Source organism: Lagenorhynchus albirostris, chromosome 6, assembly GCF_949774975.1.
Source record: "Lagenorhynchus albirostris chromosome 6, mLagAlb1.1, whole genome shotgun sequence".
NCBI lineage: Eukaryota > Metazoa > Chordata > Mammalia > Artiodactyla > Delphinidae > Lagenorhynchus > Lagenorhynchus albirostris.
The window spans coordinates 62,949,225-63,194,774 of record NC_083100.1 but is presented as its reverse complement, the minus strand read 5'-3'; the positions used below and the strand labels follow the sequence as shown (position 1 = coordinate 63,194,774).

The 245,550-nt window shown below is 40.0% G+C and overlaps 4 protein-coding genes and 1 pseudogene across 19 annotated transcripts; 3 read left to right on the top strand and 2 right to left on the bottom strand.

Moving 5' to 3' along the window:
* The first annotated feature begins 22,335 nt into the window (after window positions 1-22,335).
* On the top strand, window positions 22,336-92,656 carry NOSTRIN (nitric oxide synthase trafficking). Of its 8 annotated transcripts, XM_060152701.1 has the most exons (18): window positions 22,422-22,493; window positions 29,698-29,859; window positions 31,433-31,518; window positions 49,599-49,682; window positions 52,383-52,445; window positions 52,647-52,728; window positions 54,943-55,005; window positions 57,572-57,670; window positions 63,675-63,800; window positions 68,530-68,628; window positions 68,726-68,851; window positions 76,431-76,539; window positions 77,628-77,716; window positions 80,540-80,665; window positions 81,594-81,708; window positions 82,917-83,006; window positions 85,892-86,024; window positions 92,476-92,656. In XM_060152701.1, exons 2-18 carry the CDS (start codon window positions 29,746-29,748, stop codon window positions 92,477-92,479), a joined length of 1,608 nt encoding a protein of 535 aa, XP_060008684.1. In that variant the 5' UTR covers window positions 22,422-22,493; window positions 29,698-29,745; the 3' UTR covers window positions 92,480-92,656. The 8 variants fall into 8 exon arrangements, 6 of the variants coding, with proteins under 6 accessions (XP_060008687.1, XP_060008686.1, XP_060008684.1 ...); XM_060152702.1 differs by lacking the exon at window positions 92,476-92,656 and having other exon boundaries at window positions 81,597-81,708; window positions 85,892-86,106; XM_060152700.1 differs by lacking the exon at window positions 92,476-92,656 and having other exon boundaries at window positions 22,424-22,493; window positions 85,892-86,106.
* Window positions 92,657-93,238: 582 nt separating this feature from the next.
* SPC25 (SPC25 component of NDC80 kinetochore complex) lies at window positions 93,239-106,487 on the bottom strand. 6 transcript variants are annotated; one of them, XM_060152708.1, is made up of 7 exons: window positions 106,357-106,487; window positions 105,161-105,313; window positions 105,002-105,067; window positions 100,132-100,278; window positions 98,761-98,865; window positions 95,433-95,531; window positions 93,239-93,684 (listed from the first exon to the last, which is right to left on the bottom strand). In XM_060152708.1, exons 2-7 carry the CDS (start codon window positions 105,297-105,299, stop codon window positions 93,560-93,562), a joined length of 681 nt encoding a protein of 226 aa, XP_060008691.1. In that variant the 5' UTR covers window positions 105,300-105,313; window positions 106,357-106,487; the 3' UTR covers window positions 93,239-93,559. The 6 variants fall into 6 exon arrangements, with proteins under 6 accessions (XP_060008691.1, XP_060008690.1, XP_060008692.1 ...); XM_060152707.1 differs by having other exon boundaries at window positions 106,409-106,469; XM_060152709.1 differs by having other exon boundaries at window positions 106,360-106,459.
* A 12,932-nt stretch (window positions 106,488-119,419) lies between these two features.
* Window positions 119,420-126,438, top strand: G6PC2 (glucose-6-phosphatase catalytic subunit 2). 2 transcript variants are annotated; one of them, XM_060151457.1, is made up of 5 exons: window positions 119,420-119,637; window positions 120,213-120,322; window positions 122,727-122,838; window positions 124,886-125,001; window positions 125,792-126,438. In XM_060151457.1, exons 1-5 carry the CDS (start codon window positions 119,420-119,422, stop codon window positions 126,301-126,303), a joined length of 1,068 nt encoding a protein of 355 aa, XP_060007440.1. In that variant the 3' UTR covers window positions 126,304-126,438. The 2 variants fall into 2 exon arrangements, with proteins under 2 accessions (XP_060007440.1, XP_060007441.1); XM_060151458.1 differs by lacking the exon at window positions 124,886-125,001 and having other exon boundaries at window positions 125,792-125,816.
* Window positions 126,439-136,966: 10,528 nt separating this feature from the next.
* ABCB11 (ATP binding cassette subfamily B member 11) lies at window positions 136,967-219,284 on the bottom strand. Of its 3 annotated transcripts, none has more exons than XM_060151454.1 (27): window positions 219,209-219,284; window positions 217,674-217,695; window positions 214,641-214,695; window positions 213,628-213,866; window positions 205,298-205,385; window positions 204,039-204,172; window positions 195,135-195,306; window positions 192,144-192,268; window positions 190,518-190,692; window positions 184,145-184,258; window positions 182,082-182,192; window positions 179,748-179,873; window positions 178,150-178,353; window positions 176,390-176,560; window positions 175,678-175,879; window positions 174,685-174,760; window positions 170,492-170,594; window positions 158,172-158,336; window positions 152,851-152,955; window positions 152,602-152,763; window positions 150,175-150,378; window positions 148,441-148,682; window positions 145,554-145,710; window positions 144,210-144,407; window positions 139,702-139,908; window positions 138,236-138,382; window positions 136,967-137,167 (listed from the first exon to the last, which is right to left on the bottom strand). In XM_060151454.1, the coding sequence occupies exons 1-27, from the start codon at window positions 219,282-219,284 to the stop codon at window positions 136,967-136,969; spliced, it is 3,981 nt and encodes a 1,326-aa protein (XP_060007437.1). The 3 variants fall into 3 exon arrangements, with proteins under 3 accessions (XP_060007437.1, XP_060007439.1, XP_060007438.1); XM_060151456.1 differs by having other exon boundaries at window positions 138,236-138,381; window positions 139,698-139,908; window positions 174,685-174,754; XM_060151455.1 differs by having other exon boundaries at window positions 174,685-174,754.
* An 18,166-nt stretch (window positions 219,285-237,450) lies between these two features.
* On the top strand, window positions 237,451-237,752 carry LOC132521539 (ATP synthase subunit g, mitochondrial-like; annotated as a pseudogene).
* Window positions 237,753-245,550: the final 7,798 nt, after the last annotated feature.

The following is a 245,550-nucleotide window of genomic DNA, read 5'->3' as shown; positions in this document are numbered from 1 at the left end:
TTTGTAGTAAAGTGCTTTGGATTAGATGTCATTTCTTATTCACACAGCCAAGATCTCTTCAGTGAGAATGGCAGCTAGCTGGGGATTAACGTTGGAGGTTACAGAGATTTTTTTATTCTCTGTTACAGGGTCAGTGCTCCGGCTCTGAAGGAAGACTTAAGGTCATGGTTACAAACAAAGAAGTCACTCTTCCTACTGGGAATTTGTCCCATGATCTGAGAATAATACAAAGAGAGCAGCAGATTTCAACCAGGTTTTACCACTACCCCTGTAATTAGCGCCGTCTTTTGCCATGTCATGAAAAAAAGAAGCTAAGTATATTTTGGAACAGATAAAGGAGACTTCCAAGAGTTGGCAAAAGTCACCTCTAATGCAAAGCACTTTACCGCAACCAGCTCTAAAGAAAACACCCTCTCTAGTATTTGATCTTGATGTTTTTATTTTTCTGAGCAAAATAAAGCCAATGGGAGAAAGGCAATTTTACCGTTCGTCTTTTCTCCTTAAACATAACCCATAACATAACAGAATTTCCTGTTACTAGAAACTGAGCAGTGTTATGCTCTAAGTCCTTTTGTTTGCTTCTTTGAAGAACTTGCTCAGTTTCCAGGAATTTTTGTTCAAAGGGAGCTATTTCCAGAAAAAAGACAATAAAAATTCTACTCAGCAATGAGAAAGATTACTGAAAAAATAAGTTTCCATAGTCTCCTACAGGGCAGTGTTATTTATGTATAGATAAGAAAACCACACACATAAACCAAAGATTTTGTCTCTTTTCTTGAAACCAACTTTTAGTAAGAGGGAATAAAAAGGTATTATAAATACTTATTTCATAAATCAGAAACACCATCTTCTAAAAAAAGAGCCCCAAACCACAATGCAGTGATATCAATGTGCAAGTCAGGGCTAGTGAAGGGAACAGCAAAATACTAGCAAGTGCATGTCCTGCCCAAAACCATTCGTATTCAATTCAATTTTTTTAAAAATTGAAATAAAGCTTTGTGCCCACAGTGTGCAACATGAGTTAATACTTCCAAACAAAAACCTCACGCTGTAATGTTAACTCTTTTCCCACCTATTTATAAAATAGTGTGTTTTTGGTATGGTCCATAGTAATGATTGAAGAGCCTTGGAAATATGTCTGCTTGTTTATTGAAGAAACAGTATAACTAACTCTTCTTGTAAAGCCTTATTATTTTATTTCACAGAACAGGGATATGTCTAGGAGTGTAATTTGTGGATGGTCGTATTTGTAAGACCTATCATTAAATACCAAATATACTTGTTAAGTCATCTGAACATCTGCTAAAATGCAGATATATAAAAAGTAAACAGCATGCATGTTATAGCTGAAAATTTTTGAGAAGGTGAAAGTTTCTTATCAGCTAAAATATGGAACAGAAGAATGACTCGTGCCTTGCTTTAGTGTCTAGAGCAAGTCCCCTGATGGGTGAAATAAACCAGAGAACCACAGTGTGTTCAACTTTGGATCACTTTTAGCACAGAAAAATAATTTCAGAATATCAGCTTGTAAATTAAAGGTTTAGAAGATTTGCATGAAATGAAGAAAATTAAGTCTGTCCTTAGCAAAGACATCTGAACAATCTTCTGTTTTTCCCAAAAGTCACTTAGAAGGATTGAGAATTCTCAGAGCCTCTCTGACCAACGGCAGTAACTTAACGCAGTCCTCTGTGTATCTGTGGATTTTTATTTCATTTTACATTTTAAGGCAAAGAGTTCTTTTTGACTAATCAGAATGGTGTTTGTAGGGCTTTTGAGATGAAGAATAATATATCTTGTCTACTGCTCTCCCATGGTGGCCTGATAAGGCTGAGAGAGGAAAATATGTGAGATAGCCTATTTTCTACCTGTGCCAAGCCATAGCTTTGGAAGTGGATTTTGTAAAGTAAACTGTCGGTTTAGTAAGAGTGTTGTTTCCCATTGATTAACTTAGCCTGTCCTGGTCATATTCAAACCTTCCCAAGGTACAAAGAGATATGTAGGAAGGAGTCTAGAAAAGATAATATCTTATTCTCCAATTCTATAGCTTTTGTAGATTGATTAGAAGGAGAAAAATGTAGAAAATCAAGTAGAATTTGGCCTTGGGTCAATAAATGATATAAAAATGTGTGATCTATGTATGTACCTGTATGTTTCTCAAAAAAAGGTGATAAAACCAGAATATCACTGACTGGTCCTTATCCATATTTTTTTCATGAAAACCATCTGCCATGTGCAATAGAAACTTCCCACCTCCTTCTCCACTTCCTGTTCATGGCCCCCCGACAGCTGAGAGTGGTAGACTCCTTCAGCCTCTTTGTCTCAGAGCTAAGATCATGGAGGCCCTAAAGTCAGCATCTAAGTAATTCGCATTTCCAAACTAAGTGATACGAATGTTGAGAATGGGGGAGCAACTACTTTGGATTATTAAACTAAGTGTTGGAAAAAATGCGCATGATTTCTGCTTCACCCCAGGATTTTATTAACATCCAACTCCTGCTAGGCTGCTAGACAGATGGTATCCTGAGGTACCATCAGATAATGAAACAGGCATCTAACAAAGATGAACTAGGAAAAAAGATAGGCTCTCCAAAGAAAACAAGCAATTGGATGAGAGAAATAACTCTTTAGTGGGATAAAATCAGGTCACCTTTAGCCAAAATGGTGGGTAAATCTCAAAATGTCCAGTTCTATTACCAAACTTTCCGTTCTGAGTATTGGATAGCGTTTGAATTTGAGCAAACTAAATGCTTGCACCTTGGGTAGAAAGGGCCTGAATCTTCCACTCTATATTTTTCAACCTCATTTATCTGGGCCAAAGTAAAAAATTACATTTCATTCCAGGTTACCTGAGTCTTTACAAAAGAGCTCTTCCAAGAGAATTTTATGGACACCCGTGATTGTTCCCAATCTATTCATGATTTTTGCATTGGTAGTTATTTTTGTCCCCTTCTTGGAGATGTTAATGCCAAAGTTGCCTGAATATTTGAGTATTTTTTTCTTAATTTGAAGTATGAAAAGTATACAGAATAATTCTGAAGGTATTAAATAATTCTCTTTATCAGTATGTGTGATGATATCATTATGTCCAAAGAGGTTTCAAGAAATCCTTTGGAAGTAAGAGGTTAAATGTTTACATTTCATGTGCTATTTGAGATCTTAAGGTTCTAATTAGCTCACTTTTTTTACTTTGTCTTTGGCTCATTCCTGCTTTGTAGATAAATATTAGTAGCCCTGAAATGTTACTAACGTTAAAATAAGAAAAGATCAAATGAGATCAAAGTCTGCACTTGTGTGCTGTCCACTGAAGGAGTACTGTCAGTCACAAACAGTTCACGCAAAATGCAGCAAGATATTTTTTTAAATGAAGTTATTGTTGTCCCCAGAGCAGGGATAAGTTTCTCTTGGTTAAATGAAATTGTACCATTATCAAATTACCAGATAGTAATTAGCACTGGTTCGCTGTGGCCACATTTTAATTCTTCATTAGTAATAGGCCAGAAAAAGGCCCTGTGGTTTGCATTTGTATGCATGGTCCCCTCCCGTCCCCTAGGGGGCGCTCAGTAGATGCCGAGGAGGCCTGTTCACTGGGCCACTCTATGCTGTTGGAACACCTCTAACGTGCGCTCAGAGGGAGCGTACCTGATAATGGTTTTTATGGAGAAAATTGTGTTCGAGAACGTAAAACATCATAAGTAACTGTTAATAAGATCTGTAGACACCCAAAGGAGAACTTTAGTCTTTCCAACGTGAGTTCAACCTGAAGCCTTTGAAAGGAGCACATTACCAAATGGCCACAAGCTGAGACCCCATCCGATCAAAGTCTCTGCAGGCAGACGGCCCTTCATATGGTGTCTCCACAAGACTAGACAGTCTCAAGATTGCCCAGGAAGCAATGGGAGGGGACCACTAGCCTAGGATCTGTCTTGTTTATCTTTCACTCACATTCCTTTAAGTCTCCTGGGACTCTTGATAAAAGGAAGCCAGAATATTGTCACTTATCTGCTATCAGTTTCCCAATAGCCTTTGGATCAGTCGTGTACCATGCTTCCTTCTATGTCTGATTCCATTTTTCCTAAAAAGTATTGTGCCCACGTGAGCCTGTTTTCCTTAACACAAGTCCGTGAAAGCTTGGCTTCCTATTTCGGTATATGTTGCATGGCCTGGAAACCAGGGAACAACAGCTGTTGGTATGATTTCTATGTTAAGTGAAAAATTAGATTTTATAAAGACATCTTTTTTTCTTTTGGATCTACAGTAATTTTTTAAAACTGTCATTGTAAAACTGCTCTTAAAAATGAGGGGTTTTTAAAGATTAGTTGCCAAAGAGAAATTAGCTCTGTAATAGGAATAGTTATGTGGTGATTCTGGAACTTAGAGCTTCATTAATTTAAACATGGAAAACACCCTCCAAGTCTGATTTCCCAAAGTTTCATAAAGCCTCTAAGCTCATGATTTTCATCACCTCTTTACCCACCTGATCAGTTACCTCCATAGCCATTTGGTGTCATGCAAGGGGAAGGTGGTTAGTTTGGGGATTTGATTTTTTTCAACTTGCCGTGAGAAATAGAATAGGTGACAAAACCTTTACTTGTTAAGACAATTCAGCGCTTGAGCATCTCTGTCAGAAATGGAATGATGTACTGTTAGCCAATTAGAATTATTTTATGTATTGTTATTATGTTTTGCTGATTTTTATATGAAAATATAATTATTCATTCTTGATCCCTGGAAGCAATCATTGTAATGAGGATCATTTTACTTTGAAAACACTTTCATAATAAAGATAAGTATTAAGAGTACAGTGTAAATGCCCTTTTCTGTAAGCACTACCGAGCTTGTGTTGGTAATATGTCACATCTTCCTGGACAAGATTTATCCTCACATCATCCTATGAGTTTCTTGTAAGCCTCCTCAAACCCCAGTAGTCGCTATGATTACAAAAAAGGATGTAATATTTATACGTTCCATATAATGTTCTATTTATATGTTATTTTGTCGAGAATTTAGCTAAGCTACTTGATGGTGGTGTTGCCTTAGCAACCATTTTGTTTGCCACGCAGCCTGCAGGGACCGTAACTTGACACTAGCCCCTCATACAGGTGCATGTCCTGAATAGCAGCCCAGAGTCACAAGCAAATGTAAGTCCCCGATATATGACTTCAGCCCTTGTGATCAACAGTCTCTCCTGCCTCCCAGTGCTTGTATGCCTCATGCATCCCTTAGATAAGACCCCCCCAGGGGGCTTACCAAAACCTCCCTCTTTTGGCTTGAATTGACTGATCTGGCCATAGCCCAGGGACCCCAGAGCACTCCACGTGTGGACCCTGATAAAAGCATGTACCCCAGGTCCTGTTTCTTTCTCTCTGTCTGTACCCTGCCTTGACCTCCCTGTGCGGCCCCTTCAGGTGTGCCATTTACTCCCCCCAGGACCTGTGAATAATAAACCTCTCTATTTCAAGTTCTCTTGTGGTCTGTTGAACTCTGTTGTCGGTTCACCATCCGACACCCTGTGCTCCACTTAACAAAGGTTAATCTAACAAACTCATATATATATATATGTATATATATATACACACACACACATATACATAACATATATCTATGTTATAGTATCTCTTTGCAAATTAAGATATAAAAGCTTCAGGTTAAGTTTTATGTAGTACTTCATTCTGGAAAAATGTAATTTATAAAGATATCAGATCAAATATATCAGACTGTATTTCCAAACTATAAAAGAGGCACTTGGGATGCACAACACACACAAAATGGTCCCTCAGAGTTTGTGCACTCTTAGGAGCTTGGCTGACATCATCTTCTCGGGGTCTGTGCCCCACTTTGTTAGACCTTCTCTCCCTCTTTGTCTTTCCTGTGTAACTCTGTCTTCCCCAGCTGCTCTTCTGCTTTAAGCTTATGTCATCTCATATCTCAAGAGCCATAAAAATAGCACTGACATTCAACCAGACATGCCCACCACCACCAGCATTATAAAAAATAAAGCAGACAGCCTATTAAAAATCTTACAAATATTATAACCACCCCCAGCAACATTCTGATTCCAAGCATGAGTTATTGTAATAAATTAAACCACCAGAATTTCTCTGAGGTACAGAAAGATAGACTATAAGCAAATGCACCATTTGGGGAGACCAAGAACTCTTCCAGTTCTGTTAACACAGCAGAGTCTGACTCTGCAAGCATCTCTACCAAATAGCCACGATGCAACTCAGCTTCTCTTGGGCCCCCTTCCTTATTGCTGGGCCACATCCATCCAAGGCACATGTGATTTCTGCCCCCTAATTCTGTTTCTACCAACCCTGTACTTGCTTCACCTGGAGCAGTGGCAGCAGTGTCCACAGTGGTGAAAGATGGCAGGACAACCCAACAGCGGGGTCGCGCACCAGGATCTACTAGGGTGCAGGGTGGTCCCTCAGAACTAATCACCTCAGCAACGAGCCTGAGGACCACATCCTGGATTATCCCCAAAGCCGCTGTAGCATGAGGAGAGAAAAGTTACATCATTCCTAAACACTGTAGTTTAAGAATTATGTAAAGTGTGTTTCAGAGTCCAGGCAGGAAACAAGTCACTAGTAGATGTTTGAGTGGAAGAAACTTCAACCGAAGGACTATTTTCAGAGGCCTGGGCAGGACTATAAGGTCAAACTGGATGGTAAGGCACCCAGAGGCCAGCAAGCATGGGAAGCTGTTAGCCCCCTGGGCTGTAACCAGAGGCCAGTGGGAGGGGGTGGATGGAGAAGCTGCCTTATGGGAGCTGGAAACTTGGATGGGGAGTCAACATCTCTGACATCTCTCTCTTCCTGCTTTCTCGTGCCACCACTGGCTAAACTCCGCCAGAAGGCTGCCAGTGGGCACCCAGGGAGATGTGGGTAGCAGAGGTCCACCTGCCACGTGTAGAGCAGAGATCTGGTGGGAGGGGGAGCTGGAGGGCAAACAGAGTAACTAGCATAAAGCTGGTGGTGTTCCTGGAGCCTCACCTAGGGCCTGGCAGGTAACAGGGCACAGAGAATGTTAGCAGAATGAAAGAACCCGCTTAGGAGACTGCTGGTGAGATCTGAGCTATCAACAATAACATTCCATCTCTTGGGAAACAAGGGGAGCATGAGATCACACTTTGTCTCCAAGTCTTTCTGAACTTGGCATTTCCCTGTCTGGGGGCCACCTCCCCTCACTGGTGCTGGGGACACGAAAGCTGAGGGGTTTTGTGGCAGGACTCAGGTAAGGGAAGCCACCTGTGGTACCAGCTTCCCAGACCCAGGCATGCAGGGCATCAGCGGAGAAAGATGCAGGCTAGAGAAGTGTCTAGAAACAAACAGAAGAACTGAGTAGAGAGGGTGTTGGAGAGCTGGAGAATTAATCAAATGGAATTGTGAAAAATATGGGGTGAGAAGGTCTAAGCACTGGGACTCATGACTTGAGTCTTGAAGCAATTCTTTAGGCAAGAGTTTTGTTTGTTTTTTAATTAATGAGTAATGGATCTATTGGCCTAGCCAGAGATAACTTGAACACCAAAGTCTCAGGTTCCTGGCTGCATCATTCAATCATTTTAAAATATTTACAGAGAGCCCATTAGGTGCCAGGAATTGTTGCAGGCACTAAGAATAGAATAACACAGATATGGTTCCTGCTTTCATGGAACTTCCAATCTAGTAAGAAAAGGAAAAAAGAAAACAAAGAAACGAGGAGCATTAGTTTGCTAGGGCTGCCATAACAAAATATCACAGACTGGGTGACTTAACAGAAATTTAACCCCCCTGCAACCCCTTTCTCTACAGAGGATAGAAGTCGGAGATCAAGGTGTCAGTAGGGTTGATTGTTTATTTGGCTTGCCTTCTCACTGTATCTTCACATGGTCATTTCTCTGTGTATCTGTCTGTGTCCTAATCTCTTCTTTTAAGGACAGCAGTCATACTGGGTTAGGGCCCACCCTAAGGGCCTCGTTTTACCTTAATCACCTCTTTTTCTAACCATCGATGAAATTTTTATCAAGTTAATCTCCTTTTTCCAACAAAAGGGAAAAAAAGTTTCAAGGGTATCATAATTTGGCAAAAAGTTAACATCCTCCATCTTCTGCAATGAACACTGATTCATACGTGTAATCTATTTCTGGGGCTTTTAGGGATATGTACATAGAATGCATAAATGTGAAAGGTATCTTAAGCCCTCTTTAAAGACCTCACCTCAAAATACAGTCATCTCCTGAAGTATTAGGGGTTAGGATTTCAACATGAATTTGGGGGGACACAACTTAGCCCATAAAGCATGATAATTTCACATAGTGACACAGGACAAAAGTAAAGAAGAAACAAAGTGATTGCATGTCTGCCAGGGCTCTTCAGACTGGGTGGTCACAGACAACTTCCAGACAGGGGATTTGGGCTAAGATGTAACTGACAGGAGGGGCTGGAGGAAGAACTTGGACAGCTGCAGACCAGGCAGCAGGAGCCCGAAACACCAAGCCGCTGAGGGAACAGGCTTGGAAGTTCAAGGAGCACCGAGAAGGCCAATGTGATGAAACAAGATAGATGAGGAGAGAGCAGGTGACGACATTCGAAAGTTAGGGAGGGACGGGTCATACAGGGTCTGTGTTCCAGGGTAAGGAGGGCAAGTTTTAGAATAAGAGTAATGGGGAACCTTTCAAGGACTTAAGCAAGAAGTAGCATAATCTGACATGTTGTCTTTTTTTTTTTTTTTGCTATACGCGGGCCTCTCACTGCTGTGGCCTCTCCCGTCGCGGAGCACAGGCTCTGGACGCGCAGGCCCAGCAGCCATGGCTCACGGGCCCAGCCGCTCCACGGCATGTGGGATCCTCCTGGACTGGGGCACGAACCCATGTCCCCTGCATCAGCAGGCGGTCTCTCAACCACTGCGCCACCAGGGAAGCCCCATGTTGTCATTTTTCATGAGAAAAAGAACATGGGCTAAGCAATGCCCATCCTAACCATTACTGGAAAAACTGCTCCAACTTCGAGCGAGTCAGCAGTGTGTGCAGGGGTGTAGTGGGCATCACATGACAAGGCAGGGTGCTGGGCACATGGCCATTGGAAGAAATAAAGGACTAAGCATTGCTGAGGATTCAACCCATAGGCGACAAAGTAAGTCTGGACAGAGAATGAGAGGTGGAAGATTTTACTGTAAGATTTTACTGTAAGATTTTACTGATGCTGAGCTGTGGGACAGGAAAAGCCTCCAGTTTCCTTTAAGGAAAGCAGCTTGAAAAAATATGACATTGGCAATCATCAGCCAGGGAGAACCCTGGCGGGGAGGGCAAACTTCCTGACTGAATGTAGTTCTTTTGTGTTGTCAAGTTAACACATTTCTTTGTGTAGTTCAAAGGCATCTCATGGACTGCAAATTGACAGATGATCACAATTTCCAAAACACCTCCCTGAAGGAGCCGAGCATCCAACAATAACAATACTTGCTGTTTGTACATTTCATAACTGATGGTAGCGTCTGAGCTAGCCTGCCTGGTTTAGCACAGCACTCCCCAGACAGGGAAGGCGAGCTGCGGAAGAGAAGGGACCTCTTAGGGCTTTCCTACTGTGTGCAGGCATCATGCTAAGTGCAGAACTATCTCAATCAAACCATCTCTGAAAAGGTAGATACACTTGCTTCTTGTTACTCACTGGAGTGATGTTCTATAAACTCAGTGTGAATCATCGCTCCTATGAGAAGCACAGGGCTGGGTTCCTGCGAGCCTCTGTTCACAACAGTTTCATCAGCTGATCAATACATAACTTTGTTTTACACTTGCTTTTGTTTAAAGACACTTTTATTTAATACATATTGTAAATTCATCAACACTGAACTCACAGCTAAAAGCACCGAAACATATGCCTGAACCAAGCTTGTACGAGCTAATTGTGAAATATTCTGAAATTTTGCAAACTGGTTATTAAACAGCCATTATTAAAAATTATATAAACTTACAATTTAAAATTATATTTTAAAGTATAGGTTATTCTCAAAAACATCCCTTTCTAATTATTTGCCTACATTTTAATATGGCCTATGCTCTTGAATTAAGATGGGAATACTATATGATGATGTGCTATTATGCATTTCTTCCTGACCCTATGTTCAGTGACATTAAATAGGCAGCTTGAAATCAGCTGTGGTGAAAGTATTTACTCTATGGCAATGGGCAAAACCTGAAAATTGCGATGTTTGTTTTTATGATCCAGTTGTTAAATATTTACCAGAGCGCCACAATCACCCACAATTTACAGATGCAGAAACTAGGACTCAGAGAAGTTATGGATCTCTGTCACCCAGCTATCGAGCAGTAGAGGTGAGATTTGACCCTAGACCTGAGTGACTTCAAAACTTATACCTATGTCCTTCTAGTACATTCCACTTCTTCCAATATTTGCCTTTGTGTGGAGACTTGGGATGCCCAGCTTTCTACCACGTTCGAATTGTCCATTGGCTTTTTCTTATTACCACCTTTACTTTTTCTTACAGATTTCAAAATTTTACCCCTGTAGTTTTCATCCCTGTTTTCCCTCTTTTCAATGTTATATTGTTTAGTGCTCTCAGCTACATCAGGGGCCCTTCTTAGGGGAGATTCTCAATAAACCTAATACATCAGTGATTGAACTCAATTTTCCAAGTTCACTGCATCTTTCCAGTTCACAAGGCACATACATCTTTCCCCAGCCTAACCCTGGGAGCTTGTAAGGGCAAACATATAACACAGAACATATAACACAAACATATAACACAGAGCACAGGTTTACAAGGAACCAATTCAAACAGTTCAATAATTTAACACATTGCAGGTTAGAAGGATAGAAGATATCTAGGTAGTGGAACTAGTTATTCAGACATCTAGGTTTTAAGACTCGGCTGAAAATCTCATAGGGAAGTACTCCTAAGGGTGAGCAGAGATGGAGCTAGAGAGAGAGGAGGTTATAGGAAATAAAAGGGCGATTACCAGCCTTCCTTTTTTGAGTTGCAGCAATTAATTAGATTATCAGATTTAAACTCCTGTTTCCTATTAGTTTTATTGACCCAGGCTACTAGTAACTACCCAGTAAGCCAGCCAGCAAGCAAAGTGTAAGATGCCGGGCCATTTGGAGCCATACCATCGAAGATGAGTTCAAAAGGGTCCCTAAAGTTTTTAAAAGTAATGAGTGTTTTTTTCTCTCAGTTGAGGGCACTAGATGGTTCATAGAACAGAGCCCTGACATAGTATACTTCCAGTGCTGCCATTTCTTAGTTATACCACTTACAAGTCATTTCTGAGCATATATAAGACAATTTATGCCATGCTAGCTAAAAACACTGCAATGCTAATGAATTCAATAAAATTCACATCAATATTAAGACAATACATGTCTTGAGCACCAGTTCTCTATGAGGCTTTCTGGTAGGCATCGTGAGAGATATAAATAAGACAAAGGCAAAACTGCTGCATTGAAGGAGTTCTCAATCTACTTAGAGGGGCAGGGCACAAGCAGTGGTTATTTTAATGGGTCAGGTAGCTGTAAAAGAAATAACACTTGTTCTAGTATGCAGATCAAACTTTAGGATAAAGGTAAAATGTTTCTGAAAACTGTAATTACTCTACATATATAAGACATTATTATCGTCATCATATAAAATACAGCATAGTATAGTCATTGCCAGAAAAGTTCAGAGGAAAGGGAAGTTGCTTAAGGATCAGATAGGAAAAGGTTTCAAGGAGAAAGCCAACAAGAATGGATAGGATTTGGATGAGTCAAGTGGGAAGAGGAAGGGCATTTGAGACAAAGGGTATAGGAGAACCAGTGAGTAAGCCCTTAGCAGTGCCCCCTGAACCCTGTCACCTCTCACTCCAACCTCATCCCTCCCCATGGCCTCTCTCGACCTAGTTCTCAAGTCCATAGCCTCAGAATGTGCTCTGTTGTGTTATATCTCTGGCATTTTGGCCATACTACTCACTCTGCCCAGAAGGCAATTTCCCTCTTCTCCATCCAGCTAACTCTTGTATGGTCCTCCTGTTAGAAAGGTGGAACGTGGTACTCTTCCTAGAGGAGAAAAGGTGCAACCATTTCACTCCATCAGGCTGCTTATCACACTACCTTCCTCACTTGATTGTAAGCATCTTGGGGGCAAAGACTTTGCTTTTTACATCTGGATCCTTAGCCATCACGCTTGCTGCATAGTAAGCACTCAATAAATTCTTGTAGAATGAATGTATATATTTACAGAAATAGGAAATTCAGGAAGATGAAGATGCTTTGTAAGGGAAAAATGAGCTGATTTTTACCTTTTGAATTTGAGCTGATGTGAGCCCATTCATCTGGAAATGTGTGCCCAAAATTGGAAAGATGGGTCTATAACTAGGTACCATTATTATTTCCACTTCTTCAGATAGAGAGACAGATGCACAAAGAGGATAAGAACCTTGCCAAGGTCTCAGAGCCGGAAAGCAGTAATGCAGATAACTTAGTCCAAGCTCTGAGTTGTTCCCCTGTTGCCTACTGAAGCAGAACTTTGGGAAATGCCCAAGTAGACGGATACAAGGAAGAAGATAAGCCAGGAAAGAACTCACTGATAACCAAGATAGAAAGAAATACAATGATGTTAATGATAATGATGACCTTCCCTTCTGCCTCTTTCTCTCTTCCTTTCCTTCTCTTCCTGACCTGTTCAGTCCTAACATCTAAGATGGGACAGAGCAGGGTGATGTCTGTGCCAGGTGAGGGAGTCATGATGGCCCAGAGTTGGGTGCTGGAGGCCAAATGGGCTTATGGACATTTCTGCAGAGAGAGGACAGCACCGCATGGAGAACTGGAGGTGGATGGGTGAAGAGGGTGCCCATACAAGGTGGGGCCCAACATAAGTCATTGAGCCTGAGCAGCAGGATGAGGGCATCCCCGCAGAGACGCAGCCTGGCATAGAAAGTCGGAGTGGCTGCAGTGGGAGACTGGTTACATGCAGGGCAATTGATCAAATATATAATATATTAAGGATAATGGGAGCCACTGTCAGAAAAGGGAATTGCAAATATGGAGGGGGAGAAAACTGAATGAACTTAGTCGTATTGGATTAAAATTATAAATATAGGGCTTCCCTGGTGGCGCAGTGGTTGGGAGTCCGCCTGCCGATGCAGGGGACGCGGGTTCGTGCCCCGGTCCGGGAGGATCCCACGTGCCGTGGAGCTGCTGGGCCTGTGAGCCGTGGCCGCTGGGCCTGCGCGTCCGGAGCCTGTGCTCCACAACGGGAGGGGCCGCAGCAGTGAGAGGCTCGCGTACCGCAAAAAAAAAAAAAAAAAAAATTATAAATACATGAAGAAGTTGATTTGTGAACTAGGTGCCCACTTCTCCATTCTTTGACCATTGAATAAAGCTTGTGTTGTTCCAGCCTCAAAAAAAAAAAAGAAAAAGAAAAATTATAAGTACCCATGTAAACTCATGGTTTTCAATATATAGATAGATATCAAGATAAATATAAATATATAATGAATATATCAAATAGATATCAAAATAAATATAAATAGATTAAAAAATGCAAGTATATATCTGTGTATATGTGTGTGTATTTATATTCTACATTCCCTAGGTGTCCACCTCAGGGTCTGGAACCAGTGACTCCCCAGTGAACACAACTAGTGCCCCAGGTCTCTAAATCCATCCTAAATCCATTCTCCACTGACAGGAACCAGGGCTTCATGAAGAAGTGGCTAAATCCAGGGCTGGGCAGGAAAGCACAGACTGGAATGGAACATTGTGTCGAGCCAGAAAGCAAGGAAATGCTCAAAGAATGATGGGAAAATGGTATAAGGCACAGAACCAAATTGATGGGACTCTCACTGGCCAAAGTTAGGACATTTTGTGCATCAGAATTAATAATAGTAACTGATAATGATGCATTGAATAAAATGGGAAACTGTGAGTTCATATACATTAGTAAATGAATAAACTGAAAGTTTGATGAGGAATGAGGTGTTTGCATAGTTTCAAGGTACATCCCTGCAACATGTTTATTAACCTCAAAGGCAAAAGTTGTAATTTTACAGCAAAGAAGCCTGGCAGACACCATCTTAATTAAGTAAATGCCATCAGTAATGGTACAAATGGAATCTTGAGTCACTTGATTGGATGCAATAAGAAAGCAGCATCACTTCTGTTGATATTCCTGCCAAGAGGAATCATATATATGATTAGATGCATAACCTGAATCTCATCATGAGCAAATATCAGATAAATGCAAATGGAGAGGAGTTCTACAAAATAATTAACTGGTAATCTTCAGCTCAATGGCATGAAAGTCAAGCAAAGACTGAAGAACTCTTTCAGAGTGAAGGAGATGAAAGAGACTTGACAACTGGATGCAATGCATGATCCTGAACTGCATCCTGTTGCTATGGAGAACATAATGAGGACAATGGGTGGAACCGAGGAGTAGATGGTAGTAATGAACCGATGTTAATTTCCTGCTTTCCATGGTTATATTGTGGTTTTGTTGAAGAATGTCCTCGTTTGTAGGAAATACACACTAAGATATTAAAGCATGGAAAAAAGAAAAAATTCTGTGTACTGAACTTGCAATTTGTCTGTAAATTTGAGATAATTGTTAAAATCAATATATTTGTTTTCAAAACCCTAACAATGTCTCAAGTGAAATTTTCAGATATTTAGATGAAGCAAGATCACTTTTTAAAAATGAGAATGCCATCTTTGAGTTCCAAGAGCAATAAAGCAATACAAACTGTCTCAGCCACTTAAAGGGAAGTTTAGAGAAAGAAGAAAATACATTAGCTAAAACTTCTTGAGAATTCTAAATTGTTTAAGTAGAATAGTCATGTTAGATTTTTGCAATTTTTGAATTATAATAGTTGCAGTTTTCAATGTTTTATGTGTATAATACAATCATCTTTAATAATGCCTTACTTTATTTGGCAAAAATAAATTAGAATGATAAAGATAACAGTAATAGTAAACAGCTAGTGTTTATTGAACATCTATTATGTACACTTTGCTATGAGTTATGTGGTATATCACTTCCATTTTACCTATCAGGAAATTGAAGCTTAAAGGGGTTAAGAAATTTCCCCCCAAATTAGCATATTAATGTATAGTACAGCCAACTTTTAAAACCATATTTTTTACACTCCAAAGCCTATACTATTAATTCCTGCCCTCTAGTGCCTCCCATGGAGGCCATAGAGAAGGGAACCTTTGGGAAGATATCAGAAGCCTAGGCTTCATTCCAGATCCAACCATTCCTTCACTGTTTACTCCCAATCCAATTCATCACTGAGTCGTCCTGGTTCCATTTTAAAACTCTATCCTTTCCTCTCCATGTAAGTTAAGGACTCGCCATTTTTCTCCTGGTTCCTGGCAACAGACTCCCAGTCTTTCTGATCCTTATGTCTTCCTTTTCTAGAGTCTCCATACTGCTGTCAGAGTGACTGGTCTGAAATGCGCATCTGAATATCACAAATATGCTTAAAATCCTACGTGGGAGAAGACCCCTGTGTGGCTCCAATTACCTTTGGGTTAAAGTTAAAACTTGGCACCTAAGGCTTCCCATGTCTCGTGTCTGAGTATCTCTTCAGCCTCAATTGTAATATAAAGTCCCACGCAAACTGTGTACTCAAGGAACTCTTCTGAATACACCAACACACTCTCTTATGCACAGATAATTAGTCTGTGCCCTTGAAGCATCAGCAAGAGTGACCGTCTCTTGCCATCATTTTCTGGCATTCTCCCTTTCCCCAACCAAGCTGAGCAGGGTATGTCTTTAGAGTTCCCATCACATTTCTGTAAAGACCTCTTTCATATAACCAATCACAATGTAATATAACCTTCCTTCATCACACTGAGCTCCTTGAAAGAAGGGATTGGAGTTTCTTTGTCTTTGTGTCCCTCAGAGTGCCTGGATCAAAGAGGGGGCTACATCAGACCTCACTGAATGACTGAAAGAACGAATAGGCATCAATGAATTATCGATCGTACGAGATGCTTCCAAGAGGCAAAAATGAAAGAAACGGTGATTTTCAGGAGAACCATTTCAGAAGCATTGCGGGAGAAGCTGAAAAAGGGGTTAAATAATTTGAGTAAGAGGACAACGGGAAGATTTTAAACAAGTACACAGAGGGCTGGTTGACTGAACCTAAGTTGTGAGTAAACCTGTTTATATACTGCGTGCCCTCAGTCTCAGGGATGAGCAACGGCTTTAAATAATTAGTTTATACTTCTGACTAGGTAATGCAAGCACATCATATAAAACTCTAAATATGAAAAGGGAAATAGTAAAGCTCTTCCTCCTGTCCACACCCATCCCCCAGCTCCTAAGTTCCGGTTGCAGAAGGAATCAAGGTAAATAACCATGTGGAGTGCTTTTGTTTTCTAAGATTCTATCTCCATAACCTGGCAATGATTTATGGGAAATGACTATAAATCGATGATTTATAACGTAGAAGTATAACCATGCTGAAAAAGGCAAATAAATCCTGGGTGGCACTTTATTTACATAAGCAAAAATGCCAAACTCATACTGTGCCCTGGAGACAAGCAACCCTCTGCTTGACATTCCAGAGTGCATTTTAATTGGAATCTGTAAGTTTGGTCCTAGATGAGCTTAGGAAAATGTAAGTAATAGCACATGAATATTAACATAGGTGATCCAATGAAGATATAATGTAATTCAGACTAATATGCATTTGTAAAATATTTTTCTTAGGCTTTTTGGGGGGGAAGTCAAGCCATAGATCATGGCTGTAGGATGACTTGATAATTAAGTTTTCATTTCCTAGGGCTTATTGGGGAAGAGTAAATTTACACTAATTTGTTTTATGCAAATTCATCTATTTGATTTCTCCTTTATTCTCCATTAGCACCTGGAGATTTTAAATTAATGTATATGAAACTTGGACACGCACAACAATGAAAATTCAGCCCTAGCACACTGAATACAGGTTTGTATTTATAAAGTAAGTTAATTGTGACCATTTGGACTTTAATTTAAAAATTAGGTAATTTTTATGAAGTAGAAAGTGGTAAAAAAAAAACCTATTTTGTGCAATTTTAAAAACCACAAGACAATTAGTACAAACTGAGCGTAAACAGTTACTTCAGATGCTACAAATTAGGCTGGCTATTAACAATAACGATATCCGGGTGCCCGCCCCCCTATCCTTCCTCCACTCCTGCTATAGTTTAAAACACTCATTAGTGCTTCTAAATTAGACAGATTTTTTTTTTTTCTCATCCTCAGGCTTTGGGCATAGGTACGTTTTTTTTTTTTTTTTAATGTATGCATTAAGGCAAGGCTTTAGAAATGTTTCTTCCAGGTTTGGAGAGATATGGAAATTAAGGAAACTAATCACTGCAGCAACCAGAGACTAAAAATAAAACGTTGTTTAGTCAGAATGAGATTGCTTCTATAGTTCCCTCTGAGGGTGATTGGTGGAAGTGATGTCATGTCTTGTAAACACTGTCCGTGGCTCTCACGTGCTTAGAATGGCTGCAGAGATGGTACTGGTCCTCTGTCAGCTCAAACAGTCCAGGGAGCGGGGGCTTCGTCCAGGATTCAGGAAGCAGGATGCGTGAAGGCACAGTGAGGATGTGGCACGCTGGTGGCCAGCCTCTCTGCCTGACCCTCTAACCCCTGGAGCCCAGCAACCTGACCAAGCGCTCCTGCTTACTCTTTCATCAGAAACAGAGGCCAGCAGCCCCAAGCCCAGATGCTGTCCCTTTATATTCTTCTTGCTGTAGATATGGTAAAAATTATCTCAGATGTTCTTGGCACACTTTGCAGAACTTGGCTTATTTTAGACTCCAGCTTTCTTAAATTTATTCTTAGCATTAGGCCACCCTTTGATTTTATCCTTGGTCCCAAGACTTTTCTTATCTCCTATGTATATATTTTTAACCAACTATTCTCCAAGAAAGTTCTCTAAGTGGCCCCTTGGGATTCTTCTGATTCCTTCTCAGTTTCCTGCTTGTCAAGGCCATTTTTAATCAGAGCAGTGGAGTCTCCCAAGGGCATTGGGCCCATTTCCCATTTTAGAGTTCCTGCCCGGTCATACTTATCTTTGCTCTCAGTGTTTTGAACTCTGCTTCCCAAGAGCTGAGGATATAGGCCTACCCATAAGCAACATTCTCCATCTTGTGGATGGATAGGAACTAGCTACCGGGGCCACTTTCTCAGAGTTGAATTCAATTAACTGAAAACAATTATTTATTGGACATTTACTTTGCTCCACATACTTTATATAAAGAGTTCACTGAGTAGAGTGGGAGGCAGACTATGAAAAGAATAATCGCGACACAATGGAGTAAATGAATCAAAAGAAGGGCAAGCCATGGATAACAATAGTACAAAGGCAAGAGTGTACTGTGTCTGGGGAAAATGACACAAGCTGGACTTTGGAGATAAACGAAAGCCCACGAAGGCCACGTAAAGGTAGAAGGAATTCTAGGTAGAAGGAACCAGCATTACGCAAAGTCCTGAAGATATGAACTAACAAGGCCTGCTGTCATCATTTCACTTATTAGTTCTAACTTTTTAAAAGATTAAAGTTAGCATAATTGTCATCCTTTTAAAAAAGTGTTATTTGTCTTGTTTGTTTTCTAAAGCAATACATGTTTGTTTCAAACGTTAAAATTATATAGAAATGTATGACCTAGAAAGGAGGAGTCCTCCACAGTCCCATCCTTCAGAGATATACTATTGTCTGCCTGGTGTATATCTGCCTGGATATTTTTTCTTATATAGGTACCAAACTACACTCATACTCATTCTTTTGCAGCCTGTTTCTAAGTATATACAACTAAATATTTTATATTCTATCCTCATTGTTTGGATCTGTTTTTTCCCAACATCCAGGTTGAGTGGCAGTGCAGCATAGTTATGAAACACGGAAGCACTGGAATTAGATGAATCCCAGTTCTCTCACTCCTAACTATGTGACCTTAGGTAAGTCACCTAACCATCTTGTGCCTCAGTTTTCCTATGTGTATTATAAGGATCTATACGGATCTATCTCAAATGATTGCTATGATGATTTTAAAAGTTAATATTTGCAAAGCACTTAGAATATCTTTACAAATATTACATATTGGCACATGGTAAGTCCTCTAAACTTGAGCCCATATTACCATAAGTTATTTAAGCAGGTCCCTACTGATGGATGTTTGCGCCATTTCCAATTCTTTGCATGCTTTGGCTACTAAAGAAACTTCAAGGCAAGTTTTGAACTGCCCTTAACCTCTGTTACATTTGGGGTCCTTCTTACTAACTTACTGGCGCCAACATCCGCTTACAGACACTCAGCAGATGTGTCCTCTTTGGCGGAACGTCCTCTTTGGCGGAATCACACGAAGGGGTGGGTGAGTGGGATGCCGGAAAGTGTGTTGCAGATCAGTCCGCTGCAGGTTTTCTTTCTGCAGAGAGGCCATGCCAGCAGGCAAATGCTGAGCACACACAGGGAAAGAAAGCAGAAAGACGAGGATCCAAATGATCGGACGGTAGGTCAAGCTGGAGGCCTGGACTGGAAAGAAGCCAGAGAATGAGTGCAAGCCGGGAACATATGGCCAGAGACAAACCTGAAGTGAGAGAACTCAAAAGGATGCCTTGGGCACCAGCCTTTTGAAAGAAGTATAGTATACGTTCTTAGAGATGCTTCACTATATATAGTTCTCATCAACCTGTAGATACAAACGAGGTGATGTTAATATCAATTCCAGAACTATAAGCTCTACCCCCTTTTGCGCACACAGGAACTCACTTTCCTCCTCCCAGTCTCCCTGGGCCATTTCTGGGAGTCAGAGATTGGGGATTCTCATATGCTCAAGGACAAACCTCCTTGCCAAGGTGCCTCACCAGCCACAGCCTCAGGTGCTGCAGTCACCTTGGAGAACCTGCTCTGCTACTTCGTCCCCACCCCTACCCTCCACAGCGGGGGAGGTGTGCATGGCAGAGTATGTGTAAGGTGGGATGCGGGGTCAGAGCGGAAAATGACCCTATCTCCAAATCTGTGTCTAGAGTCTGTCGTGAACTTAACTCCCCTCATTTCTCTCCCTGACCTCAATCTGCTGAAGTTCCAGACAAGTCGCCTGAGGCTGAATTGAAGAAAGGGAAAGGCTGACATACTTCAGCCATCCCCCTCCGGTGTCCTATCTGCTTTATCTCTCGAGTCACTGAAGAACAAATATTAACTGACGACTGCAGTGGGTTGAACGTAAAAGAAATCCCAATTCTCTGCCCCTTTCTGTGTGTGTGCCCTTTGCAATGAGACACTCAGCTCCTCCCGTTAAGGACTGGAATCTCCCACAGCCCCTTGAATTTGGGCTGGCCTGCGACTGGCTTTGGTCAGCTGAATGAGGCCGAGGTGATGGTGTGTCGGTTCCACGCCTGCACCTCGAGAGGCCTGAGCACTTCCATTCACTCTCTTGGTTCCTCAACACGCCCTAGAACAGCCTGGCTTAGATTTCAGGCTGAGGAAGGCTCGCCTCAGCTCGCAGCCAGCCACCTGACCAGCAGACCCCAGAAGAGCTGCCCTGCCAAGATCAAGAGACGTTTGTAGATGACCTGCTTTCGCAAGAGTAGGGCCAGGGAGACCCAACGAATCACCCAACTAAACCACACACTTGCGAACTAAATAGAGTCATGTGAAGCCACTGGGTTTTCTGTTTATTACACAGCATTACTGTGACAAGAGGTGACTGATACAGCCCTCTTTCTAACCTCCAAAATCAAGGTTTTGTTGCAGATTCCAACACCCTACTGAGAAGCTCAACAAATAGCCAAACTCTGATTCTCAGTATGAATTCAGCCAGGACACCCTGCTGCCTGTACAACGGTCTGTGGGAGGAATACTGTAGTAAGATGGAGATGCTTTAATTTCTCCAGGAGGACAAAGGGAAAGCTAGTTAGCCTGCTGGGAGAGACACACATGAGGAGTATGGGCGTGAGCATGTCCTACCAGCCTCCCAGAGGGCCACAGAGACCACAGTAAGCTTGGTGTCATGGCATTTCTTGTGGGGTTGGCAAGGGAGGCCAGTCTCCCCATTCTGAACTGAGTTGGGCCTGATCTGAGACCAAGCGCAGCAGGAATTGGGGGAAGACACGGAGCTGCCCCAGGCCCTGGATCCAAGGCACCAGCCAAGTCTATCTACCATCTCTGAAGGCAAGGAAGCCCTCCAGTGGGACATATCTGGAGTGACATATTACTAACCTCACTTTACAATCTGTCCATAGCTACGGCTCCACGTGGTAACCTACAGTGATAACGTTCCTTTGCAGAAGCTCAGGGGAGAACCTTGCTAAGTGTGTGAATGGTGATCCCCGACTAAGGACCCCTCCCTCAGATTACAGGGCAAGTCCTCCTCCCTCATTGTCTCTCCCTCTTCCTGTGTTATTTCCAGGGACTGTGAATGGAACCTGCACATCAAGGGCAAATGGGTGGAGTCTGAGTCACCTGGGCAGCTCTGGAGTGTTCCCCTGGGCTGTGTGGATGAAGCTCCTTCTGGGCTGGGGAACTGTCTGCCGGCAGAGCAAAGCTGCCCACAGACCAGCTCTCACAAGGCAACCGGCCATTGGCTGGAAATCTCAGGATTGACCCCTGGGCCACAGGTGCAGAGAAAGCAATAAAAAATAAGTTGCTGATGGCTGATTTCCGGTTCTGTTTATCCTTTTGAGTGATTTTTAAACATGAGGTTGACATAGAAAAATCCTCCTTGACTTGATAGCTTAGCTTCTTGGTCCTCTTGGGACAGGAGTGAGGGTTCTGTTGTGTTAGGCCCCTCGAGGGAGTTAATGTATGCCTGCTCCCTGATAGCCTTTTCTGGACATTTTCCACTATAGTCGTGGTTATATAGGGGTGGTCTTAGTTGTTTGGTACCCTGGCCCTGGGGTGATTTGGGGCAGGGGGACTATTGGCTTGGTGTGTGAGAGGTAGATAAGGGAAGTGATTGGGGGTCTGAGCTCTGGAGGGTTGGATCGCATATCAAAGCCATGCTTATAAGCTAGTTGTCTACTATCTCTAGGAATTAGCTAACCCTGGAAGGAGCAGTCCCTCCTCCCCAACCCAAAAGACCGCAGTGTGTCACAACAACTGAAAATACAGAAAATAAAAATAAGATGCATATGGCAAGCTGAGAGAATCCCTCTACTCTCAGCCCTGAGTGACTGAGTTACCAGGAACGCTTTATAACCTCTGGGATTTCTTTCAAGGCCAGGCAGTTCAGGACACAGTATTCTGACCCCCTAAGTATTTACAGGAGTCATTCTCACCATCTCACTCCAGCTCTCTTGACCCGGAGCCATTCTTTGCTTTTTCAGAAAACAAACGGGATTAAAGTCCAGGACTGGGACTTCCTCCTTGGGGTGTTTGACAAGGACTGACGTACTCTAGGTCCTTTGAATCCCGGAAGTCCAGGACACACCCAACCTTTGGTGCAGCATCCTGTATGCCGGAGCATAGCTAAAAGGACTGAAGCAAACATCTCACCATGAGGGACCCACTGACAGATTGTTCGGTGAGTAGCTCAGTGTGGTTTGCCTGCGTGTGAGAGGGCGGCTGAGGAGTAGATTTATGTATTAATGGATTTGAACTTAAGAAATTTGGGACATTCAGAAGCCAAACATGTTTAGATATTGGCACTGGTACAAAAGTCTGTGGTTTTTCTTTGGTTCAATTTAAAACAGAGCTCTTTCTAGCAAATGACAGGGCAGGTAATTGTCATCTTTTATTCTCACATTCTTGAAAAAACTTTGAGTGTATGTAGCATTATATTTGCATGCAGATGGTGGCTGTTTGGGAAACATTCTTCAAATGTATGCCAGTGGTGCCAATATCGTGCATACTGTAGACACACAAATGCGCAGAATATCTGCAGCTAGTTTGGGGCTCTGGGAATGAAGTCAGGATGCAAGGGTTTTGTGTATTTTCCCATATCATTTAGAGCCCAGAACTGCAAGGGCCGAGGGAGGAAGTACAGGCTCCGCGCTCTGTCCGCCCTGCGGTGGTCCTCGGACACGTTTACCAGCGTGCTTGTTTCAATCCTGGGAGCGTACCAAAAATAGAAGGGTGGTCAAGTTGTGAGGTCGTTAGCCACAAGAGCAGAGATGTAATTTAGGAAATGAGGAGCAATTAAAATGGAGGGGGGAGGAAATAAAGTAATCAAAGATTGTCAGTGTGTTATCCCAAGAAATGGTGCCAAAAAACTAAAACTGGTGACATCAGAAGCAAGGGGTTGCATTCATCCTTCAAGTATTTTATTAAAAACAAACAAACAAACAAAAAAACGTGGAGAAGCAGATAAACAGGGGCTGCCATAAAACCATAAAGAAAAAGATCAACAGAGAATTATTGGTTTCGTTTGTGTTTATTCAGTGGATGTGGAAACACAGGCTTAGCAAAGATGAAACTGTATCCACCATCCCACAGAATGAGTTCAGGAATCAGACGAGCTAAATGAGATAAAGTCACGATGGCTAGTGATATTAATAATGACAGCGTAGTAGCAGCCTCTGCCTACTTTTACTTTTTAAAAACACAGTAGTCTCAGAGGCAAAAAATATACAAATCAATTTTCACTGCAAAGTAAAGGAGCTGTTACAGTGGGGGATTCCTGGACTGAATGTCAATATTATGACATAGTCTGAGTGTGTTTCGTGTTTGGTAATTGCAATCATCGTTGCTTTTGTTGTGGTCATCCACTTACAATGCTTGGTGTCAGTTTATTTATGTCTTGCCTTGTAAAAAAAAAAAAAAAAGTCTGCCTGCCGCAACTAAGACCTGGTGCAACCTAAATAAATAAATCTTTTTAAAAATCGTAAAAAAAAAAAAACACACACTAGTCACATGTGTCTAAGGTAAAAAGAAATTCCAACAATATGGTTGTAGACAGATTTTAAGGGCGAAACCTCCTCCATTTGATTTCCTCCACCCCAATCTTATCTCTATTGGTAAGCTAACAGATAACTTTTCAAAAAGTCTTTTCTCATTTATGTATTTGTTTATTTTTCACTCCTTGCATTTGCTCCCTTACCAAAATGTTGACTCCTCTCCTTTCTCCTGATAGGTTAGCGGTAATGTTTTTGTATAGGGTGGGTGAGTGGGACGGGGATGGGATAAGTGGAAGCAAAACCTTGGCACCAACGGTCACCAAAGAAGAAATCAAGACCAAGGGAAGAGTGAGATAGTGGAGAGGAAAACTGAAGCCAGGATAAGTTAAAACAAAAACAGAAACTAAAAACCAAAAGCCTAATATCCCTTTCTAAGGCTGACTTCAGACCTGGACCTAAGAGAAATACTTCCTTTGAGCAGCTCCCAAGACAACCCATCACCATATTTCTACGTCAGCTTAATGCTCCCTCCCTGACATGTGGAGCCCTTTTCCCTGTGCTTAACTATTGCCCCAAGGACTCCTGTCCTTGTCCCCAAACTTGAAAGTCATCTTTCTGGGCCCACTGCCACCAAACGTAGTCGAGAGCGGGAGGATATTCCTTCAGCCAGGGTTTCTGAATCCTCTGAAGTCACAGAATCTTTATTTATTTGCAATTGTTTCATCTTCAGCAAGTGTTCAAGTTGATTTCCTGGTGCAGTCCTAGTTTGCGTTTGGGCAACAAGGCTGTGTGAAGATGAGGCTGCAATTTGGCAACAGAATAAAACAAGGGAGTGGACTGCAAAAGAATGCTTCATGAAACAGGTAGTTTCATGAAGAAACCAAAAAGAACGCAAAGCTTTAACTTTCTGCAAAATATTCCATTTCATGAGTCCCTAGGGTTACACGGAACACAACTAATTCATCAAGCCTTAGCTTAGCTACAGTTCTTAACTTGGTCTACCCCAGCGGATCCACATATGGAAACAGTGGTTTGTGTGACCTTCAATGGGAAAAGCATGACCTATTTATTTGTGTTAGTTTCTAACTGCAATTTAGAATTTCCTCCAATTTTGGATATAAGCAGCAAGCCCTAGTACAACTGCAGCATTTGTGACTTTGTATATTTTTATATAACATTACATTTGTTTACAGATATCTAGAAATACTATTTACTCACACTCAGTGTGACTTAGAAATTTGGGTAAATCTTAAGACTCATTATTTAGTATGTTAATTAAAAAGCATATAAAATATGATTTAAAATTGTATTTTATAAAACACATATGAATGTAATCAGTTTCCTTTATAATCCTGTTATTTTGTTTTATGCATTTGAAAATATTTTTCTGAGTAAAATAGGTCTCACCAGACTCCAGAAAAAATTTAAAAACCTCTTCTTTTATGTCATGCTCCAATGAGTAAGATAAGCTGATAGCTGGGCCATTCTACCTCAAAGAGCTGGGTTAGTGTCGATGCACAAATTATCAGTCACCAGGGTAGCACACAAGATTGCTTGAATGCTGTGTAGGACTTTTAACTAATCTCGAGAAAGTCAGAACTTATTTGAAGGAGATTTTTTTAAGTTCTCTTTTTGAAAAAGAGAAGAATTGGCTCTGGGCCTTGATGCCTCAATGCCTGTGAGCTTAGCTTCTAATCCTCAAAATATGCCAAAGGAAATCATTTACAAATCCATATGCAAGGAAACAGGATCAGATCATCTCCAAATGAAATAATCTAATCATTAAAAAAAAAAATAGCACCTTCCTAAGAAACAACGCCATAGAAATCAAGGGCAAATAATTAACTATAAGCAAGGTTTTCCTTTTACTCACTCCTTCAGTATCCAGGTAGGGAGCTGTCAAAGCAGGCTTCCCTGGGTCCACATAGTCAGCCTCTTCTCTTAACGTCATCAGCTGTCGAAACAGTACTGTGGGGCTGCTCCTTCAGCCTGGTTCAGACGCCAACCCGAGCATCCCATTTCAGTGGCTCAGCCTGGGTCAGAAGATATTAACTGGCACTAATATAAAAGATGCTGGGGCAATGGTCCATGGCTCCTGAGGGGTTCTGGGACACTGCAGAGATAAGGAGGCAGCTTGGGTCTGGCTTGGATGTCGGCCCACAGCATCCCCAGTGTGCATCTGTGAGATGTGTGATGTGCCATTTCACATTTTGTGGGCCTCTGTTTCCTCATCTGTAAAGTAAGAGGGGGAGAGGATGAAGTAGACTATGTTCTTTAATGTATCTCACAATCTATGACAGCCTGCCATGGAGATTCTAAATATTACCTAGGTGCCTAATAAATACAATTTCTTAGTTTACAAAAGCAGTACTTAGAAATAGTACACCACATGAAATAAGTAGCACAGTGCCTGGCATGTGAAAGGCATCCAACAAAAGCTTATTTGATTAACATTAAGTAGAATAGCATGGTTTGTTTAACACTATGAGGGTCATCATTACTCCCTGCCCACCAAAAAAAAAAAAGCAAACTTTTCATACTTGCACCTAGAATGAAAATGGATTTTTCTAGAGTAATTGAATTTAACCTTCTTAATCATTCAGATCATGGAAAGTCAGAAAGAGCAGCTAGGCCAAGGTTGATAAAGTGAATTTTTTGTTGTTCACAAGACCTCTGTCTAATCATTTCATGTGCCAATTGCCTAGGTTACTAAGTTTTTTCGTAACGATAATATTTATCTGACAGAATTTGCTTATAAGTGCTGGGCAGAAGCATTTTCTTAATGGCAGAATGGGACATCTCTGTGTACATTAGTTATCTACCTGAAGGGATTTTTAGATTCTCAGAAAGATCCCACATATTTCTCCACCAGCCTGCAATCCCTTTATCAGGGAACAAAAAAAACATGTCGTTTTTTTCCTAGTACTTAATGACGTTATGGAAAAGCAGCATGTCAGTATAAATTCAAATGGAGATGTAAGATCAACAGTAGGTTCTTTCCTGGAATGAATATTTGGTAGGGGGTGGGGTATTCAAAAGCTCAATAAGTGGGGAAAAAAACAGGAAAAATTCATCTTCCACGACTCTGAGTAGAGCAAAGCCTTCTGTGCTGGTTGATGACATTGGCGAGCGATCTGCCCTGCTCATAATACTGAAAGGTAATACCACTCTGAGTACACTTAGTGTAATTATACTGATTAGCTATTTATAAATATATTTATTTCTAATAGATTCTCTAGTTGATTTGCTCACTTAACATTTCTAATCACAGTTCTGTCTCTAACTAATGAGGTTATCTTTTGCTGTTACGGCCTTAACTATAAGAGGATTGAACTTTAGTGGTTTCCAAACTGTGCTGCATGGAATCCCTTCAGAGCCCCTGTGCTGGGTGAGAGTGGGGTGGGGAAGAAAGATGGGAGAGGAGAAGGAGAGCCAAAGCCAAGGTCAAGAGACTTCATCCCCTCAAAGCAGATAAGTTCTAAGATTTTCTGATTACACACACACACACACACACACACACACACACACACACACTGGATGAGATGGTCTCTGGGGTCTGCTTTGATGTTTATGCAAGTCTGCTTTTGCAAGACAGCTTTTGTCTTCAAGTCTGAATAGATGGCACAAGATGAAAGGTACAGAATCATTGCATCAAAAAAGGGGTTATGCTGAAATAATGGAACCATTCTTAGTCACTCTTTTATTTATTGATATCACCTTTACCTCAGTCTGGATCAGGGTTTGTCATGGAGTGTCCAGTACATTATATGTAGAGTCAACGATAAAGATTCTCCCCATTGCTGTAATAAGCAGAACGTCCCACTCTTATCTGATCATTGAGTTAACAACAACATAATGTATCGAAGAACTTCCTGACTTGTGTGTACCTGGGCACACAAGGGCCCAGGGATCTGGGGGATGAGTTACAGGGGGGGGTGTAGCTGGGGGGCTGAGCTCATGGGCCAGTTGCCTCTACCTTGAACAAATTTGTCCATTTACCACATTGTTTCAGTACAAATATCATTTTCCATGTATATCATGATGTGAAAAAATTAGGAAGTTAGAAAGTACTAGTCTATTAAATGACAGGAAAATCCTTCCAAAATCCAAAACTGGGAGCCCCAGGGGCAACTGATGCCATAAGATGTGCTTCTTGCTTAAAAAAGATTCTTGCTTAAAAAAGTTGAATCTGAATACCTTAGGGAAAGACAGGTGGTCTCCATACTGCCACAGCTCACCCACTCTCCTCTAAAAGCAACCGAGTTTTGAATCATTGGTTTATAAACTTTCCAGGCTTTCTGGCTTCCTAGAACTAGTCCTGTGGAGATAGTATTTTAAGAATGTGTCTTGGAGAGTTTTGATGGCTTGATAAGTTCGGGAAATGCAGTAGCCCCTGCAGCCCCAGGACAGGGAAAAATTCTCAACTAGTTCTGCTCATTTCCACTTTGTTTAGGAGCAAGTTTTCCCCTACCTTCCTCATCCTCATACATGGTATCTGAGGCACCCTATTCTTTCCCCAGGACTATTGGATGCAAATCGCCTCTTCTGGTGATGGTGGGCTGATGGGGGTCCGCGTCCTAAGACAGCTCATCTCAGAGTCCCTTCCCTCCCCTCCTAGTTTTCCTGATGGGAGTTTCTTCTCTCTGCTGCTCGGAAGGCATCCTTCCATCCAACTCTCTGCTTTGTCTTCTCCCAGCCCCAGCCTTAAGTGTTTGAGAACAGAAAAATTCACTTTGCAAGCATGTATCCAAATCTTTCTCTCCTGCACGTGGCCCCCTGATGTTTTTGTTTGGTCTTTGTTTCTGTTTTGGTGTAAGCTGGAGAGAGAAACAGGTAAGACACTATTTTAAAAGATAGCTTAATAGTGTGTAATACTGTGAGATATTTCTAAGTAAATAAGAATGCTACAGGACCTATAAAGAAAACCATAAAATTTTATTGAACATGAAATAAGATTTGAACAAATGAAAAGACTTACTATGCCCGTGAGTGGGAAGTCTAAATACCATAAAAAAGTTAATTTCCTCAAATTGAGATATATAGATGTAATGCGATTCCACTTAGGATCTCAACAGGGATTTTTTAAATTGTAATTAGATAAATGTTGATACAGAAGAACAAATGTGCAAAAATAGTCAAAGAAATTATTAAAAGGAAAAATTGTTATTTAAAAAGAGCAGAAGCAAAGTGTCAATATCTCTGTAACTTTGGTAGTGAGAATATAATGTGTTTCATAATTATTGTTTGTATCATTCTTATTTATAAAACATAAAAATGTTCCATAATTTAAAATAAAAAGTTAAAACACTGTGTATGAGTTAGAACTATGTTTACCTGCATATTTAGAAAACCCAAAATAAAAGTGGCTTTTAAAAAAGCCTACTGTTATGTTTCTCTCATACATAAAATAAGTCCAAAAGTAGAGAGTTGGGGGCTTCTGTGGTGGCCCCCAGGGCATCAGGGACCCAGGCTCTTTCTCGCTTTCTGATCTAAGATCTTAGCATGTGACATCCATCCTCAAGATCACCTTACGGCATCAGCTGTCATTTTAAGTCCAGGTTTCAGGAGAAAGGAGGAAGGAATTTTCACTAAAACCCAACACAAAACTTTCACCCATACCTCTTTGGGAAGCATTTAGTCACATGGCTACTACAGCTACGGGTGAGAGGGGCTGAGAAATGACTTTATTCCAAGGGCATGTGCCTGCCCAACATGTCTCTATTTTCTTCTCATGATACCTACGTATGTTTTATTGGATGTTATTTGGTGTTATGGGAAGAAAATGAAAGCCTTAAGGGACAATTTAGTGAAAGTGTTTAGGTAACAAAGGAATAAACAAAAAAGCTAAACAATTTAAAAATGCTTACCAAACTCTTCCATTGTACTTGTAAGGGGAGGAAGGAGGCCTGAAAGTATCACATCATTCATAGATGACAACTTATGTTTGTGGAAATAGAAATGAGAAAGCTTGGTTGCCCAATAGTGATTTTACTCTCATGGCTTAGAGGAGAATCATTTCTTCATGACGGAGGCTGCACTTGGATTGCACTACAGGTATGTTTTGCTTGCTTGGCAAAGAGTTGAAAATTTTGTGAATTGTTTGCTGCAAAATTTTAAAAGTTATGTTTCAGATACCAATCCTCATTTCAGCTTTTTTGCACCAAAAAAGCTGGTCCATGATCCAGAGTTATTGTGGCAGCCGTCTCTCCAGTTCACTGTCCCCGCCCTGCGCCTCCCTCATCCAGGTGCCTATAGGCACCGAATTTTTGCAAACCTTGCTTTAGGAGTTAACAATGTCCTTCTAAAGAGCTTTGCCCTCTCACAGTTGTTTTTGTGTCCCAGCCAGTTTCAGTGAAGCTGTTTGCTCCTATTGTGTGTCTACCAAATCCTGTCATGGCTTTCTGTGTTAAATTCAGGGGAAAGTTAAACTACTGCATAAAGAGGAAAAGATTTGGTAGGATTATGTTTCTACGTCCTAGGTATTGGTTGGTTCCACCCCTGAAGGTAGGGACCTGGCTTAGGTCATTTCTTTAGGTCTTTCTACCTCTGTGCCCTATGTCCTCTTTGCTACTCTGCTAGCTGCTTACTCCAGGTGCTATAGCTGAAAGGTTGCCTCAGCTCTGAGGATTCATATAATGGGAACATGCCTGCCCTATAGTAGGTGCTCAGGAAGTGTGAGTTTCCCTCCCTTTCCCTTTCTCAACAAGTGACCAGCACCATGCCCGAGACATTTGAGGGCTGGAAGAGGCTGGCTCACTGTTTGAACAAAGAGCCACCACACGGCACTCAGTCTACACAGAAGTTCGTCCTCTTGTGTACAATCTTATTTTGAAAAATGTGATGGGCTATTGCATCTCCCAGATGGAAACGTTGAGACAGTGTGTTTGAGACTTGATCACCTCACTCATCCACTCTGTGTCAGGGGAGCAGCAGAATCAATTTTCACTTGCCCTCTCCACCTGGGCACTTAAAATCTATTGTCATCAATGTCTAGCCTTACCAATACAATTTTCAGAATAACATTGTGGAGTTCGAAGTCACATGACAAAATCTTTTGACTGATTTTTGTGTCTACAGGCTAAACTCATATATAGATACATTTATAAAGTTTGATTCAACCAAAATGTTCAACTCATTATTATAACATTCTTATTGCTAGAGTTAAATGAGACATAGAGGGGCCTAGGAGAAATTTTATTACCAAATTATTCACTTACATTTTCTATCTCAGCCAAGAAGTACTCACTTTAATGGTTCAGGGTTTGTCATGAGGTCCAGGGATAGTATTTTGAAATTTGTGGGGAATATGCAGTGTATTTCAGAATGTACTTTTAGCCTTCCTGGGAATAATAGGGGTGACAGGAATCCAAATGCACCCCACTGTTGAACTGTTTGCATTTGGCCTAGGAAGAGACAGGTAGACCAGCTTTATTTTTAAAAAGTTCTCCAGGATCTTTCACATCCACGCAGAAGAGACTTCATCTTTATTTTAAGAACTCACCCAAAAGGTGTGCATTCTGTAGCTGTGTGATCATTTACAACGACAGTCATCATTACAGCACCGTTCTGAATTTATAGGAGTTCCGTCTTTGGAAGTGCTCATAAACCTTCTGTGCATCTTTTTCAGTATAATAAAGTATACAAGAACCTAAAGGAGTTTTCTCAAAATGGAGAAGATTTCTGCAAGCAGATCACATCCATTCTTCAGCAAAGGTACAAAATGCATGTTTGCACGAAGCAGTTCTCCCTCTTTAGTTGCAGCAAGCGATATAAGTGAAGGAGTGATTACAGCTGTCCTACTTTCCAGAACACAGCATTATATTTTGGTACTTGAGAAATTGCTTTGAAGAGTGATTCTCTGTTATTGCACATTTATCATTGGGGCACCATAAGAATCAGGAAACAGGGCTTCCCTGGTGGCGCAGTGGTTGGGAGTCCGCCTGCCGATGCAGGGGACACGGGTTCGTGCCCCGGTCCGGGAAGATCCCACATGCTGCGGAGCGGCTGGGCCCGTGAGCCATGGCCGCTGAGCCTGCATGTCCGGAGCCTGTGCTCTGCAGCGGGAGAGGCCACAAGTGTGAGAGGCCCGCGTACCGCAAAAAAAAAAAAAAAAAAAGAATCAGGAAACAACAGGACGTACTTCTGCTTGGGAAGGCTCAGCCAGGTCCCTTCTGATCACTGCCCTCTCCTGGGGCCCACCATTGTACCGATGTGTACTCTTCCATTAGTGCGCTCCTCACACAGATGGCAATTATTCGTTTACATTTCTGTCTCCCTAGCGAGGGTAGTGGCTGTGTCTTACTCATCTTTGTACGCTGAGCTCTTAGAGTCTGGCCTTTTGACTTCTTCAGTGTCTGTTGAATGAATGCGTGGATGAATGAAAAGTCACCTTTTTCAGTATCATCTTCTCTCTCTTTTTTTGTTATTTGCTTTTTTTTTAACATCATTATTGGAGTATAATTGCTTTACAATGGTGTGTTAGTTTCTGCCTTATAACAAAGCGAATCAGCTATAGATATACATATATCCCCAACACTATCATCTTCTCCTAATACTAGATACGATCACGTGTAAAGCTGTTCACTGTGGTGAAATGAACACACTGAACTCAGGTAAGAAAATTACAAAAATTCCTGCTTAAAATTAGAGTCCACGAGGACTGAATGGGGCCATCAAGGGTGCTTAGGCCATTTCCCTATGTCCAGACAGCTCTGTAATAAACAACTCCAAAGAGACCTTCAAAAAAGATTGTTTATTCTTTCAAGGGAACCCATTTCAAATTTAAAATATTGCGTGTGTACCGTAAGAACAAAGATGCCTGAGTTGATTGTATCCTGTATTAGTAGGTCAAGAGCAAGGGAGAACATTAGCTTTATCAGGACTGATGAATGAGGCCAAGGAAAGATACAGGAGAGTTCAAATGTGCTTTTTTTAAAAAAAAATTATATTTATTTAACGAATGCTTGTAAAGAATTTGGATTACCTTTTGTTTTAATATTTATTTATTTATTTATTTATTTATCTGCGCCGGGGCTTAGTTTCAGGCATGCGGGATCTTCATTGCCCGGTGTGGGATCTTCGTTGTGTCGTGCAGGATCTTTAGTTGTGGCATGTGAGATCTAGTTCCCTGACCAGGGATCGAATCTGGGCCCCCTGCATTGGGAGCGTGGAGTCTTAACTGCTAGACCACCAGGGAAGTCCCCAAATGTGCTTTTTTATTCGTGGTACACGGGCCTTCCACTGCTGTGGCCAATTGTGGCCCGCGTACCGAAAAAAAAAATGCATTCAGTAAATCCTTGTAGATTGAATGAATAAATAAATGAAAGATAGTTAAGGGTTTATTTTCTTATTATTACATCTACATTATTAGAACAGAGTCTTTACTATTGTTGTATATTAACAATTCCAGACACCTTGCTTAAGAATCCATTGGAATGTGGTTCTTCTAACACTTCTGTATTAGCTTGTGGCTACAAGGGAGGCCAGATAATGGTTTATTTCCAATCTCAGCTGCCTTCTTGCATTTGTTCTAATTGGTGGTGATAGAAAAGTGTTGGTATTGAAACACCATTTTGCCTGGAAATTCTGCAATTCATGGTATTGCTTAGCTTCTTTTATCCAATTAGTTTCTCCAGTTTCTTTTTTTATAGTAGTAACTCAGATTTAGCCAGAAACATACAGCAGCTCCTAAGATGCCTAATGTCAAAGTCATCAGGTTCATTTCAACACAATCACAGATCAGATTCAAAAAGACAAAGGCACATTTCCAGAAACGATTTAAGTGTTTGGTTCCCTGCACCCTCACAGCTAAGGTTTAAACAGACTTTGATGGGGAAAGTCAATTTTTTCTCTCTAAGGAAACTTAAGGTCAGGTTTTCAAATGGCAAGTACCACAACTCTGGACATAAATTTTTTTTTAATTAAAAAATAGAAGAAAAGAAAAGAAAAAAACAAAGAAGGAAATGTAGTTGGTCATTATTCCATCTACAATTCATTGCAGATGCTGTCAATGAAAGATAAATGATTAAAATGAAATCTTTGTTAAATTCTTACCTTTTCTAGTCTACCCATAGCCTGAGTGATCTTAATTCCCATAACTTAAGCTCTTTTTTTGCATATTGATGACTCCCATATATACATTACTAGGCAGTATGTCTTATCCATACTTCAAACCATATATCCAACAGTCTATTGGACACTTCCAGCTGGACGTTCCATGAAACCACAAAGGCAGCCTATCCAAAACAGAGTTGATCGGCTTTTCCCAAAAGCTGGTACTCCTTCTGGATTTTTTTTTTTTTTTTTTTTTTTTTGCGTTATGCAGGCCTCTCACTGTTGTGGCCTCTCCCGCTGCGGAGCGCAGGCTCAGCGGCCATGGCTCATGGGCCCAGCCGCTCCGCAGCATGTGGGATCTTCCCGGACCGGGGCACGAACCCGTGTCCCCTGCATTGGCAGGCGGACTCTCAACCACTGCGCCACCAGGGAAGCCCTCCTTCTGGATTTTTAACCATGATTACTGGTACCTCTGCCCACCCAATCAAGCCCAGTACCTCAGAGCCATCCATGACCCCTTCTGTCTCAACTCATGACCAAGTCTGTATATTTCTCTCTTCCAAACACCTCTTATTCCTATAGCTCTCTTTTCATTTCATGGCCTCTGCCATTGTTCTGACAGAACTCTTAACCCGTCCTCCTGCCTGGGGTACTACCTTGCAGCTGTGCAGTTTGTACACTGCACAAAATCACCTGGCTGATGGGCAGAGTGAAGGCAGACATCTAATCCACTCTCAACCCTCGAGTCTGGTACATGGGCTCAGAGCTGTGTCCCTTCAGAGGATCTCCTTTTTCTAGTCCAAGCAAGTTGCCTCAACTAGGGAGCATCTAATACATCTTCTACTCTGTGGCCAGGACCCTGTTTAAGACCCTTCAAAGACTCCAATGACCTTTAGTATAAAATTCAGCCTTTGTAATATTTCATAAAAGGAACTTTGAGATCTGGGCCCTGCCTTCCTATCCAGCTTGTCTCTCTCCATCTCTGCATGACCCCACATGTCTCCATCTTACCTACAGTCACTGCTTACAGAACCACTTGCAATCACCCCCCCCCCATGGCTCCCTGCCATCCCTCCCACCTGCCTCCATGGGTCCCTGCCTTTGTACCTGCTGTATCCACTGCCCGGTAGACACTTCTTCACCTGCATTTCCAGCCTCCACTCAATGCATTCTTCAAGATTCAGTCATCCCACCCTGGTGGGCCTTCAAGTCAAGATTCCAGTCCCCAGTGTCAAAAGAATGCTCCTCAGAGATGTACAGAACCAGTGCTTACCTCTGCTATCGCTCTACTGCCTACACTGTTACTTTCTGTTGACTTGTCTGTCTCCTCCACTCCTTGAGGGTCTTTGTATCCCACGTGACTAGCACAGAGCAGGCATTCAATAGATGTTCACTGAGGGAATGAATGCATTCGTGTATGAGCGACTCTGTGCCTCAGGCACTCATAACTTTTAAGAAGTTTAAGTTAGGCTCTTGACAAGGAGCAATAAATGAGTGTGTCAAAGAAATTTACTTACATTGTGTATAGAATGTTATTTTGAACAAAAGCTAGAAAAGAATAATAAAATCACAGAAGAGACCATGTATCCAGCACCATCTAGAGATCAAGCACTGCGTTAGATGTGTCTGATCCTTGGTCTCTTTCACTTAAATTCTCAGAACCCAATGCAGTGTGCGAATACTCTCATCCACCCCTGATTTACAGATAGGGGTATGGAGAAGGTGATACATTTTGACTTCTACCCAGCTCTACCCAGGCTTGTTGTAAGGGCATCTTCCGAGTGGGCAGGCACTTTGGGGCACTGCTGTGGGAGTCCCAGCACACTCGGGGTCCTGGCCCATCTCCCTTCACAGAGGGTTTTCTATGGGAAGGGATACCAGCGGTCATCAAGCTCAGTGGCTTTCAAACCTGGTAGCACAGGGGTCTGTGGGGAGCTCTCAAGGGCCACTTCAGGGGGTAGGAGGAAATTAAATGGGCAGGGCTCAGAGCCCTTGTCCCACTTATTCAGAACATAATATCTATATGATATGGTGGGATGCTGTATAAAATTTTGTTTTCCAGCTAAAAAGTTTAAAAACCCGCTCTTCTTGTCCATTTTACCTGACTTCCCCCATGACAACACTCCTTCCCACCCCACATAAACTCACTCAGTTCAGGAATTAACAGACACAGAGGATCTGAAATGCTACACCTACCTTAGCTGTGCCTTCCCTGGGCCGGAAGTGAGCAGTGACTCAGTGGAACTCCCAGACTGGCCCAAGACAGGGCGACCTCCAGGTCTCATCTTCCCATTTCTCCTTTTTTACACTGCCGTCAGGAGCCAGAATTAAGGCAATGAGTAATGACGAAGTGGGCGTTGTGGGCTAGCCAGAGAACCTAACCACTCAAGAAACAGAGCTGCTGTGTAAAAATGTCTTTCAGATAGTTAATAACTAACTTTTAAACACAAGCCTATTTGTATGAGTTTGTGACTCTTTCAAAAGGCAAACTGATAAAGCTTGGGTGGAAAATGTCAGCATACCAGGCCCCAAGAAGCTGTTGCTGATAGAAAGTAGAAGGGCAGAGACAGGGGTGTGAAACTGCAAAGATTTTCAGATTACTAAAATTTCTTCTTAATTTGTAGTAAAGGGAGGGCTCAGTCACCTGCTGTTTTCAAGCTTAAGAGAGCCTTAGTTCAATTTTAATTAATTCCTCATAGACACAGGGGCCAGCTACAGTGTTCATTTTCTATCACTTTTTATCATTTTAATTTTCTTAGAGCACAGTACTCTAAAATTTATTACCTGGTCACTTATAGTCTTACAGCTTAATTTGTGGTCTGTCTAAAATATTGAATCTGATATTTTCTATCTCTCCTTTCTTTCAAAAATATAAATATAATTTATTTTCAAATCTAAGACAAATGTTAGTCTTTGACTTATTGGTCAGTCTTCATTATTACTAATGAAAATTTATTGACCTGCCTCCACATGCTGGGAGGAAATTAGAATATAAATGGATTAAAAGTCAGTGCATGCCATTTTCCTGGTTAAGGATCTTTAAGACTCACCGGAATATTCTGAGATTGAGTTACCCATCCAAAGAAATATATATCATCAATTTCACATGTGCCAAGACAATTGCTTGGAGAATCTCAACTCCTATTACATGTAGTAGCTGTAGGGCTAGAACATTAAGTTCAATGTTCTTATAAACTCTTTTCTGATTACTTTAATGAGGGGAAAAATTTCCATGTCTCAGTTTGAGATTAGCTCTGCCTTTCTTCACTTCTTTTGCATGTGGTGCTTTTTAGGCCAGAAACCATGATAAAACAGCTCCCTTAGAAGAAACCAGTGTGCTTGGAGGTGCAAATTGCCACCTCTGCCTTGGAAAAAGGTGTCCCTTTTGAACTCTGTCCTTTCACTTCTGTTTAGCAGGAATTCTGAAAGGCTATCTATTCTGCTTCATTAGACCCTAAGCACGGATGAGCCACATGGCAGTGTTTGTTCCAACTTACAAAAGTGACAGCTCTCTCCACACGCTTGCCAGTTGGAACATGGCTTCTTAGAGCGATTTCCTCTGGGGAGGAATTTACCCATTAACCTGTGCTAAGATAAAGGCCATTCAGGGTCAGAGGCCAGAGAGTTTTTCAGTTGTAGGCAAACTCACCAGAAAAGAAGCCTAGTGACGGGTTCCACTCCTCACGTATCCAAACTCATCCTCCCGACTTTATCATTTCATTTCTTTCTGATGTGTGGGGTAATCTGCTGAGGATTCTGAAATGGTTATTAGGGTTGAAAATGCAAGAGAAAATGATTGCAGCCTGTTTTGCTTGGTTGATTCTAAAGCTGGTTTTAAATATGAAATATATAATATTTGTATATTAGGGTCACCGATATAGTATTGAAGGCGGAGTTGAAGGGTACAATCATGCTGCTCAGAGAGGCCGTGTCTGGTCTCAGAGGGTTACCTTGGTGACGTTTGATATCAGAGCCCCCTCTTCCCCACTTTTCTAGACCCTCAACACGTCCAGGAACTGCAAAGATGCTCTTGGAAGAGGCCCGGGGAAGCTCGTTCTGTCTACACAGAGGCTGCTGTGGATCCCGTTTCTAGCTGCTAAGCCGCCAGAGTTGTGGTGATTCAGAACACCGCAATTAAAGGCAAAGGGAGAGGCGGTGTCAATTTTAAAAAGCACTTGCCTTTGACTCCCCCGCAATTCTCCTTCTCCAGCTGCTTCCCCACAGTTTCAGAGGCAGGAGAGTGGAGTGCTGGGCAGGCAGGTTCTTGAGCCAGACAAGGGTTTGAATCCCAGAGGTCACTTCTCCATGAATGACCTCGGGCAAGTTGCTGACTAAACTCTGTTCCTTGGTGTTCCCCTCCATGAAATGGGTAGAGTAAGTGTGCCTTCCTGTTAGGAGGTATTGCAGGTTAAATGACGAAATGCACTTAAAACACTCAGAATGGTGCCTGGCACATTGTATACAATAAATGCTAGATATCACTAGTTTGTGTGTAGACAGAACACACAAGGCCAAGCGTCAGCAACATGTCACAAAGGTGATGGGAGCACATTTGTTGGGCGAGAGAGCACAGTTTGGACACGAGCTTCATGGGCAGGACTACAAGAATTTTTAAGCTGTATACCAACCTGTAAAACTACACATCCTCTTACTGCTCTGAAGCAAGAAATGCTGTGTGGTAATTGCCTCTCTCTTTTTTTTTTCTTCTTTTTTTACATCTTTATTGGAGTATAATTGCTTTACAATAGTGTGTTAGTTTCTGCTTTATAACAAAGTGAATCAGATATACATATACGTATGTTCCCATATCTCTTCCCTCTTGTGTCTCCCTCCCTCCCACCCTCCCTATCCCACCCCTCTAGGTGGTCACAAAGCACCGAGCTGATCTCCCTGTGCTATGCGGCTGCTTCCCAATAGCTATCTACCTTACGTTTGGTAGTGTATATATGTCAATGCCTCTCTCTCGCTTTGTCCCAGCTCACCCTTCCCCCTCCCCATATCCTCAAGTCCGTTCTCTAGTAGGTCTGTGTCTTTATTCCTGTCTTACCCCTAGGTTCTTCATGACATTTTTTTTTCTTAAATTCCATATATATGTGTTAGCATACGGTATTTGTCTTTCTCTTTCTGACTTACTTCACTCTGTATGACAGACTCTAGGTCTATCCACCTCATTACAAATAGCTCAATTTCGTTTCGTTTTATGGCTGAGTATTCCATTGTATTCCATTGTGGCATGGAATGTACAATGGAATACAATATTCCATTGTATATATGTGCCACATCTTCTTTATCCATTCATCCGATGATGGGCACTTAGGTTGTTTCCATCTCCGGGCTATTGTAAATAGAGCTGCAATGAATATTTTGGTACATGACTCTTTTTGAATTATGGTTTTCTCAGGGTATATGCCCACTAGTGGGATTGCTGGGTCATATGGTAGTTCTATTTGTAGTTTTTTAAGGAACCTCCATACTGTTCTCCATAGTGGCTGTACCAATTCACATTCCCACCAGCAGTGCAAGAGTGTTCCTTTTTCTCCACACCCTCTCCAGCATTTATTGTTACTAGATTTTTTGATGATGGCCATTCTGACTGGTATGAGATGATATCTCATTGTAGTTTTGATTTGCATTTCTCTAATGATTAATGATGTTGAGCATTCTTTCATGTGTTTGTTGGCAGTCTGTATATCTTCTTTGGAGAAATGTCTATTTAGGTCTTCTGACCATTTTTGGATTGGGTTTTTGTTTTTTTGATATTGAGCTGCATGAGCTGCTTATAAATTTTGGAGATTAATCCTTTGTCAGTTGCTTCATTTGCAAATATTTTCTGCCATTCTGAGGGTTGTCTTTTTGTCTTGTTTATGGTTTCCTTTGCTGTGTAAAAGCTTTGAAGTTTCATTAGGTCCCATTTGTTTCTTTTTGTTTTTATTTCCATTTCTCTAGGAGGTGGGTCAAAAAGGATCTTGCTGTGATTTATGTCATAGAGTGTCCTGCCTATGTTTTCCTCTAAGAGTTTGGTAGTTTCTGGCCTTACATTTAGGTCTTTAATCTATTTTGAGCTTATTTTTGTGTATGGTGTTAGGGAGTGATCTAATTTCATACTTTTACATGTACCTGTCCAGTTTTCCCAGCACCACTTATTGAAGAGGCTGTCCTTTCTCCACTGTACATTTTTGCCTCCTTTATCAAAGATAAGGTGACCATATGTGCGTGGGTTTATCTCTGGGGTTTCTATCCTGTTCCATTGATCTATATTTCTGTTTTTGTGCCAGTATCATACTGTCTTGATTACTGTAGCTTTGTAGTATAGTCTGAAGTCAGGGAGCCTGATTCCTCCAGCTCTGTTTTTCTTTCTCAAGATTGCTTTGGCTATTCGGGGTCTTTTGTGTTTCCATACAAATTGTGAAATTTTTTGTTCTAGTTCTGTGAAAAATGCCAGTGGTAGTTTGATAGGGATTGCATTGAATCTGTAGATTGCTTTGGGTAGTAGAGTCATTTTCACAATGTTGATTCTTCCAATCCAAGAACATGGTATACCTTTCCATGTATTTGTATCATCTTTAATTTCTTTCATCAGTGTCTTATAATTTTCTGCATACATGTCTTTTTTCTCCTTAGGTAGGTTTATTCCTAGATATTTTATTTTTTTTTGTTGCAATTGTAAATGGAAGTGTTTTCTTGATTTCACTTTCAGATTTTTCATCATTGGTGTATAGGAATGCCAGAGATTTCTGTGCATTAATTTTGTATCCTGCTACTTTACCAAATTCATTGATTAGCTCTAGTAGTTTTCTGGTAGCATCTTTAGGATTCTCTATGTATAGTATCATGTCATCTGCAAACAGTGACAGTTTTACTTCTTTTCTGATTTGGATTCCTTTTATTTCCTTTTCTTCTCTGATTGCTGTGGTTAAAACTTCCAAAACTATGTTGAATAAGAGTGGTGAGAGTGGGCAACCTTGTCTTGTTCCTGATCTTAGTGGAAATGCTTTCAGTTTTTCACCATTGAGGACGATGTTGGCTGTGGGTTTGTCATATATGGCCTTTATTATATTGAGGAAAGTTCCCTCTATGCCTACTTTCTGCAGGGTTTTTATCAAAAATGGGTCTTGAATTTTGTCGAAAGCTTTCTCTGCATCTATTGAGATGATCATACGGTTTTTCTCCTTCAATTTGTTAATATGGCGTATCACGTTGATTGATTTGCGTATATTGAAGAATCCTTGCATTCCTGGAATAAACCCCACTTGATCATGGTGTATGATGTTTTTAATGTGCTGTTGGATTCTGTTTGCTAGTATTTTGTTGAGGATTTTTGCATCTATGTTCATCAGTGATATTGGCCTGTAGCTTTCTTTCTTTGTGACATCCTTGCCTGGTTTTGGTATCAAGGTGATGGTGGCCTCATAGGATGAGTTTGGGAGTGTTCCTCCCTCTGCTATATTTTGCAAGACTTTGAGAAGGATAGGTGTGAGCTCTTCTCTAAATGTTTGATAGAATTCGCCTGTGAAGCCATGTGGTCCTGGGCTTTTGTTTGTTGGAAGATTTTTTTTTTTTTTTTTTTTTTTTTTTTTTTGCGGTATGCAGGCCTCTCCCTGTTGTGGGTGCTCCCGTTGCGGAGCAACAGGCTCCAGATGGGCAGGCTCAGTGGCCATGGCTCACGGGCCCAGCTGCTCCGTGGCATGTGGGATCCTCCCGGAGCGGGGCACGAACCTGCGTCCCCTGCATCCGCAGGTGGACTCTCAACCACTGCGCCACCGGGGAAGCCCCGTTGGAAGATTTTTAATCACAGTTTCAATTTCAGTGCTTGTGATTGGTCTGTTCATATTTTCTATTTCTTCCTGATTCAGTCTTGGCAGGTTGTGCATTTCTAAGAATTTGTCCATTTCTTCCAGGTTGTCCATTTTATTGGCATAGAGTTGCTTGTAGTAATCTCTCATGATCTTTTGTATTTCTTCGGTGTCAGTTGTTACTTCTCCTTTTTCATTTCTAATTCTATTGATTTGAGTCTTCTCCTTTTCTTTCTTGATGAGTCTGGCTAATGGTTTATCAATTTTGTTTATCTTCTCAAAGAACTAGCTTTTGCTTTTATTGATCTTTGCTATCATTTCCTTCATTTCTTTTTCATTTATTTCTGATCTGATTTTTATGATTTCTTTCCTTCTGCTAACTTTGGGGTTTTTTTGTTCTTCTTTCTCTAATTGCTTTAGGTGAAAGGTTAGGTTGTTTATTCAAGATGTTTCCTGTTTCTTAAGGTAGGATTGTATTGCTATAAACTTCCCTCTTAGAACTGCTTTTGCTGAATCCCATAGGTTTTGGGTCGTCGTGTCTCCATTGTCATTTGTTTCTAGGTATTTTTTGATTTCTTCTTTGATTTCTTCAGTGATCACTTCGTTATTAAGTAGTGTATTGTTTAGCCTCCATGTGTTTGTATTTTTTACAGATCTTTTCCTGTAATTGATATCTAGTCTCATAGCATTGTGGTCGGAAAAGATACTTGATACAATTTCAATTTTCTTAAATTTACCAAGGCTTGACTTGTGACCCAAGATATGATCTATCCTGGAGAATGTTCCATGAGCACTTGAGAGAAATGTGTATTCTGTTGTTTTTGGATGGAATGTCCTATAAATATCAATTAAGTCCATCTTGTTTAATGTATCATTTAAAGCTTGTGTTTCCTTATTTATTTTCATTTTGGATGATCTGTCCATTGGTGAAAGTGGGGTGTTAAAGTTCCCTACTATGAATGTGTTACTGTTGATTTCCCCTTTTATGGCTGTTAGTATTTGCCTTATGTATTGAGGTGCTCCTATGTTGGGTGCATAAATATTTACAATTGTTATATCTTCTTCTTGGTTCGATCCCTTGATCATTATGTAGTGTCCTTCTTTGTCTCTTGTAATAGTCTTTATTTTAAAGTCTATTTTGTCTGATATGAGAATTGCTACTCCAGCTTTCTTTTTGTTTCCATTCGCATGGAATATCTTTTTCCATCCCCTTACTTTCAGTCTGTATGTGTCTCTAGGTCTGAAGTGGGTCTCTTGTAGACAGCATATATATGGGTCTTGTTTTTGTACCCATTCAGCCAATCTGTGTCTTTTGGTGGGAGCATTTAGTCCATTTACATGTAAGGTAATTATCAATATGTATGTTCCTATTCCCATTTTCTTAATTGTTTTGGGTTCTTTATTGTAGGTTTTTTCCTTCTCTTGTGTTTCTTGCCTAGAGAAGTTCCTTTAGTATTTGTTGTAAAGCTGGTTTGGTGGTGCTGAGTTCTCTTAGCTTTTGCTTGTCTGTAAAGGTTTTAATTTCTCCATCAAATCTGAATGAGATCCTTGCTGGGTAGAGTAATCTTGGTTTAGGTTTTTCTCCTTCATCACTTTAAATATGTCCTGCCAGTCCCTTCTGGCTTGCAGAGTTTCTGCTGAAAGATCAGCTGTTCACCTTATGGGGATTCCCTTGTGTGTCATTTGTTGTTTTTCCCTTGTTGCTTTTAATATGTTTTCTTTGTATTTAATTTTTGACAGTTTGATTAATATGTGTCTTGGCGTATTTCTCCTTGGATTTATCCTGTATGAGACTCTCTGTTCTTCCTGAACTTGATTAACTGTTTCCTTTCCCATATTAGGGAAGTTTTCAACTATAATCTCTTCAAATATTTTCTCAGTCCCTTTCTTTTTCTCTTCTTCTTCTGGAACCCCTATAATTTGAATGTTGGTGCATTTAATGTTGTCCCAGAGGTCTCTGAGACTGTCCTCAGTTCTTTTCATTCTTTTTTCTTTATTCTTCTCTGCAGTAGTTATTTCCACTATTTTATCTTCCAGGTCACTTATCTGTTCTTCTGCCTCAGTTATTCTGCTATTGATCCCATCTAGAGTATTTTTACTTTCATTTATTGTGTTGTTCATTGTTGTTTGTTTCATCTTTAGTTCTTCTAGGTCCTTGTTAAATGTTTCTTGCATTTTGTCCATTCTATTTCCAAGATTTTAGATCATCTGTACTATCATTATTCTGAATTCTTTTTCAGGTGGACTGCCTATTTCCTCTTCATTTGTTAGGTCTAGTGGGTTTTTATCTTGCTCCTTCATCTGCTGTGTGTTTTTCTGTCTTCTCAGTTTGCTTATCTTACTGTGTTTGGGTTCACCTTTTTGCAGGCTGCAGGTTTGTAGTTCCCGTTGTTTTTGGTGTCTGTCCCCAGTGGCTAAGGTTGGTTCAGTGGGTTGTGTAGGCTTCGTGGTGGAGCGGACTAGTGCCTGTGTTCTGGTGGATCAGGCTTGATCTTGTCTTTCTGGTGGGCAGGTTCACGTCTGGTGGTGTATTTTGGGGTGTCTGTGGACTTATTATGATTTTAGGCAGCCTCTCTGCTAATGGGTAGGGTTGTGTTCCTGTCTTGCTAGTTGTTTGGCATAGAGTGTCCAGCACTGTAGCTTGCTGGTCATTGAGTGAAGCTGGGTGCTGGTGTTGAGATGGAGATCTCTGGGAGATTTTCACCGTTTGATATTACGTGGAGCTGGGAGGTCTCTTGTGGACCAGTGTCCTGAAGTTGGCTCTCCCACCTCAGAGGCACAGCACTGACTCCTGGCTGTAGCACCAAGAGCCTTTCATCCACACAGCTCAGAATAAAAGGGAGAAAAAGTAGAAAGAAAGAATTAGTAGAAGTAGGAAGAAAGAAAGAAAGAAAGAAAGAAAGGAAGGAAGGAAGGAAGAAAGAAAGGAGGGAGGGAGGAAGGGAAGGAGGGAGGGAGGGAGGGAGGAAAAAAGAAAAATATAAAGTAAAATAAAATAAGATAAAATATAATAAAGTTATTAAAATAATTATTAAGAAAAAAAAGAAAAAAACCAAAAAAAGGACGGATAGAACCCTAGGAGAAATGGTGGAAGCAAAGCTATACAGACAAAATCTCACACGGAAGCATACACATACACTCTCTCAAAAAGAGGAAGAGGGGAAAAAATCATAAATCTTGCTTTCAAAGTCCACCTCCTCAATTTGGGATGATTCGTTGTCTAAAGGAGGGAAGGAAGGAAAGAAAGAAAGAAGATAAAGTAAAATAAAATAAAGTTATTGAAATAAAAAATAATTAAGAAAAAAATTTTTTAAAAAAAGAAAAAAAACGGACGTATAGAACCCTAGGACAAATGGTGGAAGCAAAGCTATACAGACAAAATCTCACACAGAAGCATACTCATACACACTCTCAAAAAGAGGAAAAGGGGAAAAAATCATAAATCTTGCTCTTAAAGTCCACCTCCTCAATTTGGGATGATTCCTTGTCTATTCAGGTATTCCACAGGTGCAGGGTACATCAAGTTGATTGTGGAGCTTTAATCCGCTGCTTCTGAGGCTGCTGGGAGAGATTTCCCTTTCTCTTCTTTGTTCTCACAGGGGCTCAGCTTTGGATTTGGCCCCGCTTCTGTGTGTAGGTCGCAGGAGGGCGTCTGTTCTTCGCTCAGACAGGATGGGGTTAAAGGAGCCGCTGATTCGCGGGCTCTGGCTCACTCAGGCCGGGGGGAGGGAGGGGCACGGAGTGCGGGGCGAGCCTGCGGCGGCAGAGGCCGGCAGGACGTTGCACCGGCGTGACGTTGCGCCGGCGTGACGTTGCGCCGGCGTGACGTTGCACCAGCCTGAGGCGCACCGTGCGTTTACCCGCGGAAGTTGTCCTTGGAGCCCTGGACCCTGGCAGTGGCGGGCTGCAGAGGCTCCCCGGAAGGAGGGTGTGGATGGTGACCTGTGCTCGCACACAGGCTTCTTGGTGGCGGCAGCAGCAGCCTTAGCGTCTCATGCCTGTCTCTGGGGTCCGCGCTGTTAGCCACGGCTCGCGCCCGTCTCTGGAGCTCCTTTAAGCAGCGCTCTTAATCCCCTCTCCTCGCGCACCTGGAAGCAAAGAGGGAAGAAAAAGTCTCTTGCCTCTTCGGTAGGCCCAGACTTTTCCCCGGACTCCCTCCCGGCTAGCCGTGGCGCACTAACCCCCTGCAGGCTGTGTTCACGCTGCCAACCCCAGTCCTCTCCCTGCAATCCGACCTCTGAAGCCCGAGCCTCAGTTCCCAGCCCCACCCGCCCCGGCAGGTAAGCAGACAAGCCTGTCGGGCTGGTGAGTGCCCGTCGGCGCCGATCCTGTGTGCGGGAATCTCTCCGCTTTGCCCTCCACACCCCTGTTGCTGCGCTCTCCTCCGCGGCTCCGAAGCTTCCCCCCTCTGCCACCCGCAGTCTCCACCCGCGAAGGGGCTTCTAGTGTGTGGAAACTTTTCCTCCTTCACGGCTCCCTCCCACTGGTGCAGGTCCCGTCCCTATCCTTTTGTCTCTGTTTTTTCTTTTTTCTTTTGCCCTACCCAGGTACTGGGGAGTTTCTTGCCTTTGGGGAGGTCTGAGGTCTGCCAGCGTTCAGTAGGTGTTCTGTAGGAGTTGTTCCACGTGTAGATGTATTTCTGGTGTATCTGTGGGGAGGAAGGTGATCTCCGCGTCTTACTCTTTCACCATCTCCCCCTCCTCTCGTAATTGCCTCCCTTTAGGCTGGTTTTCTACTGTACTTAAGAGAAAGCCAGCAGAAATACAGGGGTTCAAGAATAAAGCCAGGTTCAAAACAAGAGCCCATCAATTCAAAGAGAGCAGGACCCTCTCCCTTTCTAGACACCAAAGCCCAACTTTTTTCTAGAATCAGATTAAGTTAACGATGTAAGGGAATGCCACACTTCCCTCTCATCATTGTCCTTTTTATTTCTGCTTAGCCTCTGAGCCATTCTGTAGGACCTGCAAGAACAGGGTAAAAGTGAAACTGAATTCTGAGGAAGAGGCTGTGCCTGACAGCATTCCCTTTCCTGTGGGAAGCCATTCAGGATTGTTCTAGAGCTGATGGATGAGAAAAATGTGCATTCTTTCCCCCACTTCTCCCCATCTCTGTGTATTTCTGAATGTTTAGAGATCCTTCTGGATGCATACTCATAATAACATTAGAAAAATTAATATTAAGAAATTTTTGGTGCCCAGCACCAGCTGAGCACAAATGCATCATCATATTTAATGTTCTATGTGCTGCTTCCAAGTAAGAATGGAATGCTGGAAAGGAAAGTCCTAAGGAACCCTCTGGTTAAAGACGGATTAGGAGAGGGTTTAATGAGTCTAGCTATTGCAAGTGCTAGAAAGCCATGTACGCTGACATCAGAGCTGAGCACACCTCAAACCTGTGGGACTGAATTTAAATACTTAAGCAGTTTAAAGTTTTCAAAAGTGGTGAAATGAGAACAGACTTGTAGTGGAGACTGGTTAAAAATTCTAACCAAGACCTGATGGGAAGTCCATTCATTCATTCAAGAAATACATGCTGAGCACCAATAACATGGCAGGCACTGTTCTAGGCCTCGGGATATAGCAATGAGCAACACAAAATCTTTACCCTTATGGAGCTTACACTCTAGGGGTATTCACAGAAGCACAGTAAAAAATTATGTGATGTAAGATAGTGATAAATGCTAGGGCATAAATAAAGCTGTAGGGAGATAGTGACAAGAATGCTCTTTTCGATAGGGTAGCCTCTGAGGTGGTGATGTTTGAACAAGACTTGTTGGGGTTGACGTGAAGAAGAATGCCATGGGGTTATGTAGCAGAAGGAATACATGGCAGAGGCCACAGCAAGTGCAAAGGCCCTAAAGCAGGATGACATTTGGCCACTAAGCAAGAGTACCATGAACAAGGGGATGACTAGTAGGAGGGGAAATCAGAGAGGGAGCCAGGGCTCGGGTTGTGCAAATCAATAAAAATCATTTCAGTCTTTGAGCCCCTGTTGGGTTTGGGTGATTACCACATTTTTAAAATTAATTTTAATTTTTTAAAATTAAAAAAATTTAATTTTAAATTTAATGTAATTAAATTTAATTACAATTTTTTAAATTTAATTTTTAATTATCATAAACCCCCTTGAGGTAAGTCTGATTAATTCATCTTAATGTTGCCCAAAGCCACCCTACTGAGCCGTAGCGTTCTCTTGGGATTCTAGAGCATCCCAGTTCATTGAGGGTGGCAGTCTCTCCCAGCTTGCTGCTGACCAGGACTTTCTCTCTCCATCAATCACCACATATTCCTAGAGCAGAAAAATCTTTTTTAAAACACTATGAGATATTTCTTTACCATCTTCATTATTTAAAAATATTTGCCCTAACCTTTTCTTATATTTGGCCAAGGCCTGATGCCAAATGGGTATTTTCTGCACCTAGGCCTTAACATGCATCCTACAATGGTTTTCTTTCTTTTAAAAGGTGCTAAAAATAACTTGGAGCACAGCTGTACTAAAGAGGAAAAATGAAGAGAATCTTAGCGATAGGTCCATAGCCCATGATCTCTGGGTTCCATTCATAAAAGAGGTCTTTCCTTTTTTGGTCTATAACACTGAGCCTAATCTGTGTAAAAACATCCAAGGATTAAGTTAATTACTGGAGAGTCCTGGGATTGTTCCCCAAATGAAATGGAGTCACAAATAATTCTAATGATGTTTTATAATAAAAGTAGAATTAAAAGACTGAAAAATATGCAACAAAGACTCTCTGGTCCATATAAAGATGAAAAAAGTAGTGTAAATTGAACTTAATATCCTACATTTTTATTATTTTCATTGAAAAGTGAAATGAATAAAAATGTGTCTTCATTTTAGCTATAGATGGGCCTAAATTAGGACATGGAAAAATCAGCTTAAGCTAAGAGTGACTCAATCCATCCAAAGAACTAAGTTTTCTTTGGGAGGATATGCCCAGATTCCCTACTGAGTCTTGTCTTGCATGGAAGGTAATGGGAATTCATTTTCTAAATCTCGTGCTGGCCCATTAGAAAGTTACTCTTTGGTTAATTCCATCATAATGTATTATTGTATTGCCAGCTATTATAATCTAGAGCTAGTCTGATGGTGCTTGTGTCTCAGGATAAGTAGGAAAGTAGCTGGATTAGTTTGCTAGGACTGCCATAACAAGGTACTACAGACTGGGTTACTTAACTTACACAGTCTCTTACTGTAGCTTAAACTACAAAAACATATTTTCTCACATTCCTGGAGGCTGGAAGTCTGAGATCAATGTGTTTGGTCAGGTTGGTTCCTTCCGAGAGCTGTGAGGGAGAATCTATTCCGTGTCTCTCTGCTAGTTTCTGGTGGTCTGCTGACGATTACCTTCGGCATCCCTTAACTTATAATACATTATCCCAATCTCTGCTCCTTCATCTTCACACAGCATTCTCCGTGTGTGTGTGTGTGTGTGTGTGTGTGTGTGTGTGTGTGTGTGTGTGTGTGTGTGTGTGTGTGTGTGTGTGTGTGACTGTGCCCAAATTTCTCCCTTTCATAAGGACACATCCATACTGAGTTCTAGCCAATCCTAGTGACTGCATCTGAACTTGATTATTTGCAAAGACCCTATTTCCAAATAAGGCCACATTCACAGACAGCAGGGTTAGGACTTAAGCACCTTTGTGGGGGAATATAGTTCAACCCATAACACTAGTGTACAAGAAGGTTAAATAAAAACTTCTCTCCTTTTGTAGGATTCTCTTGGATATCCTTAAAGATTACACCGAGGACAGGAGAATCCTTATAGTAGACAAATCATCTCTTTATTCATGGCATTATCAGCCTGAGTCCTCCTTCATATATTTGTGTCTCTCTGTGTGTGTGTGTGTGTGTGTGTGTGTGTGTGTGTGTGTGGTTTTGCTTGATTTCCAGCCGTTGTATCCTATCTAACAACTATCCCTTTGCTAACAGGGCAAATTTGGAGATCAGTTATGCCAAAGGACTTCAGAAACTGGCAACCAAACTCAGCAAAACATTACAGAGCACAAAGAAAAAGTAAGTATATGGAAGAGATAAGGCAAAATCACTCCTAAAAGTACTAAAAAGCGACATATGTTCAATTCCAGCTTCCTCATATAAATGTGGTAAGTCCAGAGAGTCAAGCATGGCTTCCAGTTCTTGGGCTCTTACTGTGTGCCAGACACTGTGTTAAATGCTTTCATAGATACTCTACATTTAATCCTCACAACTATCTCTGAGAAGTCTTTTCATGATCCCTATTTACAAACAGGGACTTGAGGCTTGGAGAGCTTAAGAACCTTGCCTGGTCACACAGATAATGAATTTCAGAGCTGGGTTCATCCTGTGTCTTTGTGACTCCTAAGCTCATATTCATAAAAGGCCTTGGTGAGGATATTAACTTGGGAAGCGGTGTGGTTAAGTCGGAAGCTCTTGAAATCAGGAAGTGTGAATCCTGCTTTATCTCAAATGTATGACCTTCAGCAAGCAACCTGGCCTCCCTTGATTTCCTCCTCTGTTATGTGGAGTAACAAGATGTGCTCCATTGTGTGTGTGTGTGTGTGTGTGTGTGTGTGTGTGTGTGTGTGTATCGGGGGGTGCATATTAAACGAGGTAATATATGTAAAAATATTGGCACATCAGATGCTGAAAAAATGTTGGTTCATATTTTTTTCAATTCAGTTGAGAATGAAGTCAATTACTTCTCTTCAGGGAGAGAAAAAAGGTATTAGTATTCTAAAAATGGTCCATTAGTGATAATTCCTTACAAAGATTTTTGACTAATGCTTGCAGATGCCACCCAATGGCCGTGCCATTGCAAAGACCCCTTCTGATGGTAAAAGAAAGAGGGAAAGAAAAAAGGAAGGCTTCTGGAGCCCACATCCCTACTCCCTAGGCATTATCCATAACAGCAAATAATGGCTTTGAAATTGCTCTGACTTTGAGCTTGATTTTTAGGATGGTATTTTAGAAGCCTGCAAAGGAGCCAGTAGAGCACAGTGGTTGAGTATAAATAGACTTTATTTAGACTACCCATGTTTAAATTCTGGCTCTACCTCTTAGCAAGTAGGTAAATTAGGACAATTTATTTTACCTCTCATTGTGTATTTAAAATGGAAATAAAACACATCTCATATAACTCCTGTGAGTAGTAAATGAGATAACACAAGAAATGTGTTTAACACCTGGCTGGAGCCAAAGCTCCCTAAGTGTTCATTATGATTTTAGTTTTGATTACCTTCTAAAGGATGAGAGGTGTAGGTGTAGGGGTGTGTGTCTTATTGTGTGGCAACCCTAGAATCCAGCATGGTGCTCCCAAGGAGTTGGCATGAACAGAATGCTTGGTTAACCAGGGTTAGTGCAACAATATTTAATAATAAGCATTAACTGAACTTTTATCTATACCAAAATCTGTTAGGTACTTGTATAATAACTCAAATTGTTTCTCTTCTAAAAGACCAGTTAAGTGAGGATCAGTGAAATCAAGTGATTCTTCCAAGGTCATGCAGGAAACAAAGGGGAGCTTGTGGATTCAGACACAGAACCTCTGAGGCCAACGCCTTCTCCTTCCTGCTCTGCTGCCCAGCTCCTCCCAGGGGCAAATGTCAGATTCTCTTCCCGAAAGTGTGCTTGGGCTTCTTTTTTTTAAAAAAAAACAACTCTATTGAGATTTAGTTTACATGCAATAAGACGCACCCGTTTTGAGTATATGGTTTGATTGATTTTGACATATGTATACACCATGTATCCACCACCAAAATCAAAATATATGTATTTTCATCACCAAAAGACTCCTCATACCTGTCTACAATCCATCCCCCAACAGAGTCCCAAGGAAACACTGATCTGCTTTTTTTCAATCTAGATTGTTTTGTCTTTTCTGGACTTTCCTATAATTGGAAGCATACAGTGGGTACTCTCTTGTGCCTGGTTTTGTGCCGGGCTTTGGATACACAGAAAATCTGACATCCTTTGATGTAGTTCTCCCATTCTCTGGCTGCCAGGTGCAGCCTAAGTCATATGGAGGCAAACCTCTGCACCGTCTTGCTCTCAGTATGGGCACCGATCTGTCCCTTCCCTTCCATCAAAGTCTACACTGGCTCTGTCCCTGAGGTTTATTGATACAATGGGCTTCCTGTTTGAAGGCCAACTATATGTAGGAGGAAAATAGCGTCATATTTCCTAATTCTCCTTTTGTGCTGCTAGGGTCAGGACAGAGTTACCCTTTTGTTAAACTGAGATATACTCACAAGACAGTAGAACATCTGAGTGTTTGTCCTAAAGGCCAGCAGGGAACAGGACCTAGACCCCAACCCCAAGAGCAGCACGCAGGACATGACCAGGGCTCTGGAGTCTCCATAACTTAACTTTTCTGAGCCTCCGTTTATTCATCTGTGAAATGAAGAGCCTGAAAAGATTGTCTTTAAGGGTAGCATGCTCTCTCCTGCCTGTTCTAAGTGGCTTCTCACCCTTGGCTACTTTATTTCCCTGATTTTCTACAGACATGAAATGAAAAGTGGAAATCAGGATGAAAAATGATTGGGAAAAAAACGCAGTTTATGTAATGACAATAGTGCAAATAAATGTGTTGGCAGAATTTAATCCCATGGAGAAATTGAAATAGGATTAGGGATATGAGTGCAGTTGCCGAATGCAATGGCTCAGACATGATGCTTTATTTCTCAGACTCCTGGGAAAATGACACCCACACTTGTGCTCCCTTGTTTTTGCCTCCAGCTGTGTTGTCAGTGCCTGGGCCTGGGTCTCGGAGGGCATGAAGTCGGCAGCGGACCTGCATCAGTGAGTACCTACACGCTGGCCTTGCTCCAGCCCTAAGGGGAGTCATAAATATTTAAAGTGGATATGCTACAAATACTCCACTGCAAACTTGCACTGAGTAGATAATGCCTAACACACCATTTTATTTCCCCAGAAAATAATTCGGAAAGTAGATATAAATCCTAATACTAGGCTTGTGTGTCTTTCATGTTATATTTCCAGAAAACTTGGCAAAGCAATTGAGTTGGAAGCAGTAAAACCAACTCATCAAGTCCTGAGTGCACATGAAAAGAAGAGAAAATCAGTGAGTCAAAATCTTTCTTTTCTCCCTGTTAAAGCAAGATTTCTGTCTTTGGCTCAAGAAATAAAAGGTGATCTAAAGGTGCTCCTACGTTTCAGGAATTTATCATAAAAATAAACACAAACCCAAAGATTTATGTACGAGGATGTTTGTTAAAGCATTGTTTATAGTAGTGAATAAATGGAAACTTCTTCATCATCCAAAAATAAATTACAATGAATTCAAGCAACGGAATACTATGCAACCATTAAAAATCTTATTGCAGCAGAATTTAATGACATGGGGATGTAGTGCTAAATTAAAAAACAAGCTGAGAAAATCTAACAATATAACTGCAGTTTTGTAAAATAAATGTGTGAATATATGCATAGAAAAAAACCTGGAAGCACCTCCCCAGAATGTTGATAAGAATTATCTCTAGATAGTGGAATTAGAGGTTATTTTTATTTCATTTGTTTGTACTTTTTTGTATTTACATTGTTACACCGTTTGTAAATAGAATTATAAACGCAATTTTTAAAAGGAAATGCTTCTCTATACTTATAACCTTGGAATTAGGTAAAAGAAATACTAGGTATAATCATCAAATAGCCTTAAAATTGAAGAAAAATAACTAAACAATTCTTTCAGGGCACCTGGTCCTCTTGTATGGCGTATTCTCTGGTCTGTCTGTGTACTTTTCCTTCCAGAACAATTTCATTTGTGTTCCGTTTTCTTTTTATTTGCGTGTAATACAGTCAGTAAGCACTTTAAAATATATTTTCAGGCAACATGAAGAGGTATTTAATAAACACTGCTTAGCTCTGATAGGGATGGGGTCATGGTCATTATCTGTGTCAATGACAGGTACAGGTGAGAAGTTCAGAGCAGTAATAGGAGGTATTGGCTAAGTAATAGGGGCAGTAATAGGGGCAGTGGCTAAGGGGAGTTTCAAGTGATCACAGCCAGATAAAGCAGGTCTTAAGGGTGGTAAGTCCATAGGATGAGGGGATTTGTGAAAGCCCTGATGGAAGAGAAATGATACCAAAAAAAATTTATTCAAACGTATGAAACTGAGTCAGGAAATGGAATAGATGTTTAGTGGGCATCCATGTATTTTTACCAGAATGGATGTTCTCCTTAGGGCTAGGGTGATGGGGGAAGTTTACAGGAATTACTAGAAAGTAATATAATCTTCTGCCTTTGCAAACCAACTTAATAAAAGCCAAACACTAGTCTATACTTCATTAATAACAAAATATTTTCATACCACATAATAATATGATAATCACTAGAATTTCCTTAGTACTTACTAAATTAGGCACAGTGCTATGATCACAGTGCTTTAGATAATTAATGTCATGGTCACCTCAGAATGCTGGTCCAGCTTATAATCTTCTTTTTAGCATCTGCCCCTCTCTGTTGCACCCCTATCACCCTGCCACATTTTCTCACAAAAAAGTCGAATTTTTTAAAGTGAACTTGTTCCATATTTCGGCAACATAGAGTCAAAAGTGACATAGTGCATAAAATTATTTTAATTGTATTTGTTGTGCTAAACCACATATTCCAAATTTAATGAACTGAAAAAGAAAAAAGTACAGTGTTGCTAGATCTCAGAGTGGTTGAGTAATGGCTGATCTGTGGGTTTTGAAGAAAGGTCTATGGTTCAGGAGAAAAGGTTCTGCACTAACTTAAGTCTGATCTCCTCAGGAGGTTGCCTAGTTCCATTTTCATCATTTACTGCCCCATTGGCTATTTTAAAGTAGGAGAAAAAGTTAATTATGATTAATAATTCAATCTTTTTGAAATTACAGCAATATTCACTTTAGAGGCAATAAGACAGTAAAATTAGCACTGCTAGGACTTCTACTGAATCTCACGGTATTAAAATTTGGGTCACGTGGAATAATGCTGAAGAGGAAGTAATGGGACTGGAAGTGATACCAAACTATGCAAGATACTCCTCCACACAGATTGTACCCATTTATATTGTTTCTACAGAGTTATATATTAAAAATAATTATCTTACCAAATGCATTCAGGGTAAATCTTGTGAAGAGATTCTTGACCTGAGGAAAAGAGACTTGACTACTTTTCTCAGGAAATATGTCCTCTATAGGATTTTAAAATTCCACTTAATTGTGCTACTAATTGTACCAGAATTAATAAGCCAGCACTGTGACTCAACAAGAAGACAGCAAAAAAAATTTTTTTTTCTTTTTTTCCCTTCGATAGCTTGATAATGAAGTTGAAAAGACAGCAAATCTTGTCATTAGCAACTGGAATCATCAAATTAAGGCAAGTATACACAAATATCATTTGTGTAAACCCAATTTTCAGGATTGAAGCTTTTGGCTTTTGTACAAATGTGATCGTGTGTTTTAGTGTCAGTATTTCTAAGTGCTAACTGAAAAGCAAAATGTTTTCTCGTCTGAGTTATATAGATATATCTTTCAACTAAATCAATAGAGGAGCAGAACTCTAAATATGACTTTTATTTATAGCTAACATGTGGTGTTTATTGTATGTCAAGTGCTATATATTTATGTGTTGAATCATCACAAAAACCAACCAATGTGGTATATGACCTTGTGTTGTCCCATTTTATAGATGAGTGGGGAAGCAGAGACACAGAGGTTAATAATTGCTTAATGTTACAAAGCTGGTTAATGGTTGAACCAAGAATTATTCCAAGTCACTGGGCTCCAAGGTCACTGCCCTTAAGCATTACCTACACTGACTGCCTCTCTGTATAATTTGAAACTTAGGGCAAGATATGAATACTGAGTTTTGGTTTTATCTTTTATAAGAGCATTTGTGATCTCTGTCTCACCAGTGAGAGGAGCACAGTGATGGGTGGGTAAAGATGTGTAAAGGGGGATTCCTGTATTGGTTTCACAAGTATGTACGGCCCATTCCTTGTGCACCACACTGTACTAAGACATGGTTCTTGTTTCCATGTAATTTAAAATTTAGTTGGCTAGATAACATGTGTGCAGGAAAGAGTGAATGACTTCTAAGGAGAGGAATTATGATCTGGTGTGAAAATTTAGAGCATATCATTACAGGGTCTTAAGCAGAGATAATCACAGGTGGTGCCTATATATATATATGATTATTCTAGAACAATCCAGTTTAGGAGGAATTCATTTCGAGTAGGAAGGACTAGAAGCCAGCGGAGAGGGAATCTGCTCGGAAAACCCAATGATTCCCTTTGAGGGGACTTGTGCTACCAAAGTTGAAATTCTCTCTTTCATCTCCAAAGGGTTGGTGCCCAAAGAGAACTTTCTTTCCCAAGTAGATGGCCATGAGTGCAAAAAAAGCGGAGACACCCTCAGAAACAGGCGGCCGCATCTCAGCCCTCAGTGTTGCCTCTGAAGCTCCTGCTGGAACCAAGGACCCCATAAGACAAAGACATTAATCAGAAATGTTTGAGATAAATGAATTTCTATGCCCACAATAACAGTCCTGGTAAAGGGATGCTCACAAGAATCACTTTTATAGTGAATATTTAAAGGTCCCATAAACAAGGGTCCAGTCATTTGTTTTCAGTTTTGCTCTTGATTTTATGAGGTTTCTTAAACAGAATTTGTTTTTAAAAATACATTCTGTAAATATTCAACTTTCACAGGAAATGCAGTACAATGGACCAAAAGAGAAACTGCTCAGTAACTGCTGCTGCTTTCAGGAACAAAAAAAAATCTTTTTTTATTTCCCAGTTTCCGTCAAGTAATTTTTCTAAATAGAACGATTTTATTTTTTATGAAGATTGACAGAGAAATTAGAGAACATAAAATGCTTGCACTATAATAGCTTTCTCTCCAGTTACAATTCAAGGGATTCAGCATGTCAGTAATGCAGTGTAGTCTGTTTTGGAGACTCGAATGAAGAGCCTTAAAGAACCAAATGCTCCTGGCTCCTACTCTCATTTATCAGCAGGCCTGTGACTGACAGAAGGTGGAGGGGAGGGTCTCTGAGCTTCTTGTTCCTTGAAATCCATTTTGTAGAGGTTTCATATGTTTAGAGACCTTCAGAAGGCTTTGCCTCTGACTTCCTAGGGAAAGAAAGACCTGGACTTTTCCCTTCATTGTCTGGTTTTACAGTCATTGCAACTTGAGGTGAAAAACCATACCATCTTCCAATCAACCCAGTTCCTGAATAGGCTAAATCCAACTCAAACCAACTTCTGTTGGTTTTATCTCTGGAGCATCCTGTTCTGCCAAGCTGGGACTGTATAGGAAATGACGGATCACCCACATCATAACCCAGGCCAAGGCTGGAGGCATCAACAGAGTAAGGGACTTTGAATGCTGCTTCCTTCCTGACCCCTCCCTCCGCCTGCCCACCACAAGTGCAGGGTAGTTCACAAGATGCCAGGCAGATGCCCAGCTCTCAAGCCCAGGCATCAGGGAGCAAAATTGTTCTTTTGCTCTAAGTTTTAAGAGAGCATCTTAAAATGACCTCAATTGTGGCCAGGCAGATTTAAAAGAATGATGCCAGCAGTCTTCCATGTTTGTTGTGATTTTTTTGGCGGGGGTACGGGGGGTGGTAAAGCCATTGCCTTCCGTTATGCTAGCTAGAACAATGTTTTGGAAACTCGCAAGCCTTCGGTGATTTAACAAAATGTATAACCCTCTTGAATGAACTCAGTGTAATGAAAAAAATACACAGTGGTTCTCAGGGCAAAATGTTAGCCACTGTGATATTTTAGGCAGATTTTGAGGTGAGGGCAGAAATGAAGAACTAAACATACACAATCATTCAAGCTAGCACGTGAACATGACTTGTTCCAGAACAGAAGAGTTTTTCTCTTGATATCAGTTTCTGATCCTTTTTTGCTTTTTTTGTATGTTTTTGACTCTAGGCCAAGAAGAAATTGATGGTTAGTACCAAGAAGCATGAAGCGCTTTTCCATCTTGTAGAAAGCTCCAAGCAAATTACGACCGAGAAGGAGAAGCAGAAGGTAACCTCTCATGGCCGGCTGAGTGCATATGGCTTAGAGATGGATGGGCTTCCTGCCCTTAGCTATGAACACAGGAGAAGTGGCTGATTCCCCCTCTGTGCGGGGTCTCTGCAGGGCTGTAGTGTGGCAGAATATGAGAAGGATCCTAAGTTATTCCTGGTCTCCATATATATATATTTTTTAAAGATCTTTTCCAAAACAATATTTATTTATTTTGGCTGCTCTGGGTCTTAGTTGTGGCACGCAGGATCTTCCTGGTGGCATGCGGGCTCATAGTTGCGGCATGTGGGCTTCTTAGTTGCAACATGCAGACTCTTAGTTGCGGCATGTGAACTCTTAGTTGCTGCATGCATGCGGGATCTAGTTCCCTGACCAGGGATCGAACCCGGGCCCGCTGCATTGGGAGCTCAGAGTTTTACCCACTGGACCACCAGGGAAGTCCCAGTCCTCATATATTTTCAAAAGGTATTATTGACAGATGACAAATTAAACCAGTGGTGTCCAATATATATATATTTTTAAATTATCTACTGTGTGCTGGGCACTGTGCTAAGTTCTTTTTTTTTTTTCTTTTTTATTAATTAATTAATTTATTTTGGGCTGTGTTGGGTCTTCGTTTCTGTGCGAGGGCTTTCTCTAATTGTGGCAAGCGGGGGCCACTCTTCATCGTGATGCGCGGGCCTCGCTATTGCGGCCTCTCTTGTTGCAGAGCACAGGCTCCAGACGTGCAGGCTCAGTAGCTGTGGCTCACAGGCCTAGTTGCTCCGCGGCATGTGGGATCTTCCCAGACCAGGGCGTGAACCCGTGTCCCCTGCATTAGCAGGCAGATTCTCAACCACTGCGCCACCAGGGAAGCCCCTCCAATATTTTTGATAAGGAGCCCGATTAAACACCTCTCAGCTCACACCCCAAATAAGTAAAAAATATATACACATAGCATAATGAATTATATAATGTACTTTACCTATCTTGTATATTATATAGAATACTTTTTATATTAAACTAATGTTATGAACATTATACAACATAAAAAAGTAGAAATATTTGAAGGATGTGGTAAAAATGAAATAATATTTTCAGTGATTAGCTAATCATGATGTCTTCATATAGTGATTAAGGGACATATACAGACAAAATATACATGTGGGGCAAGGCTCACCCTTACCCATAGTAAATATAAATTTGTATTTCTAGTATGTCTTCTTGATAATGTCAGTTTCTTGGTCAAATTCTCATCAGCTCTCACTAGATCATGCCAGTTTTTGCCTTTTCATGTGGGTGATGATGCACCTGTAATCGGGAGTGGGAGAAAGCGTCAGCTCTGGCGTTTTCCTGTGGCTTTCTTGTGCTTGCATTGTTTGTATTAACATCAATCTACAGCTTCGTAGCAGACATCTTTTTAAGGCATGTGTTCATTTTGTGTGTGTTAACCTAATTAAAGTGGATAATAAATCTGTAAATCCGTATGATCCAGACTCCTGCCGATGGGCACATGTCCCAGGATGTTGAGAGTGAAAGCATTTGTGGGACCCACATCAGCTTCTCATGTTATAAAACTCCCATTCTCCCTCCAGAACACTTCAGAATCCTCAACTGTCCACACATGGGCACCAATATCAATTCATATATTGAATAAGAGTAAGCTTGAACAATCTTTTTAGGCAAAAATGAACACAACTAATATTGGAGTATTAGATTATCTTGGACACCCCTTATGGTATGTGCCCCAGATTGGAAACCTTTGAAATAGTCAATATCTTCCGCCAGAGATGGAGTCCCCCTAAGGAAGTGCAGGCAGCACCACTGCAACCCAAAACATTCTTAAAAGAAAAAGAGAATTGTCATTGCCAAGTAACTGTATTATTTCATCTGAGGAAACTATCAGTTGAATAACTTAGATTCATTGTTAGCAAGATATTACAAGGTTCTTGTGTCAATCTTCACAGTTTGAAATGACCATAACAGGTACTGAATAATGAGACAGCTTCCGAAGAGGAGGCAAAACCAAAGTAAGTTAAAAACCTAAGCTCCAGGACCTCGTTGTAGGCATTTGGAGCCCTCATTAGAAGCTATTCTTTATTGATGTCGAGGAATGACAAAGGCAAAAGCGTGGGCAGCTAAGTGGTAAATTTTTGCTTCCTTCCCTCATTAGCAGCCTCCCTGGGAGGCGGAAGTTCATGATCCTCCCCTGCCCTCCTCCACCTGGTCCTGTCAACCATAGCCCTTGGCTGTCATTACAACACAGACCCCTACCATCGTCATCACTTTATCTGGTAGCTTTCTCTTTTTTAGTCCTAAAGCTCAACGCCTAAGGCGGCATTCATTTTTGCATCTCACACAGACGTGCCCATGATCTCCCACTTGAGCCGGGCTGGTTCGGTGCTGCTCAGCAATCCTTCCTGTTTTCCTGCTCAGCAATCCTTGTTCTCACCAGGAGCTTATCTACATCTCCATTCTTCTCGCTCCTCCATCCTCACCACCCACTCTCAGCAGACCATCTTGCCTCCAGCGTCACAGAGTAAATAGAAGTCAGTACAGCCACCTCCCTACTGAAGTCCTATGTGCAATGCGACAGGCCAGTTCTTCATCCTGTGCTCTGATTCCCATCCCAGCCTCCTCTCAGAGGCCCTTCCCTGGATTATTCCCTTCTCTCCTGTATCTCTAAGGGTTGCTTCCCATCAGCCTTTTCAACTTCCCTCTATCTTGGGAGAGTAGGAAGAATCAGGGAGACACCCTTTGTCTCCCTGATATTCCTATTCCTGCTCCTCTCCAGATATCATCATCTCTTTCTTTTTACAATAAGATTTATTGGAAGGGTTATCTGTGCTCTGTCTCCACTTCATCTCCCATTCACTCCTCAAACCACTGACCAAGCTTTCCCCACCAATTCGCTAGAAATGTTCTTACCATTGAATACGTGGTCCTTGTTGCTAAAGCTAATGGGTGCTTTCCAGTTCTGACTTTATTTAATTTCTTAGAAGCATTAAGCATCATTGACTTTCCCCTTCTAGAAACATTCTCTTCTTTTAACTACAACGCCATCTTACTCTTTTGGTTTTCCTTTCTGTCAATTTTTTCTTAAGCTCCTTTATGGACTTCCCTCGTTCTGCCTGAACTTTCCATGTTGTTGTGCCTGATGATTTCTCTCCTGGGCCTCATTCTGTTTTATTCGGCATCATATCTCCAGTGTCCCACACAGTACTCTCAATATCAAGTGTTCAATACATAGCACGTACTCAACAAATATACTCTCAAGGCTTTGGCTACCATGTCTCTGCTGACAATACCCAAACTTATATCTCCAGCCCAAACCAGTCTCTGAACTGCTCTCTGGCATCTCAAACTCAGTATCCAAAATCAGAACCATCACTTCCCTCTACCAAAAATATTTTTTATTCCTCTGTTTTTTATATATTTGAATATCACCATCTACCATATCCTCCCAATTCTAAGTCCTAAACCAAATACTTCCTGAATTTATCTACTTATATCTATCCCCACTGCCACTACTCTCTCCCAGGCCACCATCACCACTGCTTGGGTTACTCCAACTGACAAATTGGTGTCTTGGCTTTCAGTGTTTCCTCTCCTTATCCCCCATACACAAGCCAAGCTGACTTTTCTGGAACTCGAATCTGAGCATATTATTCTCCTTTAAAAAGCCTTCAAAGGTTTCCAGGTGACCTCAGGATAAAGCACAAACTCTTTTATGTGGCCCTCAAGACCCTCCCTGACTTGGCCCTTGCTTAACTTTTCAGCATTTTCACTTGCTATTATTTCTCTCAAACTGTGTGCTCCAACCTCACCAAAATATTTTTGGGTATCATGTCATGCTATTTTGCCTCACCAATTCCTACTTTCATTTTAGGTTTATTCACACAGGGATCATTTCTGTGAGCACCCACTCTGTGACACCTGAATACTTCTATCATCTTGGGATCTATCAAACAGGATAACAATGGCCTGTGTGGGTTCTTGACTAGAGAGGGAGCCTATCTAGTTCCTTTATCTATTCCCAGTGTCTAGTACATGACACGGTGTGGCAGTCAAGAAATGTTTGATGAATGAATTAATGAATCGATGTTTGTTCCAAGAGAAAGAAAAGAGGAAAGAAAAAGTATTTATCTTTGACAAATTTTAGGAAATTTTCTGAGAAGTTCCTTAAATAAGAATATAAGAGTCTCCATTCTTCTTCTGTATATGTTTGGGGTTATTTGCTGCAAATTTGCTGAGCAGAAACTTCTAGTCAATAGCTATAGAGTGTAGGCTGATGAACGTGAGTGGTGAGAAGAAGCAAGTACAGATCAGGAACCTCCAACTCAAGACTGTAATCTACCAATGATTCCTGTACTCTTATTCTGTAAATCCTTCAGGCCTTGGCATTTCTTACCAGGACAGGTAGAGATTTGTACAATCAGTCTCCAGATTGACTCTGTTCTCATTGCTGGGCACACTCAGTAAGAATCAAAGAACAATGACTTAGCCAAGTATAGCCATGGTACACATTCAACCCTTTCTCTGTATCATTATCAGGCTAAAATTCACAAGCTCATATCTCTATAGATAAATGGCTCATTACACTTGATATACAAAACCATCCGTGTCCTGGGTAGGCCATACATCAGAGCTGAGGGACCGTTGAATGGCTAGCATATCAACTGGAATAATAAAGTGAGTGGTGTTAATATTCAGCATTTTGGACGAATGTTCTTCACTACTGAAACTTTAGTCAAAATGTCCTTAAACGTAAAGAGGAGCATTCTTAAAAACCTTTATCTCTGTCCTTGAAAATCCTAAACTGCTTAAATCACAGGGCTCCTTGGTACTCCTTGAACTGTGGCTTGAGGACCATTTGCATCAGAATCATCTGAGGAGGCAGTGAAAATTCAGATTTCCCGATCCCACTACTGAGCTACTGAATCAGTATTGCTATTGGTGGAACCCTGAAAATATGCAATTTTCCAAGAATCTCTGGTCATTCCTAGGCATATTAAAGTCTGAGAATCATTCATGTAAATACAACTTCTTCCTTTCTCAGAGATGTGAAATTACGTGTCTGAGCATTTTGAGAATTCAATTCAAACTGCCCTGGTCCAGAGAGTTTTGTATTACTTTGATTTTCACAATCAGGATGGCCAATTTTGGTGACTGGCTAGAAGGGGCTCTTTGTGAAGGAGCGTATCATTGGGGGTCAGGATGACAGGAAAGCATTCGTCAAGCTGTCCATAACTTGCAGTGAACAATGGCATGTATCTCAGGCTCTTTCTTCACTAGTAATAGTAACACTCACTAGTCTTTGAGTGCTATACTAACTGTCAAGCAGTGTGCCCTGTTCCTTACCTGTATCACCTGCTTGATTCCTCAGAGCAACACAGTGAAGTGGGAGCATCGCTGTCCCCATCACAGAGATGAGAAAACTGTGGCTTTTGAAGTTTAAGTAACTCACTTGTAGTCAGAACCAGGACTCTAATCCTGAAGTCTGATTCCAGAGTTATAGTGCAGAGTTTAAATAGTGAAAGTGAAGTGAGAGGATGGTCTCCAGGCCTAATGCTAGTTTTTATAAATTATCTGATTGTGCAAATCTCTACCTGTCCCGGTAAGAAATGCGGAGGCCTGAAGGATTTACGAAATAAGAGAACGGGAATCATTGGTAGATTACAGTCTTGAGTTGGAGGTTCCTGATCTGTACTTGCTTCTCTGCACCTGTCATTTGACCTCTTCCTTCATCTGATGAAAGTGGGCATATCACATGGTATTTAAGGACCTCCATTTCCTCATGTGAAAAATTGTAGGAATCCTATTGAAAGGCTCTTAGGTTTCCTTTCAGTTCTGACATCCCTGTTTTCTGAGAAAGGTCTTTGATTTTGTCATCTCTAGTCACTGTTTATGACTTTAGCTGGGAGATGAGAAACCATCATTGGGATGCATATAATTCTTTCTCCAGAATTACAAAGGGCTTTCATAAATGCGTTCATAAATATGTGACACTGATGTTTTACCTTAGCTCCTCAATAAACTGAAAAAATCAACTGAGAAGCTGTCAAAAGAAGATGAAAATTACTACCAAAAAAACATGGCCAGCTGTTCTACCAGACTGAAATGGGAGAACACACTGGAAAATTGCTTCCAGGTAAGTTATGCATTCAAGTTTTTTTTTTTTCTTTCTTTCTTTTTCCAAAGAGCTTTGTGTGGGAGAGAAATCACTGCTCGCATTCTATCTTCTAGGCACCCTTCAAGGGCTATGAGAAAAACACTTAACCTAGATGTCTCCATCCGTCTCATTTTTCTATCTATATCACAACAGCGGGAGATAATTATGATTCTTACTGGTATGGCTGCCAGGATTCCTGGTGTAGCGGACGTCTAACTTCAAGATGTGTTAGGTATTGCTGTTACTAAGGACCCTTATCAGAGGCCTTACTAGGTCTCTCCTTCCTTTTTCTCAGTGTCCTTTTCTCCTGTTAGGGTCCTCCTCCACCGTCTCCTTCCACCCCAGCCTGCTTTCAGCAGTCCCAACTTTTATGTTGAAACTATGGAAATTATCTTCTTTGCTTATAAAGTCTTCCGTGATGGTGACAAGATGTATATCATTTACCTTTCAAAAGAGCTTCTTTCAACTGAGCTTTAAAAATATTTAAGACTCTAGGTTTTTTAATTAGAATCCAAATCAGGTAGAGAATCTACTACAAGTCAGAATCTCCATAAAAAAAGAAAGGTTCCTTTCGTCCTCTTTGTTTCCTGGTTTATTGCTACCACCATGCTGGAGGCCACTGGTATTTCTCCCCCCTCTTCCTTTGAGTTCACACAGTTCCTCTTACTCCCATAAGAGTTCTAAGTTTAAGTTCTAAGCTTATCCTCTTGCTTAGAGCTAGCCTCTGCCCCCTGAGTGCCAAACCAAGCCCTACTAGACCCACTTGAGATACTCCTGTCGAGTCATCCTTGCCTAACTGTAACCAATAAGGATTCCCTTACTTAGTATTTCGTTGGCTTGTACATACTCAGTCTATACCAACAAGTCATTGACTCACATATTACACTATGTATTCCTCATTCTCTGTTGTTTGCAAACAACAGGAGTAAAATGTGATATTCATGAAGACACATAACAAAAGTGGGCTGAACTCATTTAAAATGGAATTTTATTAGAAGTGTGGAAAGCTCAGTGTGGCCAAATAATAATAACGATAATGATAATAATAGCCACTCTATCAAAAGTGACCACAAATCAAATGTTTGGTACTGTTAGTATTTACTAGAGGAATTATTTTAGAAAGCCTTTTGCAATAAATGCAAACAGCCTTAAAAATGTTCACATTATCAACTAGTGTTCCTCATCTGAACCACGGAACACAGAAAATAATGTGAGTGACTGTTTTCTCAGTTCCCCAAGGATGGTAGTGACTAATAGCCTCTAGATGCAGAGAAGCAATGGTAACTCATTGCAGATAACAGATGCCTTAGGACATTAGGGTTTAATTCTCTCCTAGAACCTCGGTTGAAAAACCTAATTTCCTTTCCATAAATCCATCTTGAGGAAGTAGATGAAAAACAAAATACAGATTTCTGTTAAAAATACATTAAAAGTAAAAGGGAAGAAGTAATACAAATGGCCAAAATTAAGGAGATGACTAAATAAATCAATACACTCTACACAAGGCACTATTAATTAAAATGGTGTTTTGGAGACTAGTGGCATTGGAAACTGCTTATGTATAATGTTAAGTGAAAAAACAGGATACCAATTTGAATAATTTGGTTGATAACTAGGAAGATAAAATCATACATACACATACCTCGACAGACTAAAATACATCAAAATGTTAACAGTGGTCATCTCTAGGTGGAAGAATTATAAATGATTTTAAAATTTATTTTCTTGTAGCCCTTTATGGCTGCAAGACAATGTCAAGGGTGCTTGTTAAAATTCAGATTCCTGAGTGCCTTCCTAGACGGGGTAAGTCAGAACTTCTGAATGATTTTAGGAAGGGGTCTAGGTGATCTCTAGACGTACTGAAGTTTGAGAGTTCGTGCTATAGAAAAAACAAGGTACTTCTTTGATCAGTTTTATGAAAACAATTTAGATGAAAATGAAGTCATTCCAATCTCCCCGGGTAGTACAAACCGGAAGGTCAGGACAGCAGGAAGTGAAAAGAATGAATGAAGAGTGTGCATCATCATGAAGCCTGGGCCCCAGACAGCCTCTCCATTTACTCTTCCTTGATAACTCTTTGATCCCACTTTCCTCTCATGTGCTATTATGAAAGCACGGGAGGATAATTTGAGGTCCTCCAGAGTATCTTGCTTCTCTATGACCTATTTTATACAAAAAGAACAAAATAATAGAAAGCAATAATTCATTAAATGAGATACGGATTTCCACTTCCCACAGTGGAATTTGTCTCAGCCTCTCTTCACGAGCAGACATAGAAGATCATCTTAATGATTTCCCTGAAATGAAATTAAAATCTTTTAAATATTGCCATCGCCACCAAGGGACACTGGTTATTCTAGTCTCAGATTGATGCTAGTGGCTCAGCACTTGTCACAGTAAAGAAACAGCTGCCCAGCAGGGATGCAGTGTGTTCCCCAAACCTGGCTTTTGTTTTCTGTCCTGTCCTTTGCTCACGGTGCTAAACTAGAACAGCTGCTTTCTAGATCTTTTCCCATAATATAAAGACTCTTTCTTTTTGATGACTGTCCCACTTGAGGTCTAAGACACTGAGCAGAATTTATTTTACATATTTGTTAGAGGAGGCATATGATTCATGCCCTTTGATGAAGCATTACATTTACTAGGCTACTCTTCTGTGTCTTTAAACCTGTACCTGGGGGACAGAGGGCATATTTAAATGGCTGGTACTTGAGATTTTGGAGAAGGACTCAGGAGACCAAGAGCAGAAACAAAGGTATTTCATTCCCATTGACTTACAAAAATTATGCAGCTTCTGACTAGACAAAAAAGGTAGCCATGGGGGAACAGAGCTCTAGGCTTCCCGATTCAAATGTCAGGACACTTGGTACAGGATTGAAATCTGCATGTGGTTGACACAGATGTTCACAGTTACTGCCAGCTTCTTACCACTTGCATTTAATAGCAGCATTAAAATGACTATATACTAGTAAACAAACTGTGGTAAGTACAGACAATGGAACATTATTCAGCCTTAAAAAAGAAGGAAATTCTGACACAGGCTACAATGTGCATGAATATTGAAGACTTTATGCTAAGTGAAATAAACCAGACACAAAAAGACAAATATTGTATGATTCCTCTTATAAGAGATACCTAGGGTAGTCAAATTCATGGAAGACAACAAGTAGAATGGTGGCTGCCAGGGGAGATGAGGGGAGAGACAATGGGGAATTATTGTCAATGGGTACAGAGCTTCAGTTTTGCAAGATGAAAAAAGTTCTGGATATGAGTAGTGGTGATGGTTTCACAATGATGTGAATGGACTTAATGCCACTGAACTGTACACTTAAAACTGGTTAACAGGTAAACTTTATGTAACTATTACACAAATAAATTTCTTGAAAATTTAATGATTATATACCATAGATTAAATAACAGCAGGATGTGAACGCAGTCTACACACAAGGGTATAAAGGAACACCAGGCTGGACAGGCTAGTGGCCCCTGCAGGTGTGCTGAAAGACAGGATGGGAGAAGCCAGTGGCCTTTGTGATGTCTCCCCACCTCCACCCTACCAAAGGCCTTGAGACACAGTCCGCCCTTCTTACTTCCACGATAATGCCACCCACCAATTTGCCCAAGAAGGCTTTCTTCTTCAGGAAAGACTATTGATGAGTACTCTTTACTGTGTGGGAAGAAGCAGGGTGGGATGGCGGGTATGAAAGGAACCAACCTAGCCTCTGGATAAAGGGGGAAAGCCCAGGCCTTGTCCTTACAGAAACGGGATGAGGCATGTTGTCTTGGACTCTTGCCACCTCTGTCGAAGCCCATGGGCTTCTGGGCACATACCCAGCAGCCTCCTATGGCCCTCACAAGGCTTAGGAATGCCCCCTGCATTTCCACTTGACCCAGCCTTCTTGGACAATGCCTAGTTGCTGAGCGTCCCTGTATTTCCTCAAAACAAACAGTCTGTAGCTCAGCTAGCAGTGAGGGGTGAGAGTCAAATAACTAACTTTTTCTAAAATGTTAATGGCTGACAAGGCAAATGTGACCTCCCTTACTTTATTTACTCTTCCTAGCTAAAAGCCATAAAACTCTAAAAGTGGAATTTTTGTCATCCCGCATAAAACAGGGAGGCTGTGTTGCCACCTTCCAAGAGTGGTCTCTGACCCCCAGGCCTAATTTTAGGTCAGGATGATGAATTGATCAGACTTTAAGCTTCTGCTCTCATCACATAATTTCCTTAAGCAGAGAATTTGCATCTCATCATCGTTGTCCCTGCCGGAACCGGCAGAATGCCTTGTATGTGCTGCAAACAATTCTAGAAATACTTAGTGTCTGACTGCATTTCCAAGATACAGACGTGGGTTTTACTGGGCTTCATTCTTTTTTTGGAACCCACAGATTCTTTTCAAATGATTCCTTTCTCCCCCTTCTTCGTGAACATCAGGTAACCTGTGGCATCCACCTATGTGCTTTTTGGCCCACAAAAGCCTGGAGAAAGTGTGTGAGTTAAATTGATCCTAATGGAGGATAAAATAAGACAGACATCAAATCACATTCCTGTCCTGGGAAACTACCCCCCTCCACAATGTGCATATAATGTAATCAAGAGGCACAGACAGGACGGCTCACTCAGACTTTCTTCGTTGTGTTTGTGCTTAGTGGGCGACTTCAGTTTTGTATAACAGTGGGCTGATCTAATCTCATTTTTCATCCTTCTCAGAGCATCCTGGAGCTGGAGAAGGAAAGAATTCAACTCTTATGCAATAACTTAAACCAGTACTCACAACATATTTCTGTTTTTGGCCAAACCCTGACCACAGTGAGTAGTAAAGAATTCGCCATCTCTGGTATGCATGGTAAGAACTGGCGGGAAACATGTCCTCTGCAACCTTGTTCTGCTTTCCTCGGCATTGCAGTGCCACACGCAGATCCACTGCGCCATCAGCAAGATAGATGTCGAAAATGATATCCAGGCTCTCGTGGAAGAAACCGCAGTTTCATCTACAGAAAATAAATCTGAGTTCCTATTAACTGATTACTTTGTAAGTATGGGATGGAAGGAAGTTTCATTCATGGGAAACCTTAGTCATATACTGAGGGATTCATTTTGAAAAGAATTGAGAGCAATTGTAAAGGAAACAAAAATACTGACTTTTTCACAGTCCGTATAAATTTAAAAACTGTGTGGTTTACAGACTGGGCAATGCAAACCTGTCTTTGGTATTCTCTGCAAGGGAAGAACTCCAAACAGGGTTTTAGCCTGAATCTTTTTTTTTTTTTGAAGGAAATATTTTATTTCATTTACTTTTTTAATTAAAAAATTTTTTTTTATTTTATATTGGAACATAGTTGATTAACAATGTTGTGTTAGTTTCAGGTGTACAGCGAAGTGATTCAGTTATACATATACATGTATCTATTCCTTTATAAATTCTTTTCCCATTTAGGTTATTAGAGAGTACTGAGCGGAGTTCCCTGTGTTATACAGTAGGTCCTTGTTGGTTATCTATTTTAAATATAGCAGTGTGTACATGTCAATCCCAAACTCCTGATCTGTCCCTCCCCCCAAGACTGAATCTTCACACTCTATAAATAATTACTGTGTATCACATTGGTTTGTCTATTGCTGCATAACAACTTACCCCCAAACTCAACAGCTTGAAGCAAACATTTATTATCTCAGAGTTTCTGTGGGTCAGAAATCCAGGTGTGGGTTAGCTGGGTGCCCGAGTCCCACACAGGGCTGTAATCAAGGTGTCACCTGGGACCGCAGACATCTCAGTGCTCTACTGGGAGATGATCCGCTTCTAAGCTCACTCACGTGGCTGATGGCAAGCCTCTGGTCCTCGGGAACGGTTTTAGCTGGAGATATCAGTTCCTTGCCGTGTGGGTCTCTCCATCTATGGAGAGCTCACAGCATATCAGCCTGCTTCCCCTGGAACTAGCAATGCAGGAGAGACAGAGCCAGAGTGTCCAAGATGGAAGCATAGTCTTTTATAAGCTAATCTCAGAAGTGACATCTCATCAGATTCTATTTGTTAGAAGCAAGTCAATAAACAGCCCACACTCAAGGGGAAGGGATCACACAGAGGCATGAATCTTAGGAGGTGCAAATTATTGTCAACATCCTTTCTGGTCCTTGCCTTTGAAAAACTTTAACCTAATTAGAGGATTATATCTTTTCTTTTTTCTTCTGGTTTTATTGAGATATAATGAACATACAGCACTGTATAAGTTTCAGGTGTACAGCATAATGATTTGACTTACATACATCATGAAATGATTACACGAGTTTAGTGAACATCCGTTCTCATATAGATAGAACCTTAAAAAAATAGAAAAAAAACCTTTTTCCTTGTGATGAGAACTCTTAGGGTTTACTATCCTAACAGCTTTCATATATAACACACAGCAGTGTTCATTCTGTTATCATGCTGTGCGTTACATGCCCAGTACTTACTTATCTTGTAACTGGAAGTTTGTACCTTTTGACCACCTTCATCCAATTCCTCCTCTCCCCAGCGCCCACCTCGGGTAACCACAAATCTGATCTTTTTCTATGAGCTTGTTTGTTTTTGAAGTATAATTGACCTACAACATGATGTTAGTTACTGGACCACAACACAGTGATTCGATATTTCTGTACATTACAAAACGATCACCATGATAAAGTTAGTTATTATCTGTAACCCTACAAAGTTATCACATTATTATTGACTAATATTCCCCACAATGTACATTTCATACCTATGATTCATTTATTGTGTAACTGAAAGTTTGTACCTCTTAAATCTCTCTCACCTATTTCTTTCCTCCTCTACCCTCTCCCCTGTCAACCACCTGTTTGTTCTCTATACCTATGATTCTGTTTTTGTTTAGTTGTGTTTGTTCCTTTGTTTTTTTAGATTCCACTGTAAGTGAAATCATGCAGTATTTGTTTTTCTCTGTCTGGCTTATTTCATTTAGAATAATACCTTCTAGGTCCATCCATGTTGTCACAAATGGCAAGATTTCATTCTTTTTTGTGGCTGAGTAATATTCCATTATATATATGACAAATCTTCTTTATCCATTCATCTATTGATGGGAACTTAGGTTGCTTCAGTATCTTGGCTATTGTAAGTAATGCTGCAGTGAACACTGGGGTGCATATATCTTTTCAAATTAATGTTTTTGCTTTCGTCAGGTATATACCCAGGAGTAGAACTGCTGGATTGTATGGTAGTTTCCACCAACAGTGTACCACGGTTCCCTTTTCCCCATATCCTCACCAACACTTATTTGTTGTCTTTTTAATGATGGCCGTTCTGACAGGTGTGAGATGATAGCTCACGGTGGTTCTGATTTGCATTTCCCTGATGATTAGTAATGTTGAGCATCTTTTCATGTGCCTGTTAGCCATGTGTACGTCTTCTCTGGAAAAATGTCTATTCAGGTCCACTGCCCAGTTTTTAATCGGGTTGTTTGGTTTTTTTGATGTTGAGTTGTATGAGTTCCTTGTATATTTTGGATATTAACCCCTTGTCAGATAAATCATTTGCAAATTTCTTCTCCCATTCAGTAGGTAGCCTTTTCGTTTTGTTGGAAGTTTCATTTGTGTTTTGTTGACGTTTCTTCCACTGTGCAAAAGTTTTTAGTTTGATGTAGTCTCATTTGTTTATTTTTGCTTTTGTTCCCCTTGCCTGAGACATATTCAAAAAAAATATTGTTAAGACCAGTGTCAAAGAATGTTCTGCCTGTGTTTTCTTCTAGAAGTTTTATGGTTTCAAGTCTTACATTTAAGTTTTTAATCCATTTTGAGTTTATTTTATTAATTTTTTATTGAAGTATAGTTGATTTATAATGTTGTGTTAATTACTGCTATACAGCAAAGTGATTCAGTTATACATATATATATATATTCTTTCTTTATGTTCTTTTCCATTATGGTTTATCATAGGATATTGAATATAGTCCTCTGTGCTATACAGTAGGACCTTGTTGTTTATCTAGTCTATATATAAAAGCTGACATCTGCTAACCCAAACTCCCACTCCATCCCTTCCCCATCCGCCTTCCCCTTGGCAACCACCAGTCTGTTTTCTATGTCCATAATTCTGGTTTTGTTGTTGTTGTTGTCAGTGTTTTTATTTTCTTCCAGTTTTTTCAATATATTTTTTTTACATCTTTATTGGAGTATAATTGCTTTACAATGGTGTGTTAGTTTCTGCTTTATAACAAAGTGAATCAGTTATACATATACATACGTCCCCATATCTCTTCCCTCTTGCGTCTCCCTCCCTCCCACTCTCCCTATCCTCCCCTTCTAGGTGGTCACAAAGCACCGAGCTGATCTCCCTGTGCTATGCGGCTGCTTCCCACTAGCTATCTATTTTACGTTTCTGTTTTGTAGATAGGTTTATTTGTGTCATATTTTAGATTCCACATATAAGTGATATCATATAGTATTTGTCTTTCTCTTTCTGACTTACTTCACTTATTATGATAGTCTCTAGTTGCATCCATGTTGCTGCAAATGGCATTTTTCTGTTCTTTTTATGGTGAGTAGTATATACATTGTATATATGTACCACGTATTCTTTATCCATTTGTCTGTCAGTGGACATTTAGGTTGTTTCCATGTCTTGGCTATTGTGAATAGTGCTGCTGTGAACACAGGGGCGCATGTATCTTTTTGAATTACAGTTTTGTCTGGATATATGCCCAGGAGTGGGATTGCTGGATTATATGGTAATTCTATTTTTAGTTTTCTGAGGAAACTCTATACTGTTTTCCACAGTGGCTGCACCAACTTACATTCCCACCAACAGTGTATGAGAGTTCCCTTTTCTCCACACCCTCTCCAGCATTTGTTATTTGTAGACTTTTTTTTTTTTTTTTGTGGTACGCGGGCCTCTCACTGTTGTGGCCTCTCCTGTTGCGGAGCACAGGCTCCGGATGCGCAGGCTCAGCGGCCATGGCTCATGGGCCCAGCCGCTCCGCGGCATGTGGGATCCTTCCGGACCGGGGCACGAACCTGCGTCCCCTGCATCGGCAGACAGACTCTCAACCACTGTGCCACCAGGGAAGCCCTGTAGACTTTTTAATGATGGCCATTCTGACTGGTGTGAGGTGATACCTCATTTTAGGTTTGATTTGTGTTTCTCTGATAATTAGTGATGTTGAACATCCTTTCTTGTGCCTGTTGGCTATCTATATGTCTTCTTTGGAGAAATGTCTCTTTAGGTCTTCTGCCCATTTTTGGATTGGGTTTTTTGTTTTCTTGTTGTTGAGTTGTATGAGCTGCTTGTATATTTTGGAAATTAAGGCCTTGTCGTTCGCATCTTTTGCAAATATTTTCTCCCATTCTGTAGGTTGTTTCTTCGTTTTGTTTATGCTTTCCTTTGCTGTGAAAAAGCTTGTAAGTTTGACTAGTTCTCATTTGTTTATTTTTGTTTTTATTTCTATTGCCTTGGGAGACTGACCTAAGAAAACATTGGTACAATTTATGTCGGAGAATGTTTTGCCTGTGTTCTCTTCTAGGAGTTTTATGGTGTTATGTCTTATGTTTAAGTCTTTAAGCCACTTTGAGTTTATTTTTATATATGGTGAGAGAAAGTAATCCAGTTTGATTCTTTTGCATGTAGCTGTCCAGTTTTCCCAGCACCATTTTTTTTTTTTTTTGCGGTACGCGGGCCTCTCACTGTTGTGGCCTCTCCCGTTGCGGAGCACAGGCTCCAGATGCGCAGGCGCAGCGGCCATGGCTCACGGGCCCAGCCGCTCCGCGGCATGTGGGATCCTCCCAGACCGAGGCACGAACCCGCGTCCCCTGCATCGGCAGGCGGACCCCCAACCACTATGCCACCAGGGAAGCCCCCAACACCATTTTTTGAAGAGGCTTTTTCTCATTGTATATTCTTCCTCCTTTGTCATAAATTAATTGCCATTCCAGAGGCTTATTTTGAGGACATTTAGGTGATTCTACTATCACATGACCTTCCTTGCTAAAAACTGATCAGTGTCCCTGGTCAGAGCCCAGACATCTTGCCTGTTTGCTCTCTTGGGCTAAATTCTTTATCTTCTTGGGTCAGGTCATGCCTCAAAGATTTTGTCCTTCACTCCCCTCTTGTTAGTTTTAATTGTAGTGTTCTAGATGCTGATCGTTAATTACCAAAATCTGCAGGAAAAACTCCTGCTTGCTCCTTCCTGGGCCCTCTGCTGTATTTCACTCAACTTCCAAGGTCCAGTCTGGGAGGCTCACCCCTCTCTCTGTGTAAAACTGGACCACTGGTCATGTCCTCCTATAAAAGTATAGCCAAAACCAACATCCCAGGACCCCCACTCAGGGAACAAGAGATGAGGGGAGAGGGGAAGGCTGTTAGATCTGACACAATAATGAATTCTGACCGGCTTTCTCCTTCCCACCATCTAAACAGCAATAAGTGGCTGGCTGTTTCTTTAATTGAATCTTTTTTTCCGACCCTGGCAAAGGCAAAGCAAATTAGCAATAGCAATGTCTGTTAAAGCGGAAACAAAGGTAGAGATGGAAGTGGAAAGGAAGATTTGATTACATGGGGAAAGTACTTCTTTTTTTTTTCTTCCAAACTGTGTAGGTGATCACTGAGATGGGAAAATGTACAATAAAATATATCTATTACTTTCTTGTAAAAATGCCTCTATCAGCTAACCTGTCAATAAAATAAGGGTCATTCTCCTTGAAAATTTGACTAAGCTCCTATTGAAATGTAAAGAAGTAGCCACAATGGTTTATCTTATTTGATGTGCCCATGGGAATTTTTGGTTTCTATGCAATTTCAGTGCAGCAGAACTAACGACTATGTATCTGTTGTCTAAGAGAATGGACTGTATCTCCAAATGGGTGAATAGGATTGTCCTAATATTCTTAAAGCAAAACACCTCCAAAATCTGACTTTATAGTCATTGGCAATAAGTGTAGACTGGCTTTTACAGAGTGCTATGAAATCTACATGGACGAGGGTAAGACAGGAGAACTATCTGAATGTGAATATTGGAGGGCTGGTGATCAGTGTGAAAAATATTTGTAAGGTTACTGTAAAGGCCATGTTCAAAAGATTGTATCTGCAGTTTAAATGCCTCCTCTGGTTTTGATCTTCTTTCTGACAAATTTTTGAAAGAGAAGGACAAATTTAAGAAAGTTAACGACGGCAGTTTAATCTATCTCAAGTTGATCCAGTAGTGATCTATCCGTGGAAATACATTTGTGAACAATATAGGCATCCCCAAAGAAACCAAATGAAGTCTTGGACTGGCATGAGAGTCAGATTATGAGGTGCATTCCTCCAGCAAGGAAGGACTGAGGGTTGGACTGAAGCATCCTTGCAGTTCACTCGGAGCTCACCTGCAGAGGTAACGTCAGCTTGGGCCTCAGCCTCAGGCAGACATGTGAAGGAGTGGACTCTGGTGGAGAATTGGGAGTCACAGGAGTTGGGTTTCATCAGTAATTACTTACTAGCTGTTTCGTCTTGGGCCTTCATTTATTTCTGAGTGTCACAGGTAAAATGGGGAAAATAAAACCAATCTCGTCGAGTTGTTGTAAGAATCACAAAGAGTCACATGTAATAAAGGATATAGAGAAAATTTTTATAATATATAATACACAGTATGTATATTAAATATTTTAGTCTCTACATTATATTTTTGTAAAGGCTATTATTCTCTTTGCTCTAAATCTTCTCTTCTCTTTCTTCAGGACAGTCTATCTAAAGCTAATCTCTCCACCAATATTCAGGGTCCTCGCTTTTCTCCTTCCTACCAGATAAGTCCTGACTCCTGCACTTCCATCTTCAGTCATCAGTTTTCCCTTTCTCCAAGGTTTCTGTCCATCTACTGCACTTATGTTCAGCCACCTCCCAACCTGACCCTAACATCCTTTTTCTTTTTTCACATAAAGGTTTTAATCATTTTAAGTTGCATATCACTGTAGGATATTTGCTTTGACTTATTACTAGGCATTTAAACTGTGTCCTAACATCCTTTTTTTTCTTTCAACTCTGGAAATAATGTATATGAAAGCTCTGCTATTGTTAATGGTTCTCATAACCTACATGATAAAATCCCTACTTCAGCCTGAAAATCTGACCTAAACTACTTAGACAATTTTTTCTTCCACTACATTTGCTCAAGCAACTGGTCTGTTTATTGTTCCCCATACATTTCACACAACTCTCCCTCTGTCCTTTGCTTGTGCCATTTCTCCTGCAAGGAGTACCCTTTGCCCTCCTACCCCTCAACTGAAATGTGCTGGTTAAGTCAGCTAGTCTCCTTGAAGCTTTCATGCCCCTTCCCTTGGTGAGCCACATGCTCCTATGAAATAGCCATAGTAACGTTCACCCTCCAAGAATAATTTTTATCTATTAAAGAAAGTGCTCAGCTGTACACTTACAAGTTGTAAACGAGGAGCTGTCTTCTTATTCAGTAGGTCTAGAAAAGGTAGACCAATCTGTAGAAAACCAGAGGTAACCCTGCTTCTATTTTTTTTTCTTTTTTCTTCCATCAAGTTAAAATTGAATACAGTCAGTGAAAGCCTCAGTGCAACTAGGAGTAGCAACTCTTACTTTTTTCCCTTTAAATTGTTAAACTTCCTTTTTTTTTTCCCTAAAGGAAGAAGATCCTAAAAATGCAATGAGTAAAGAGCGACAGGCATCTTCAATAAAGTCAAAACTGTTGAGACTGCAAAAAGATATTGAAAAAGCCTCGCGAGACCAGCAAGGTGTGTAATTACCTCTTTGACTGGCCTGGTAAGGGAAAGTATTCTACTCGGAGGTTTCATCCAGAGTTAGGGTGATTCTGCTTTTGCTGACTGGTGCAGAGATCATCTCATTTAAAAGACCAGATATAAAACCTAATTTGTGTGAATAAAGAAAAATGAAAAAGCAAGGAGAGAGCAAAAAAAATTGAAAATGACATTCTGGTCTGTGAGATCTATACAAGTACTATACCACCATTTCCAGAAGTGTATCATTTTACAGTGTTCCTGAAATTGGCTGATATGAGGGACAATTTGTTTGGTTTAAAACACAGTAAACCTCCTGTGTACAAGGCTTTTCATTTTCTTGTATTTCCCCCATATTATTTTATTTTATTCTATTGGGGGGTGCTAATAGGTTGTTTTAAAAATTTTTTAATTTATATAAATTTTTTTAATTGAAGTATAATTGACGTACAACACTACATTCGTTCTAGGTGCACAACATAATGATTCAGTATTTCTATACATTACAGAATGATCACCACTTGTTTGTTTCTTTTTAAACTAACTTCCTGAATGATGTGAAAGTCATTCAAATTAAATCCTATACTTAGACGTTAGGTATGTGAGAACGTGAAGCAGCTCTAAAGTGTTACAGGTAATAAAAACAACTCCACTTTTATGATTCTGATATGTAGAGCTTATTTTATGTGGACCAGAGAACCCTGTTGCAATGTAATACTTGATAGGAAATCCAAGAGAGCAAAATGTTTAGAAATGTAAATATCAGTGGAGGAGAGCTTAACATGGGGGTAAATGTTAGGAATCCACCATGGAATGGGACAACAAGGAGGATGCAAAATCTCATCTTGAAAAATAACAATCAAGACTCCTTAAGCACCAGCATTTCTCAAATCCCATTAAATGAAGGTACAGGTCACCCATTCAGTAAAATTTAGTAACAACTACACACAGAAACAGGCCCAGCCATTTGGGAAATGCTCCCGGCATCACTTCTGGGCTCAGGCTCCCTCCGAGTATAACCACCTGCCAGTTGTGTCCCACTAGGACCAGAGGAACAGAGACTGACAGCCTTATTTCACTTTCAGGCCTGGAACGAATGCTGAAAGCATACTCCAGCCACCCCTGCTTCTCAGACACAGAGAGCCAAAAAAGCACAGCAGCCTTAATGGACGAGGTAAACATTTGCAGAATGCCATTTCCTAGATTTAATGATGAAGGAGCTATTTTGGGAATGCTTGTTTTCTGGACCATTTGACCTCTGTTTGCCTTTCCTTTCTCATGACATAGAACAGTCTAGTCAGAGAGCTTGTACACTCAGCTCCTTGACAAGTGGTTTGAGGAATCTGGAAAAATCCAGCTACTTAGAAATGTTTGATTTAGTGTCCTCCCAGGGGGGGAAAAAAACATGCCTAAAATAGAATTCCCCCAAATAGAATCATTCAAGTAAGGTCTGAAGACCATGTGTACTTTACTCCAGTTAACAGATGTGACCAAAAACACAGCGTCTGCATTCAGAGAGGCCTGCATCTAGCTCTGCCTTTTACAGGGACCTGGGACAAGTTTAGTTTTCTCATCTTTAAAGAGGGATGTTGCTACCTAAGGGGTTTTGTGAGGATGATGCATTATTTAGAAAATGCTAGCACAGGGCAGAGGAGAATTGAAATCCTGGTAATTATCATTGAGATGCTGTTTTCCATTCATCCTTGAGCTAACATCAGGGTCTTCCGAGTATAACAGGGGAAAGGAGAGATGTGGCCACACAGAAGGAAGATGGCCGACTGGGGTGTGAGGCAAGAGCTTCCAGGGAAACAAGGAAAAAAACTTCAGAGGCCAAGGTTGTTTTGAAGGAAGGGGGACATACTGTCAGCGGAGGGCAGGGAGAGGCACCTCCGGGCCTTGTAGCTGAAAGGCTGGACTGCGGCAGCCCCGAGACATTTGTTGGGATTTGTGGGCAATGCAGCCTCTTCAGAAGAACCCACATTATAAGGGCAGTTAGTAAAGGCCCATGAATTTTAAACAGGAATAAAAATGAACAGATACTATGACCTATGTGTACAAGATACAGGGTTTCTGCTGTGATTGGAGAGGAAGTTGACTGCGGTTAATCTGAGAAGAATTCAGGAAGAGATCAAAATTTTATCAATGTTTTGAAGGATCCAGGAAGCTGAACCAGCTTTCCTTACCTTGCACGTAGTCTAAACAACTCTCTTGTAAAAGTAGGTACCTAATAATTCTGTCCAAATGAGCAATTTCAATAGTTCTTTGGTAAAAGTAGACAGATGCAGCAGGTACAGTTTATCTGTTTTTTTAGCAGTGGCTTCCTTTAATGAAGGTGGTGTTGCAGAAATAAACCTGACACTTTCTGTGAAAAGACAGGCCTGAATTCTGTTCACTTGGGAACAGAGGTCTAATATCCTTGCAGTGACATATGGCTACAATTTTTATAAAATTATAAAACAGGCTGTTAGACATTTTCTGTGACAGCATAAAATGTTTAGTTAATTAATTCGATGTAAATGATATTTACCAAAAGAAAGTCATATGGAGCATTTTATGATGGCATTAAGATTTATTTCTTTGGGTTCTTGCATAAAATTTTGTCATTGACATAGAACACGTTATTAGGATCATCTTGGTACACAACTGGCCTGATTCACACAGTGGAGGATGCAAGATGGGAGATGATCTGACCCCTGAATTTATGGTGTTTATGATCTAGTGATGGAGCAAATAAGAGCCTTCAAAGAGTAGGTGCCAAATATCCATGTAATTCGGTCACGCACGTCTGCCTCTAATGGAAGGAAACTCGTGATAGTGGTAGACTGATTTTGTGTTACGCAGAGAAGGTTTCTTGCAGGGAGAAGCTCTGTTTCACAGAAATGCTTCCTAATTCATTGACTCTTGGTTCTTGAAGTGCTATATTTGAAGCTAGAATGTTGGCAAGCCATATTCTCCGGGAAATTGTTGTGGAAACTGGAGGTATTTAGAGCAGATATTGTCTTTGGATACCAGAAGGAGCACCACAGAGCAGAGAGACTTGATCTGTGATGCTCTCAAGTGCAGACTAGATCTAAGGCTAGAAGCTATGGGGGAACTTTTGATTTCATCCTAGCTGAGCCTGCCCACCATCCCACCTTGGATTGTTCCAAGGATTAGAGCCCTTCCCCATCGATTGGAGGTGTTTGGTCCATGGCTGTGACCCCCTGGCCGGGATGTTAGGATTAGGAACCCCCAGGCGGGAAGTGTGGAAAAGGGAGAGACAATGGTGAGGAGAAGATTGGATAAGCAGACCCCTTCCAATATTTAGATTCTATGATTGATTTACAACTTGACAGAGAAGTCATTATAAAGTTTCTAGCTCAAGGTCAAATCAGAACAGGAGAGACTAGGAGAATAGCTTTAGTTTCAGTCTTTATTTTTATATTCAAATACCCCAGAATATGGTTTCTAGTTTCCAGAAGTGTTACTGCAGACTTTCTGGGTAATATAAGACCTCACCTCTTCAAGAAACAATAACATAAACAACAAAACCCTGACTCACATCATTTTAGTTTGATTCTATTGATAAGAGTTCACTTCTGTTCTTTATGTTAAGTGCCCATGGCACCATTGCCTTTCTTCAAAGCCTTCCGAAAGCCTACCTTCTGCAATCAACACTTATTATTCTCTACCTCATTCCTCAGCAGAAATTCGAGTAAAGCGATTCATTGCCACAAAATGCTGAGTAATATACCTATCAAGGTTTCTGGTTTACCTTATTTACAAGGGTCTAGAATACGACACACTCAACAACTAAGGCTTTCCTCTAGACTACTTAAAGTGTCCATTGTTTTTCTCTCGTCAGCATTTTCTGCATATGAGTTGCAAATGAGTTGAATGTGTATTTTTCTGGACCTCTTTGTCATTTTGGAAGTTATCCTGATATCCCTTTACCCACGCAGTTGTGCCTCAAAATTTTCTAGAAGTTTACTCATATGGTCAAATGATGTATCCACAGAATAACTTGAAACTAATGCTTTTGCAAGCAAACGCCTATAAACTGTCATCCGTCTTAGCAGAACTTGAGCAAAGACCTCAACCCAGCCATGTCTGTAGTAACTCCATCTTCAAGTGGAAAGAAAAGGTAAGCATTTAAAAGGTTGGCTATAATTTCTGGACTGGGCTTGCTGGGTGGAATGCTTAAGGCAGCAACAGGCCAAAAAAACTGTTACGAATTATATATGCCATATGCTCAAATCCCCAGTTGCACAATTTTAAGATACATTTATTTATTTTTTGAGCACCGTAACAAGAGCTAAACACAAATGAATACATGCTTTGTATTCATATATAAATTAATGAGTTAAAAACACTTTGGGTTCCTTCTTCCTTCTCATACTTCTCACTTTATCCTTTGAACATGCTGTTATAGTAAAATTTCTATTAAATCAAAATCTTAGTATTCATACAGACCTAAATTGTAAGATTTTGTGATATGCAGTAGTCTCATCCATTTAACATAGTTCCTAATGTAGAGAATGCGTGTGCACAATTTAAAAAATTCACACACATGAATTTTCCCAGTGTTACACTCTAGGAATTGATGAGCGTGTGAATATACACAGGTAGCTGTTTTCCATTTCCTACAGAAGAGGGAGCTGTAACCACCTTGTGATGAAGGGACAGTTTTCTTTCTAAGAGACTCAAGCTCTAAAAGGGTCTCAGTCATTTACACAGAGTCATGATCATTTCACTTGCTTTAAAACCAAGTTGAATTTGTAGAAGTAATGCTGGAAATGTTACTATTTGGCCTAGGGGTACAGGTCAGAATTGCAAATACAGGCTATAAAATATGGTAATTGTCTAATTCTGAAAATATTAAGGTCTCAGAAACAAGAATGTGCTAGAGTAGGGTTTAGGAATGTATTGAATTTTTTCTTTATACCCTCCTCCCAACAATTGAAAAACAAATTCCTGAGGAAAACAGCTGCAGAATAGTTACTTTTTGCAAATACTTTTGATGACAATGTTGTAAAAAATGACTTTTTTTTTTTTTTTAACTATTCAAACAGCAGCAGACACATAGTTCTGTAAAAATATCTCGGCCTTTTCTGACAAAGAGATTAGAGAATGTTGTGAGCAGGTCATCTTCTGGTGGGCAGAGAATTCCAAGTTCTTCATCTACAGGTAATCTCATGCCCAGAATAATGTGGGGCTGGGTCCTATCAGTAAAGCACATTGCCAAAATTATATTTTATTTTCAGAGCCACATTGACATAAATCGGCTCAAAGAAATTTACGTTTCAATTAGGACTGATTAATTTGTTAAAATGTGTAGCTTTCTGTGCAAATGTCATCCAAAAGGTGAGAAGGACTCAAGAAGATTGGAGGGTTGGGAAAAGAATTCTGTAATATGAGAAGGTACCTCCAGTCACTGGCCTCCATGTTATTCAGACAGCCTGCAGTTTGCTGTCCACACACTCAGCCTGGAAACATTGGGAGGACTCTACAGTTTTGTCTCCACAGACTCCTCCAAATTGCCATGCAAATCCCAACCTCTTTTCAGGAAACACGGTGATCCCAAGGCCTACCCGCCCCCTGTGTTCAGCCACCTGACTTTAGTCATTTTCCATCCACACCCCCACTGCCTTTTACCTTTCAACACACACACACACACACACACACACACACACACACACACACACACACACACACACACACACACACACACACACACACACACACACACACACACACACACACACACACACACACACACACACACACATACATGCAAGCACCTGTCATCCGTCATTGTTCAACTATAGTTACCATAACATTGACTCTCTAGATTCTTGATTAGAACTTGGCAAAAAAGTTTCAATCAAACCCAGGCCATTGTAGTCCACATGGTATGTTAAAGACTCGTGGTTGCATCATTGAGAAACAGTTCCCTAAGTACCTGGGGATGATGGAGGAAGCACCTGCTCCAAGCGTCTCCTATCTATTCCTGATTGGCAAAACTGGTGCTGGTTTTCCAAAACATGAATACAGTTACCACACAGCTTAGCTAACTGATGTTGATTAAGTTCACGTGGGAAACAGTTTAAAATTGTCATCATTATTAATACTACAGTAACTTTTTGTCCAGACTTACTTTCTATGTTGGAGCTTTTGATTATGTAATATACACAGTTCGTCCACATAGTATGTACATCAGAAATGGTTACTGAATCAAAGAATGAATGTTATATACAATTATAAACTTTCCTTTTGGGAAGATTTCAATATATTTAAGCTCTGCACTACACGGCTGAAAAACTAGACCACTTCCCACCATGTTCATCTTGCCTACTGACCCAGCATTAGTCATTATAACTTGATCCAACTTTCAGCCTCCGGTGTGACCCAGCTCGGCAATGGTCTCTGCAAGGCCTTATATTCTTTCCAAGCCAGGCAAGATGATGAACTGAATTTGGAAAAAGGTAAGAATCATTCTCAAATAGTTGAATTGCCTTCCCATATTGAAATTTTTAACTTGAAAAAAACTCTTGTCTTAGCCTTAAAAGTTATTACCAGGTCATGCATTCATAGCCTGGCTCTTATCAGACTAAGTTCAAATCTATTATTTGACTGACTACTTATTCTTTGGTTTCTTCCTCCCTCTTAGATGTTTGCTGAAGAACAAAGATAAATAAATAAATAATTGCAGTTTGTCTTAAAAACAAGGATATGTATTACTCTTAACCAAATGAATATCTCTTATATATTAATTTTTTATCAAAGTATAATTGATTTGCAAGGTTGTGTTATTTTCAGGTGTATGGCATGGTGGTTCAGTTACATATACATGTATGTATTTATGTGTGTATACATGTATAGATATATATACACACATATATAAGTATACATCTGTATATATACACACACATACATGTTCTTTTTCAGATTCTTTTCCATTATAGGCTATTACAAGATACTGAATACAATTCCAGGTGCTATACAGTAGGTCCTTGTTGTTTATCTCTTTTATATATAGTAGTGTGTATATGTTAATCCCAAATTCCTAATTTATCCCACCCCCCTTCCCTTTCGGTAACCATAAAATTGTTTTCTATGGAAAAAAAAAGTTATTACCAGGTCAAAGCAGTTCAGGTTTATAATCACTCTTCTTAGAAGATAAAGATAAAGCACATCAAAAAGAAAGCTCACATGATAAAAATAGCTAACACATATTTGGTGTTTACTAGGGGCCAGACATTGCTCCAAACACATTGTCCAATTTAATATTCCTAAAAAACGTTTGAGGTTGGTATTATTTATGCCCATTTTATGACTGAGGCGACTGAGGCACAGAAGGGTTAAGTACTTTGGCTAAAGTCACCAGCAGTAGTGGCACAGGATTTGGACTCAGAAACTCAGAGTCAAGCTCTTAATCACAGTGCTCCATTGGGGTAGAACGTCAGTAATGGAAAGTTATCAGAGAGGTAGCCCCACCTTTTTCCTTTTCAGAAAGTTACTCATACAAGAATGTGAAGTGACTTCCTCTCATGGCTTAGTCTAAGTGCCAGTTCTAAACCCGGTCAAAGGACTCCCAGCTTAGTATTTCTCACACTTCTCTCTCAAAAAAGGGTTTTATGCCCAATTAAAGGAATCTTTGTGTCACAGATTTTTGTTTAACGTGGAAAGGTTATTATATGATGGATGGTGTAGACCCCAAGATTATTAAACAAGAAAAAGTCACCAGCCTCAACTTTCTCTGTCCAATTATCAACCACATTTGGATGGTAAGCTAAGGCAGGGATCTGGAAATGAAATGGTTAGTGAGAAAGAATTGTGTCATAGGAGAAAATTTATAATCCATGACCAGGACATGGTGCCCAGAACCAACAGAAAGTTGAGATGGATTTTGCAGCCAAACAACAGGGATACCATGTATTTGCTATTGGTTCATAGGTGCTTCCTTTTCAGTTTGCCAGTCAGAGTTCTCCAGGCAGTTACTTTTCCTTGTAGCTCAGACATAAGTAAAGACAAGAAAAAAGGAAAGTAGACTCTCTCCTGCATGCATCTTAAATCAATGTTGCCTTTAATTTAAAAGTTTTCAGTGTTATAGAAGTCAGTTCATTACTCATCATGTCATCCTAAGGCTACCTACACCAGTGAGTAAATGAAATGCAGTAGTCCCACTTTCCATATGAATTAAAACACACTTCCCAGATGCCACCTAGAACCCAGGGTCCTGAGTCTGAGTTACATAGTTAACACAAATTGATCATCTTGTCTTCAGTTCTGTTGGTTGCAAAGCCTACTTATACATTATATCCTGTGGGTTCTTTAAATGGAACGAGTTCGTTGGAGGCTTAGGGAAGCTGGTGATAAAATTTTAAGTTATTCACTTGAATTCCGATAGTAGGCTGTGTCAATCTACTGACCTGAGAGAACTCATTAGATGGAGACCTTAGCCTGAGAATGATCTCCTGCAAGAATAAATAGTGATGTGACTAAGGAGAGATAGAAGGGGGATCAATGGTCTCCTTTGCCTTAGAAAGAAAATTACTGGGGAGAAGAATGAAAGAAAGAAAGACTGAAAATGACCTCATGATGATGCTTAAAGATCAAGTAGCTCTTGGATCCTTAAGGAAGTGGATATTTCCACTTTGATGTACAGGAAGCAGCCAGAGAGAAAGGACTCTCTCTTACAAGACAGGGAATAATGTGTTTTTTTTCTTTTTACTAGAGAATTAGAGAAGAGCCATGGGTTTCCTAGGTATTCTGTTTATTTGAATCATTGCTTTAAAGGAGTATTTTCCTCAAATTGATATTTTATTCAAATTATCTACTTTGTTGAATAGGGAGTTATATTGTCATGCAAAGCTGTGAGTTGGAACTTTGGACTCTGAAGCTGGCTCATATAATGGAGAGAAGCTGCCTCGATCTAAAGAAAAGTCTGGAAGCTTGAGACATACTCTTAGTAGTCAACACACCAAACTATTTTGGCCACCAACATGAGGAACCCTTAAAGCACAGACACCAAGAAAGAGTTTGGGGATGACCCATCACCTCTATCCAAAGTGAGCCAGGGAGCACGAGGACATAGGATCCAAAGTGATTTTGTTTTTAATCCAACTATTTTATGGCACAACTTGCTGTCCATTACCTTACTCTTTTTAATGTTCTCTGCATTCTGCCTGCTTTGTGCAGAGGTGGTCAATAAATTTTGCTTCATCTGAATCACATGCAGAAGAATGATGCTACCAAGTAACTCCTTGAAAGCAGGATCTCCTTAAAAACCGTCTTACTGATCAGACTCGGGCACATGCTTAAGTGCAGAAACCCACTTGTTTAACTATATGTATGTGCATTTTTACAGGTGACATTGTGACTATACACAAGAAGAAAGATGAAGGATGGTGGTTTGGTTCTTTAAAGGGAAAAAAAGGCCATTTTCCTGCTGCTTATGTGGAGGAACTCCCTTCAAATGCCGGGGACACATCTTCACAAGCGTAAGCAAGATTCTGAAGGCATCGTCTTACACTCTGTAAATTATACAATGTGGTGCAAATAAAGACAAATGCTGTGATCTTCTGTCTTTCTAACTGGGTGATGGTGACGTGACCTGCATGTCACAGTGCTTTGCACTTCGTTCTTTGAAACAGAGTCAGAAGATTGAGAGTAAAGGGAGGTGGGAAAGAGGCCTGATGGCTCCTAGAATTTTCTAATTCTAAGAGACCCTAGAGATAACCTAATACAGCCTCTGCTCACAGAGAGAGAGAAAACTGAGTCCAGGGCAGTTCAGCCTGAAGTCAGTCTTCTGGTAGCACAACAGAGATTAGGACACAGATGTCTTTTTTCCTGGGGTCTTGGGTGGAAATAGCCACAGTAGGCCCACAAGAGGTCAAGCAGTGTCAGGGAGATGGGGAAGAACACAGATCAAGTCCAAGAAGAAGAGCTTAGCAGAGACAGGCAGGCAAGGCACCAGTGAGACAGACCCAGGTTAAGGACGTTAGAATAAAGGACCAGGAGCCAAGGCAAAGAGGCGGCGTGGTCGGAAGAGAGGGTGGTAGACGAGGGCCATGTACCAGGCAGAGGATTTCAGGGTAGAATGGAGTACCATCCTGAGCCAATGACCTTCTGAGGTACCCTCTACCCACAACCAGAACTGCTCTTAGAGTGAGGTCAAGTGTGAGCCAGAGACGGCTGGGGATCAGAGGATAAGAGCAAGGCAGATAGGAAAAGGTTAGGAAGGAGACAGTGCCAGAAATTTCATGCCTCCTTGCCCAGTTGGAAACTTCGTACGCCAATTCAGAAACCAGGAATTCTGCACTTCCCTTCCAGGTCACGATGAAAGGAATACCCTAAGCAACTTCCTAGTGAAAGACACTTTAAGTGCTAATGAGTCTCTAGTTTGGATGGAAAGTTCTAGAAACTAGCATTTACTTGTCAAAATGGAAAATTTAGAGAGATTTATGCTGCTTCCTCAAATGCCCTATAACGGGAAAAGGTTGAGAATGAGAAGATTCCCCTCTTCCCGAGGGGAACATTTTAGAATGAAGAGAAGTGGTACAGCAGCGTCTTTCAGAAAATGACCTAAGTCAGTCTGGAGACCACACTCTCCATTGAATGGAAGGTCAAGGTACTGATGATAATACATCTGGGCAGATTTACTTTTGTGCCAAATAGTCTGGCATTAAAGGAGTAATTAAAACCCATTCTATTACTCTCCTGCCCCCTACCTCTGTTTATTTTTTTTATCCTGTCAAATTTTATATTTTCACAAAGGAAATTTTCAAACCAAGGTACATATATTTTTTTATACTCTGCACCATTACACTCCTATAGCAGGATATAACTAACACATAGAGATATTTATAGATACAGATATCAGACCCGAAGGAGCACAAGTAAAATTTGTTATGTGAGACATAACTTACAGCCTAGAACAGATCAGAAGTTTTAACGTCATCCTTAATGGTGTATTAATGAAGACTTTCCACACGTAGAAAGTAGGCTGAATATTAGGCCATTAGACCATGAACTGAGATTTTGAATTTACGTTTCCTCTTCATCTGACTTCTTTCCATTAAGCCTTGACGGATAAAAAATTGTATAGCAATTGACTGTAGCCTACACTCGATCATTTGTATAAAGTGATGATAATGGTGGTTGGGCCCTGAAACTCTTTGGAAGTAATTTTCAAAGAAGTGGGGGGCCTCTCTTTCTTCATAAAGCAGTTTTACTTCGTAAAGACATAAATGGTTTTCCTGGTTTAAAATGTTGCTGCAAATCCTTTTTGCATCTGTGATATGTAATTTTTAAACTTCAAAGAAATACTATAGTCTTAAACCAAATAAAAATACAAATATTGTTGGGGATAACAGACTTGGATATCTTTTTAGAAGGGGAAGAACTTTCTGGCAGGACAGGTACGGATAGTACTCCTTAGATTTAGGTGAAAATTAAGTGCATATTGGTAAGAATAATGATGTGCCCAAGTCTTCCACAGAGACTAAAATAATTTTTAATATGAATACTTTTAAACTTTTAATTGGGCTTTCTTAATTATACTCCACTAGGCAGTTTTCATATGTCAGGAAGTTTTTAGCAACATTAACAACCTGAAATATAGGCAGTAGAGGGAGGTCTGAGCCAGATTTTCACTAAAAATATCAAAAGCATTACTCTTCTTTCAGTTAGAGTAAAAGCTTACTATCCATTATCCTGTCAACCAGAAAGATTAATTTTTTTTGCATTTTCAATTACTCATAATAATATTCACAATGAATATTATGATCCATTTGGATCCATCAAAAAGTAATACAATATTTAGTTTGGGTTAAATTTTATTGTACAGTATCTTTAGGCTTTAACTGATTAGTAATTGGAGCATAATGTAACTTGTTCCAGCTTCCAAGAAAAAGTCTCCCCTCCCCCAAAGTCTTGATGGCCTTGGGGCTAATCAGCCTAATTTGGAGAATCAAAATAACAACACATCCCATTGCCTGTGGCAATGTTAGTAGGAAAAATGTCTAACTCAGGGAAGATGGGCCTGGGGGCAGGGGATCACAAGAAGGTGGGATTTTGAAGGGCGAACAGAAGTTACCATACAGAGTGGCTGGGGCACTATCACTCTGTCACTTCAATACTACAAAGACAATGAGCCCTTTTCCTCAGAGAGCCCTTAGTCTCTCTTCTGAAAGGGAAACAGACCAGTAAACACAATACACTGTGATAAATGCTATAATAGGAGTATATCAAGAAGGTTATGAGAACATTTAGGAGGGGCATTAATTAGGATCAAGGAAGTCAGGGAAAGTCCAAACTGAGCAGGAGTCAGGCAAGTGGGAAGGGTGAGGTGGATGCTGTGGGCGGATAAGAAAGTACTGCACGTAACCCCTGGAAAATACACACGTAAAAAACTGATTACATACGAGGCCACAAAGTAAGACTCTAGAAACTGTGTGACCACAATGTAAGTTAGAAATCATTAAGAAAAGGTTAAGTGAAAAAACCCTGTGTGTTTGGAGAACACATATGTATGTGTCCCTGCACACATACAAATGCACATGTGCACACACTTCTAAGTAACACATGGACAAAGAATAAATCTTAATGGAAAATTTTAAATGTTAGAAATAAAAAATAAGAAAGTTACTACGTATTAAAACCCGTAGTTTCAGGAAAGCAGCTTTAAAAAAGTACTATAAGGAAAAGGAGAAAGGCTAAAATTAATGAATTAAGCATCCTAATTATGAATTTATGAAAACATCAGAAACAACCTAAAGCAAATAAAAGAAATGAAAAAGATCAGAAATTAATGAAATATAAAACAAAATAAGGGGTTGAACAAAGCTATCCATTGGTTCTTTGAAAGGATTAATCAACTGAGCAAACCTCTAGCAAAATTAAGAAAGGCATAAATAAATATTACTTCTAAGAAAAAAGTAGACATACTACAGATGCAGTAGATATCAAAAACTAAAATTATATATTATCAACAACTTTATACCAACTAATTTGCAAAAAATGTCAGCAAAAGAGATAAACTTCTCAAAAACGTATGCCTTATCAAAACTCAGGAAGAAATAGAATAACTGAATAATTCAGTAACTATTAAAAAAATTTAACGAGCATTCTAAAAACATCTTCCTACAAAGAAAACACAGGCCCACATAGTTTTATATGTGAGTTCAAAAACAGGAAGTCTTATTCAAACTTTTTGAGGAAACAGAAAAAAAGGAACACATCTCAACTATTTTCAAGGGTCTAGGACCTAGGATAACTGTGACTCCAACATCCCATGAAGTTTATACAAAGGAAAATTAAAAGCCAATCTAATTCATGGCTATAGATGTAAAAATTTAAAACAAAAGTTTCACAAACTGAATCCAACGTTATTAAAAACAAAACAAAAAGGATTGCACACCATGACTAAGTTGGATTTATTCTAGGAAGGCAAGTTTAATTCAACTTCTTTTTTAAGCCTATTAATATAAATCTCCTCATTAGCAGATACAAGGTGAAAATCTATAAAGATACAGAAAAACATGATAAAATCCAACAAACATTCATGATAATTACTTTTAGTTAACTGAAAATAGAAGAAAACTTTCTTGGCCTGGTCAACAAAAAAGAAAACAGCAAGTTTGGGAAACTACACATAGTGCAGTCTGGCCTGATAGAAAATTGATGCTCAGAAGAGTAAATGACTTGCCTAACATGTATCAATTTTAATAGTAGAGCAAAGACTGGACCACATCTTAATCCTCAAATCTTTCTACATTACCAATGTTGGGGCCAGAAAGCAGAATTTTTCACAAAAAAAAGAGTATTCAAGATTTACCATTATACCGATCACATTTATTTGATCTCAAATATTGCCACTTTCTGAATTTTTGTAAAAATCTATCCAACTGAGTAAAATAACTTCATCCCTGAAGTTTTTCCCTTTGTTGGACCTTAGCTTCAGCAGCTACCTCCAGCTTGCTTGGTTGCTAAGGGAAAATGATAACATGTGTCTAAACTCCAAACATTCTTCACATATTTCACCATACATTGTTCACACTTCACACTACAGTATGTTTAACAATACCAAGAAAGGAGCTGATTTAAACAGCTCATATACTCTCCAGTTTACTTACTTAACTGACGGACTCTCTTTCTACTTAGATGAAACCCTTGTCTTTATTCAGAAAGAGTCTTATTCTCAATTAGCTTTGTCATTTAGTCAAGAATTGCCTGCAGAAATATCTTTACCTTCTAAGAATTTCTGGACATCTCAGCAACATGCCTGTAGGTATTACTGAACAAGTCAGCTCCTTTTCAAAGATGTAATTTTAATTTCCCATTAAATAATCCTATATTGAGTCTAGAAATGTGTTTGACATTAACAAATACTTACTAAACTTCTACTATGTGTTAGATACTATGCTAGGGTGATACTAGGCACTTCACTGTCATGGTACACAAATTAAAATATAACTAATTGTCTCTGTACAAGAATCCTCTGAAGTGGAAGAGAAGCAACACATTCTAATCCTCATTACCTGGGAAATCAAAACTTTAAATCCACTAGCAGTACATTTTAGCAGATTTTGTGCTGATTCTGTTTTTTTAACTTAATTAGTGATTGAGTTTAATTTTAGAGGGCTTGTTGTTCCATTTTATTACAAAATGTGGAATAGGTTAGTCCACCCGATTTGGATTCCAGTTCAGTTTTACTACTTGTGTGCATTTGTTTCCCATTTAAGAAAATCTCTTACCTATGTATCTTGTGCTTTATTTCTGTACCAGTAAGACTGTAAATGCTTAAAAGTATTATTTCTTATTTACAACATAGCATCCTAAATAAAATGGATAGAGCAAATTTAATGGAATAGCTTGGTTTACCTTTCACATGTATTCAAAGCGCAATTTTCATAATGTATCAAACTTTAAAATTTAAGCTAATATACTAATAACGTTGACTCCAGAATATTCCTAGGTTGGCACAGAGCAAACCTCAAAAATTAGGGCATTTATATTTGATTGAACAGATAAAGACTTACGCATAAGTCAACAGTCCTCCATCCACCATTTCCATAAAGACCTGGGTTGATAAGTGCAGTCTGAATACCTAGAGATGGTTCTCAGTGAGTCACTTGGGTTCTGAAGGCCAGGTACTAAGGATCCAGACAAAACATATTCCCGTTTTTTTTTTTTCTTAATCATTATACTTCTATAGAAACAAAAAAGCAAAATTATATTATAAAAATTCAAATTTGTAAAAAAAAACAAAAAAAATTCATATTTGTATAGAATCTTTGTTAAGAACTCTGTCTTCACATACTTTCTCTGCGATATAGCATAGAAAGGCATAAGGTAGAGTCTAGGTGAAGTTCATGGGTTAGGTGAACCCAGACTGCCACCTGGGTTTGAATCCCAACTCTAACACTTCCCAGCTATCTGACTTGAAGTTACTTACACTCTCTGTGCCTTGGATTCCTTATCTGTAGAACTAGGTTATGGATAGTACCTACCTCACAGGTTGTTGAGGGAATATAAATGAGGTGACATCTGTAAAGGGCTTAGAACAGTGCTGGGCACATAAGAAGAGTTAAGAAAGTACTATTATTCTAAGGTGGCCAACCCTAACCAATTCCCAATTCCACTTTTAGAATGAATCAACTTTCCAGGTGAGAAAACAAACTGATATAAATGTCTATGGCTTAAGGCCCTTTGTTTGGTATGAGAGTGCACTTTATTCATACGTCTGACCTTGGATCCCAGCTGCAAAGCTGGTTCCTATGCTATCCTTTTGTGACTTTCCTGCTACGTGGTCTCATTCAGATGTCTTGTCCCACCTCCACACCCCAGTTAGAAGAAGTGAAGAATGGTGGTCCTTGAGGAGAAATGGACCTAAGTGCGGAGCTACCCATTTAGTCTCTCATCCCCCGTCTTCATTTCTCTAACTTGCAGGTGAAGAGGATCTTTCAGAATCAATGCCTCGTGCCTTCTCGCTGTATGGTTCAAAACATTGTATCAAGAATTTGTGGTATGAGACATGGTTTTCCTCTAGTTTCAATGAATGAAAACATTTTCTTAAGTTCTGTTTGTTCCTTGAGAATATATTTCAAGCAGTAAATATGTACTCACTATAGTAGTCATCTGCTATTTTTTTCTGTTAAACATGTAGTGTCTATTTCCATTTAGAGAACTACAATATCCCTACTCTTAGCTCAGTTTTCGAGATTAATCTACCTCCAGACCTGGGTTTCCTAGGCATGAGAGGCCACTGAGGGAGAGTGCTCTGAAACTCCCTCCAACTCTAACTAGACAACTGGTCTAAACATTTCCCCCAGACTGCAAGGAGAAGACAGCAGTAGCTGGAAGCACGAAGGCCACTGCTCCATGGCTTTTAGGTGTGCCCAAGATATCCTGAGAGGTGTAGTACGTGCCTTCCACTAAAGCCAGCAGACCTAAAGACAACCAAATTTATAAAGAAAGAATGGTGACAAAAATGAAATCTTAGGAGAAGTTGATCGAGTTCTAGTTCGTATTGAATAGACTCCAAAGATGGCAAATTTGTATCCAGACCACAACTAACCAGTATAAATATTATAAGATGAAAATTGGTTATAAATTTTCTATATTTGGATTTTCAAAATTAGATTCTTTTCTAAAAGACATTTTAGAATACTGCCAATCTTCTTCTGATGTAAAGATTTGTCCTTTATTTTAACTGTAGATCCCACTTGGTTTAAGATAAAAATATTCTTTCCTTTATGATATTAGGACAATATTTATTTTGTGAAGTACATTTTAAAAATTGCAAACCTTAGGTTGGGCCCACACCCCCTCATTTTTTATTATTACTGGTCCATGACCTCCAAAAGCTTGACTTTATAAATCTTTCCTAAGATTTTAATTTAAATAATTTACAGAAATAGCACACAGAAATGTTACAAAAATACAAACGGATTATAGACAAACAACAAATAATGAGACCTTTTTTAAAAAGAGAAACACAATAGGATAACGGTTTTTATATACTATTTATACATTAATTATAAACAATAGCAGTAAAAGCTTTCCGAACATTGGCAAGAAAAGCCGAGAAATTGTTGGACTTCCTTACATTTTCTTGAAATTCTGCTAGGCCCTCAAGATGAGGAGCACTATCTGACACTAGAAGGGGAAAAAAAAAGGAAATTTGAATGAGTTTTTTAATAGAAGAGAAATATTTCTAACTTAGATGTTCTCATCTGATTCAAGTCATTTCAGTTCCATTTTATTGAAATGCTTTCAGCATAGAATGATAGATACACTTACTTGATTTTAGTATCCTGTCTTTTAGACCTTTCCTTTGTTTAATCTCTAAATATTCAAATGTTAAGCACTATAATCTTGCTTTAAATTTAAACAGAAGGTAATCAAGGGATTGAAGAGCTTAGAGATACAGAACAGCATGCCATTTCCCATTTAACTGTTTAAAATATTTTAACAATTTTTTTTTGAACTGTTGTCAGTTTTCTCTGCAAAATTTGGCCTCAATTCTAATTTCTGGTCACTGGATTAAAAAAAGAACAACTTTCAATGGCAACCCTTAATAACTTACAGCTGTGGAAAGAAATATCTGAAGTTTTACAAGTGAAATGGGGGTCATTAGAAAATGTGGTTGCTATTCCCAAAGTGTTATTTACATGGCCTAGTAATGAAATGAGACTCAAAAGACAAAGAACAATATGACCCTCGAATGCAGTTGCACCAGCTGGTACACACTGGGAGCAAGTCTCTAGTAAAGGTGGTCAAAGGAAAGGAATGATCCAACTTTCTCTACCGTCAATCTTGTCCTTTGTCCAAGGAGAAGAAGTTCAACCATATCAGATTTCCAGCTCTTTGGTATAGACTGCTTAGGAAACAATGCCCATGACCAAAGCAGAGAAAGAATAGCAAAGAGTGCTTGGTTCAAAATTGATACTGTAGATTCTATTTTAATACATTATCAAATACTGTGACACTACCTAGCAATAGAGGCTATCCAAGTTGGTGAAAACTGAGATGCTAGGTAGGAGGTTTGGGGGTTTGCTTTTTAAAATTTAGCACCCATTATCAGATTAGAAGATATTTACCTATAGAGTAAAAAGTCAAACACTTGTACCTGAACTAAATTCCTAAAATATAAATTTCATTAGAATAGGAATTGAGTCACTAGAGCACATCAGGGAGCCAACTCAGCAGTTTACCTGAGCGTCTGTCTGCTATAAACACTTTAGGATGAGAACATAGGTATAAAGAGCTAAGACCCATTTTTCTGAATTCCAATAAGTTAAGGACTACTTTAAAGGGGGCCTTAGAATAATAAAAAGAGATAATTTCCATTCTCTTCTTGTTCACACTACTGCCAAACATACATATTTCCCATGCATCAAAGCCCTTCTGGCCTGCTGGAGAATCAGTAACTAAGCTAAATTATCAACGTTCGGGATTTTCAGGATAGGATAACTTGGGGGGAGCGGGGGTGTTAAATGATCACATTCTGACTTTACATTCAATTTTAAAACCACCTACTTAGATAACTTACAATATCCACATTTAGGCAGTCATAACCTTTATAGCTTTAGCTTTGTTTTAAATTCTCTAAGAGGATAATTCATACTTGCGTATGAAATGCAGTGATCTTTGGTCTTTTAAGTCTTTTAGCCATAGTGGCACTGTGTCATCCTGAAGAAAAGTTACTTACTAAGGCTCCTGGATAATATCTATAAAAAAACTATACTCATTGCCTTTAGAAGACAATATCCCAAGAAGCAAGACTGGAAAAAAAGCAACAGCTTGTGGGAATATTACTTGCCTTCACATTACTTTATATTCTAAGTCAAATAACATTCTGGGATGCCAATCTTAAGTACCAGTTAAGAGACAGGAGTACATACCTTCATAGTCCCTCGCTTCATTTAGGCTCAGGGAAAACATAAAGGGGCTCTCAGGATGCTTAGGGTCAATATTAGTGAATATAAACTGCAACTTATCACCTGAAAAAAGGGATTAAATTATTTAGTATGAGAATTATTTTATTGTGCCAAAGCTCTCAATGGAGATGAGCTTTCTTACCTCCATCTCTGATCAATATCTACATTGCTAAGTACATATATTCACTTAACCAATGTCTCCAAACGTACAAGTTACAAATTAGCTTTGAAATGCACTGTAGTTTCAATATGACCGAAAGCACAAGCAACAACAACAAAAATAGATAAATTGGACTTCATCAAAATTAAAAAATTAAAAACTTCGCCCTTAAAAGGACACTATCAAGAGAGTGAAAATACAACCCATGGAATGGGAGAAAATATCTGCAAATCATAGATCTGATATGGGTTTAACATACAAGATATATGAAAAAAACTCCTACAACTGAACAACAAAAAGAAAAACCCAATTCAAAAATGGACAAAGGGACTTGAATAGGTATTTCTCCATAGAATATATACAAATGGCCAATAAGCACATGAAAAGATACTCCTTACCACTAATCACTGAGAAAATATAAACCAAAACTACAATGAGATACCATTTCACACCTACTAGGATGACTATAATAAAATAAATAAATAACAATGTGGGCAAAGATGTGGAGAAATTGGAGCCCTTGTACATTGCTGGTGGGAATGTAAAATGGTGCAGGTGCTGTAGAAAATACTTTGGCAGTTCCTCAAAAAATTTAAACAAAGAATTACATGACCCAGCAATTCCATTCTGCGGTATATACTCAAAAGAACTGAAAATAGAGACTCAAAACAGATAACTGCATGCAATGTTCACAGCAGCATTACTCACAGCAGCCAAAAGATGAGAGTAATCTGGTGTCCACCAACAGATGAACACATAAGCAAAACATAGCGTATATATACACGATATTATTCACCCATAAAAAGGAATGATGTTTTGATACTTGCTACAACATAGATGAACCTTGAAAACATTATGCTTAGTGAAATAAGCCAGACACAGAAGGACAAATATTATATGATTCCACTTATATGAAATACCTAGAATAGGCAAATTTGTAGAGACAGAAAGTAAATTAGACGTTATTAGGGGCTGAGGGGAGAGAGGAATGGGAATTATTTAATGGGTACAGAGTTTCTGTTTGTGATGATGAAAAATTCTGGAAACAGATGGTGGTAATGATTGCACAACACTGTGAATGTAATTAATGCCACTGAATTTTACAATAAAATAGAGTTAAAGTGGCAAATTCTGTTATATATATTTAACCGCAATAAGTTTTTATTGTCATTTAATAATTTGACAATAAATTTAACTTGACTTTTTCTACACAGTTATCTGGGCTTAAAGCCTAGTTTTCAAAAGACCTCCAAATGCTTACTAAGGAGTAAATACTCAGTAGAAATTCAAAATGGCAGCCACAAAGTAGAAATTCACATGCATTTCAGTTTTACTCTACAGCATAAAAAATGCTTTTAATTATAAAAAGAAATCTTCAGAAACACTGAAAAAAATTTGTCTTGCATTTAAATTCAAAATGAAGTAATTATGTCAGTATACCAGATTTTTTAAACTGTTAACAGTAATGGGAGGTATGCATGCCAAAGAAAAGATTTCGTAAGATATTCAGTTAGGCAAAATGAAGAGTTTAATTTGTGTTGTCTCTTCTTTAAAACATTATTTCCTGACTTTGAGGACTATGAGAAACTTCTACTTTAAATATAAAAATAATTTTAAAGCTTTAAAACTGGTTTTGAAACAAAACACAAAAAAGCACCTCAGGATAACAGTGAATATAAACTTAGAGACCAATGGATCAAAAGTTCAGAGCTGGACCTTATGTTCTGCTCTAAGCAAAGGTTAATATTTTGTATTAAAAACTCATTCTGACAGATAGGAAGAAAAACAAAAACCAAGGCAAATAGATAATATGAATAAAGGGCCCAATCAATCTCAGAAGGAAGTGTAATTAGTAAACAATGGGAAAAAATGGTCACATTTTCATTAATAATTAAAGAAATGCATTTAAAAAAATAGTTTCTATTATATCTAGTCAACTGCTAAAAAACAAAATAAAACCAAAAAACTTTAAAAAAACTACAATTCTGGCACAAATACAATGCAATGGGTACTCTTTACATTGTAGACAGATTGCACAGAAAAGTTAACATAGCAGGCCTGAGACTGCTATCCCCAGAAAAGGCCTGCTTGCAAGGCTGGTCCTTGCCTGTGTGTCAGAGATCCCCAAGGCCACCACAGGTTTGAAAATTCACTAGGAGGACTCACAGGACCCATCATATGGTTATACTCAGTGCTATGATTACAGTGAAACGATACAGCAAAATCAGCAACAGGAAAAGATACCTGGGGTGAAGTCCACGGAAAACCAGGCACAAGCTTCCAGAGTCTCTAATGAGCTTCCCCGGTAGACAACACTTCACACGTACTGTCACAATTCGATGCTGAAGGGATTACGTACGTCCTGTGTGACTCCACTGGGTTAGGACTCTTAAAAACTTGTGTCTGAAAAGCTCGTTTTCTCTAGATTTTGCCCCATGTGCCTTTTTTCTTTGGGCTGATTTTGTTTTGTATCCTTTCACCGCAAGAAATCTGAGCCCTGCTGAGTCCTGTACACTTTCCAGTGAATCGCCAAAACTGAATGTAATCTTGGGAACTCCCAACACAATAAATATTTCTGTAAATTGTCACATATTTACATAATGGCCACAAAAATATTCATATGCTTTAACTCAGTAATTCATTTCTGGAAATTCCATGGAAATTGTGTCAAAAAAATGGAGAAGTCTACCTATGTTCACTATAGTACTTCTAAAACTGAAAAATGTAAAATCCAAATGTTAACTTAGAGTAATATGGGTTAAACAATAGATATAAGATTGAATAAGTTATGCTACACTTATGGAATGAATTATTACACCACCATTTTAAAATCACCATTATGAAGGCTATAGCAATTAGAGAAATACTAATCATACAATGCTAGTAAGAACAAGGAACAAAAATTATTTGCAAGTTGGCAACATGCCTAAAATACATTTATTAAAATACTGGATGATAAACAACCAAGGATCAGTAATTACATTAGGGTGATAAAAATTTTGTAATTTTTTCCTACTATCTAAAAAGTTAATAATGTGGCCATTATTTTACTTGAAAATATTTTTAAAATTCTTTTCTACTTAAGACAGACTTTTCTAATATCCTATGTTTTACTTACATTAATATACTTACCATAAATTTTTCGAATTTCTAGTCCAAGTCGATCTGTATACAGGTCTGCAGATTTCTGTAGCCTTTTCAACCTCTCTTCATTAGCTTTGTTAGCAGTGGAAATAGCTATGATTAAAAACACAGACACGGAGTACTGAATATTTTAAATAACATTCAATTAATGTTATTTAATTAAAACAAACTTAAAAACAACTATAAAAATGATGCCAGGCAAATGAATCAGCTTATATTTACATTTGTTACAGTTTCTATCTCTACCAATTTGCAAAAAGGGGCTTCTGCTCATTCAAGCTGGAAGGAAAAAATGCATGAGAAAATACATACAGGTAGTATGAGGAATAAGTTTTATTCTATTTTATTATGAAGTAGCATGAATAAATAGGCCAAGGGCTTGCATGACTAGCACAGAAATAGAAAGACTTCTTGTACACTACTTTGCTTTTCCTGGTTAGCCAAAGATATATCAATTGCTTCACTGGAAAAATATTCTATTCTTTAAACATAACTACTTCTCACAAGAAGTCAGCCTTATTTCACGCTAGTTTAGAATTTTTTTTTAATTTAGTGCAATATTCCCTAAGTAATACTTAGCAGATGAGAAAAATAATGTTGACTGGTACACAAACTCTATAAGGAAAAGCAGTCACAAAACAAACTTTGCTATTTTCAAGAGATTTTAGAATTGATTATTTCATTTGTGGGCAAATAAGGCTCCTATCCAAAAGAAGCACCCTTTTTAAAAAAATGTGAACGGGGCTTCCCTGGTGGCGCAGTGGTTGAGAGTCCGCCTGCCGATGCAGGGGATGTGGGTTCGTGCCCCGGTCTGGGCAGATCCCACATGCCGCGGAGGGGCTGGGCCCGTGAGCCATGGCCGCTGAGCCTGCGCGTCCGGAGCCTGTGCTCCGCAACGGGAGAGGCCACAACAGTGAGAGGCCCGCGTACCGCACACACAAAAAAAAATGTGAACGTCTTAGACAAAGAGGCTTTGCAGTGTGAAGAGCATGCTTAATAGTTCCTGACAGAGAATGTATGATCAATAAATTTGTTGCATAAATTTCACTATGGTTTCTCCCAGGCAAATCTTATTTAGTGAAACTGTCTCCCACTTTGCTTAATTAAACTCCCATATCAATTTCATTATTCTCTGGTTCTATCAGAAATCAAAAGGATCTTTAAGCAAAAGAAGGAAAATGAAACACACTTAGCAAACTTCACAGACACCTTGCAGAGAGGTGAGTGGCTGGCTGTGACCGTGACGTATGTTAGCCACCTGTGGCGGTGAGCTGGGGAGAAGGCAAGATGTCCACACTGTCAACCATCACCACTTTGAAATTTAGGTTGTTTTAAATACATGTACAACTGGAAACTTACTTTCCCTCTTCCTAGCATATTCTTCCTTAAGATCCTGGATATTTGCGGTCAGTGCGTCCAATTCCTGCTTTTTGTCTTTTACTTCAGCAATCAACTTCAACAAATTCTCTTTCTTTTCTTGAATGAGCTTATTCTGCCTGCAGATCTCTGTAAGAAGCACAAAGTATTAGCTAGAATCTATATGCTTTGCTTGTCAACATGTATCTAAGAGCAAAATACTGACTTTCATAAAATTAATAAAGAATGTTTTAATTGATAAGCGTTTCCCGATGATTGTAAAAATTGTAAAGGAACAACAAAAATCCATATCTAGTCTTTCCTGTTTGTCTTTGAAAGCAAAAATGAAGAGACAAAAATGCTTATTAAAATGAGAATACTAAATTAAACCACGAAATACAAAATCAAAAGATCATGACCTTTGCAGCTCTCCCCTCCAAATAAATACATGAATAAAACCTACCACCAAAGGCAACCAAACTCTAGAAGATGGCTTTGCAGATGCTTTGAAGAAATAGCTAATTTTAATGTCATATAAATAATTCTGGAATATACCACAAAGAAGAAATGAGAGAGGAAGAAAGGGACGTAGGGAGGAAGAAGAGACCTACAGCTCAGTTAAAACAAAAAAAAATTCGAAAACAAATGTTGGTATACTTAGCAAATTAATATGATAAATATCGTAAGTCAAGAAGTAGATTGTTCCCCAAACAAACTTATTAAATATTTAAATGTAAAATGAAATCTTATGAAACCTAAAAGGCAGTATCTGTGAATATAAAATTAACTATATGGGGAAAGACTGTTTTACTCAAAGGCAAAAAGAAATCAAAGAGAAAGGCAGGCAAGCAAATAAACTCATATTTGATTCAAATAAGCATAAAAACTCTACTATATGCTAGATACTGTGTTCTTACATTTATATAAATTTACTTAACTTTCACAGTAATACAATTACCATGTACATCTTACTCTTTTTTAAAAGAAAAAAATACTATATATAAAATAGATAACCAACAAGGACCTACTGTATAGCACAGGGAACTCTATTCAATATTCTGTAATAACCTATGAGGGAAAAGAATCCGAAAAAGAATAGATACATACATATATATAACTGAATCGCTTTGCTGTACACCCTAAACTAACACATAGTAAACCAACTATAACTTCGATTAAAAAAAAAGAAGGAAAAGACTCAGCAGTTCAATAACTTGCTCACAGCTTTACTTGCTAGAATGCAGTCAACAGTAAGACCTGCATTCGAACTCAGGTCTTAACTTCAAAGGTCATGCTTCCCCCCCCCCCCCCCCCCCCCGTATGTGGGCCTCTAACTGTTGCGGCCTCTCCCGTTGCGGAGCACAGGCTCCGGACGCGCAGGCTCAGTGGCCACGGCTCACGGGCCCAGCCGCTCCACAGCATGTGGGATCCTCCCGGACCAGGGCACGAACCCGTGTCCCCTGCATCGGCAGGCAGACCCCCAACCACTGCGCCACCAGGGAAGCCCAAAGGTCATGCTTTTGACCATTAAACTATCCTCTCCCAACAAAGGTAATTATTCTTAATCTAAAGAAGACACAAATATAAATTCCTAAGAAAAAGACCAGCAAAGGAATGAACAGAGGAAACACAGAATGCAGATGGTTATCAAATACAAAAGATGATTTAACCTCAGTAATCATAGAAATGCAAATAAAGCAATAACACACTAATTTTCATTTATTATAACAATGTTCACAAAAATAATAGCTAGTGTTGAGAAGAATGAAAATACTAGAGTCCATGTGGAAATTTTTTTCTTTTTTGAAAATATTTTTGACATTGCAAAATAAAAGTCTTAAGGATATTCATGTCCTTTGATCCAGTAATTTCATTTTTACAAAGTTCCTCTAAGAAAAGAAGATGTGTGCAAGTATTCATATACAAAAAATTATTTTCAGTGTTATTTATAATGTTGAAAAACTGAAAACATTGTGTATGACTAATAAGTAAATTATTAAACACAGTATATCAATAAGGTGTAATATATTTTCAAAGAATTCAGTAATGTGGGAAAATCCTGCCATAGTAGATAAAAGAAAAAAAAATGATACAAAGTTATATAGATACCATGAACACAATTATCTTTTTTTTTGAACACAATTATCTTAAAAAAACCTAGATAGCATATGAAAAATAAAAACTACAAAGTCTTCTGTTAAGTGTGGTTCTCAACATTACAGATATTTTTTTATTTTTCTGTATTTTCCAAGAATTTGGACATGATCACATTATATCAGGTGTAATTTAAAAATAAACATCTTATCAGAATTACCAGAAAGAAAAATGCTACTTTTTAAGGATAATTAAGTAGAACTGTACTGCAAAAGAGATACAGTTTTAAAGTCAAAAGTTCTCAGTTCCAATATCCCTGTGCCATGCGGCTGCTTCCCACTAGCTATCTACCTTACTGCGTTTGTTAGTGGGTGCTTTGTGACAGCCTGGAGGGGTGGGATGGGGAGGGTGGGAGGGAGGGAGACGCAACAGGGAAGACATATGGGAACATATGTTTATGTATGACTGATTCACTTTGTTATAAAGCAGAAACTAACACACCATTGTAAAGCAATTATAACCCAATAAAGATGTAAAAAAATAAATAAATAAATAAAATTAAAAAAAAAAAAAAGTTCTCAGTTCCCATCTGGCTTCTCAGTTGTTACCCAAGGACCTTGATCAAATCACAACTTCGGGGCCTCTTTTCCTCATTTGTAAAATGAGAATAATAATGGCTGCCCATTTACTTTCACTACAGGGTTAGGGTATCCAATGATAATATGAAAAGTTTTAAACTATTAAGTGGTACATAAATACCATATATATGAGTGTTTTTATTCTAACATTGGAACAATTGTGTGGATTTGTGCCAATACAAATGTAAGGGCGCTCAGTATTGCATGACTATTATTTTATATGTTTATAGTCAGCTCTTTTATTCACCAGGGCCAATATTTCAAACTTTCACTACTCACCATGGGAACCCGCCCTTACATTTTCCCTTGTACGTGGAAAGGTGAGATGGTACACTGGAAAGAGCACAGACGTTTCAGCTGCAATCCTAGACCCTCTATCTACAAAATGTTGCCCAACACATAATGTACTTCATCATCTGACCAGCCACTTCTCTGCCACTCCCCATTCACACTGTACTCTAGCCATCCCACAACTCAACAAGCTCTCATGTTTCCACCACATTCCATATGCTCTTCCCTCCTCTAGAATAGGGGCACTGAGTCTGATGGACTTCCCCATCCCTCTTCTATGTGACCTTCTCCGGGGCAGTGTGACAGACTGTGCACATTCAAATCATGTTTCTGTTGATTACCAGCTGTCTGACCTTGAGCAACTTACTTAACCTCTCTGTGCCTATTTCCTCATCCATAAGGTAGGATTAAAAACAATAAATATACCTCCGAGGGTTGTTGTGAGGATTCAGTGAATCACTATATGTAAAGAGCTCAGTATAGGGCCTGGCATGTGGTGTATAACGTAAGGGTTAGCTGTTAAATATTTTGTAATCCTCACTGGAAAATTCAAGCTCTCCAGATTCTATGTCACTAAATTCCCATCCCATCATTATAGCAACTATTACAATGTATTTTAATGGTAGTTTTCCTACCTATGTCTTCCACTAAATTGTGAGCAGTGTATAGATTACATCTTACGAATTGTGGCCTCCTTGGTGCTTGGCAAATAGCAGTTAAATGTTCAACGAATTAATCAAACTTATGTAAATTATATTTCTGTTCAAGTATAAACTGATTTTTTTAAAGAAAAATAATTGATAATGCTTTTAGATTTTAAACTATTTAGAACACATCTTCACACTACAGATAATCATTCAGAGCACACTTTGAGATGAATTGTAGTTTTTGAAAATTTATAGTTTCAAAGTTAATTTTCTAATCCCTAGGGATTCTACAAACCAAGAGTGCTTAAAGGACCTAAACTCAATATCACTCTTACAAACACACACACACACGGTTTTCCTTCCTGCTACTGGTTACAGAGGGAATGAGAAGCAGTAAAAGGACATGGAAGCTTCAGGGCAGCTTAGAAAATAAACACAGGTAGAAGTCTACCATAACAGCCTACCAGGTTTCCAAGATCAAATGCCTTCAGGGTCCAGATAATGAGTAAACTAAGTGCTCAAAGCAAAGCAGAAGAAACAATCAGGGACTGTGGCATATTAAGCACATGTGTCCCACATAAAGGCACTCTGATTTAATAGTGTTCAAAACATGGTGCAGCTAAATTTAGTATCTCCAGTGGATCTCGGACTGTGGCTATATGTCTGTGGTCTGTGTGTGAGAACTCAGTAAAAGCTGTCGATCCACTCTGGACAATCTGCAGAGGCGCAGTAAAGAGAAGGCAAGAACAGCAGTAAAAATATGGAAAGAAAAACTGTCAGAGTATTAACCCTACACCCAAAGAGCTGAGGGAACTCCAGATTTTCAAACCCTAGTCTGTGAAACTCATTTTAAAAAAATTCAGGCATTTACACATCAGTATAAATGAATCTCACAAGCATAATGCTGAGTGAACAAAGGGACAGAATACATACAAAATGATGCCATTTATATAACATTCAAAAACTCAATACTAAATTAAAATATTGACAGATTAGTTCTAAAAGGTGAGAGAAGAGGAAGGTATAACATGGGATGTTCCATTTATTAAGCTGCATTATGGGTACACATATGTTCATTATTTTCATATGTGTATATACTGTATATCTATAAATACATTGTTTTACTTGTATGAGGGATTTCATGAAGATGTTTAATTTAGAAAAAAAACCCTCTGTGATCCATTTCTACAGATTGTCACATACGATTTTGATATTCCAGAAACATCTCAATCATTCGTTCTTCTTCCTTTAATTTCACAGACAGCTTTTCTGAAAGAGAAATTGGGAGGTGAAGTTTCAATTCAGCTGAAATTACACTAAAAAACAAACAAAAACAGCATGTTACAAGTTAAACTTATGTACCTGCAAATGCTTTAATGGAATCCTTGTAGGTATCTCTTAGGCCCACCATCTGACAGGAGGTGTCACTGACAGTGCTTCTGAATTTATTCCAAAATTCATTTATGCTTTTATCGAATAGTGCCAGTTCGTCCTCTACCATTTTGTAAGACAATGCTAGAAAACAAACAGGACACATTATATTTTTTAAGTTATTGAAACCATATCAGCCACATATTCCAATCAAGTATATTTTGGCAGTTTGATCTTTGCTAGAAAATGGTTAGCAACTTACTTTTTTTTTTTTCCTACTGAAGTACAGTTGATTTACAGTATTGTATAGTTTCAGGTATACAGCAAAGAGATTCAGTTATATATATGTATATATCTATAGTTTTTCAATTCTATTCCATTATAGTTTATTACAACATATTGAATATAATTCCCTGTGCTATACAGTAAACCTTTGTTGTTTATTTTATATAGGATAATGTGCATCTGTTAATCCCCTACTCTCGTAACAACTTACTTTTAACTCTAGATATTCCAGGGCAGATCAAGCCTCCTAGACTTAACTACGGTCAAGGTGCAGCAGGAAATCAGGACACTCTACCTCCCAGGAATTCGTTAGTAGTGTGACCGCACATAACACTTACACACTCTCTGACCTTGGGGAAATGACTCTGCCTCCTTTTTTCACAAGTAAAATTGGTGACTTCTAAGGTCCCTTCCAACTCTGACCTTTCTGATTCCACCCTGGATTGTCAGGTCCCAAATGACAGGGCCCCTATCATAGAATAAGATCCCACACATCTACACTCCCTCTCCCTCCCCCACCCCCAGACCGGGAAAGATACCAGTAAAACGGAGACTGGAGGGGAGTTTAGTGGGCTTAGTCCAGGACTAGTACTTGACCTCGACTCTCTGGGCCTCAGTGTCCTCCTCTGTAAAAGGATGTCCTGTAAGACTCCAGGACCCACCAGTTCTCTGTAACGCTAAAACCTTCCCAGTGACGTCAAATCTTTCCAGGAAGGTCACAGACATGTCTTGGCGAAACCCCAAACCCCTCTGCCTCGTCGCTGCCCCCACCCTGCAAGGCCCAGACGCCCAAACAGCAACAAGACGTGCATTTCAGACTCCGCCCCCGAAAACACGCATTCCGCCTCCAGAACCACTTTCCCCAATCGCGACAGGCGGGTTTCGGAGCCCAGCTCAATTACCACCTTCTCCGGCAGGCCTGAGCCCGACCACCTGCCCCACAAAGACACGAACCGATACCAGCCAACAGCGGGTCTCCAGAACCGGATGCCGCAGGCGCGCCAACTTTCCTATTTCAAACCTATGGCGCCTTCCGCCTCCCGCCTTTGGGCACCTTTCGCTTTCTGATTGGCTGATAGTATAGGCTCTTCATGAAGGGATTGGTTGAGCTAGCCCTCCGGGATTCTCGCGGGAAAGATGGAGAAAAGGGCATTCTGGGATAGGTAGTTCTTTCTGAGAGCGGCTGGACTCTCCGCTCTCCTTGGGAAAAGTATCAATAGTTCCTGGAGGACTGGCCTGACGGACCATTCATCCATTTCAAATAAAAGTTTATGTAACAAATACAAATATTGGACTTTAATTGTATTCTGTTGCCAAGTATATAGCCTCTTCTTTGATACTACCCGTAGCTTAAATAAAACTACTAAAACTACCATTGCATAATCTGTCTCATGATTTAATAACTCTCCATTGGGAAGTGGCTGAAATATTACTGTTTACTGGCTTCTAATAATAACAAATTCCAAAATTTCTTCATTCTCTGTTTTTGATCCTGTAAATTAAAGCAAAGACATTAAAAGGCAGTACCTAGTACTGGTAGTCCCTAACCCAGTAGAAATTCAATGACACAAAACTTTTAATAGCCAGGAGAGGGGCAAGATAGGGGTAGGGGATTAAGAGGTACACACTACTATGTATAAAATAAATAAGCAACAAGGATGTGTTGTACAGCACAGGGAATATAGCCAATATTTTATAATACCTTTTTAAAATAAATTTGTTTTATTTATTTATTTTTGGCTGCGTTGGGTGTTCGTTGCTGCACGTGGGCTTTCTCCAGTTGCAGTGAGAGGGGGCTACTCTTCGTTGCGGTGCGCGGGCTTCTCATTGAGGTGGCTTCTCTTGTTGCAGAGCAGGGCTCTAGGCACGTGGGCTTCAGTAGTTGTGGCACATGGGCTTAGTTGCTCCGCGGCATGTGGGATCTTCCCGGACCAGAGCTAGAACCCGTGTCCCCTGTATTGGCAGGTGGATTCTTAACCACTGAGCCACCAGGGAAGTCCTATAAATACCTTTAAATGGAATATACTCTATAAAAATATTGAATCATTACGTTGTATACCTGAAACTAATATAGTATTGTTCAATACTATAAAAAAAAATTAAAAATAATAAATTAAAAAAATTTTAATAACTAAGATTCTTGCTACCTGCTGTCTCTGATTGGCTGTATTGTATATAAAAGTGCAAGGAGAGACGTAAGTCAGAGGTAATTTAAGGTTTGAGACAATGGTGATACTGCTGGCAGAATTGAAATTGCCTTCCAGTAGGTTTGGTGTGTTGGGGGAGGGGTGTTGTGGAGATGCAGAAGCATCATGAGTCATAATTTTAATCTGTTCAGTTTCAGAGGATATTGTTGTACATATTAACCAAGTGCTAATGTCCTGTAGTCAATTTACTTCTTCAATTAATTACACAGTGGGTAACAGCTTCAACTCTCTAGTAAGACTGCCTGGGTTTGACATCCAGGCTCCATCATTTGATAAGTGTGACGGTGGGTAAGTTACTTGGTCTCTTGAACCTCAGTTTCCTTATCTGTAAAGTGAGGGTAATAATAATAATAACAGTAAGAGTAGTATCTTCCTCCTATACCCAATGTGAAGACTAAAAGAGAAAGTAAATGCAAATACCTTGGACTAGGTCCTTATAAGGTAAGTACTCAAAATGCCTTCTTGTTTTTATGATTTATACACTACCTACTTCCTATACAATAGGTTGTCATATTAAAACACATATAAATAAGACTTTAAATAGAACAAAATCTAAGTTAGCAAAGAAATAGAGAAATTGTTGCAATTCATTACTAACTTTAGCTAAGGCGATGCATGTAGCTCCCAAAACAAGAAAATCACACTACTTGTACAATTCTTCTTTTAAGGAAACATGCATTCTGCTATGTCTGGATAAATACAGAATGCAACCCTTCCACCCCAATCCAAGTTGAATTAATTAATCAGTTAGGTGTGGTTATTTAGCATTATCCATTTAATAATTTGCCAGTGTCTCACAAATACAATTTTAGTTTCAGCATAATGAATACTAAATTTTTAACAATAATCAAAAAACATTTTCAGCAATTTCTTTAGGCCATTACTAGTTCAAGATAATAAATTATTTCTTCAGATTAGAATAATGCTTGCACCATCTCTCTAATGTATTTTTGATGGACTCTGGACGCGCATGACTGATCTGTGAGCAAAATGGAAAAACTGCTCATTAGCAAGGCTTTGAGATAATCAAGACTGACACAGGCTGCAACTACGTCTCTTAGACTAAGGTGAACATCTTGTACCTGAGATTTTTTTGCCCTCTTTAGTGGACTATTTTTGTTAGGTTGACTTCTAGTATGAGTGGGCAGAAACATCCAAAAGATCATCACAGAAACAAATTCCTTATTACACATGTATACACATCCTCTTGGTTCTGTTTCTCTGTAGCACCCTGACTAATACATATGCATATACATTTTGTTTCTTCATTCATCCATTGATGGACATTTGGGTTGTTTCCACCTTTTGGTTATTTAGAATAATGCTGCTATGAACATGCATGTACAAAGAATATTCAGTTTTTATTTCTCGTAATTTAATTTTGGTCTAATTGTTATGGGCAGAATAGTTGATGCCACTAAGCTTAAGTACCTACACGAATGTGAAGTTTTATACTTTCTACCTCTCTACTAGTCCCTTCTCTGGTTCCTCTTCTCTTCCCTAATCCCTAAATTTAGATGCTTCCCAAAGTCCTTGACCCTCGTTTCCCACCAACTTATTTCCCAGGGCAATCTCATCCCATCTCGTATAGTTGTCTCTCAGATTCAGCTGTTTTGCCCACTTTTCTGCATTCCAGTCACAGATTTCTAGCTATCTTCTGGTCATATCACAAAGATTCCTCACTAGTAACATTTCAAAACCAAACTTTATCATTTTCTTGGTAAATATGCCCTTTTAAAAAAATTTATTTATTTTATCTTTGGCTGCGTTGGTTCTTCGTTGCTGTGCGCGGGCTTTCTCTAGTTGCGGCAAGCGGGGGCTACTCTTGGTTGTGGTGCGTGGGCTTCTCATTGCAGTGGCTTCTCTTGTTGCGGAGCACGGGCTCTAGACACTCGGGCTTCAGTAGTTGTGGCTCACGGGCTTAGTTGCTCTGCGGCATGTGGGATCTTCCCGGACCAGGGGTCGAACCCGTGTCCCCTGCATTGGCTGGTGGATTCTTAACCACTGCACCACCAGGGAAGCCCACAATATTCCCTTTCTTTTAATGGCACTGGAGTTCTCCCAGTCCTCCAGTTCAGAATCTTGGTATCTTCCATGACTTCTTTATAGTTAACTGGTTGCCAACACCTACAGATTCACCTATATTCCACCACCCCCACCTTCCCTTTTTTCTATTCTCTAGATCTCTATTCAGGCCCTTACTACCTGGTCCTTACCTTCAGACTCTTGCCCTCCCAATCAGTTTTGCCTACCATTGCCACAATAATATTCTCAAAGTGCACTTTTTTCATATTATTTCCCTGTTCAAAACGCTTTCAGTGTTCCTTCATTATCTTAAAAATATAGTCCATATTCCTTAGCGGCATTCAAGTCAAATCATTGATTGACTTGGTCTCAAGTTACCATTTTACCCTTATTGTTCAATTGTTTACTTTATATTCTGATAGAAATAAACAATGAGCCCTGCACTTCTTTAGGTTAATTTTGCTCATATAGTTTCTGTTTTGGAAAAATTTTATTATGAAGAATTTCTAACATACACAAAAGTGAATAAAATAGTATAATGAATCTCTCATGTACTCGTCACAAGGCCCCAGCTATCATCAACCACTGGCCAACACTGCTCTATCCAGACCCCATCCACTTTCCCAGACAGCACGTCATATCACCCACAAATATCTCAGTATGACTTTCTAAAAGTTAGGGACTCGTTTTGACATAACCACAACACCATTAGAACACTAAAAACATTAACATTAATTGATTAGCATATTGCATTAAAAATCTGTTTTAAAAATACAATTTTGACATTTATGAGACAATTGAAAATTTTAACAATTTCAAATTTTGAATTGTCTCGTAAATATCAAAAAAAAGGGGATTTTTTTTTTACAGTTTTTAATGCAATATATTTCAAACGGAATGCATTTCTCCATTTCATCCTGCTGTCTTGCATTTCTAAATTCTACCCATCAGTCAAGGCTCAGTCACTTGCCACCTCCTCCACAAAGGCTGCCTTGATCTCATAAGCTGAAAGTTAAATCTGCTTTTCCTCTTGTCCACTTACTCTATCTGTTAGCCCCTAAGGACACAGCAGTATGTCATTTACATAAATATCTTCCCTGCGAGACCACAAGCTCCTTGAGGTATGAGTTAGCCCTGTCCTGACCAGTACAGGTAAGAATTATGTCTTGCACCACTAGTGCTGCTCAAAAGTAATGTTCCGCATGCACCCAACAATATCACCCTCATCTAGGAATTTGTTGGAAATGCAACTTCTCAGACTGATCTCCATTCCCACTGAATTGAAAACCCTGGGTGTGGGTCCCAGTAATTAGTGCTTTAGCAAGTCATCCAGGTAATTCTAATGCACACTGAAGTTTGAGAATACACATAGTAGGAATTCTGTTTTTTTTTTTTTTTTTTTGTGGTACGTGGGCCTCTCACCGCTGCAGCCTCTCCCGTTGCAGAGCACAGGCTCTGGACGCACAGGCTCAGCGGCCATGGCTCACGGGCCCAGCCGCTCCGCGGCCTGTGAGATCTTCCCAGACTGGGGCTTGAACCCGTGTCCCCTGCATCGGCAGGCAGACTCTCAACCACTGCACCACCAGGGAAGCCCACAGCAGGAATTCTTTAGACCATCTACAAAATATGAACCCAGCTATAAAGTATCTTAACTCTACTGTTAAGAAAATGAATAGTATTGTCTAAGGGTAACTCCACTGGGTCCTTTGGTGATCCAGGAAAAAGTTTATAAATGTATAGTTCATGATCATTTCTAGGGAAGAATGCATAATGAGACTCATGGAGGGGGTACCTGGAACAGATGTAGCTGGGTCACTTATAATAGTGTCATTATGGAATGCCAGTATTCCTGGGATGCTAGCCAGAGTGGAGGTAATTATTTTCTGAAAGTCACTAGGGTATAAACTCGGTCTGAAATAAATCCATTTTACATTGCAAGGTGACACTGGAGAGATCTTAAATACAATTTATTTTGCAGGAGGCAGATAAGCTTGTGGTAAAAGGATAACGACCATGCACAGAGACATTAAAGGTCAACACCTCCAAAAGAAATTTTTGTTTATTGCCACTGCACCAGTGACACAAGGTAAAATCAAATATCTCTGAATGATGTTGAATTGCAGTGAGTGCTATAACTCATAGATGAATGGTTCATGTTATAAGAATATATCTTGTGGTTATATAATATTTGGCATGGCAAAGCATATTGAAGAAATTCTAGCCTCTGTCCTACAGGTTGCAATCTAAGTAAAACAGGCAAGATTTACTGAAAATCAAAACCTCAGGAAAATCTAAATGAATCAGAATAAGAATGTTCTGGGAAGAACTGGAATCATTCAACTACTGGAATTAACTAAAAATAAGGCAACAAGTACAGGGTTTTGAGACTGGCTATCGGGTTAAAAGATTTTTTTTAAATTGAAATATAGTTAATTTAAAATGTTGTGTTAGTTTCAAGTGTACAGCACAGTGCTATGTTCTTTTTCAGATTCTTTTCCATTATAGGTTATTATAAGCTATTGAGTATAGTTCCCTGTGCTATACAGTAGGTCCTTGTTGTTTACCTATTTTATATATAGTAGTGTGTATATGTTAATCCCAAGATCCTAATTTATCTCTGCCCCCCAAACAAAAGATTTTTTTTAATCTAGTTGTTAAGAGGAAAAAAGGCATTAAGACCAACAAATTGTGCTGAGGAGACTGGAGGACTGAAGATATTTCTGAAGAGACTGAGGAAATGAGGGGATCCTGGGCATAAGCACCACGGACAGTGAGTGGATGGGATCCCAGTGAACCTTATGTTCTACTTAACTTGTCTGAGTCAGGGATGCCGTTGAGAATCTTGTGAAAGCTATGGCCTTCTTCAAAGAAATGTGCACATGCACTAATATTTTGCATATGATTTCAAGAAGTTCAACGACCTCTACATAAATCAAATTCAGGTAAGGGACTCCTAGTCTACTGACCAGATTTTGTTATATTAGACCCCAAAGCACACACTCCTAAAGATTTCTTTTGTCCAGACATGCTGTTACTGGCACATGTCAGATGACTAGCAGAGTTCTAGGCATCGTACAAAACATGAACAGAACATGTTAAATGCAGAGTTCTACCACAGCAGGAAGAAAAGGTATTGATCCTAAAGGGGATGGTGGTTGGCTGTACAATTTTCTGAAGCCCCTCATTATGTGGAGCACACCTGGCTTGATTCCGAGATACAACGGTGAACAGTACGGATTTGGGTCTGCTCCCTTCGAGTTGTCTTTGCTCTCAGGCTATAGGAGAAGGTTGACGTTTGTGACCGATTCAAAGAGTGAGCTCAATAAGTATTTAGTGTGAGGGTGGGACAGAGGCAAGGAGAGAGAGAGAGGAAGAAGGAGAGAGAAAAGGGAGAGAGGGAGGAAGAGGCAGAGGTGTCACAGTGCAAAGGAGAAGCAACAGAAGAATTGAGTGGAAGACTGAAATTTTATCACTTTGCCCTACTTCTACTCTACTCTGATCAAGAATCTCACAATTGGAAGTCAACTCCATTTATACACATTATTTGGCAAAATAAGAAAAACTAATGTTAATTATAGGTAAGATTTTTGGGGTGTCTACCATGGGCCTTAGATAAAAAAAGAAAGAAAATGAGATTATAAAAGGATGAATGCCAGAACACACTAAGCCTACATCCACGGGAAAGAGTGGGATAGTATAGGCCCCAAATAAGGTAATTGAGAGAAAATGCCTTAGGGTAGAAGTGAGAAAGTTCTATAAAGAAGGGTAAACTACACATAGGATGCACAGGAAGAGTATGGTGCCTTGTATCAAGGGAGAGGTGAATTAAGATGGAGCGTCTAAAATTTAATGCGCATAAGAACCACATAGGAAGCTTACCAAAATGCACATATCTGGACCATGTTCCCAAAGAGTCTGATTAGCTGATCTGGACTGTGCCTGGTAATCTGCATGCAGGTGGTCCATAGACCACACCTTGAGAAAGACAACCTGACAAGGAGGAAGAGGAAACTATCCATTTTTGGATCTTGATCTACAGAGCTTAGAAATGGCTTTGCTCCCTCACTTGGTGAATCGATCTGGGAGAAACCTTGAACTCTACCAACCTTTACTTCGAAATGACCCAGTTTGTCAGGCAGGCTCTGTTATTGGTGGGAAAAATCCACTCGAAGATTATTAGTACCAAAAAGAACCAACCTCCTGAATCTCCCTCTTGCTGTGACCCACATAGGAAAAGTTCTGGGGAGCATCTCCACCCCAAGCAACGGGTGGCAGATGGCAAACTGAGGAGGACCAAGGAAATGCTTTAAAACAGGGTTCCCACAGGAACAAAATCATAAACACGTATAAGTACTGTAGAGCTGGAAGTGAATAGTTTACAGGTACAATGGGTCAAGTAAGCACTGTTCTCCTTTTCATCATGTGTTCCATTTTAAAATTTTTTAGGAATTGCTTTTAAAATTGAATTTAATTTTATAATTATGTAAACTATTTACATGGCTTCTAATTCAAATCTAAAAAATAAGTGTATTGGAAGAAATTTAGTTTATCCCATTCCCTATACTCTATTCCCTTCTCTCCTTTATAGATAACCTTAAAACATTTAAAATTGTTTATTCTTCTATTATCTTTAAACATAAGCAGATGCTTACAAATATTACTCTTTTCTTAGATAAACATTTTACATAATTTTCTCTACCTTAAAGGAGCTTTCCTGATCTGGACACCTTATAACATCGTCTCTGTGGAAAAATACATTCGAGTTTAGATTAACTGCCTCTGTATAAGTTAGCAGTCATATCAAGTTTTGTGACTTAATAAATCCATTCATTCAAGAAACATTTACTAAATAACTATAACAGGCCTAGGGTTAGTTCCAGATCTTGTGGGATCTAAAGCTTCTCTAATATTGGGTCCTCTCTTTAAGAAAAAGACTATAAAATTAGTGTTACAACTTGCAGCAGCTCTCAGGAATAACCTGCCCTGCCAGGGGCCCACGCAAGATTCTCCAGCATCATGGGAAATCAGCCCCTGCATGGGCTTGTGCTAGGGACTGTACTGGTGGTTCGTATACACAGCAAACATGATCCCTTATTTTGTGGAGCTTGTACTGTGGTGCAGGAGCGAGAGATTAAACACATAAGCTCAAGACAAATATACAATTACAAATTGTAATTAAATTCCTGTTATGCGCTGAATTGCATCTCCCCAAATTCATATGTCGAAGTCTTAACCCACAGTACTACCGAATGTGACTATTTGGAGTCAGGGTATATAAAGAAGTAATGAAGTTAAAACGAAGTCATTAGGGTGGGCCTTAATGCAGTACGACTGTTGTCCTTATAAAAAGAGATTAGGACACATTTGTACAGAAGGAAGACCGTGTGAGGACACAGGGAGAAGATGCCACCTGCTAGCCAAGGACGGAGGCCTCTGAAGAAATCAACCCTGCCAACACCTTGATCTCAGACTTGTAGGCTCTAATTTCTGTTATCTAAACCACCCAGTCTGGACTTCCCTGGTGGCGCAGTGGTTAAGAATCTGCCTGCCAATACAAGAGACACGGGTTCGACCCCTTGTCCGGGAAGATCCTGCATGCCGCAGAGCAACTAAGCCCGCGAGCCACAACTACTGAGCCCGCGTGCCACAACTACCGAAGCCCACGTGCCTAGAGCCCGTGCTCCGCAACAAGAGAAGCCACCGCAATGAGAAGCCTGTGCACCGCAACGAAGAGTAGCCCCCGCTCACCACAACTAGAGAAAGCCTGTGTGCAGCAACGAAGACCCAACACAGCCAAAAATAAATAAATTAATTAAAAACGAAAACAAAACACCCAGTCTGGTACTGCATATATTAGCCCTGGAAGACTAATACAATCCCTAAAAGAAAAGAGTGTTGGAGAGAAAGCACTGTTACAGGAATGGTGAGGAAGCTGATCAGAGAAGGCAACTCTGAGAAAGTTCATATAAGCTAAGATGTGAACAGACGAAAAATGATGAACTAAGGGGAAGAAACCGATTTTGCAGATCCTGTTAAAAGGCAAAAGAAATCAAGGTGCTTTGCTTTGGTTAATTATCCCACAGTCTACAGAACCAGATGGTCCCCAGGCGACAGTCTTCTAAAATTATCCACCTAAGATGAAAAGCTAATGTGCAGCCAACTTCCATACGTCCACAGACTCTGAAGGACTGAATGAGCAGGAAGTTGAATTTTTAATTATAAGACACAATGTATTGATATCATTCACACCTTGATTTAAGGATGTTTCTGAAGAAAATGCATATGATGAAATATGTAGCTCAAACATTTCTTAGAAAAAGAATAAAACAATGTCCTTCCTTATGGTTCATTAAAGAGATTATGGAAATTATAGAACCTGAATATGCAAAAACAAAAAAGCCAGGAGCACAGACTCTGATTAGTCAAGGCTAATGCCTCACAGAGTAGTGATATACTTGAATAAATTTATTTCCTTGGCAAGGAAGTGTATGTCTTCATTTTAACTCAATGAATAATAAGAATTACAGAATCACAGGATAGACATGGGAGTCCCTTATTTCTTGATGGGATGCCACATAAACTACTTCTGACATATGCTTATTCAATTTGTCTTGTGAAAGACTGAATATACAAATGGACAATGGCTGGACCAAATATGACAACAGAACTTTGACCACAGCCTCTGAAGCAAAATGCCAAGAATGGTCAGGACTTGGTCAGTGACTGTTAGCTTCCCTATTTTTTGCCCCTGGCTTCAACTCAGGACCAACCAGAGAAAACAAAATATGTTTCCCAAACCAATCACCTAAGATGCTCTGTTTCTTGTAAACTCCTCTCTAGCTTGCCCATGCCAACAACCTCTTATCAGAACATACCTGAGGCCTTCCTTCTTTTCACTATAAAGTGTTTCCACTCCTCTGCCCATTTTTGAGTTTGTGTCAGATGCATGAGATGGTGGCTGACTCTTGCTATAGTGAGCAGAATAGTAAATAACCTCTGTTTGCTCTCATTTGGGTGGCTTTAATTTATTTCTATACATGACTGTTCCCAGAGAAGAAAATGTGCGCTGGGTCCCAGGGCCATCAGTAGAGGATGGGAATCAGAGCCCCCTTCAAGCCCTGAGGTGCCCACCTTCATGCCGCTTGATATTTCCTTCAGGGAAGATGTCAGTGACTAGGAAGATAAGAATAGCCACTGAATCCCCACTGTGTCCCTGCTGTCAAATGATGGGATAAGCCAGCCAACAATTCAAAGTGGTGAATGTATCTGTGAAGTTCTTAGTGATCAAGCAGCTGGCCAGATGTGCTTCAGTGTCAACCAGTCATGATCCAGGTAAACTGGAGTTCTGGGTGGTTGAAAGCATTTGAAACAAGCTGGTTATAGCATCAGCTTTTATTCATTTTGCAGCTGTTTAAAAATCTCACCAATGTTGGCCTTGAGCAACCCAGTCAAGACTTAGACTAAGAAGAAACATTGCTCTGGAAACAAAATTTCATCTCCAAACAGGGCTCCTGCACTAAAGAAATGACCTGGGGCAGGTTACTTGTTCATTTCCTCATCCCCAAAATGAGGATTACTAGACCTCTGTGAAGTTAAAATTGGATAATAAGATGGGGTATTTTTAAAGGTAAATAATTGGCAGAGCATAAATGCAAGACATTCTAAAGCACAAATGAGTTTTCAGCACAATTGATTTTATCCCAGCGTTTACATCACTCGGATTCAGATTAGCACACTACTGGCAGAAGGAGGGTGAGTGTAATTCATGGGCTGCCTGAGGGAAGAGCAAAATGTGGGGAGAGCCAGGGCTGGCTGACTACTCCCTGGTTCTCCTCCCACTGCAATAAGAATAATAAAGGAGACTGGTAAGGCTCTCACTGTGGACAGAGATTAATATTCACTTCCTGGAAGCCTTGTAAAGTCACTTTCTGAAAAATGACCTGGTGCCATTTGCCATCCCACTTAGTGACTATCAGACCCGAGTTCTCATCCACAGAAACCAGGCTGTATTTTAAGCTCCTTCCAGGTGAGCAGCCCAGGAAACTCAGTGAGCAAAGTTGCCATCATTATGTCCTGGTTTATGAGGAGTGCATTTCAACTGCCACCATTGCTTCACCTCTTCTGGAAATTAGGGTGGTTTATTCTTTAATTCTAGAGATAGATTCTCTGAAGCCTTGATAACAAGATAAATCACTTAGTGCAAAAATCGAATTTGACAGGAAATCCAGTTACACCCAATAGCTGACATATTAAATGTCACTGAAGTTTCTTTCAGGTTGACTTTTGGCATAGAGAGGGGCTTAAGATCAAAAGGAGAACAGGTTATATATGAATGCTTTATCCCAGTGATTCTTAACCCTGACTGCACATTGCAATCATTTGGAAATCATTTTTAAAATGCCAGTGCCTAGGTCCCATCACCAGAAATTTAATTTATCTGGGGTAGGACAAAGACGTGAGATGTTTGGAAGCACCCCAAATTGACCCCTTGATTAATGGTCAATCAAGACATTTCCTCTAGGAGAAGCCACAGAGCCTGGGGAGGTACCTGTAGACACTGGATCCCCGTAGCAAGATGCCGTTAAATGATGGGGCAGGGCTCCAAGAGAAGCTCAAAGTGATACTTACAGCCTGTGAAGAAGATGCCTAAGTGGCTGGGAGTAGCAAAGACAACACTATGAATGGTAAAATAAGTCAGGTTACCTACCTCCACCTTCCGCCACCTGGTGGGGCTTGATAGCTTTCACAGGCATCCTCGCAGAGAAAACTTTGCTCTCTGAAATCCAGCATCTCATTTCTGACTTGGATTCATAGTTCCTTTTGAGCTGCCCTTCTGTTTATTCCCAATCTACACGTTTGTTTTGGTGCTTCCCAGGTACTCGTAATGCACGCTCTGTTTTCAGCAAACCATTTTCCTGATTGGTCAAAAGCCCTTTGAAATCTGTCACGTGAGCAACTCTCCCGTGGTCTCAAGTGTATTTTCTAGTCAATAAAAATATGCCTCATTCCTAACGGTTCCACTACCCAGGAGATCTACTACCCAGTGATCTCTAGCTCTGCTTTCTGGCTTCATGGTCAAAAAGCAACACATTTACTTCCAGATTTCATATATTCCATGTATTTCCTTCTCTGTTCCATATCCATCATATTATTCTCTTTGCTAAAGAAATCTCAAAATATTTTTTATTTAAAAGTCTGCAATCAGAAAACAATCTGTCGTATCATATAAATTTTTCATGCCCAGATATTACTCATCCATTTTCCTGAAAGACCCAATAAAATAGTCAAAGAGCCACAGTCTATTTTAAATTAAAATGCATGGCTTTAAGGGCTATTTGACATGCAGTAATTATTTGCATAGTCTTCTAGCCAAGCATAGAAATTGCTAATGTCTCTGCCCTTGAAGGAAATGAGCTGTGCAAAAAATTTCAAGCAAACATGATCCAACTGTTCACACAAAAGAGAGATTGCATAAGAAATGCATTGTGTCTCTACCCAAATTTCTCCTCTACTTGTCACAGATCAGCATGTACTTCACCTCTTTGGCACCAGTTAAAATCATAAACAGATGAGCTTTTCAGTAGAGGAGAGCAGACATGCCCTCTCCACAGATGGTCAGTATCACATGTTGCAGTAATGGCTGGACACGCCATGAAGGTACCATATAAAAACAGTGGGACTCAGAGAACTTCGGCTCCACTTGCTTTATGTGTAGAATTGCCTCTCTTTCAAGATGGATTTCCTTCATAGGAACGGAGTGCTCATTATTCAGCGTTTGCAGAAGGACTACCGAGCTTACTACAGTTTTCTAAATTTTATGTCCAATGTTGGAGATCCCCGGAATATCTTTTCTATTTATTTTCCACTTTGGTTTCAACTTAATCAGGCAGTTGGAACCAAGATGATATGGGTAGCAGTCGTTGGGGATTGGTTCAATCTTATTTTTAAATGGTAAGCCTTCTGTTTTGTTTCATTTTTCCTAAAGCTTATTCTTAAATTTGTAGCTTGGTCTTAATGATCACATTTCAGATGTGTATAGTTTTACTTGGAAAATCTTTCAAACATACCAGTTAACTCGAAACACCTATTCCTAAATAGAACTTACATAAAGGCATAGAAATGTATACTTGATCTGACTTAGAAGAAAATTCCAAAAGCCTGTTACATATATGATGTGATTAACCAAGAAGTGAGTTAAACGAGCAGCATCATAATGAACAGATTGATAATTCCAGGAACCACTCTGATATTTCCAGTCTAAGTATCCTAAGCACCCAAGGACTTCCCCTGCAAGGAAAACTGTCCCTGTTTTTATTGGAACCTAGGATGCCCAAACTCCAGATGACTCTCATCCTCTGTACTGAGACACAGGCCAGAAAGCAAATTCTTTCAAAGTCTTTTAATCACGAGTTTTCCCCATCAATGTTCTGCTTGACTCATTTTTATAGGAGAGAATCGTTGGTCTCCAATTAAGTAATAGTTGTATATTTAAATATATATGCATATTTATATTTCTTTAAATACAGGATATTATTTGGTCATCGGCCTTACTGGTGGGTCCAAGAAACTCAGATTTACCCAAATCACTCAAGTCCATGCCTTGAACAGTTCCCCACTACGTGTGAAACAGGTCCAGGTAAGCAATTATAGCAGCCGCAGGTTAACTAAAGATATTCCAATAGAGCGCCATTGTGCATGATTATCAGCTAATAACTGTACGATATCATAAAGCATACTAAAGAAAATGTCATGCATGAGGATGCTAAAAGTTCATAAACAAAAATTGCTAATGAAAAGGACAAAAGTTTTATGAGTAAGAAAATTTCTTTTTTTTTATTTGTAAAAGGGTTAATTAAGAGAATATTCCCCAAATGATTTTTTTTTTTTTTTTTTTTTTTTTTCTGTACGCGGGCCTCTCACTGTTGTGGCCTCTCCCATTGTGGAGCACAGGCTCCGGACGCGCAGGCTCAGCGGCCATGGCTCACGGGCCCAGCCACTCCGCGGCATGTGGGATCTTCCCGGACCGGGGCATGAACCCGTGTCCCCTGCATCGGCAGGCGGACTCCCAACCACTGCGCCATGAGGGAAGCCCCAAATGATTTTATAGTTGGTGTTTTTTAGAATAATGTCATGGTTTGATACTGAAACAAACAAAAAACAATTAGCTAGAACAAATTACCCCAAAACTATATTAAAATTCTAGAAGTGTAGCTTTATCTGCTGCTGTGCAATTTTCAAAGTTATTATAGATCTTCTGAGAATCACATGAATGAGGAGACAATAGATACAGTTTCCGTAAGAAAGATAAGGACTTCCTGGTATTACTATTGCCTATAGAAATTCTCTCTAAGCTTATAATTATTTCTTTTAAATTTCTTTTTTCTCTTGTGTATACAGTATATAAGTAGACTTCTTGATCCATTTTCTTTTTTATTATAAGTAAGATTCTGTATGAGTGTAAAATCTTTACTATGGGAGTTGAGTTTAAGATTTTTAAAAAAGGTTTTTAAATATATATAAAGGTAAACTACACGTTGTTTTAATTTCTAAGACTGTGTTATATTGTACCTCACCACAATTTGTTACATAGACTAAAATTCTTGGCATTTGACATCCTGAGACTAACCCTGAATACAGTCAATGTGTAAGTTCCTAATAAGTTTTCTGAATATCTTTATTTTTTGCTCTCATAAGAGTAGACATCCATCTGTTATAGTACTTATCAAACTATATTATAGTTAATTCTTTAATATCTGGCTCCTCCAATAGACTGTGCATTCCATCATGTCAGGGTGGTGTGTATTTTATCTTTGTGAAAGCAATGTGGGATGGATGGATGAATGGATGGATGGATGGATAGCCTTTCAGACAATTGAAATGGTACTTTGGTTTACCCCAGAACTTCCCAGCATGTGTTCTGTCTTATGAGACATTTTCTGAAAAAAAGAAAAGAAAAGAAAAGAAAAGAAATAATACATTTTACATTCACTCCTTGAAGATTTACAAGTCATGAAGCATATAAAAGGCTCTGAAAATTCCTGTTTAAGAAATAGACTTGAAAGAAACAGATCTATAAGAAATAGATTAGTCTTTATTTAACTTAATGTTTTTCAAAGAGACTGGTGTTGGGCTTTCCTGGTGGCGCAGTGGTTGAGGGTCCGCCTGCCGATGCAGGGGACGCGGGTTCGTGCCCCGGTCCGGGAGGATCCCACATGCCGCGGAGCAGCTCGGCCCGTGAGCCATGGCCGCTGAGCCTGCGCGTCCGGAGCCTGTGCTCTGCAATGGGAGGGGCCACAGCAGTGAGAGGCCCGCATACCGCGGAAAAAAAAAAAGAGAGAGAGAGACTGGTGTTTAACCTGAATGAATCTCCCCTTGGTAAAAACTCAGGGAGGACATCAAAGTAAAGTGATTTTTTAAAAAAGATCAAGCAACATGGGAAAGGCATTCTGGGAATAGAAAGGCTACCTGTCTGCTGATTTCTTCTGCCAGGATTAATACCCCTTTATAGCTTCCCTCATCCTTTTAATGACAAAGACTCCTTCTGCAGTGGCCAGCCAAAAGATAGGCATGGGGGTAACTGTTGGTACCCAGCAGTCAGTTGGTAAATCAGACATAGCAATGATAGCCTTTAGATGTTTGACTTTTCAACCCAAGGAAAATAAGCTGATTCAAGATCCAATCCAAGTACTCCAGTTTTCTCATCAATTAAAAACAATTAGATATGAAGAATGACTAAGGATGTAGCAGATTTTCTGATGCAACAGCCTGAGTTCTTACTTACCCTTGAACGTTTTGATTTCTGGACTTTGATGAACTTGAATAACCTGGGGAAAAATTTTGAAATAGTATTTTGAGGCTCAATTTGACTCAGTTTTCTTTATTTCTACCTATTTCTAAACCTTACATAGAGCCTGTGCCCTGTGGCTTTTTTTTCTGAGTTATTTGTAATTTTCATGGCTAATGTGCTATTCTATTGTCCATTTCTGATAGTGATACTCTATTAACCACCTTTCAAATGGATTGCCACTTTCTTGTTGCAGGAAGTCCATCTGGCCATGCAATGGGCTCATCATGTGTCTGGTATGTCATGGTGACAGCTGCCCTGGGCCACACCATCAGTCGGATGGATAAGTCATTCACCACTCTGCACAGGTCAGCTTTGCTCCAGTCTCTGTAGCCCTGGAACATGACAGTTTCAAACACAGAAAGTCTTTTGAAAACTTCAGCTTAGTGTATTTTTAGTTATTGAAATGTGCTTATTCAATTCTATCATATCCAAAATAGCAAAATGAATAGAAAATTAAGATTCTGCTTTAAGATAATACCTTAATTAGTTCACAGCAATTACATTATAGGGTTGGATATGTTTAATTGATTAATGACTTTCTAAATGTGCCTTTGGGAACATTAATACAATAATCCATAATACAATAATACAATGTAATCCATAATACAATAATCACTTTGGTAGCTCACAAATAGATCATCTAAAATTATATAATGATGTATTTCTGCATGCACATTCCCTTGCTTTAAGATTAACTAGACATTTTGAGAAGCATCATTCCCCTTGAATGTATCCATTACTTTCGTATAATTATGCTTTCTTCTTTGAACAGTCAATGATTTTGAAGTCAATAAAATATATTCTAGCTTTAAAGACTATGCAACCTTTTAATTAAAAACATTCTAGAGACAAACTTAAATTTGAACGTTAGTAGATTTAATGTTAGTAGATTAATAACATTCCGAAAGGCCTAGACCTTTAAGATTATTCAAAATTTTTGTAGAAATTAGACTTTTTCCTTCTTTTCTTTCCTGATATACTTTATCATTAAAACAATTCTGAGCACCACTTTAATCATAAATTATTAGGCTACCTGAGATAAGATTTGTCAGTTAATTGCATAAAAAATACTGAAACGTACACCATTATATAAGTTATTTATAATAAAAAATTTCCAAGATCCATCTCATATTCTACTTTTTAGAGTAATATTGGGTAATATACAAAACAAGTAACCAAAGGAATTTGGGTATCTTTAAAGTTTATCCTGATGAGACTGTGACCTGTATGCCTTAAGGTATTCATTATCTCAAACAACAACAGTAGAGAGTTGTTGTAATTTAAAGAAAATAGCATTTTCTATCCGTAGACAGTTTTTCAAAGTAGGAATCTAGCTAAGCCTCACCTTTTCTCTGTTAGTTCATTTGCTCCTCCAATTCCCAAACCTGGAAAATCATTTGTTTCTTCTAAAAAGAAATTCTCTTGACTCCTCTTTGATTCTTATAACTGCAACATCTCCTTCAGCCATCAAAATGTACTGAGTGCCTACACCTTACCTAAACATTACCACACCCTTATTGATTCTTCTTCCATATGGATAACTCCTGCTTACTTTCTCTTTGAAAGTCTTGTTTCTCTCTATTCCATAATTTTTCAGTAATCAAAGTTTGGTCCAATTATCAGGAACAAATCATTCAGAACACTCAAGGATTCCTAGAACTCATTATTGCTAATTCTTTTTTTATTAAAATGATGAGCATTGCTTGGATTTAAATATTTTTATAAGTTTTCTGCACACTGTGCTTCTAATCCAAGACATATAACCCACAGGTCACTTTTCTGTTCCTTATTTTCTATGTGTCAAGAAACAAGGAGCCAGGACTCTTGAGAGTCTGTGAAATTAAACCCAGTGAAAACTTGCCCTTGATGGAATGCTCATGTGTTTTCATCAGCATGGCAGCTGCCTCTCCAGTAAGTTTTCTTCAAGCAAAGAGAGGCTGAGAGAGGAAAGAGGAAGAACATATGACAAGGAGCAAAAAATATATATAATTCATTCTTGATCGTTGTGGACATTAATAATTCCCCCAAACTTGAATTTCCCCTACTTCATTAAAATAATTATCAGGATGCCAAGTTGGCTTCCTTTTATAGCATTTATTAAAATCTCAGGATATAGCACTGGTTAAATTTAATGCATTGATGAATGTAGAAACATCTGTTAAAGCTTTTCAAATCCTATGGGGTACATAGAAAAAATTTTTGGAAGAAAAAACTCTAGAATCATGATATTATATCACAGCTAGAAGATTCCTCTGAGAAAGATCATCTGGTGTCACTTCCCCCGCCCCCCGCATTTTTATGAATGATACAATTTCTTTGCCTTTTATGCTTGTATCTATTCTTCCATCGTAGACTCACCTGGTCATTTCTTTGGAGTCTTTTTTGGTTGATTCAAATCAGTGTCTGCATCTCCAGAGTATTCATAGCAACACATTTTCCTCATCAAGTTATTCTTGGAGTAATTGGTGGTAAATATGATCACTTACCTTTAGTTGTGTCATTGAATGCTTTAGTGTCCTTTGTTTTATGTTGACTCTCTCTGCTAATGTTCCCCAATCTCAGGTAATCCTATCAAGCCACTGATACTTAATGTTACCCTGGGAGCTTAAGGGGTTCCACACACCTCTCAAATTCTCCAGGGACACAATGGCACATTCTCACTCAGTAGGATAAACCCATTACCTCTTCATGAGATGGGCTTCTCTGAAGTGTGGCTAGAGCTGAGTCCAAGTCTTAAACCACCACTTAGGACGGCGTGCTTGTGTCTCGGTTTGGGGGACTTAATAAGGCCTTCCAACCTGCACACCACGCCATTCTCTCTGAAACACCTGCAGTGATTATTACCTGACCGTGGACTTCATTCAGCAGCTGCTTTGTATTTCCAAGGCAGCGTTCACCATGACTGAGTTTACACTGTTCAGCCCCATGTAACTTTTGAAGGCTCTCTACGTTAATTGGCTGTAATTGAAAAATGAATTGCAAGCACCTAGATCAGTGCTCTGCCTATGAAGTGGTTGTCACTCAGTGCCCTGGACTCCTGACCCATGCCCCTGCACTAATGTGGATGGTGAAAAGACATGGGGCAAGTGTGGTTTTAGTTACTGCCTTAAAAAAAGGCTTTGGAAAATGGATAGAACCTAGGTTTCTACAGCCCTTTATCATTGAAAACTATGGCTAAATTCTTTAATGCAGAGAGGAATAATTCCTGAGAGGTTCAAAGGCAGACAGTTATCTTCAGTGTCTCTTTCCAATCCCCAGGCATGCTTGTGGCAGAGGCCTTTGAACACACTCCAAGGATCCAAACGGCCAGCCTGAGCACATACTTGAAGACCAACCTCTTCCTCTTCCTGTTTGCACTTGGCTTTTACCTGCTTCTCAGACTGCTTGACATTGACCTGCTGTGGTCTGTGCCCATAGCCAAGAAGTGGTGTGCCAACCCTGACTGGATCCACATTGACACCACGCCTTTTGCTGGACTCGTGAGAAACCTTGGGGTCCTCTTTGGCTTGGGCTTTGCAATCAACTCGGAGATGTTCCTTAGGAGCTGCAGAGGGGAAAACGGCTATAGGCTGAGCTTCCGGCTGCTCTGCACCCTGGCCTCGTTGACCACATTGCAGCTCTACCATTTCGTCAAGATCCCGACTCACACGGAGTATTTATTTTACATGCTGTCTTTCTGTAAAAGTGCGTCCATCCCACTGACTGTGGTTGCCCTGATTCCCTACTGTATTCATATGTTAATGAAACCAAGTGAAAAAAAGATTAATTAGAGTTGTGCGGAGGGTTAGTGCCGTGTGGCCCCAGGGTGACCCTCCTCCTCCATCCTCCAGTGAGACCATAGGGCAGGGAGAGACTGGAAGCTTCCATTCGGAGGTCACAAAATGGCGGCCATAGGACCCAATCCATTCACATGTATGATTAGTTTGGCCTTCGGGGTGGTCCTTTTTTTTTTTCTCCTATTTTAGATCAGTTGCCAACATTTAAAACCAGGATATTTGACACAAAAACCTGAATTTCTGTATTTTCCCAAAAAATCTGACAATATGGTAACACAGGGCCTGCATTCCCACCTGGAGACAATCCACTGTTGCTGACTGCCCCCAGTAGGAGACGTGCTCTTTGCAGGCTATCACAGTTTTCAGTACCCTACAGGCCCCCCAGTATATCTTAAAGTCAGGCTGCTTCTGGCTCCTGTGGGCATTTTAACGGCAATCAAACCTGATCCCCTCAGTGTTCAGATAAGGAAATAGAGGTTTATTCAGGTGAAAGAACTCACCGTTATCACACCACCGTCAGAACAGGAATTAGAACCCAATCTTCTGACATGTATTTCCATGACACCATGTTTTGTTTCTTCAAGAGGTAAAAATCTGTAAGAATGAATGCTTTTACATAGGTTCTATGATGTTTGCCATGTAAATCAGCTATTTTTTCAGAAATGACATTAAAATACCATATGCTGTTTGACTTAGACCATGCAAGCAGGGTCTTGATGGGGCCAGCAGTAGCTCTAGTTATGGTTACATATCCACAGGAAAGGAAACAGGCCAGGTTACTGTCTGGACTTGAATCTCTGCTTAACTCCTGGTCTCTGTTTTATGGTAGTGCTTTCCAATATTTTAATAAATTCTGCTGAAGATGTTCGGCTTAGAACATTATTTACCCCCCAAAGGTTTATCTCTTCACTATGACATCCTTATACTTTATTTTTAGGAGCTAATCTTTCAAAACCAGGGAAATCAAGTGCCTTTCTTAAGGTCATGCTCTAACCCAGGAAAACTATGAAATGCTTATATCTATTAGCTGGGTTCTGTGTGTACTGAACTGTGATGAAAAGCCACAGCTTTATTTCAGAAAATTATTATTGATGGAATATTAATATACTAAAAATTTTTCAGTAAAGTTTTTTTCCCCTCATTGGACCTAGTAATTCTGGACTTTAAGTTGATAACTAGGGAATTCCCTGGCAGCGCACTGGTTAAGAATCCACCTGCCAATGCAGGGGTCACGGGTTCGACCCCTGGTCCGGGAAGATCCCACGTGCCACAGAGCAACAAAGCCCGTGCGCCACAACTACTGAGCCTGCGCTCTAGAACCCGCGAGCCACAACAACTGAGCCCCTGTGCCACAACTACTGAAGCCCGCGTGCCTAGAGCCCGTGCTGAGCGACAAGAGAAGCCACTGCAACAAGAAGCATGCGCACGGCAATGAAGAGTGGCCCCCGCTCGCCACGACTAGAGAAAGTCCACACGCAGCAACGAGGACCCAATGCAGCCAAAAATAAATAAATAATAAAATAAATTTAAAAAAAGAAAGAAAGAAACCGCTTAGGCAGCAAGAAGAAGAGCTTCTCACAGCCTTGGCGAAAATGCCTGCCTTTAATAATGATGGAAAAGACTCTTCTGCTTCCAATTTATTTGCCAAAACTAAGTGGAATTGAGCTTATTTGACTTAACTGTAACTATAACCATATTTTCATAATGTCCACATATCTACATATTCAGAAGAAAAATGTCAATATCATGAGCTTTCAAGACGAGAAAATCTAGACAAGTGACTTGAGAAACATACATTTGAAAAGATACGCAAATTAACAAGAAGAGTGGGGAATCCCTTCCCCTTGACAACATTTTGAATGGGTATCTGCCTTAGCGGGTTAAGTTGATGCCTTCTCTATGCCTATTTCAGTACAACAGAAGGGTGATTTAAAAAATTACTATAAGGTGCCCTTTCAACTCAAAGTTATATCTCTAAATGCTTTATATTTATTCACACCCTGTAAATAAATTCAAGATCAAACTGGTACATATACATACAAAAAAAACTTGGTATAAGAGAAAGTCAAAAGACTTGGTATTTAAAATGTGAGTCATTTCTTAAGGATATGAAGACTGTATATTCCAGCACGTCAATTGAACTTTCTGCAATGATGGAAATGTTCTGTGTCTGTATGGTAGCCACAGCTATTAAACTCTTGAAACACAGCTAACACAACTGAGGAATTGCATTTAAAAATTTTATTTACTTTTAATTAATTTAAAGTTAAATAGTCATATGTGTCTGTGGCTACTGAATCGGATAACACAGATCAAGTCCCAAAGTGCTTTCCCTAAAAAAAAAAAAATTTTTATGTTGTCACCTGTACCACATTCCTGTGAGACAGCATGAATCGATATTAACTGCTTTATTCTATATGGAGAAACTGAGGTGTCAGTGGTTTGTTGGAGGAACATGGACAAGGTATGTTTATTCCAACCAGGAGATCTTTTGATTAGCCCATGGATGTTACTTTCCAGATGAAAAAAATAATAGTTACTGTCAACAGGTTCAAAACATGCATGGTGAGAAGTAATTCCCATTGTGATCTTCACACATTTTAAAAGAAATTTTAACATGTGTGGTAACTGACACGAAACATTTCTGGGGCTCGAAGGATTAAAGTGACCATAAAAAGTTAATAGTAAACTCTGCTACATTTTCGAGAGAAATCCTCTGCAGATCTGGGAGTCTCTCTCTGTGCAACTCTCTTGTCTTACTCTGTCCTGTGAGCTCTAACTGCTTTGGTGTCCCAGGACTCTTAGCTCTGTCACCTCAAATCAGGGAGTCTGAGTTCCCCCTCCCTGCACTGTGCCCCAGAAACCCTTGAAGGGTGCCAAAACTGAGTGGAGCTTTATCCAATATTCACATGGCTGGATGACTTTCTGACCAAGTTTTCCTGCTTGTCTGGGTCTCTCATACCCATATGCTGGATATCAGTACTTCTGAAGATATTCAAAATGTATTCAAAAAGGATCGCTGGTATCTAGTTGCACCTGAGGATTTGGTCCTTGTTGACTGACTGTCCTAGCCTCTCTGGAAATTGCAAACAGCTTTCTGGAAGAATGGACCTCAACGCTGCCAAGAAACTAAGGTGGTGTTCCTAATTTTTCCTTCCCCTTACCTTTAAGGCTTTCTGATGGTGATTCCACACTGAAGGTAAAGTAGTGCTATTTGTTTATTTTTTGAAGTCTTCATTTTGTTTTTCTTAAAAAAAAAAAAAACAGTTAACAACAAGAAAGGTCTGTAAGAAGCAACACTCCAGCAACTTCTGCCAAATGACAGCAACTCATAAGAAAATTCTAAGAATTAGAAACGCTTCCTTTTAGCTCTGCAGAGGACAAATGCAATTTATGTCAAATGTGAGGCTGATTTGGTGTGGAGTACTAATTACTGTCTTTGCTGTTCTTTGATGGAGATCACAGTAATGACTTGGAAGAAATCGCATTTCATTTCTTTTGGTAGCACAAATGTGATTGCACTCAAGGAGGGAAGAAATTCAAAGGTTGGGGTTATAAAGGTTAACACAAAGCTGACTAATTATTTGGTTTTTAATTTCTTAGAATCTTTTCTTCGAACATTTTGCCAGGTGATTTCTGAATCTATCTTCTGCTCAAAAACTGTGATATTTTCCCCTCAAAACACTATGTCCTGAAGAAGCTGCTGGGACCCAGGGAAGGTAATGAGAAGAGTGGCAGCTGTGGTCCTGCCGAGCGGGATTTGTGGCACAGATCGGGGGCTGCCAACGGGGGCGATCGCTCTCACCCACCTTGGCCCATCTCCAGTGCTGGCCCAAGCGAGAGCAGAAACCACTGCCCTGGGACAATCTGGGCACTCCACAGGAGGTGCAGTCCACATAAGTGCCTGGGAAAGTAACCCAGAGCTGATTAAGATGAAGAGCTTCCTTCTCCTCTAGCTCCCCGCTGCCTTCCATATCAGTTGGGCCAATCACGCCCCAACTTCTGTTCAAAGACTTGACTTCTTCTTGAATTCAGTCTTGGGAACAGTACTGGCCAGACTGTCATCCCTGCTCACACGCACTGCCATTAATGGAAGGGGTTTTCTAAAGGTGGGCACTGAGTTCACCCATCACTGCCTTTCTTAGATGCCACCCTTGCCCTCAAACTCAGTAATTCTTCATTGAAAGCATCTGCTCCTCGAGATCTCTTTTTCTACAGAATCATTCCAAACTCCGCCTTTTTATAATTTTTTTGAGTGAAAGAAATTGTAGAGGCCCTGCTGCCTTTCTATTTGAAGATTGCATTGACTTAACAAGGGGGAAGTCAACATTCCTGTCCGAGTTTGTGAGATTTTTGTGTGCATCTTATCCTTTTAGCATTGGAGTATTGGTGCCCTGCTCATGCTGGCCAATCAAGAGATGGTACCGCACATCCCTATATGGATCCCAAAAGGTGTCAGAACTCAAGGGGGCAGGTGCTAGAGAATTCACAGACAGATAGATGTACAAAAGACTTCTTGGAGTTTGGCAGCAAGCACCCGGGATGGAGTCCTTAGACTGGGTTCTAACCTGTCTCTGCGTCTAACCACTAGGATACTGGGAGTCCATTTAATGTTAGTGGATTCAGTTGACCAGTTTCTAAGATGAGGGGTTTAAAATGGGCTTAGAATGAAAGGTTCCTTCCAGCTCTGACATTCTGCAACTCTGAGGATTTCATTCAATAAAACTGGAAGAAGAGCTAGAGTACATTAAATTTTACTTACATGCAAATGAACAAGGCTGTAAATTCTAAAGTGTACTCCATTTTGTAATTTGCTACTTTAATAAACAATTTTAGATTTATGTAATACATTTAAGTCTTTAAAACACCCTATTCCTATTAGTATCTGAATTGTATCGCTATGAAAGGAGATGCATGGAGACGTGAAATAATGTAACTGATCTTAGAGGGCAAAATTATTCATATGAAAGTATTCACAGACTTCCTGCTCGAGTATCTTAACAAAAGAAATCCTGTAACTAAATCACCAGCTCCATTTCCCCTTCCTTAACATCGTAAAGAAGAAATTCTTCTTGCTGGAAGAGATACTAATGGGATATGTACAGTAACAGGCTGAGTGAGAAGGGGAACAAGAAAATTCACTCTGTGGGAGGAAGGGTTTAACCAACTTGCTATGTGAGGAAAGTGCTAGAACTTTGAAATAGCATTTTAGTAAGTTTGTTGTGGACTAATTGTGGATGTCTCAAAGAAATAAAGATAATATTTATTTTTTAATTCTATATGGCTGTTGAAATGTACTTCTTGAATACAACAAAAATTCTAACACCAAATTTTATGATGCCAAGGTTTCTGAGGATGACCGTGCTAAATTAAATTAGAGATTCAGTTCCACGTAGCTTCTAAAATCTTCTCAGACTCAAATAGGGCCCCTTCGGTCTTTGCTCTTTTTTCTCTCTAACCCCCTCTGTCCACTCACCTGACAAACACTTATTAAATGCCTTTAGGTGCTAGAGAATCAAGGATAAGGTTCAATATAGGCCTTTCCCTGGGGTAGATCCCCACGGGCTCCAGGCTCTGGGTAGACTCCAGGGATATCTCTGGCTTGTGGGCTTGGAAGGTTTGGATTGACACTGTCTCCAGCTACAAATTAGCTGGTAACATTATTCCCCGTCTCTTCTAAACCCCTGCCTGCCCCCCTTTCAAATTCATCCTCTTCTTGAATCACTTTCTTTTCGACTCTGGCTATATCTTGCCAATGGAATCCAGATCGTTCCCAGTCTGAGACCAATTTTATAATGGGAGAGGATGAGAAAGCATAATCACAAAACACTAAGTTTCTAAGTAAAGGCCTCATTCACTTAAAGTGTAATAAAGCAGGGTATATGGTATGTTCCCGAAAAACCACTAGAATGAGCTGCAAAGGACATCCATCCAGTGACATCTCCTTCTCATAGCAGTGACTTTTGCAAAAAGACTGAGTAATTTCTTCTTTCACTCAATGTTTTTGGAATACTTCTGGATATAAAAGTCATACTTTGAGGTCATTTGTGCACACATCAATACTTCAACATTGCTCTATTGTCTTTATACTTATGTTTCAACGTTTTTTATTAATAAAAATCTAAGTGTATCTACTGAGTGTGTTAATCCATAATCAACAACAAAAACTACAACTATGACAAACTACTTCAGTAGCTTATACAAGTGAGAGGTGTTTTTTTCTTGTGTAACAGGTTGGCTGGAGGTGGGCAGTCCAGGCTGCAACAGCTGCCTAAGGATGTCCAGGAGTCAGGCTCTGTCTTTCTTCCTGCTCTGCCATCCATAGTGTGTGGCTTCTATCCAAATGGCCACAGCATGGCTGCTGTGCATCCAGGAAAGAAGAGAGGGGAATGCAAATGGGCTTTCTTAACCCAGGCTTTGTTCCAGAAGGGAAAGCCTCCATAGAGACTTGTGTCTATATTTCATTGACCAGAACAGTCACATGGCTTACCCTAGCTGCAAAGGAGTCTGGGAAGGTAAATATTTTACTTTCCAACCTCTTAGACAGAGGCCCCTCTATCTCAAGGGGTAAGCAAGGGAAGGGGTGTAGGATTGGGTGTCAACCTACAACTTCTTACGTATATAACAATGAATGCAACTTATAGCTGCCTTCCTCCTCTGCAACCTACTAAATGGTTTCACAATAACACACAAAAATTATGAAGGCAAGATGCTTTCTAAATAATGAAATGGTTTGTGAATGTTACTATGGGGTATATTTAAATGATTAATTGAATTTTCAAACTCTAAGGTTTTTTTTTTTTTTTTGCGGTACGCGGCCCTCTCACCATTGTGGCCTCTCCCTTTGCGGAGCACAGGCTCCGGACGTGCAGGCTCAGCAGGCATGGCTCATGGGCCCAGCCGCTCCGCAGCATGTGGGATCCTCCTGGACTGGGGCACGAACCCGTGTCCCCTGCATCGGCAGGCGGACTCTCAACCACTGTGCCACCAGGAAAGCCCTCTAAGGTATTTGATGAAAACATTGCTCGTCTCTTACTTTGATTCCATACTTGATATACCAGGAATATATACTCTCAACCAGTAAGATAGCACAATTTTCTTTCTTTTCTGTAGTCATTCTTAACTGTAGACACTAGCTCTGGATCACCTTCAGTGAACAGCTCCCTTTCTATCTCCAGCTATTCTGTTCTTCTCACATCTATCTCTTTGTATCTGAGAGTAGGAGCTGTACCTGAATTACAGGAAGGAAGGAACTGCCAACTCACTGACTGGCTATATATTCTTCTTCCTTTTTCTACTGCACAGTTTGTCTTAGGACTGATTTATCGGGTTGAGTAGTTGCATCCAGACAGCTACATGCCAATCACACGTACCCTGGTTACTCATTATGAGCCTTAGGATACCATACAACTCACTAATGAGCACATTATAATGTTGGCCAGTGCTAATTAGATGATAATCATGTGCATTGCTTTATTTACAGTCTATCCATTTAAATTAATTTGACATTTAATTGAATACAGTGTGAAAGAAATTGGAATTGTGTTTCAAATTTCGTTTAAGTTAATTTCACCTGACGTCTCTTATAGGCAGGTGAGATTATTCACTTGATCTGGAAATTTTCAGCAAACACAAATGGACATAATGCTTATTTTATAATGGCACACACGCATATGTAAATTCATCTCAAAATGTGTTTGGAAACAGCAACCAAATTTGCAATTTTTTATCTGCACTAATATCCTTATGTGCTCTGACTGCAGAGAGATTCTGCATGCATAAGAGATATTAATAGATCCAACTCTTAGTTGGAAACATGAGGCAGGATCCTAAAACAACATGAATAGAATATTCTGATATTATCTTAGGATAGGAAACTTACATTTAATTCATGAATAAATATGTGGCAAACTATACCTAATTATGATCCTATGTATTTTCCTCTTTCAGGACATAGCATCAAAAAATTAAAGGATCTACCTTTTTAAGTGAGTGTATGATTGCCAAAAAATTGCATGCATGACTGCACTACTAAATTCAAAGTCTTTTTATTGAAACAATTTCCTAACAGCACATGTAGAATAGACTTAGAGTAACTGTATGAAAAGGTGTTTCTATACAAAAGGATCTGGAGGCCAACTCTTCTATTTTTTTCTCAAACAGTAGCATTTCTGGTTTATGGGTATCTGCTTTCATGCAGTTTTGAGACACTTACATGACAGAATTTCTTTAGGCCTCTCTCATTCTTGAGAATAGTTTGCTAGGTATACAATTCCAGGATGGAGATAATTTTTCCCTCAGAATTCTGAAGGCAAATCTTTATGTCTTCTGACTTTTAGTGTCATTGTCAAGAGATCCTATGTCATTATGTTTCTTTATTATATGTCTCTTAGAAAATTTTAGTATCTTCTCCTTTCCCCCAGTTTTCCAAAATTGCATAATAGTGTGCCCAGGTAGGATCTTTGTTTATTTATTTTATTTTACACTTGGTGAACTCTTTAAAGTTGGAAATTCACATCCTTCAATTACAGGACATATTCTTGGACTATTTAATCATTTTTCCCCTCAGTTTTCTCTACACTGTCTTTCTGGAACTGCTGTTAGCTAATTATTGCATCTCCTGAATTGTTCCTCTAAATTTTATTTTCTAACTCTTCATCTCTTTCTGTCCTACCCTCAGGGAAATTTCCCCAACTTCATCTTCCAATCCTTCTATTTTTTTCTTCTGTAAACTTTTATTAACTGGGGTAACAGGGAGAGTTTGATCACAGCAGAACCCATCCTGAAAGCATTAGAAATTACAGAAAGACGAGATAAGTGTCAGACACAACAGATTAGGCAAGTCCCTCCATCACCTGAGAAACAATATAAAACTGTAGAAACCAAATCTTTGTGAGTGATACAGGATACAGAACAAAAATGAAGACATTGGAACTCCTGGTGTTGCAAAATAAACTTGCAACTTCATTTCTATATTTTTGAAGTTGTAATTCAATGTTTTTCCCAAATCATTTCAAGCCTTCTCCAGTCAACATTTTCCCTCTCATCAATAACTTCCAAGGACCTTATTTAAAAAATAACTCTTTCTTTAAAATTTTTATTTATTTATTTATTTTTGACTGCATTGGGTCTTCGTTTCTGGCTGTGGGCTTTCTCTAATTGCAGCGAGCGGGGGCCACTCTTTGTTGCAGTGCGCGGGCTTCAGTAGTTGTGGCACATGTAGGCTTCAGTAGTTGTGGCACGTGGGCTCAGTAGTTGTGGCTCGTGGGCTCTAGAGCACAGGCTGAATAGTTGTGGCTCATGGGCTTAGCTGCTCCGTGGCATGTGGGATCTTCCCCGACCAGGGCTTGAACCTGTCCCCTGCATTGGCAGGCAGATTCTTAACCACTGCGCCACCAGGGAAACCCCTAAAAAATAACTCTTAATCATCCATTTTTCTCACCCCATACATTCTATTCCAGGAAACTGGCAGCCTCCCAGCACAGAGCTTATGTTCCTCCTCTCTGAAATGCAAACTTAAACAGATTTTGGTCTTCTTTCTTCAATATTACAAGATGAGCACATGCTTACTGCAAAGCTTAATTCCTTCTCATGGCATTTTTATTCTGCAACTTACTTGACACTGCCATTTGTCATAACTTAACTAGAATGCTGTCCTCCACCCTCTCCCTCCGTGACTTTGCAACCATCAATGCTCCTGACCTAACTAGTTAACCTGTTAAACCACCTGTGTGGTTATTTACCAGGAAACACTGGACCAGAAACAAATAATATACCTCAATATACAATAGCTCAGGCTTAATTTGTAGGCAGAATTTCACTTGTTGGCCATAGGAAGAAAACACTTATACAAGGTAAAATTCACTATTTTCATTTCAGGCTGGGATTTGAAGAAACAAAGGACAGCAACCAATGTGGAGGAGGACAAGGCTTGGGATAGAGCCCCCTGCTCCAGGGACACTGGCAGAATCTAGTCCAGTAAATGGGGACTTCACCACCCACATACTACACCTTGAATCTATAAATCAACATCCCTGACTGCTAAGCTCCTGCTAATACTTGCCTTTTTCTGCCCCTTTCAGCCTGACGGCATCCAGAGTATCAAAGTCCTCCTTTCCCCATCTTCATCCTTAGACATAAAAGAATCTGCTTTCACATGCAAGAAAACTTCAGTCAAAAAATACAGTTGGTCTTCAGTCCTTCTGTTCTTCTCCATATGATCTTGGCCCAGCTCAGTAAACATTTGTCGAGTGCCTATTCTCGACCAGGCTTTGTGTACACTGAGGGTTCAAAAATGCAAAGGATGGTTCTCTGTCCCTGAGAAATTCAAAGTCTCATTTCCTCCAAGTCTTGCTAATACCCACGTAGTAACTGGGACTGGCTCCTGCATGGAGAAAGCACTGGGTGATGGCTGAGCAGCTGCTTGACACTGGATTCTCACTGCCACTGACCCTAGTTTCTTTCATTTTCTATATACAGACACTTAAAACTAAATTACTATTGAAAGTCATTAGAAATTAGCTCGGATGCCAATGTATGACCACGTCTGTAAAAGTAAAATATCACTATTTCTGCTTAAAGAAAAACAAACAAACAAAAAACCCCACAGCACTTCTGTAATTGGTGCACCAACTGTGCATGAAGTTCTCAAGTCAGGTCAACTGATGGGGGCTCCTGTGGTGACTAGTTTGTAGTAGGCTCCTTTCTGGGCCATCAGTTCTTCATGGGTCCCCTTTTCAATTACTATCCCCTGTGACATGACAGCAATGATATCCGAGTTCCGGATGGTGGACAAACGATGGGCAATGACAATGCAGGTCCGACCTTCTCTGGCTTTGTCCAAGGCGACCTGCACCGTCTGCAAAGGGAAGATGGAAAGTTGATGCAAAGACGCATGCTTGTTCCCTGGCCCACCATCACGAGAGTTCTGTTTCATACCACCTGATTAACATCTCTATATTCAGGGGTTAAACCCAAAGGCTTGACAGGAGAGAGAGGATTAAATAAATATTTGCTGAATGCAATGCATCAGTGACTTAAATTGCAGTCTACAAGCTGAAAAATTTCAGTGAAGCCAGAATGAACCAAACTACAAGATCACAAAGTAATTTTACAATACTTGAGGGTCTAGTTTGCTAAAATGAAACCAAGGAAACAATGTAAGGTAACAGTTAAATGGTCACTCCTGGGCTTCCCTGGTGGCGCAGTGGTTGAGAGTCCGCCTGCCGATGCAGGGAACACGGGTTTGTGCCCTGGTCCGGGAAGATCCCACATGCCACGGAGCGGCTGGGCCCGTGAGCCATGGCCGCTGAGCCTGCGCGTCCGGAGCCTGTGCTCCGCAACGGGAGAGGCCACAGCAGTGAGAGGCCCATGTACCGCAGGAAAAAAAAAAAAAAGGTCACTCCTGATACTGTTCCTCATTGAGGACATTTTAGCTCTCTCCAAAACAGAATCCTGACTTTTAAGGAGTTAATTCTAAATGGTAAATTTCATAATTGTGTTTCGCCCAATTACATTTCCTTTCATGCAAACTGCACATCAATTACCGCCTCTAACTTTGTGTTGTATGCTTCCCACCTGCTCTGCCATGGAACTTTAGAACTATAAAATATGAAATACCTATCAGATGGCCTGGATTATTTTATTTTATTTAAGAAAGCTCATTATTTGCCCATGAAAAAAGTGTCACCTAGTCTAAACAATCTTAAAAACAATTCTTATTTTAAAGTGAAAAAAATTTTTTTATTTGAAGCAATCCTATTTTAAATCACTTTCTCTAGACTATTGTCTTTGGGCGCTACAAAGGAGTGGCAATTTCTACTATTAATGAATCAGAAAATTAACAATACTGCCATTTTATAAGGACAAATATTACAGCAAAAAACTCATTTATAATGATCTAAGACTTTAGAAAGTCAGTACCTACCTTTTCACTTTCTGTGTCCAAGGCAGAAGTAGCTTCATCTAGTAGCAAGATTTTAGGATCTCGTATGATGGCCCGAGCAATAGCAATGCGTTGTTTCTCCCCTCGAGAGAGTTGAGACCCCTGGGACCCAACATTAGTTTCATATTTCTGGAAAAAATATGGTAAGTTTGAGAACCAGAAATAGCCATTGTTCCTGTGCTATAGGGAGCCCACATCAATGACCCCTCTGAGGATTTAAACAATTTGTTTTTTTTGAAATTGGGAATAATTTGTATAAAGGATGTCAAATCCATTTAGGCATATTAAAAAAATATGGCGTTTTATGACCTTTCATGTTGGGAAACACGGGGACTTTGTATCCCTTTCTCTGCATTTCTTTTAGGTTTGTATTTTTGATCTCTTTCTCCTTGCGTATGAGATCCTCCCTGATTTAAGATTCCCTGATTTCTCAACTCCTGTCTGGACGATCTTTCCAAGACAGAATGATCCTAGGCATATAAGGGCCTTCAAGAGATCTCCTGGTCCATTCCCTTGTTGAGGTAGCCTCATTCTGGAACACAAGCCTAACTTTCAATCTTCACTCTTGCTGCATACCAGCTCTGTGATCATGAACAAATTATTTAAATTTCTGTGAGCTTCATAACTAGTTAACATATTTGTTGTTTTAGATGAAATTATGAAGGAAAATCCCTACCTGACGCCTACGTAAAAAACAGTTACATTCACAGAGTATTTACTATGCATCAGGTACTGTACTAACTATTCTAGCCAGCTTATCATTTAATGTTTACAGAAATCATTTTCTCCCGATTACTATTTTTCAGTTTCCATGTCTTAATTTTCTTAGTGATCAACCACCAAGAAAGACCCTTGGTGGATGGAAAAAAGCAGAGTCAATATCACACTACATTCAAACTTGGCTCTGGGAAAGTGAGGAACTCCAAGGCAAATGCAACTTACCCACCACGCACAGGAGTTGCTGCCAAGTAATGAAATGATCATGGTGATAATAGTAACAGCAGCAGCTTTCTTTCTGAGGCTATTATGTGTGCTCTCTCATTCTGTTATTTTTTGCATTTTGTAGACGACTGAGTCTCAGAAAAGTAATTGTTACAGAAGTAACTTTACACTAGAAAGTGGCCAAGCTTGGATTCAAATCAATGTCTGTTCCAAATCTCAGGATGTTTTTCCGTTATGCTAAGCTGATGCTCAATGTGGTACTGCTTCACTTACAACAAGGAATAGAGCATCCTTTGCGTTGGATAACATACTACTTTCCAAAACTAAAGATTATGTTGATGAAGGACATTCATTTTGCGTAAAAGACTGAGACGATCTCAGGGCACTGGGAAATAAGTTGTGTTGCCTTTGACCTTCTCCGTGAGCCACAGTCATAATACATTTTAGTCATTCTACCTCTCTTCCTCCCTGTCTGTCATAGGGAATGACTCTGACTTGGTACCCACCTCTGGAAGGGACATGACAAAGTCATGCAGCTGAGCCTGCTTTGCGGCTTCTATGACTTTTTCCGTGGGGATTTCTTTGGTGTTGTCTCCATACTTGATATTGTCCACTATGCTACAGGCAAACAACACTGGTTCCTGGGAAACGATTCCAATCTTCGAGCGGAGAAACTGGACGTTTACATTTTTGCTGTCATGCCCATCTATCATCTGCCAAACAGAGGTGACAACCAGGGCACTGAGTTTTAGAATTCCAGCAGTGAGGAAAGTTTGTATCCTAGAGTTAGTGTTATGCAAGATATTTGCTTTGCTTAACAGACAACAATCTAAGGATTCTTGGAAATAAATTATGTTGCCTTTGACCTCTGGAGGTGGTGTCTGCCAGAAGTGGTGTCAAAGTTGTGATCAGACATGGTTGTTTGTTTCCCAAGTTCTAGTTCTATGGGTAGTATTATACAAACAGGAAAGGCACTCCAGACAGTATCTAGTTAAAAAAAAAAAAACAACTTCCCCTTATCCTTTGGTGCAGCACATCCTCTCCAAGTATACAGAATTGCTCAATTTTGAGACTCCATGGGTTATGAAATGGGGTTTCCTATGTAAAGTTGTTGGACAATGTAAGAATCAAACCTGTTTCCTTGATTTCACTGATACTAACCTCTGAATAATTGAGATAACAGACCCCAGTAAGAAAGGAGTACATTTATTCACTTAGTCAACCAACAAACATATATTGAATTACCTGCCACAAAGGCACCATGCTAGACAGTCTTTTGTATGCTATATAAAGAAAAAATAATTTGTAGTAAGGTGGATGGACCTAGAATCTGTCATACAGAGTGAAGTAAGTCAGAAAGAGAAAAACTAATACCGTATGCTAACACATATATATGGAATCTAAAAAAAAAAAAAAAAAAGTGGTTCTGAAGAACCTAGGGGCAGGACAGGAATAAAGACGCAGATGTAGAGAATGGACTTGAGGACACGGGGAGTGGGAAGGGTAAGCTGGGATGAAGTGAGAGAGTGGCATGAACTTATATACACTACGAAATGTTAAATAGATGGCTAGTGGGAAGCAGCTGCATAGCACAGGGAGATCAGCTCGGTGCTTTGTGACCACCTAGAGGGGTGGGATAGGGAGGGTGGGAGGGAGACACAAGAGGGAGGAGATATGGGGATATATGTATACGTATAGCTGATTGACTTTGTTATGAAGCAGAAACCAACACAACATTGTAAAGCAATTATACTCCAATAAAAATGTTAAAACAATAATAAAGAAAGAAAGAAAAAATCTCTGTTTTTTAGGAACTCATGATCTATCTAGGCAGTTAATTACAGGAACTCATATGTCTACCATTTGAGCTCTTTCACTTAAAAGGCTTAGAATAGTAAAGGTACAGTATGTCTCACATACCGTAATACTGTAAAGTATTTGGCCCCATGATTTCAGAAAAAGATTATATTAAATGGTGTAAATATATGATGTTTTAGATAATTTTTTCACAGTGTAAAAAACAAACACTACTAGAAAAAATATAAGGCATTCTTCAACAATTAGCCCTCGCTCATCTTCCTCTATGCGTTTTCCATAGTACTTATAGACTGCAAAGCACGATTTAACAATTAAATACTGGAGCTGTTTGCTAATTGTTGTCTATATGCCAGTATTGTAAGCTCCTAGAAGACATAAGACATGCTTCATGCTCCTTAGAATTTCTCACAGGGCCTAATGCAATGCTGGGCACATCACAGGTACCCAATTAAATGTTGAAAACGTTGAATGTTTGCGTTTGTTAGTTTCCTTAAAAGCAAAGAGGATTTTTAAAAATTGCATTAACGGTGGTATTTTTCCTACTGAAAAATGTTTGTAGAAACATTTTACGATGATGTAACAAAATATATTGTGTCTATGAAATGCAAGGAATCAAACTGATTTCTTCATGGGCATTGCTTTCTACCTGTGACCAGAACATTCACTGAGTACATTCAGAGAAATATACTTAATATACATGTTAATGTTGAAGAAGTCAAACATGAAGGATTCAGGTCCCTGCATGTCATGTAGTTCACAGTCTATCTGGGTGATAGACATGAAAGATCTGACATTTGGGGAAACTAGATCCTCTCCTTTGTAGAGATCAGACTCCCAGTGCAACGTACTTTCTAGATTCATCAATCACCAAATACTTTCAAACAAATTAAAATCTCTTTACCTAAAATTAATAAAAGTGATTATAAACTACAGATAATCAACTCTTACTCCTTATTTTCATAACTTCCTGGATTTTACCACTATCTGTTTGCTTGCTTTCTTGTTTTCCTTCAGCATTTCTCATGATGTTATCTATCCTCATTGCAATGAAGATTATACTATTCAGGGATATCAGAAAGTCCTTTTTCAAAAAAGAAGGATTAAATAATCAATCAGACCCACAACTCTGAATCATTTCTTAGAAAACTACTTGCAGACGCACTCCAACAAAATGGGACAGAAAACTGAAGAAAGAGGAAGATAGGGGAACTAGGAAATAATGGATCTAATGCAAAAGATACTGCAGGAAACTCATAGGCTGACAGTTGTTCAGCAGGTGTAGGATGTAATTAGTCCAGGCAGTGGCAGAAATAAGGGAAAGAAGCAGGTTCCTCTGAATAGGTATCAGGAGAGAGACATTGGAAGAAACTAAAGATTTTATAAAGGCAGAGAATGCAAGAAAAAAGAAAGTCTTTCAGAAAAACAATCAAGAAAGAAAAATGTAATGCTAATGTACCTCACTACTTAACTATGAGATGAACAATATTTACTTAGCCATAATAAAAGTTGTTAATAGATTTTCAACTTTTAGAATCAACCTAGAGTAAAAGCGTGAAAGATAATAAATGTTATAAACAAAAGGTAAGCATTTTATATATATATTTTAAATGTGGTACATATAGACAATGGAATATTACTCAGCCATAAGAAGGAATGAAACTGGGTCATTTGTAGAGATGTGGATGGACCTAGAGTCTGTCATACAGAGTAAAGTAAGGCAGAAAGAGAGAAACAAATATCGTATATCAACGCATATACGTAGAATCTAGAAAAATAGTTAACCTATTTGTAGGGCAGGAATAGAGACATAGATGTAGAGAACAGACACATGTGGACACAGTGGGGGAAGGGGAGGGTGGGACAAATTGGGAGATTAGGTTTGACATAAATACACTACCATGTGTAAAAGGGATAGCTAGTGGGAACCTGCTGTATAGCACAGGGAGCTCAGCTTGGTGCTCTGTGACGACCCAGATGGGGGGTTGGGGTGGGGGAGGGGGAGGGAGGGAGGTCTGAGAGGGAGGGAATATATGTATACATACAGCTGATTCACTTCATTATACAGCAGAAACTAACACAACATTGTAAAGCAATTATACTCCAATTAAAGAAAAAAAAGATAATATAAAAGTATAGTTATTAGGACTTGAGAGGTAAAAAGAGGGAGGAAGAGGTGAAAATAGAGGTAGAATTGCTAATATTCTCATCTTAGAAAATGAGAATTCAAGAGATGTTATCTATAGGTGATCGAAAAGAAACAGAATTGTATTGATTAAATTTACAAATAAAAGAACTTTTAAAAGTAATGTAACCATATTGGGAGGAGGTGGGTAAAGGGAGGGGGAGAAGTGAGGGTAAGCTAAATTTCCATCTCTTGAGAATAAATCAACAGAGGGTCTAAATTCGTTAAATTGTGAAACAGCAGCATAAGCATATTATTTAGGGACTCTGAGGTAATCATTGGGAGATCTAAAAACATAAAGTGGTTAAAGATAGTTGCCTTTGAGCAGGAAAATGGAGAATGGGGGGTGGAAAGGGTGGAATAAGGGGTTGGTTTTGTTTTTTTTTTTTAACAAATCTTTCTTATTTTACTTTGTGCTCCTTTGCATATATTATTTGGAAAAAATAGAAAGGAAAAAGAAAAGAAGAGAAAAGAGGAAGAAATTCTGTGGAAAATAAGCAACAAAGCAAACCACCAATTTTTCAAACATCCTAACCAAAGATTTATGGAATATGACTACCAATGTGAGGTCCTTATATTATTTAGACTTTAGCTTCTTGAACCAGGATTGTCTCGGATTTTTCATACTAAATTCCCTTTCTTACTCATTTATCATTGTGTTTCTTATCACCCCCACTTTTTCCATTCCCAGTCATTAGTTTCCTGATTAGTCTGCACTTTCTGCCCCATTTACAGGTAAGTGAATGCTTCTGTTAAGTACACTCATCTCCAGCTTTGCAGTTTTCTTTGCCTAACTGGGCAGCAGACCATCTGGAACTGGGAAGACTATAATGTTAGAAATTGTGAGGTAGAATCAGGTCAACCAGCAAATGACTGGAACTGGAAAATACTGTCCAAGGCAAGCGCTTTGGAATGAGTCTGGCAAGACACAACCTTGAAGATGACTTTTAGGGGTTGGAGATACTCTGCAGAAAGCCAAATTCTCAAATGCATTGAGAATTTTGCATTGCTTACCACCTTCCCTTGGTCAGGATCATAGAAACGTTCCAACAGCTGAATACTGGTGCTTTTACCACATCCACTGCTTCCAACAAATGCCAGGGTTTGCCCTGGACCAACAGACACTGAGAGGCCATTCAGAACTTGTATATCAGGTCGGGAAGGATATGTAAATTTACAGTCAACAAAGTCAATCTGCCCCTGGAAGTTGTCCTGTGGATGGGAAGATTAGAATTATATATGCTCTACTAGAATCTAGACTATTAAAAATGCACATAAGCCTGAGTTTTAAATCCTTGCTTAAGATACCTTCAGCACCAAGCTGCTGAAGTGCAAAGTACAAAGACAGCAACTTAATGAAATGGCATTCTAGTCCCTATTCCAGCAGACGTAGAATAAAAGGAGGCTTGAGCATTGAATTTAAAGATATTTGATCTCTTATTCCCATTCTACCCTAAGGGGATTTCCTTGTCACCCATTCTTTGACATGCTGCATGGAAGAAAATAGAGGATATGATTACATCACAGAAGCCAGTAACTGTGCAAATTCCTACAGCTCTGTTCCCCCAGAGATTTAAAATAATAGCATTACACTTGAAATGACTTACACAGAAAGTTACTTGAGCCCTGAATTGCAAAGGTGAAATACCTTGAGTTGTACTCTCTGACGTGTAAACTCTAGAAATGGACAGATATTTAATAAACCACACAGAGACTTACCTTTGATTGAGCTGAAGGAGAAATAGGGCATTTGACCCATTTTAAAAGATTTCTGAATTTAGTTGACTTTACTGGGGTTTAGGGGTTTTTGGCTCTCTTGAACATACTGGGATATTAAAAATTAGGCAGGGAAGATTAAAAAACACCTGTAGGGACTATCAATTAGAAAAAGTGATATTTCATTGAGATCAAAATAATTTTCTGGGAGTCCACATGAACTCATGTGGAACACAGAGAAACATGAATTAAATCAGTATTATCGGACAGGAGAAACTGGTTTTTCTACATTCCGTACCAGGATATCAGTAGAAATCCTGGTGGTTGGGTAGGTCTCAAAAGACACGTAGCTTCATTCATTCCGGAACTAAGTGTGTTTTACAGTACCTGTGTACTATAAAACAAGTATTCACTGGGTATCATTGCCTTATTCAAGTTCCAGCTTTATGAAGAACTTTTAATGCTAAGGTACTTCATTCCTTTACATTTGTAAATCTACTGTCTGTCCATTCCGAGGGCATATGAGTTCACCCATACACTGCAGAATTTAGAAGATAAGTGGTCTTGAATAACCAGCCCCAATGGCTGCTCTGCACACACACAGAAGCCTCCCCCACTACCCTCTTACCCCTCTGTACTTACCCATCTTTCACCCGCACTACTATACACCTTGATTGTGGGTTGTCGGTCCAGCAGTTGGAAAAAGCGTGCGGCTGAGATTTTAGCTTTGGCATAACTTGGGGTATAAGAGAAGGCTCTCCCAAGAGCTGTCGCACTCAGTACAACTGAAGAGATCACCCTGTAGTTGGACAGACACCCAGGTAGAAAGGGCGCGGTGTGGTTGGTGTCACGGCCTAAGAGGCAGGAGTTTGGGGGTCTAGCCCTGGAAAGGACCGAGCAGCCTTGAGCAGGTCTCTTTAGACTTGTCTGGGAATGGGAGATTGGAGAGATTAGCCTTTTTCAAATTGTGTTCTAAGAAGAAAGGGTGAGGGGAGGATTGAACAAAGGGGGCTCAGATCTCCAAACCCTGCTTCAACTACAACAGCATTTTTAAAAAAATTTGTTTGAGGAAAAAAGACTTCTTAGGAAAAAAAAAAAAAAGACGGAGGTTGAAAGATCACTGGATTGGGTTGCATTTTTACAATGTTAACATTCTATGAATCTATGATTAATGTGTAAAAGACAATTATTGGCGATATAAGCACCAATTCTGTACCAAGCAAGCATGTAATTCATGCTTCAGACAACATGATGCAATTGCCTGTATCCTTCTACTTGTCCCAGCCTCAATGTGTGTATAATTAACGAGCAAATAAGTGAATAAATAAATGAATGATAAACGTGATAAGAGATAGCCCTTTTGCTCTATAGACCATGCTGCGAGGGGCGCCCCCCGAAGTTGTCCACCTGCACTGCAATGCACCATGGGCCCTGCCTCAGTGTGGGTGGTGTGGTGTGGGGTGTCTCTGTGTGTTTTACTGCTCAGTTCATAAGCAGAAATTGTTTTAGGCCAGACTGGCAAAGCCAGACATCTCTAGGAGCCCAGTCCAAAATTTAAAGCTATGACAAGCACCCGGAATAAAATAGGAAATGATGGAAGGTCATCTTTCATTTTTTAAAGAGAAGCCAGAAATTGGGAGCTTTCTGCAGTGTCCCAATTTTTACACGTCGGCAAATAATTCTTCAAAAGTCTTACATAAACTAAACAAGTCAAGAGTTTGTGATTTCTGATTTGGGGTTAGTAGCTCTACATATGCAAAAATTTAGAAAGGAGACTTTCCTGGTTGAGGTGGGCATAGTGGGGCAGGAGAAAAAAATTTCTTCTATATTTCTAGAAGAAGATAGAGGGCGAGCAGACAGAACTCGTGGCTGGAGAAGAGATTTCTTTTAGGGCTGATTTTCCTAATGCCCTCCAAGGCTTTCTCAGACCGTCTCCCCCGCATTTTTCAAGGTTCCCTGCCCCATCACGCCACACCTATATGCATGTGCACCCAGTCCCTTGGTACCCTGACACACTTAGGTGTCTGGAAATGTGAGAAACTGGACTCAAAGCTAAACTTATTAGAAGAGCAGACTCCAGCTATAAACAAAAGAACAAAATTCCCCTGACTAGTCTTTGCTGTCTCTACCTAGGAAGAGTCAGCTAGACATGTGCCTTCTTTACAAGAAGTAGAGCTCAAATAAGGTAGTTCTAGGAACCATCTTATTCAAGGACTTTAGATTTTCTCAGCATTAACCAGTATGGTAGATTGTGAAAATGCTTAATTTGTCCTATTACTCTGTACACACCCTTTTGCAATACAGTTTTTTTATTCCTCTGCGATATTGTGACTTATGATAAGAAAACTATATTGGTCTTTTGTCAGTTCCTGGCACAGACTCCTAAACCCTTGGAATTTCCCAAGTTTTGAGAGGACCGAGGTGTCTTTTGTTAATGAAGTGACTTTGGTAAAAACTCTAGATAACCTAAGGATGGGGCCTGGTTGCCTGGAGAGCCAACCATGCGATTAGAGGGGTGGAACTTCAGTCCCTTCCCCAACCTCAGGGGAGGGGAGAGGCTGGAGATTGAGTTCAATCGACAATGGTCAATGATTTAATTAGTCAGGTCTACGTGATGGAGTCTCCATAAAAACCCAAAAGACAGGGTGCAAAGAGCTTCTGGGCTGGTGAACACGTGGAGATTTGAGGAGAGTGGCATTCCTGGGGAGGGTATGAAAACTCCAAGCCCTTCCCACATACCACACTCTATGCATCTCTTCCATCTGGCTGTTCCTGAGTTGTATCCTTTTGTAATAAACTGGTAATCTAGTAAGTACATGTTCCTCTGAGTTCTGTGAGCCGCTCTAGCATATTAATCAAAGCTGAGGATGAGGTCATGGGAACCTTGGGTCTACAGCTTGTTGGTCAGAAGCACAGGTGATGACCTGGACTTGCTTTGGTGTGGAGGGTTGGGGGAGGGGCAGTCTTGTAGGACTGAGCCCTTAACCTGTGGGAGGACCCAACACTATCTCCAGGTAAATAGTGTCAGGATAAATTGAACTGTAGGACAGCCATCAGGTGTCAGTGCCATGTGATAGCCATGTGAGAGAGTAAAGGAGAAACACTTATCGGATCCTCTCATCAAAAGATGGGGTCCGTTCCTCTTTTCTCTGAATCTGGACTTGGTCGTATGACTTTCTTTGGCCAAAGAAGATATCAGAAAAAGTGATGCATGCAGAGTTGGCAAGTGCTTGCATGTTGGGTCTTGCAATCTTCTGTTGCACTTGGAACTCCGAGAGCACAATGTGAAGAAAACAAGCTCAGCTGCTAAGAGGCCATGTGGAGAAAGAAGGGCACTCAGAAGCCTGACTGAGTCAGCCCAGTCCAGAAGAACCACCCTGACAGCACACAGAATCTTTAAGAAATATTAATCTGAGCTGTTTAAGACACCATGTTTGGGATGGTTTAAGCAGCAGAAGCTAACGGATAGAACCAGACCATTCCTCCCTGGAGTGCTGATCTTTTATGACTCTGGCCAGGTAGTCCTCACCTGAACACATAGCTGAAATGGAGCCCCTCATTGGGAATTAAGTAACCTCCATATCTGTAGGAAGCAGAATTAGCAACAAACACAATGCACTGGGAAAAACCAAAGCAGAATCCGTAAACATTTGCTTTTCGGATGGCTGTCTTGTATGGCTTCTCCAGTTCAGTCTCAAACACTTCTATAAACTGCCTCTCCTTTCCAATCCCAGCCACAGTGCGAATATTACTGAGGGCTTCGTTTGTAATCTGAAGAATGAAAAAGAGTTTTAGAAATAAAAGAGCAGAGATAACTGCTTTCATGACATTTTCAACCGTTACATGGATTAGATCTGGTGCAAATGACAGAAGGCAGTATACAGCACAGATGGGGGCATCATCTGGGAACATAGAGAAGTTGCTGGAGATCAATCTGACTGGACCCTGAGACATTCTATCAGTTCAACACAAGTTCTACTTGATCCTAACATGGCTTTGTTGCCTCTACTTGTTGAGGAAGAGAGAAGAGGGGGAAAAATGGCACACAAGGCTATCTTTGTGAATTCATTTGAAATGTTCAAAATGGTATCTTTAAATGTGTCTGAGAGAAAAAGATTGTTTAATAATAGAAACCTAAAATATTAGATTCTATTTCTTAAAAAATTATGACCAAATACTATATAAGATAGATTAAAACTGAGTATGAAGTTTATCTTTTAGTCTATACTACAAATTTGTATTTGTTTCAATCCCTGCTCTAAGGTAAATAACCACTGTTTCTGAATTACGGTCCTATCCTAAAAAAGGTACTAAAGTGGGCTACTTCCTATTATCGGCATACGAAATTCTTTTGGCTTCTGCCTACTTGGGCGATGTTCACATTTCCTCTTTAAAGAGAAAAAACCTAGTTTAGAGTAAATTTGTTAAAAGGTGAGGGTGTGTATATGTGTGTGTGCATGATTCTTTATCCCTGATATCTGTCCATGCCACCATATCTTCATTTACCTCTGATAACCAGATTTAATTAGAACATACTCTTAAAAGTGCATAGCTGGGCTTCCCTGGCGGCGCAGTGGTTGAAAGTCCGCCTGCCGATGCAGGGGACGCGGGTTCGTGCCCCGGTCCGGGAAGATCCCACATGCTGCGGAGCGGCTGGGCCCGTGAGCCATGGCCGCTGAGCCTGCGTGTCCGGAGCCTGTGCTCCGCAACGGGAGAGGCCACAGCAGTGAGAGGCCCGCGTACCGCAAAAAAAAAAAAAAAAAAAAAGTGCATAGCTAAAGCCTAAGTGTATTCGAGACCTAAACTGTGTATATCTCATGGTTCTCTTTGGGAAAGACATTTGCCACAAGTCAGGCAGACACTGAAGTGTGAAAGTTAAAAGCATGTGCCATTAAAAAGATAGTAACTCCTCTCTGTGTGGTTGGCATGACCTGGAGAAACCATTAAGCTGAAAAGACCAAATAAAGAGGAAAGTGAACTATCCTCCCTTGCAAAGGAGAATACTACACCTAACTGGGACGTATAAGAAATAACTGTTTGACAGGAAACTGAACATGTAACCCTCTGTGTTTTCCCCACTATTTCTCCACACCTGCTCAATCTCATATCATCAGAGGCATATATGAAAAAGGCTAATGGGAAGTTTCTAACCATGAATGTTTGTAGGCTGACAGTTTCCTTAAGTCTGTTTGCACCCCTCATTTTTAGCAGTCTGACAGCCACTCAGCCATAAGCAGTCTGAAAAGTGGGTCTGGGAGATTACCTGTCCTGCGACCTCCAGAGCCTGCTTGTCATGAGTGGCAAATCCCATCAACATTTTGGTCTGTATGGCTCCCGATAAAGCCAGGAAGGGGAAGAAGCACACTATGACCAGGCTTAGCTTCCAGCTAAAGAAGAAGGCGATGATCATGGCCACGGTGATGTTAGTGAAGGAATTGACCATCATCCCAATCTGAGAGCCGGCAGCCTGCAAACCAAACGTGATCAACCAATTTCAGACACACAGTCTCTAACTAAATATCATGAAAAAGCTATTTTGTAGCAAACAGATAGGTTTTAAAAAATTATTTTGATGAAATAGACATAACAATGTTTACCATTTTAGCCATTCCTAAATGTACAAGACAATGGCATCAAATACCTTCAAAATTGGAACTATCACATTTATTCCCAAAACTTTTTCATCATTCCTAACAAAAACTATACCCATTCAATTTAACATCCCTTCCTCCCTCTCCCCAGCCAGCGCCTGTTAACCTCTATTCTATTTTCTATCTCTACGACTTTGCCGATTCTAGGTACCACATGTAAGTGGAATCATACAATATTTATCCCTCTGTGTCTAGCTTATTTTATCAAGCATAATATTTTCAAGATCCATCCATGTTACCGCAGGTATCAGGATTTCATGTATTTTAAAGCCGAATAACATTCCACTGTGTGTATATACCATATTTTGTTTATCCATTGATCTGTTGATGAAAACTTGGGTTGTTTTCACCTTTTGGCCATAATGAATAATGGTGCTATGAATATGGGTATATAAGTATCTGTTTGGTCACTGCTTTCAACTCTTTTGGATATGTACCTAGGAGTGGAATTACTGATCATATGGTAGTTCTATGCTTTAAAAAGGGAGGGTCTTTTAATTAAAGAGCCCCCCCACAATGGACTTGAAGGCTGGATTAATAAAAGTACATCTTATTCACACCTTCTTGGGAGCTCATGTATTGACTAATCTCATTTCATGGGTATCAGAGCTAGACCAGTCAGCGTGAGATTAATTCTAGTGATAATGAATAACCTATAAAAGCTCCTTGCAGATTGAAGATTACAAAAATAGAAGAGATGAGATTATGGCTTATTTATTTAATCTAAGGTCAAGAATAAGGTGAACTAGACACTAGAATACTCAAATGTTGAGAGTAAAATTAGTAAAAACTTTAAGCAGTAAGACAATGTATATTAAAGCCTTTCAAAATGATTATACATTTTGATCCAGTGATTATATTTTGAGAACTAAAAATATAATCAAGGGTATGCCACAAGCTTGATGCAAAATGATATAAATTGCTTATGTGGGGAGGGAGGACCTAAACGGGGAATTCTTTAAGAAATGATGATATATTAAAATGATGAATTAAGCATTCATTAAAAATTCATTGTAGAAGGATATATAAGGACCAAAATATGCTCACATCACATTGTTTCAGGAGAAAAAAGAAAGATTACAAATAATATGTACGGTGTGACCCAATGACTGTGGGAAACACATTTTCTATTTATACAATAGAAAAAGCGTAGAATGATCAAAATGAAAAATTTACAGGGATTTTCCTCTAAAGAGGATTCCATGTTCCTTTGAAATTCTCCATATCATGGTTCATACTGTTGGTTGAACTGGTAGAAGTCGAGATATACAGTACAGCACTACCAATCCAGTGAGTTTTTTCTTCCAAGAGCCTCACAGGCAAACCATGACTTTTCTTTTTCCTCTTTTTCTGATTTTCATGGAAAGTGAGCAGTGGTGTTGAGAGGCAAACTGAACTCTCATCCCTTTAACCCAAATGCCTGGTTTTATAAAGGTGTAGCCTCATCTTGTACACATGTTTAAATCTCCTGAACAAGGCTACAGGTTCTGGGGTTTAGAAACCACAGCTTAGTCTCCCTTAGTCAGAAAAGACAGCCCTTGGAACGTGTCAGGATTCTAGATAGCAATCATCTCCCGTCTTTCCCTCAGGTTCCCGGCTGGGCTGCTTAGAACAGCTTCTTTTCCTAAGACTAACTTACAAGCCAGGCCCCTGTGGAAGGAGGCTTTTTTCCACACACACACCCTCTGGGGGTGCCATTAAGTCTTGTGGAATCTGAGCCTCTGGGCCTAAAAAAAAAACCGATCTGAGAAAGGAGGGAAAGTTCTTCTCAATTGCTAGACTCAGGAAATGCAAAACTCCGACAGATTTTGATTCATGCCATAACACTGATTCTGGGCATTACCTAGGAGACAGTATGCTTTAGCTGCTGTTTGTCAACTTTGGAAATGGGCAAAAGTGTAGCTCTGGGGTATCCTCCCTCGAGTTCCTGTTTTATAGGAAATATGTACGTGGTTATTGGAATTACGTGATTATTGGAATACATAAAGGAAAGAAAGTCTACTCCAGTTACTGCGTGCCTGGTTTCCACCACGGCTTACCCCTTGAACTTGAGAAGCATCTGTAGCAAGCCTTGTTGTCAGTGCTCCAGGGCTATTTCTGAGGTCATCAAACCAGCCAATGTCTTGCCCTAACATTGCTCTGAAACCCAATTTACGTAGCCTTTTTGTGAGGAGTTCCCCGGATTTAGCAAAAGCATATCCCTGAAACATAAAGGAGTCTTTAGTGATATTTTAACAGGAAAAGGGGGAAAATAACTAAATCGCTTACTGAAAAATAAAATTCCTTACCTGCAGAAATTGAGTGCAAAAAGATACACAGCCTATTGCTACAAAAAACAGGCACACACCATGGATCTGTGACCTTTGTTCTTCTTTATCAGGAATTGAAAAAATCTTTGCAAGACAGTAAGCAAGGAAGTAACTTTAGTATTAACAAACAATAGCAAAAGAAATCAATTCAAATATGTTTAAGAGAAATTTCTCTTAGGCTTTGGGTTAAAAACCAGTTCACTTTAAACATACTAGTGTTAAACCAAAGTTAACTATGAACATGTGCACTTAATTCTCTGTGGGGAAGGAAGGCTGCTGAACAAAGCCCAGTGGTTATGACTGACAGAATTTTTGTCTCGTTTCTTTGCCTGATGTAGGCAATTTTATTGGCTTTTCTTTGATACAGATGAAAAATATGATGAAATGCCTCAAATTCTTTACATAATAAGGCAAGGAAAAAAAGAAAGGAAGGAAGAAAAGAAGAAGGAAAGGAGGAAGGAAAGAAGTGGGGAAGTTACTTGAGAATCTGAGAATATTATTCTGGGACAAAACTCAGAGTAATATGACCTATGTCTTTCCCCAATAATAAAGATGGCTTTCACACTCAGGTGCCTCGCCTGTTATTAGTTTTATAGATTGCTTATATATATACAAATAATAGCATCATTATAAAAGCAGCTGGCACACACACAAAAAAGCAACTAGCTACCAAGGCATTGACTGGAATTGTCTTAGGACAGAAAAGCTTCCATCCATCAGAGGCTGAAATTGTTGCTTCTAAATCACCAGAAGCTGAAAACATTCCCCTCAAAAAACTCTGGAAATTATGAGTGGGGTTTTTTTTCAGTCTATAATAAGTGGTAAACTATACTCATAAGTATATTCTGAACTTACAGGCACATGCTCAAGTAACTGACTGGGACCCACGCTGTTGCAATAAGAAAATGGAAAGAATAGCTGCATATTCTAATGACATCGCCCCCTACAGTGAAATAGATCTTAGGTGCATCAAAACCCTCCTAACTCAGACTAAGTGAGGTAACTGTGAGAGTTCAGAAAAGCTATTTATTAGAGAGCTGCACAATAAATCCTTACTTATTGCTCTGCATTAATTTGAGTAACTAGAACAATGCCAGAAAGCAGCTGCTCAAAGGAAACCATTTATTCAACAAATATTTACCGAATGCCTGCTATATGCCAAATAAATCTCCTGCAAACAATGCAAACTACTCCATTAACAAATCCTTCTTTGTAAAGCAGAAGTAACCCGTTGAAATGATCACAAATTCCAAAGTAGGGGGAGGGGTTCTAAACTAATGAGATGTACTCTTTCTAGGACAGAGCTTTGGGGCCCGTTATGGTTCTTAGCAATAAAGAATACATTCATTCTTAATGGATGAAGTGGGTTCAAAAGATGCCACAGTCATTCACCCCACCATGGAATAACTCATGTAAGTTTACTTTACAAACACAAGGACTTAAAGATATATTTCAGTTTGGTTTTAAAAATCACTATACAAATCCCCACCAACCCCACACGGTGATGCCACAATTCTCATTCCTCTCTAAGGTCACCTATTATAATCATGGACTATCGTACGGCATGTTAGCCAGTTTAACTCTTATTTTATAGACGGGAAACTAAAGCCCACAAGATCGAGTCCTTTGTCCAAGTTCATTTAGCTGGTGGTTATTATTAGATAAGGAAATGCCTGGTTTCCAGATTCCAGTGCAGTGGTTTTCTTCTGGGCACGCTCTCTTGGCTCTTGATATTACCCGTCTTCTCAGGGTTAAAAAAGAATGTTTGGCTAATATTAAATTCAAGATTGGGCATCAGCTGTCTGTAACCTCCCCCCCAACCCCCACCCCCGCTGACAAATTCTACTGCATGAGTTCTTTGTACATTCTTACTGAAATGCAACCCGAAGGGCTGCCCATCCCCCGGTTCTTCTGTTTTTAGACTAGCTGTAGTTCAAGCACACATCTACATCATTTTGTAAAGGTAAGTTTGTTTAAGGAGAAAATGAATTCTCTAGACTCTTGCTATTTACCAGATGCAAATGTGTTACTTAACCTACTTTAACTTAAATGAGGATTTCCTTAAATTAGGATTCTTAAAACAACCCAGTGAGGTAGATTTTCTTGCCCTATATTATAGATAAGGAAGCTAAGACTCATCAAGGGGAAACCACTTGCCCAGATGCATGCAGACAGCACAGAGCAGAGACCTGCGGCAAGCCCAGGGCTGGCTGACTCCAGCGTTCATGCTTTTCCCCAGCACGCTATGTCCAAACTGCAGTGCTTGGAACACTTGGCACCTTTTCCAAGTCAAATAAACCCAGGGAAAGTGCACCAGAGAAATTACGCTTTACGTGTACATTGAGGCTTCGCTAGATTAGCAACAAGGTCCCTAACGCCCAATCATTTGCTGGGTCCTCGTTCCAAACTGTGGTCTCAGTACCAACTGTGAATATTGTGCCCTTTAGATATGTCAGAATGAAAACAGTGCAATTAAAACCAGACTATTATCTGACTCATGATTATACCCTACGAGATGAAAGAAAGCATCATGAACCCACTGATGAATATGTGATAATTATGCTAAGAGGCACACAAAAACAACCTTCTTTATCAAAGAAGAAAAATAGTAAAGCTTTATCCTCTTAGCAAATATAACCCTGTGAGAGCCTTAACGATGAGCAGATTTTGGATTTCACCAACTAGATCCTGCTACTCTGATCCTTCGGTCCTTAAGTGAAAAGCTGAATTGCTCAGGCTAGGATTTTCTGGTTGTGACCAGAAGAAACACAGAGAATATTCTCACCACCAATAACCAAGGGCAGGGGTTATAACTGGATCATCAAATTTTTTCTGACTTGGCCATTTCACAGACCACTAGAGCTGGAAGTTATCTTACAGATCATCTTTGCCAATCCTTCCTTTGATAGTTAAGGAAACTGAGACCCAGAGAAGTGGCATGATGTGACCCCAGGGCAGAAAAAAAGTCTCCTGGCAGGGAACCCAGGACTCTTCCCAAAGCAGTTCATACACAGGGTTTGGGTGAAGTTGAGTGAATGCATTCCATACTCTGCATTTATAAGAGAGAAAGAGATGATCAGCAAAGAAGTTGGCATCCTGGAATTATTTTAAAAGTGAACATCTAGGGCATAGTCTTGGGTCTTAACAGATTCAGTGCCACCCCCTACACGCTCTACATCTGCATCACTGCTCAGTGGAATGCATTTCCAGAGCCTGTCCCTGGTAGAATGTCAGCTTTATGAGAGCAGGAGGGCTCTGGTTTTCTTGCTCCTCCTAATACCAGCAACAGTGTCTGGAAAACAGTAAGTGATGCGTAAATATTTGATGAATGATGAGTGGATTTTTTTTTTTTTTTTTTTTTTTTTGCGGTACGCGGGCCTCTCACTGTTGTGGGCTCTCCCGTTGCAGAGCACAGGCTCTGGATGCGCAGGCTCAGTGGCCACGGCTTATGGGCCCAGCCGCTCCGCGACATGTGGGATCTTCTCGGACCGGGGCACGAACCTGTATCCCCTGCATCGGCAGGTGGACTCCCAACCACTGCGCCACCAGGGAAGCCCTGATGAGTGGATTTTTTGGTTTAATGTCTGTCTTCCTCATAGACTGGAAACTGCAGTAGGGAAGGCACCCTGACTGACACTGTGTTCCCAAGTCCCTAATCTAGGGGAGATAACCAACAAATACCTATTGAGTGAATAAAAGAACATTTCTATTATGTTTAGGGTATGGTATTTACTAGATATTAATGAATATAAATTAATTATTAAAATATTTTCAGCATAACCAGAAATTCAGTTCACCAGAGTTGGCCCCTGTGTTTCCAATTTCCCACCTTTCTGATGATTTCCTCACTTAACACAAGGGGGCAGTGTGAACATTGAAGCAGTGGCTGAGGCCATCCCTATAGGATTGATTTTTTTTTTTTTTTTTTTTTTTTTTTTTTGCGGTATGCGGGCCTCTCACTGTTGTGGCCTCTCCCGTTGCGGAGCACAGGCTCCGGACGCGCAGGCTCAGCGGCCATGGCTCACGGGCCCAGCCGCTCCGCGGCATGTGGGATCTTCCCGGACCGGGGCACGAACCCACGTCCCCCGCATCGGCAGGCGGACTCTCAACCACTGTGCCACCAGGGAATCCCTATAGGATTGATTTGATCTTGCTTGTGGACTATACAAGTCTTTCTATACACCTTATGCCTGAGGGGACTTAACTTCTGGTCAGGAACTCTGCCAGAGAGACCGCAGGAGAGAAAGAACAGCAGAGGAGGAAACTAAAACTTAGGACTCTCACAAATCCTTCAGAAAAGCTGGTGCTAGTCCTGGTCCCATCACCCAATGTGACCCTGTGTCACCTTGAACAAGTTGTTACAGTTCTCTAGATTCTAGGTTTGCCGCCTTGTTGATCTCACAGGATTTGTGTGTGTGTAAATTTCAACTAAGAAAATGTGATAGCATTATTGAGAACTAATTTTGCAATGATAAGGTTTTATTGGAACTTGGCTCTGCAGTCACACTGCCTGGATTTAAATCCCAGATCCACCACTCACTCCCCTAAGTTCTTTACGCCTTGGTTTGCTCCTTTGTCAAATGGGAACAATAAGGATACCTACCACAGGTGGTTATTAGAAAAGTTTAGTGAACTATTGTATACCAAGTTCTTAGATAGCGCCTAATTATTGTTTGTAGTCGTTATTATTATTGTATTATAACAATGAAGTCAGATGGAGAATATCAAAACTCCTAGGAGGTGAGAAACTGAAATAAGCTTATCCTTTATCCATGCCTTATTTTACTTCTCTCTTCCTTTTCCTGTTTTCTCCCCACCTCCCCATTTCAATGGTGCAACCAGCGGAAGAGAAGAGCATAATACAACATGCATGAACACCTGCCATTACAAGTCAAACTTTGTACCTCAGCTGTTCAACAAGATCAAAATGGCCCCCCAATCCTTTTGTATTATTCAACCAACCTGCTTTGCATTCTGATTTGGTTTGCATATAGGTAAACTGCCCTCTTTTGACACTAAATTTGCAGCCATAGTGCTGTTTTTTTTACAGACACGATGCCTGTTGGAGGGTGCTGCCAGCCCAAATGAAATACCGCTTCACCTTCTTGCCTCCTGTGTGATGGAGACTCGAGACATTTTTAATCCTTTAGAGATGAGAAAAAAGAGCTAAAAAAAAGCTTAAAAATAAAAAAGAGCTAAGTCCATTACAACAAAGAGCCAACCTATCAAAAACGACAATATCCACTGATAGACAAACCAAAGGTAGGAGGAGAATAAAGCTGGTCCAGCTGTTTGCTTACCCCAAGAATCTGGCTGAAGAAGAAGGCATAGAAGGGTGTGACTGTCCCATTGACAGCTGCGCCCACAGCCCCTACCAGCATGTAGGGCCATTCTGGAGCATTAACTTTCAGAATCCTCCTAACTGGGGCAGGTTCAATTTCTTCTTCCACAGGAATGTTCTTGTCCTTGAGGGAAGAGGGAGTTACATTAATCATCTAAATTTCTGCATATCCTCTTTTGTTATACAGCAGACCCTTTGGCATTCACAGATTTGAGTCATGGTTTGATTGGTTATGAGTGGTGTTAAAGATCTATGAGACGAAGTGATTCGTTATTTTGTGAAAAATCTTTCTGAATTGCTTGCCACCATGCTGTGACTTGGACGGGATCGATCTTAGAGTGTCTGCTCATCTGAAGGTGAGCTCGTAGTTCTCATTTCACAATTGCATAGGTATTAACTCTTGGGGAGTAATAAATATATTGGATCTGTAAGAAAAATAACCCCCCAATTTTAAAAAGTTTTTGTGCTATAGTGGTATTTACATATTTGAGGACTTGTGAAATTTTCAAGATATGTCCTTCATAAATGTCAAAGCTCTAAAATCTTGTAACTGGCTAAAGCTCTAAGGCAGGCCAGTGTATCTAAACAAGGCAAAATAATTTAAAAAATGTATTAAGTGGTGTCGATGGTTATCAATTGCATGTTTTCTCTAAGGTTTTCCTTAATTAATGCCCAGAAGTAAATGGTAATCAATTTGGATTTCTAAATTCTGCGTTTTCTTCACAAGGAGTAAAAACTATTTCAAAATTTCCCTATTCCAATTTCTTTCTTTTTTTTTTTTTTTTTTCGGTACGCAGGCCTCTCACTGTTGTGGCCTCTCCCGTTGCGGACACAGGCTGCGGACGCGCAGGCTCAGCGGCCATGGCTCATGGGCCCAGCTGCTCCGCGGCATGTGGGATCTTCCCGGACCAGGACATGAACCCGTGTCTCCTGCATCGGCAGGCGGACTCTCAACCACTGCGCCACCAGGGAAGCCCCTCCAATTTCTTTAGTTGCCATTAAAGTGTCAGAGCTAGCAAATTTTTATCCTCTTAAAGGCAAATATATTCAGAACATCATCTTTTTACCATCATTTTTCCTTGTTATAGATATTGTTCAGTGCTTGGTCTTTAGGCCCATTATTCAATAATCTGTTAAATTTATTGCCCACTTTGTTTGAGAAAGGCTTTTAGGTGACGTATATAGATCTGTATTGGTTTATTTTTTACTTTTTCTATTAAAATATACTAAAAATGTCTACAGCAAATTGACTACAAAACTATTAGTGCTCTCTTTCATTAATACGCATTTACCCCTTAGGGAGCTGAATGCCAGGAACAGAAGACAGCAAGGAACTTCAAATACTATCCTTTTGCTTCCAAAGTCAAAGTCTACATTACCAAGTCAATTGAAATAAAAGGCTGGTGTCCCTCTCATTCTAGTTGCAAGCCAAATAGGATGGACGAAGGCAGCTCAGCTGGTGATAGATTTGTCAATGCCTCCGTCTCAAGTTCTCTCTTGGCCTGCCCTCAACAGTTGCACTTGTCATTACTACTCACTCATGCAGCAAATCCTTCAATGATTTCATCTCTGACATCTTACTAAACTCTAGGAAATCAATGCAGAGAGGAAGACAGGTGGCTGGGAAAGCATGAGGGAAACAGGTGTAGAAAGAATGGGGTTCTTGGATGAGCCTCATATGGCCACTAATGGAATATATCACTGAGTTCTTTAACTCTCTGAGGTTCAGTTACCTCCTCCTCAAAAGGAAAGTTGCATGGGGAAGACAGTTCTCTATGGGTCTCTCATGATTCTGCACATCTTGTGAAAAGAGGCATTGACTTCCTTTGTTCAGGCTATCTCTTCAAGGATATTTGTACAGCAAATAGCCTTGGAGGACAGAGGTAGTGTCTCCATCCCAAGAAAAGGACAGATGTGCTTATTGCCCATTATAAAAACATCAGGTTCCTCAAGCCCAGGATTCCTCTCCCCGTTCATTTGCTGGTATCATCTGGCTCTCTTTGCATCAACTTAACGGGAAGTGGGGTTGGGCTGGGGAACTAGTGCAAATGCTCTACTCTGGCTCCTGCTTGTGCTCTGAGTAAAAGGTCGTTTGTCTCCGACGCAGAGCTCTTGTGTATTCTGCCAGCATCCATGAAATTGGGTCAGGCTATAGCTTGCAATAGAGCAAAATATCAAACCCTTTACAGTTCTAAACAGTGGTTGGTGTCCAGTTCTGGATGCTTACCAGACTCATGTGGGTCGAAGATTAAAATTACAGACACCTGGGTCCCATCAACAGAAATTCTATTTTAGGAAGCCTAAGTGTGAATTTGTGTTTTAAAAAATACTCCTCAGGTAATTCTGATGACAAAGCCCATTTTTTGAGGTCCTCAGCAGTACACAATCTCCAAAACTCCTTCCAGAACTAAATGTTTGGGGTGCTATGTTTGAACGTTTTGAAAGTGTCAGCTGTGCTATACCATCTAGGGATATTAAACTCCAATATTTCCTGGAACCACTGTCCCACAGGATGGTCCACCCACAGTCTGACATGATACAAATCTCCCTGGTCTTCTGATATCTGAAAGTATCCCTAAACCTTAACAACAAAACCAAAGACATCTAAAAGCAGTATGAAGTACCTTTGGTCCAGTAGTTAACATTCCAAGATAGGCTAACAGGAAGCAAAATTTAATTAATTTGAATAATTTTCTTTTTTCCCCTTTCATTAAAAATTTGACTTTAAAGGAAACTATGCCCCAACCCCCCAAAAGATGAGGCTATTAAGACTGAATGATGCAAAAACTAGGAAATCTGTCCCTGAGTAATTGACTTTTGATTGACTTTTATTTAATATTGCTAAAAGACAGTAGAAGAATAAAAGAAAATTAAAGTCACTATGTACAGAAGGGTTTTTACCTCAGGGATTTTGCAAAGCTAAAGACGAATTTACTCATCTAAAAAAAGCTAAAAAGCTAAAGATTTTATATATATATATATATATATATATATAGCAAACCAGTAACTCACAGAGAGATACAATTATAAAAGTTTATATATGCCTCCTCACTGCAGGGTTCCTGCCTCTATTGTGTCAATGTCAAGTTGCACAGTGCTCATTTATTTATCATATGTCATGAAGGATCCTGCTAGCAGCTCCAGTGCAGGGAGAAGGACAGTGGCTCTTGTTCATCTTTGCATCCCTAACACAATACCTGGAACGTGATAGGTGTGCAATCAGTGTTTATTGGATGAAAGAATGAATGAAGCTTTTATGCCCGTGGCGCATACATGCAACAAAACATTTATTTAAAAAACACTGATCACTCACTTACAATGTAGATGGTACAATGCTAGACAATGAGCTTTTTCCAGCTTCCTTCCTTCCATCTCCTTGTGTAGGTCAGGTGAAAATATAACTTCCTACTTAAATCTTATGTCCCGATTTCTATACTTTGTTACATTGACTTTGTCATGCCAATCCATAGGGGTCTCCTGCCTCGATAACGACTTTAAGATATGATGATAGGAAATGGTAACTATGACCAAGAAGCAGGGACAGCAGACTGCGGGTGGCGGAGCGGGGAAGAAGCTTCGGAGCCGTGGAGGAAAGCACAGCAACAGGGGTGTGGAGGGCAAAGCGGTGAGATTCCCGCACAGAGGATTGGTGCCGACTGGCACTCACCAGCCCGGGCGGGCGGGGCTGGGAGCTGAGGCTCGGGCTTCGGTCGCAGCGCCGGGAGAGGACTGGGGTTGGCTGCGTAAACACAGCCTGAAGGGGCTAGTGCGCCACTGCTAGCCGGGAGGTAGTCTGGGGAGAAGTCTGGACCTGCCTAAGAGGCAAGAGACTTTTTCTTGCCTCTTTGTCTCCTGGTGCGCAAGAAGAGGGGATTAAGAGTGCTGCTTAAAGGAGCTCCAGAGACTGGCGCGAGCCACAGCTATCAGCGTGGACCCCAGAGACAGGCATGAGACGCTAAGGCTGCTGCTGCCGCCACCAAGAAGCCTGTGTGCGAGCACAGGTCACTCTCCACACCTCCCCTTCCAAGGAGCCTGTGCAGCCCGCCACTGACAGGGTCCCGTGATCCAGGGACAACTTCCCCGGGAGAACGCACAGCGCACCTCAGGCTGGTGCAACGTCATGCCGGCCTCTGCTGCTGCAGGCTCGCCCCGCATCCGTGCCCCTCCCTCCCCCCGGCCTGAGTGACCTAGAGCCCCCAAATCAGCTGCTCCTTTAACCTCGTCCTGTCTGAGCGAAGAACAGACGCCCTCTGGCGACCTACACACAGAGGGGGGGCCAAATCCAAAGCTGAATCCTGGGAGCTGTGCGAACAAAGAAGAGAAAGGGAAATTTCTCCCAGCAGCCTCAGGGGCAGCAGATTAAATCTCCACAATCAACTTGATGTACCCTCCATCTGTGGAATACATGAATAGACAACGAATCATCCCATATTGAGGAGGTGGACTTTGGGAGCAACAATATATATATAAATTTTTTACCTTTTTCTCTTTTTGTGAGTGTGTATGTGTATGCTTCTGTGTGTGATTTTGTCTTTATAGCTTTGCTTTTACCATTTGTCCTAGGGTTCTGTCTGTCCGATTTTTTTTTTAATCACTTAAAAATTTTTTTTCTTAATAATTATTTTTTATTTTAATAACTTTATCTTACTTTACTTTATTTTATTTTATCTTCTTCTTTCTTTCTTTTTCTTCTCCCTTTATTCTGAGCCATGTGGAGGAAAGGGTCTTGGTGCTCCAGCCAGGCGTCAGGGCTGTGCCTCTGAGGTGGGAGAGCCAAGTTCAGGACACTGGTCCACAAGAGACCTCCCAGTTCCATGTAATATCAAATGGCGAAAATCTCCCAGAGATCTCCATCTCAACGACAAGACCCAGCTCCACTCAATGACCAGCAAGCTACAGTGCTGGACACCCTATGCCAAACAACTAGCAAGACAGGAACACAACCCCACCCATTAGCACAGAGGCTGCCTAAAACCATAATAAGGCCACAGACACCCCAAAACACACCACCAGACGTGGACCTGCCCACCAGAAAGAGAAGATCCAGCCTCATCCACCAGAACATAGGCACTAGTCCGCTCCACCAAGAAGCCTACACAACCCACTGAACCAACCTTAGCCACTGGGGACAGACACCAAAAACAACGGGAACTACAAACATGCAGCCTGCGAAAAGGTGAACCCAAACACAGTAAGTTAAGCAAAATGAGAAGACAGAGAAACACACAGCGGATGAAGGAGCAAGGCAAAACGCCACCAGACCTAAGAAATGAAGAGGAAATAGGCAGTCTACCTGAAAAGAATTCAGAATAATGATAGCAAAGATGATCCAAAATCTTGGAAATAGAATGGACAAAATGCAAGAAACATTTAACAAGGACCTAGAAGAACTAAAGATGAAACAAACAACGATGAACAACACAATAAATGAAATTAAAAATACTCTAGATGGGATCAATAGCAGAATAACTGAGATAGAAGAATGGATAAGTGACCTGGAAGATAAAATAGTGGAAATAACTACTGCAGAGCAGAATAAAGAGAAAAGAATGAAAAGAACTGAGGACAGTCTCAGAGACCTCTGGGACAACACTAAGTGCACCAACATTCGAATTACAGGGGTCCCAGAAGAAGAAGAGAAAAAGAAAGGGGCTGAGAAAATATTTGAAGAGATTAGAGTTGAAAACTTCCCTAATATGGGAAAGGAAATAGTTAATCAAGTCCAGGAAGCACAGAGAGTCCCATACAGGATAAATGCAAGGAGAAACATGCAAAGACATATATTAATCAAACTATGAAAAATTAAATACGAGTAACAAATATTAAAAGCAACAAGGGAAAAACAACAAATAACACACAAGGGAATCCCCATAAGGTGAACAGCTGATCTTTCAGCAGAAACCCTACAAACCAGAAGGGAGTGGCAGGACATATTTAAAGTGATGAAGGAGAAAAACCTAAACCAAGATTACTCTACCCAGCAAGGATCTCATTCAGATTTGATGGAGAAATTAAAACCTTTACAGAAAAGCAAAAGCTAAGAGAACTCAGCACCACCAAACCAGCTTTACAACAAATGCTAAAGGAACTTCTCTAGGCAGGAAACACAAGACAAGGAAAAGACCTACAATAACAAACCCAAAACAATTAAGAAAATGGGAATAGGAACATACATATCGATAATTACCTTAACTGTAAATGGATTAAATGCTCCAACGAAAAGACATAGATTGGCTGAATGGATACAAAAACAAGAACTGTATATACGCTGTCTGCAAGTGAACCACTTCAGACCTAGGCACACATACAGACTGAAAGTGAGGGTATGGAGAAAGATATTCCATGCAAATGGAAATCAAAAGAAAGCTAGAGTAGCAATTCTCACAGCAGAAAAAATAGACTTTAAAATAAAGACTATTATAAGAAACAAAGAAGGACACTATATAATCATCAAGGGATCGATCCAAGAAGTTATAACAATTGTAAATATTTATGCACCCAACATAGGAGCATCTCAATACATAAGACAAATACTAACAGTCATAAAAGGGGAAATCAACAGTAACACAATCATAGTAGGGGACTTTAACACCCCACTTTCACCAATGGACAGATCATCCAAAATGAAAATAAATAAGGAAACACAAGCTTTAAATGATGTATTAAAAATGATGAACTTAATTGATATATATAGGACATTCCAACCCAAAACAACAGAATACACATTCTTCTCAAGTGCTCATGGAACATTCTCCAAGACAGATTGTATCTTGGGTCACAAGTCAAGCCTTGGTAAATTTAAGAAAATTGAAATCGTATCAAGTATCTTTTCTGACCACAACGCTATGAGGCTAGATATCAATTACAAGAAAAAATCTGTAAGAAATACAAACACATGGAGGCTAAATAACACACACCTTAATAACCAAGACATCACTGAAGAAATCAAAGAAGAAATCAAAAAATACCTAGAAACAAATGATAATGAAAACATGATGACCCAAAACCTGTGGGATGCAGCAAAAGCAGTTCTAAGAGGGAAGTTTATAGCAATACAATCCTACCTTAAGAAACAAGAAACATCTCAAATAAACAACCTAAGCTTACACCTAAAGCAATTAGAGAAAGAAGAACAAAAAAACTCCAAAGTTAGAAGAAGGAAAGAAATCATAAAGATGAGATCAGAAAAAAATGAAGAAGAAATTAAGGAAACAATAGCAAAGATCAATAAAATTAAAAGCTGGTTCTTTGAGAAGATAAACAAAATTGATAAACCATTAGCCAGACTCATCAAGAAAAAAGGGAGAATATTCAAATCAATAGAATTAGACATGAAAAAGGAAACCGACGCTGCAGAAATACAAAGGATCATGATAGATTACTACAAGCAACTCTATGCCAATAAAATGGACAACCTGGAAGAAATGGACAAATTCTTAGAAATGCACAACCGTCTGAGACTGAACCAGGAAGAAATAGAAAATATGAACAGACCAATCACAAGCACTGAAATTGAAACTGTGATTAAAAATCTTCCAACAAACAAAAGCCCAGGACCAGGTGGCTTCACAAGTGAATTCTATCAAACATTTAGAGAAGAGCTAACACCTATCCTTCTCAAACTCTTCCAAAATATAGCAGAGGGAGGAAAACTCCCAAACTCATTCTACGAGGCCACCATCATCCTGATACCAAAACCAGACAAAGAGGTCACAAAGAAAGAAAACTACAGGCCAATATCACTGATGAACATAGATGCAAAAATCCTCAACAAAATACTAGCAAACAGAATCCAACAGCACATTAAAAGGATCATACACCATGATCAAGTGGGGTTCATTCCAGGAATGCAAGGATTGTTCAATATACGCAAATCAATCAACGTGATACATGTTGCTCAATAGATGCAGAGAAAACTTTCGACAAAATTCAACACCCATTTATGATAAAAACCCTGCAGAAAGTAGGCATAGAGGGAACTTTCCTCAACATAATAAAGGTCATATATGACAAACCCTTAGCCAACATCGTCCTCAATGGTGAAAACCTGAAAACATTTCCACTAACATCAGGAACAAGACAAGGTTGCCCACTCTCACCACTCTTATTCAACATAGTTTTGGAAGTTTTAGCCAAATCAATTAGAGAAGAAAAAGAAATAAAAGGAATCCAAATCGGAAAAGAAGAAGTAAAGCTGTCACTGTTTGCCGATGATGTGATACTATACATAAAGAATCCTAAAGATGCTACCAGAAAACTACTAGAGCTAATCAATGAAGTTGGTAAAGTAGCAGGATACAAAATTAATGCACAGAAATTTCTTGCATTCCTATACACTAATGATGAAAATTCTGAAAGAGAAATTAAGGAAACACTCCCATTTACCACTGCAACAAAGAGAATAAAATATCTAGGAATAAACCTACCTAAGGAGACAAAAAAGACCTGTATGCAGAAAATGATAAGACACTGATTAAAGAAATTAAAGATGGTAAAAATAGATGGAAAGATATACCATGTTCTTGGATTGGAAGAATCAACAATGTGAAAATGACTCTACTACCCAAAGCAATCTACAGATTCAATGCAATACCTATCAAACTATCACTGGCATTTTTCACAGAACTAGAACAAAAAATTTCACAATTTGTATGGAAACACAAAACACCCCAAATAGCCAAAGCAATCTTGAGAAAGAAAAACAGAGCTGGAGGAATCATGCTCCCTGATTTCAGAGTATACTGCAAAGCTACAGTAATCAAGACAGTATGGTACTGGCACAAAAACAGAAATATAGATCAATGCAACAGGATAGAAAGCCCAGAGATAAACCTACACACATATGGTCACCTTATCTTTGATACAGGAGGCAAGAATATACAGTGGAGAAAAGACAGCCTCTTCAATAAGTGGTGCTGGGAAAACGAGACAGCTACATGTAAAAGAATGAAATTAGAACATTCCCTAACACCATACACAAAAATAAACTCAAAATGGATTAAAGACCTAAATGTAAGGCCAGACACTATCAAACTCTTAGAGGAAAACATAGGCAGAACACTCTATGACATAAATCACAGCAAGATCCTTTTTGACCCACCTCCTAGAGAAATGGAAATAAAAACAAAAATAAACAAATGGGACCTAATGAAACTTCAAAGCTTTTGCAGAGCAAAGAAAACCATTAACAAGATGAAAAGACAACCCTCAGAATGGGAGAAAATATTTGCAAATGAAGCAACTGACAAAGGATTAATCTCCAAAATATACAGGCAGCTCATGCAGCTCAGTATCAAAAAAACAAACAACCCAATCCAAAAATGGGCAGAAGATCTAAATAGATATTTCTCCAAAGAAGATATACAGATTTCCAACAAACACATGAAAGAATGCTCAACATCATTAATCATGAGAGAAATGCAAATCAAAACTACAGTGAGATATCATCTCACACAGGTCAGAATGGCCATCATCAAAATATCTACAAACAGTAAATGCTAGAGAGGGTGTGGAGAAAAGGGAACCCTCTTGCACTGTTGGTGGGAATGTAAATTGATACAGCCACTATGGAGAACAGTATGGAGGTTCCTTAAAAAACTAAAAATAGAACTACTATATGACCCAGCTATCCCACTACTGGGCATATACCCTGAGAAAAGCAGAATTCAAAAAGAGTCATGTAGCAAAATTTTCATTGCAGCTCTATTTACAATAGCCAGGACATGGAAGGAACTTAAGTGTCCATAGACAGATGAATGGATAAAGAAGATGTGGCACATATATACAATGGAATATTACTCAGCCATAAAAAGGAATGAAACTGAGTTACTTGTAGTAAGGTGGATGGACCTAGAGATTGTAATACAGAGTGAAGTAAGTGAGAAAGAGAAAAATAAATACCGTATGCTAACACATATATATGGAATCTAAAAAAAAGAAAAGAAATGGTCAGGGGCTTCCCTGGTGGCGCAGTGGTGAGAGTCCGCCTGCCAATGCAGGGGACACGGGTTCGTGCCCTGGTCCGGGAAGATCCACATGCCGCGGCGCGTCTGGGCCCGTGAGCCATGGCCGCTGAGCCTGCGCGTCCGGAGCCTGTGCTCCACAACGGAGAGGCCACAGCAGTGAGAGGCCCGCGTACCTAAAAAAAAAAAAAAACAGATCAAAAGAACCTAGGGGCAAGACAGGAATTAAGATGCAGACCTACTAGAGAATGGACTTGAGGATACAGGGAGGGGGAAGGGTAAGCTGGGACAAAATGAGAGAGTGGCATGGACATATATACACTACCGAATGTAAAATAGATAGCTAGTGGGAAGCAGCCGCATGGCAGAGGGAGATCAGCTCGGTGCTTTGTGACCACCTAGAGGGGTGGGATAGGGAGGGTGGGAGGGAGGGAGATGCAAGAGGGAAGAAATATGGGGACATATGTATATGTATTACTGATTCACTTTGTTATAAAGCAGAAACTAATGCACCATTTTAAAGCAATGATACTCTAATAAAGATGTTTTAAAAAAAAAGACCAAATGCAGCCAAAAATAAATAAATATATTTATTTTTAAAAATTGAATACGATTCAATGTTATGCTATGTTTGAAATATCAGGGCAGTGTTTAGTTCCTTCTCCCTTGAAGCTTATTAAACTCCTTACATAATGCATCTTGTAGTTATGAGTGGCAGCATCATGGACATAAATGAAGAACCTGTTTCTAGAACTAGAAGAGGTGCTGAGTCCTTAATTGCAAGATGCAGTAAGCAACCATGCTTGCTAAACATTTTCTCTCACTGGATTCATCCTTCTGCTCCTGAGACAAGGTGTTCTCCTATGAAATTTATTTAAACCAACTCTATTAGATACTGAGACCTCTATCTATTTATTATCAATATATTAAAGCCAAAAGAGAGCCTTAATAATCCTTCCATCATAGTTATAGATTGTTAAGTAGTACTTTATTCCAAATTTGGCATTGTGAATCAGTGTTTATAATTACTCCCAAAATGGATTCTCATACTGAAATTCTTTAAAGACAATTTAAAATTACATCATGTACAATGGATGTGCTTGTAATTAAAATATTCTCTGACTTATTTTCTTTATATATCTTGTGGTTTGGACTTTATTTTACTATAAAAATTTAATTTTTCATCCTAGTTTTAAAATCCCTTGATGTCCTACTACGTGCAGCTCTGTAACTAAACAGAAAGATCAAAGAGTCTGTAGATCATGGGCAGGTTGGAACGGGACTCAACAGATTCTAGGTTTACGTAAGTGTCAAATAAACAGAAATGTTTGCTAGGTCACATGGTTACCAAATAAAGGACCTTCCGGTTAGGTTTGACAGAGCTATTCTCAGGGCAAGGCAAAGTACCCAAGTTGATACAATCATAAATAATATATAGTCACCAACTTTAAGAAGCTTATAATTTAGTAACAGGATAAGACAACATGACCTGAAATAAGCCTCAATAAGAAAACTGCCATGAAAAGATTCAAATGAAGAGTAATGGGGGATCGAAAATGGGAGTATCAGGGCTGAAGAATGAAGTTCAGTGATTAAGCAAGGATTTGAGGAGGAGGGATGGTCACCTTATGTGAAAGTTAGACTGTACCCACCACAGCAATAGACATCCTGATGAAAAAAATTTAATATTGTTATATGTGTTGATTCTTCTCCTATCTCTTTCATTTTTATGTTGTTTTGAATGATGTTAAAATTAATAGTGTTAATTTTAAATGCACTCTTAAACAATTATTATAAAATTGTATGAACTGAACAAATGCCCATAAAACCTAATCAGTCCCCATTAATTTAAAATTTGTGATAACTTGTATATCAAACATTTATGTTGTCAAACACTTTTGCCAAGGTTACTATAATTTAAGAAGGAGATTTAAAATTTTACAAAAATAGTTTTCAGATATCCTTAAAAATTTTTAAAGGATACCTACATAATCAAATAATCTGCTAAGTACCTGTAATTTGTTTGTGTTTATTAGAATAGTTCATCTAAGAACTATCAATTAAGCCTTAATAGCTCAGTTTTAGTTACCATGTATTCTTAAAAGTATTTAATTAATTTGTGTTTCTTTTAAAATATCATGTAAAACATTATGTAAAATTTAGAGTTTCCATCAGGTCTTAATGGAGTCTCCCATTTAGTTTGACTTAGTGAAATAATACTAGATAAAGGCCTTGAAAATTCATCTTCGCTTAAAGGGCATACAGTAGTCTCCAGGGGAGACTTCTTCCATCCCCCCATGAGCGATCGGTACCTGACCTTTCTGTCCTCTTCATAAGTAGACTTATGATCTACAAGTGCTAATGGAGGTTCAGGTCCCAGGTAAGAAAGCTGAGACTTGGACCGTTGCCGGATGGAAGCTCTGTAAGTAAACAGAAAGATGAATTAGCCTATAAATTATGGGCAGGTTGGAACAGGACTCAGCTGGTTCCGAGTTTACATCACTTGTGTCAAATGAACAGAAATGTTTGCTAGGTTACATGGTAACCAGATAAAGGAGCTTCCTGATAAAGTTTGATAGAGCTATTCTTAAGGCAAAGCTAATCAGTTGCTGTGGACAGCAGGCTAGACCCTGATTCAGAGTATAACCGAGGAGGGAGAAAGAGAAGGGGGGCAAAGTTGTTCCACTAGTCCACCAAAAAAAGGTCCAAGACTCAAATCCACTCCAAACCCACATGGTTCTACTAATTGCTATAATGGCAATGGTCCATCACTGTTACCTCCCTTCTGTTTGTAGGCTGTAGTTTTGTTATCTCTCCTTCTCTCCCTCTCTCTCTTTCTCTTTCACCCTGATATTTGCTTTAGCATAATGCCACCTGGATACAAATGGACCAGTAGGAGGAAAGAGGGCCACTAGTGAGGTTTTCTCCAGGCTATATACTGCCCATAGGGATGGATTCAGTTAACAAATCTCTTATTGAAATATAATTTAACTTGGTGTGTTCATTCATTCACTCGACAGAAGCTTACCGTGCACCTACAACATGCAAACCAGTGCCAGGTGCTTTGGGGGATACAAAGACTGGTCAATTAGAGACTTCTCCCTAAGGGGCTTTATAGAAGAGCAGTGCATGCATCCAACCCTGATGTAAGGGAGAATGTGGTAAGTGCTATAAGGCAGATTTAAATAAACAGTATGGAAATTTAAAGGAAAAAGGAATGTATGTCAGGTGTTACCATAAAAAGTTTCACAGAGGAGGTGGTTAAAGTAGGTTCTGGGTATCTGTAGGCTGGAGGGAAGAGCATTGCTGATTGACAGAACAGTATAAAGAGAAGCATGGAGACAGAGTTACTAGTTATATATACTTAGTATAGAGCAGATACAGGAAGTAATTGATTCAAATTGTTTTGTTTTTTCCCTGAGATTTCTGGGAAGGAGACTCCTACTCTCCTCTAGATTAAACTGAAAGTATGTGACACTGGAAGCTGTTGGCAATTATGTCAAGGAAAGAAGCTTCCTGAAAAATGAATACTGAAAAATAAGTAGAGCAGAGAAGGAAAGAGAAAGAAACCGTATGTATCTTGGACAAATCATCGAAGCCCCAGCCTTGCTTGATGCCAAAGCCTCCTTGGACTATTTATTGAGTTATGTTAACTTATTCTTTCCCTTTAAAGGTTAAACCAGGTTGGCTTAGGTTTTCAGCCATTTACAAATAGAGTCTAAGTGATAGAGGCAATCCTGAAGACTTGAGAGGACAGAAGTTACACTATCAAAGCACTTAATCTGAAGAAGCACTGCGTAAAGAGAATGATTTAGAGATGAGGAGACCTGCATCGGCTGTGGTAGTGTGATCTAGATGGAGCTATTCATAAGTCTCTCTCTGTCATCTGTATGCAGGTGAAGTTAGACTAAAACAAATACCAAGGTGGTGCCTGCCTATTATTGATGCTCATCTAGCCTTCTTGAGAAGGCAGCAACGCATCAACTGCATGACTCTAATTTGTTCCCATGTTCTGTTGATGGCATCGCCGTCCCCTTAGTCACCAGGTTCAACAGGTGCATTTATGTCAAGTCCTCCATCTTCCTTGCTCTTGCTCAAACTATTGCCAAGTCTCACTGTGATCAGGCATGAAACCACACCTCACCCCGATTCCCTGCTACCACACCGGCCTCCGGGACACCCCAATCCCCTCCCACTTGGCCTGAAACTCTGCAGCAATAGAGTCATCTCTTTAAGTTAGGTTAACTAAGGTTGAGAGGTCATCTCCCAAAAGTATGAGAAATAGGTATGTGTCAGCTAGAGAGAGCAGAGTGCATGACAGGGCTGAGACTTAAGGTTATGGGCCTAAATAGAAACTCAGAGCAGTAGAAGCCAAGGTAGGAGTATGTGCAGAAGAAGAGGGCATCAAAATATAGCTGCCTACAGCCCAGTTCTGAGCATGGAAGACCTTGATCCTCGTTCCCTCAAATTTCTACTACTTCATCTTATATTTCTTAAATCTCTCTTTCTCTCATTCCCTGTTGCCCACCATTCCACCTGTCTAGCATAAGCTGTCCCAGTGAGACCATGGGCAGTAAGGGTGTGAGACAGGGGCCTGACCTGCCCCCTCTGGTCTGCCATAAACACCAGCATTAGAATTCTATCACACCCCTTTTCAGAAACTACAACATCTGCCCCTCCCTTCCTCAGAAGCTGAGTGCCACTTCCCACCAAAAATAAAAACAGCTAATTTGGGAATATATGTTCTCTCTGTCAACATTATTATTTAGGAAATTACTGTCATCCATGAAATTGCTCTTGAACCTAAAATACATTACTAAAGAGAGACTTAGGCATCAGAAGGACTGAAGCCAAGGAAATATGATACAAATGAACATTCTAATGAGTCATCTTAAAAAAACGATCTGTCAGCAAACACAATAAGATATTTTTAACAGACCTTCTTACTCAAACTTATAAATCTTTCTCTGCAGGAGGTTAATAGCTACTTTCTGTGTATAGGTGGTATTTCTGTGTTTCTCTTCCCAGTCACCCAGATGGAGAATTTGTGAGAACTAATAGCTAAATAGGAAATATTTATATTAAAAATGGTTATCTGTTCCTAATAGTAAACTGTAAGTAAACTATGTAGAATGGGAAAAATTTTGTTCATCTGAAAAATTAAGAAAATATTAATTTTCTTGTTGACATGACCATGAGATACATCTCCTCTTTGCAACCTTTAATTTAGTGATCAAAAGAGTTGCCTAGTCATTTTCTGTGTTTAAGAAGTTAGTTGGTATCTTCAGATTGTGATTCTAATGACCTTTATAATTTTTTTTCTTCCAATCAGATAAAAAGCTGGTTAAACATAATACCAGATGTCTATAAAAATTGCCTAACATTTTTGGCAATTTTTATATCTTTTATTTTACAGAGAAACATGAAGCTATTGTTTTATTACTTTTCAAATTCAAAAAATTCAATAAAACTAGCATTTCTTAGAATTTTTCTGAATAGACTTGTTCTTAAAAGGAAAAATAAAAATCAGTGAATATTAAAAATAAGTAAATCTGTGTTTGAACTACTTGGAGTTGTTACCTGAATATTATATTTTAAGCTTCTTTAACCATTTTTCAATAAACAATTAGCTGCCTTGAATGAGCAAGTCCTAAACTGAGTCTTTGTTCAGAGCACAGCCTTGAATTAAATGTCCTAGAAATGATAAACTCCATGGTGGAGAAATATGCTGTCAGTCTGTTGCCTACAAATAGTTTCCTACCTTAAGAAAAAAAGATCTTGAATAACATTTTCACAAATATAGACAAATACTCCTGGGCAGAATTATTCTTAATACATAGACTTTTAACATTAAAGGAACTATTTTTTTTTAAACTTTTAAACCAGAATGAAAAGCTAAATTTATAGTCTTGCTATATAGCATGCTCCAAAAATATGCTTTGGAAGTCAATGCCCATGTATTGATCTAGGAAAAAAAAAAATTCATGTTTAGGAAAATTCTCTTTAAACGTCCGACAATGACTCTCTTATTTCATCTAGTTAGAGAATGATTTGACTTTGGATGGGTAACTCTGGGAGCAGAAATATTTGTAATTCAATTACAGCTCAGCAGGTTGAAGAATGAAGCTAAAGGCATCAATTTGACCTCCATTTAAGACAGTGCTTCATACCACAGTTAGCTTTGGGAGACAAGTCTGAAGAGATTTTTTTTAAATCCCCTTTCTAAGCTTAATAAACAACGTTTTAACTACAGAGCATCTTTATCATGACCCCTACCCTCAATAAAATGAGAAGCCAAATTTAAACAAAAAATCTCTATGAATTGGAGACAGAAATGTCAATATAGCAAGCAAGGATTCATTTGCATGTTCATTATTACACAAGACCTGGGGCTGTGCTTAAGTAAGGGCTCTCCAGGTTGTACCTGAGGTATTGCCAGAGGATCTTAGCTGCAGTGGGCTCCTAAGAACATCTGAAAACTTTAAAATCTGCCCCGTGACTTGAGCTTACCTTAAGCTAGCTTGGTAGCTCCCTCTGCTAAAGGTCTGTTTTCTCTCAAGTAAGGTATCTTCAGTTTCATCTTTTCCTATTCAACACAACACAAGTGATCCCTTAGTGCATACAATAAACAGAACCATATCAAAATAAAATTATTATTTACTATATTTCCCTAGCATATCATTACTATGTCTGATGCTAAAACAGTCTATTAACTTTATTGCAATAAATGAAAGTTAGCACTTGTCCAGCACATTCTAACAAAAACAACAACAAAAAAATCAAAATACTGAGCAAGAGTGAATCTTTTGAACTATATGATAGCCTATGTGTTATCACCACAGAAATAGAAAACCTATAGATATAGCCGATATGAACCACAAAACAACTTGTGAGAAGCCTACTAGAGGTGGCAAAAAAAAAAAAGATAGACGCACCAAGTTAAAAAACAAAACCAAAACTTTTCAGAATAAATCACATGTGTTAAACGCATACAGTCATTTTACCCAATAGCGTTCACAAATCCAGACGTGATATGGTAGAGAAAGTTTGGAATGTTTGGTTAACGTAGGTTGAGGTAAACCACCAAACCTGAAAATTCAGATTGAAAAAGAGAAGGTACACTAGGGCCTGAAGTATCTATCTACATTAGTGAAAATAAGCATAAGCCTTTTTAGCCATTGGTTAATTCACTCAGCCAACTAGAGGAGAGCTCCTACTGAGTGCAGGACACTCTAGGAAGACTCTCCTATTTGCAAACTGTGAGGGAAAAAAGGGATGGAATTGAAAGTGCTTCCACAAAAGACCTGTGTTTTAGCTCTATGACTTGATCAATAAATAAACCTCCTGAGCATTGTTCTTTCCTTTATCATCTATATAATGTCTCCCAGGGCTTTGAGGAGAACAAATAAGATACTGTGTATTAAAATGCATAGAAATCCAAAAAACATTATATATAGCTAACTATTTAATATAATGTACAAGCATAATGGAAAAGGCACTTGCCCTTTATGTCTTTTTCATTAAAGGCTTGATCTCCTTGACTTTGCAAAGTCATTAGAGTGAAGTAAACTCCTTTCCTTTCCAACAGTTCTTCATGGGTGCCTCTTTCCACTGCTGTACCACGTTCAAAACCAATAATGACGTCTGCAGCTCTAACCGTGGATAGGCGATGAGCGACAGAAATGATTGTGAGCCCATGCTGAACCTGTAAGAGTGTACAGTGCACAGTTAAGCCAGACTGTAAGACAGAGCTGACATTGACATTTGGGCAGTCTCTGAATCCACAAGTAAGGCAGAGCCTCAGTTCCTGGGAAGATCCTTAAATAGGCTGTACGGACATTAGAAAATGCCAGCGTGCTTTCTTGTGGCTAATAAACGCCATCACATCACATCACACCAATCAGCAACTGGTCCGGTTGCTACTCTTAATCAACAGCTGAAAACCAAAATGGAAATTTCTTAAATCACATATTTTATGTTAGACTTAACAAGATTTAAAATTTTACACGTGCAGCTTTTAGAAGCACATCATAATGTCTTCCATTCAACTGTGAGGAACATAGTGGGGAGCCAATATGTTCCAGATGGATACACTGACCCATGTAGTCCTTCTCTGTCCCTCTTTCTGTCTCTCCTCTCTCTACAGCTGCCTTTCCTACAGCAACACAAGAATTTCCACACAGACTTATGAAAGGAATTCAGACTTTCAACAAACCTTACTCAGTGCCTCTTGCACCATGGCTTCACTCTCATTGTCCAGTGCCGAGGTGGCCATGTCCAAAAGTAGGATCTTCGGGTTTCGGACAAGGGCTCTAGCAATGGCTAGTCTTTGTTTCTGGCCGCCACTCATCTGGCCTCCTCCTTCTCCAACAAGAGTGTCAAATTGCTAGGAAGAAGGTGACATCAGTAATGAAGAGGAAGAATTTGAAGGATCCTGACCGATTCTTTACAAAGGTCCTTTCTAGCTTCCTCCTCAAGCATGAATTTTCACAGGTCTGCCTTTCACTTAAAAAGACTCTTTCCTGAAACAGGGTATTATCTATTCAATATTTGTGTATAAAATAAAGATACTGACTTATCCTTTCATTCTGGGATGTAAAAATGTTCCTCTTTAGCTCAACTTCAAATAAAATGTTTCCACCACAATAAAAGTGGATCAGGGTCCTGAAAATCCATCTTAGAGGATTAGAGCATGTATCAAAGCATTGTCTCTTTTCTCTAGCTAGAAAATACAGAAAAACACAACGCTAAAACTGTCTATATATTATGAATGAAAGATCAAAGTAGCTTTAAAATCATTATCATGAATAGCAAACAGTTACTGAGTATCTTGCATGTCTAGCGTTATACTGGAATCTCACAATGGGGCACTGTGGTCAGACTTTTATCTTGCTTATTATTAGCCAACATGAGTTGAGCGCCTACCATGTAGAAAGCATGAATCTGAGCCCTCTACACATATCATCATATTTAGTCCTCACAGATGCCACATGAGGTAGGTACTATTATTCTGCTCAGTTGATGCATAAGGAAATACTGGAGCCTAAGGGGGCAAAGTAACTTGCCCAAGTTCATAAGGCTTGCAAGTAGAGAAGCTGGCATTTGTATGGAGGCAGACTGATTCTAAAGCTTTATACTTTTTAACCACTAGGCTATATAATACTCACAGCTGTGAGTATTGTATCCTATTCATACAAACATTTTAGAAGGCTGAGTAGGAAATATTCTAGAGCACGGACTCTGGAGCCAGACCACCTGGATGAGATCCTTGTCTCTCCTGCCTTGAGCAAGTGATTTGATCTCTTGGAACCTCAATTCTCCATCGGTAGATGCGGATAATAATAGTAGCTGCCTGACAGGATGATTGTGAGAGTTAAATGAATTAACAGATGTAAAGTGCTTAGAACAGTGCCTGATATGTAGTAAGCGCTAACTATGTGTAAACTAGCAATAATAACTCTTCCATTTAGCAGACCACTGGCCGCGAAATCCGTACAAGTATATTACTAGGGAGTTGGTTTTTGTTGTCGTGTTGTATAAAATGAAGATGAATGAGGAGATTTTGAATATGTGAGATACAGTACTGAAGACAGTATTAGCTGCCCAAGCACAAGAAAATTAGAGAGGAGTGACAATGATAGCCATCAAAAGGGCATTGTGAAAGTTACTGCCACATGACAAACTTATCATCCGCTTAGACAAATGCTTAATAGACAGAATAAGGAAATTGTATCTGGGTCAAAGGAGCTTTTAAAAGAAAGCTACCCCAGTCTGGTAGGTTTTTGATATATTAACAACAACGTATTTTCAGACAAAGGCGAGAAACTCAAGATACATTTCTGGGCATAAAATTAAAACATGACATTAAGATTTTAATAATTTAGGAATCAAATGAAAAGAAATGCACATTACTGTGTAATTTTTTTGCCTCCTATGACTTCTGGGTTTCCCTCTGGAATGAGAGGCTAGGGATACCTGTGGCAGGTCCATGATGAAGCTGTAGGCATTGGCTTCCTTGGCAGCTCGGACTATATCTTCCATCGTTGCATCTTCTCTGCCATAGCGAATATTCTCTGCAATGGTGGTGGAAAACAAAACAGGCTCTTGCTCCACTATCCCGATCTGAGCTCTAAGCCACTGAATGTTAAGAGAGCGAATGTCATGGCCATCCAAGGTCACCTAGAGAACAAGAATACAAAGTCACTTCTCTTGGAATCCTTCAGAGTTCTGAGTCATACTATTAGGTTGTACTTGACCTATGGGGAGAAAAAAAAGAGACCAACGAGATTGTGAAAGAAACAATTCCTCTTACAATGTGGTTGTTAATATAAGGATGACAACATAAACTGAAATCAAGTATAGCTGTAGGACAATTTGCTGTAGAAACACAATTGGTATAAAGCTCACTTGATATAGTTTAACATGATTGGCCCAGGAGTAGAAAAGTTTTTAATTCCTTAATAAAGAGTAGAGTCAGTTATTCACCATACTTTGAATATTTTTATCTTTTGACTTGAGGCCAAAATGAACTTCAAAAGACACAATGAAAATAAGCAATGATCTCTATCTTGTATATATATGTTTAGAACAAAATCTTACTTTCTGGCCAGACTCATCAAATGACACTTGGCTGTTCAAAAGCAATTGAAACTGTAAGTGTGGTAAGTAAATAAATATTACTATTAGAAAAAAGTAAAAATTTTACATCAAGAAAACATGATCTCTATATATTCAGAACATAGTTATGGTGGTATGTAGCAAAGAATACCCAATCAGAGAACGAAGTGTCTGTGAAGAAAGAGAACTCTATCACATTTGCCATGTCACTCTGACAGTATATGCATTATATAGAGCTCATTGCATGGAAGTCATTTAATGTACAGTCAAATGATCCTATCTAAAGGCATCAAGGAGATGTTAACAAGAATGATTTTGAGGCAGAGTGAAAAGAGCATAGCCTTTGGCATCCAACAGATCTGGGTTCAGATCTCAATCTCTCTCCTTCCTCATCTGCAAAACGGGCATATTTATCTTTGGAGGTCACTGTGAAAATAAGTGATGATTTTCATAAAGCACTTGACATATAATATTGATAAATAGCAACTATCAATATTTTTTTTTAGTTTCAATCTATGTTGATAGTCAGACAAACACAAGGAGAAAGAAACAGTAGTTTTTTAACCTAACTTCTCAAAGCAATAATCGAGAGCTGTTCTCTGTTAATTCTGGTCATGTAAGCTTTCTTATACTTAGCGTTTGGAGAACCTTAGGGAACAATAATAATTTTGTTACAATAAGAAGAAAGAAATGGAAATGTTCCCTCACTGAAGAGGCAGCAATACCATTTTGAATGTATCTGCACATTCAGTTACATCACTGAGCATATGGACTGGTTATTTATCGAACACAACCACCATGGAGGGAATTAGTCCAGTTGGTACCGTCAAAAATCACTGTCAACTATGCAGATGTCAGGATGGTCTCGTGTATGCTAGGCCTTTGTGTCTGACCAATGTATAACCATTTGCAATTTCCTATCCCCGTGGATTAAGAAGTTTCTAGAAAATACCCACCATGCCTTCACTGGGGTCATAGAATCGCTGAATGAGCTGCAGTGCCGTGCTTTTCCCAGCTCCACTGGATCCTACCATAGCTGTCATTTCCCCTGATTTAATGACCATGCTTAAGTTATTTAAAATCTGCAGAGAAAGGAAAAGAGCAATGTTCAGATTGCTGTCAATTAGGCTACAAGTTAGAATGCTTTGTGAGGACACTGTGTATGTGTTTACTTATGCCCTCACAGCAATATCCACTGATTTCCCTCAATAACCAGAAAAATTAGTAAACAATGCCTAGGATGTGGTTTTAGCATTTAGCACATTACTTAGTAATAAACACTGTTGAAGTAAATAAGCCAGGCCGAATTTGAAAAGTATGTTCTAGAATCTAATTTAAAATGTTTCTGACACGTCAGGATACCTCAAGGAGACTGTCCCAATTAGCTTAGGGGAGAAAGCCACTTAGCAGTAGAAGACTTTATTAAAACAAACTACTGGCATTGGGGATAGAAGATAAAACAGAAATGACATAAATGTATTTCAATTCAACTGGTATTTGTTGAACAGCTATTAGGAACTAGCTCTGAACAGATATTATAAATGAAGCTTTCAGTCATCTGTTCAAAAATCTTTACTGGGTAAGTACTACCTTGTGATCTATATTTCACAAAGCACTTTTACATATGTTGACATTTAATGTTTATATATATATATATATAGTGCTATATTACAGTAATCAAAAATATACTTCAGAAATGTTATCAGAAAATATGTAACTATGTTTTATATACAGATATGTATGAGGTGTGTGTGTGTGTGTGTGTGTGTACATATATATATATTTACCTACATTATAAGTATGTAGTATTAGAATTAAGTTGCATGGGATTGAGTTCTGTGGGGGTAATAGAAATAGTATTAAGAAAGGGTAGCTAACTATGGAAAACAGTACAAAGTTTCCTCAAAATATTAAAAATGGAACTGCCATATGATCCAGCAATTTCACTTCTGTGTATTTACTGGAAGAAAACAGAAACAATAATTTGAAAAGATACATGCATACCAGTGTTCATTGCAGTATTATTTACAATAGCCAAGATATGGAAGCAACCTAAGTATCCATCAATAGATGAATGAAGAAAATGTGGTATACACATATAAACACACACACACACACACACACACACACACACACACACACACACACAATGGAATATTACTCAGCTCTAAAAAATTAAATCTTGCCATTTGTGACAACATGGATAAATCTAGAAGGTACTATGCTAAGTGAAATAAGTCAGACAGAGAAAGACAAATACTGTATGATCTTACATGTGGAATCTAAAAAACAAAATAAGCAAACAAGCAAAACAAAATGAAAATAGACTCAGAGATACAGAGAACAAAGGAGTGGTTCCCAGAGGGGAAAATAAGTGAAGGGGATAAAGAAGTACAAGCCTGCAGTTATAAAACAAAGGCACGTGGATATAATATACAGCATAAGGAATATGGTCAATAATATTGTAATAACTTTGTATGGGGACAGATGGTTACTAGACTTATTATGGTGATCATTTCATAATGTATGCAAATGTCAAATTGCTATGTAGTATACGTGAAACCAGCACAATATTGTACATCAACTATATTTCAAATAAAAAAATAAAAAGAAAGGGTGGCTAAAGATACTCCTTAAAAATGAGGGATAAGTCTCCTCCCAAAGCCAGTTCATTTGGGGAGTAGATCCTAGTTTTCCTGTGGGGTAAATTGGCTTTAAAGATATTTGCTCAGTAGGTGCGGGAAAACTGTAAATTTTCTTCACCGTGTGCCCTGGACAATCACCTAGTACAAGACATGTGACCATAATATCACAAGATTGCCTTTCCTTCAGGGACGGATCTAGAGATCCTTGTGAACTTATGGATAGGAAATAAAAAACGTCAAAGACAGCAGCTTTCCTTTGCCACTTCATACCCTACCCACTCAGTGTCCCGCCTCCTGCAGGCTTTAAGGAGGTGGTTGATAAGCCATCCTTCTGGATTGTTCTGATTGTTTTGCAGTTTGTTTAGCTTGTACTCACAGTGACAGGATCTGCTACTCATCTTAACAGAGCATCACTCAGTTGACTTAACCTGAATGTGCTACCAGACTGTGTTCCCACCAGAGAGATTTGCATATATTATTATCACAAGGAATACGGTTTGTGGCCTGAGGAATGACAAGACACCTGAGGTCACTTCCAGAGAAACATGTCTCCCTGCCTTGTTCCTGGAAAATAAGTCACGCTTCATGAAAACAATTATTCTGTGGCTCTGGAAATGAATCATCAAAGAAGAAATTGGCACTTACCTTCACCTCTGGTCTGGAAGGATAGTGGAAGGTCACATTATGGAATTCAATTTCACCCTTAATTCGATCCAACTTGTAACCATCTTCTGACATGCAGTCAATGAGGGGTTTCTGGAGTAGAATATAAAAGGAATATAGCGACAGCATGTATTATATGCATTTACTGTCCATCTCAGTTTGAACTGATTCATAAAACAGAACAACAACCAGGTTAAACACTGCAGTGATATGCCAAAGATAAGTTGCTTCCACATTAAATATGCATTAATGACAGTAATAATATTCACTACCATTCACTGAGAAATTAATGTGAGATTATTACTATTATAATTACTATTACTATATAGTAGTATTAATATATTACATATATTTATATATAACCAAACTTACATAAATAATTAATATACAATTAATTATAATTAATATAAAATGTCAATGATCATATAATTGGTATAAAATATTATCACATTAATTTAATTAATTAGTATTTACTGTATACTACTATGATATATTATTACATAATGACAATAAAATAATATAATAGGTTGGCCAAAAAGTTCGTTTGGGTTTTTCCATAAGATGTTATGGAAATATATAGTATTGATCTATAATTAATATATTAGTATATAATATATTGATATTATTATGGAGTATTGTAAATTGAGATACCACAGAAGACAATGTACAAGGTGTTTTAATATGCTTTTTTCATTTATGTAATCATCACTGTAACCTAACTAGACAGGTGATACGCCCATTTGTTCACTTGAGGAAGTAGAGGCATCTCAAGAGGCCAAGGTCCAGTAGTACCCAACATTTAAGTATCTATTGTAGATGATGATTAAAACTAACGTTCTCAAGTGGTGTCTTCAAATATACCAACTTTCAACTGATATGCTGAATTCCACCTCTGTTGTTGTTAGTGGTGAGCCTAATTCAGAACTTAACCATGTTGTTAGGTCATCAGACAAGAGTGAGGGTCATCTCCATCTACCAGAACACTCCAGGGTCAACTTCTTCCCTCTACCTCACTAGTGAGAGAAATTCATCATCATATCTCTATTTGGGGCTACAGTGTCATCTATTTCTTCTTCTTTGGTCTCTAGTAAAAATAATTTTTAAATGCCTTAATTTTTTGTAATCGTTTCAGGGGCCTCTCAGACTCGTCATCTTACTTGAGCATGCAACAACCCTAAGAATGAGGTAGACTTTGGATAGCTCTATGTGGTTTTCAACAATCTTTTTATACCCCAATAAATGAAACCCCAAAATATAAAACAACATATTGCCACCTCCCCCCTTCTGTTCTTGAATTTTGACCTCTCTAGCTTGACCACTGATGTCCTTCAATAACTTAACCAGGGAAATCCTAGCCAGGCTGCCAGGGTCCTTTACAAGCCTGTAGACTTTCTGTCACATTCAGAAGTTAATCTAATCTTATGAACTTGGTCTTAAAGTCCTGCGTGATCTGGCCCCTTCCCATTCCTCCAGCCTCTGTCTCTTGCTCACTCTGTTCAGTCACACTGACTTTTAGTTCCTTGCACTCACCAAGCCCTTTTCCAACCTGGAGATCTCTTCCATGGATACCTCCCTGCTCTCACCTCTCAGGCATCTCCCCTCCCACGAGTCCCCTTTTGCATGGCTGACTCACCTCCTTCGCTTCTCAGCTCAGAAACGGTGTCACTGTCACTGTCACTCAATTTATTGAGTGATGGATTGTCACTCAATCCATCCCCTATCCCAACCACTATCACACTGACCTATTTTATTTCCTTGCTTTTACTTATCACCGTCTAATATTATCTTATCTTTGAATGTGCCTACTTCGGTATTGCCTATTTCCCATATGATGTGAGAGCAGGGGCCTTAGTTGTTCCATTTCACTCTTGCACTGCCAGCTCAGAATGGGGTCTGGCTCATGACAGCACTTATTTAGTACTGCTGAATTAAGGGCATTGTGATAGTTTCTCATATTTTTTAACATTGAGGATAAATTCCTCGTGACTTCATTCCTCCCCCCAGCCCCAACCTGCTAATGGCCTTTACTTTTGGCTTTTACGTACCCGGTCCATTGTCTCAAAAATGCTGGTGGCTGCTGCACGGCCAGCCGCAAAGGCTTCCAAACAGGAAGAGGCATTGCCAAGATTTAAAGCTCCTACTATGACACTGAGGAAAATCTGTAATAAAAAGAGACAAACATAGTTTTCATCAATTTGTACATAGTCTTCACTGTCATTTGGGCTGCCCATGTGAACTCAAAGATTTCTCAGAAATATTCTTCTGTGGGAGTTTGAAAGCTAAATAGCTCTTTGGAAACACTAGGAACAGTTTTTGTTCTGCAAAGTATCTCCAATTTTTCTACTGTTTTGATTTAAAAGACTACATTATTTTTGATTGAACATCACTATTCTACAAAGAAGAACATGTTTTTAGATCAGTAAGAGGTCTAAACAAGGCAGCACATAGACACTGAGTGGGTTAGAGTAGTGATACGATAATTGATTCATTATATAATCAGCCTTATAATGTTAAAGACTTCTGGTTAAAGGGTTGTTGAAATGATAAAGACACTGTGACTAGCTTGATTGTCCTAGAGACTGGTATATGCAAAATATGCCTACTACTACTGCTACTGCTATATTCCTGCTACTAGTGAACTAGTTTTTAGGATAACTACTGCTATACTAGTACTAGCAATAATAACAATAATAGTAAGGTATGTGTTTAAGTGCTCTACTCGTATTACTTCATTTAATCCTTACAACAGAAGAGGAAACAGAGGTGTATGGAGGCTGCCTAACTTACCCAGTGTCTCAACGTGTATTAAGGGGTAGAGCATTATTTGAATTCAGGCTCTTGACTGACATTTTGTCCAGCTCCCAGGCTCATCTACTGCTGCTGCACACAAGTGGAGTGGCCAGGCTCCTGTGCAGAGCTGGTGAAGCTCTTCTTTGACTCACCAACCTGGCCATCTCATTAAGTTAGGGGAAGGCTACCTGATCATGATCAGATGTTCCTACCCAACAGCACTCTGTTTTGCTTTGTTTTGTTTTGTTTCTAACATCTTTATTAGAGTATAATTGCTTTACAAGGATGTGTTAGTTTCTGCTTTATAACACAGTGAATCAGTTATATATATACATATATCCCCATATCTCCTCCCTCTTGCGTCTCCCTCCCTCCCACCCTCCCTATCCCACCCCTCTAGGTGGTCACAGAGCACCGAGCTGATCTCCCTGTGCTATGCGGCTGCTTCCCACTAGCTATCTATTTTACATTTGGTAGTGTATATATGTCCACGCCACTCTCTCACTTTGTCCCAGCTTACCCTTCCCCCTCCCCATATCCTCAAGTCCATTGTCTAGTAGGTCAGCACTCTGTTTTTAATCAGAGCTGTTTATAAAGAAGCAAAGAGGCAATTCGTCATGTTGGCCTCTAGGAGAAGCACAAGACTTCACCCTTTCAACCAAAGAATGAGCTTTAGTCACGTGACTCACATGGAGGCTGTTTCGTTGGCCACCATGTATTGAGGACTGGAGTTATTTTCTGAGCTAAAATAAAGGTTGGCACCTGCATGAATGTAGTCTTTTTCGGGTAATCAAATGAACCTAGTCTGTAGTGGTTTCATGAGCTGGATTCTTCCCATGGGTTATATAGCACATCAGGGCAAAATACCTGAGTCCCTCCCCATTCTCTTTCTCCCTTATGGCTGGACCATGGGGCTTCTCAAAGCCAGTCAGGCATCTCCTCCCTCTCAGTAACCTCTCTATTCCATATATCCAGATGCTGTGGGCCAGCTCCTTCTTGCCTTCTCCCTGAATTCTCTATTCTATGCATGGGGACAAACATTCTCTCTTCAACTGTCCTTCATCTGTCCATCTGTCCTTTTCCTTAATTATGGCAGGTACTTCCTCCCATTGGCAGATTACTTACTCTCTCAAGCCCCAGTAGTTCATTATCTGTAACACAGGGATAATGATTGCATATACCTCAAGGGATTGTTATGAGAAGTAAATGATAATGTGTGTAAAGGTGATTAATCCAATGTCAGCCACATAAATAACAGTGATGATGATGATGAAAGAAGTGAGATTCCACACTTAGGAAGTGAGAAGATGAACAGACAGAGCAGTACTTGTGGTCTAATTTGTGTTAAGACCACCCTCATCAGAGGTCTTTCTAACTGAGCAAAAGAAGCCCCACATGTCCTAGTTCAGGGGTCAGTAAACACTTTCTATAAAGGGCCAGTTAGTAAAGAGTTTAGACTTTTTAGACCATATGGGCTGAAGCTATTATTCAACTCAATTCCTCGACTATGTAGTACAAAAGCAGTCATAGACGGTAGGAAATGAATGACTGTGGCTATGTTCCAATAAAACTTTATTTACAAAAACGGGCCACAGGCTGGATTTAACTTGTGGGCCATGGTTTGCTGATTCTAGACCAACTCACTAGTGGCCTGAACTGAAGTTTAGAGTCAAACCCTTGCTCAGCCTGGCTCTGCAAGCACTACCTCAAGCAAACATCTCTCTCGGGGTCCTCAGGGAAAGAGGGAGTGAGACAGACAGAGGTACACATCCTAATACCATCGCAGTAGCTAACACACATCATTTCTCACCCCAAATATCTCACTCTTCAGCCCTGTGGACTGTGGTGTGGGAAGAGGGAGGGCAAAAGAGACCTCTGGGGAATAATTTATCTGTGGGTGTGCTGTGCTGGAGAAAAGGGGATCTGTTCATAGAAAATAAACTTATGGTCACCAAATGGGAGAGTGGGGGAGGGATAAATTAGGAGTTTGGGACTAATGGATACACATTACTATATATAAAATAGATAAACAACAAGGTCCTACTGTAGAGCACAGGGACTTATATTCAATATCTTGTAATAACCTATAATGGAAAAGAATCTGAAAAAATATATATATACATATACATATATAAAAAACGGAATCACTTTGCTCTACACCTGAAACTATCACAACATTGTAAATCAACTAGAGTTCAATTAAATAAGTAAATAAATAAATTAAATTAAAAGGGATCTGTGGCCCCTTGGAAGAGATTCAGAAACAGGAAAACAGTAGTTAATGGGTCAAGCCTCAGAGTCACAGGGATCTGAGCTCAAATCCCACCCTGTGCTATCTGGCATATATTTCTCAACCTCATGGCTCCATTTCATTTTTAACTGGTAGCATAATGGCATCAATCACAGAGTGAAGTTGTGAGTATTACACATGGTAATTATATTAAATACTGCACTCAGTGCTTGACACCTTGTATACACTGAATAATGTTCCTCTCTATTACTGCTGTTACTTTTTCATTATCGAGTCCTGAAACTTAAGAGGGGCATGAAAGAGCAGCCATCAGCACCATTCAGTGCGCTTTCATCTTTTTTTCGTAATAGATCATAGAGTATGTTTTTTGTCCATGTACAAGTGATACTAATTACAGTCATTTATGTGAAATACTTACCATTTATGCCCAATTACCGTGCAGCCAATAATGATTTTGTGCATCACAAAATGTGTTAGATTAACTAATTGTTAATTAGTTTAATGCATTAAAAACACTCAACTCAGCTTATGCAAACTCAGCCTTTATAGTTTGTTGCTCAGAGCATGGCCAAAAAAGTGCATGCACGCTCAAGAGAAAGAGAGAGAGAGGGAGAGAGAGAACCACAAAGGGAATGCTTACCAATGATTATACTGTTAAAGAATGTCTCTCATCTTCCCAAAGAAAAGTTTCTTAAGACGTAAGTGGAGGCTTGCAAGTAAAAGTTTAGGAAAAGGAGGTGAGGTTAGTTATTGATGATTAAAATGTTAGAGACACATAGTGTGCCATGTCTGCACAGAGTAAGTACTCAAGAAATATCAGTTGAGAGAAGGAATTCTTTACAGAAGGTATAGAGTAGCCTATAATCCAACGGGCAGGAAACTTGAAGGTGAGAACTTGTTCAATGAGTTAAACAAGGACGCCGTTAGACCGAGGTGGCTTTAATGCCACCTAATGTGGCAGCCTACATAAGCGACCAGAACCTAAGCCTGCATGCCTAAAGGCTAAGAAATCAAAACCTAAGGACAACCAATCACGAACAGCCAATTAGGCTTTCCCCAATAAGGCAACTACTTAAGCTACAGTCGATCAAATAATTCCCTTGCTTTGCTTCCTCCTCTTCTCTATAAAAGTCTTTCCCCTAGCTTTTATTAATAGACCCCCTCTAACCACTTCTGGTTTGGTGTGCCCAATAGGAGTTATTTTTTCTCAAACAAACTTCTAAAAATTTTAATATGCCTCAGTTTATCTTTTAACAGAACCATAAAATTGGATCTTCGCTGAAGAGAGTTACCAAGGGTAACTCAGTGGTAATTCAGTGATTCCAACTGGAATTGTGTATTTTCAATACCATTTTTTCATTTTGCCCTCTGAACCGTTATTTGTACACACTTCTGTCCCCTCCTTGCAGGCAAGGAATCAAAAGAAGGATGTCTTTTCTCAGTGCATATCTTTCTGCAGAGCGAGCAGATACAAGCTGCTGAGACTAAAGTCAACTACTGATATTTCTAGTTTATTAAAGCTGAAAGTTCTTAAGAATCATTAGGTCAATAAAGACAAAGGACTTTACAGTCAGATTTTAGACCTGCAGTACTTTCACTGGCTTTTCAAATGTGCAAAGCTATATTAAAGTTATTAAGAAAGTGGTTAAATTACGATAATAGTAACACTTTCCATCTTTGCTATCCCTTTAAGGTTTACAAAATATTTTAACATGATTTATCATATTTAATTTTTAAAACAAACTTCAAGTGATGCCAGCTGTTTATCTTTCAAAGAAAAACTGAATTTTAAAAAGTCATTCTTAGTATATTACCATGCTCTTAATGAAATAAAGTCAGTGCCTTAGAATGATTATGGTCTGACCTCTAATAATCATTTCTATTTGCAAGTGAAATTTCTTTTCAACTTTCCCTAGATATGTATTTATATAAAAGCAGTAGGTCTTTGTTTTGTTTTGTTTTTTTGCGTACACGGGCCTCTCACTGTTGTGGCCTCTCCCGTTGCGAAGCACAGGCTCCGGACGCGCAGGCTCAGCGGCCATGGCTCACGGGCCCAGCCACTCCGCGGCTTGTGGGATCTTCCCGGACCGGGGCACGAACCCGTGTCCCCTGCATCGGCAGGCGGACTCTCAATCACTGCGCCACCAGGGAAGCCCAGCAGTAGGTCTTAAGTTGCAGGCTTCTGGCTAGCAAATTTCTGGTGCACAAAATTTTGGTATTTTGCATTATTTAATTGATGCCTGTCCTACCTAGAATCTGGAGCCAAAATATTTTTTTTAAGAATCTTATATGAAACCACTTCCATGCTTTTTAAATTAATATAATTTATTGAATAATTAACAGACCAAATGGAACATATATTTCACGTTTTACCTCCCTGACCTCATGGAGCTTACTGTGTGAGGGTGGGAAGGGACAGGAACAAATGTGAATAAATGCAAGTGTTCAGATTCATTCAAGGACTCTGAAGGAAAAGTTCAGCAAACCATGCAGGAGAATAAAAGATTGCATGAGCATGGAAGACCTGACTGGGGAAGTGCCATCCACTTGGGAATTTGAACAATGACAACAGTCTAACGGTAAGGAGAAGGGCTGTAAGCTAAGGAGGAAAGGTGAGCGGGAGAAAGAGCTTTCCCTGACTCCATCCACACCTGCTATTCACTGTCGAGGTCCCTGTCCTCTGCAGCATATAATACCATCGTCATTACGCATTATGTGATTATTTATTGTTTAGCTTCCCCACTAAACTGTAAATTCCATCAAGGCAAATATCACATTTCTTTTGCTCACTACCAAATTCTCTACACTTTGTATGAGTCTGGCATATAGTAGATGCTCAATAATTAATTCTTGAAAGGACAACTGAAAAGATACCGGAAATTAAAGTAGCCAAGGCATTAGCTATAGCATGGCTACAGTGCAAGTGAAAATAAAATATACTTGTATTACCTGTCCAGTTGAGGATATTATTGGCTTTGTATTTTAGTAACTATGAGTGAGTGTATTTAACAACTATGTCCATTAGCACATATCTTATGCCATTATTAAGCTCAACCACATAAGCTGTTAATTTTTAGCTAGGAGATCCCTGACTTTCCATTTTCCTCTTTTGGACTCAATCAGAAAAATCATTGCTTTACAGCTATAATATCTCCTGTTGATTGGAAAGCATGAAATCACGAGGCTCACGAACTCAAATGCTCAGCATCCCTTTACTATAAAAGGCACAAGCATTGCTGTTTCAACAGATGGACTCCATCAAGTCGTTGAGGCTTTCCTCCTTCAGACACTAACGGGATAAACAGAATGCCTTCACTGTGGACTTTTCTGAGATACCGGCAGGAAATGTTCTATCTAGGTCATCAAGACGGAAGTACCTGGACAAGTGTTCCTGCTGTATATTCTCCATCATCCAGGATGAGTCTGGAGCCATACCAGAAGGCCAGAGCGTAACACAAGAAGATGAGACACCACATGAATCCAGTAAAGAATCCCATCACTATCCCTTTTCTAATTCCCCAACGCTGGGCAAACACAAGATTTTTCTCATACCTGTGAACAGAAAACATTTGAGTCTATTTCAGCAACAGCAACAGCAGCAGCAGCAGTTCAAGTTAAAATGTTTAGAACAGGCCACAATGCAGTGGTTTTAATCAATGCTTATAAAATCATTCCAAACACAGAGCAGCTTTAGGGAAAGAAAACAATAATAACGCCTGTGTAGTTCCTTAAAAGTTGCCTCAACCTGGCAATGACAAAGTGTTGAAAGGATGATGCCTAACAAAGTCTCATAGTTGATTACTTCGTGGATGAGTACAGTGGGGTAAGCTGTGCCCCAAGAGAAAAGAATTTTCAACACTAATGTTTGACCATGAGGGGTCTAGTATTATTTGTGTTTGAATTCTCTCATTAAGTCACATGACATGAAAGATAATATCTTCCATAGTGGAGGAAATATGCTAATGCAATGTTTTATGAGAAGTAAGGTAATCACTTCACAAACAAAAGAAGCAAAAGAAAAAAAAATGAAAAGAGGATAATCAGAGGTTGTAAATCCTATTCTCTTTTTCATTTGGTGAATTTGGTAGCAACTGAGAATGTGATCATACTAGATCTACAACATACGCAGTAAAAGTTGAGTTAAGTTGGTGGCTGTTTTATAAAATCAGTACCTGGCACCTGATAAGCACTCAACAAATACTAGATAAATGGAAGAATAAATAAAATCAAAGTTTTGACAACTGTGTTGTTTTGGTCATTTAGGTTTTGATTTCCATTAACAGTTAATCTCCTAGAATGATGGTCTATCACATATCAATGCTAAGTGTTATTTGATTAAATGGAAATCTTAGACTTAGAGCATATAGTACAGTAGCTGAATAAAACACATTGAATAAAAAAGTGCTCAATTGGGCTTCCCTGGTGGCGCAGTGGTTGAGAGTCCGCCTGCCGATGCAGGGGACGCGGGTTCGTGCCCCGGTCCGGGAAGATCCCACATGTCGCGGAGCGGCTAGGCCCGTGAGCCATGGCCACTGAGCCTGCACGTCCGGAGCCTGCGCTCCGCAACGGGAGAGGCCACAACAGTGAGAGGCCCATGTACCTCAAAAAAAAAAAAAAAAAAAAGTGCTCAATAAAAAAGTGCAAAATTGCATTTTAGATCAGGTAGGCTTTTCCTTAATGTCAGAAGACAGTGTTTTAGACTGGCATGAAGTATGGTGTGTGTACACACACACCATCAGAGTTTGAAACAAATATCCAACCTAAGATGGCTTTCTAAAAGCCACCAACTGCATCATCTTCAAGAACACAGAGCTAAAGGCTTGGGAGTCTTTTGTAGGTGGTTTGACCAACCTAACTGCTTAGCTTAGCCACCTCTTGAACAAAAGCTCCCTCAGGGTACCATAGCAAGGTGAATCTGCCACTTTATACAAAATGGGGAAGATTCAGGGTAGTATGCAGATCAACAAAGTTCAGGAAAGTGGCAGACATTTCAATTAACTAACCTTTCAACCTCTTTTTTCTCACCACCATAAGCAGCCACTGTTGGAATAGATGAGATGACTTCATCAGCCACTGCCCCTGCTTTGGCATAGGCCCTCAATTCATGGTCTGTAAACTTGGACACACTCTGAAGTCCAAACGAAAAAAATAAAATGTGAAGACCAGATAATTAGGTAAGTCACTCTGCCATTCATTGATTCATCTAGCAGAGCAAACATGTAGCAGTTTAATACAAGACTAGATTCCCACTGGAACAGCGTTTACCGAGGAAAGAATTTGGTCCAAGTTTGAGCCATGTTAAGCCTCATCCATGGGTGTTTGGTTGTTGACATATCAAAATGACTCCATTAAAAGTCAGCCTCAACGAAACTTCTCACAGAGTATGTACTAAATAGGGCATTCTATGTGACCACAGTGTTTCAGTCAACATATTAATGACGTTTTCAAGTCAAACCATGTCAGAGTTCATTGCTATTGTCCAAAGGCCATGTCACAGTTTACAGACAAATACCACATGCAAAGACCAGAGGCCCATGTAGGTGTCATATTCATTAGAATATAGAATAAGGGAGAGGTTCTGAGCATGCAAAGGCATATGCAGCAGAGGTAATTCCATAGGAGAAAGCTTCAGATAAATATTACACCACTTGACTCAACTGTAGGGACTCAACTAACTAGTTTTGCTTTTTACAAAAGGAAAGAAAAAGACATTGCACTTAATATTAAACAAGTTAAGTTTTTCTAAAATTGGACCTGGATTGAGTCCTAGTTAGAATCAACCACCAAAGACTTCCCTGGCACAGATTAAGAAACAAGAAGGGGAAAAAGCAAATGTTGTGAAAGATTAACTGGCTCAGAAACCTAAACATATATATAGTACCCAGACTAAGGAAGTTTATCTTCCAAGTTTTTCCGAACTTTTAGCAGCAAAACCCTTATCAAACAAAATCTTAGACAGAATTTTAACATATAAGTAAAAGTGGTATTTTATTACAATATATTTATTTCACAAGTCCACATTTTATAAATCTTGTGAATTGAAAGGCAACAATAAAGGAAAGTAAGGCTATTTTAATCAACATTAAAATTTGACTTTGGATGGTATGGCAGTTTTTGCCACAATCCTCTTCTAATTTATTTCTGAAATATGTAATGAGCATAGTAATGAGAAAATTAAGTAGTTGCAAATGTTATCAGTTTTTATTGTAACGGCACATTAAAGAATCTCTTGATACTTCAATTAAACTGATATAAGAACTTAAAACATGTATACTGGGAAATATCTAACAGTTGTTCATGTTTCCCACTGTAGGTATATAAAAGTCATACAAAGGCATACAAAACCTATGATCAGTTCTAATATGTCATATTCTAATATGTCATATATTGCCCCCTCCACCTTTTTTTGTCCTGCTTTTGAATTGAGCTTAGTGAAATTGCTCGTATCATTTTACACAAACATGCACACACCTGAATTCAAAAAGAAACAAGTGCAGAGTTACAACATTCCAAATCGGTGACACATTTACAAGAAGTTGAAATATGGACACTGAGACAAGAGAAACTGTGCTTTGAGCCTATTTGAAATCAAGTTAACCAGTTTATGTTGTTGGTCTCCAACATGTTAAAACGTGACATATGGTCCATTTGAGTGTGAATATTAATCTTTTGTGGGTTTGAAGAAAGAGATTAAATTTTTTTGGAGGGAAAAAAACGCTGAATCAAATGTTTGCAGACTCCCCAGTGACCCTCTGTGGAAGTTGAGGCTTTCCTGGAGTGCAGCTGAAAAGCATTTGGTAGGAAAGACTATTGTAAAACTTGCATGATTTGGTGGATTGGGAAAAAAACAAAAGCTAATATCTCTTTAGTAATTAATTCTGTGCCAGATGCCATGCTAAGAGCATAACAAGGATAATGCCTTGAGTCATCACAATGACTTTGGGAGGTACTAACCTTATTTTAAAGATGAGGAAACTGACATTTTGACAAGTTGAACATATCTTTCTTGAGCCAGGTGGTAGAGCCAGGTGGTGGCCTAGTTAAGTGGAATGAGCTCTTTGCTATTGTCACTCTGTATTACCTGGGAAACATTTGAGTAATACAGCCAGTGGAGTGTAGAGAGTATTTTGCTAGAAAATACAGTCATGGAGATCGGTACCTGTTGCTCAATGATGTGAATGTATGTGCAGCTTTTCACTTAAATTCTATTCTCATTTACAGCAAATTATTAGTGTGCCTGACCCCATGACCTGTTATCTAATGTGGCTACTCTAAAAGTAAAATAGAATAATTTCTCAATCCTTGGGAGTGTTTTTTAACTGGGATGACCCCAAATTCCTACTCCTATACTTTTTCTTGGCCTGCATACCTGGGGAATGGAAACTGTGACTGGGGTACTTCTCTGAATGGGTCAGATAACCCTCTCTCTGAAACTGATCAGATGGATGGAGAACACAGTGTAATTGCAGAAATCTCTTTTATTTGTTGGGCCTTTCTGAGGGAAGCACTGAACTTGGGAGACCACGGGAAGCCACAGGCACACTGCAGAGTGAGTGGGGATTTAGAATCAGGCTTCCTTGAATTTGAATCCTATTCTGTCATTCACTGGCTGTGCAGTTCCAGACAAGTCCCTTTACCTCTCTGAACCTCCATTTCTTATATTTAAAATGGCATTAATACTTTATAAGATTGTTGTAAAATTAGAGATCATGTCCTTGAGCCTCCTAATACTGCCTGGCAAAATAGTAAATATTCAATTAATGTAGTTGTTATTGTTATTAATACAATAATATTTGTGTTATTAAAATATTATTAATCCCTAATCTAATAATGGAATGTTATTTGATACTGAGTAATAATCAAACAAAATAAATCAAAATGGTGATAATGATGTTGACTAAACATACTCAGGAGAAGGGAATCAAGCTTCCCATTTTTGGCTGTTTCTCAGTGCAAAAGTCTTCCCATGGAGAGAAGTGAGAAGACATTCTTACCAGACCAATGACGGCTGCTCCAATCCCAATGAGAGGGCTGACAGAGATAATAACCAAGGTCAGTTTCCAACCCCGGTAAAATCCCAGCAGGAACCCACAGACGCTCGTGGTCATGCGCTGAATGAAAATGGCCATCTGGTCGGCAATGGCATCATTGATTTTGTTAATATCACTAGAAACAAGAGAGGCTTTGGTCACTAAAACTGAATTTGGTCAATTCAATATCTTGCTGAGAAAGTACAATCTTTCCTTTCTAAACACTCCTATTTCTGTACCCCATTGCCCTTGGGAAACTTAATAGCTTCTCACATCTTGGAAATTTTGCTGCACCTTGGGAGGGCAGCAAGCCTCTCTCCTCACAGCCAAGGGAGTGTGTCCTTAATCCAGTTTTCCTGACTGGTGTTCATTCAACATAGGCAAAGACTTTTGGAAATCCTCTTATTTGTCCCTTTCTTTCTTAAAGCTAATATCCTTGGTTTGTCCTAAACAGCCCTTCTTTCCTTTATACCTGCTAAATCTTTTCAGCCTCAAGGTTCTACTCACATACCACCTATTTCATAAAAATTTATATAATCCCCCAGGGAGAAGTAATAACTTCTTTCCTGTGTTACCATAGCAATGTAATTAATCTGTATACATGTGTATATGTATGTGTATGTAATTATTGCTTTCTGCTTATACGCAGTATAGAATTGTGGTTAACAGCACAGACTCTGGAGCCAGACTCTGAATTTAAACACAAGCTGTTCTTGGGCAAGTTACTTGGCCTTTCTGTGTCTCAGTTTCCTCATCTATAAAATGCGGATAAAAACAGAACCTACCTCAGTCGGTAGCAGTGAGGATTAGTTAATACACGTAAAGTATTGGGTTGGCCCAAAAGTTCGTTCGGGTTTTTCTGTAACATATGGAAAATCCGAACAAACATTTTGGCCAACCCAATATGTAGACCAATGCCTAGCATATAGTAAACAATCAATGTATGTTAGCTCTGATTATTTGCTTGAACCCTTTATCCCTCCTACTAGGCTGTAAGTTCCTTGAGATCAGGAGCTCTGTGGTATATCTTTATGCCTTGCATAGGGTAAGTGCTCCAGAGTATTGGTTGACTATCATTACATTAAATTCATATTCCTGGAAACATTCCCATAATCTCTGGTCCAGATGGAGTAAACAAGGCTCTGGAGTTGATAGCAAAAAAGGACCTTGGACATTACAGAGAGATTACACAACTGTATTCTAGCAAGGTTAAGTATCTGTTCAAGGTCAAAGTAAGTAAAGGGCAGAAAGAGTGCTGACCGGTAGGGGCCCCAACATTCAGTCTGCTTTTAGCTTCACTACACTACACACTAACTGTCTTTCATGGGACCTCAAACTTAAATTCAACACGGTTCAACGGTTCTCATTACTCAGAGCTCATTCACAAATTATGTGGGGGGGGGGCACTATTAATGACCCAAACTAGTATTTAGGTGTAAACTGGATTTAAATCTAGTTTTTCAGTTTGAATCTTTCTCAAACTATTTTGAATTTTTTTTTGTCATTATATGCGGAAATTATGTCAATAGGCAAAGCAAGATAATTCTTTCTAATCATATCGTTTTCCTTATGGGTACATTGATTGTGACATCCCTCAATTTCTTCTTTCGAGATCAAATAATCCTACATCCTTAAACTCTCTTCTATAATACTTCATTTCTAGTACTTTAGTCCAGGACCTACAAACCAAATTATAGTATCCTGACTTTCAATTTTTAAGTCATTTTAGAGGAGCTTCAAGATGGCGGAAGAGTAAGACGCGGAGATCACCTTCCTCCCCACAAATACATCAGAAATACATCTACATGTGGAACAACTCCTACAGAACACCCACTGAACGCTGGCAGAAGACCTCAGACCTCCCGAAAGGCAAGAAACTCCCCACGTACCTGGGTAGGGCAAAAGAAAAAACAGAGACAAAAGGATAGGGACGGGGCCTGCACCAGTGGGAGGGAGCCATGAAGGAGGAAAAGTTTCCACACACTAGGAGGCCGCTTCGTGGGTGGAGACTGCGGGTGGCGGAGGGGGGAGCTTCGGAGCCGCGGAGGAGAGCACAGCAACAGGGGTGCGGAGGGCAAAGCGGAGAAATTCCTGCACAGAGAATCGGAGCCGACCGGCACTCACCAGCCCGAGGGGCTTGTCTGCTCACCGCCGGGGCGGGCGGGGCTGGGAGCTGAGGCTCGGGCTTCAGTCGGAGCGCAGGGAGAGGACTGGCGGCGTGAACACAGCCCGAAGGGGCCAGTGCGCCACGGCTAGCCGGGAGGGAGTCCGGGAAAAAGTCTGGACCTGCCTAAGAGGCAAGAGACTTTTTCTTGCTTCTTTGTTTCCCGGTGCGCGAGGAGAGGGGATTAAGAGCGCTGCTTAAAGGAGCTGCAGAGACGGGCGCGAACCGCGGCTAAGAGCGCGGACCCCAGAGACGGGCATGAGACGCTAAGGCTGCTGCTGCCGCCACCAAGAAGCCTGTGTGCAAGCACAGGTCACTATCCACACCCCTCCCGGGAGCCTGTGCAGCCCGCCACTGCCAGGGTCCCGGGGTCCAGGGACAACTCTCCCGGAAGAACGCACGGCGCGTCTAAGGCTGGTGCAACGTCACGCCGGCGCAACATCACGCCGGCGCTACGTCACGCTGGCCTCTGCCGCCGCAGGCTCACCCGGCATCCGTGCCCCTCCCTCCCCCCCCCCCCCCCCCCCCGGCCTGAGTGACCTAGAGGCCCGAATCAGCTGCTCCTTTAACCCCGTCCTTTCTGAGCGAAGAACAAATGCCCTCAGGCGACCTACACGCATAGGTGAGGCCAAATCCAAAGCTGAAACCCAGGAGCTGTGCGAACAAAGAAGAGAAAGGGAAATCCCTTCCAGCAGCCCCAGTAGCAGCGGAATAAATCTCCACATCAACTTGATGTACCCTGCATCTCTGGAATACCTGAATAGACAACGAATCATCCCAAATTGAGGAGGTGGACTTTGGTAGCAACAATATACATATAAATATATATATATATATAAATATATATGTATATATATATAATTATTTTTTTCCCTTTTTCTCTTTTTCCGTGTGGATGACAGGCTCTTGGTGCTCTAGCCAGGCGTCAGGGCTGTGCCTCTGAGGTGGGAGAGCCAAATTCAGGACGCTGGTCCACAAGAGACCTTCCAACTCCACATAATATCAAACGGCCAAAATCTCCCAGAGATCTCCATCTCAACGCCAAGACCCAGCTTCACTCAACGACCAGCAAGCTACAGTGCTGGATGCTCTGTGCCAAACAACTAGCAAGACAGGAACACAACACCATCCATTAGCACAGAGGCTGCCTAAAATCATCCACAGACACCCCAAAACACACCACCAGACGTGGACCTGCCCACCAGAAAGAGAAGATCCAGCCTCATCCACCAGAACACAGACAACAGTCCCCTCCACCAGGAAGCCTACACAACCCACTGAACCAACCTTAGCCACTGGGGACAGACACCAAAAACAAGGGGAACTACGAACCTGCAGCCTGTGAAAAGGAGACTCCAAACACAGTAAGTTAAGCAAAATGAGAAGACAATGAAACACACAGCAGATGAAGGAGTAAGGCAAAAACACACCAGACCTAACAAATGAAGAGGAAATAGTCAGTCTACCTGAAAAAGAATTCAGAACAATGATAGGAAAGATGATCCAAAATCTTGGAAACAGAATGGTAAAAATACAAGAAATGTTTAACAAGGAACTAGAAGAAATAAAGAGCAAAGAAACAATGATGAACAACACAATAAATGAAATTAAAAATACTCTAAATGGGATCAATAGCAGAATAACTGAGGCAGAAGAATGGATAAGTGACCTGGAAGATAAAATAGTGGAAATAACTACCTCAGAGCAGAATAAAGAAACAAGAATGAAAAGAATTGAGGACAGTCACAGAGACCTCTGAGACAACATTAAACGCACCAACATTCGAATTATAGGGGTCCCAGAAGAGGAAGAGAAAAAGAAAGGGACTGAGAAAATATTTGAAGAGATTATAGTTGAAAACTTCCCCAATATGGGAAAGGAAATAGTTAATCAAGTCCAGGAAGCACAGAGAGTCCCATACAGGATAAATCAAAGGAGAAACACACCAAGACATATATTAATCAAACTATCAAAAATTAAATACAAAGAAAAAGTATTAAAAGCAGCAAGGGAAAAACAACAAATAACACACAAGGGAATCCCCATAAGGTTAACAGCTGATTTTTCAGCAGAAACCCTGCAAGCCAGAAGGGTGTGGCAGGACATATTTAAAGTGATGAAGGAAAAAAACCTACAACCAAGATAACTCTACCCAGCAAGGATCTCATTCAGATTCGATGGAGAAATTAAAACCTTTACAGACAAGCAAAAGCTAAGAGAACTCAGCACCACCAAACCAGCTTTACAACAAATGCTAAAGGAATTTCTCTAGACAGGAAACACAAGAGAAGGAAAAGACCTACAATAACAAATCCAAAACAATTAAGAAAATGGGAATAGGAACATACATATCGATAATTACCTTAAATGTCAATGGATTAAATGCTCCAACCAAAAGACATAGATTGGCTGAATGGATACAAAAACAAGACCCATATATATACTGTCTACAAGAGACCCAGTTCAGACCTAGGGACACATACGAATGAAAGTGAGGGTATGGAGAAAGATATTCCATGCAAATGGAAATCAAAAGAAAGCTGGAGTAGCAATTCTCATAGCAAAACAAAATAGACTTTAAATAAAGACTATTACAAGAGACAAAGAAGGACACTACATAATGATCAAGGGATGAATCCAAGAAGTTATAACAACTGTAAATATTTATGCACCCAACATAGGAGCACCTCAATATATAAGACAAATACTAACAGCCATAAAAGGGGAAATCCACAGTAACACAATCATAGTAGGGGACTTTAACACCCCACTTTCATCAATGGACAGATCATCCAAAATGGAAATAAATAAGGAAACACAAGCTTTAAATGATACATTAAACAACATCGACTTAATTGATATTTATAGGATATTACATCCCAAAACAACAGAATACACATTCTGCTCAAGTGCTCATGGAACATTCTCTAGGATAGATCGTATCTTGGGTCACAAATCAAGCCTTGGTAAATTTAAGAAAATTGAAATCGTATCAAGTATCTTTTCTGACCATAACGCTATGAGACTAGATATCAATTACAGGAAAAAATCTGTAAAAAATACAAATGGAGGCTAAACAATACACTACTTAATAACCAACAGATCACTGAAGAACTCAAAGAGGAAATCAAAAAATACCTAGAAACAAATGACAATGAAAACACGACGACCCACAACCTATGGGATGCAGCAAAAGCAGTTCTATAAGGGAAGTTTATAGCAATACAGTCCTATCTTAGGAAACAAGAAACATCTCAAATAAACAACCTAACGTTACACCTAAAGCAATTAGAGAAAGAAGAACAAAAAAACCCCAAAGTTAGCAGAAGGAAAGAGATCATGAAGATCAGATCAGAAATAAATGAAAAAGAAATGAAGGAAACAATAGCAAAGATCAATAAAACTAAAAGCTGGTTTTTGAGAAGATAAACAAAATTGATAAACCATTAGCCAGACTCATCAAGAAAAAAAGGGAGAAGACTCAAATGAATAGAATTAGAAATGAAAAAGGAGAAGTAACAACTGACACTGCAGAAATACAAAGGATCATGACAGATTACTACAAGCAACTCTATGCCAATAAAATGGACAACCTGGAAGAAATGGACAAATTCTTAGAAATGCACAACCTTCTGAGACTGAACCAGGAAGAAATAGAAAATAGGAACAGACCAATGACAAGCACTGTAATTGAAACTGTGATTAAAAATCTTCCAACAAACAAAAGCCCAGGACCAGGTGGCTTCACAGGGGAATTCTATCAAACATTTAGAGAAGAGCTAACACCTATCCTTCCCAAACTCTTCCAAAATATAGCAGAGGGAGGAACACTCCCAAACTCATTCTACGAGGCCACCATCACCCTGATACCAAAACCAGACAAAGATGCCAAAAAAAAGAAAACTACAGGCCAATATCACTGATGAACATAGATGCAAAGATCCTCAACAAAATACTAGCAAACAGAATCCAACAGCACATTAAAAGGATCATACACCGTGATCAAGTGGGGTTTATCCCAGGAATGCAAGGATTCTTCAGTGTATGCAAATCAATCAATGTGATACACCATACTAACAAGCTGAAGGAGAAAAACCATAGGATCATCTCAACAGATGCAGAGAAAGCTTTCGACAAAATTCAACAGCCATTTATGATAAAAACTCTCCAGAAAGTAGGTATAGAGGGAACTTCTTACCTCAATATAATAAAGGCCATACGTGACAAACCCACAGCCAACATCATCCTCAGTGGTGAAAACCTGAAACCATTTCCACTAAGATCAGGAACAAGACAAGGTTGCCCATTCTCACCATTACTATTCAACATAGTTTTGGAAGTTTTAGCCACAGCAATCAGAGAAAAAAAAAGAAATAAAAGGAATCCAAATCAGAAAAGAAGAAGTAAAGCTGTCACTGTTTGCAGATGACGTGATACTATACATAGAGAATCCTAAAGATGCTACCAGAAAACTACTAGAGCTAATCAATGAAGTTGGTAAAGTAGCAGGATACAAAATTAATGCACAGAAATCTCTTGCATTCCTATACACTAATGATGAAAAATCTGAAAGTGAAATTAAGAAAACACTCCCTTTTACCATTGCAACAAAGAGAATAAAATATCTAGGAATAAACCTACCTAAGGAGACAAAAGACCTGTATGCAGAAAATGATAAGACACTGATGAAAGAAATTAAAGATGATACAAATAGATGGAGAGATATACCATGTTCTTGGATTGGAAGAATCAACAATGTGAAAATGAATTCTACTACCCAAAGCAATCTACAGATTCAATGCAATACCTATCAAGCTACCACTGGCATTTTTCACAGAACTAGAATAAAAAATTTCACAATTTGTATGGAAACACAGAAGACCCCGAATAGCCAAAGCAATCTTGAGAAAGAAAAACAGAGTTGGAGGAATCAGGCTCCCTGACTTCAGACTATACTACAAAGCTACAGTAATCAAGACAGTATGGTACTGGCACAAAAACAGAAATATAGATCAATGCAACAGGATAGAAAGCCCAGAGATAAACCCACGCACATATGGTCACCTTATCTTTGATAAAGGAGGCAGGAATGTACAGTGGAGAAAGGACAGCCTCTTCAAGAAGTGGTGCTGGGAAAACTGGACAGGTACATGTAAAAGTATGAGATTAGATCACTCCCTAACACCATACACAAAAATAAACTCAAAATGGATTAAAGACCTAAGTGTAAGGCCAGACACTATCAAACTCTTAGAGGAAAACATAGGCAGAACACTCTATGACATAAATCACAGCAAGATCCTTTTTGACCCACCTCCTAGAGTAATGGAAATAAAAACAAAAATAAGCAAATGGGATCTAATGAAACTTCAAAGCTTTTGCAGAGCAAAGAAAACCATAAACCAGACGAAAAGACAACCCTCAGAATGGCAGAAAATATTTGCAAATGAAGCAACTGACAAAGGATTCATCTCCAAAATTTACAAGCAGCTCATGCAGCTCAATATCAAAAAACAAACAACACAATCCAAAAATGGTCAGAAGATCTAAATAGACATTTCTCCAAAGAAGATATACAGATTGCCAACAAACACATGAAAGAATGCTCAACATCATTAATCATTAGAGAAATTCAAATCAAAACTACAATGAGATATCATCTCACACCAGTCAGAAAGGCCATATCATGAAAATATCTACAAACAATAAATGCTAGAGAGGGTGTGGAGAAAAGGGAACCCTCTTGCACTGTTGGTGGGAATGTAAATTGATAGAACCACTATGGAGAAGAGTATGGAGGGTCCTGTACAAATAAAAATAGAACTACCATACAACCCAGCCATCCGAGTACTGGGCATATACCCTGAGAAAACCATAATTCAAAAAGTGTCATGTACCAAAATTTTCATTGCAGCTCTATTTACAATAGCCAGGACATGGAAGCAACCTAAGTATCCATCGACAGATGAATGGATAAAGAAGATGTGGCACATATGTACAATGGAATACTACTTAGCCATAAAAAGAAACGAAATTGAGTTTTTCATACTGAGGTGGATGGACCTAGAGTCTGTCATACAGAGTGAAGTATGTCAGAAACAGAAAAACAAATACCGTATGCTAACACATATATATGGAATCTAAAAAACAACAAAAAAATAATCGTCATGAAGAACCTAGGCTGAGGAATGAAATAAAGACTCAGACCCACTAGAGAATGGACTTGAGAATACAGGGAGGGGGAAGTATAAGCTGGGACAAAGTGAGAGAGTTGCATGGACATATATACACTACCAAACGTAAAATAGATAGCTAGTGGGAAGCAGCCGCATAGCACAGGGAGATCAGCTCGGTGCTTTGTGACCACCTAGAGGGGCGGGATAGGGAGGGTGGGAGGGAGACGCAAGAGGGAGGAGATATGGGGATATATGTATATGTATAGCTGATTCACTTTGTTATAAAGCAGAAACTAACACACCATTGTAAAGCGATTATACTCCAATAAAGATGTTAAAAAAAAAAAGTCATTTCGTTGAAGCCATGAAACCTATGAAAAAAGCCATGCTCCCTATAAAAGCGCAACTTAAGAGACAAAATGCATCAAAAGAACTGAAAATGTGTTTCCAATTGTTATTTAATTTGGAAACAAGTGTTTCATTAGCGAAAAATCACACATTCATTAAAATGTCCTACCAGCCACTTACTCAGAAAATCTTGTATTCAGCTCTCCCACTGAATTGCAGTCGAACCATCCTATTTCCATTCTCATTATTCTCCTAAAGTACAGTTTTCTCATTTTCTGTATCTGGCGAGCTGCAGCAATTACCCAAAAGCATATCTGTAAATGGAGCAAGAAATGTTTAGCATTGTGATAAAAATAGTCATTAATTCCTTCTCTTTTCAGAAGAAAATATTTTCACTATGACAGTTGAGAAAAGGACAAAAGTAATTCACAATATGCTTCTTGTTGGGAATTAAGGTGTGAGCTCTGACATCTGCTGAAAGTGGGGCTGAGCCGATCCACTGTAAACAGGGAAGCCAGAGGCTTGGGTTTGAATCCAGCTCGGCCACTTGCAGGGTTAACCATATTAAGCTTCACTTCCCTCATGTGTAAAAGAAGGCTTATCACACCAAAAATAAAATTATTGCTCTTAAATCACTACTTTTGCATGCCACTTCTGATGAATTTTTCCCCTGAGAAGCCTTCCAATAAGCATTCATACATTGTTTTCCAGCTGTTGGACAATGATTTTCAGAGAAAGTAAGACAAACATTATGACATAAGCAGGGAATCTTGCTGACAGTTTCCCCCATGCAAGCAAAATAAGACTGTGATTAAAATTCCAGTGCCAGAATGGTGAAAATTGACTCATTTCTCTTTACAACTAACACTAACTTCCTGGAATTCTTAAGTGAATGGAGAGTAGGGGGGATTTATTATTTTTCCTACGTTAGTAGGAAAAAGATGAAATACTTTTCTTCCTTCATAAGAGTTAACTCCAAGCCCTCCCATAACTGAAATCTAGAATATGGATTCAGTTTACAGAACTTGGGTTGGACTGCAGTTTGGTGTGACTTTAGCAAAAACAGAGAAAAAGAAAGTCAAGCTTGCTTTCCTCCAACTCCCTACTCCCAGCTTTTTCCAGGTATGAAGAAGGTTCGTACTTGCTCTCCCTGTATGAACACACCCACAGCTGTCTATTTCTGAGTTTAGACGAGAGGATGAAGCAGGAAGGGCAGGGGAGAACAAGACACTGGAGCTAAAAGTCTATTCTCCATTTCTCTGGACAAGCGTTCCTCCCCAACTGAGAGGAAGACTCCTTCCCCACCGTCTATTGTCTGCCTGAAATAAAGCTGTAGTCCTTGGGGCTTCTGAATAGCTTTAAAGAACACACTTTGCATTTCATTGTCACGTCTTTGAACCCAGCTGCTGATCTATAAATAAAATGGAGGCGTCACTAACTTGAATATATCCTGTGACAAGTACCGCGACAGCGATGCCAGCATAGTAACTGGCAAACTTGACCATTTCACTTTCAATGTCCAGAAACCTTCAAAAGAGGGAAAAAATGGTAAGACTCACAGGTAGGATCTAGCTAACAAAGATTGCATTTGTGAGTACAGAGGAATTTAAAATATATATATATTGTATGTTTCTATTAAATATGGGTAAGGCGTTTTACCTGTGTAGAATTGCAATCAATCGAAATCCCCAAACAGACCTCATGGTATCCACCATAGCAAAGATGCCTACCTCCTTCATTATTACAGGCAGAGATGCGAGGGTTGTGAAATAATTCATGGGCATTTGTTGGAAGACAGGGGACCCTAGATGGCAGCCCAGAGCTCTGTCCACTGAGGCCCCTTTCACTCATGCTCATCATTAGTGGTAGTGCAATCACAGCTAGAGAAATGTTCTAAAAAGCCAGACAAGTGTCTGGAAAGGCACAGGTAGAGAGATGTGTGCTGTAAATCAGGAGGCTTACTGTTACCTGTCCAGCAATCTTAAGCCAGCTTTTCAACTCCTTCCTCTCTCAGAGTAACACTAGGAGAAATGTGTGTGTCATCTTCCCATAGAGAGAGAAAAACACTTTATTAACCCAGTCTTCGTGCTGACCAGAGCCCAGGAATCCTCGCTCCCCAGGACAATTTCTAAATTGTCAAAGAACTTGTGGGAAAGCAAGAAAACTACACAGTATTTTCCCATTACAAGTATCACACTGTGACACAGGGTTTGGAACTGGCAGGGGCAGGGAGGGGAGAAAAAATGATTCTGAAATCGCTTTCGGGAAATAAGAAATTTTATCATTAAAAAATTAACATATGGGTTGTTGATATACCCGATCCTCAGGGATAAGCTAGATGATGTCCATTTCTTTAGAGAATCAGAAAGTAGCATCTTTAGCCTAGATGCTCTCCGTCTACCAGCTTTCTGCTTTCTATCAGGTCTTCCTTTTGTGACCCAAGCTTGAATTGTTCTCTCCCTCTACTGAACTCAGACCAAGTATTTAAGTATAATTTATTTAATTCAGAACGAACTATTATTCCATGGCAGATTTTATTGCCATCTTGCACTATTATTCAATATTTTTATTGAATATATTTATATCGAGTATATTCATGTTTCTCTTGCTAGTAAATTGCAAGCTACTTGACAGCAAAGACTAGGTAAGCTGCTTGCTCTCACTCCCGAAGCCTGGTACAATACCTTACATATTAAGTAAGTACTCAGTGAATGTTTCTTGACTTTTCTTTCACTTGCAAAATACTAATGAGGAAGGGAAACAACTGCCTTGGTCAACCCCTCTGACAATCTCCAAACCAGCTAATATGTCTGTGTTCACCACATTCCCAGTCTTTCATGATGATTTAAGGGAACCCCCAGAATGAAAAAGATCTAGAAAGTCATAAACTTGTATACAGGTATCCATGATCAGAGGCCCTTACAAAAGCTAAGTATCTTTGTACAGACTGTATAATGCAGTATTTATGAGTAAAGACTTCTAATGTATAAATGAGTGCATAATATATATGCTATTGATACTATGTATAAAATAGATAACTGATGAGAACCTACTGTATAGCACGGGGAACTCCACCCAGTGCTTTGCGGTGACCTAAATGGGAAGAAAATCCTAAAAAGAGGTGATATACGTATACGTATAGCTGATTCACTCTGCTGTACAGTAGAAACTAACACAACATTGTAAAGCAACTATACTCCAATTAAAAATTTTTTAAATAAATAACTGAGTGCATACTCTTGGTTTCTGTTTGTGAAATAAAATTTGGGTGTCCAAAAACAGAAAACTATGAGCATGTGTCAAAAAGTTTTCCTTAGATTCCTTGTGGTGCATTTATTTTACAGACACTGTAAGCAGAGGTTAGAGTGCCTGTCGTGAAAAACGCAGCTGCCAGTCATGAATGAATGTACTCGACTAAGAGCTCTGAGCACTGACCCAGCTGTGGGATTTACTGGAGCAAAGTTCAGTAACATTACGTCACTGTTGGGGGGTGTGGATAGGACATGTGTAGTTTGTGATTGTTTTCACTCCTGAGGTACCCCAGAGATGAATGGTTAACTCACTTCTATTTGATTCTGGGAAGAAGTCATTAGAGTCATTAGAGTTTTAAAGACTACTTGGGAATATTTCTGGGACAACAGAGCAAACCTATCAGAAAAACTGATAGGAAGGAAAAGGGGACGTCAACTTGGTTCCTTTGACTGCACATCAGACTTCATCATCTGCATGGTGGAAAGCTCTTGTGGTTATAAAATCCTAATAAGGATTCTGTAAAGTTTACAGGTTATTTGGACCACAGACTGTCTTTCTTTTCAACAAAAAGAAAAACAAAACAAAATTGATACATGCCTACTTGGATAAATTAAGATTCCCCTGACGCATTTGTTGAAGAGAGAAGAGGGGAGAGAAATGACAATTAGAGGGAAAAGGTAAAAGATATTTAACAACGATATGAGGTCTTTATGACAAGGTGCATTGCCTCACCAGGAGCGCTCCTTTCAATGGTTCTGATGCCCTGTAGACCCAGTAGCATTGACACCTTAGAGTGCATATCAGTGTCAACCCAAACTGGCAGAAGTGTGTCCATATCCTACTTCCAAAATGTTGAAAGGTCCATGTTCATTAATGCATGGGACATTGACCTATGGACAAATGGTTTATCACTGGGTAAAGTTGCTTTATAGAATACCCACACACTAGGGTAGCATATTGCCAGAATGGCTAATGCAATTGTGAGAAATATTACAGAGACATTATATATGCCCTTTATCTAGTTTTCCCCCAATGGTAACATCTTGCAAAACTATAGGACAATATCACAACCAGGATGTTGACACCGATACAATGAAGAGCAGAATATTCTCATCATTCAAAGATTCCTCTTGTTGCCCTTTGATATATACACATACTTCCATCTTTCTCACATTTCTGGAGGCCAGAGGTCTGAAATCAGCTTCACTGGGTTGAAATTCAGGTGCTGACGGGGTTGTACTTTCTCTAAAGGCTCTAGGGAAGAATTTGTTTCTTCCCTCTTCCAGCTTCTGGTAGCTACTGGCATTCCTGAGCTTGGGACATCACTTCAAACTCCTCCTTGATAGTCACCTTGCCTCTTTTTTTCTCTCTATAGTCAAATCTCCCTCCGCCTCTTTTTAGTAACTGTCCCTTTAAAAAATACTAGTGATTGCATTTAGGCCCACCTGGGTAATCCAGTGTACTCTCCCCCAACCCAAGATCTTTAAGTTAATCACACCTGCATAGATTCTTTTTTCCATACAAGGTAACATTTGCAGATTCCAGGGATATCCTACATATTTTGGGGGGCCATTATTCAGCCTACTGGAGCTACAGTCAAAATATAGATACTGGGGCTTCCCTGGTGGAACAGTGGTTAAGAATCCGCCTGCCAGTGCAGGGTACACGGGTTTGAGCCCTGGTCCGGGAAGATCTCACATGCCGCGGAGCAACTAAGCCCATGCGCCACAACTACTGAGCCTGCACTCTAGAGCCTGCGTGCCACAGCTACTGAAGTCCACTGCGCCTAGAGCCCATGCTCCGCAACAAGAGAAGCCACCGCAATGAGAAACCTCGGCACCGCAACGAAGAGTAGCCTCCCGCTCAACACAACTAGAGAAAGCCCGCACGCAGTAACGAAGACCCAATGCAATCAAAAATAAATAAATTAATTAATTTTTAAAAATATAGATACTATTAAGTGCTGGTAAGAATGTGAAGAAATTGGAAGCCTCACACATGTTAGTGGGAATGTAAAATGGTACAGCCACTTTGAAAACAGTCTGGAAGTTCTGCAAATGGTTAAACATTTATTTATCATATGACCCAGAAATTCCACTCCTAGGTATGTACTCAAGAGAACTGAAAACATATGTCCACAGGAAACCTTGTACATAAATGTCCATAGCAGCATCATTTGTAATAATCAAAAAGAGGAAGCAACTCAAATGTCCATCAACTGATGAATGGATAAATCCACTCATTATATCCATACTATAAATGTATTATATCCATACAATGAAATATTATTCATCAATAAAAAGAAATGAAGTATGATTCATGCTACAACGTGGATGAACCTTGGAAACATTAGGTTAAGTCAAAGAAGCTAGTCACAAAGGACCACATATTATATGATTCCATTTTCATGAAATGTCCAAAATAGGCAAATCTACAGAGACAGAAAGTAGATTAGTGGTTGTCTAGGGCTGAGGGGGGATGGGGAGTTGGGGAGTGAAATTTAAGGGATATGGGGTAGGGGGGTTGTGTGCTAATAAAAATGTTCTAAAATTGATTGTGGTGATGAATGCACAGCTCTATGGATATACTAAAAACTATTGAGTTTTATACTTTAAGTGGGTGAATTTTATGGTATGTGAATTGTATCTCAATAAAGCTGTTTTTCAAAGTACATTGTCTTACAGTGTCTAACTTCAAAATAGTACTTGAGTGCATAAGCTAAATGTACATTGCTAAGAAAATAGACTGAAATCCAAGAGAAAGTACAGACTTGGATTTTTGCATCGATGCATCCATATGTGGGGCAGGTAAGGACACAAACTTCCCAATGGCTGTGGTAGTGAGCCTCCAAGGAGCCCTTGATTGTTTTTGTCTCCTGGTATTCACACTCTTGTGTAATCCTCACCAAAATTATACCAGGGCTGGTCTGTGTGACCAGCAGAAAATGGCAGAAATGATAGTATGTCACTTCCACAATTAAGTTACAAGACATTGTAGCCTCCATTTGAGCGTCTACACTTTAACTGGATAAAAAAAAAGGAAAAGTATGGGGCTTCCCTCGTGGCGCAGTGGTTAAGAATCCGCCTGCCAATGCAGGGGACACAGGTTCGAGCCCTGGCGTGGGAAGATCTCACATGCCATGGAGCAACTAAGCCCGTGCAACCACAACTACTGAGCCTGTGCTCTAGAGCTCGTGTGCCACAACTACTGAGCCCACGTGCCACAACTACTGAAGCCGATGTGCCTAGGGCCCATGCTCCATAACAAGAGAAGCCACTGCAATGAGAAACCCACACACCGCAACGAAGAGTGGCCGCCGGCTCCCTGCAACCAGAGAAAGCCCGCGCACAGCAACAAAGACCCAACACAGCCAGAAAGAAAGAAAGAAAGAAAGAATTTCCTTCTTTCTTCTTCTTTCATTCTGTTACCTTATTATTTGACTATTCTGAGCAAATAAATTCTGAGAAGCTACTCAGGAGGCCTAAGGTTCTGTAATCCTTTTTAGCCTTATTCACCAAGAGCCATTTGGAAGGAGGCTCCAGCCTAAAATTCCATCCAATGGATTACAATTGATATGTGGAAACCAATACAATGAAAGAGAAAATCCAGCTCCTACATTATACATGCATGCTTATGTTGATAAAATCATTGAGTTGCCTTGTATAGTTCAAGACCAACACACCAATTATAATAGGTGGAGACTTTGTACTTTTAATGATATACTTTTTCCAAGAAAGAAAGTTGTGAAAGAGTTGGGTAATTTTGGAGGCATGTTTACTACTTACAGGTAAGAAAATGTCCCCTCCCTCTCTTCTGTCCCACCCAAGTCCATTTTCACAGTGATCTTACCACACGAAATCTAAACATTTATTCAGAAGTGCACAAACAGTATTCACGTCAATGACCATAATAGCTCACGATTAAAATATTTAACTCGTCAATGGAGTTCCTGGTAAAGGAAAGGCCTGAGAAAGGTGTGGTCTACACCATCAAATATCTATTTACATGTTTGGTATCATGTGAATTCAGCCAAAGCCAAGGAATTTCTGAAAACCCCTATTTGCTCTGAATTATTTGCTCACTCTCAAGTATAGGACCCAGTAAAAATGAATAAAGTAATGGGTAGCCACGGTGAATTCCTTTCTAATGGATGCCAGTGATGCAGACTTAAAGGCAGATTCATTCTTTAGTTCATCTAATAAATATTTATGAGCATTTGAGACAAAATATGTCTCAAATTTTGGTCCCTCTAACATTTATTTCCAATTTTTAAGACATAACAGGATATACTTTCAGGAATTTTCCCTTGAAGAATTTATCTTCATGCGCTATTAATGATTGGGGTCAATTTACATCATACATAAGTCTGAATGGATTTTTTTCAAAGGGGGAAAATGGATTAGCTTACATTTTGTAGTCATACCACTCTGTAAAAATTGTTCAATTCTGTTCCCCAACATAAATGAAAGACTTAAAAGACTGTCATTAGGAATTCCCTGGCTGTCCAGTGGTTAGAACTCTGCGCTTTCACTGCTGAGGGCTCGGGTTCGATCCCTGGTTGGGGAACTAAGATCCTGCAAGCCACGTGGTACAGCCAAAATAATAATAATAATAATAATACTGTCACTGAAGACAGTCTCTCTTTTATGCAAATTGTTCTGAGTGTTACTTCCAAATTTAGAAGAGAAATATACATATTTAGACATTGGAAATTTATTTCTTATGAGTAGGCTTATTATTTGTTAAGTCTAATTCTGCACATTGTATGTTATCCTGTACTTTCCTGTCAAGTGCTAACCAGTTTATAACTACATACTTATTTGCATGGTCGTTGATTTCATTATGGTCTCACCAACTAGACCCAAGCTCCACAAATACAAGGACCATGATTCATAAGGTACCACTGAATCCATGATGCTTACACATTTTCCTGGTACATAATTGGTGTTCCAAAAATTTTGGTTAAATTAGTAAATGAATGAAAGACGCTAACAACAAATAATATTATGGAAGAACATCAGTAATTTAGAAGGATTTGTCATAATCTGGAATCAAGTCTGTAGAAAAATTTTTAAATGAAGGAGAAAAATATAAATTCACTTGGGGGTGCCATTCCAAGTGTCTTTCTAGCTAGGATGTGCCCTGCCCTTGGTTCTTGAACCTGAGTGGCTTCATACGTGCAAATGAGCTTGTTCTGGCCCTGAGGCAGCATGAGGCAGGCTGTAAATTCCATGCTATGACAGTGAATCAACTCTGTGTACACTACAGACTCACTGATTACAAGGCAGCCTGTCAGGCTTATCACAGACAGAACAGGAGCATGGTGAGCTCTGGTTAATTCTGCATGGCTGTCTTCTATTCATAGCACCACATCACTCTTCCACAGAAACTCAACTGCTAACTGAGACCAACCGCCCCTATTCCAAGTCCTAGAGCACAGGAATGATGAAATTCCCATTGCAGAGAGAAGGCTGGGGATCAAGTGAGTCATCTGGCGTGGCCACAGCAGCTGAGGAACAGAAGGGAGGAGAGGAAGGAAGGAAGGAAGGAAGGAAGGGAGGGAGGGAGGGAGGGAGGAAGGAAGGAAGGAAGGAAGGAAGGAAGGAAGGGAGGAAGGAAGGAAGGAAGGAAGGAAGGAAGGGAGGAAGGAAGGAAGGAAGGAAGGGAGGGAGGGAGGGAGGAAGGGAGGGAGGAAGGAAGGAAGGGAGGAGAGGAAGGAAGGAAGGAAGGAAGGAAGGAAGGAAGGAAGAAAGGAAGGAAGGAAGGAAGAAAGGAAGGAAGGAAGGAAGGAAGGAAGGAAGGAAGGAAGGGAGGGAGGAAGGAAGGAAGGGAGGAGAGGAAGGAAGGAAGGAAGGAAGGAAGGAAGGAAGGGAGGGAGGGAGGGAGGGAGGGAGGGAGGGAGGGAGGAAGGAAGGGAGGGAGGGAGGGAGGGAGGGAGGGAGGGAGGGAGGGAGGAAGGGAGGGAGGGAGGGAGGGAGGGAGGGAGGGAGGGAGGGAGGAAGGAAGGAAGGAAGGAAGGAAGGAAGGAAGGAAGGAAAAGAAAGAAAGAAAGAAAGAAAGAAAGGAAGAAAGGAAGGATGGAAGGATGGAAGGAAGGAAGGAAGGAAGAAAAGAGGGAGGGAGGGAGGAGGAAACAGGAAAGAGGAAAAAGGAAGTCTTGGATATGAGACATGACAAGGACTCAAGTAAAATTCATGGGTCATCCTCCAACTGCATCAAGTATTGGTAGTGTCATCCTCAAGCCTGTGGTCTACAAAGTGGTGAAATCTGGGTGATGTATTTAATGAGCAATTTCCAGTTCTGGGTTTTGCTGTTGTTGTTATTAAGCTTTAAAAATCCGGTAGGACAGGAAGAACTTCAGGGCAGAGTAATTTATAGAAATAAGGGTAAATTTATGTTTCTTTTTGCTCTGTGTTAGACACCACTCCAGCTCAGTCCATCAGGTTCTCTTCACACATTTTGAATTACAATCTAAGATACAAGCCAAAAAAGTGAAAAGTAAAAAATAGCAGCCTACCCACAGCGCGTTCCATTTGTCACGTTCTGGTAGAGGGAGCTGTTGGTCCATACTATCGTGTTATTCACACATGCTTTTCCAGGGATCTTGAGTTCTTGTAATTCCATGTCATACTCAATAGAAACATCTGTCATTGTGCCAAAAATCAGTAGCACGCCTGGATAGGCTACTCCATGGAGAAATGCACATAAACTTCCCACAGACATCAGCCAAATGTCAGTCTTTGAAGAAAATCGAAACTTGAAAAACAAAGGATTCAGAGATCATCTATGGGTGAAAAGCAGGAGAGGTAGGAGGACTATTTAATTTTAGTTACTAGATTCTGATAAATAGTATTCAACACCAAGTCTTAAGGGAATCATCTTAATTGAAAGGTAGAGTTCTCACTAATATTGAAATAAACGGTATGTCAATTATCTAAATCATTAGACTCTTACATTGTTAGTTCATGTTATCTCTTTCCTAGTCTCTTAATTCATTCTCTTTATCTCAGGAGCTGACTTTAGTTCTTAGATATTCACTCCCAGCTTAAGGGGGAAACAATCACTGGCACAGATGCTATTGCCATGTAGATATTCTGTGTGGGTTATTCAGCAATTGTATAAATTGGCTCCCAGAACTGATACTGACAATGAAGAGTGCCTGTTTGTGCCCAGAAATGCCTCTACTCTGCAAATTTGAGAAAAATACCTACACTATGGAATTTCTAAAGACGTCATAAGAATAAGTATACATGACGTGATTACTATGATAATTTTCCTTACTAAAATGATAATTAGGGGCTTAGAGATTATCTTCTACAACACTTTTATGATCTACCAGATAGAATTTGTGTGTTTAATCAGCAATAAATTTCTAATTGCTATTCAACATGTTATCACGTAGACAGTTTATGACTGAAAAAGTGATCATTGTAGTTAAAAAACCTGCCAATGTGACTATAACATTTCCTCCACCACTTGAACAACTCACAGTGGCAAAACCTGTGCCATAAATCAGCACAGCTTTATTACCAATTGAAAGAAGCCAATTTGACTGCTGCCACCTTTCTTCTTCTTATCTTCTAACCTGAGGAGGAAAACACAGGGGTTTAAAGACCATCCTTTCCAAAACAATGAGAAATTCTTCCTATATGGTGATTTTATGAGTCATTCTTTAGTAAGAAAGAAAGCCCTCACTAGCTGTGAAATTCTTTCCAAAACTGGTATCTTAAAAACTAACCAGGGGTCTTCCCTGGTGGCCCAGTGGTTAAGAATCCGCCTGCCAATGCGGGAGACATGGGTTCGAGCCCTGGTCCGGGAAGATCCCACATGCCGCGGAGCAACTAAGCCCATGCACCACAACTACTGAGCCTGCGCTCTAGAGCCTGTGAGCCACAACTACTGAGCCCACGTGCCACAACTACTGAGCCTGCACTCTAGAGCCTTAGAGCCACAGCTACTGAAGCCCGCGAGCTGAGACCCTGTGCTCCACAACAAGAGAAGCCACCATAATGAGAAGCCCGTGCACTGCAACGAAGACCCAACGCAGCCAAAAATAAATAAATAAATTTATTTTTAAAAAACTAAAACAAAAACTACCAACAATGACCTACTGTATAGCACAGGGAATTCTGCTCAATATTCTGTAATGGCCTAAGTGGGAAAAGAATTTGAAAAGGAATAGATACATTTATAAGTATAGCTGAATCACTTGGTTGTGAAACTAGCACAGCATTGTTAATCAACTATACTCCAATATAAAATAAAAAAAATTTTAAACTGGCTATTACTTTCAGATTTACCTCTTCTAGAGATTTCAGTATAGCTGTATCTCTTGTTCAGTAGAGATTCACTGAGGTCTTTCTGAGAGGTGCTAAGAGAAAATTAAAAGCACTCTGTACTCCCTGTTACAGTAGCAAATAACTATTGGACCTCAGCTTTGAACCTCGGCCTCTTTCTACCTACATTTCCCTATAAGTTGAGGTGGTTGGATTATCTGATTTATAGCTTCTTTCTCGCACTTAAAAATTTTACAACTACATTAAATATGACAAAAAATTCAAAAAAAACTCCCATACTTCCCATAAACTCATATTTACTTATTATTTCTTATTCATTTTATTGCTCATAAAATTGTACTCAACCCATCCTTGAACTTTTCAACTCCAGGGATCTCCACTTCACCTGAGTCATCCATTCACGAATATACCCCAGGTCTTGTTTTCACCAGGAACTAGTCTACTCTATCGGCTCTTTGGGACTGAGCATGCATCTTGTTTTCTCACTTCCTTCCTCCTTCTATACCTATTTGTCATCTCAGTTGAGACCCGCAGTCCTTTAAAGTCTCCATTTACTTACAATCACTAAACCCCATCAAGATGTTGCTTCCTTACTCAGGCATCCTAAGTCCCACTGCTGGCCATTTGGACCACACTTTCACCATCATCCTCAATCCTTTTCCCCAAATCCATCCTTGGAAACCCCACCTCTGCATTCAGCTAGCTGTTCCCCCATCTCTTCCTGAAGCCAGGCTGCTGGGCCTGCTAGAGACAACCTCTCCACCATCTGAAAGGTGCTGCACATGCTGTGCTTAGCACTTGGCTGCCCTAAGCTTCCCTTCCAGCTCAGAGTAGAATCACAGATCCTTGCTGACACATCCACAGCCCTCCGTGGTCTGGCCAGTTGACTCTCTGACCTTGTTTTCTCCTACTTCACGCCAATTTCCACCACCCGAGCCACCTGGCCTCTTTGCTGACTTTTGTCCATGCCAAATTTGTTCCCACCTCTGGGTGTTTGCACTTGCTACTTCCTCTCACCAAAATGCTCTTTCTTCAGATATCTGCATGGCCAACTCCCTCACCTCCTTCATACCTTCTCTCCAAAGTCACCTTCTCAATGGAACCTTCCATGGCCAAAGTCTTTAAAGTTTCAACTCTCCCCTACATCATTTCAAATCTCCATTTCCTTGTTTACTTGTTTCTTCTTAGAAAGGGAGTGCTAAATTATCACTAGCTTCCATGCTATATATTTTATTTATTTATAGTGTTTATTATGTATCCTTCATTAAGGGAGGGAGCTCTTCAAGGGCATGTGAGTTCCTCAAGGACAGAGATTTTTGCCTACTTTGTGCTTTTCTATATCCTCGGCACCTAAGCCCAGTAGGTCCTCAATTAATATTTGTGAAATGAATGAATGAATGAATGAATGAGTATGGTCTCCAACCTCAGCTCAACCCACAGCACGGTACTTCATCCCTCTACAGATTGTTCCCATTCCCCTCAGCAGCTTTATCAAATTTTCACTGTCATCTTCTCATCCTACGTTACCACACTTATCAGGAGAAAGGTTCGTATCCTCTAGAAACCAAAGCACTCAGTCATCTTTCCTGCTCATCCTCATTGCAGCTCATTCATCAGCATCCATGACCTCTTCCATCTCTTTCCCGCCCCGTGAGAAAGAATGGTTATTCTGCACCCAGCTGACCCTACCTTCCAAGTCCAAAGCTAATGTTACCACAACTACCACCTCCCTCTGCCATGAATTACTTAAAATGTCTTAAATACCTTCAACCTCTCCCTTTCCACCACCTCTATTTCAGAAACTTAGCTGGTACCTCCTTGTTTTCTAAATTGGACTCCTTTAATCCTGCCCTCATGCCGAGTATGATGAAGTGGCATTTGTTTTATAAGAGAATTTAAACTCTTAAAGAGAAACATCTAATAATTACATTTTAGGTTTCTACTATTTGCTTTTGGGAAGAATTGGGCTTTCTTCTCTGTGCCCATGAAATCATACTTGTCCAATTTTTCCTCTGCTCATTTAGGTCAGGAATTCTGTGGTGTTCCTGGACATACAAGGGAGATTTGGGCCTAATCCAGAAGGAATATTCCCAAAGGTTTTTGAAATCAAATTATAGTAATGTTTTAAAGAGAAAAAGAATGGATTATATATACCATTTTGTAGGCAGTGCAATGTGTGTAAAAATATTGCTTCTGCTTTGTGCCTTTTATGGGAATATTAGGAAATTATTTTGAAGATGTGATGCATTGTTGAGTAGTCACTTACTTTGATTTCTTATCATTGTCATCTGTCAGGATAAAAACAATACATAAAGCAGTTAATAATAATGACAAAATGAAACATAGTCATTAACAATTTTGCTCTGGAAAACCATTTCTATAATTACTTTTATTCATAGAATAATGCAAAATAATTATTTGCTTTTTCATCTCTCTCTCTCTCTCTCTCTCTCTTTCTCTCTCTCTCTCTCCATATTATAGAAGACATTTTTTTCACATTCAGGACTGCTGCCTTGACTACGTTTCTTGACTTTTCTCCAGAAAATGAAATCTTTTTACCTTCTGGATGTCAACTAAAGACCAACATTTCTAAATTAGCTAAAGAAAGTCTGATTTTTTGAACTACCAAATAAAATGAATATTTATTTCTTGTTTGGTTCTTCATAAACATCAGAATTTGTCTACTTAAAATGCGGACCACAAATCAACTAAACAATAAGATATCATTGACACCCCCATGCCAGTAGAAGCCATAGGATTTAGCCACATACTATTTTCCCCAGCATAGGTCAGAGCAGACGGAGGGGAGGAGGTGAAAGTGGGCGCTCAGGGTCCTGAGTGTAGGGAAACCACAAGGAAAGGAACCCGAGGTGCTAATGCCAACCATTGTCATAGGACAGCACATCCTGGTTCCCCTGGCATTTAAATTTCATGTCATTTCATTTCATTAAGAGTAAAGACGTGGGGCTTCCCTGGTGGCGCAGTGGTTGAGAGTCCGCCTGCCGATGCAGGGGACACAGGTTCGTGCCCCGGTCCGGGAAGATCCCACAAGCCGCGGAGTGGCTGGGCCCGTGAGCCATGGCCGCTGAGCCTGCGCGTCCGGAGCCTGTGCTCCGCAACGGGAGAGGCCACAACAGTGAGAGGGCGGCGTACCCCCAAAAACAAAAAAAAGTAAAGACGCATTACAGTGTAGATAGAGATTAACCTCTTAGGTTTGGGAATCAGAACCAGATTAGGATTACGGCTCCATTAACTATTAGTCACACGATCTTTGCCAAGTTTTCAAAAATGTATCTAACTCTCTGTTTCCTCTTCTATAAAATGTAAAATAATAGGATTTTAAAAAATAATAATAATAGCTTAGAATCATCTGCCCTCACTACACACCATGTACTAGTGCTACACACATTTCCTCACTCTGGCCAGCAGAGTCTTTGGACTGTTCCTCTCAGGGAGCAACGCTCACTAAACATTTACTACTATAATCAATTATAACAATATACGAATAAAGGTAATAATAATAGCCAGTGCTAGAACAACCCTACTCTACCCAGGGAAGAGATATTTATAGGTGAGATGCTTTCACTCACCCAGGATTTGTGCATTCTTACCTAGCACTCTCAGCCATTCCACTAGATGGATTCTAGGGAGAAACACCTAGAGTATGTTAGAAGACCATCCAGTAACAGTTCTACTTATTGCCATTGATTTTTCTCTTCTCCTTAAACCTTCACTAGCTTGTTCCACTTTTGTTCTCACCTCTCTTTGTACAAGAGACAGTAAGAGAAAAAAGCCACTTACATGATCTATCTGACTCAAAACCATGATTGTCCTCTCCAGATTTCTTCACGCTGCGAAGAATTACTGAGTCAGACATGGTAATTGCAGTCCACAGTCAACAACTCTAGAAAATAAAATAAAAGAATCATTGCAATTATTATTTATTTTCTCCTCCTTAACCAAAGTAACCAAGTGAAAGAATAATTTGGTTCAAGAAATTATCTTCATTAACAATCTCAGACAAAAGTAGATTTTTTTAATTGGTTAATAACCCCATGAAAGAGTCTAATTATTAGGAAAGATGAACCCGAACCATTGATTATGACTTTTTCTGGTTGCTGGATGGATAGTTGTTTTTTATTTATTTGTTCTTTCTGCTTATCTGTGCTTGCTTGTTTGATTGATTGATTTTTTTAAATGAGTAAAAATAAAAACAACTAGAAGGGCACAGCCAACTGGTGACATTCTTGGGTCAGTAGAGTTAACCAACAACACCCAAATACTGGTGGGTAGGTTTCAGTACTCCTTTGTAAATGCAGGCCCTAGACCCAGAATATGGAAAGTCCAGCATGGACCAGGAGAACTGCTACCTAATTCATTTTATAACACAAGGATAACCTTGACTTCAAAACAAATAAAAATGTTATAAGAAAAAAAATAGAATTATAATTATTTTTGAAAGTAGAGTTTAGAATGCTAAATATGTTCAATATAATCTAGCAGTTTATGAAAAAAACATAGTGAGCAACGTTGATCCCAGAAATGCAATGATTGTCTAATGTAAAAAAATTGGAACATCCTGATAGATGGAGAAAAAGTATTCAGTAAAAATTAATATCCATTCCAGATGTTTAAAAGCCCATAAAATTAGAAAAATCATTACGTTGCAACCCAATGAATGAATTTGGGTACTGATCAGTGACAAATACTAAAACCATTCATTGAAATACTGGCAAAGATTAAATATCCAATAGTGCAAAGTGTTGTGAAGATATAAAGACATTACACTAAGTTGTCAAATCTCCTTAAGCTTCTCTTAGCCATGATAATTTCTTATAAATTTCTTCTTTCTGATGATCTTGACAGTTTTGAGAAGTACTGAACAGTTATTTTACAGAATGTTCCTGAAATTGGGATTTATCTGCTGTTTTTCTCATGATTAGACAGGAGTTGTGTGTTTTGGGGAGGAAGACCACAGAGATAAAGTACCCTTCTCATTACGTCATATCAAATGTACTATCAAGATGATGGTATCTATCAACATGATTTATACAAAATAAATTTTAAAAAATAAACTCATTATTAAGAAGCAGAGTGAGAGGGACCTCCCTGGTGGTCCAGTGGTTAAGAATCCACCTGCCAATGCAGGGGACACAGGTTCAATCCCTGGTCCGGGAAGATGCCACATGCCATGGGGCACCTAAGCCCGTGTGCCACAATTACTGAGCTCATGCACCGCAACTACTGAAGCCCATGGGCCTAGAGCCAGTGCTCCACAACAAGAGAAGCCACCACAATGAGAAGTCTGCACACCACAACAAAGAGTAGCCCCCGCTCGCCGCAACTAGAGAGAGCCCATGCGCAGCAATGAAGACCCAGCACAGCCACAAAAAAAAAAAAAAAATGCAGAGTGTGAAACATTAACTATGTAGTTTATGAGGTCAGTTAAAAAAATACTAAAAAAAACAAATTCAGAATTCTTTTATCCAACAACAAAATTTCTTTAACATAGCAATATTACATTCAGGTTGCAATGTTTGCTGGTTATAACATTTTTGAAATTTTGACCAAAATTTTTTTTCAAAAAGCAAAGAAAGAAACTCTTTGAAAATGAGAAAATAATAAAACAACATGAACCATAGTTGTAATATTGTATTTCCTAATTTTAAAATGAGACTTTTTTGTGTGTGTGTGTGGTACGCGGGCCTCTCACTGTTGCGGCCTCTCCTGTTGTGGAGCACAGGCTCCAGACGCGCAGGCTCAGGGGCCATGGCTCACGGGCCTAGCCGCTCCGCGGCATGTGGGATCTTCCCGGACCAGGGCATGAACCCGTGTCCCCTGCATCGGCAGGCGGACTCTCAACCACTGTGCCACCAGGGAAGCCCAAAATGAGACTTTTTTTAAAACTCCAGTCTCCAATTATTTTTTTTCCTGGCTAAGCTCTTCATTTAAAAAGGTTTCTTTCCACTGGTGTGCAAATATTTGGCAGTTTTTAGAGGCCATTGGCATAGTGTCTTGCTTGTGAACTTTGGAGTTCCACAGATCCCAGTACTGCCTACGGCTTCACTCTATGTTGGTGGATATGTTTTTTAACCTTTCTCCAGGCCCCAATTTCTCCATGTTTTAAGTCAATGGAATACTACTCAGCCATGAGAAAGAAGGAAATCCTACCGTTTGCAACAACATGGATGGAACTTGAGGACATTATGCTTAGTGAGATAAGCCAGACAAAGAAAGACAAATATTGATGATCTCACTTTTATGTGGAATCTAAAAAAGCTGAACTTGTAGAAACAGAGAGTAGGATGGTGGTTACCAGGGCCCGGGGAGTTGGGGGGAGTTGGGGAGATGTTGTTAAAGGGTACGAACTTGCAACTAGAAGATTAGTAAGTTCTGGAGATCTAATACACAGCACAGTGATGACAGTCCACAATACTGTATTGTGTACTTCAAAATTGCTAAGAGACTAGATCTTAAATGTCCTCACCACAAAAAAGAAATAATAATTATGTGATGTGATAAAGGTACTAGCTAAAGCTACAGTGGTGATCATATTGCAATAAATAAATGTATCAAATCAACATGTTGTATCCCTTAAACTGACACAATGTTATATGTCAACAATGTATCAATTAAAAAATTAACTAATTAATTTTTTTGAAGGGTGAATTTGCCCTTTTGCTTTAGCTGGGACATCATCTTTTCCTGCCCTCAGACATCTGCACTTCCGGTTCTTGGGCCTTCAGATTCCAACTGAAACTACACCACTGGCCTCCCTGGGTCTCCAGCTTGCAGATGGCAGATTGTAGGACTTCTCAGCCTGTATAATCACATGACTCATAATAAACCTCTTTCTATGTATCTATATACAATCCTATTCTTTCTGTTCCTTTGCAGAACGCTGACTAAATCAGTTAGTATTCTATGAGATTGTTTATTTCTTATAGGAGAATAACACAGCTTAGCTGTGAGTGCCAGGCCAGCAACCAAATATCTGGGACTGTTCTTTTGTTTGTTTTCTTTCTCAACATTCAATGCATCACTCTGGACTTCAGTAGTCCACTCCAAGGAGCTATGTTTTAAAAGACACACTCTCTCCAGTGCTACAGGACATGCATCGGTTGCTCAGTCAGAAACGGAAGCTAGGGGACTTCCCTGGTGCTGTAGTGGTTAAGAATCAGCCTGCCAATGCAGGGGATGCGGGTTCTAGCCCTGGTCCGGGAAGATCCCACATGCCACGGAGCAACTAAGCCTGTGCGCCACAACTACTGAGCCTGCACTTTAGAGCCCACGAGCCACAACTACCGAAGCCCGCATGCCACAACTACTGAAGCCCACGCACCTAGAGCCCATGCTCCACAACAAGAGAAGCCACTGCAGTGAGAAGGCCAGGCACTGCAATGAAGAGTAGCCCCCTCTCGCCGCAACTAGAGAAAGCCAGCGTGCACCAACGAAGACCCAACGCAGCCAAAAATAAATAAATAAATAAATAATAAAAAGAGAAAAAAAAGAAACGGAAGCTAGTTGTTGCCTTATCTCTGGTCAATTCCGTGATGACTTTTAAAGGCCATTGTGTTGAAAATGGTAATTACTTGTGTGCACCCACAAAGATAGTAGCAATTTTATAACACTACATTTGGAGAAGTGCAGTGAGATATTAAAATTACTAGAAAGAATAAACGAAGACTTTGCTTGTGGTATTTTCCAGAAAAAAACGATGTTTCCAAAATTAGATGTTAGATGAATGGCCTCATACCATTATAAGTGTACCCTGATGTATCATTAGACCATGTTTTCCCCACTGGTTAATTCCCTTTTTATTAGATGAGATCCTGGGAAATTCTTAGAGCAGATGCTGGAGAACATCTCTGTTAGTCTCTGAAACCCTGGAAACAGTGGGAATCTAGATTTCAGTGAAAAGCACATTTGTTGTACAGGGTGGTGAGAGCATGTCTCTTCCTCACTTGGTACATTTATGATTTAAGAGTGCAAGCAGATGTCATGTCATCTAATTCTACTCTCTCAGCTATTATCTATAGCATTTAAGCTAACAATTTGTTCTTGAGCTTCCTGAAGCGTGTGAAAGGTACTTGGGTATCATGCATTGCAAGAAGCTTTAATTAGGGTTTCTTAACAATTTACAGTAACAAAATTGTACTTTAACCCACACAAAAGAACTCAGATTTGAAAATAACTTACCAAGATATTTCCTTTTCACTCTGCCTTTTTATATAGTAAATTATTTTAATCTCTAAAAACTCTCTTTGGGAACAGATTGAGAATTTTCAAGGTCTCCCAGAAAAATTGTCTTTCAATAAACTTAAGAGAATCTAGGAGTTAAAAGTAGGAAATCAAGCTTTCTAAGCACTGACCAGCAGATTTTGGCCACCTAATCATGGAATCCCCCAAGAATTCTGAATCGCCCACGCCAACACCAGTTTCCCCCTCTGCTAAATGGTACGTGGTCTATACCCTGAGTACTACCTGCACTTCTGTTTAACTCTCCAGGGTCAAAGTTTCTTTTTCTTTGATAAAATGTGTAATCTTATCAACACAGAAATCTACATTAGAGAACAGTCTCCTGACCTTTATTGGTAGTAATAGCAAGGATTTTTCTACCTTAGAACATTAGCAACAGCATTCTGGAAGACAACTGCCGGGGAGGAGAGAGAGTAGACAGAGAGCAGCACCTGGATGGTCGCCCGAGAGAACCTGGGACAGTGAGAGACTTCAGAGAAGGGGTTAAGGGAGCAGCGGCACAGGGGGTTGAGGCTGTCAAAGCTGGAGGAGATACACGTTCTATAGGCCGTGCCAGGAGCAAATCAAAGATCCTGAGAAGGGCTTCCCTGGTGGCGCAGTGGTTGAGAGTCCACCTGCCGATGCAGGGAACACGGGTTCGTGCCCCAGTCCGGGAAGATCCCACGTGCCACGGAGCGGCTGGGCCCGTGAGCCATGGCCACTGAGCCTGCGCGTCCGGAGCCTGTGCTCCGCAACGGGAGGGGCCCCAACAGTGAGAGGCCCGCGTACTGCAAAAAAAAAAAAAAAAAAAAAGATCCTGAGGACAACACAACATGTCAGAGCCCATCATGGGCCATCACACCAAGGCTGCTAGTGTGACCTCAAGACACCAGCCTGGAGCAACAGATGAGTGGGCTGACCTTCACCAAAAGCTGGGTTGACGCTAGCAACTGGCTGATGATACTGCAGAACAATTGGAAAAGAAAGGAAGGGAGGGAGGGAAGAAGGAAGGAAGGAAGGAAGGAGGGAGGGAAGGAAGGAACAGGTTGGGGTAAAAACAGTTCTCCCAGTAGCTGGAATCCTTCCAGGCTGAAGGATATGATAATAATCAGGACATTCAACCCACTGCCTGTTTTTGTACATCACGTTTTCTTGGGACACAGTCATGCCCATTTGTTTTCATTTTGCCCTTGGCTGCTTTGGGGCTACAATGGCAGAGTTGAGTTGCTGTGACAGAGACCATTCCCACCTTCCCGCCAATGCCTCAACCTTCACTGTCTAGTTCTTCACAGATATGTTTGCAGACCCCTGCATTATGAAGTCAGTTCAGGACTGCCTGAAGCCGGGGGAGAAATCTTTGGAGAGCTGATTTACCCAACCTAAAAATCTTACGGCACACCAGCCCTCCAACCTTCCCGTCCTCATGGAGCTTACATTGTGACAGGGCAGGCAGATGACACGTAAGAAGTAAGTACTGTGACTGTGAGTAAAAGAGAAGTACAGGCATCCCCTAGACCCTCAAGCAGGGCCCTGCCCTTGTCTAGAGAGTAAGGGAAGGCTCTGGAACCAGCACAATTAGCATGGGACCTTGAACATAGGGAAAGTTAGCCAAGGGAACAGGAGAGAGAAGGCCGTTCCAGGCTCATGCAAAGGCCCAGACTCAAAAGACAATACATAGGTGCAAGGACCCAAGGGTGTCCAGTGACTCTGAGGGAATGTGGATGGGGCAGCTCTGGAGGATGTACCACTTCATTCCTCAGGGCCTCATAATCCTTAATGCTGAGGACTTAGGTCCTTATCCCCAGGGCAACGGGAACTAGTAAGGGGGCTTTTAGGCAAGAAAAAGATATGATCGTATTTATACTTTCAAAAAACACAACACTCTGATAAGCCCACACCCAGAGAGACAGGGAGATCGGGCTGGGAAGGACAGAAATCTCCCAGGCCCAGCAGCAGTGCCCCCTCGTTTACCAAGGTCAGGGGCATATGCAGTTCATTTCACTCCTGGGTAGACAGGCCTGAGGTGACCAAAGGAAACAGGCTGTGTGATGCAAGACAGCCAGGCCAACGGTGCCCAGGCTCTTGTCACTTTAGGACACAGTTTCTCAACTCTACCAGTGTTCTCGGCTTTGAATTTTCTCTGTGGAGATCTGTTCTGCATTCCGGTTCATTTTCTTCCGAATGATATTTTTGAAACACGTCGATCTTGCCTAGACTGAATTCAAGAGGAAGAGGCTGAGATTTTTCCATGTTTAGGTCTCGATGGTAAGGAGGATCTAAATGCTGTAGCAGCCACTGAGGGGCGGGAGGCCAGTCTCGAGGCTGGAACAGCCTCCGGACCTCACATCACACTGTGAATATTGGCTTTAGCTTTTCTCTCGTGAAGTCTTCCCCTCTGTAAAACCATTCAAGGCTGCCAGCACCACACTCTCCCCTTCCCTGAGCTGCTCAGAGAGAACTGCACCTGCTCCTGGTGAATTTGGAAGTCCCTTTTGAGCCACAAATTCCGATTTTTTTTAAAAAAGCCCTTAACAAGTCCTTCACTGCTGACATTTAGGTATGTAGGAAGGGCACCCTGATTATGATCAAACCCAGCAAATGATTTCTTTCTCCAAAGGATCATTAAAGGAGAAAAGAAATATTGATTTATACCAAGAAGCGAGAAAAATAGAAAAATACTGCCTTGCAGATAAGCAGGTGTGTGTCAACAGTGTGGATACACTGTCCCGGGATAAGATGAAACAGAGGCCCTTCAGCCATGGGGGCTACAGCTGACTGAGAAGGGAAAGAAATACACAGTGATCCTCAAGGGGCAGACGGGTAGGCCTGCTTCACAGGATCGCAAATGAGACGGAGAACTAAGGAACTGCTCTTGAAGAAAACAGGATTTAACACCAAAGTTCCTCCCTGCTCTTCTTGGTCTCTATAGGTGTACTTCTTTCACCTTCATAAAGCAAAGTTAACCTAATACTTGATTCCTGCTAAGGAATTCGGCATTTTCTAGCAATTTCAGTGTCTTTTAAAACCACAGAGTGAGCAGTGTTGTTTTCCTAAATTACTTCCAAATCCACATCCAGCATTCATCGGCAAATATTTGTCACCGTTACTCTTAGTAGCAGGACACACAAATTATTCAAGGGCTCAACAATCTAGTGGGGGGAAGGGCATGTAAACTGCTAGGCAGGGAGATGGAGGCTTCAAACAGATAATGACAAGAGTGGTACAGGCAGAGTAGGAGGGTAACTAAGTCTGGGGGAGGGGGGCATAAGGTGAGGGTTGGCTGCACACAGAAAGAACCTCTATTAAGAAATAGCCAGTAGGGGCTTCCCTGGTGGCACAGTGGTTAAGAATCCACCTGCCAGCCGCATAGCACAGGGAGATCAGCTCGGTGCTTTGTGACCACCTAGAGGGCTGGGATAGGGAGGGTGGGAGGGAGGGAGACGCAAGAGGGAAGAGATGTGGGGATATATGTATACGTATAACTGATTCCCTTTGTTATAAAGTAGAAACTAACACACCATTGTAAAGCAATTATACTCCAATAAAGATGTTAAAAAAAAAAAAGAATCCACCTGCCAATACAGGGGACATGGGTTCGAGCCCTGGTCTGGGAAGATCCCACATCCTGCAGAGCAACTAAGCCCGTGCACCACAGCTACTGAGCCTGCACTCTAGAGCCCGTGAGCCACAACTCCTGAGCTCACGTGCCTAGAGCCCGTGCTCTGCAACAAGAGAAGCCACTGCAATGAGAAGCCCGCGCACCGCAACCAAGAGTAATGCCCACTTGCTGCAACTAGAGAAAGCCTGCACGCAGCAACGAAGACCCAACGCAGCCAAAAATAAATAAATAAATAAATGTATTAAAAAAAAGAAATAGCCTGTAAATAAGTTAATACCTTAAAAATTTAGTAATAACCACTATTAGATCCCAATATTGAGTTCTAAGTACAATCATTATAATTTGCTTCCAAAATGTCTAGAAAGCTATTCCCTCCTTCAAAACATTAGAAAAAACGCACTTTATTCCCAGTCTTAAATGTGAATGATATTTGATCAATATGTTCAAATCATCAGCAGCATGTGATTTCTACTGTCTAAGGAAACCGAAAAATGGAAATAAGATTCTAGAATCCAATTTTTCCCCTTCTAGCCATGAATCCAGAGCTTATATTTTCTAGCATCTGAATTATTGAAAACTAGGAGAATGGAGTCGGTATAGTTCTGTATTAAACCAGCACCAGCTTTCTGGGGTAAGATTTGTGGTGGTCAGTGCATACAGAATTGTGCTTTCATAAAGCCAAGTTTAAAAAGTTCAGTAACATTTTTATTTTGCGCTGATTATTCAATCTATTTGCCCATTTGCACCACACACACCCACATACCACACACACGCACACACATTCTCAAGACAATTGATGCATAAAAAAAGTATTACTATAAATGAGATAGCAACAAAGATTTATCTGTATTATATACAATATTATGAAATCATTAATGTATTCTGCAAGTTCCTAGCCAAGCCCTGTAGCATTTTTTATTGCACAACAAGAGGCCAGCCTTTAATGAATCAGAAACACAACACGCCACAAAGTAAGACTTAGAGGAAATGAATTTGCAGAACATAGTCTTCATATGCTCTAGACGGTATACGTCACTTACCTGTGAACGTGAAATTGAAGAAGCCAGAAGAAACAATGGACTCCACTGTGGAGAGTCAAAAAGTTTTCTAACCCGTTCCAACTTCAGTTTTCATCATTGTAAAGCACTGAACAGAATTCAAGCTTTTTCGAGAACACTATCTATTTGCTTAAGGGTCAATGCCCTGAAGGCCAGCCTAAGCAGAGTTCAGTGACATCTGAGGAAAGGTTGAACACCCTCAAAATAATAACCCCAAACACAGAGTGCACTTGGGAATCCCTCTGAGGGTGTCAACAGGCTTTGCAAGTGTTGATTCAGCTTCGAAGGAGAGGTGAGACGCCAGCCAGGGGTGCCCAGCAAGAACACTGTGATTCTGGCCATGTCCAACTCTTCTGTTTATAGGACATTATTTTTGAAGAGTTGCTTGAAACCATAACAAGGCAGAAAAAAAATACCTTAAAGCTTTTCCTCCTCAATTTAAAAGATCACTCTTGGAAAATCTTTAGGTTGCAGGCGCTGATATTCCTGCCCCAGCCCCAGAGTTTCATGGAGACAGATAACCTCAAAGAACACCTGAAACAGCCTTTTGCTCAAAACTCTGAGTGCTCAGATGACCCTTGTACCCTGGTCTGAACAGTCAATAACCTCAGGCTCTACCCACCAGATGAAGCCCTGTGTAAGTAAAGATTAATGATTTTTTAAAAGGTCCAAATGAACAGAAAACCAAGTCAAATCAACACCTATAGCTTCTCCAACAGCTTTGTGCTGCCACCCACATCCATTCCTCTCTCTTCTTGTTGGTCCTTCCATCTTCTCAAATGCTCTTATTTCTTCTTTCTCTCCCTACCTGAGTGAACCCTTTCCTAAACACTCCTCGCTATGGCCTTCAGCAATGAATAGTAAATACCCAACATTGGTCATCACTTTATTGGGTACCTGACTCAGCTGAAGAGTTTAACTTGTACCACCTTATTTGGACTTCTCAGTAACCGTAGGAGTTAGGTGCTATCATTGTTATTCCCATTTTATAGTAGAAGAAACTGAAGCTCAGAGAGGTGAAATAATCCACCCAAGGTCTTACAACTAGTAGGTCGAGAACCTATGCTCCTGACCACTGTAAGCTAACCCTCTTCCACCCCATGCTCTGAAATGCCGTGGAGGGACCAATGCTTCCCAGTTTGCAGAAAGCAAGATCAAATTAAACAATAAGATCAAATTTTCTCAATTTAAAATTTTTTGGCCATAAGTTTCTCTTTGAAATTCAGCTTCCACTACTGTTTGTCTCTACTGGAATCTATATACAAGATTTCGATAGTTTGTGATTTAGCCCCAAATTTTGTGTTATTATATTTAGATGTTAAAATCTCAATATATCAAGGTCAGCAAAGGCAAGAAAGATTTCTTGATGTTCCCCTATCTAAACTGGTTTGAGAATCCCGGGGGTAGGTTGACTTCTGAGACAATGCAAATATAATAATATTGGGTTTGGCACCAATTAGGACCCAGGAGAAACAACTTGACACAAAACCAAAAAGGCAGCACAGCTGTGGGATTGTACCTTTGATTGGGGGAAGATTCTCAATAGAATTTTGCTAACTTTGTTGTGGTGAAATTGTTGACAATAGCCAAAGGGTGAAAATGCTCAGGAGAAAACTGAGCAGAGCTTCTCACTGGTCCTACTGTCCTAAGACCTCCCTTTGTGGGGCATATAGACCAGGAGGAAGATAGAGCCTGGAGTTTTAGAGCAGGAAACAACGTTGCAGATATTTCATCCACCCTTCAGCTTATAGATGAGAAGTGAGGACAGAGCAGTGACCCCTCCAGAGGCCCTGGGAGGGTTAATGGCATCTTCCTTTGCTCTTTCAACTCTGGCCCCTTGACAGGGCTGGCCCAGGCAGAGTGAATACCGTGTTAATCATTCCTATTTTGTTCCAGCAGTAGGTGTGTTTTCTTTATGGTTTATGGTCTGAAAACAGGTAAGGTCGTGTTCCCTGCTGTCCTCCAGTTAAAACATCAGCTACTGTTTGAGTGCTTACTATGTGCCAAACACTGTTCTATCCTCTGAGTTACAGGAATGAGCAAAACAGATGAGAATCCCTGTCCTCGGGAACCTTATATTCTGGTGGGGGGAGGAGCTAGACAGTAAAAAAATAAAACATATATGTCAGATGGTGATAAATGCTATGGAGGAAAACATTGCAGGAAAGGGATGTGATAGGGAGCATGCGTATGTGTGAATGTGTGTACGTGTGCGTGTGGCAGACAGGGGAGGGGACGGAGAGTGTTGCCATTTTAAATCAGGTGGTTGGAGAAGATGACATGTAAGGAATGACCTGGGATAAGGAAGAAAGTACGTGAGTATCTGGGAAAACAGCAAATGCAAAATCCCTGAAGCAGGGGCACACCTGGTAAGTTTAAGGAACCACAAGAAGTCCGTGTAGCTAGAGTAGAATAAGTGGGCAGAGCAGTAGCAGGCGGTATCATTATGGTGGAAGGAGGGCAGTGGTTCTCAGGCTGTGGCCACTAGACTAGCGGCAGCAGCATCACCTTTTGGAACTGGAAAATCTGGGTCCTACCCAGACCTACTGAATCAGAAACTCTGCGGACGGCCCCCAGCATGCTGAAGCTTGAGAAACTCTGTCGTAGAGCCTTGGAGGTCACTGTAGACAATTTGGACCATGTTTCAAAATCATACACCAAAATGCCTCAGGGAAGGCCCCAAACCATGAAGACAGAATTCAACCAACAGTTTAAAAAATTATATTGAGGATCATTGTGGGCACTCACTATGGAAGAAAGAAAAGAAGTTACCATTACTTTCATTCCTTGAACCATTTAAGAACAAATTATTGAACATCTATTTGCAAGACACCATGTCAGGTGTTATGCTGATTTCCAACTTGTAAACATTAAGTTAGTGTCCCTGAGAATGTTCAAATCTTAAAGGGAAGATAAGGCTCCACATAAAAAGCAATTAAGGAAAACAAAAAAAGAGGAAACAACATCAAATGTCAAAATGTTCAAAGCGTCTCAAGTATTTAAAATGTGACACATCAGTGGGGACAGGAATCATCAGAGAAAGAGTGTCAGAAGAGGGGAAATTTGAGTTATGTCTCAAAGTAGGAGAAGGTCCAGGTCAGAAATAAAGCGTGAGCAAGGTCATAGAACACATGCAGGCAGCATTGAGAAGGACCAGATGTCTACTGAGAGGAGAGACTAGAAAACGGTGTTTTGTTTGTTGGCAACAGTGGCATCTAGTTTGCTTAAATAGGGAAAGACCGGCAAAGAAGGATTTTGATTCCAGCATGATGCATTGCAGCCAGTCTAAGACTGGAACTTCAGTCCAGGGAAACTTGCACATGTACAACAATGATGGGCTCTTTTGTTTGGTTATTACCACTTTGAAAATCAATATAAATTGCAAAAAGCCAACTTGAATCAGTTAACACATAACTGGCTACGTTTTTGTGGTATGGAGATTAATAGAGAGAAAAATGGCTAGATTAGGGCACCCTTGGGTAGCTCTGTGTTTTGGTTTTTTTTTTGCTGTACGCGGGCCTCTCACTGTTGTGGCCTCCCCCGTTGTGGAGCACAGGCTCCGGACGCGCAGGCTCAGCGGCCATGGCTCACGGGCCCAGCCGCTCCGCGGCATGTGGGATCTTCCCAGACCGGGGCACGAACCCGTGTCCCCTGCATCGGCAGGCGGACTCTCAACCACTGCGCCACCAGGGAAGCCCAGCTCTGTGTTTTTAAAGCCAACTGTGTGGAAGTGTACAATTTCTGTTTTTTCTTTTATTTTTTTGGCTGTGCCATGCAGCTTGCAGGACCTCGGTTCCCCGACCAGGCATCAAACCTGTGCCCCATGCAGTGGAAGTGTGGAGTCCTGACCACTGGACCGCCAGGTAATTCCCCGGAAGGGTAAAATTTCTGTAGTTTAGTTCATTACAGAGGGAGGCAGAATGGTACTGTGAAAAAAGCACAGGTTTATGGAGCCACAAGAACTGGGCTGGTATTCTGGTTCTGCCACTTACTTGCGATGTGATTTAGTTAAGGTAATGAGACTTGTTAATGATACTTGGACTCCTATGAAGTCCAATGGGTCTTGAGTGAAGGAAAATTGGTGGCAGGGGAAGGTGCTCTGCTCCACAAGTCACTCAGGGGCCCAGGCTGACAGAGGTGCCGACATCCTCAACATGTGGCTTTCAAGGTCTCCTTGTACATTGGCATCTAGCCATCACACAAGGGAAGAGAAAATATGGAACATTATGTGTGGACAGTTTCCACAGCCAAACCTGAAAATAACATCCATCACTTCCACTGCATTCCACTGGCCAGGACTCTGTCACATGGTCACATCTACCTGCCAGAGAGACTGGGAGATGAGGTCTAGCTGTGAGCACAGGAGATTTGGTTAAAAGCTAGCCAATCTCAAGAGATGGGCTTTGGAATCACAATGATTTGAGTTCACACACTAGCCAAGTGACTTTGGGCAGGTTATTTCATCTCCATTGGCCTTAGTTTCTTCATCTGTAAAATGGGAGTGATGTATAGGGTGATAAAGCCTGTCTGAACTTCCCTGTGCCATAGATCCTGAGCAAATATGCTGCACGTGGGAAAGAAAGTGTTTTGGATCTGGAGGCAGAGTAGTTTCTCCTCCAGCATGGGTATCACCAAGTTGATCTGACTCCTAGAGACAATTCCCTAAGATTAGGAAATTTTTGTTTAGAGTCTAAGATTTTAGTCTATCTGGATGGCACGTGGATGTACACACCAACATCCCCCAAGCCACCGATTAGACATCCTCTTTACTCACATCCTACAGCTGGCTCTGCCATGAAAAATATATGTTTAAAAAAAATTTTTAATGAAGTTTCTCGATCCCATTTTGTCTAGTCAAGGGTGCCCATGATGAGGTATCAATAGTCGTGGAGTAGAAGCCCTTCCCAAGAAGTCAATGAGATCTATGGCTGTGTGGGGATTATTGGAGATCAGTGTGGTAGGATAACACTGTGAACCAGTAATCCATGGATTTTTCCTCTTCTACTTTCTTTTATCCGGTGACTCACCCCCAGGCAGGAAGGGAGGTGAAACTTCTATCTATCTAAATTAGTATATTCCTAATTTTGTTTTATAGATGTGTAAAAAAGACTAGAAGAAAATACATGAAAATATAAAAGTGATTATCTGTAGGTTATAAAAATGTGAAGGTGGGTGAGTTTTATTTTCTGCCTTGTGCTTTTCTGTGTCTGCTAAATTGGATACAATAAGAGAAAACTATCTCTTTCTGTAATATGCAGGTTATTACATAAAAAGAATAAAGTTCATGACAAACGGTAATGCCTAAAAGGATGCTTCATAAAATTTATACTAATAAGGATTTTTTAAATATATCTAGGGACTCTGGGCACTCTCCAAATACTAGCTGCAGTTCAGTCTTTGCTTTGCTTCCCTAAAGACTTTACCCTCTGCAGAAAAGATAGGGCCTTCATCTGGACATCACAGGCAAGGTTTCTGTGGATTCTAGGTCTTTGTCTTCATTGCAATGTTGGTTTATCCTAACGTAGACCAGCCAGTGTGGTGGTGTCTGAAGCTCCTACTCAGTGGTATGGCCCAATGGTCCCGAACCTGGAGGTAGCCCCAACTCCCTCCAGACCTCTGCCCCTGACCCCACTTCTCCCACAAGCTGGTTCTAATCTGAACAGCCCTTGCGATCCCCTTTGGCCCCGTGGACAGTCTGTCCCAACCCCGTGCCATGAATGGCCTTGGCTCCTGGAAATCCTCCAGGCCCTACCTGTTTGACCATTTAGAGTAAAAGACGTGACACATACGACCCTTCATGATGGGCTTCAAATCATGCTTCCTTTAAGATGATCGTGGGAACCAAAGTTAAAAGTAGTGAGTTGAGGGCTTCCCAGGTGGCGCAGTGGTTGAGAGTTCGCCTGCCGGTGCAGGGGACACGGGTTCGTGCCCTGGTCCGGGAAGATCCCACATGCCATGGAGCGGCTGGACCCGTGAGCCATGGCCGCTGGGCCTGCGCATCCGGAGCCTGTGCTCCGCAACAGGAGGGGCCACAGCAGTGAGAGGCCCACGTACTGCAAAAAAAAAAAAAAAAAAAAAAAAAGTAGTGAGTTGAGTAACCTCAACATATTTTTAGATGCTTTATGCTCCCCCTTTAGAATTAACAATACCAAATAAGCCTGTTTAATCACACTCTTAGCAAGTTGTAGCTTACAATTATCTGAATGCAATATTTTGAACTCCACAGCTATTTATCTTCTTCAGCACTCAGTACTTGGTCAGAATTTCTACTTTTGTTTTCCTCTCTAATGAGGAAAACCAGCACAAAAGTATACACACAGTTGCACACACAGTTATAAAAATTATACACATTTTTATACATCATTGCACACACAGTTATAAAAATTATGAGGGAACATCAATAATTGGAGAAGGGAGAGGAATAGGTGAAATTAATAAAGAAGAAGAAAATCAAAGAGACTCCTGATACAGAATAAAATTCATTAGCAAGTGGTTGTGTCTTTGTAGCTGAGTCATCATTTGAACTGTCAAATGAATGCATTTCTCACTGGAGAGGGGCAGGCCTGCCTGAGGCCTTGGATGAATTGGCTTTGCTTGTCTCAGCTTCACGTGGGACACCTCCATTCTTAAAGTGATCTATCAGTCCTGGAAACATTCTTTTGCTGGGGTGGAAGAGGAGGCGGTAAGACATGGGTGGTTGTTCATCATCAGTCACAAGTTCACAGTAATCCATGCCATGTGGTTATAAATAGGGTGTGAGAGGTTATCTACTACTCCCTAGCTTAAAGCAAGGCAATTTATTCTTAACTCAACATACATTGGCAACAAGGAACCAGTCTTACCAAATCAGTCTGTCATGCCTTTGGCCAGCAATCCAATAGCCACATATGACCAAGATCCAGTTCTCTACATAAGCTTGTCAATCCAGGTGGATGTTGGTAAACTAGTATTTTTAGCTTTGGGGAGAAAGAGCGAAGACAGACACATTACTTTTATTGCTATGTTGCAAATAGCTGTTGAGGGCTCCTCATTTCCACTCTTAATAACTCTAGGCAATGGCTTACGACACCAGGAAACCTAGCTTGTGAAACAGTGCTGTAAAGCTGTGAGCTATCTAGACCTCATTCACTCATTCATGGCTTCTCGCTGACACTTGTCCACGTGCATGTTTGAGAATGTCACGATTTTAAATAGCAATGATTAAGAGTGATTAAATAGGGGCCCCTGGTCATGAGCATCAAACCTCAAACTGACATACAGCAAAATAGAGGACTTGCAGCCAAGTTCAACTTGCATACAACTCTGACGGAGAAGTAGAGGCAGCTGTCCTAATACTAGAGACTCTCTTCCCATTCAGCCCAGGGGTTTCAGCAGACCTCGTGTCAGAGTCCACACTCCTCTCTCCCGGGATGCAGTCAGGCATCCTTCCCTTTAGACTACAGCCCATCCCACACTAGCTGGTTTGCCACATCCTCACTTCTTTATAGGGTATGGAAGGATGGTTGCTTGCATTCTCAGGAATTCATTTCAGGATCTCACATGGTCCTTATGGGCATATTCTTTCTTTTTTTTTTAAATTTATGTATGTATTTTGGCTGCGTTGGGTCTTTGTTGCTGCATGTGGACTTTCTCTAGCTGCAGCGAGGGGGGCTACTCTTCATGGCGGTGCGCAGGCTTCTCATTGCGGTGGCTTCTCTTTGTTGCCGAGCACGTGCTCTAGGCGCGGGCTTCAGTAGTTGTGGCGCGGGGACTCTAGAGCTCAGGCTCAGTAGTTGTGGCACACGGGCTTAGTTGCTCTGTGGCATAGTAGGATCTTCCCAGACCAGGGCTCAATCCCGTGTCCCCTGCACTGGCAGAAGGATTCTTAACCATTGTGCCACCAGGGAAGTCCCCTTATGGGCATATTCTAAGGACAGTCACTAGTTCTTGTTCTTCATCTGGACTGTTGTATATGCCTTTATTTTTAATATAAATGAATGTGTGTGTAGTGTGTGTATGTGTGTGTGTGCACATGCATGCCAAGCAGAAACAAAACTCACAATGTATCATATTCTAAGTTATGGTATTTCCCTCTAAGTCAGAATTTAAGAAATTTTGTCTGGGGGACTTCCCTAGTGGCACAGTGGTTAAGAATCCGTCTGCCAGTGCAGGAGACACAGGTTCGAGCCCTGGTCCGGGAAGATCCCACATGCCTCGGAGCAACTAAGCCCGTGCACCACAACTAGTGAGCCTGCACTCTAGAGCCTGTGAGCCACAGTTACTGAGCCTGCGTGCCACAACTACTGAAGCCTGCACCTAGAGCCCGTGCTCCACAACAAGAGAAGCTACCGCAATGAGAAGCCCGCGCACCGCAACAAAGAGTAGCCCCCGCTCACCACAACTAGAGAAAGCCTGTGCGCAGCAACGAAGACCCAACGCAGCCTAAATAAATAAATAAAACCTCATTTAGACAACAACAACAAAAAAGAAAGAAATTATGTCTGGTGATCATGAGGTGATGACATACTAAAAAATGAAGAGCCACATACTGAGGGCAGCAGGGTGGAGAGATAGAGTCTGGGTCCTGATGATATACTTGAACCACTGAACCAACCCTGAAACCAAATACCTCCATATTTCATGTACTGTGAAATCACTGCTCTTATTATTTAAGCCACCATTACCAGGATATTCTTTCATAGGCAGCTAGGTATATGCTAACAGAAACTCTTTACATTCCTAGAAAGCTCCAGAAATTAAATTGCATTATTACTTTTCAAGGGGGGACACAGGTACACAATTTTATACATTCTGAAGATTTCATCATAGAGAATTCAGAAAATGGCACAAGAAAATAAGTAAGAAAAAAAAAGGAAGTGACAACTCAACTAAGTGACTCTGCAATGATTCATCTCAAATCTTCATTCCAACAACTTCTCGTGGCCTCTCTGAGTGATTCCCCCACCTAAGTGATTACTGACTTCTCTCTCTTCCTTCAGCCTGATTCCTGATGTGTCACTGCCAGCTCAGATCCACTGGTAAAACATTAAGCTCTGCTCTTCTCCGTACTTCTACTTCCCGGAACCCTTTCTTCTCATCAGCCTTGTAAAATACCTATACCTGATACAGTCGACCATCCAAGGTGACAATTTGTCCATAACCTCACTGAGAAGGGCCCAGTGCAAATAAATGCTGCTGTGACTTACTCAAAGCCTAGATTAGCCACATCTTGGCATGACCTTGAGATTGAGCTGGTTTCTCCAACCTCTGCTAAGATTTCTACAACTACTTAGAGCCTGAAAAAATAATCAGTTGTGCTCAAACTGGTTGCTGTAAGTAGCTCACAGTTAAGGAAGCTGTGCTGAAGAGTTTGGTGGCTGGTGAGGCATGGTTGTGACTTTATATCAGTGAGATCATAGGCAAGCCTGGTATTATTGACTATGATGTTTAAGGACCAGTCTTTAACACCTGATTATATTTGGTTTATTATTTGAGTGTTCTTAGACCACGTGTGATCAGACTGGTATCTGAATAAAATAACATAACGTATGATAAAAAATACACCTTTTTCATGCATGAAACCCCATTTATCAATTCTAATATTTCCTATGATATCCTAAGTTTCAGAACATTCATATTTAGCTTTTATAATAAGGCTAAAATTCACAGCAATACTTAAGTTTATACATCTTTCCTCATAATTTCCAACGTTGCTTCTCAATTATCACCTTCAAATCTATAAGCCCCTGAACTACTTATAACTCCCAACACTGAGAAACCACTTCCTCTTGTCTTTACCCTCCTGCTGGATTCACATTTTTCAACTTCCCCTTGCAAGGGCCTGCAGCTGTGTTTTTTGACACAGCTGTTAGATTTTGTCGTAACTCCAATGACCTTTGCTCTCATTTTTATTTTACTCACATCATCATAACATTTCTGATAAATCCCTCTTTTTAAACCTATGGCCTTTTGAACTTTTTAAACAATCTAATGGGTTTAAAAGGGGAAAGGTGGGGCAAGGGATAAATTAGGAGTTTGGGATTAACATATACACACTATATATAAAATAAATAACCAACAAGGACCTACTGTATAGCACAGGGAACTATAGTCAAAATTTTGTAATAACCTATAAGGGAAAAGAATCTGTAAAAGAATATTTTTATATATATAAATCACTTTGCTGCATACCTGAAATTAACACAACATTGTAAATCAACTTCAATTGTAAATATCTCAATAAAAAAAAACCTTTTTTTTAATCTAATGGGTTTAGCTTCTCTCCTTCATGGTAATTCCTAGGTCAACTTGAGCGTAAAGAAGATTCCTCTCTTGGCCTTGGCTCATCTTGGCATTCAGTTCCTTCATCCCAGAGCAGTCTTTGAACAAAGTACATCATTTTACTCCCAGGGTTTACTCCCATTGCTGTAATGTGGACAGGTGCCCAAGAAATACTTAATACTGTTACCCCTTGGGAAAAATCACAATAGGACTGCTTCTGATCCCTAATCCACTCAATCTTTTATTTATTCATTCAACAAATATTCATTTATCAATGACTATTAGCTTAGCATCTCGATAGGCATTATGGATAGAGATGATGAGCAAAACAGGCGTGGTCTCATGAAGTTTATAATCCAAAGGAGAACCAATAATAAATAATCACACAAGCACAGAAATGATGATAAAGGTCATAAAGTCTATTAAGGAAATGTTCAAGAGGCTATGGGAGAGTTGAGAAGAGGGATTTAACTTAGATTGAGGATTTGGAGGAGGCTGGACTGAGAAAGAGAGGGTGAAGGGATTGGCCAGGAAAAGAGTAGAAAGAAGAGGACAACAGTTAGGGGAAAATAGTTCATACAAAAGCCCTACGTCAGGAGACAGCCTGTAGATTTGAATGACTAAAAGGACCCCACTGTGGCTGAAGAGTGATGAGAAAGGGAGAGAGTGGCACGGCCTGTGGCTGGACAGGTGGGTGGAAGGCTAATCACACAGGACCTTGAAAGCCACACTCACGAGTTACGATTCAGCAGAAGAGTAATGGGATCTGATCTTCATTATTAAACATTCACTCATGGCAAGGTGAGTTGAAGGGGGCAAGCATGGAAGCAGAGAAACAGGTAGAAGGCTATGGAGTAATACAGGCAAAATATGATATGGCAGCTTATCTTATGATGCTAATAGTGGAGTTGTCAAGAACTGGCCACTTTCAAGAAATATATATAGGGTTAATTATTACTTATTAATTATCAAAATTAATAGAATTTGTGGGTCAAGAGGAGTGGAGAGTCAAGGATGACTCCAAAGTTTCTAGAATAAATGAATAGATGGATAGAAATGTCATTTACTAAGATGGGGAAGAACTGAGGAGAAAAATAATTTTAAGTGTAAGAACTAAGTGTTCAGTTTTTTATAAGTTTATTTTGAGATATTGTGAGATATTAAGGACAACTGTGAGTAGCTGTTGGGTCTGGAATTCAGCAAGTAACCATGGACTGGAGATGTTAATTTTGGAGTCTTTGGAGTACCTGCAGTATTTATGAGTTTGGAAGAATATAAAATGCCCTTGGGCTTCCCTGGTGGCGCAGTGGTTGAGAGTCCGCCTGCCGATGCAGGGGACATGGGTTCGTGCCCTGGTCCGGGAAGATCCCACATGCCGCGGAGCGGCTAGGCCCATGAGCCATGGCCGCTGAGCCTGCGCGTCCGGAGCCTGTGCTCCGCAGCGGGAGAAGCCACAACAGTGAGATGCCCGCGTACCGCAAAAAAAAAAAAAAAAAAAAAAAAAAAAAAAAAAAAAAAATCCCCTTGGAGAGTATAGAATGAAAAAAAATTTTTACAATTGATCCCTGAAGGACTCCATCATTTAAGGTTGGGCCAAAGGAGACTAAAAACTGACTTCTAGAAATGTTGATTAAAAACCAGAAGGGTCTGTAGTAGTGGATTCTGTAAACTAAGTTTTTCAGATAATCAAGCATCTTTTCAGCATATCAGAGAATCAGAAATTGAGCCTGAAAAAAAAAATCCTGCCATTATCCTCTATAATCATCAAAGAAGAAAGTATGTTAGACTGCAAAAGTTGTTTTTTTCACTGTTAACATTTGGCTGCTTATTATTCCAGTCCTTTTCTGTGCACTTAAAATTGATATGCATTTAAAAATAAACTTTATAAATATACACCGTATTTAATTTTATATCATCCTTTTCCACAGCACTGTAACAGTTTCCTATGTTATTACATATTCATCAAAAACAAGGTTTATAAAACCTGCATTATAGTCTCTGATATAGATTTAACACAATCCGTTTAACCACCATGCTCAACATAGATTATCGCACTTTTTTTTTTTTTTGCGGTACGTCACTGCTGTGGCCGCTCCCGTTGCGGAGCACAGGCTCCGGACGTGCAGGCTCAGCGGCCGTGGCTCACGGGCCCAGCCGCTCCGCGGCATGTGGGATCCTCCCGGACCGGGGCACGAACCCGTGTTCCCTGCATCGGCAGGCGGACTTTCAACCACTGCGCCACCAGGGAAGCTCCGATTACCGCACTTTTTAAAAAAGTTTGAACGTACTTTTAAGACGTATGAATGATGACAAGTAGATAAATATTTGATAAATGTTTGACTGCAACTTTGATTATACCCTTAGGATAATTACTAAAAGGGGAATTACTGAGGCACAGGACTCAAGCATTTTCAAGGTTCTAGAAATGCATTTTTTTCTTAGGAAAAAACACTGTTCACAGTTCTAGCAACACTGAATATTATCATTAAAACTTTAATTTTAATTACATTTTAATTAAATTTAAGATGTAATAGAAATAATATCTCATTCTGCTGTTTCTTTTTAATTAAAGTGTAGTTGATTTGCAATATGGTGTTGGTTTCAAGTATACAGCAAGGTGATTCAGTTATGCATATATATATATTCTTTCTCAGATTCTTTTTCATTACAGGTTATTAAAAAGATATTGAATATAGTTCCATATGCTATACAGTAAATCCTTGTTGTTTATCTATGTTATTTATAGTAGTGTGTATCTATTAATCCCATACTCCTAATTTATCCCTCGCCCCTACCTTTCCACTTCAGTAACCATGAGTTTGTTTTCTATGTCTCTGCAGCATTTTATTTTATTTTTTTAATTTAATTTTTTTTATTGGAGTATAAATGCTTTGCAATGTTGTGTTAGTTTCTGCTGTACAATGAAGGGAATCAGCTATATGTATACCTATATCCCCTCCCTCTTGGACCTCCCTCCCACCCCACCTCCCACCCCCTGCCCCATCCCACCCATCTAGGTCGACACAGAGCACCGAGTCTGCTATCCAACTGGAGATATACAAAAGGGATTCAAGCGTCATCCAAGTGGCCTAGTAACACCAATGAAGATGGCAGAATAGCGACCACAAGGGGCTTGTCCCTCTCCAGAAACATCAAATTATCTGGCAAAAACTGTAAGGATCAACCTTATTGGAACTCTGGAAAACAGACAAAGCTTTACAGCAACCAAGTAAACATTTAACCAGAAGAAGGCCACTAAAACATAGTCAGAGAACTCTGTGGCATTTTAACTTAGCCTTGCCCCGCCCTTCTCCCCACATGGTGGTCTTCAAGATAACAGTTTGAGCTCCAAGTACGAGTACCTGGTACTGGAGGGAGTAGAGAAAACCTTGTTCCCAAGGAATCACGTTTGTTTTGACGTGTCTATGGGTTCCTTGAAGAACAACACAAGAAGCCTGCCTTGCTTCACCTATCTTGGAATGCCCTCAGGGTGGAGGACATTCCTCGAAAATATTGACAGCCAAATGAACAAGCTGCTGCCACCTAGGACAAAAATCAACAGCTGAAGCAAACAATAGACGTGACAAAAGGAAGAAAGAGCTGGGGAGTAAGATTCTGGGGAATAAAGGCTTTGCAAAACTTCTGAGTATACCAGGGAATCTAGAAAGCCATGCACATGCCCAGGGCACCATGAATGCTCAGAAAAGACTTAGAAAAGACTGTAAGCTTTCACTTTTTTGCTGGGGGCAGGGGCTCATTGCAGCATGCAGGATCTTAGTCCCCCAACCAGGGATCAAACCCGTGCCCCCTAGAGTGGAAGCACAGAATCCTAACCACTGGACCGCCAGGGATTTCCCCACTTTTAGCTGAACTTTAGGCTCAGCGTAAGCAGGAAGTGAAGGCTAATTCAGAGTTGTAAATGGCCTGGCTAAGCACTGAGGATTGGCCCAACACAGAGCCAATCTGCAAAGACCTGGAGACAATTTTCTTTCCATTTTTTCTTTTTTTCTTGGTTCCAGTCACTTAAAGAAGTCACTATCAAACAACTAGCTGACTACTAAGCTAAAGAAATGGAGACTTCAGAGATCCAACGAAGAATACATTCTTTACCAAAATAGCTTAGAAAAGTCACTAAACAAACAACTACAACCCACAGCAAGGACCAACAACAGATTCTAGAAAGAAGAGTGTTTGATTTTCAGAGTTTTCTGTTTAGAAAGAATAGTTTTCTTTCAACAAAGGGCGCAGGAACAACTGGATATCCACACGCAAAAGAATAAAATTGGACTCCTACCTCACACCAAACACTAAAATTAACTCAAAATAGAACAAAGACCTAAATATAAGAGCAAAAATTATAAAACTTGGAAGAACATATATAAGCAAATCTTCACGACCTCAGTTTTGCTGCGGTTTCTTAAATATGATACCCAAAGCATAAGCAACAAAAGAAAAAATAGAAAAATTAGACTTTATCAAAATTAAAAACTTTTTTGCATCAAATGACACTATCAAGAGAGTGAGATGACAATCCACAAAATGGGAGAAAATGTTTTCAAATCATATATCTGATATGGATCTAGTATCTAGAATATGTAAAGAACACGTGTAACTCAACAACAAAAAGATAAACAACCCAATTAAAAACCAGGCAAGGGACTTGAATAGACATTTCTCCAAAGAAGAAACACAAATGGCCAGGTAGTACATGAAAAGATACTCAACATCTTTAGTCATTAGGGAAATGCAAATCAAAATCACAATGAGATACCACTTTACACCCACCAGGCTGGCTAAAATTAAAAGGACAGGTAATAAAAAGTTCTCACAGGGGTGGAGATTTCTTGTGGAGAAATTAGAACCCTCATACATTGCTAGTGGAAATGTAAAATGGTGACGCCATTGTAGAAAACAGTTCAGTGCTTCCTCAAAAGTTAAACATAGAATTACCATATGACCCAGAAATTCTACTCCTAGGTATATATATATTTTAAAAAACAATAGACATTCAAAAAAAATTGTACAAGGATGTTCATAGTAGCTCTATTTATAATAGCCAAAAGCAACCCAAATGTTCATCAACAGATGAATAGTTAGACAAAATGTGTTATAACCATACAATGGAACATTATTTGCCTACAAAAAGGAGTGAAGGGGCTTCCCTGGTGATGCAGTGGTTGAGAGTCCGCCTGCCAATGCAGGGGACACGGGTTCAAGCCCTGGTCCGGGAAGATCCCACATGCCACAGAGCAACTAAGCCTGTGAGCCACAACTACTGAGCCTGTGCTCTAGAGCCCGTGCTCCACAACAAGCGAAGCCACCACAATGAGAAGCCTGTGCACCACATCGAAGAGTAGCCAGCACTCCCTACGACTAGAGAAAGCCCGAGCTCAGCAACGAAGACCCAACAGAGCCAATAAATAAATAAATAAATAATTTAAAAATTTTAAAAAGGAAATACATGGGCCAGATTGGTTTTCTTGACTAATATCCAAAACACATGAATTGACGTTGGGTGCTGTTGTCTTTCAAATACAGGCTCAATTCCATAACCATAGGGAAAGCATTTGATGCACTTTATAAATAACAATGATGCATCTTAGTTTTTAGACATCATTATGGCAAAAGAACAGAGACAAATTGAAAGCATATTTAGAGTGTAAAACACCTACAGCAAAACTATACCTTCCATTAGGTAAGCAGTCTGTTCTTAACAAGATATTCATCTCAGGCACAGGTTATGAGACTGGAAGCTAATCTAGTATGGCCCCCTCTTCTATAATGCTTTAATTCAGTTTTGAATTTTCATTCAGGAGAACACTGATAAAATAGATATGTTTAATATCTTAAAGTCAGTCTTTCTTTTTAATTTACGTAATTTCTTTTAAAAATTTGCAAAAAATTTTATATAAATAACAAAGTGTGGTTATATCATGTTTTAAACTTTTTATAATGGAATATTTCAAGCATACATAAAAGTAGACAAATTAGTATCCTGAAGTCCCACATACACATCACCAGCCCAGCCACACTCTCATTCATTCCTCTCACTTCCATAGTATTTTGAAACAATTCCCAGACATCATATTATTTCATCCACTAACATTTCAGTAATTAACCTAAATGATAAGGGCTCCTTTACTGATAACTCTAATACCATCATAATATCTGAAAAATTAACAAAAATTACTTAATGTAATCAACTATCCCAGTTAATTTATTTATTTTTTGTTTATTTATTTTTGCTGCATTGGGTCTTCATTGCTGCGCGTGGGCTTTCTCTAGTTGCAGGGAGTGGGGGCTACTCTTTGTTGCAGTGCGCGGGCTTCTCATTGCGGTGGCTTCTCTTGTTGCAGAGCACGGGCTCTAGGCACGCATGCTTCAGTAATTGTGGCACACAGGCTCAGCAGTTGTGGCTCGCAGGCTCTAGAGTGTAGGCTCAGTAGTTGTGGCACACGGGCTTAGTTGCTCCACGGCATGTGTGATCTTCCCTGACCAGGGCTCGAACCCGGGTCGCCTGCATTGGCAGGCATATTCTTAACCACTGAGCCACCAGGGAAGCTTATCCCAGTTAATTTAAATTCCAGTCCCATAAAAATTGCCATAAATAGATGTATTGTTATTTTAAAGTATGTCCCCTCAGGATCCAGATAAGGTCTGCATACTGCAATTGGTTATATCTTTTAAGTCTCCTTTAATCAGTAGATTCCCTCTCCACTATTTTGTGTGTGATTCATTTTTACTGAATAAATCAAGTTGTTTGTCCTTAAGATTCCCTCATTGGTTTATTGATTATAACCCCCAAGATATAGTTTGACTTGTTTCCCCTATTCTCTATATTTCCTATAAATTGGTAATTGGATGTAAAGGCTCTATGAGATTCAAGGGGTTTTTGGCGGCGGGGTTGGTGTTTGGTTTTTTGGGTGGTTGGGGATATGGCAGGACTTTTTCCTAGCTGGCACTGTGTT

Bases quoted from the DNA above. Each gene is read 5' to 3' on its own strand.
- NOSTRIN (XM_060152701.1), top strand. From the start codon at position 29,746: ATGTTTGTGGAAATAGAAATGAGAAAGCTTGGTTGCCCAATAGTGATT. The intron at 31,519-49,598 runs GTACAAAATGCA...CTTTGCTAACAG, and splicing joins ACATCCATTCTTCAGCAAAG to GGCAAATTTGGAGATCAGTT. The intron at 80,666-81,593 runs GTAAGCATTTAA...CTATTCAAACAG, and splicing joins TCTTCAAGTGGAAAGAAAAG to CAGCAGACACATAGTTCTGT.
- SPC25 (XM_060152708.1), bottom strand. From the start codon at position 105,299: ATGGTAGAGGACGAACTGGCACTATTCGATAAAAGCATAAATGAATTT. The intron at 95,532-98,760 runs GTAAGTATATTA...CCCTTTTTTCAG, and splicing joins AGAAATTCGAAAAATTTATG to GTGATAAGTTGCAGTTTATA. The intron at 93,685-95,432 runs GTATGTACTCCT...TTCCCCTTCTAG, and splicing joins TGAAGCGAGGGACTATGAAG to TGTCAGATAGTGCTCCTCAT.
- G6PC2 (XM_060151457.1), top strand. From the start codon at position 119,420: ATGGATTTCCTTCATAGGAACGGAGTGCTCATTATTCAGCGTTTGCAG. The intron at 120,323-122,726 runs GTAAGCAATTAT...TTCTTGTTGCAG, and splicing joins TACGTGTGAAACAGGTCCAG to GAAGTCCATCTGGCCATGCA. The intron at 125,002-125,791 runs GTAAATATGATC...TCCAATCCCCAG, and splicing joins TATTCTTGGAGTAATTGGTG to GCATGCTTGTGGCAGAGGCC.
- ABCB11 (XM_060151454.1), bottom strand. From the start codon at position 219,284: ATGTCTGACTCAGTAATTCTTCGCAGCGTGAAGAAATCTGGAGAGGAC. The intron at 214,696-217,673 runs GTAAGTGACTAC...TTTCCTCCTCAG, and splicing joins GACAATGATAAGAAATCAAA to GTTAGAAGATAAGAAGAAGA. The intron at 170,595-174,684 runs GTAAGCTCAAGT...GTTTACTTACAG, and splicing joins AGCTACCAAGCTAGCTTAAG to AGCTTCCATCCGGCAACGGT.